The sequence below is a fragment of the Mastigoproctus giganteus genome, chromosome 13 (genome assembly GCF_048544385.1).
Source record: "Mastigoproctus giganteus isolate SK-2022 chromosome 13, ASM4854438v1, whole genome shotgun sequence".
In the NCBI taxonomy this organism is placed as follows: Eukaryota; Metazoa; Arthropoda; class Arachnida; order Uropygi; family Thelyphonidae; genus Mastigoproctus; species Mastigoproctus giganteus.
This window is the reverse complement of record NC_143587.1, coordinates 31078946-31322738: the sequence shown is the minus strand read 5'-3', so window position 1 is coordinate 31322738 and position 243793 is coordinate 31078946. Positions and strand designations below refer to the sequence as shown.

The following is a 243793-nucleotide window of genomic DNA, read 5'->3' as shown; positions in this document are numbered from 1 at the left end:
TGTTTGGGGTTCTCATAAAAAAAAAAAAAAAAAACGCGAGGGTGCATAAGTACACGTGCCTTGAGTGACAGGAATTCAAGTCAATGACTGCTAAATAAGGTGCTATTTATTGTATTCTCTCTGTCTTGTGAACTCCTCTGACCGTGTGGCTGTCTGGAAATGGACATCATTGAGATTAGAATTGAGACCACGCATATTTGTGAAATGAACTAGGAAGTGTTTGGGAAGTTTAGATCTTTTCGCAGATAAACTTACTGTATTATTTGACAATTGGTACTGTATTAGTTTGACAATTTGACAATTCATGGTGTATTCAATAATAAGAATAGGCGGGTGGGACATGCTGTATGAAGTAATGAAATTTTTGTATATGGTGTACACATGGTAAGAATATACCCAGATCCTTGACATAAAGTGGCCTCGACAATGCCCCCAGCATACACACTACCCGGACTCCCTTCAGTCACTATCTGGCAGAGAAGAGGTAGCAAGATTATACACTAGCTGATCCAGAAGCCTCCTAGAGAGTTAACAATAGGTTCGGTGTACTAACTAGCGAGCACCGTTTTAGAACTGTACCCTCGAAATGTAAGGAAGATTGGATCTCGCGATGATGTTCATCATAACTTCAAAAGTCATCAGTCATACTGCATGATGGAAGAGATGGAGAGATGAGAAAATCATAATCTCACTGTATGATGCAATTGTATGACCGCACTTTGAATTCTCTATCCAGGTATGGAGACCGCACCTTAAAAAGACACTGTGCTTTTTTTAAAGGGTCCAAAGATGGGCAGCCCGTTTGATGAGACCTTTAAAAGGGCACCCATATGAGGAAAGACTGTGGGACACAGAGCTTGGCAACCAGGAACCTTAGTAGGGACCTAATTGATGCGGATTGAGAGGGAGATTGCAAAATGAATGAAGGCGAAAATTTCGCTGTTATAGTTGATTACATAACTAGGGATCATAAATTCAAATTACGGGAGAGAAGGTTTTAGAATGAACTGTAGGAAGTTTTCTTTTAGCCAGCGAGTCGTTAATTACTGGAATAAGTTTGAAACCTTCATAGATCGTTGAGTCTTACAGTTAGGAAAAATTGTGTTGAGCCTGACCTATTGTTGTTTTCAATATTTATGAATGATATTGATGAAAGTATATTAGACTTAATGTCTAAGTTTGGAGATAATACAAAGATTGCCACGGTGGTTAACGACAGTCATAAGGGTGAGTTACTGCAACAAGATCGATGAGATCTTGTTGCAAATGAGAAAAATGAGATCGATAGACTGAGAAATGGCAGTTGAAGTTTAACATTAATAAATGAAAGGTACTGCGTATGGACAGCAGTAACCCCCAGAATTACTTATAAAATGTGTGGTACTACACTCAGAGTAGTGGAGAATGAAAAAGACCCGGGGGTAATTGTGCAGTCAGACATGAAATTCTCTGAGCAATGCAGACCTGCTGCGAGTACAGCTTATAGGGTTTTCTCAATGTTGACCAGAAACTTTGCTGGCAGGGATAAGGAGGCGATTATCCCTTTGTATAAGGCCACATCTTGAGTACTGATCTGGAAGCCCCTTTTCAGGAAGGATGTAGATCTGCTGGAATGGATGCAAAGAAGGGCCACCAGACTGATGAAAGGAACAAAAGGGTGCACTTACCTAGAAAGGCTTCAGTTCTAAAAATTGCAGCGTCTGGTGACTATGGGCCTGCTGGGAGATCTGATTGAGGTATTTAATGAATTGAGTAAGCTAAATGTGAATGGCAGCCTTGAATGGATTGAGTAAGCTAAATGTGAATAGCATTCTTGCACTTGCTGAGACTACACATATGAGGGGGCTTAAATTGAAGTTGAGGAAGGATAGTTGCAGCATAGATGTGCGGAAGTTTGCTTCAGCCAGCGAGTGGTTGGTTGTTGGAACGGGCTTCTGTTTGTTGTGGAAATGGATGGGTTGAATAATTTCAAGGAAGAACTAGACAATTCTTGGAGGGTACGGATGGGTGAACTGTGTAGGTTTTTTTTTTTTTTTTTTTGGTTGATGTTATATAAGCTTGCTTTCTTGCATCATTTACCATTACTGCTACTAAAATTTAAAGGTAAGCTGAGCTGAATAGTTACCTACTTGAGGAGGTAACACAGATTGTTTATATTCTCTTTATACATACAGTATTTATTTTTTATTTCTATTATTTATTTTTATATACTTTTTACTTATGTGCAGTTATTTATTTTATTTTATTTTACTAATTTATTTTTGTCCGATGTTGCAAAATCCTGTGCCTTCTTGCATTATAATATGAATGAACTAACTGAACTTGAGAAAAAAGTGACATCACATCCATAATTTAAGTGTTGACATCGAAAGACAAATTTTAAAATGAAGTTGGATGAGATTGGTAACCAAATAATTGTTACGTCAGAGAAAACTTGTTAAACCACATAGTTATTTTGTAATTTGTTGTATGGATATTAACTACAATCGCGACATTTCTATGACATTTTTGTAGCCTTGTTATCAGGCCTAACTTTATACACATCTTAACAAAATCTAATTCCAGGAAATAGTGTGTAGATTTTTTTATTGGCGCATCACCAACAGAGGCTGAAATGCAAATTGTGTTTGCCTACGAAATATGCAAATATTTTGTCCTATAAAAGAGATTAGCGGTTTAGCTTGAAATTCATTTCTATCGTATATACCGAACGATGATCATACGGAAAGGGGTAACAGAATTTCAGAGGAGAATAACAGTTGGACGCTAGGTTGGGAAAAATGACTGTGCGTTCTGTTGATCAGGAATTAATCATTACGAAGTCAGAAACTGGCAGAGTACTGAAGAAATGAAATTATGGAAGTGACATTGACCCAAAAAAAGCGACCAAGAAGGCTTATACTGAATAACAGGAGAATACCTGTTATTCAGGGTTTCTAGGGTCTGATGGCAAGCCATCAGACCCTAGAAAATCTGAAATTTCGATTTTCGAGCGGCGACTCAGGCAAATCTGTAATTGTTTCCATGACACATATCCACATTCTTGATATCAAAAGAAAAGGTACACTCGATTTGCAAGGTGCAGGGCGCACCGAACCTGAATTATATATATCAATGGAAATTAGTCCTGGAAAGCGACGAAGCTGCGCCCTCTTCCAGTCTGAGGAATGAAGAATGCTTGGAGAACATTTAGTGTCTGAGTGTGTTGCACCGTGAAGTTGTGAGAAGGCGCACTGGCCGCAGAGCATCACAAGTTTTAAATTCGACACTGATGTTCTAGACAATTTTATGTCCTGCATTGTTCAAATTTTTTTGGGAGTGTTCCTTTCACCTTCCGACACAACGATGCTCTGTGCCATAAATCAAGATTGATTACGCATAGTTTGAAGAGCGGAACGTTACGGTGTCCGACAGTGCTGTGGATGTGAACCCAGTTGAACTTCTTTGGGATGAACTAGAATGCAAATTTAGGGCAAGGCCATGACGGCCTCCTTCGTTAGTGGAGCTCACAAATGAGGCCGTCATAGCCTTGCCCTAAATTTGCATTCAAAGGAATTAAAATAATATTACTTACCCCACCAACTTTCTACTAAAAATTAGTAGAAATTCTTCCACAGTGAACTCTTGTGCCAAGGTGGGGTAATATTCTCTTAATTTCTTTCATAATTACCGTTTTTTTCGTACCTGCAAATTTCTCATGATCGTAACTTTCAATATACGTGTAGTGTACACTTCACACCCTTTCACTATAGGAAATGAAGGCAGCTCTGATACTGCCTTCAATTATTACAATGAATTTAATTATTACAATGAATAAAGATTTTATCAGGTTTATGATAGTGCTAAAATTCCAGTGGGCAACTTAGATGGCTGAATTCTGGGAAACTAGGATTAGAGTATCCCGTCTCCACCATCCATCCGCCCATCCACCTTTGCCATATGAAACAACACAATATACAAGAGTAGTTCCAATGAAAATAGCAAAAGTTAAATAAACAGTTCTGTCTTTACGCTTGTGTTAAAGAACCCTATTATTAATCTAAATATATTTCTTGATGAAATGTCAGTACGAAAAAGGCTGTTTAAGCATGCGTAATGCATCTCCATCATTGTTACTACCCAGGTAGTATGCATGCATCGTTTTATTATATCTCATGTTGTGAATACTTTCACAACGAGTTGTCTAGGTATTGCACTACTTCGAATAAGTAACGCTTCTCTGGTAGAGAAAACTGCTGTTACTTATTCTCAGATGGGCACCACCACTCAGACAGCACCGTTTGAAATATGGTATGGGATAAAGATCTCTGTTATCCTCATACTATCCCTATTAGACTTAGGAAAGCAAAAAAGATGTAGGAAGGTGATAGTAGGAGAGGAAGAGGAAGAAATGCCGTCGAAGGAAGAAAGGGACAGTTACTCCAACTCACACTACTCAAAAGCTCATAAATTCCTCGAATAGACAACTCTTCTGCAGTAGAGAAGATTGTTGTTCCCTATTCTCAGAAACTCCGTGGCCATCAGCTCCCCCCCCCAGACAGCACCGTTTCGAAGCTGGTTGGCTCCATCATCGGTGGGTGGGCAAGTACCCTGTTGCAATAGTGACAACCCAGTTATGAAGTAGAACTCCGCAACACAATATGAGAGATGCTTGATGGTGTGCATGGTTTAATCTAAATATATTTCTTGACGAAATGTCCGAGTATGCATTACCCATGCTTAAACAGCCTTTTTCATACTCTTTGATATTTCGTCAAGAAATATATTTAGATTAAACCATGAACACCATCAATTTCTCATATTGTGGAGTTATACTTCATAACTGGATTGTCACTATTGCAACTGGGTATAACTGGATTGTCACTATTGCAACAGGGTACCTGCCCACCCACCGATGATGGAGCCAACCAGCTTCGAACCGGTGCCGTCAGGGGGTGCTTTATGCTTCCCGGAGTTTCCGAGAATAGGTAACACCAGTCTTCCCCACTGGGGCAGCGTTGCCTATTCGAGGAGTCTGAGTTTTTGAGTGGTGTGAGTTGAAGGAGTTAGTCTTTTCTTTTCTTCTTCACCGTTTCTTTTCTTCTTCCTCTCCTACTATAACTTTCCCTCTACTTTTATAAGTCTAATAGGGACAAGTGGATAGTAGAGTTACTATCCCACACATACAACTAGCCTCGAAACGGTGCCGTCTGGGTGGTGGTGGTGGTACCCATCTGAGAATAAGTAATCTTCAGTAGTCTTCTCTACCAGAGAAGCGTTACTTATTCGAAGTAATGCAATACCTAGGCAACTCGTTGTGAAGGTATTCACAATATGAGATATAATAAAACGATGCATGCATACTGCCTGGGTAGCAGCAATGATGGAGATGCATTACCCATGCTTAAACAGCCTTTTTCAAACCCTATTATTTTTCGACATAGAGTGTTCTCTTGGAACAGCGGGTATTCCGCCGCGAAATGCCCGGATACGTCAGACAATTCCTTTGGTTGTTTGCCGAGTCACTCACTCAGTGCTTTTTGGACATTCAGTGAGAGCCATTTTTGAAAGCTGCTAAAAGTAGACTTTTTTATTACTTAAAAATTATTGGTTTTTTGTTATTTGCCGTTTTGTTTATATTAGATTCGATTATATTAGATTATATTAGTTATAGGTTTTCCTGTAACTGTTTGATTTTAATAATATTATAGATATAATTTTTTAAAGTTACTTTCATTGATATTTATTTAATTTTATAATGGTTGTTACGAGATCTGCCTTAAACACGTCACAGGGTATCGTGAGTCACACGGAAATAGCAGATGGCGATTTACGGGTGAGTCATGATTTAATCCGTTGTGGAACCTGTGGAATGTTTTCCAAGGTCGACCTGGTGACTAATCCTACCTCACCTGGGGATTCTTTTCTTTGTGATCGATGTAAGGAGTGCACCGATCTTAAATTACAATTTGGTGCACTGAGGGAACAATTTGAGTCCCTGAAAAAACGAGTGCCTGCCCTCGAAAATAATGCATCTGGGAGCTCGTCAGGGACTCAAAACTCCAGCAATCTACCAAGTGATGCACACCCGATTCGAGCCTCAAAACAGAAAAACCAAGTGCAAACTACCCTGGTTAGAAAGGACATTGTTTTATTAGGAGACTCCATTGTCAGAGAAACGGGGAATATTTTTTGTAATAAAGATAGGTGGAGCAGAACCAGGGTATGTCTGCCGGGAGCAACTATTGATGATGTCACCAACAGACTGTCAGATTTTAAAGGGGGTAAAGAAAATATTATTATTCATGTGGGGACAAACGATATTAAACGTACACGATCTGACGATTTGTTGGAAAAATACAGGACCATGCTGAGGAAATGTCGCGAGCTAGGCCATAATGTCTATGTGTCTGCAATTCTGCCCAGACACGATAGGAGGGATTATATGTTAAGAGCCTTGTGGATTAACTCAAGACTTGAAGGAATCTGCAAGGCTTTAGGGGGTAAATTTCTATCAGCATGGCCCACACTTGTAGGTAGAAGGAATTTGTTTTGTAGAGACGGGATACACTTAAACAAAGGTGGTGCAAAAGTTTTTGCCAGTATTATTGAGGATACCTTAAAGGCTCAGGGAAACTGCTAGTTAGGGGGGATGTGGGTAATACTGACACGCGTTTATCTGATAATATTGGTCAATGTAACTCTTGCACATACCTTAAGAGTTCTTATCTGTTACCCCAACTGGACGTATTATCTAGATATTCTGGGGGCAAAGACGTTTCACGTGAGCAGGTAGCTAATATCAGGGAAGAGAGCCTAAAAAACTTCAAGGGTTGTGTTAGGGTTGTTAAATATACAAGAACAGTAAATCTTAATTGTTTATACAGTAACGTTAGAAGTGTCGTCAATAAAATGAGCGAATTCGAACTGCTGGTTAAAACAAGTAACGCGGACATAATAGGGCTTACGGAGACGTGGTGCCACCCGGAAATTGGGGATGATGAGTTTCAGTACGGCTTGTATAATATATTTAGGAAGGATAGAGTAGATAGAAGGGGTGGTGGGGTAATGCTTCTTATCAGAAGCAGCCTGAGTGCGACGATAGCTTTCCCAGATTCAGACATTTCACATGCTAGTATAGAGTCTGTATGGTGTGAGATAGTTGGAAACAAAGGTACAATGCGAGTAGGCGTAATCTACAGACCAGGTGATTGTGAAGACTATGACAAAAGCCTCTACATGCAAATGGAATGGGCAAGTAAGCGTCAATGCCTTATTATGGGTGATTTCAATTTGCCTCTAATTGATTGGAGTAAATGGGAAGGAAACTCGACATGGGGAACAAAATTTTTAAATCAACTAGATGACTGTTATTTGTATCAACATGTCAGGGAAAGTACTAGAGAAAAGAATATCCTAGACCTCATCATCACACATGAATCAGATGACATAACAGGGCTGACAGTAGAGGAACCAGTAGCAGGAAGTGATCACGGAGTTCTACGGTGGATGATGACGAGAGAGGTAGCAGAAGTAAAAGGCAAAGGAATGGGTTTTAATTTCAGAAAAGGAAATTACGATGCCTTAAGGTACTACATGGCCTCTATTAACTGGGTAGATATCGCGCAGAGAATGAATACAATTGAACTGTGGTACGCTTTTAAAACATTAATCACAGATGCCTTGAATGCGTATATACCATTAAAAAAATACTCCACGAGAAGGGTTCCAAGTTGGATGAATAGTGAAGTTGCCACATTACTTGAGCAGAAAAAGGTGGCATGGAAACGTTACAGAGCAATAAAAAGTACTGAAGCCTATAACAGCTACAAGGTGGTGTGTAATAGAGCCACAGAAAAGGTTCGACAGGCAAAGGCAGTTTATGAGAAATCACTAGCAAACAGAGCAAAGAGGGGGGATAAAGAATTCTTCACATATATAAATGCCAAGAAGAGCAGGACAAACCAGATCGGACCTTTACGTAAGGGAAAGGGGACAGTAATAAATACACCAGCTGCCGTTGCAGATGAACTGAACAGTTATTTTGCATTGATATTTACAAATGAAAAACCTTTTGTGGCAATGGGAAATTGTGGGAGCGAAGTTGAAAAATATGTAATTAATGATATTGAAATTTCGCGAGATTATTTAATGAAAAAACTTTCGAGCCTACAAGCTAGTAAGGCTCCTGGAGTTGATGGAATATACCCTATAATCTTAAGGGAGGCGGCAAGTGAGTGCATTGAACCATTGAGGCTAATTATGCGTGCATCACTAGACTCTAGAGAGATTCCCTTGGATTGGAAAAGTGCAATGTATCTCCTATACATAAGGGCGGCTCTAAGAGTGAAGTGGGAAATTATCGACCTGTCAGTCTGACTTCAGTAGTAGGGAAAATCATGGAGGCATTGATCAAGGGTGGAATTCAGGATCATTTGGATAGAATTGAAATTCTCAAGGATACTCAGCATGGTTTTGTAAAGGGAAAATCATGTTTAACAAATCTGGTTCGCTATTTCGAAAGGGTCACTCACGAGCTGGATTTAGGGAACAATTTCGACATTGTTTATTTAGATTTCAGCAAAGCTTTTGACTCAGTCCCACATGAGCGGTTGCTTTATAAGCTGGAACAGGTTGGAATCACTGGGAAAATCCTTAGATGGATAGAAGGATGGCTTCAGGGCAGGAGGCAGAGGGTTGTGATAAATGGTTATTCCTCAGATTGGGTTGATGTAAGAAGTGGGGTTCCCCAAGGATCAGTATTAGGACCACTGTTGTTTTTAATTTTCATAAACGACATTGATGAAGGGATAGAGGGCGTGATGTCTAAATTTGCAGATGATGTTAAACTTGGTAGAGTAGTTAATGATCACTGTCAAGCTGAGCTTCTTCAGAGAGACCTAGATAGACTTCAAGAATGGTCAGAAAAATGGCAGCTGTGCTTTAATCCAACAAAGTGTAAGGTATTACACCTGGGAAACAGTAATCCCAAAATAACTTATTCACTTGGTGGAGTTCAACTAAACCCAGTACTGGAGGAAAGGGACTTGGGTGTTACGATACGGTCAGACATGAAATTCTCTGAGCATTGTAAACAGGTTGCAAGGAAGGCCCATGGTGTCCTATCGATGATCTATCGAACTTTTGCAAGTAGAGATAGGGACGTGATAATCCCATTATATAAGGCCTATGTTAGACCACACTTGGAATACTGTGTTCAAGTATGGAGACCGCACCTAAAGAAAGACATCGAGCTTCTTGAAAGGGTGCAAAGACGGGTAACTCGCCTGGTGAGATCGGCAAAAGGGCGTCCTTATGAAGAAAGACTTCGAATATGTGGGTTGCAGAGTTTGGAAACTAGACACCTTAGAGGAGATTTGATTGAGGTGTTTAAGGCTCTGAGAGGCATCAGTAAAATGAATGAGGACAAAATTTTCAAGATTATAAATGATGCTAGAACTAGGGGACATAAATTCAAGTTACGCGGGGAAATGTTTAGATTGGACTGCAGGAAGTTTTATTTTAGCCAGCGAGTTATAAATTACTGGAATAAGTTGCCTTCATGGGTGGTAGAGGCCGACAGTTTGGGGAAATTCAAAGGTCATCTGGATAGTACTTTCGGGTAAGGGAAGCGCATAGGATGATAGGATTAATTTCCTTTTTATTTAATTTTTAATTTCATTTTATTATTTTTATTTATTTATTAATTATTATTATTTATTTATTTAATTTTTGTTTTTATCATTGTTTTGTTCGGATTTTTTTTTTTTTTTTTTTGGCTGGTGCAGCATAAGCCATAGGCTTTCTTGCACCATACGGCCGTTACTAATACTAATACTAATACTAATGATTCTGTATAAAATTAGTAGTGCAATTAATGCTTGTGTTTATCTGATAAAGTAGATGAAATTGTTTTTTATTTGGTTTTGGAAATTGCTCAAAAATAAGAGTCCAAGTAGAGGAGAATTCTACCGTCATTGTTCATTGCCTCAATATTAGAGCAACATACATACACACTGGCCAAAAAATAAACAAAAAAAAAATCTATTCAGTATCGAATCGGGCCGCCTTTGTTTCGAATAACAGCAAGTGTGCGGCGCGGCATAGATTCTATAAATAAATAATTAATTTTCTGTTTATGCTCCCAGACAGCCACACGGTCAGAGGAGTTCACAAGACAGAGAGAATACAATAAATAGCACCTTATTTAGCAGTCACTGACTTGAATTCCTGTCACTCAAGGCACGTGTACTTATGCACCCTCGCGTTTTTTGTTTTTTTTTTTATGAGAACCCCAAACACGAGAGGTATTATAACCTATAGTACCGTGCTTGGGTTGGAGGTTGAGAAGACGAAAGAAGATATTTGTTGATATTGGACTTGAACTTCTGTAGATTGTAATTTTCAGGAAATACGTATGAAGGAAGGTTGTTCCAGAAAAGGGCTGTTGAATGAATAAATGAGGAAGATGAAAAGTTGGTTCTGTGGGTTTGAAGTTGGACAGTAAATGGATGTTGGCTGGTGGCTGCACGTGTTCGGACTGTTTTGAAAGAGAGAGCGGGAATTATAGAAGCCAATTCAGAAGAACAGTGCCCATGGAAGTATCTGTAGAAGAGGCATGCAGCAGAAACAGTGCATCTATGAGACAGCAAGTGGAGAGACTCTGTTAGAGATGAATCATTAATTAACCTAACTGCCCTCTTCTGAATGGGAGGGATTTGTCACCCTTTTTAGGAACTGGCTGGATATGAGCAAATTTCCAAGCAGAAGGAAAAACACCTTTGGAATAAGAAAGTGAAAAAAGGCGGCAAAGAATAGGAGTAAGTTCAGGAGCACAGGTTTTGAGAACAAGTGGAGAAATACCATCAGGACCTGGAGCTTTCTTAGCATCAAGATTCATTAAATTCCTTCTGATATCCTTTTGACGGAAGACCACAGGAGGCATTGAATGGAGCGTGTTAGGAATGGTGGGAGGTGTTTTACCAAGATCATTAATACATGAGCTCAACGAAAAATGGGATGCTAGCAGGTCAGCTTTATCCTTGGCTGAAGTGACAACAGAACCATCTGGTTTGGACAGAGGTGGGAGCAGAGATGGGCAAAAGTTGCGGCCAATAGCTTTGGCAAGAGACCAGAATGCTCGGCTACCATTAGGGCAAGAAGCAAGTTTTCTACTCTTAGCCTGTTCAAACTCTAGTTTGGACTGATTAATAACTGCTTTACAATTGTTGCGAGCTTTGGTGTACGCAGAAAATGAAACTGAAGAATTAGAAATAAACCAATTACGATATGCAACATTCTTCTCTTGGACAGCCTTAGCACATTTATTGGAAAACCAAGGTTTAGATAAAGGACGAGATTTTAAAGTGGAGTGTGGGATAAAGGATTCCATTCCTGCAAGAATAATTTCACTGACACGATCTGAGCAAACGGTGACATCAAAAGATTTGAAACAGTAATCAGACCAAGGAAAAGAAGAAAAGAAGTCTCGCAGGTCATCCCATTTTGCATTCTTGTAATGCCAAACAATACGAGGTTGGGAATAGCCATGAGATAAAGGTTCCATTGGAGAAGAGGCAATCACCAAGTTGTGATCTGAAGTGCCTAAAGGACCTCTCACTTCAACCGTGTACTTAGAAGGGTTGTTTGTGAGAAAAAGATCAAGCGTATTGGCTGTATGATTAGGATTGTCCGGTATTCTTGTAGGTAAATGAACAATCTGTGCTAGGTCATTAGTAATTGCAAAAGCCTCAGCATCTCGACCTGCTGGGTCGGTGTGCATAGAAAACGGAAACCAGCTGGAGTTATGAACGTTAAAATCACCAAGAAAAATTACCTCACTGTTAGGAAAGTTGGACTGGAGAAAGACAAGTTGCGAAGAGAGGAAGTCAAAGAGCTCCAAGTGATTAGTGGAGTTGGGAGAACGGAAGAGACAACAGATGAATTTTACACAATGAGGTAGAGAGATTTTAAGCCAGAGAAGATCAAAGAGAGGAGATTCCAAATTGCCAAGTTTCTGACAGGGAATATCAGAACGGACATATGCACAAGTACCACCTTTGAGGCGAAAGGAATCATACAGCAAATAATTTGGACATCTGAGATGAGCAGTAGTTGAATCAACTGATAACTGAGATTCAGTCAGAAAAAGTACATGGGGTTTGGAAGACTGCAAGTGGAAATGGACATCGTTGAGATTAGAATTGAGACCACATATATTTGTGAAATGAATTAGGAAGTCCTTGGGAGGTTTAGATCTTTTCGCAGATAAGCTTGCTCTATTATTTTGACAATTCATGGTGTATTCAATAGTAAGAAAAAGTGGGTGGGACATGCTGTATGAAGTAATGAAATTTTTGGATATGGCGTACATGTGGTAAGAATATACCCAGATCCTTGACATAACGTGGCCTCGACAATGCTCCCCGCATACACACTACTCGGACTCCCTCCAGTCACTATCTGGCAGAGTAGAGGTAGCAAGATTATACACTAGCTGATCCGGAAGCTTCCTAGAGAGTTACCAATAGGTTCAGTCCGGTGTACTAACTAGCGGCCGGCCTGCGAACACCGTTTTAGAGCTGTACCCTCGAAATGTAAGGAATATTGGATCTCGCCACGACATTCATCATAACCTCAAAAATCATCAATCATACTGCATGATGGAAGAGATAGGGAAGGGTTGGCCGGAACTTAGCTCTAGAGACTAAAAATGGGTTCCACCACTTCAAGCCTCCAATAATCAAAGTGGTGGTATTTCACCGGTTGATGAGAGTCATCTACCACCTAGTATTGCCTGGTAACATAGAGGGGCGGCGTTCCTCCATGTGGTGTGGGCGCCACACCTCGACCCCTGCTTACGTTGGTTCACACCTGGGTGGTCACCCACCATGTACTTGTGCATGAAGGTTATACCCAGGATTACTAACAGTCCCACCATCGTGAAGGTGACCCTCGCGTTTGACCACTCGGCTGCGGTATAAGGAGTTTAGTGCGTTTCGATCTAATTGTACCCATTCTTCCAGCAAAATATCGCGCAGCTGCAACAAAGATGAAGGAAGAGGACATCGTTGCTGAATAGCTCTCTCTCCAGCATATCCCACACATTTTGACCATTCTGGCACGATTCGTTGGTGCATTGTCAACCATAAAGTGGCCATCACCTTCGGGATAAAAGTGTAACATTCTGGGGTGTAGCAGATCTGATACAAAATTCGAATACTCCCTGGATGGCAAAATTCGAATACTCCCTTTGACTTCCACCGGTATCTATGTATCCAGTCCGCGCCAATAAAATATTTCCCATATCATGATACCACCTCCAGACGCTTGGATTATCTTATCAAGGCAAACCCAGTGAGGGTCCATCGCTTCGTGAGGTTCTCGCCACACTCTCTGCCTACCATTGGAACCAAACAAAGTGTATTGTGATTCGTCTAACCGCATGACTTTCTTCCATTGTTCCACTATCCAATCACGACGTTCTCGGCACCACTGAAGCAGATTTTTCTGATTTTCTCTGAAACAAATGAGTACCTATTCGGAAACCACTTGTTTCAGAGAAAATTCTCCTGAATATTCAATTCCCTGCGCATGGTACTAGTCGAAGTGGTGAAGTTCTGGCTTGGTTGAATTCACATGTTATTTGCTGTACACTGGGTATCCTATTTTTCATAGAGCCCCCCTTTACGACGGCTTCACTTTTGGAGTATTGTTTTTCTACCACATTTACGCCTTTGAGTTATGGAAGAACCGCTTGGTTTCCAGTCATTAAAAACCATTGAGATGGATGCTTTGGAAAAACCAGTTATGTCTTTCGTTTCTTGAATTGTGGCTTCTGCTAAAACTGCACCAACAATAAGACCTTTTTCAAAGCCTGATAGTTCACGCGTTTTCCCCATTCTGGCTACGGATTATTGACCACGTCACAGTTTGCTTTGCATCTACTGTATCTGAATTTATTCGCGTTTATTTGCAATTCTTTGTGACTGTCTTAATTCGTATTTTTATAGCCAGTGTGTGTGTACATGCTATTTAGTATTTTATGTAATTCCTAGGCGTCTAATTAATATTAGAATTGTTTTATTAAGCTTAAGTTTGCGTAACAATAAAAATGTGATTTAATAACATATCTTTATAGCGCAGTATGTACAGCCGTCATATAAACTCAGACTAGTTTAATGTTATTGTTTTTTTTACATATCTCTTAGTTTAGTATGATATTTTTAATTTAAATTTAAATAAAAATCATGGCTCAGATTAGAGCAGTAAAGCAAAGAGCTCAAAGTAGAGGGAATGCTTTGACTCAGAGAGAACTGCCGATGTGTGCTGTATTTCAGGATCATTTGCAAACATTTTTAACAGAGCTTATCGTTTCAGTGAATATAACTATTTTGTATTTTCTAGGAAAATTCTCCATAGTTCTTCTTCTTCTGCTAACGCAGCTTTAAATAAAACATCTTCATTGGGATCACGATTTCGGACACCGTTAACAAAGCGTACACCAGGTACAACATCGACTGGAAAATTGTCTCATCGGCTGTCTCACACATCTTCCAACACGACGCCATATGTACCTCCAAGATCAGTAATTGTTGGTAAGGGATTTCTTTTAAAAAAACAAAAATTTATTTATACTCCAGATGATCACAAGAGGATCAGAGGAATTTCTCTGAAAATTATGCAATGTAGGGTAAATAAATAGACTTATAATAATAAAAAGTAGGTCAAACGTTTGTGTAGTTCATAAAAAAAATCTCTTTGAACAGTTGGAATTTCGTAACCTTATTATATACGAAGCGGTAAATTTATTATTGGGGATGACGAGTTTCAGTACGGCTTGTATAATGTATTTAGGAAGGATAGGGTAGACCGAAGGGGTGGTGGGGTAATGCTTCTTATCAGAAGCAGCCTGAGTGCGATGATAGCTTTCCCTGATTCAGACGTTTCACATGCTAGTATAGAATCTGTATGGTGTGAGAAAGTTGGAAACAAAGGTGACATTATGACGAAAGCCTCTACATGCAAATGGAATGGGCAAGTAAGCGTCAATGTCTTATTATGGGTGATTTCAATTTGCTTCTAATTGATTGGAGTAAATCGGAAGGAAACTCGACATGGGGAACAACATTTTTAAATCAACTAGATGACTGTTATTTGTATCAACATGTCAGGGAAAGTAATAGAGAAGAATATCCTAGACCTCATCATCACCCATGAATCAGATGACATAACAGGGCTGACAGTAGAGGAACCAGTAGCAGGAAGTGATCACGGAGTTCTACGGTGGATGATGATGAGAAAGGTGGCAGCAGTAAAAGGCAAAGGAATGGGTTTTAATTTCAGAAAAGGAAATTACGATGCCTTAATGTACTACTGGCCTCTATTAACTGGGTAGATATCGCGCAGAGAACTTGAACTGTGGTACGCTTTTAAAACATTAATCACAGATGTCTTGAATGCGTATATACCATTAAAAAAAATATTCCACAAGGAGGGTTCCAAGTTGGATGAATAGTGAAGTTGCCACATTACTTGAGCAGAAAAAGGTGGCATGGAAAGGTTACAGAGCAATAAAAAGTACTGAAGCTATAACAGCTACAAGATGATCTGTAATAGAGCTACAGAAAAGGTTCGACAGGCAAAGGCAGTTTATGAGAAATCACTAGCAAACAGAACAAAGAGGGAGGATAAGGAATTCTTCACATATATAAATGCCAAGAAGAGCAGAACAAACCAGATCGGACCTTTACGTAAGGGAAAGGGGATAGTATTAAATACACCAGCTGCCGTTGCAGATGAACTCAACAGTTATTTTGCATTGATATTTACAAATGAAAAACCTTTTGTGGCAATGGGAAATTGTGGGAGCGAAGTTGAAAAATATGTAATTAATGATATTGAAATTTCGCGAGATTATTTAATGAAAAAACTTTCGAGCCTACAAGCTAGTAAGGCTCCTGGAGTTGATGGAATATACCCTATAATCTTAAGGGAGGCGGCAAGTGAGTGCATTGAACCATTGAGGCTAATTATGCGAGCATCACTAGACTCTAGAGAGATTCCCTTGGATTGGAAAAGTGCAATGTATCTCCTATACATAAGGGCGGCTCTAAGAGTGAAGTGGGAAATTATCGACCTGTCAGTCTGACTTCAGTAGTAGGGAAAATCATGGAGGCAATGATCAAGGGTGGAATTCAGGATCATTTGGATCGAATTGAAATTCTCAAGGATACTCAGCATGGTTTTGTAAAGGGAAAATCATGTTTAACAAATCTGGTTCGCTATTTTGAAAGGGTCACTCACGAGCTGGATTTAGGGAATAATTTCGACATTGTTTATTTAGATTTCAGCAAAGCTTTTGACTCAGTCCCATATGAGCGGTTGCTTTATAAGCTGAAACAGGTTGGAATCACTGGGATCACATCCTGCTATCCATCTAAGGAAAATCCTTAGATGGATAGCAGGATGGCTTCAGGGCAGGAGTCAGATGGTTGTGATAAATGGCTATTCCTCAGATTGGGTTCATGTAAGAAGTGGGGTTCCCCAAGGATCAGTATTAGGACCACTGTTGTTTTCAATTTTCATAAACGACATCGACTGTCAAGCTGAGCTTCTTCAGAGAGACCTAGATAGACTTCAGGAATGGTCAGAAAAATGGCAGCTATGCTTTAATCCAACAAAGTGTAAGGTATTCCACCTGGGAAACAGTAGTCCCAAAATAATTTATTCACTTGGTGGAGTTCAACTAAACCCAGTACTGGAGGAAAGGGACTTGGGTGTTACGATATGGTCAGACATGAAATTCTTTGAGCATTGTAAACAGGTTGCAAGGCAGGCCCATGGGTGTTACGATATGGTCAGACATGAAATTCTTTGAGCATTGTAAACAGGTTGCAAGGCAGGCCCATGGGTGTTACGATATGGTCAGACATGAAATTCTTTGAGCATTGTAAACAGGTTGCAAGGCAGGCCCATGGTGTCCTATCGACGATCTATCGAACTTTTGCAAGTAGAGATAGGGACGTGATAATCCCATTATATAAGGCTTTTGTTAGACCACACTTGGAATACTGTGTTCAAGTATGGAGACCACACCTAAAGAAAGACATCGAGCTTCTTGAAAGGGTGAAAAGACGGGTAACTCGCCTAGTGAGATCGGCAAAATGGCATCCTTATGAAGAAAGACTTCGAATATGTGGGTTGCAGAGTTTGGAAACTAGACACCTTAGAGGAGATTTGATTGAGGTGTTTAAGGCTCTGAGAGGCATCAGTAAAATGAATGAGGACAAAATTTTCAAGATTATAAATGATGCTAGAACTAGGGGACATAAATTCAAGTTACGGGGGGAAATGTTTATATTGGACTGCAGGAAGTTTTATTTTAGCCAGCGAGTTATAAATTACTGGAATAAGTTGCCTTCATGGGTGGTAGAGGCTGACAGTAGTTTGGGGAAATTCAAAGGTCATCTGGATAGTACCATCGAGTGAGGGAAGCGCATAAGATAGGTTTAATTTCCTTTTCTTTTATTAATTATTATTATTTATTTATTATATTTTTTTTATCATTGTTTTATTCGGTTTTTTTTTTTTTTTTTTTGACTGGTGCAGCATAAGCCATAGGCTTTCTTGCACCATGCGGCCATTACTAATACTATTAGGAACATAATTGCCTACGAAAAATTAAATAAAAACGAGTTATTATAGAATTATTTTATATTTCAAAAACTAATTAGTGAATAAAGTACTTTTATACATTCAGATTTCTTCTTCTTTATTTTATATATATATTTATTTATTATTATTATTTCTGATTTAGCTATCGTTGAAGGAAGAGGACTAGCAAGGGGAGAAGTAGGAATGGCTAGCATAGATTTAAAAAACCCAGAAGTTATTTTGTCACAGTTCTTGGATAGTCAGAGTTATTTTAAAGTAATAACCAAACTCGAGGTTTTAGATCCTGTTGAGGTAATGTTATTATGAAAATTATACACTTGCGGTAGCATACTCAGTCGTATAATGGATAAAATGTTTCATACATATTATTTTTATTTATTTTGTTTAGATCCTGTTGAAGACGAGAGGAAAAAAAAAATCCGTCGAGCCGGACTTGAACCAGCGACCTATGGATATCTACAATTTAATACTACAGTCCACCGCTCTGCCAACTGAGCTACCGACGGTTGTTAAAGAAGGTTGCTCAACACTTATGTGTATGATATAAATAACCCAGGGGCGAGCCTTCCCGAGGGTTCAAGGGTTGAACGTTCAAGGGGCGCCTTAAAACTTACATACACATATGAAGAAAATTTTAAAGAGATCACTAAATTTCAATTAGCACCCTGGCGCCATATTGCGATTTGGGACTTAATATAGTATAGAGAGATGGCAAGGGAGGCTCATAGTGTCCCATTGCTGATTTATTAAACATTTGTCTGTAGAGATGGGAAAGTCATTATTTTACTGTGTAAAACAATTGTAAAATTGCACTTGAATACTGTAACCAGTTACGGTGACTGCAGCTGAAAAAAAAAAAAAAAAAAACATCGAGCTTATTGAAAGGTTCCAAAAAGGGGCATCCCGCTTATTGAGACCATCAAAAGGCACCCTTATGAGGAAAGACTTCGAATGTGTAAGCTACAGAATTTAGCAACCAACTGCCTTAAACTGGGGGGGGGGGGGATCTATTTGAGGTCTCTAAGGCTATTGAAGTCTCTAATTATTGGATAATTTTTTTTTTTCGAAGTCAATGGAATAAGTTATGTACATACGTAATTGAGGCTGACAGTTTGAAGAAAATCAAAGGTCAGTTCGATAGTTACCTACAGTGCCGGACAAAAAACTGCATCACTTGTGATTTTTTGAAAATAATGTGTTTTTCGCTGCACTGTGGGTTGCAGGAATATTCGAAATGCATTTGTTAGATGGGATATATACCTCTGTCAGGCGCGCGGGTGCATAAGTACACGTGCCTTGAGTGACCGGGGTTCAAGCCCGTGACTGCTGAATACGGTGCTGTTTCTTGTATTCTGTCTATTTGTGAACTCCTCTGACCGTTTGGTCGTCCCGGAGTATAAACAGAAAATTTATTATTATTATTAAAAAGATTCCACCGGATATACCTAATTGCCATAAATATCTCCCAAAGGGTAAAATGCGTAATTAATGGAAATATGAGAAATCATGCAAATGGCAACCATTATAACCAAACACATTTTATTACATCTACGTGTACAAACTGAAATGACAAGTATTATATACTGTAAATCAGCGAAATAAGTCCTCAATATTTTGTTGTTCCTACTCGAGCTGCAATTACAGCCTTACAACGATCTGGCATAGAGTTAATCAACTTCTGGATATGCGGTTGCCCAATTTCGTAGTACCACACCCTTACAATGCTTTCCTGAATCTTGCTTGTTGGCTTCTGAGCAATTTTAGACGACATTATGTACCCGCAATTTTCAATAGGGTTCAAATCTGCACTGTTGCCAGGCTAGTCCAACACTAATGCCAGCATTTCTGCACCTTAAGGGAAAACATTGGTGTAAGTATATTTTAAGCCTTGTGAGACAAGAAGACAAACTCATCATTAAATTTAAATAGCATAAAACTTACCAATTTTTCTGTGTGGCAAGGTGCTGAGTCCTGTTGAAAAATGCAGTTTTGGGCGTCTGTGTAGTGATCCCTAATAACGAGTTTCGGGCACTCCTCCAAGGTAGCAGTGTAGGTTTCTGCATTCACCTTTCCGTTTATAAATTTAATTCGCTCCACCCCTTTGCTTGTTATGCATCCCCAGACCATCTAACCGGCGGGGAACTTTATAGTCGGTGTTTTGCAGTGAGGGTGGTATGCTTCCAATTTTCGTCTTCTGACGTATCGCTTCCCATCCAAGCCATGCAGGAAAAATTTCATCTTCTGCAAGATTTTGCACATAAAGCTTTTGCCAGACGTGGACAAATCATCAGTAGTGCCCCAATTTCAGGAACTACTCCTATTCCAGCATCTCTATCATCGCCATCTCGTGATACTACCACCATCGTCACTACCACCTGTTTTTTTTTTTTAGCTCAAGTACCATCTTAACCACCATCTTCGACTTGGACAGTTGGTTAACAAACGTGTATGATGCCGAGTGACATCACTGTCTTCTTGACTTCTATTTCCTGCTAATCTCAGGCGGGGGTCTGCATCCTTACACTGGTGCAGGATGATTTTTTATTTATTTTTTATTATTTTTATTTATTTATTTTTCCATTTTATTAACTTATTTTTATCTTTATTTTTACTGAATTTTATTTTTATTTTATTTATTTATTTTTCTCATTTAATTAACTTATTTTTATCTTTATTTTTACTGAATTTTATTTTTATTTTATTTATTTTTTTTTCCTAATTTTTTCTTTAATTTTCTGATTATTTTATTATTATTATTTTTTTAAAATTTATTGTTAAAATTAACTTTATTTGCTCATACTTTGAATGGTTTCGACATTCAGTACGTGACACTCGAGGTTTGCTGCGTTTCGCGCTCAGTTGTGGCCCGCCTCCTCGCGGCGTAGACGGGTATCAGGACGCACCACCCTGGTACTTCCTGATAGCAAAGCGGCCAGAAACAACTAAACAACATAACAAACACATACACGGCACAAACATAGCATTACACACATTTCTGGCCTTTCTGCAGAGTTCAACTCCGCAGTGTACCACGGCGGAGTTGAACCAGCGTTTGGGAGCCGCCTTGCATAAGACACTATACATGTCTACATACATACATGTCTACACGCAGGTTTAATTTCAATTCGTCAGAAAAGATGACGGTGTCCCATTGCTCTTTTGTCCATGAAACATGCGTTTTAGCCCAAGCAAGTCGCTTCTTCCTCATTTGTTGGGTCAACAAAGGCTTATTCTTGTGCCGATAGGCATGCAGACCACAATCCGAATGCCGTCTTAGGATAGTTCTTGCACTTGTTTCGACATCAGCCATCTCAAAGTCCAGTTTTAGATCAGGAGCACTAGCATGGCGATTATGAAGGCATAGCCGTTTCAAATATCCATCTTGGGAAGGCGTAGTCACTCTCTTACGGGCTGATCCAGGTCTTCTCTTCACATCACGCTTTAATTTCAGCACTCAGGATACTGTTGACTGGTGGCAGCCTATTTTATCAGCGACGCGTAGAAAGCCCTTCCTGGGACAGAGCAACAGCTACACTTTTTTTCTTGGTGTCAACTGAACATATGGAGCCATTCTTACACCTCCGCAAAACAGGATATTAATGAGCGTGTATACCCTTCCAACGCTGTATTTATAGAAACGGCTGATGCAATACCTTGCAATTACTGTCTGATGCAATGGAATGTTATCTGACGCAATACTTTTGCTTTGAGACAAACGAAATGATTGTAATCAAACAATATAAATAAATTTTCTGTTTATACTCCGGGACGACCAAACGGTCAGAGGAGTTCACAAGATAGATAGAATACAAGAAACAGCACCGTATTCAGTAGTCACGGGCTTGAACCCCGGTCACTCAAGGCACGTGTACTTACGCACCCGCGCGCCTGACCACTAGGCTACGGCAGCCTTTCAAACAATATCTTATACGTTTCACTACAAATGTTACTTTTTTAACGTGATGCAGTTTTTTTGTCCGCCACTGTACATGAGGGAAACATACAGGCTATTTATTTTCTATTTTTTTATTTTTTAGTTTTATTTTTTTAGTGTCATTATTTATTTTATTTTATTTTTTTTGTTTGTTTTCATTACTGTTTAACTGGATCCTGTTCAGGTGACTGGTGAGATTCTAAGATAGACTGCAAGGTGATAACGAAAATAATAATAATAATAGTTATTATTATGCAAATAAGTCTGTTGTGAAATGTTTATACATGTACAAAGGGTACTAGGAAAGTTTTGCAATACAGCTTTGTTTATTTAATTTTTTCAAAGTAATTTCCTCTACATTCAATACACCTCTCCATCCTCCGAAACCAATCTTTAAACCAGTTCTGCCAAGTTTCACTAGGGAGTAAAGCACACTCGTTGTCCCAAGCCCGTAGAAGGTCCTCATCACTGGAAAACCGCCTCCCTTTTAGCTTCATTTTCACATGCGGGAACAGTGCAAAGTCGCAGGGAGCAAGGTCTGGACTGTAGGGAGGGTGCTCAAGAAGTTTCAGTCCTGTCTTGGTCAAATATTCGGTGCAGGCTTTGGCGCGGTGAGCTGGAGCATTATCGTGATGGAGGTACCAGGTGTCCATTCTTGACTTTGGCCGCAGGTTCTTCATAGATCCAATGACTTTAGGCAGGCATTGTTCAGTATACCACTTAGCTGTGACTGTCTTCTGCGTGTCCAAAACGACACGTTCCACAATTCCACTCGATTTGAAAAATACAGCTATCATTTTCTTCTTTACAGATCGGGATTTTCTGACAATTACGGGTGTGTCGTCATCATCAAAGACCCAAACTTTGTTTTGAGCCTTGGTCGCCAGATCGTAATAGTATAGCCAAGTCTCGTCACCTGTCACGATGTTGTTCACATACCGAGATTGTCCTTTATCAAACTTTTTTAACATCTCCCGGCACCAAGTCACACGTCATGTCATCTGCTCTTCAGTCAGTTGATGCGGCACCAAGAGAGAACAAAGTTTCTTCACGTGCAAATGATCTTGCAGAATCGAACGAATTGCTGGTGCATTTAGGGCCAAAGTATCCTCTATCTGTTGGTAGGTCACTCGCCTGTTTTCGTCAAGCATTTTCCTCACAGCAGTAACGTTTTCCTCCGTAACTGACGTTCGTGGCCTTCCCGGCCTCTCAGAATCCTCCAGAGTGAAATTTCCCCTTTGGAATTCTCTATATCACCTGAATATTGTTGTACGATGTGGACAATCATCATCTAGTGCAAGAGTCATTTCTTCTAAGCACTGGTCTATGGTTAAACCACGCACGACATTATACCGCAAAACTGTCCTTATCTCATTTCGTGACCACGATGCCATCGCAAGCACTTTACACTCTCGCTACTAATGAATAACTGAGCCCATCGACTTGGCACGGCGGCTACTATGCATGTATGAACATGTCTCAACATGCAGCAACAAGCAGCTTCCTGTGATTCATTGTTGCGTCATATTGCAAAACTTTCCTAGTACCCTTTGTATGTAGAATCCTGTTGTAATTAACTGTTGTTTACGTATGCACTTTTTGATCAGTTATAGAGATCTTAAATACAGTAGACTTTTGGAATAACGGCACCTTCGGGGATTCAAGATGCCGTTATTTAGATTTTTCCGTTATCAAAAAAGTTTCATTTAAAATATATTTAATGCAAAAATAATGAGGCTAAATAAGAAATAGAGAGATTAAGAATGCAATTTTATTAACTGCACATAAAAAACATAAACATGTTGACGATCCAATGTTATATTCTGCCACATTCCTACTTACTCCCGTTCTATTTTCTATTAAGTTTGTCACTAAGCTTTAAGGTTATTCTTCTTTTCTTCTCTGTATGAGGTTATTACAATTAAGAGCCATAGTGGGGGGGGATTTGTTTAAAATAAATGTAAAATAGCGTGTAACCCCAGGAGCTCACCTCTGGTGAGTATGGGCTTGGCACACCCACGGTCCTCAGCTGGATATCATCATTCTTCTCTTTCTTGATGATTCCCTTCTACTTTTGACACACACACACACACTCTCTCTCTCTCAGGGTAACTGAAATTTTTATTTGGCTGGTGCAGCATAAGCCTCAGGCTTCTTTGCATCATATGGCTAATAATAATAATATCGGTACAGAATTCACTTTCAAAATGGCACCGATCTCAATGTGCCGTTAGCTTGAATGTTCCTTTATTTCGGGAGCCTGTTTTTCGACAGTCTACTGTACACGTTTTCATAATACCAGCTCAGGACCCTGGGTGTGCCCAGGGTCCTGAGCTGGATATCATCATTCTTCTCTTTCTTGGTGATTCTCTCTCTCTCTCTCTCTCTCTCTCTCTCTCTCTCTCTCTCTCTCTCTCTCTCTCTCTCTCTCTCTCTCTGTCAGGGTAACTCGGGAATTTTTCCCTTTATTAGCTACATTGCACAATGTAGCTAATAATAATAATACTTAACGGTAATCTTAAAAATCTGTTCATTTCGTAGGTCGTATTGCCGAATACAGCGTATGAGAACAACTGTATGACGAAGTTGTTCCAGCATATAACTGAGCAGTTTCCTCATGTTAGCCTCTCAACCGTGCAGAGGAAACATTTTAACGAAACCAAAGGGCGCCAGCAGATTCGCAACTTGTGTGTTCCAGAATATAATACAGTAGAAATGGAAGTTTCATCAAAGTAAGTGTTCCTTAATTAAAACCCTCGAAGAAAAAAAGTTTATTTATATCGCTAATGGCAGTTAGTACCTTACCGTTGCTCAATAAAGTAAAATGAGCAATGGCGAGGAACTAAAATCGTAGTTCTCTTCTCGGGGCCCATTTAAAGGGGAGGGGTTGCAGCCATATTCCCAGCTGTAATAGGAAGTTCAAATTTTACTTATATATTCGGGCAATTAGACCTCCAAAATTATGCTTAGCTCACACCTCGATTGTGCTTAAATGGGCCCTCGTGGTATTTCGACTCCTGCTCCTATCTAATGTTTGCGTTTTGCTATGCATCTTTGGTTTATTGTTACAAAGTTCTCCTCTTCTTTGGCTACAATTTGTTAATTTGTGTAATCAGACATTATGATTGGAAATTTATTTGAGCTGTTTTGTGTTTAATATCAGTGATAAAAAATTGTGCATTAATCGATTATCTTAATTGCAGATACTACTGTTTGTCAGCAATGGCAGCGCTTATGAAATACGTTGAATTCATCCAGAATGTTGTCTATGCACCTCATTCCTTAAAGATTGTATTTAGAGGCAGTGAAAATACCACCATGATAGGTAAGTAGGTAGCTCTGCCATTAAACTTTGCCCAATAGAAAATGTTTATTTATTGTTAGTTGACTTCTTCATTTAACATTAAAAGTCAATTGATTCTTAGTGTAAAGCAGAACCGCAGTTTTGGGTGGACCCACCAAACTTATTCTCTCTCTCAGTTATTTCATATGTGTGATCTTTCATTAGCATTATCAGTGGAATATGTTGAAAGGAAGCAAGCGTATACAAATAGAATCAGCCAAAAAATTGTCAATCCTTTCCAACAATTTGCCCAATCCTCCCGTAAATTTATTCAGAACTACCACAAGAGAGTAACTGATTGTTCCAACAATCGATTCCTCTCTGGCTGAGAACATATTTCCTGAAACCAACTTTGTCAGTTTAAATTTATATCTCCTTATGTGCATTGTCCGAGCAAGAGTATGAATGCCATAAGAATTTAGTTTGCTCAATACATATAAAACCTTAAACAATTCACTCAGGTCTCCTCGTAGGTGTCTAGTTTCCAAGGGCCGAAATTTGCAAAGCAGAAGTCTTTCTTGATAAGTGTACCTTTCTTGTCTCCCCGAACCCGTTCCCTTGCTAATCTGGTTTCCCTTTTCAGCACTTCTTCCAAGAGCGCCACTTCTTGCCCTCATGGTTAGCACAGTTGGTAGAATCGCCGTCCTCCCCACACCTCGTGGAAAAGACCTGGATTCGAGTCCCGTCGATAGCGAGAGGAATTTTTATGGGCCTTTTTCGCAACGTGGCTGAGTTAATTGCCCTCAAGTGAGGGTTGCATGGTTTTTTCTCCCGGAAACTCGGCTTTTTTGTCTAGCAAACAGAAAATCGACCACCGACCACACGCAATTTACAGACAGTATATACGAAGTAGAACAGGATAATCACTTCTTTATCCCTGCTGGAAAAAATCCTGTAAATCGTTAAATTTATTCAAAATATCCTCTTCCACATCAACAAATGTAATTTTGTTCCAACAATCAATTACTCTCTGGCTGAAAAATAATTTTCGCCTTAAATAAAAAAGGAAAACAAATTTCCTTATTTTAATTTCAATGAATGTTTTTTTTTATGTGTATCGTCCGAACAAGAGTAAGGATGCCATCAGCATTTAGTTTACTCAATCCATGCAAAGCCTTAACCACTTTATTGAGGTCCCCTCTCAAGTGCCTAGTTTCCAAACGCTGCAATTTGCAGAACTGAAATCTTTTTTTGGTACCCTTTTGTTCCTCTCACTGATCTCGTTGCTCTTCTCTGAACCTGTTCCAAGACACCTACATCCTTCCTAAAATGAGTCTTCCAGACTTGTATGCAGTATTGACCGATGTGGCCTGATCATTGTCTTATACAACGGAATAATGATCTCCTTGTCCCTGCTCCAAAAATTCCTGTACATCATTGACAAAATCCCATGAGACGTCCTAGCAACCAGTCTACACTGCTCATAGAATTTTATATACGGACTCAGCAATTACTCCTGGGTCTCGTTCTACACCAGCTTAAGTGTGGTACCACTAAAATGGTACATTATTCTGTGATTACTGCTGCCCTTGTGCAGTGCCTTTCATTTGCCAATGTTAAACTTCAGTTACTACTGCTCAGCACCTCTGTTTAGTTTTTTTTAGATCTTGTTGCAGTAGTGTAACTTGATTACTTCCATTAACCATCTTACCAACCTTTATATCATCTGCAAACTTAAATATTAAACCAGATATACCTTCATTGATATCGTTAATAAATAAAGAAAACAACAATGGGCCGTATTGAACCCTGGGGGATTCCAATAGCAGTGTCCATTGATGACCACTCAACCCACCCTTTATCAGTAGCAGCAACTTCCCTTAATGCTATGCGCCATTTTGTATAGCAATCTTTTATGTGCCAAAGTATATGATGTCAAAATAATTTTTTGCCTCCCGTTCCTTGGTTACTGTGTCATAGTATCCAATAATATTGGTAAGACATTACCGCCTCTTAACAAATCTATCCCCTGATTGGAGTATGACTGCAATCCAGTCTACATGGTCTACATTACTTTAACCATTGACTCCATTTCCCTAAAACAGATCAAGATAACGGGTTTGTAATTTTTCATGTCGCTCTTTGATCCTGCTTTGTGAATTGGGGATATACATTTTCCGATCTTCAGTTCATTAACCTGAATCCCAAGATGCTCTCATAATTATAGCCTTACCTATTTTAAGAGAAGTTTTATACTATATTTATGTTGTTGTAGTAGTAGGATTTTAGGAGCATCAGGGACTAGAACCATATTGCTCCGTGTATATTGTCTGTAAATTGCGTGTGTTTTGAGGTCGATTTTCTGTTTTCTGGACGAAATACCTGAGTTTCCAGGAGAAAAAACCATGCTACCCCCGCCTGAGACCGATTAACTCAGCCACGTTGTGAAAAAGGCCCATAAAATTTCTCACGTCATCGACGCCACTCGAATTCTTTTCCACTTGGTGTGGGGAGGACGGCGATCCTATCAACTGTGCTATCCATGAAGGCCTACAACGACAACAACAACCTTAAGAAAGGAAACAAGATTAAAAAATAATTCGTCGAATCGGACTTGAACCAGCGATCTATGGATATCTACAGTTTCTTACTGCAGTCCACCGCTCTACCAAGTGAGCTATCGACGGTTTATGAAAACGCCTTCAATGGCCAGGGTTGGATTTGGTGCTGTATGTCGACAAACCACACATACGCACTGAACTGATTTATCTAACGTAATACACTGAACATTATTGTATTTTGTGGCATCACTTGGATGCAAATACATGAATGCGATACCGATAAAAACTGTTTTTATTTATTGCTGTTACTTACAGGGATGACAAAATAATGGAAACCCCGTGATACAAATATGCAGTGATATGGTGTTGGGCCACCTTTGCTTTTAAAATATTGTATTTTACGTGGAATAGATTTAAATAAATCTTGAAGTGTCTTAAAAGGAATATTGGACCATTCTTCATGGAGGAACGTTTCAAGTGATAACCGTTTCAAGTGAGGTGGAGGAAATCTGCTTCTCACTCTACTCCCCAAATATGCTCACAGTGGATCCGTAACATTTAAGTCGGATGATTGTGTAGACCATGGAAGATGCTTATCCTCAGTTTCATGCTCTTCAAACCAAGATTGGACACATCTGGTTATGCATACTGGAGCATTATCATCTTGACACATGGCATCGTTTGCAGGAAATAATTTCGGAGTGACCACATTCACCATGGGATGAACGTGGTCACTCGGAATCAAGGGAATCAATGGTAGTATTTCGGCCGCTCAGGATGATGATAAGACCTAAAGGATACCAAGATACTGCTACCCAAACCATTGTTGATTCTCTTCCATGTTTGACGGTTGACACAAGACAGTCAGGATGATGGGCTTTCTTTATCATTTGCCAAACGTAAACTCTTCCTCATGTTGAAAAAAGTGTGTATGATGATTCCTGTGAAAATAGGACGTTTCAAATCATCGAGTGTCTAGTTTCTGTGCTACTTTGCATTTTATTTCTAGCATTATCATCAATAATGAGTGACTTGGCAATAGAGGCTCTGCCATAAATTTCAGCTTTATGAAGTTCTCGCCGAAACTGTGTTGCTAGAAATTGGGTTGTTGAGATTCACATTAAGTTCCGTAGTTATTTTCGAGGCAGTAGTTCTATGATTTCAGACTGCAGTCCTTTTCAGTATCCGGCGATCTCTTTCAGTCAGCTTCGATTTTCTATAGAAATCGTGCTATCAGATTTTGTTTTTCCATACTTGGTGAATGCAGACATCGCTTTCGATACAATTCCTCTGAATGCATTAAACAAATCAGCAGTTTTAGTGACCGATGATCCTGTTAAACATGCACCAACAATTTGACCTCTTTGGAATTCACAGAATCGGTCAAAAAAAAAAAAAAAATCATCACTGCATGTTCATAAATGCATCATGCAGCCATTACAAAAACTACTACATTCATATCAATCGTTTCCATTATTTTGACCACCCTTGTACAGTTGTGGTTTCAACGTTGCTTTATTTTTATTAATATACTTATGTATTGTATATTTGTACTACAATTACCACTCTGCCAACTGAGCTAGGACGATTGTTAGAAAAGCTTGCTCGGTGCTCATGGTTGAATTTGGTGCTGCGTATGAAGAAACCGCACATAAACACTGAACTAATTTATCTACGTAATGAACTAAATGCTGAATATTACTGTATTTTGTGGCATCACGTGGATGCGAATACGTGTGTACAATACCGTAGTCGATTGGTCAGCATGCTGGTCCAAACCAATCCGTTTGGACCGGTTTGCTGACCATTCACCTTTAGTCGCGTCTTGAAATAAAATAAAGAAAAATCCGTCGAGCCGGACTTGAACCAGCGACCTATGGATATCTACAATGTTCAACTACAGTCCACCGCTCTGCCAACTGAGCTACCAACGGTTGTTAGCAAAACGTGCTCAACGCTCATGGTTCAATTTGATTTCGTTTTTCGACAATCCTCACTTGACACTGAACTCTTTTATCTACGTGCGATCTGAAATATGCGATTTGAAATCTCCTGTAATAATATGAGTGAAATGATCTTGTCATCTCGTATTATTAGGATATTTCAAGCCCTCCCGTTCCTTTATGCACGTTACAAGAGGAGTTATTAAACTTTAGGTTGTTTAGAATTTGCGTCGAGGCAAAAGAAACTAAAGCTAAAGTAACAACATATAATGTTCGATATGCTTATCTGGGAGTATTATACAAGTTCTCAACCTGTGTAAAAATTTTGAAGAAGTAGTTCTTGTTCAAGTGCCCAAAGAGACGCGTCCTATTGTGATTTTTGAGTGTATTAACGGTAAAATATCGGTGATTGAACGGCATACAAATGTTAAATTTTGTATTCTGTTAAAAGTGTCCATCTGAAATGGTTACCCTACTTCACAAAAGATTGTGATGATTCGGTGAAACGCAGCCATGAGTGGGCGTGTGCTTAGTGCATAGTGTTAGGCGAAAGGCCCCTCTGGTGGTTTCCCACTTCTGCGCCATATAAACTCTGTGGAGACAAACAGTATCACTGTGAACGCCAGAAAGTGCTGTGTGTTGGGTTCTGTTGTGTGTTCTGGCTTTTGGCCGCAGGGCTCCTGGTGGGACCCCAGTTGCCCACACACACACCACAAGGAGGTAGCCAGGCTGCCCATAATTCTCTGGCTAGTCTCCGCCAGGGTCGCCTGAACTTCCTGGACAGAGACCAAGTAAAAAAAAATAAATAAATAGAGTACAGGATGTACTGAAAGGAAAGGATGTATAGACAGAACGACGGAGGATGTAAACCTCCTTGATCCTTGTAAACCTCAATGAGGTCACCACTGAGGGGGCTGGTTTCCAAGTTATGTAGCCCACAAAGCTTGGAAACCAGCTATGTGGGTTGCTGTTCCTCTTATAAGAAGACATCCTCCGCAGGTTGGGTAGGATTTCTCCCGCCTAGGGGGAAAGTGGAAGAAGTGTGCCCTCGAGACAGTGGAAAAGACAGTCACATATCAAGAGAGAAACATTTCAAGCGACTTGAGTATCAAGTCCAGCAGGTGGAAGTGGTCACAATCTAGGTGATGTTCACAGTCGGGTTAATATAGCCAAATCTGGTGGAGATATTCAATATCGAGGGTGTTGATCAGTGTGTATTGGTTCCAGGACGCTATACCAGTGATCTTCTAGTGAACAGATCATGGGCGAAGGCAGAGAAAGAGTGGTAATGGTCTTCCTCATTGATCAGGAGATGTTCATTTCCTCGAGGCAAGGCATGTATTTTTGTGATGAGCAATGCTCGCAGGTCTTCGTAGAGCGGGCAAACAGAATAAGTGATCCCAGTCTTCGTTTTCACCGCAAAAACAGCGAGCGTCATCCACGATATTCATAGAGGCAAGTTTGTGATTCATGGCCTGTAATCAGTAAAGTGGTGTGTAAACCTGGGCTGTACCATGCTAGAGCTTTAGGGCAGATCTGGGCTATTTGAGGCAAGAATATTTTACTGATGGAGCCTTTGGGGGTGGTATTCCGTCTGTTTTGCTAGGCTTTAAGTGTGTGTATACGCTCTCTCCTTTGCATCGGATTATAAACACTTAAGTTTCAAATGTCTGGTGCTTATAGTAATAGTAATAGTATTCTCCATATAGTGGAAGGAAGCCGCAGGATTTTGCTGAACTTGAAAAGGAAAGTAGATAAGAAAACGCAAATTATATGCCTCCCACCTCACACAGGTAATTATCCAGCTGACCTTTGAATTTATTCAAACTGTCAGCCTCAACTACCTGCGAGGGCAACTTGTTCCAGCAGTCATGGGTCTCGCTGTTTTCTTCCTACAAGAAAACTTCCTACAATATAATTTAAACCTAAAGCCCTGTAATTTGAATTTATGACTCCTAGTTCTGGAATTCTTTATAACAGTGAGAATTCCACCTTCACTCATTTTACTAATTCTCTCAGATCCTTGTAAACCTCAATGAGGTCACCTCTGAGGGGGCTGGTTTCCAAGTTATGTAGCCCACAAAGCTTGGAAACCAGCTATGTGGGTTGCTGTTCCTCTTATAATTTGATTGTTGCCCGCCATTGTTAGTATGTTTTTAAATATATTAACTACGTTGTGGGGGGGGGAATTGTCTTTACTTTATTTCTATTTAACGATTAATTTTCAATATTCTTTATTTTGTTCCCTATTATTTATATAGACCTCTTTTTTTCTTACCCCCCACTTACACATCTGACTTAGACTTCACAGGAGAATTCCAGATTCAAGGGAACTTTTCAATTACATATAATTCCCTTCCGAAAGGCTGAATGTTCAAGAATGACAAATCAAATGTAAATCAAATTCTTACCTTATAAATTAATTTAGGAATTTCTCTCTTAATTTCTGATTTAATTAATGCCCCTTTTTGTCTTGGGGAATATGATATCACAAATTTTCTCTAATCAAGATAAATCGTACATTTAACATCAATTTCTGGACTAATGCTGGTCCCAAGGGTTAGCTACATTCATAAGGCTATTCCTTTCTCTGTATTTCTCTACCCTTCCCTTCCAAAATATATTCCACATATATGTTAGACAATAACTAATAACAAATATCCTATTTCCTTCCCTTACCTTTCTACACATGTCTAATTATACATTACTCAAAACCCAAAACTATCATCTGACTTATCTCTATATTTATGTATATTCATTTATACCTTTGTACAACCTTCCCTTAACATCTTTCTAAATTTCTACTAATCTGATATTAGAGTTCCTACAGTCCTTTTAGGTAAGTGAGAATACCTTATAACTAGTCACTTACTTAATTTTACGAATCGGATTTCTCCGTTTGGGGCCTTCAGCTCTTTGTCTGGGAATGGCATCATCGTTTGCCAAGGGCATTCATCTCAGGACTTCTAGTTTCTCAATGGGCTGTAGTCTACGTCTGGATAGGGCATCGCTGTGTCTTTTAGGAATTTATGGGCTCGTCTTCGATACTGCTACTTAACCTTCGGTTCAGCTATTCTGGCGGACTAGGGATTACCACTTTACCACTTGGGCCTTGCCTTTATCACTGCCATCAGATGGTGGACTAGAGTTATTTCTTTTCCTTGGCCTTCATCACTGCCTTCAGATAATGGACTAGGGTTATTTTTCTCCTTACACTACTTATTTTCACGCTGACCACTTTCTCAACCTTCCTATTACGGACTAGGTTTATTTCTCCATACACTTCATTCATCTGCATACGGGCATACCCTTGCCTTCCAATTACGGACTAGGCTTATTCCTTTTCCCACTAACACCGACAAAAACTCGACTCTGTCTTCCCTAACTCATCTTCACAAAACACCAACAAAACTCAACTCAGTGACCTCTAATTCATTTCCATAAACACCTACATAAACTCAACTCTGTGTTCTTTTTAACCCATTTTCACAAAATACTAACAAAAACTCAACTCAGTGTCCTCTAACTCATTTCCATAAACATCCACATAAACTCAACTCTGTGTCCTCTAACTCATTTCCATAAACACACACATAAAACTCAACTCTGTGGTTCTCTTGGCTGCGCGCGCTCTCTTTTTGTTTTCCGAATTTGTGTACCGCCCTTTTGTGTTGGCCCACCTTCGCTCATAAATTTAACTACTCGTACATCAATATTTAAATTTACATCCCGACTATTCGCTAGTGTGGGTTTCCCATGCTATCTCCATCCCTGCTAGTTTCAACCTTCCATTTTAATATCACTATTCCTTTCCCAGGCCGTCTGTTGCTTTGAAGTTCGCCGCCATCTTTCTGTTTCACTTAACACCTTTTCTTCCTAAGATCCCAAAACTTGCTATCACCGACAGCCAGACGCCAGTCTTAAATCTCATCGGAGCATTTGTCAAGTATTTACTACCCGTCTCGCCTCCAGGTGTTACCGATCAAAGGAATGTCCCGACAAACTCAGTCCTTTGCTGTATTGTTCTTTCAGAGCCATAATTATTCACACGTGCTCACTAACAGCCGCTACTGTTGCTTATTCCGGTGTGCTCTGAGTTGAAGCGCACCCCTTCTGCTACTAGTCATTTCTTTGTTTACTCCTCTCTCTTGTGACCTTGTCTAAATTTAATCCCTAGCGAGTGACCCATATTTTAAATAATATTTGTGACTGGTAAGGTATCGCCCCCCTATATTGCTATATCAAAAGCTTTACTTTTAATTAATCTTTCTTTTGTATAAAATATTTTACTTGTAAGATTTTATATCTTACAACGTGATACAAACTGTTTGTGATTATTAGATATGAACGTTGTTGCAATAAACGTGTTTGGATCATTAACGAATGTTATTTTGAAGCCAGAATTATCGTAAGCTGTTGGCAATTGAATTTCTCATAGCATGGAAAATATGACTAGTCTTGTTTTTTTTTTTTTTTTTAAATATATCTTAGATGCCTCAACAGCGAAACATTTAGAACTGCTTATCAATCTCCACAATCCTCGCTGTAGACATACGTTATACGGAATTCTGCATCACACCAAGACTGTGGGTGGAAGTCGATTGCTGAGAGCGAACGTCTTGCAACCTCCGTGCGACGTGTATACCATCAATACAAGACTGGACTGTGTCGCAGAGCTGACAGATGATGAGGAGCTGTTTTATGGTTTGCAAGTAAGTATGACTTTATATCGCTCTCAATGTCTAATGAATGTGACAGTTTATACTGAGAAAAATTATTTATAATGAAATAAAAATTAACCCCCGTAAAACTGAGAAGTAGAAGAAGAAGAAGAAATGCAGGATTGCTTTTCTATGATTAACGAAATAACTCATGGTACCAAACTATGCCCTCGCCCTGAAATTGGCAAACTAAATCCCGATCAAAGAGGTCTTGAAGAATCCATACAGCCTCCAATGGAAATCCAACGGACTTCTACAGTCGAGTGAAAAGTGGTGCATCCGCTATACCATTATCGATGGCTTTACATGACAACCTGTTCGGCACGATTCAGCTCCATCTGCCACTTTCGGTTTGGTCTGGGTTCGATCCCATCGATGACTGAAGGAATTTTTAAACTCTTCGTTCAAGGCTGTAATTAGTCGATCTCAAGCGGAGAGTATACGATTTTTCTCCATCAGCTAAACCGAGTTTTTCAACTCGCACGCGACATGCAAATTGGCTGCCAAGATACTTCATCAAATTTGACTATGAGCTTTGGGGCATAACCTTTCCAGTGGCCGTCGGTTGCTCATTTGGCAGAGCCTTGGACTGTCGTAGTGTGATGTGCAGTAGATGACCATAATCGCTTGCTCGACAGGTTGCTTCTTTGTTCGTTCTGTTTTATTTTTAAGGCCCGACTTGATGCGGACCAGCATCCAGACAGACGCAGACCGTACCAGTTAGCGTCTGTCTTTATTCTTTTATTTAATCTCTTAGATTTTTAATTTTTTTTATATCTTCACATATATTGGTAAAGAGGCCTGTGCGCTCTGGATTCATAAGGGCGTGTAGTGCATGACTGACACTACACGCCCTTATGTTCTACGTTCTTAATATGGAATCGTGCGAATACGATTCCATATACGAGACCCACTTCAACCATGAGTGTTGAGAATATTTTTCCTAAAACAGTATAATATAATCACGCAATGTGTATTATAGCATAATTTTAAGAAGCAATAAAATCAAAGAACCGAAATAAAACAAGTTTGTAAAACGGAATCATTAGTATAACATCTCATACTGTGAAATTCATTATGGATTGTGAATTTATGTATTATAATTATGCTTAAACATTGATAAATTTGAAATTTTATAAATCTTAGTAAATAAAAAGTAAATTATTTTCAGCATCCTTTTTTTTTATATATATTTAAATTTACGTGATTCTGTTTCAGACAGTGCTGGGTAGATTTTTGGATGTCGAACATATCTTGTCGCTGTGTGTTCAGATACCAAAACAGGAGAGCGTACGGGTTGCCGAACAAAAGATTACAAATATCATTTTTCTGAAGCATATTTTGGAATTAGTTGGTCCGCTTCATGAAGCTCTGAAACACGCTCAAAATCCCCTCTTTCAGACATATTACACGGTAAGTAGACATACTCGTATTACACGGTATGATTACCGCATTTTTCGGACAATAAGACGCACCGGCCATAACACGCACCTGTTTTAGAAGGCAATTTTGGGAAAAAATATTTTAATGCATAATTCACAAATGTTACTAAATAATACTCAGTGTAGAACAAAAATTTCACTCGTTGTAGGACAGCGAATTTTTTTTGCTGCAGTCCCATACGTCATTGTTAATGTTATGGCCTGAAATTTCACTTTCTTCAACGAGTGTATCATCTTCAGTCATCAAGGGCATTGCTAATTCAATATTTATAAGTCAAATGACTAGGTTTTCAAAATACGCCATTTTTTAAAAAAAAATGTTGATCGTGCATTACATAAGCGAATTTTTAAACTAAGTAGGAATTGGTGGGGATGGAAAAATTAAAAGGGAAGAGTGTAGAGTGTGTTTAGTGTCAAATCCAGGGGTTCCCCCCCCACCAGGGGTTTCCCCTGGACCAGGGGAAAGGCACCAGGGCTTTCCCCCCATCTTTGCGTTGCTTTCATTGTAGATGAACCAGTTCACTGGGAAGGCTAGAGATTTAAAAAGTGTGTGGATATTGTAAATGTGTAATGCCATGCACCATTGTTCCTCTGGCCATTTGGCCGCTGCACCCCTACTGAGGCTCAACGTTGCCCGCACTTCGTCCCGTGGAGGAGTACCAGGTACACCAGTATTTTAAGTAAGTACTCCTGCAGGTCCTGCCGCCTACTTTCCAAAGATTTCAGCGACTAGGACCTAAAAAAAAAAAAAAAATTATCGATTAATTTGGGGTGTCGCTTGAAATGAATAGGCCGAGATTGGGCAAAATTGTAAATTTGGACGAGATTAGATTTGATGCGTTCAGGCGTTTGCTTGTGTGCAGATAGAGTGGGGGAGGGAAGGCGGAAGACTGGGGGTATAGGCAGAAGAATGGAGACGATAGAGAAGATGTCTCCAGATGATTAGTGGGGATGCCCATGCCCCACCAGTAGAAGAGAGGATCGGCGGGGGGGAGCCAGGAGGATGTCTGCCCCCGGGGTATGTGGTTTAAAGTGAAACGAGCTAGAGTGCTCGATTCAGGTCGCCAATAAGGCTATTGGCAGCAATCTGCGTAGTGCGGATTCGGTGTGCTGCAGTCTGATCCTAGGATTATGGTCATTCATGTGGCATGGTTCGACGTCCATGTTTTCTTCAGTTAGATATAGAGTTGTGCGTCATTTTAGAGTGTCCAATTAGTTGTGACTGGGATTCTGTTCTCCGGAAGGGTGTGGTCTTAGTCCACCTGCCATTTTGTAGTTAGGTCAGTTGAGCCTTTTGCATGTGGTTGTTCCTTGCCTCAGGTTTGTAGTTGTCCAGATCCCCGTGTCGGATTTCTCCTATTCCTCTCGATTAGGTTGTTTGGTTCGCTTGTTGGGGTAGCAGGGTTCGGCGTCTCGCGAATAGTTCCTGTGAATATTCAGAAAAGGCGATGTATGTCTCCTTGCCTTCTAAGAGACGTTGTTTTTGGTCTTTCGGACCGTATTGTATTCTTGTGACCATTTGGCAGTGGAGGTCATCTATTGGTGGCGGTCATGCATAAGGTGCTGCCAGGTTTCTTGCTCGCCTCAGGTACAGTTGAGAACTTGGCCTTGATGGCGCCATGTCCTGTTAATATGTAGGTAGTGAATAAGCCTGGTGAATACCAGATCGGCGTCTTCGGTTGAAATCTGTTGAGGTTGAATTCCTCCTCAAAGTATTCAACTTTGAGGAGGAATTTTTTGGTGATTTGGCCCTTTTTGGAGGCATCCAGCGCGCCTGCCACACCTGCAGCAAGTGAACCTGGAGTCTTCTTTTTTCTGTAGCGTGGTTGTTTGCGGGGTTTGCAGTGAAATCCTGATGCAAGCTGTACCCCTGGTGAGCTCATAGAGCATGCCTCTTTTGACCACCTCAAGATCAAGGGGAAGGGCTCCTGCGATAATCTGTAGTGCGTGTGTATGCTCACCGTGCTGCAGGTGCGTGTAGCGGACAATAGCATAGTTCTGTGGGTGAAATCGAGGATCCTTAGGTTGACAGCAGTGCCAGCTTTTTTATACCATGTGCACCCGCTGCATATGTTACTATTGTCAGAAGTGCTGCCTTGTAGTACAGCTTCATTGTGCGTTGGTTTAATCCCCAGTCTCGCCGGGCGATTCTTTTAACCAGGGCAGTAGAAGCGTATCTTCCTTCTCAAGTGGTTGAGGTGTGGTTTTAACGACAGTTGCGTGTCGAGTATGAGTCCCAGATATTTGAGTTCTTTGCTGAATCGTATGGTTGTATTGCTTATTTTTATCTCTGGAGGTCTGCGTTTACTGTATCCAGCGTTCCCTTGAGGAGTATGGGGTTAGTTTTAGTCGGTGAGATTTGTAGCAAGTGAAGCTCGACCCAGTTTTGGAGGGTTTGTATGGCGTAGTTTGCCTGGGTCTCCAGCTGTAGTCTGGAGTTGGCTGCAATTGTCAAGACAAGGTCGTCCACGAAACCCAGGTCCTTGTTCAGGAAATCGTCCATCAGCAAGTTCCACATAGTTGGTCCCAGCATTGAGCCTCGTGGGCATCCTCTGTGGATTTGTCTTTGTATTGCCTTGTAGGAGGTGTTGACTTTGATCGTTCTGCCGGTGAGGTAGCTCCGAATAATGTTGTACAGGTTGCCGGGGACTCTGGCCTCTCGGAGCCGGCCCAGGACTCTCGACCACTATAGGGTGTCCAACGCCCCGGCAAAATCAATGGAAATAGACAGTAGGGCTTTTTTTTATCCGTCTCCAGTGCGTATGATTAGGCTTTGAAAGGCGTCAACGGTGGAGCGACCTTTTCGGAATCCATATTGGTTGGGTGAAGGTAGATTCGCTAGTTGGTAATAGTGTTGGATTCTTGCTAGTAGTAATCTTTCAAAAAGTTTACTGCAGATGGAGAGAAGGGCGATTGGTCTGTATGAAGATGGTTGTTCAGGTGGTTTGTTCGGATTTTTGATTATAAGTTATACATTGGCTATCTTCCAGTCGAGTGGGAACGATCCGTCTAGCATGCATCGGCTGAACAGTTGGAGCAATAGATCAGGGTCAATTTCAGTGACCTTCTTAATGATCTCCGGCTCCAGGAGATCCGGGCCCGGGAATTTTCTAGCAGTTATATGTGACGCAACCTGGACAAACCAAACTAAAAAAAAAAAAAAAAAAAAAAATGCTTTTTTGTTGTTGTTATAGGGTTTTAGGCACATCAGTAACTTACGTCATATTGCGCCTTATATAATATGTCTGTAAATTACGTGTGTTCTGTCATGCAATTTACAGACAGGTAGTCGCTGATGCGACTAAAATCTCACAACAACAACGACGTGTGTTTTGTGATTGATTTCTTGTTTACAGAACGCAGCAAAAATCTGGAGAAGTAGCTCTTTGAGCTTGTCCAAAAAATGTCTTATGGTCTGAAAATTATGGTAATTTCTTAGTTATACGGTATTTACTTTTTACAATGCCTTGCGGATTGGGCGATAAAATCTAATAAATTAAATAAAATTTTGTGGAACCGCGACTAACATACTAAAATTTAATATTTATTAAATTTTCTGTAAAAGTACTGCATCCTTGCATTTTTTCCGTGATCTCAATCTTTTATTTCTCAAATTCCTCATAATAAAAAAAATTTCTTTAATGTAAGTTATCTGGAAATCAGATCCTTTTAAAGCAATTAACTAAACTTTGCGCGCTTCATTTGGAAAACTAACAAATCATTTGTTCATTCGCGTAGTATAGCTTCTGGAACCTTAGAATTCTGACCTGCTTCGAAGAACTCATCTTAAACTCTTAATTAACACGCTTCATCCATAAAGATTTTTATTTGTTTATTTTCATCTCAAAAAAAAAACTTGCATTCCCTATCAAATGTTGCAAAATAATCTGCCTTAAAGTAATGAAACAAAATAAAATGAGACAGGGTTCATTGTTCGATTTTCTCAACCCGTACCTTGAAATTTGTTGCCCCTTGAACCTTAAAATAAAAATGAATGTTTTCTTATTAATGAGAAACCAATTTGTAATTTTAATTATGAAACTACTTCATTCTCGGTTAGATAAATGATCAGTGTGCTTTTCATTTTTAATGAAATTTAAGGTTTTTAATACGATTTAAATATTGTATTATCTTTTATATTTAGTATTCTTTTATATTTTTAGGCACTGGCAGACCCGCGATTTGAGGAGTTGTTGGAAAAAATTCACGAAGTCATTCACGATGACACACGTTACCAGAAAGGGATACTAAATATGCGCACACAGAAATGTTTCGCCATTAAGGTACGCACTAATACTTTACATTCGTATGGATGAAGAGAATTTCACTCTTTTGTTAGTTTCTCCAATTTGTGCAGTTTCTCCAATTATATTACTCAGTAAAGAGTATAATAGATATCCTGCAAGTTTCTTAATATAACCGAAAATTGTACAACTTCTTTTTGAATCTCATAATTCTTAGTTTAACTGTTGTTTTTCAAATTACGTGTATTTATGTCGGTTTTATGGGCTGTGGGATGAAAACTCTCCTACCAACTGTGCTAACCACGAGGGGAGGGCCGGAGCCCCAGTGATTGCTACCAAGGAAATTCAATGATTTCATGATCTTTTATGATGCAGCCTTTAAAAGGAGAAGCACCATTCAAAGCAGGCTAGGAAATTTGACCTAGAGCAGAATACCATTCCATCCTTGCTGACCCCCGACTTCATTCAGGAATGAGATTAATCCCACGCTGACAGAGCGAACAGACTTCTTCGCTCGCTCTGTCAGCATGGGATCTTTTCTGACCTTTGGAACAGCAGCTATGAGATAGGCCTCTACCAACAGAACACTAACTAACCATTGGCGTTGCTCTGGGGCCAGGATTTTTTACTGGCTGTGGCATACACGCAGTGTTGCCATTTTAGCGGTTTTCCCGCTAGATTTAGCGGAATTGCTTCAGGTTTAGCGGATAAAAATATGAAATAGCGGATAGCGGATTTTTTAGCGGGAAGAGTATAAATGTTTAGCATTTTATGTATTTTGGCAATGTAACATTTATATTAAGAAATATTAAATTAATTGTTTAATTAATTATTTAATTAACAATAAAAATAATTCATAATTGAAATAGTAGGGATATCATATTTCATAGTTTTTTTTTTATAAAGCGAAGAATCGGTTTTATATTATTCTGGATTTCCCTGAGGAGAACCCCAACAATTTTACGTAGTTACGCTCGCGGTCAAACGACCTGATCATTGGGTCATGGCTTTAAATTGTTGAATCAAATCTAAAATTGTGGAAAAAATTCTAATGACGCCTTTTTTTGAAACAGCGAAGGAATGGCATTCGATAATTTTTCTTCGTCGTATTTGTTTGCCTTCCAAGAAATGCGATCCGAATTACCGACATCTCTTTCAACGTTTCTAATAACCACAGAGCAATAAGTAATAAGAGTAATAAGTAATAATTATTTCTAATAACCACAGTGTAATAATATCTTAGTATAGTCAGTCCTCGTATAGCACGATAGTTGTATTCCTAGAAACCCTCGTGCAATGCAAAATCGTGCGTTTAGTAAATCCACCAGCCGACAAAATCAATTCAAATATTTATACAGGGCCATAAACGATGGTGCAGATCTGAAAAAGATAGTGCATTCATGTCAAACAAGGTGGTTATCCATTGAAGTTGCTATAACAAGAATTTTAGAACAGTATATTGAATTAAAAGCCCATTTTGAAATAACTCGTTTGACAAATGTTATACTGCAGAACTTCTTTATTCAATGTTCAAAGATGAAAGTAATTTAGCATATCTTTTATTTTAAAACCTATCTTATCTGAAGTACAAAGAATAAACAAATCTTTTGAATCAAATACTGCCGATCCTACATTATTACTACATGATTTAAACATGCTATTGTCGATGATTGCCAATAAAATGGTTTTACCAAATACATATATTGAAAGGATAGAAGAGGACATTAATAATTATTTAGACCCTAAGCCATATTTAGGTTACCAATTTGAAAGAAAAATAAATGAATTAATAATGAATAAACTTATCACAACAACAACAGATGAAATGGCAATAAGAGAGAGAGAGAGAGAGAGAGAGAGAGATGCCGTAATTTCTTGATTGATTTGTGTCAACAATTAAAACAACGCCTTCCGAACAACATAAAAGAATTAGAAAAAATGTCATTAATCTCAATTAACAATATATAAAAGCAACAAAAAGAACCACTGATAAATTTATTACAAAATTTAAAATTGTCTGAAGTAGAAATTGAAAAAATTGAGCAACAGTATACTCAGCATGAATTGTTGAGGAGGCTGCCATCCTGCAGTGGGTTGATAATGGCTGCACTTTACTTTTACTTTTTTTATATAAACATTACTCTCGTTAAATGGGAAAACATCAACAATACAATGAAGTTTTACTCAGAAGTTTCGAAATATCGAGATGCAAGCGGTAAAAATCCATTTAAAAAAATTAGCGAATTTGCATTGGGTATTTTAATTTTGCCATTATCCAATGCAGATGTGGAAAGAATATTCAGCAACTTAAATCTAGTAAAAAACAAAACACGCAACAGAATGAGTGTTGGCACGGTTAATGCAATCTTATCAGTACGATACGGGCTCAAAAGAGTTGAAAAGTGTTGTAAAAATTATGTTTTACCTGAAGAAGTGCTTCGCAAAATAGGTACACAAGAAGCATATGATGAGGCGGTATTGAATTTCGAAATTTAGATTTTTAGATATTGATTTTATATTAAAAACAGAAAAATAAATAACTATTTATATGTACTGTTTGTTTGTTTTTATTCACTACAAAGTACAAACAAATGAAAATTTAAAAAATTTGGCGGGTCAAGTGCTAAAAATAGCGGATTTTGAGTATGCGGCTAGCGGGAAATATTATTAAGAGTTGGCAACACTGCATACACGCTCCACCCGGTGTGAGGAGGAATTCCACTGTGCTAACAACGAGGGCTAAAATTGTACACTGGTGTGCAAAATTTAAGGACTAGTCAGGTTTTCACCTGTCGCTTCTCATAGGAGTGGCCTGAATATGGGAAAAGCATACCACAGGAACTTCGTGAGGTACAGAAATGATAAAGGAAACAACACCGACATAACAACGAAAAAAAAACGGTACAGAGGGACTTTATTCAAAAATGGCAACATAGCATTGGCTGCCATGATACAGTTGCATCACTGCCAAAGGTAGAACAAAGGGAAGAGGTGGTCCTCAATAGGAGATATGGCTACCCCTAATGTCGATGCAGGCTTTGCACCGCCTGTACATATTTAGAACAATGTTGTTGATAAGTTCTTGCGGTAACATCGTCCGTTCCTCTGTCAGCGCCATCTTCAGCTGGCGAAAATTTTCTGGTGGGTGTGGACGTACCGCTAGGCGTCTCCCCAGAGCGTCCCATATGTGTTCGATGGGATTTAGATCGGTGGAACGGGCAGGCTAATCCATACGAACCGAACAATGTACTCACTTTCCAAACACATATCACAGCTGCAGTTCGATGGGGGTGTTGCGTTATCATCCATAAACACAAACTCGGGGCCAATGGCACCTCGGAACAGATGCACATGGGGAAGGATTACCTCAGTACAGAAGCGTGCACCAGTTACAGTACCGCCTTCCAGTATCTGGAGTTGTGTATGTCCATCCCAGATAACGCCTCCCCAGACGAGAACACCTCGACCTCCATATCGATACCTTTCAGTGATGTTTCCGGAGTGATACCGTGTGCCAGCCTCTTGCCAGATTAGCTGACGTTCAGTTCCTGCTGAGACTGAATTTACTCTCGTCAGTAAAGAGTACCCTAAGTAAAGATTTTGTGGTTGTAACCTTTAGAAATAGTGTTGGTCCTTAAGTTTTGCACACCGTCCGAGGTGCTCTGATTGAGGTGTATAAGGCCTTGCGAGGTGATCTGATTGAGATGTATAAGGCCTTGCGAGGTTATCTGATTGAGGTTTATAAGGCCTTGAATGGTTTGAGCAGGCTGATGGGATTCTTGCTGTTGCTCAGATTCCGCAACTGAGGCGTCATAAATTCAAATTGAGGAAAGACAGTTGTAGAATAGATGTGCGGAAATTTGCCTTTAGCCAGTGGGTGGTTGATTGCCGGAACAAACTTCCATCGGTCATTGGGGAAGTTAATAGGTTAAATAGATCCAAGGAAGAAAATATCAAGAAGTACTCAGACCTAAGACAGGAAGTCAAAGATATGTGGCATATGGAACAAGTAATGACCATCCCAATCAATATGTCAACCACCGGCAACCACCAAAGAGCCTCCATAAGAAACTAGCAACAATAGGCCTCTCAGAGAACACTTACATGGAACTCCAGAAAGCCGCGATCCTGAACAGTTGTTGAACTGTAAGAGAGTTCCTCGACCAACAATAATAATGATAATACCCCGACACAAAAAAAACACCCCATGCACTTGGTACCAGTATCCATCAAGCGGCGGAAAAATCCCATAAAAAAGGAAAAAACGTGTTTATGTAAATATATTTGTAAAAACAAATTTACACTTCGGTCCTTTTATTTATTAATTTCCTCTGAACAGAAGCCATTCTTGGTGTTCTAGAGATTAATGATTGTCTATATAAAACAACTGCGTTAGTAATCACTTCATTTCTTTTAGCCAAATATCAATGGATTGCTGGATGTAGCCAGAAGAATTTACGCGGAAACAGTAGACGATGTTGCCGGTAAGTTCAGTTGTTCGAAATATTTATAAAATGATATATTTATAGTAAATATTTATGTTCTGATGTGATAAATGTTAAGGTACAAAAAAAAAAAAAAAAAAAGAAAGAAAAAGATAGTAAATGTAAATTTTTCCAACAGGTATAGTAATTTTATTAGACTAATCCAGCGGTTCCCAAACTTTTTTGACTCGCGAACCCCTTTGAATGTAATATTTTTTTATCGCGAACCCCCTTGAATGTAATATTTTTTTTATCGCGAATCACTAAGCCTGTACTCTGAAATCGTATAATATTTCCGAATTTTTATTATAAAATATTTCCAATACTACGTTTTTATAAGCGACATTGCATAATAATAAAAATTATTATTAAGTATTATTTATGTTTTGTAAAGCTGTTATTAATAAGTCCAAACTAGATTTGGAACAGGCTAAGAGTAGAAAACTTGCTTTTAGTCCAAATAGTAGCTGGGCATTCTGGTCTCTTGCCAAAGCTATTGGCCGCAATTTTTGCCCATCTCTGTTTCCACCTCTGAAAAAAAAAACAGATGGTTCTGTTTCCACATCAGCCAAAGATAAAGCTGACCTGCTAGCATCCTATTTTCCTTCCAACTCATGTATTGATGATCTTGGTAAATCACCTCAATCCATTCCCAGTACAATGCCTCCTTTGGACTTCTGTCAAAAGGAGGTCAGAAGGATTTTGATGAATATGATGCTAAGAAAACTCCAGGTCCTGATGATATTTCTCCACTTGTTCTCTAAACCTGCGCTCTTGAACTTACTCCTGTTTTGTGGCATCTTTTTTCACTTTCTTATTCCAAAGGTGTTTTTTCTTCTGCTTGGAAATTTGCTCATATCCAACCAGTTCCTAAAAAGGGTGATAAATCCCTTCCATCCAATTATCGTCCCATTGCGATTACTTCTGCTCTTTCTAAAGTAATGGAGAAATCAATTAACCGCCAACTCTTAAAACTATCTGGAAATCTTTCATCTGATCAACGATCGCCAGTATGGATTCCATCAGTGTCGTTCCACAGGTGATATTCTGACTTATATTGCCAATCTATAGACAAATAAATTCAATGGAAAAGTTTGGTGAAACTGAAGCCATTTCTCTTGACATTTCAAAGACTTGGTCGTGTTTGGCATAAAGATCTTCTAAATAACTTCCATCCTATGATTTGCCAGCTGTTCCTTGTAACGGGGTATCCAGTTTTCTGTCTAACCGCTCACTGCAGGTGATGATAGACGGCTCTCTGTTTTCTAACTTCTCCATTAATGCTGGTGTTCCCCAAGGTTAATCTCTTTCTCCCACCCTTTTCCTCTTGTATATTAATGACCTTAATGACCTTCTTCCATTGACCGGAAATCCTATCCATAGTTTTGCTATGGATAGGATTTCCTATCCATAGCATTCCACCATTGCATTCCACCTTGCAGTTTAAGAAACCTTGCCCTGCTCAAACAGCTTCAACTTCTCGAGTATTCACTGCCAATTCCTTAAATGCTGATCTCCAGTGGGGCAAAGATAACTTAATGTCAATCCTTCTAAAACTGAGTCCTGTCTTATATCTCGCAAAAAGGATTCGTCTGCTCCTATGCTTATCTTTGATGACTCTCCGATTTTTAGGCAAGATCTTGGGGATTACCCTGACTTCTAATCTCTCTTGGCATAAAGCACATTACAAATATTGCTTCCTCTGCATCTAAAAAATTTGGTTTTCTCTTTTTCTCTCAGCGTTACTTTTCTTCCAAACAGTTGTTGACTCTGTAGAAATCGCAAATCCGCCCTACCATGGAATATTGTTCCTACATCTGGGGCGGTGCCCCCAAAACCTCTCTCAGGCTTCTTGATTCCATTCAAAAGAGGGCATTTAGGCTAATTGATGTCTCATCTCTAACAGAGTCTCTCCACTCTCTGTCTCATAGACTTTCTGTTTCTGTTGCATGTCTTTTCTATAGACTCTTGCATGGCATCTGAATTGGCTTCTATAATTCCTGCTCTCTCCTTCAAAGCAGTCCGAACACGTTCCGCACCAGTCAACATCATTTTGCTGTCCAAGTTCAAACTCACAGAATCAACTTTTCATCTTCCGCATTTATTCATTTAACTTCTGTTTTCTGGAACCACCTTCCTTCATACGTATTTCCTGAAAATTACATTACAATCTAGAGAAGTTCAAGTTTAATGTCAACAAGTATTTTCTTTCAACTTTTCAACCCATTCACGATACTAGGTACTATAGCTTCTACTAAAAAAAAAAAAAAAAAGTACCTTACATAACAATGATCCTTGAGAATGAAAAAAAATTTAGTATGGAAAACATATTTATTTAACATGATATACTGTAAGATAGTAAACTAATTATAAGGAATTATGGGAGATGTGGTTTCTTTCTTTGGCAATTTTTACTTTTTATTTATTTTTTTTTTTACTTTATTGTTTATTATTAGTTATATTTTGTAGTTTACAATAATATACATATGTAAATCTAAGCAGACGCCATTACAGAATTTTTATTGCGAACATCCAGGGATCCAAGAACCACCAGTTGGTAACTGCTGGACTAATCGAAACTTCCAGGACCTATAAGTCGTTGCTTCCGATTATAATTTTTAAATCCTTAATATTTCGCTATAGTAATTGCATCATAATCAAATTAAAATCTGCGAATTGGACAAGACAAAAATCTAGAGAAGCACGGTACCGAGAACAGATCCTCATGTGCGCCTTTTTAGGGTTGCGGTTGGCCCAGATTTTCTTTTCATGCACGACAACGGCACTGCACGTAGAGCTCAAGGAATGGAGGAATATATTGAAACCGAAGATATCCAACGACTGGCGTGGCCAGCACAATCACAGACTTAAATCCGATCGAACATTTGTGGGATACCTTTGGACATCGCATTGCACGTCGACAGCCAACTTCATTCACTTGCTAAGCTAAGGTCTGCGCTTATGGAAGAATGGGATTTGTTTCCACAGAATCTTATAGGCACCCTTATATTGAGTTCACCGCTGTCAGGCCAGTTTAGCTGTTGAAGGGGATCAAACGCCATATCGATGCCATGTGACCATATTTTCGAGCATTTTGTATCGACTTCTGTAATGTAACCGTTTTGGTAATTCTTATACAACCCCTATAAATGTCCCATATACCTGCCCTAAGTTTCTCGCTGTCTCCTCATTTCATCGTTATTCAATGGTACACCACCATAAAAATTTTGTCCTGCTTTATTGCAATCTTTACGAGCTATACCGCGTTTTTTATGTGTTTTGTTAATTTTGTCGAGCAGTGTAGAAATGCATATCGAGGCACATCATATTTTTGATTACTTATTATCAAAATAGGGTAGAATCTCATAAAGCGGCATTTTTGGGGACATAGCACGTAACACTTAACACAAGAAGAGAGATTTCCTCCACAAATGATTCCACGCTTTGTGTCCAAATCTGCAGTATATGCGACGATGTTATAACCGGAGGCCACTATATTATTTAAATGTCATAAGAAATTTAAATATACAGGGTGTTTCAGTTAAACGTTTCAGAACTTCTAAGAGGGGTAGGGTACATCCTGACAACTCGAAATCATATAGCAATGTGGGGTCGGAAATGCTTTCCTGAAGCGGTGTTGTACACAGAAGCACCATAAAGAAAAGAGACCGTAAGTGAGAAATCGTTTTAATAATACATGAAAAGAAGCAAAAGGTACATGGATTAAAGTAAGTGTTCGAAGTTTCTTCCACGGGCTACAATGCACGCCTCACATCTCCGACGCATGGACATCCGAACATTCTGGAATACTACAGGCGAATTTCGAATTTCTTCGGCAGCAACTGCGATTCTTGCAACCAGCTCCTCAGCATTGTCAACAGGGGTGTCATAAACTAGCGATTTCATATGACCCCAGAAATAAAAATCAAGACATGATAGGTCGGGTGACCGAGCAGGCCAACGCACGGGACCACCACGTCCGATCCACTGTTGACCAAATGTGACATCCAGGTAGTTACGAACATCTCCGCTATAATGGGCAGGGGCTCCATCGTGTTGGAACCACATTGTCTGTTGCGTCGATGCAGAAATCTGTTCATCTCTCAAAAGTTGTGGCAATACTTGCTGCAGAAAGATCAAGTAGATAGGTCCGGTTAGACGACACGGTAACAGGTAAGGTCCGATGAGGTGATCTCCCATAATACCGGCCCATACATTGACCGAAAATCGAATCTGTGCTGCACGACATCGTATTGCATGCGGGTTCTCGACCGCCCAGATATGGTCGTTATGCGTGTTGAAAATTCCTTCCCTTGTGAAGGATGCCTCATCGGAAAACAACACTTCAGCAGGAAAAAGGGGATTTGTAGCACATTTTCCAAGGTACCACTGTGCGAAAGCAATACGAGGTGCATAATCCTCCGGTTGCTGTGTCTGGACACGCCGCACGTGAAACGGATGCATGTCTTGTTCTCGGAGAATCCTCCAGACGCTGCAATGGGAAACCCCGACTGCGTTTGCTAGACTTCGTGTACTCGTTCTTGGATTCCCCTGTACATGCTGCAGCACATTCTGTTCGACGGCTGGAGTCCGTGCTGTTCTTACCCTGTCCCTGTCAGCTCTTTCAAATGAACCTCTCTCAGCTAACCTCTGGTGCAGTCTTGCAAAGAAATTATGACTGGGAATACGCCTCGTCGGATATCGTTCCGCGTACAAACGCTGTGCGGCTGGCCCACTACAATTTGCAGCCCCGTACGCCAAATGCATATCGGCTAACTCTGCGTTCGTGTAATCATCCATCCTACTAACTTGGCGTTCTTGTTCAAGAAATTCGAAATTCGCCTGGAGTATTCCAGAATGTTCGGATGTCCATGCGTCGGAGATGTGAGGCGTGCATTGTAGCCCGTGGAAGAAACTTGGAACACTTACTTTAATCCATGTACCTTTTGCTTCTTTTCATGTATTATTAAAACGATTTCTCACTTACGGTCTCTTTTCTTTTTATGGTGCTTCTGTGTGCAACACCGCTTCAGGAAAGCATTTCCGACCCCACATTGCTATATGATTTCGAGTTGTCAGGATGTACCCTACCCCTCTTAGAAGTTCTGAAACGTTTAACTGAAACACCCTGTATATCGAAGTTTGTTTCGCGTATACGGAGGACTTCACAAATTAATCAGTAAATTTCAATATGTTGGCTAGTCTGGAATTTGAATTCTGTCGATAACTAGAGAAGATCAAGCAATTGGTCAAACTCTACCGATCCCTTTGTCTGAAAAGATATATTCGCACAAACCGTAAATACAGTAACACTACTGTATTTACTATTATAGTTTACCGAATTCGAACCTGGGCCTTTACCACCTTGTATGGGGAGGACGGTGGTTATAACTATCTGCGCGGATTCAATAGGTGGGATGAAAAACTTTCTTCAATATTGCAAGGTAACGCTTGCCATTGACTGTTGCTTTAAGAAAGAATCAATTATGCTGACTTCTTAGGAGCGAAGAGTGTATTTCTTTTAATTGAAGTATCTTTTATGTCGCCAGATGTCTTGAGACTAGTTTTTATATTAATTTGGAAAGTTGCCTCATTTGTAAAAGAAGCCCAGGAGAATTTTGGATTTTTGTTTTGGGCTGACAGAATTCTAAACTCCCATTGTCTTCTCGATGTAACATTTGATACAATTAAACATTATAAACACATTCATGCAATTTCATTTTGAGAATTTTACACATTGTTTAATGTGAGATTCGGTAAAATGGTTGTTTGGTTGGAATAATATTAAATATGATGGAGAACTTAGACGTACAACCGACTTGAAAACTATAATCGCAAAGTTCTCGTGAAATTTATGTTACCCCATCTTCGACATGTGTGTTTGGGGGAGGGGGGAGTGTTGTTCTTCTGTGTTCCAATAATATTTACCCAATTACTCAACAATTTGCTCAATTGCTATCAAGGTAAAATTTAGTGTAAATTATTTGTAATAGCAAAACTTCATTAAAATAATTTGCTAATAGTTGAAATTCATGAAAATATTGATGAAAAACGAATGTTTATATTTATTTATTTTTAGAAACGGTAAACCAACTTGGAGAAATTCATCATTTACCTTTACGTACTGGTTATAGCAATCTTCGAGGTTTTTATATTCAGCTTGCACTCACCGGTAAATTTCAGAGACCTGATTTTCAACTTCCTCCTGAATTTATGAAGGTGGTTAAGTCAAAGTCATCATTATCTTTTACAACAGACAGTTTGGTACGTTTAAAGATTTAGTTTTATTATGCGTGAACATTGTAATATTTAAGGTGGAACTGTTTGTCTAAAAAGAGAGGAATTTCAAAGAGCAATGATATTGAGTAACAGTGAATTTGGAGATGTTTTCTGATTTTATGGAAATCACAATCTCAGTTTCAAAAACCATCATAATTATAAAGTTTCATATGTACGAGGGGTGATCATTTAATTCGTGGACTGATGCAAGATTTTATGTTTACTGCGCAAACTTTCCATAACTGCTTCTAGAGGCGATCTTCCTGATCGTTTCTGAGCAGACTCTGTGTGCGCATGTCGGTACTTGTTGAGCTAGTGTTGCGTGAAGAGAGTTTTTTTAGCCGTGTGCCACTGAAAACATGGTTTTTTTCATCCAGGCAAATCGGAATATATCAAACCAGAAACCTGTTTTCAGTAATGATTAGAAGACACCATTAGAAGGTGCACTGAGTGGACAGAAATCATGGGATACCTACCTAGTAACGGGCAAGCCCACCTTTCTCCCTGATAAGGGCAGTCACACGGCGAGGCATTGAGTCCACTAGTTCACGAAAGCGTTCCACAGGTATTTCCATCCATGCTTGCTGCACCGCTGTCCATAATTCCGTCGCATTCCTGGGTGATGGTGGATCCAAATCTCGAACGGACCTTTCCACAGCATCCTAAGGATGCTCCACAGGGTTCATGTCCGATGAACGGGGAGGCCATTCCATGGTGATAAAATATGCAGAAGGCTCTTCGAACCATGTTCTAGTCACAATGGCTCTGTGGGGAGGCGCACTGTCCTGCTGGAAGAGTCCATTGCGCTATGGTGCACGATGACCATGAAGGGATATAGATGGTCTGCAAGGATGGACACGTAATCTGAACCGTTCACAGATGCGTCTAGACGTACCAGAGGTCCCAATGTGTGCCAGTTGAACACTTCCTAGACCATTACCGACCTGCCTGAAGAGTTCGTTGTTGACATGACGGGTGCATAGCTTCGTGCGGTTTCCGCCAGATACGCACCCTCCCATCCGCTCGAAATAACTGAAAATGGAACTTATTGGACAAGGAGATCCGTCTCCAATCATCCAAGGTCCAGTGCTGATGTTCTTTCGCCCAGTTGAGGTGGGTCGGCGGCTCCCACAACCTATTGCGACTAATGATTGCCTTCTGGCACCTCCCTCGTTGAAGTCAGCGGTGATTCGTGCCACTGTCGCTCTCCGGTTGGCTGAAACAATGCGAGACAGACGTCGACAGCCACGTTCATCCACCACCTTTCTCCGCCCACAACGCTGTCCACGATCCACGATGAGATGTTATTCCGGAAATGGCGTATTCCCGATACACTCTTGATACTATCGAATGGGGACAGTGCATTTCTGTACCACCTACACGATAGAGTCACCAATGCGTCGGGCACCCACTATCATCACTCTTTCGGTTAACTCACAACGTTTATCCATACTGACATCGAATTACCATCTACATAAATGCAGCTGCCAAAGCAGTGGGTTCGTCCACTAGCGATTGGGGTAACAGCATCACGTTGCTCAGGAACCAGGTATCTCATAAATTCTGTCCTTTCGGTGTATATTGGAATCCATGTTTTAAAAAAAAAGAGAACATATTAAAGTTTGGAGTTATTAAGATATAGGCAGCTAGCAGCAGCAATAAAATCCAACGGTTAGTACAGTGGTCACGATCTGGCCTGGGTTCAAATCCCTTATAGATGCCAGGTTTTTTTTTTTTTTTTTTTTTTTCACAACGTGGGGAGGGGATCGGTCTCGAGGAAGGTGGTATATGGTTTTTTCAGCCGGAAAGTCGGATTTTTTACCCAGCAAACAGACAAATCAACCTAAGAATACATATTATTGTAGAAAAATATACTGACGCCTTATGGTCTTAGTTGCCTTGACGCTTGACACTCACACACGCAGCAATTGATCATTGATTCATTGATCTTATGACCTTATTGAAGACATGGCCAAGTGTCTTAATTTTCTTGGCTCAAGATTAGATATGAAAAAAATTGTCACTTCAAGAACGAATATTCTTTTATAAATGATTTACATTTTATAAAATGGACGATTTTATAAATGATTTCCAGATATTTTGATAAAGATGTATTCGTTGAAAGGTTAGAAATATAAAAGTACGAAGAATATTGTTGAGGTTGTAAAACCAATGTTGAATGGAAGTCTAACGTTGCTAGAATGTTCATAAGTCGACATCATTTATGTACAGGTGCGAGATTAAAAAGAGGTTGCAGAATTGCCGAAAAGAAGGAAGGTGAATAATGCTTTCTTGAAAAATTCGAGTTGTTTTTGTTATTAGGTTTTAGGAACATCAGCAACTAGGGCCATGTTTCTCCGTGTACACTGTCTGTAAATTGCATGTGTTCGTTCTGTGGTCGATTTTCTGTTTGCTGGACGAAAAACCCGAGTTTCCGGGAGAAAAAAAGCCATGTTACCCTCACCTGAGACCGACTAACTCAGCCACGTTATGAAAAAAGCCCATAAAAATTCCTCACGTCATCGACGGGACTCGAACTCGGGCCTGTTCCACCCGGTGTGAGAAGACGGTGATTCTAACAACTGTGCTACCCATAAGGATAAGAAATTAAACAAGGTCACATTTTTTGTTGGGTTTATCAGCGAATTTATGGGGACTACATAAAAAAGCGCCCTCGTTGGTAGCACAGTTAAATAAATAAATTTTCTGTTTATACTCCGGGAAGACCAAACGGTCAGAGGAGTTCACAAGATAGAATACAAGAAACAGCACCGTATTCAGTAGTCAGGGGCTTGAACCCCGGTCACTCAAGGCACGTGTACTTATGCACCCGCGCGCCTGACGTTTGGTACGATCGCCGTCCTCCCCACACCGGGTGAAAAACACCTGAGGTCGGTTCCGGTCGATGAAGGAAGGAATTTTTATGGTCCTTTTTCACAACGTGGCTGAGTCTGTCTGTCTCAGGTGAGGGTAGCATGGTTTTTCTTCCAGCACACAGAAAAACGACCCCAGAACACACGCAATTTACACACACTATACACGGAGCAGTATGGCCTTAGTCGCTGATGTTCCTAAAACCATAATACAACGACTACAACATAAAAACAACTGTATTTATTCGAAATAAATAATATCAGTTTATCTTTTTTTAGAAAAAAATGTTAAATAATCAGTTGTTGATACCCGGACTCATCTAAAGTACTGATTGAATTTGACTATTTCTGGCTAGAAAGAACTGAATGCACTTTTCTAAAAGTTTTATAACTTTTAGTGTTAATATAAGTACAGTATTCGAAAATTTTAGCATAAAGTAGGTAATCTTCTCTGGTCCAGCACACAGTATTAAAAACATATTTTTAAAGTATGTTATTAAACGTATTTAGAAATTTTAACAGAAAGCAGATTATGTTATATTGCTGTTGCCGTACAATACTGATCGGTTCATCGATTCGTACCAATGTACCAGAAAGTATGCGCAACAATTTAATAGATTACATTCGATTACATTGTAGCTTAAAATCGATTATATTGCAGCTTATATTAGGGAATTCTTAATATGTATCATAAAATGAAGTGTTTTATGAAAAATGTGGTATTTTGAGATAAAAAAAAAAATTTACCCCTATAACTGTTTCCATCGGCGATTTAAGAAAAGAATTAATGTTGTTTTGAGAAATACATAAAGGAATTAATTATATTTTTAATTATCTTAAATTATTAAATTATCTTTTAATTAGATAATATTTTATTCCTCTAACTCTAATCAGTTCTGACGGATTCCTGTGAAATCGATTTTTTTTTCTGTTCTAGATCAAACTAAATGGTAAGTTGAATGCTTTGTTTTCAAGGCGAATGAGAGCTCTGTGGTAAGTAGTTTCGTTCTCTCTCTCTCTCTCTCGTTTTCTCTTTCTCACTCTAGAGTGATGATACTTAGGACCGCTTCAATGCAAATATATTTCTGTATGAAAAAATTGTTTAAATTTAGTTTTATTATTGTACACAAGCTGATAATTTAACGTGTAGCAGTTAGAAAACGGTCTTAAGTTACGTGCTGTAAGTGTAATCGTTTTGAAAGTTGCATAATGGAAGATCTTCAGGTCCTTTATACAAAGATCTTGAAGGTAATCAGTAAAATGAATAACAGAGGCATATTCTCACTGGTAGAAGAGGGAGGAACCAGGGGAAACAAGTACAAAATTTCGAGATAAACGGAAGGCTGGATTTCCTGAAGTTTACTTTTGAACAGCGTGCGAGCGTGTTGTACATCACTGGAATAAATTGCCTGCCACGGTGGTTGAGGGGGTGAGTTTGGTAAAGTTGAAAATGGAACTGGATAATCGCTTTTTGGCAACTGAGAAGGTATGAGTGACAGAATTTATTTATTCTTTTTTTTTTTTTTTTTGGCAGATGTAGACAACTACTACTTTCGTCCATCCTTTTAACTATTATTATATTAATGCTAATCTATCAAGATGAGCAGCGTCACGGATCATGGATCACAGATAATGCATACGGTACGAATGCGTGATTTTTGCTTGTGTCATATCGGATAACAAAAGTAGATGGATCTGTATGAGGATCACAAGTTTCATTGATAAACCACTGGATTCGTTTCATTAGACAAGTTACAAAACAGATATGTAAAACAACAGAAATTCAATATTAATTATTTATTCATTTAATAGATATTGAAATATTTTAAATACTGCATTGCACTTTTTTTGGAGTGTTTAGTTTTAGTGTTGCTTGATTGTGTATGCTCTGAATATGTTTTGTATTTTGTAGATCGTATTCAAGAATCGCTTAACGAGATCTATTTGATGAGTAATATGTAAGTATAACCTACGTTACTTAAATTGACAGATTAAACGAATTTAATGTTATAATTAAAAAGCGATAATTAAGAGATATAGTAGCTTTCAGTTCTTAAAAGTTTACTCGTTCGCGAAATATAAATGAGTTGTGCGATCCACTCTAACCTGTACCACAGTTGGTACTGACCGTTCTTTCCATACTGGCTTTTTCCATCCTTTTAACTTAAAAGGGTGGCAAAAGATCTGAGTTCGAATTTCGTCATTGACGCGAGGAATTTTTATGGGCCTATTTCAACATGGCCGAGTTAGTCGGTCTCAGCGAGGGTAGGATGGTTTTTTCTCCGGAAACTCAGGTTTTTCGTCCAGCAAATAGAAATCGACCACAAAACAAATACGCGCAATTTACATACATATTATATACCATCTATTTGTTATTAATTAGCATTAGCAACTAAGGCCATATTGCTCCGGGATATGCGGTGGTCATTCTCTAACCTTTCCGTATTTGGTGGTGACGGGCTCGAACCCCGCTCTAATCAAGAAGCGTGTGCTACGCACTGCTGCTCCTTCCCACCTGGCTACGGAGGCGCCTGTTCCTTTTTTGTATATATATATACAAAAAAGGAACAGGCTGTATGGACGGTATATATATATATATATATATATATATATATACCGTCTAATTCGCTGGCTGATTCATTTCTTGACTAGCGATGTAAAACTGAACCAGGCTTATATCTGGTATCTAGCTCTCGTTCTGATTGAGGTATGAGATATATTGAGGGTCTAGCGGCTCCTGGGATTTCTCCCATCTCCGAATGTTCTATGTATCGGTGACAGTACCCTGTCAAAGCCAGAGATTTAGAGGTGTGTGGGTTATGAGTTATATGTTGTGCCCATTGTTTATCCGGCTTATTGGCCGCCAGGCCCCTAATGGGACCCGACGTTGCCCAACCTCGCCACGTGGAGGCTAGCCGGGTGTTACCAGTGAGTGAATTGTTCTCTGGCAGGTCCTGCCACTTACTTTCCCGGAATTTTAGTGGCTAGGACCTAAAATAAAATTGGAACGACCGCGGTTGATTTTATTTCACTTACATTAAAGCTCTAATATGGGGTTTGACGCTGAAGGCCTGTTTCTGAAGTGCCTAAAAGGTTGGGCGAAATTTTTTTGGTGTATTTTAAATTGGACGTGTATGGTTATACACTGTGCAAGAGAAAGTGCTGGGAAGGGAGAGTGAAGGCTGGGAAGTGAAATAGGAAGAAGAGGGTCGATAGGGTAGGTGACCCCCAATTATTCAGTGAGGCATGGGAAGAGAGGAGACAGCGAGCCGAGCCGTCACCTCCCCCCCTGCCGGGTGTGGGAGAAAAAGGATTGCATTGCACTAGAGAGTGCAGAGCCTTGAGCCAATATGGCTCCGCCAAGGCGGTAACTTGGAGTTTCTATATCTTCGTCGGTCTTCTCTGTCATCGGTAGCCTTTAATATCCAGGTTTGTCCTCCTCAGCTATGAACTTCAGCTATGTCAGTCCGTTATCGATGGCTGTGGTTCTCTTCATCATGGGAAGATCCGCATCTCCATGGGGTTATTCTTGCGTTCGCTAGGTATTAGATTATTAGTAGTGAGCAGGTTCCTGAGGGAGGTTCTCCATGAGTCCTCTCCACGCGTGTTCTGTGTTTCTTTTTTTTTTTTTTTCTGTTTCTTCTGTTGATGGCTATCAGTGTTTTACGCCTAGCAAATAATTTTTGGACATATTCCTCTAGTGAGTCCAATAGATGTGATTCCAGGTTCTTGGGGAGGTAGTGTATTGCGGTGATCAGTCTGCACCTGAGGTCCTCATAATGTGTGCAATCGTACATAATGTGTCTCGTTCTGATTTCTGAATATTAACGTAGACTGAAGTCAGTGTGACCAGCTCATTCATTACATTTAGCCCTCGTGGGTAGCACAGTTGGTATGATCGCCGTCCTCCCTACACCGGGTGGAAAAGACTTGAGTTGGAGTCCCGTCGATGACGTAAGGAATTTTTATGGGCCTTTTCACAATATGGCTGAATTAGACGGTCTCAGGCGAGAGTAGGATGTTTTTTTTCCAGTAGATAGAAAATCGATCTTGGATCACACGCAGTTTACTGACAATATACACGAAGCATTAAATATGACCTTAGACGCTGATGCTCCTAAAAAAAAAAATCCCTTTTCTTGGATTCTATCTGTATAGCAATTTATGCAATTAAAATGCGTTTCAATTTTTTGAACTGATGTTTAAGTATTCACTTCATCCTTAAAAATATAATTTGCATATTTTTGATTTTAAGCCTGTGCGAATCCATGAAGTTATTACATAGCTATAACTTTCTTTTTTTTGGTAGGGTTTTTATTGATCATAGTTTCGATAATTGGAAAAATTCGATAAATCGAGACTCGAATTAATGAGTCTCGGTTTACAACTTCTGCGGTTTTGATTATACTAAATCAGCTCGACAAATTAATCCTATGAGAAACAAACAAAATTGTTGGGTAAAATAAACAGGCGTAGCTGGTAACTCTCGTTTGGATAGTTACTTACTGTGCACCGACTTGTACACTATATCATTAGTGTACAAGTTGGCATGATTAATGATATCTATTTTTAAAAATTATTTTAGACGAACCTCCTTTTCTACTTGCAGAATCATCACTGAATTACTGAATAAAATAAGAGGAGAGATTGGTTCATTGTACAAACTTGCTGAAGCTGTGTCCACCCTTGACCTTCTGGTTTCTTTTGCCCATGTGTGTGCTCTTTCTAACTACGGTACATTAAAATCCATTTTCTTTTCATTTTATAATTTTTTTACTGTTTAACAAAATACTGTTTAGTCACTAATTATTTTCCAGAATTTTATTATTCATTTCCTAATTTACCGTTTTGATGATGATCGTGCTTAGCGATACTTTTCATGAGTATACATTACCCTTAAAAAAAAAAAAACGTATTCCGGACACACTCATCGGTTTCACACGGATCTCATTGCTATTCACTTCAATAGCGTGTCCGCCTCCTTGCGTTTGGCCTCTATGGCACACTCGACCTTCCTGGGTAGGCTTCCCCCATCGAATGATAGACTGCAGTGGGTGTAGTCTTTCATTCCTCATGCTGAATAGCGGCCACTTGAGCTACCCATGAGGGAGGTGTTGGCATGATACTCATTCGACGTACTAATTCATCCCATGGGTGTTGCATAGTGTTTAAATCGAGACTGCGCGCCGACCATTCCAACCTCATAAAACTTTCTCGAACAGTACCGGCAATATGAAATGAGGCATTATTCTGGAAAATAAAATTGGTATGTGTTCAAGAACTTTCACATCGCACGGAGCATGAAATTGTCAAAAATGTTAAGGTAAACGTCGGCGTTCATGGTTTCCCAAACGGGCACCAAAGGTCCTAGGCGATACTATAATCCCTCCTCTGAACCTTACTGTTGGCACATTGCACTCCGTTCTCCAGGAACCCTCCAGACCCATATTGGGCCATCTGATTTGACCAGGATGCATCAAAAGTCGCTAAGTCCATATAACCGACCGCTCTGCGGATTAATTACACGATGAGACCGTCCGTCGATTGCGGCTGGTGATGTTTGGCTTCTGTACGGTCGCTCTCCTGTGAAAACCGAGACCATGGAGCTCTGTGCGTAGTGGTCTTTTACAGACCTAACCCCCTATTTATGCCTTAAACTCCTGGTTGATATTGATGTTTTGTAAGAACATCTCACGAGATTATCGTACTGCCCTTCCGAGTACCATCTGGTCACGTGGAGTGAGCTTCTGTGGTCTTCCCGTGTATTGCTAGACGATGACGGCATCACGTTTCCAATTCATGATAACATCATAGACAGCCGATTCTGGTTGATGCATTGTTGGATCTCACATGCAATCTGAGAACCCTCGTGGGTAACAGTTGGTGGTAGGGTCGCCATCCTCCCCACACCGGGTGGAAAAGACCTGAGTTCGAATTCGGTCGATGACGAAAGGAATTTTTATGGGTCTTTTTCACAACGTGGCTGAGTTAGTCGGCAGCATGGTTTTTTATTACGGAAACTCGGATTTTTCGTCCAGAAAAAAAACAGAAAATCGACCTCAGAACGCACGCAATTTACAGACATGTTACATACGGAGCAACATGGCCTTAGTTGCCGATACTCCTAAAAACCCAACAACGACAGCATTCTGAAATCCAACAATAATCTGGGAAGGTCCAATGGAGTATGAAAAAAAGGGTTGTCCGAATCCTTTTAGTGGGTAGAGTGTACTGGTATTCATTTTCTATACCTATATATTTTTTATTTATATTTTTGTGTTTTCTTTCCTTTACTGCATATAAAATGTATATACTGTGTAAATAGAAATACGATGACCTATAAACGTATATCACTGGAACCATAAAAAGTATAGTTTGGTGAATTACGCAAAATTTTAATTAATTGCTTATATTTCTTTATTGCTATCGCATTTCATTAATCAATGAAATGCGATAGCAAAAGCATAATATTTATTCCAAGTTCTGTGTTTTCATACTTTTATGTTTTACATATTTTTTATCTAATCACCTAGTACGGCCAGAATTCACGGACACCTTGGCCATTAAAAATGGACGTCATCCTATTTTGGAAAAAATTAGCACCGAAATCATTGTTCCGAATAATACGGTACGTGGTTATGTTTATTTTATAGTAAACTTTCCCAGTATTTTGTTTACAGTAATTCAATTCCTTTTTTTATTGAGTAATGTGCATACACTGGCCAAAAAAATACGAACCATTATTTGGTATCAAATTGGGCCGCCTTTGTTTCTAATAACAGCAAGTGTGCGGCGTGGCGTGGAATCTATAAGGAATCTAGTGCGTTTTGGTCCAATTGTAACCATTCTTCCAGCAAAATATCGCGTACCTGCGACCAAGTTGAAGGAAGAGGACGTCGTTGCCGAATAGATCTCTCCAGCATTCTCACTAGGATTGAAATCAGAATAATGTTGTGGCCAGGGAAGTTGGTAGAAACCCGTGTCATGTGCTCCGAACCATTCTTGCACGATTCTGGCCATCATAAAGTGGCCATCATCTTCTGGATAAAAGTGTAACATTGCAGCTTGCAGTAGATATAATACAAAATTCAGATACTCCCTGGATGACATTCGACCTAGTCTAAAAAAAAAAAATTTCCCATACCATAATACCACCTCCAGGTGCTTGGAATTTCTTAACAAGGCAAGCAGGGTCGAGAACCTTACCACCGCTTTGGTGAGGTTCTCGCCACACTCTCTGCCTACCATCAGTGCAAAACAAAGGGTATTGTCATTAGTCTGACCACATGACTTTCTTTCATTGTTCCACTGGCCAATCACGACGTTCTTGGCACCACTGCAAGCGCATTTTGTGTTTTTCTCTGAAATAAGTGGCTTCAGAATAGGCAGGCGACTCCCAATACCCAATTTCTTCAATTCTCCGCGCATGGTAAGGGTTGAAATAGAGCAGTTCTGGGTTTGGTTGAATTCAGATGTTATATGCTGTACTCTGGATGTCCCATTTTTTGTGTAAGTTCTTGGAATACTACGGCTTCCCTCTTGAAGTATTATTTTTCTGCCACATTTATGCCTTTGAGATGTGAAAGAACCACTTGCTTTCCAGTCATTAAAAACCTTTGAGATGGACGTTTTTTGAGAAACCAGTTATGTCTTTCGTTTCTTGAATAGTTCCTGCTAAACGTGCACCCTAGACCCTTTTCAAAGTCTGATATAGAGCACGCGTTAACCCAATCTGGCTTCAGATTGCTGCCGTCGAACAGCTTGCATAGTCTTTATGCTCAACGGGGCACACATCATCACACCACGTCACAATTCTCTTTGCAACCATTTGCATTCCTTCTATCTATGTCTGTCTTAATACAAAGGTTCTTGTTTGTTTTTTTGCCAGTGTGCGTATAAACTTATTAAATGTTTTTTTTTGTTTGTTTTATGATTTACAGAGAAGATTATTTTGATTATGCGTTATGTCTCCATGTGCATATTTTTCAGTTCATCTCAGACGAAAGCAACTTTCTCATTATTACTGGACCCAATATGGTGAGTATTGCACCAGCCTCCTTAAAATATGAGAGAGTGAGCCAAATGAAAACGAGTATTAATTTTTTTTACCTGCAATTTTTTGGTACCTGATAACTTAATAACTGGTACTTCATTTTCAAAAAAAAAAAATAATAATAATAATCATCACAGTTCAGACCGTAAATCAGGTTTTTTATTAGCTTTACTTTTTATTTCGTTTTCGCTGTTGGCACCATTATTTGACGGTTTTTTTTATTTCACTGTCCATGTGGAATAGACGACCTGCCAGATCATTTTCCAGTCTTTAAAAAGTCCCAAGGGGACGTCTGTACAAAGAATCTTTGGTCACTTCTCAATACATTTTCCGGATGGTTTCATAGTGTGTTGAACCATGTGGAGTCACGCAATGTGGTCTAACAAAATGACGTTGCCAAACAAACGTCCGAGTCTCTTGTTTTCGACGTTTTTTCCTTCATATTAAAGGGTATTATACCCTTTCCATACGCCAATGAATTTCTGCTGTTAGCTATGTGTATGTTCGTGTGTTGCGCACACACGTAGGAAATAAGGCTGTGAGATAACAGTATATTGTTTGTAATTGCACGTATTCTTCAGTTGGTGTGCTGTTTGCTGGACGAATAACCAGAGCTTCCAGGAGATAAAAACCATGCAACTCTCTCTCTCTCGCTCTCTCGCCCTCCTACGAGACAGACTAACTCGGCCACATTTGTGAAAAAAATCGATAAAATTTCGCCTCATCTAGACGAGATTCGAACCTTTTCCACCCAATGCGGAAGGACGGTGGGCGTAACCACCGAAGTAACCATGACAGTATAAATGCGTAATTTAATTTAGACAATCGAAATCCCGTTTTCGTCTGGCCCACTTTTACATACTCAGTGAATTCGAAATCTCTTTAAGTCTGTTTAATTAATGTCTTTCCACATTTGATCATGAAGTTTTCCTCTAGAGTGGCAAGTCAACATATATGAAGCAGGTGGCACTTCTTCAAATCATGGCTCAGATAGGTTCATTTGTACCAGCTGAGTACGCCTCCTTCAGGATTACTGACCAAATCTTCTCTCGTATGGGTAGCAATGATGACATCGAGAGCAATTGCTCAACCTTTACGCTGGAAGTAAGTTTCAAGAATAGTTCATACCGTACAAATCCAGAAACATATCAGCATTTTATCTTTGAAAACAGTGGACTTTACTGTCTGGAAAATAGCTAAATAAAAATAATAAATTAATAATACATTTATATATGAACTGTTCTACCTAAAAGTATGTGGACGCTATAATGTATATGGAAAAACACGAGTTTTTAATGAACAAATTAATAAGCTGTGTGGTCACCTTTACTCCAGTGACAGCATCACTAAAAGGAACTGGTTGTAAGTACTCTACGAAGGAACGTTCGTAGAACACATACAACCATTCGTGTTTCATTACTCCTTCAGTCCAATGGTCAGTTTAGCTGGAAGGGGAAAATTGGCCGAGTCGTGATTTGGCGTTCTACTTCACTCTAAAGGTGTTCTAGTAAATTCAAAAGTTGGTGGACTTTTTTGATCAAACCACGATTTTAAGTTGCTCGCTGAAGAAGCTTATTTCCTGAAAACTGTTAGATAAAACACAGAATTATCCAAAATATCACTGTTCCAGTCGGCATTAATGATTTTTAGCAGTTTACCCAACAGCCTTGGACCAAGCCATGATAAGTATCCCCTACACCTTAACCTCACCTCTTCCAAACTTCATCGTGGACAAAATACGCTGTGATAGATAACGTTCCTGAGGTATTCTCCATACCCACAGCGGACCATCTTATATTCTGAAGACTGCGAAACCGTTACTCCTTAGTACCTGTTTCCGTTATTCCGTGGTGCGAGAACGATTGACCAAGCACCACTGCAAACAGCTGCTTTATCATTGTCTGATAACCAGAATCCGTTTCGTGCTTTGCAGCTCCTTACAGTCAGGGGACGCCCGGAAATGTCTGTGGACATCTGCAGCTTTAAACATAACGTTTACTTATGAAGTCTTTCGTTTCATTTTGCTACATTTATCATCTTCCATCTTTTCACTACATCGTGGCCGATGTAGTGAAAAAATAAAAGAATGAGGATGGAGGCTTGCTTATATGACATCCGACGATAAAGCGCCGCCCTCTTCAAAATATCGTAAACACCCTATCGCGACTCATTCTGCTTGCTTGTGATATCTCATTCGCACCGTTAATTACATTGAGATAGGTGTCCAAATACTTTTGGTAGGTCATTGCATATACTCATATACAGGGTGTTTCAGTTAAACGTTTCAGAACTTCTACGAGGGGTAGGGTACATCCTGACAACTCGAAATCATATAGCAATGTGGGGTCGGAAATGCTTTCCTGAAGCGGTGTTGTACACAGAAGCACCATAAAGAAAAGAGACCGTAAGTGAGAAATCGTTTTAATAATACATGAAAAGAAGCAAAAGGTACATGGATTAAAGTAAGTGTTCGAAGTTTCTTCCACGGGCTACAATGCACGCCTCACATCTCCGACGCATGGACATCCGAACATTCTGGAATACTCCAGGCGAATTTCGAATTTCTTCGGCAGCTACTGCGATTCTTGCAACCAGCTCCTCAGCATTGTCAACAGGGGTGTCATAAACTAGCGATTTCATATGACCCCAGAAATAAAAATCAAGACATGATAGGTCGGGTGACCGAGCAGGCCAACGCACGGGACCACCACGTCCGATCCACTGTTGACCAAATGTGACATCCAGGTAGTTACGAACATCTCCGCTATAATGGGCAGGGGCTCCATCGTGTTGGAACCACATTGTGTGTTGCGTCGATGCAGAAATCTGTTCATCTCTCAAAAGTTGTGGCAATACTTGCTGCAGAAAGATCAAGTAGATAGGTCCGGTTAGACGACACGGTAACAGGTAAGGTCCGATGAGGTGATCTCCCATAATACCGGCCCATACATTGACCGAAAATCGAATCTGTGCTGCACGACGTCGTATTGCATGCGGGTTCTCGACCGCCCAGATATGGTCATTATGCGTGTTGAAAATTCCTTCCCTTGTGAAGGATGCCTCATCGGAAAACAACACTTCAGCAGGAAAAAGGGGATCTGTAGCACATTTTCCAAGGTACCACTGTGCGAAAGTAATACGAGGTGCATAATCCTCCGGTTGCTGTGTCTGGACACGCTGCCTGGAGTATTCCAGAATGTTCGGATGTCCATGCGTCGGAGATGTGAGGCGTGCATTGTAGCCCGTGGAAGAAACTTCGAACACTTACTTTAATCCATGTACCTTTTGCTTCTTTTCATGTATTATTAAAACGATTTCTCACTTACTGTCTCTTTTCTTTATGGTGCTTCTGTGTACAACACCGCTTCAGGAAAGCATTTCCGACCCCACATTGCTATATGATTTCGAGTTGTCAGGATGTACCCTACCCCTCTTAGAAGTTCTGAAACGTTTAACTGAAACACCCTGTATATTAAGGATTTCGTTGACATCAAATTTATTTAATTTATTCTCGTAATTGCTCATGAAAATTCTCTTTACAAAACAGTTACAATATTGCATGAATTTAATCAAGTAGTGCTTATTGAAGTTCCTTTTATTTCTTCTAGATGAGAGAAATCAACTACATCCTTCAAAACGGGACAGATAAGTCTCTGATCATCATTGATGAGCTAGGAAGGGGTGAGTACCGTAAAAGGATTACTCTGGACTGTGTTTGCCTTTTCCTCTGTTATCACAAAGTTATTACTGTATTTGGAGTCTGTAATCAAATGTTCTTACTTTTTCACTTGCTGACAAATATGAGATTCATTACAGGAGCTCGCTGCAACACAACCCCTGTGTTGTAGCGTAACATGTCACGAATCTGTTGGTGCAGTTGCCCATAAACTCAACTGACCTAACCTTTTAATATGTAAAGGAAAGCTAGGTCAATTTATTTTTACCTTCAAATTGCACGTTTTTAGTTGATATGGGAAGGTTTAATTAGGTTAGACAACATAAAAATGTTAGCCATGATGCATGATGCCTCGCAACTAAACGGTCTGTTCCTCGAATAATGAGATTCATGCATATGATCCAATATCATGAAAGTGAGTTAGTGAAAGTATCTGTATGCTTTATTTTTATTTTCTTTAATTCTGGAAGGATAACTTCATTCTCCATGGGCCCTTGTCGGTAGCACACTCGGTAGAATCGCCGGTCTCCCCACACTGGGTGGAAAAGACCCGAGTTCGAGTCCAGTAGATTGACGAGAGAAACTTTTATGGACTTTTTTTCACAACGTAGCTGAGTTAGTCGGTCTCACGCTAGGGTAGCGTGGTTTTTTCTCCCGGCAACTCGGGTTTTTCGTTCAGCAAACAGAAAATCGACCTCAGAATATATGCAATTTGCAGACAGCATACACGGAGCAATATGGCCTTAGTTGCTGATGCTCCTAAAATCCAACTACAACAACTTCATCGGGTTAAACTCTCATTTTGCACAGATATCTGATGCGATTGTCGTACTGTGCTTCCGGGTAGCCTCTACTCACGTGGAGTGAGCTTCCATGGCCTTCCTATGCGTTGTTAGACGGTGGTGGTACCGTTGCGCTTTTATTTCTTGATAATATCATCGACGGTCGACTATGAATGGTGTGGGCTGTCTGCAATTGCACGAATCGACATGCCAGCAACGTTTCGGCAGATAATAACACTACTTTCGAAATCAGTCAGCTCGGCTGTACGTGCGATGTCTCTGGTGGCCCTAATATGACAGGTTTTTTTTTTTTCTTTTTGTACGTGTCATAACGAGAACAATTAACTTGTATGGCGGTCTGGGTCACTTTTGTTTATCCAGGAAGATCCAGTGGACTACGAAAACAGGGATTTCCTGATACTTTTTGGAGCGTATCACCTGATATACTTGTTATACGTCACCCATTAAATTTAATGCTTTATTCTTTAACTAATAGTGTATATGTTCTTTATAATAAATTCTTCATGCATTTAATAACATATTAGTTTATGTCAACCTTATCTGTATGATTTTACTTGTGTGCTACTTAATTATTTTATTTGTATATATGAATATGTGTATGTGTGTACAATTGTGTCCTGTCTGAATAGATGTGCGGAAATTTCCCTTTAGCCAGCTGGGGTAGTTGATTGCTGGAATAAACTTCCATCTCTTCTTGTGGAAGTTGATAGCTTAAATAAATTTAGGGCTGAGCTAGACAGGCATTTGGAATGAATGGATGGGTGAAATGGAAGGGATTTTTTTTCTTGCATCGTATGCCTCAACTAATGCTAATGCTAATAAATAGGTATGTATGTGAATGTATGCGTAAGTACATGGGTTCAGGCAGGTGCGTATGGGTGAGTTGTGTAAGTATATATATAAAAAGTGCTATCTTGGTAGATGTTTTCATTTCATTGGCACAGGTGTTTTAATGGCACCTGTGTCCTGTCTGAATGCGTGATAGTGGATGAAACAAGGTAGATGAATGAGTGAGCGCTGTATACTGTTAGAAACCAGACTACCCCTAAATAAGTTTATACAGTATAAAAAAGTGTGTACTTTGTAATTGTTAGTATGATAGCTGTATACTTGAGAGGAATAAATAGTTAGCGTGTGTTGTTCTAGCAGGTCCCTTCAAATTAGACTGCGGTCGGGGCAATCTATGTGGAAATCCTTGCATTGCTGAAGTCATGCCCTCTAATTTGTGTCATGGCGTGGGATATGCTGACACCGTCTACAACTGGTCTGGCCGGTGTGTGATTATTCATAGAGAACAACTGCCCTCAGTGCCACTCTGCCCAACATAGGGCACCCTGGCCTTATGCTTTATTCCCAACTTACTCATACTCTCTTCCCACACCTCCCATCCTTATTTTTCGCCTGGTGGATCCTACCACCATAAATCTTTAACATTTCTTGTCTGCCTCCTTCCCGTGTGGATGATGGACTTCTTCCACATGGATGTCCCTCTATTCCTTTAACTTCCTATTTCTTGTTAGACAGCCTTCCTATCATCAACCTTATCCTTCTTGCTCTACTCTCTCCCCTGTCACCCCCTTTCACGTCTTCCCCTTCTATAGTTTATATTGCGTCACAAAGCATACTTCGCGGTTTGTAGGAGAAAGCTCAGTGCCACTAGAAACATTATACACAATATATACTTGGTATGTGATAGTTCCTTTCATACTTTGCTTATTGGAGGCTTGAAGTGGTGGAACCCATATTTAGTCTCTAGATCTAAGTTCCAGTCAACCCTTCCCCATCTCTTCCATCATGCAGTATGATTGATGATTTTGAGGTTATGATGAACATCGTGGCGACATCCAATATTGCTTACATTTCAAGGGTACCGCTCTAAAACGGTGTTCGCAGGCCGGCCGATAGTTAGTACACCGGACCGAAACTATTGGTAACACTCTAGGAGGCTTCCGGATCAGCTAGTGTATAATCTTGCTACCTCTACTCTGCCAGATAGTAACTGGAGGGAGTCCGAGTAGTGTGCATGCGGGGAACATTGTCGAGGCCACGTTATGTCAAGGATCTGGGTATATTCTTACCACATGTACGCCATATCCAAAAATTTCATTACTTCATACAGCATGTCCCACCCACTTTTTCTTACTATTGAATACACCATGAATTGTCAAACTAACAGAGCACGCTTATCTGCGAAAAGATCTAAACCTCCAAGCACTTCCTAATTCATTTCACAAATATACGTGGTCTCAATTCTGATCTCTCTGTCCATTTCCACTTGCAGTCTGCCAAACCCCATGTACTTTTTCTCACAGAATCTTAGTTATCGGTTGATTCAACTACTGCTCATCTCAGATGACCAAATTATTCGCTATATGATTCCATTCGCCTCAAAGGTGGTACTTGTGCATATGTCCGTTCTGATATTCCCTGTTAGAGACTTGGCAATTTGTAATCTCCTCTCTTTGATCTTCTCTGGCTTAAAATCTCTCTACTTCATTGTGTCAAATTCATCTGTTGTCTCTACCTTTCTCCAAAATCAATTGGAGCTCTTTGAATTCTCCTCTCTTTGCAACTTGACTTTCTCCAGTCCAACTTTCCTAACAGAAAGGTAATTTTCCTTGGTGATTTTAATGTTCACAATTCCAGCTGGCTTCCGTTTTCTAGCAACACCGACCCAGCTAGTCGAGATGCTCAGGCTTTTGCAATTACTAATGACCTTGCACGGGTTGTTCATTTACCTACAAGAATACCAGACAATCCTAATCATACAGCCAACACGCTTGATCTTTTTCTCACAAACAACCCTTCTAAGTACACGATCGAAGTGAGTGGTTCTTTAGGCACTTCAGATCACAACTTGGTGATTGTCTCTTCTCCAATGGAGCCTTTATCTCATGACTATTCCCAACCTCGTGTTGTTTCGCATTACAAGAATGCAAAATGGGATGTCCTGCAAGATTTCTTTTCTTCTTTTCCTTGGTCGGATTACTGTTTCAAAACTTTTGATGTCAACGTTTGCTCAGATCGTGTCAGTGAAATTATGCTTGCAGGAATGGAATCCTTTATCCCACACTCCACTTTAAAATCTCGTCCTTTATCTAAACCTTGGTTTTCCAATAAATGTACTACGGCCGTTCAGGAGAAGAATGTTGCATATCGTTATTGGCTTGTTTCTAATTCTTCAGTTTCATTTTCTGCCTACACCAAAGCTCGCAACAATTGTAAAGCAGTTATTAATCAGTCCAAACTAGATTTTGAACAGGCTAAGAGTAGAAAACTTGCTTCTTGCCCTAATGGTAATCGACCATTGTGGTCTCTTGCCAAAGCTATTGGCTGCAACTTTTTCCCATCTCTGCTCCCACCTCTGTCCAAACCAGATGGCTCGGTTGTCACTTCAACCAAAGATAAAGCTGACCTGCTAGCATCCCATTTTTCTTCCAACTCGTGTATTAATGATCTTGGTAAAACACCTCCCACCATTCCCAACACGCTCCATTCAATGCCTCCTGTGGTCTTCCGTCAAAAGGATGTCAGAAGAATTTTGACGAATCTTGATGCTAATAAAGCTCCAGGTCCTGATGGTATTTCTCCACTTGTTCTCGAAACCTGTGCTCCTGAACTTACTCCTGTTCTTTTTTCCGCCTTTTTTCACTTTTTTATTCCAAAGGTGTTTTCCCTTCTGTTTGGGAATTTGCTCACATCCAGCCAGTTCCTAAAAAGGGTGACAAATCCCTCCTATCCAATTATCGTCCCATTGCAATTTCTTCTACTCTTTCTAAAGTAATGGAGAAGTCAATTAACTGCCAACTCTTAAATTACCGCGGAACCTTCCGTCTGATCAACAGTCGCCAGTATGGATTCCGTCAGTGTCGATCCCACTGGTGATATTCTGGCTTATGGACTAATTTATGGACTAATTCAATGGAATGGTTCCGTGAAACACAAGTAGTTGTTCTTGACATCTCAAAGGCCTTCGATCGTATTTGGCATAAAGGTCTTCTAAACAAGCTTCCATCTTATGGATTGCCAACTGTTTTTTGTAATTGGTTATCCAGTTTTCTCTCTGATCGCTCATTGCGGGTGATGGTAGTTGGCTCTCTGTCTTCTAACTTCTCCACTAATGCCGATGTCCCCCAAGGTTCAGTTCTTTCCCCCCACTCTTTTCCTCTCGTATATTAATGACCTTCTTCCATTGACTGGAAATCCTATCCATAGTTTTGTCCGATGATAGCACATTGCATTTCACTTTCCATTTTGAGAAACCGTGCTCTGCTCAATTAGCTTCAACTTCTCGAAAATATGCTATCAATTCCTTAAATGCAGATCTTCAGGTGATTCTTCAGTGGGGCAAAGACAACTCAGTTGATTTCAACCCTTCTAATACTCAGTCTTGTCTTATATCTGGCAAAAAGAATTCTTCTGCTCCTATGCTTATTTTTGGTGACACTCCGATTTCTAGGCAAAATGATATATCTCTTTTGGGGATTACCCGATTACCCTCACTTCTAATCTCTCTTGGCACAAGCACAATACAAATATTGCTTCCTCGCCATCTAAAAAACTTGGTTTTCTCTTTCGCTCTCGGCATTACTTTTCTTCCAAACAGCTGCTCACTCTGTATAAATCGCAAATCCGCCCTGCCATGGAATATTGTTCCCACATCTGGGGTGGTGTCCCCAAAACCTCTCTCAGGCTTCTTGATTCTATTCAGAAGAGGGCAGTTAGGTTAATTAATAATTCATCTCTAACAGTCTCTCCACTCGCTGTCTCATAGACGTACTGTTTCTGTTGCATGCCTCTGCTATAGATATTGCCATGGGCACTGTTCTTCTGAATTGGCTTCTATAATTCCCTCTCTCTCTTTCAAAACAGTCCGAACACGTGCCGCCACCAGCCAACATCCATTTACTGTCCAACTTCAAACTCACAGAACCAACTTTTCATCTTCCTCGTTTATTCATTCAACTGCCGTTTTCTGGAACAACCTTCCGTCATACGCATTTCCTGAAAATTAGTCTACAGAAGTTCAAGCCCAATGTCAACAAATATCTTCTTTCGTCTTCTCAACCTCCAACCCAAGCACGGTACTAAGTACTATAGTTTCTAATACCTCTCGTGTTTGGGGTTTACATAAAAAAAAAAAAAATATATATATATATATATATAGCAAAACGTTGTGGCCCACTAAGGAAAAACATAACTAGTGTTTATAATTCATACTTATTGGGTCTTCCTTGAAACGCATCTCCCCTTTTTGTGCCGATGAGAATATACCTCCATGCCTCCAATAGAACAGTTTTTAATTGGGAAAGTAATGGTGACGTCTATGATTAGCCATTCAGCCTTTACAACTTGTCATACAGCGGTTTCATTGCTCTCAGATCGGTTTCTGAGTGAGCCGTCATGGTTGAACGAAATCCTATAACGTTTGGTCGATGTGGCACCTGTGGATAGCAGAAAACACCCACAGCCATCATTATCCACGTTCTTGTGCACTAAACCGAAACGTCAGGGGGTGAAAACCGAATAAAACGCCGGCAGGCTAGGACTGATAGATTGGCCTCTCTGAAATTAAAGATACTATAGTTCAGCTTTATAGCATCCAGTATCAAGTAAACCGCATTCGTATTGTGCATTGCGTCGATTCCATGCCCCAACCCCCACCAACCATCATGTACAGTGACTTCAGTGGTGCAGACGCATAGCCAGTTGTAACAAAGAATGGTGACAGAATGTTCTTTACTGATAAATCAAGGTTTTCAGGGAGCAAGAATATTAGTAAATTAATAAGAGGAGTTTACCTCAATATAGTACGTGGAACACTTCCGTATGATACCCTCCAGAAATTAAAACGGAAAAAACGAAAAAATCGACAACTTACCGGTCCATTAAAGTAAAATATAAATAATTAAAGTAAAATATAAATAATTAAATAATCAATTTAACACAATTCAAAACAATTAAAATTAAAATTAACGCAATTAAAAGAATAACGAAAATATTCAAAACGATCTTCCTTCCTTCAAGGGAGCAAGAATAGAAGAATCCCCTTGTGGCGACGCCCCATTTAAAGAAGTGCCCTTCTGTATTAAACAAACTTTGAAATAGGCTTCCAACCCTTATGATTGCTGTTCATCACTGATTTTTGTTGCTGTAATCTCAAAGGTCGACATTGCATTGAAACTGTACTAAGTCCTTTACTTTTGCCATATTGTCAACTTGCACATCTTTTATTTCAACATGACAATGATCAATCCATGATGCTAATTTGCCAAAGAAATAATCTCTGCCACGTCGAAATTCTTTTATGACCCCCCTTAGTTCTCTGATTAGCCTTCCATTTAAAATGTCTTATGGGATGGCGACTTGAGCCACGCCTTTAAACATCCCGAGTGATTTTGTTCTGATCATTTCTTGCCTTTACTCTTATTTATTTGTATGTGAAAGCTGAACTAAATCAGTCTTTTAAAATAGGAAAATTTTTCTGAAATTAAGTGCTAAATCACGCTGTGGTTTGTTGTATTACTAGGCGACCTTGTGCATAGTTTAAAATAACAAACATGAGCGATATTTATTTCATGTTAACCAATTCAAGTGTCTTTTCTTAGGAACCAGTGTAGAAGAGGGAGTTGGCATTTGCTTTGCTATCTGCGAACAGCTGCTTAGTACCAAGGTAAGCAAACAGCACAAAAGCAAATCGTAATTCAGTTCTTTAATAAACTGCATGTTTATTAATAAACTTTAATAAAATAGCTTCCATGAGATTAACCCTGGTTGATAAGAAAATGCCATAATTTTCATTTTCGACGGGGCCATATTGAGATTCTTAAGTTCGGAATGTAAATGACACCCTCCCAAACGTATCAAGTCCTCATCCATATCGCCGTAGTTCTCTTTGAAGGAGTGAAAAAACAGAGAGCTTTCAAGCAGAGCAAGTTTCCAAACAAAATTCCACCTAGAAAGCAGACTCCAGCTTCACTTTAGGATTAATCGAAACCTGTGGATAGCAGAAAACAAACTTTCTTATGTTCTTTTCATTAATTTTTTTGTTAAAACTGCACATATAAAACATATTTTAATGGGTTGAAGACTACACATTAAAAAACGTACCAAATTCGGTACTGTCCAACTTCAAACTCACAGAACCAACTTTTTTTCTTCCTCATTTATTCCTTCAACTTTTGTTTTCTGGAACAACCTTTCTTCGTATGTATTTCTTGAAAATTACAATCTATAGAAATTAAAGTCTAATGTCAACATTTCATCTTCTCAACTCAACCCATGCATGGTGCTAATACTTCTCGTGTTTGGGGTTTTGGGTTTTCATAAACAAAATCGGTTTAATATGGGACTTACTTTTTTTGTGGATGTAGAACGTTAGATCGCATGCAATGCTAAATTAAATTGCAGTAGCTTGAACGAAACTGGGCTATTGAGCCTTCAAATTGCTGAAATTACCTTAACAGTCTTCAACTTATGAATCGTAAATACATAAAAAATCGAATTTGAAGTCAGAAGAGTCAAAATTTCATAATTTTTAAAACTGTGCTGTGTAAATAATTCAGAAAATAAAAGTTGTCGAGACGGATGCAGGGGCATCTGCTGTATAAATGTTATGAATAATATGAACCATTTCACAGTTTAGCCATTACCACATTTCCACTTGTATCCTCATGGTATGGAAGGTACATGTCATGCCACATATACTTTCTTGTCCAGGAAGGTCACCTTTCAGTTTCCACGTAATGGAATTTTAATTTACAGATTTTCTAATCTTATTTTTAGATTAATTTTCTAATTAGGTTACTCATGGCTGTTGTATAAAAAAGGCGTATTTTCAGCTTTAAAATTCGTTTTTAGTCGTTGTAAACCCAGAAAGATCACCTAGAGAAAACTTTTAGATTTTATCTTATCAAAATCATAAATTTCAGATGATCATGTTATTTTTAATCCTATAATATAAAGTTAATATGTTTTATATGTTTTTTTTTTTCAGGCATTTACTTTATTCGCCACTCACTTTCTTGAGCTAACTCAACTGGACATCATTTACCCGAATGTTTCAAAGTAGGTGTTATTTAAGAGTTTCGTTTGTCCTCATACGAGGGGCACTCAAAAAGTTATTTACCTAGGTAATAAAGAAGCATCATAGTCTATTTAAGTACTGAAAAAGAGCGAAGAAACAAAGAAGAAATACTCGAAAAAAATCTTTCTTCTGGTTCCTGGAAAAGCCATTTAAAACTAGATCGTCGTTACTTGCATATCGATGCCCAAGCAGGTTTTTTTTTTTTTTTTTTTTCTTTCAGATTTCCGAAAAGAAAATAATCACGCTAGTGATTATTTTCTTTTCGGAAATATTTTTATTTTTCTAGTGATTATTTTCTCCTGGCGTCCTCGGTCTCGCAGAGTTGTAATTGCTGCTGGGAGAGATTGCAGAGCAATAATATTGCTTTATGGCACCTGTACAGGAGCATAAAGAAGCACTATCTTCTCTCTTCTCTTTTCCTTTATGGTTCCTGCTAAATCTTTGAGAAAAGTAACATACGCAGCTTCAGTGACTATTTTCTTAAGTAGAATGTGGTCTATCAAAAGAATTCCCTCCGTGTCCAAAATATGGATCTTCCTGAGGGAGAATAGAGTCCTAAACTTCTTAACTTTTTGAGTGGTGTTAACTCCTAGCATTTCTATGCATGGACTCTGGATCTCAGTGATGAATACACGTTTCATCTCCAGTTATAATGCTTGAAAGAAACACTTGTGGATCTATATCATGCATGTGCAAATTTTTCTGAAAGTTGAGCACTACACTGCACTGTTTCTGAAGAGGTGTGAGCATTCTTGGCGCTCAGCGAGAACTGACCTTTGACATGGCCAAGTGTTCATGGAAGACGGTCAGTACCAACCCCTCGGAAATATTACATTCTCTGGCAATCATAGACATTTTAATAACGTCAATCCTGCATAACCAGGTCTTCAATATTTTGGCACATTTCTCTAGTTGACCTTTCTATGGATGCCCCGAGCAGGGATCACCTATGGATTCACTGTCCCATTTGAACTGCCGCGACCAAACTTTATTCAGAAGGAGCAGCATCACCATGCACAGCTTTCATGGGTTCATGGAAGGTGTTCATTGATGATGGCCCTATGTGGCCATCATCAAAATGCTATTTTAAATCTCTTCTCGTCTTCCGTATTTAACTGTATTGAGATGGACCTGCCCAAATAAGATAAGAAAATTTATGAGAGAATGATAAAGCTACAGTTTTTTATAGATTTCATATTTATAGTAAAAAGATATAACTTATTGAACGCCTCTCGTATGTTATCTTAAATAATCATTTGTTTAGTTTTGCTGGAATTTTTCTTCTAAATTGTACAAAACATCTGAGTAGATTAAACATCGAATCGGAGGCCTCTTACGAATCATCTTGGGAATACACATAACTGAATTATTAAGCTCAGAATCCGATTCAGAATTATGTCTGTAGAGATGTATTTTTATCATAGAAAACAAAACACTGTGGTCCACATATGATGAATAGGAGGTATCTGTGGAAGTATCTACCAATGGGTAGATACTTCCACAATGTCAAGTCTTTTTCATTAAAACAGAAGGAAGGAAGGGGTACCATTACCGTCCTGATCCGGCTTAAACTGGCTTTTAATCTTGAATTTTTTTTTAGCTTAGGATGGCCTCTTAAACTATAGAGCCATTTTTATACAAAAAAACATCATTTTCAAGCACTTAACTTTGGCGTTGGGAACAATGGCTTCGTTACTTTCCGAATGGCCCTCCATTGGAGATCAAGCGCCTACAGTAAATAGCTGATCTGCACGCCCTCTTGTTTACGGGATTACCCATTTTTCTCTTCCAATCAGATCTTCAGGAAGCAGACTTAGGTCAGAATGTCATTGCATCTCATGCATGATTTTTAGGGGGTTTATTCAGGAAAACTTACTTCTTTCAGCATGTTGAAGTAGTGTTTTTTTTTTTAAATAATGTCGCTGCATTAAGGCTTAAGACAGAAAGGAAGGAGGTTACCATACATAGTAGGTCTCTTGTAATAGACTGTGCATGACATTTGCATGGTCAAATCGTTTTGTTTCATAAATAATGAATATTTAGTTCTATTTTAATTTGTATTTTAAAATGCATTCGAATTATTTTAATTATTAATTATTATTTTCTTAATTATTATTTTTCTTTGCAGCTACTTCTTCCAGATCCAACACGATGTTGACAAAACTGGTGAAGTGGCTAAAGTACGGTACACTCACGTACTGGCCAGGGGTTCAACTCAAGAAGAGCATTACGGTGAGAATCTTTAATATACTGCTGCATGTGTAGTGCAGTAGATTGCTGTACTGGTCATTAATGCTACATGACATATGCTTGCGCTTGATTCCCATTGCTGACCGAAAGTTGGAAATACTTTATGTTGTTTGGAAGAATTTCAATGGGATATACTGTAATATATATATTTTTTAACTTCGTGATTGAGTTAGTCGTTCTTGGGAGAGTGTTGCATTCCCGACTATGTTAATATGAAAGCTTGGAAGCAGCTGCATCCCGATGTCATCTCCCAGGGACAAAAACATGAACACAGACTTTACGATTGAGAGAGTAAATGAAAATGATAAATAAGTGAAAGTTGTAATAGGGTTTTAGGAGCATCAGTGACTAAGGCCATATTGCTCCGTGTATAATGTAAATTGCATATGTTCTGTGGTCAATTTTCTGTTTCGCTAGACGAAAAACCCGAGTTCCCGGGAGAAAAAACCATGATACCTCGCGTGAGACGGACTAACTCAGCCACGTTGTGAAAAAAGGTCCATCAAATTTTCTCGCGTCATCGACGAGATTCGAACTCAGGTCTTTTCCACCAGGTGTGGTGGGGAGAACGGCGATTCTACCAACTGTGCTACCCACGAGGGCATGAATGAAAGTGAATGGAAACAGAGCCATTTCTGTCTGGTCTCGCGAAACAGAATACTGACAGCAGAACACACACATACAAAACACGCGACCTTCTGTGGTAGCTTAGTTGGCACAATATATTGCCATCTGCCACTCGTTTAGAGAGATCTGGGTTCGATTTCATCATTGATGGAAGAATTTATATAAGCCTCTTCAATCGAAGCTGTAGTTAGCCGATCTTGGCAGATGGAGTAGGGCCCCGCCTCGTGAGTTATTCCAGATTTGCAATTTTCTGACTTAGCTCCCTTGGCGCCTATTCTAAAAAAAAAAAAAAAAAAAAAAAAAACAATTTTGGCTAAAATATAGAAAAATAATCGCGCATGTTACAGAGAGAGCTTTTCTGAGCTGTGAAACTTGTTTGGAGAATAGGTTTTGGTGTCAAATTAGGGTAAATGACTGATATTAGCGTGTTCCTGCGTGGAATTTGTTCAACATGAATTGCATATTGTTTTACCCAAATGGTGGACGGATGATTCAGTTTGCTACCTGGCAGCCTTCTGGAATCTTACCGCTCGATATCTGAAGGAAGATCTGTGGTATTGTGCCAACGTGTAAGCTCAATGGAAACCTAAATGTAAAGAATTTTTGTTTTCAGCTTTGTGCAAGTTGGACGTTATACTCCTTACAGACCACGTGCTAAGTGACAAGTATAACTCCATTTTTTGTAATGTAGTGAGACCAGTCAGCAGTCGCTTCTATATCGTTACCCTCTTCCTAGGTTTGCACTATAAATGAGATAGCAATGCCATTGTGAGAAGGCTTTTTTAATATGCATTACAAACTTTGGTTTACAAAACTGTAAACTTCGGTTTACAGTTTTGTAAACCAAAGTTTTGTAAACTATGAAAATGGGTAAAAATTCCGTATTTTTAAAGTCATTATTTAAAAAGATTTCGCTATTTAATTAAACAAAGTTAAGAAATTCCAATACTGCCTAATATCTCCCATCTTTGGAGTTAAATCACCAGTAGATTTTTAAGTGCTTCATTGATGGCATACTCTGTCACCCTCCATGATCGTCAGGATGGTAACCGCCCCACCATTACAAATAAATACAATTATACAGTCATTAATAATGTCTTATTTTACTGTTAGATTAAAAAATAATTATTTAGACCCTTAAATGAAATATCCCAAGTGACGAAGTACTGAATTTCGGATCAATATAGTTTTTTGATAGGTTTTGTATTTCTTTATATCACATAATCATATCTATACTTCTCTTTATGATATTTGAACAGGTCTGAAGTTGGCCGAAGTGTCGACCCTTCCGGCCGCTGTAACAGAGGGTGCCAAAAAGCTGGCAGAACAATTAACAAGTAAAAAACACGTAAGTATAAATGTTGAAATTGCTTGTCATTATTTTAAAAGATGTCTGAATGCATAATCTAAATCAGGGGCGTCAAACTTTATTTGTCTTGGAGTCAAAACATTAGAATGCTGAAGATTTCAGGCCGCAAGAACGGTTTAATATCACAAATTATGTACCAGGGATTATCATTTAATTGGCGGACTGGTGCAAGATCTTATCTTAATATTCATCATCTGACTCTTCTGTGGATTTCTCCTTCTCGAAATACTTTCCCGTGAACTTTACACACTTTCGCCACCATCGTACCCACGCATTAAATCTCGTAAGTCATTTTTTCGAAAGACTGCGAAGTGCTCTCGTTGTGGCTCTGCGAGCATCTTGTGTCGCAAGCAAAACGCTTACCTTTCAGACCTTCTTCAGATGTGGAAACAGGAAAAATCACACGGGCTAAGTCCGCTGCATAAGGGGGATGTGGAAGAATCTCGGCACTTATGGCAGTGACCATTTCCTGCTCAAAGAGCGTGTGAAGTAGCACACGCTCTTTGAGTGGACCGGGGTTCAAGCCCGTGACTGCTAAGTACGATTGACATTTGTATTGATTGATTTATTGTAGACTCCACTGATATTAATATTCACCTGGTGGTCGTGCCGGAGCATAAACAAGAACATTTTTTAAAGAAGTCTTTGCTGGGTTTTTTTTCAAAATTAAATGATCATCCCTCGTATTTTTCAAAATAGAATTTAATTTTGTTGGTCAACGTTTATATTTTCAGTTTAAACATATTTGCAATTTTTGAGAAATTTATCGCTTAAATCAGGGGAGTCCAAACCATTGCCGGAAGAGGCCCATTCCCTCATATTATGCTGCTCACGGGTTAGACAACCCCCGATCTAAATGATAAATTTCTCACGCCACATTGATCATAAATATGAAACGCTTTAAAGTGTATGATTTGAGTGAATATAATGCGATTTTTATTGTCTCGCAGACTCCTGACTATGACACCGCAGAAAATCGTCAACAGAGAGCAACTTACAAATTAGCCGCACACTTGATGCAATTGGCAAGGAACTCTTGTTTGGGTGAGGATGCGTTGAGGGACTATCTTAAAGTTCTTCGAGAGCAGTATGAACAGGAACTTATGAGAGTCGTAGAGGAATAACCTCGTATAGTAAAGTGTTGTATCTCTCATGGTTAACAACGTTCAGTCGCTCTAAATATTCTATTTGTTGCTATCCTTTTTCTATAAAAACTGATATTAAATACATAACTTCTTGTCAGTTTTGCTAAATCTGCATGGTGTACATGCAGATAGTTATCTGTACTATCCTACGTCATGACTACGTTTAAAGAACATATCAGAATATATGTAAAGTTAATTTATTTAGTTAATGTAATTTAAGACTATCGTCGGCCTGCCACCTGAAGAGTTAGTGGTTGTTAATGGAGCCACCTCGTATAGTTTTTTCGACCACAACTCGTTGATGCACGAAGGGCGAAAGGTCTTCCGAATATTGTGCGCATATCTCGAGATTGTGCAGATATAGTTTGAAACATACCATAGCCATTGGGAAACAATAGGAACATTGCATTGACCGGAGCACTGAAACTAGTTTCTTCATAGTCCGATATTCCACCTTTCTGCACTTCGGCCATTTTAAAGACTCCAAACAAATGTTCACTGCACCGTGACAGTGTTGCACCAGCTTGAATTGTCTGAATCTACATCAATTCTGTTAGACCATGCTTTTTCTTGCCAAACGCAATGGTAACATGGTCAAATGGCATTGTGATTCGTCAGACCAGCAGATCGTTTTTCAAAGCAACTGACTGTGAAGTACACGTATTTGTATTCTTTGATCGTTTGTCTATTTTTCTGGATGAAAAACCTCATTTCACCAATTTTCCCGAGAAAAAAAAGCGCCAAATAGGATTTTCATTCTATAATTTTATAATGATGGAAAGGCTGTGCGTGTGTTCTGTGTTCTTTCGATATTAAGACAAGTAAAGAGAAATATTTTTATTATTTAAGTGAGAAGACTGTACAGTTGGTTTCGAGAAGTTATCAAACAAGGTTTTAAAAGTCTGAATTGTTTTTCATTTTTTGACATGATTAGAAGCTATTATTGAATGAAGAGAAAATATTAGGAACTGCAGTATTAAAACATATAATGTAAACTATTTTCATTTTAGCAAGGCAGTTCTAGCTATTTTCACAATTTCTCGTAAAATATTTCTGCGTGATACTAAGCTTTTGATGTCTCAGTTCACTATGTTTCGTGTTGTGGATTTTTGAAACAGAAGTAGCGAAAATTGCGAGCACAGCTCAGTATCGCTAAGATAAATCAGCAGGAAAGAATAAATTATAGAAACGATAACAGAAAGGCAGGGCATATAATGTGTATCTTCCGAGATTCTTTCTATTTCGATATGTAACGGCGGAATATCGACAATAAACACAGAGGAATAAACTATTTTGAAATTAAACCCCTTTCACTATAGGAAACGGGCAATAGTAATCCTATGAAATTTTATTTTACATTCTAATTGCTATAAAGTCGTGCTCAATATACCGATATGTCTCACTGGGGCATACATTTTTAGATCATGGCGCGCATTTGGCACTATTGTTTTGTTTTTTTTTACCATTTCTCTTGCGGAGCATGGAAAAAATCGTAAAAATTGTTTTAGAATCATAATTTTCCATATATTTTATGAGATATATAGGAGTCTACAGAAGCTTGCCTATGGATTCATTACAAAAATCTATGATGTATATCGTATTATCCAAAAATTACGGATTTATACGGATGGTACGTGACTATAATATGCTAGGAATCTTAAAGAAGAGCTATTTCTTAGTTGAGATGAATAGCGAATTCATATGCGTTTACTGTAAGAAAGCTTACACAGTGGCTTGGAAAGTTTTCTCGAGTATTTTCCACTAAGAAGATATAAAAATATCGAAATTTAAAACTAGCGGGTGAACGCTTGTGGCCTCCTTTAGAGTTTTAACATCAAGATCCATTTCGGTATAGTTTGCAATGCGTGTCAGTAAAATATTGAAATAATGTGGTTTTTTTCTTTTTGTTTGTGTTTTTCACAGATATATTACAAGACTTCTTCTTCGTCATTTCAAGCACACCTGGTTGAAAATCAGCGGGCATAAGCTGGTGATTGAACCTAGAAAATAAAAATCATTACGTTAATATTAAATACACATATAGAAAAAGTTAACAGCAATTTACATCAATAAACAGTAATCAGTAGGAAAGTATTTTGTTCATTACGATAAGGAGATTCAGAAGAACAAAATAGTTTGATATGGGGATTCAGGATATTCTTTAAGGTAAGTTATCGTCAAGATATAGTGGAGGGTCTTCCGATGGTAGGTTAAAATCAAGTTGAATTGCTGACTTTCCTTCGTTCCTCCAGTTCAAGACTTAAACTATAAAATCATGAACGAAAACCACAAACAACAGTATATGATATAAAGATAGTTTTTCCATTGTGTAGTCTAAACGTTTACACAGTTATGGCTTGGAAAGTTTTCCAAGTCACAGCTGTGCAAAAGCCTAAAAACCCCTCTGAGAATAACCTTACTTTAATGGTTTGAGGTTAATTCGATTGTTTTCTACATCAGCATGATAGGGAAGCAACTAGAGGGAATAATACTCTAGATTTGATTATCAGTAGTGATTCTTCATGCATTAAGAATCTGCAGATAAAAGAACCACTAGGTGGCAGTGATCACAGTGTGCTGAAGTAGGATTTACTCAAAGAGGTAACTACCATCAGGGGTAAAGGGAAGGGTTTTTGCTTTCGTAAAGGCGACTACGATGGTCTGAGACTATTTAAATTCCATACGGTGGGACCAACTGATGATGTTACCAACAGCAAATTCAAAATGGGAAGCATTCAAGGAACTAATCTTGGAAGCTACTAGGCTTTACATACCAACTAAGAAATATTGTTCAAGGTTTAGGCCTAAATGGATGTCAATGAAGTAATGAGGCATATGGCAGAGAAGAAAAATGCATGGGATACATATAAATTAATGGGTGACATGGAAGCCTATGATAGATATAAGCTGGTCTGTAACCAAGTCACAAAGGAGATTAGGCAGGCAAAGGCAGATTATGAGAAATCCTTGGCAAAGGATGCAAAGAAAAACAGCAAAGAGTTCTTTACTTATGTAAACTCTAGAAGGAAAGGGATGAATCAGATTGGTCCACTGGATATTGATGGGTCAACTGTTCATGATCCTGCTCAGGTGGCTAACAAACTAAACGAGTATTTTGCATCTGCATTCACACACGAGTTATTCAGGAAGGGGAATGCCAGAGGTGAAGTAAACTCTGGCTGTGAGCTAGATGATTTTGTAATAACTGAGAGGAAAGTTAAGGAGAAATCGTTGAAGATAAATATAAAAAAGACACCCGGAGTGGATGGGATCTATCCAGTTATATTAAAGGAGGCAGCAAAGGAAGTAAGCAAACCCTTAGCTATAATTATGAGAGCTTCTTTGGACTCAGGGGAGGTACCCATGGACTGGAGATGTGCAAATGTGACCCCAATTCACAAAGGAGGATCAAAGGCTGACACAAGTAATTATAGACCTGTGAGTTTAACTTCTTTTCCCGGAAAATTAATGGAGGCACTGGTTAAAGAAGCACTGCAGGATCATCTAGACAAGACTTCAGTTATAGCTCGGACACAGCATGGTTTTGTTAAGGGAAGGTCTTGCCTGACCAATTTGATTGGATACTATGATGCAGTCACAAAAGAACTGGATGCAGGGAATAACTTTGATATTATATACTTGGATCTTAGAAAGGCTTTTGATACTGTTGCACATGGAAGACTGCTGCACAAATTGGAGCACTGTGGCATTGGAGGCAAATTGCTGCTATGGATAAAGGGGTGGTTGAGGGGGAGAAGACAGAGAGTGGTAATCAATGGACACTGCTCATCGTGGACTAATGTTGTTAGCGGAGTCTCTCAGGGTGCAGTGTTGGGTCCATTATTGTTTTCTCTACTTATAAATGATATTGATGATGGTATATCAAGCTTAATGTCCAAGTTTTCAGACGATACAAAGGTTGGCAAGATTGTTAAGGACACTACTGACGCTATGCTGCTGCAACAGGATCTGGAAAGGTGGCAAATGAAGTTTAACATTGACAAATGTAAAGTACTACATATGAGAAACAGTAACCCCAGAGCTACGTATCAACTCTGTGGTACTACACTGACAGTGGTAGAGAATGAAAAGGACCTGGGGGTAATTGTGCAGGCAGATATGAAGTTTTCTGAGTAGTGCAGACAGGCTGCAAGAGTAGCTCATGGTGCCTTGTCAATGATATACAGGAATTTTTCTAGCAGGGATAAGGAGGTAATTATTCCCTTGTATAAGGCAATGGTCAGGACCTGTATACACCTTGAGTATTGTATACAGGTCTGGAGGCCTCATTTCAAGAAGGATGTAGAGCTGCTGGAACGAGTACAGAGAAGGGCAACAAGATTAGTGAATGGAACAAAGGGGTGCTCTTACGAAGAAAGGCTTAAGTTTTGCAAATTACAGTGTCTGGAGACTAGGCACCTGCGAGGTGATCTGATAGAGGTGTATAAAGCCTTGAATGGTTTGAGCATGCTCAATGCTGATGGGATTCTTCCTCTTGCTCAGAATAATCACCTGAGAGGGCATAAATTCAAATTGAGGAAAGACAGATGTAGGATAAATGTGCAGAAATTTGCCTTTAGCCAGCGGGTAGTTGGTTGGTGGAACAGACTTCCATCCCTTGTTGTGGAAGTTGATAGCCTAAATAAATTTTTAAGGCTCAGCTGAACAGGTATTTCGAACGAACGGAGGGGTGAAATGGAAGTGTTTTTTTTTTTTTTTTGGCTGATGCTGCATAAGCTTGCTTTCTTGCATCATTTGCCTCTACCAATGTTAATGCTAAATGCTAATGCCATTATTAACAGCGTATCAGTTATTAAACTGTAAAAATTATGCACTTTTAAAAGGTTAGGAAATAGTAGGTATCTTCAGAGTAAAGAGAGGGAGCGCTCAGTAACTATGTAGCTCTAAACGAGTTGAAACTATAGATGCACACGCAGACATGCATATACATGCTCATAAATCAAATATTCACCCTCAACTACGAAGCACGTTTTTTTTCTCAGGAATTATTACGTCACCGTCAGGTTAGGTACCTCTGTCCATCTGGAGGTGTTTCTTAAAAGGGCTATAAGAAGAAAAAACAATTCGTTATCCCATCACCAACCGCCACCACAATACACCAGATATTAAAGATTATTAGAGGAATAAGAATTTTAATTGAAACTGAAAATTAAATATTTTACCACCAACCACCATCAGAATCTCTGTTTGGTAGATACAGTACAAACCAAAAGTCAGGATAACTTAAAATAATTAAACACAACTTATTTTCATATATTTAATGTACAAATATATGGAAAAAAAAACAGCTCAATATGACGTATTGATTGATTGACTTGTCTGAGATTTGATTCGTACTGTTTTGGAGAAAATGAAAACTTAGAAGTATAAATTTATTTCATTAGAAGAAACCCATTACTAATACTCATATTAATTTTAAGGTAAAAGATTAAACGCATTGGAACTACGTAAAGCATGCAGAACTTTAGTATTATCCTTTGCAAAAGAATCTATTCTTATCTAGGAAACATACTCATACATTGGCATGGTACTTTAGCTGTTTATATACCGAAAACGAAAATTTACCTTCTGGATGTTCGCACCACGTGCCCATAAAGTTGGGAGGGCAGATGCATACGATGGAGTTAGTGTTAGGCATCATTCCACAGGTGCCACCGTTCAAACAATACCATTTACGAAATCTTTCAGCGCAAACGTGAAACTCGCAGCGATCACCTAGAAAAATTGATCATTGCTCCATTTAGAATAAATAACAATATGGAAATCGTTCAAAATTCATCAATAAAATTCTTTACTATCTCGAACCAAATTGTACAATGGGGAACTAAAGCATACATGTAAAAATAATATATATATTTGTATGTACAAACAGTAATTACCATCATTGTCCGTCCACTGTTACAACATCACGTCGGGTCAGTTGAGTCAATTTTCTCCACTCCGTCTTTACAAGTTTTTTGGTCTTCGAGAGTATCAATTCATACCACATCATTTGACATATTCAGTGCCTCTTCCACTTCCATAGTTGTTATTTCCTCCGCCTCTATGCGGATTTTTTCTTCAGACTACTACTTCCTTTTTTTTTTTATTTGGGTTAACTTGAATCGTAAAGTAGTGTTTTCAGATTTTTATCACAATCCCTTAGTTATTAATTTTCCCGCTTCATCAAAAATCCTAGTTCCCGTATACTCTTCTCTTATTTTTCATTATCACCATCTAAACCACCATAGAACACATGCAATTTTTGGATATAATTCTCGATTGTTCTCAGGAATGGGCACTGCTCCTCGTGGATTAATGTTAATAAACTAACATTAGTCCACGAAGTGGGGGTCCCCAGGGTTCATGCTGGGCCTATTGTTGTTTTCAATATTTATTAATGATATTGATGAAGGTATATCAGGCTTACTGTCCACGTTTGCAGATAATACAAAGGTTAGCAGGGTGGTTAACGACAGTAATGATATGCTACTGCAGCAAGATTTAGAAATATTAGGTCAATGTGCTGAGAAATGGCATTTGAAGTTTAATATTGGCAAATGCAATGTACTACATATGGGTAGCAGTAATCTCAGAGTAGCATATCAACTGTGTGGAAATACACTCAGAAAATGAAAAAGACCTGGGGGTAATTGTGCAGTCAAATATGAAATTCTCTGAGCAGTGCAGATGTGCTGCAAGGACACATCATGGGGTTATACAGAAACTTTGCTGGTAGGGATAAGGAGGTGGTTATCCCTTCGTACAAAGCCGTGGTTAGACCGCATGTAGAGTATTGTATACAGGTCTGGAGACCTCAGTTTAAGAAGGAAGTAGAGCTGCTGGAACGAGTGCAGAGAAGGGCAACCAGATTGGTGAATGGAACAAGAGGGTGCTCTTACCTAGAAAGGCTTCAGTTCTGCAAATTGCAGCGTTTGGAGACTCGGCACCTGCGGGGTGCTCTGGTTGAGGTGTTTAAGGCATTGAAAGGATTGAGTAAGCTGAAAATGAATGGCATTCTGCCTCTTTCTGAAACTACACACACGAAGCGTCATAAATTTAAGTTGAAGAAGGATGATTGCAGGATAGATTTGTGTAAGTTTGCCTCCAGCCAGCGGGTTGTCGATTGTTGGAACAAGCTTCCATCTGTTGTTGTGGAAGTGTATAGTTTGAATAAATTCAAGGAAGAACTAGACAAATTCTTGGAAGGTAATTATGGATGAAGTGTGTATGTTTTTTTTTTTTTTTTCCGCGTCATTTTCCACTGCTATTACAGTACTACTTACTATGCAACTCAGCCACATTGTTAATAAAAGGCCCATAAAAATTCCTGGCGTAATTGACGGGATTCGAACTCGTCTTTTTCACCCCCTGTGGGGAGGACGATGATTACACCAACTGTGCTAACCACAAGAACGCCCAATCTCGTTCTGTCCCTACAACCAAGCAATTCAATTTGACACTTCATTACTACAAATAAGGTTTACATACATAATGTTCCCTCATTTAATTATTAATTGTATAAACTTGAATGGTCCTTGTTCTTACCTGTGTACTGCTTTGTACAGTTGCACGTAAATTTATTTTCATTTCGAATACATTGCCCTTCATGTCGACATGGATTTGAAGCACAAGGATCTCTCTGTATAACTACAGAAAAATTAAAGCAATATAATTAATAACTTATATGTAGATATAATGCTGAACAATCAAATAACATTTTAATAACTGGAAAAGAAAAGAGTTAAATTAAGAAAGGCAGTTTTATTTATTTTTAAAATCATGTTAATTTATATTAGTTAAATCAAAAATAGGTATGAATTTCAACATTGATAATTTATCGTGTGTTTATTTGTTGATAACTTATTTAACTACAGCAATCGCAGAAGACACAGTCGTATATAAACCATTGAGCTAAATTCAATACATTCAACAATCCATCAAAATAAGTAGGCTTTCAAAATCATTATTGGTGGTATAGAGTTGATACTTTTAAAAGTAACAACCATATACAGTACCTCCAATATAATCATAACAGAAATTTTATAGACCTATATAGTATGTTCAGCAAGTGTTCAAGCGGACTTCTCAAGTAGCATATGGTTATAATCACCGTCCTCACACATCATACGAAAAAAAAAGCCCGGGTATGAAGGCCGAGTGGTCAGGAGCGGGGGGTGCAGTAGCACACGTTCTTTGAGTAGACCGGGGTTCAAGCCCCTGATTGCTGAATACGGTCGATCTGCCAACCCGCACTGGACCAGCGTGGCAGATTATGGTCCATTTCCCTCAGCATGAATTGTTGAGGAGGCTTCCATCCTGCAGTGGGTTGATAATGGCTGCACTTTACTTTTACCTTTTACGCATCTCGTCAAGAGAAAGTTTATGGGCTCTTTTCCCACTGTGGCAGAGTTAGACGGGCTTGGGTGAATGTTGCATAGTTTTCATTCCACACAGCCAACCACAGGATATATACATCATTCACAGACATAACAAATTGTTGTCTCGGCGCCAAATCTAAAACGAACAAGTAGTCAAGTATAATTGTTCAGTTTTTTGGAATATATATGTGATAGGAGGAAAGTGAAAAGCGTTATTTTTACGTCACCTTCCTCTCAAGATGACAGGAAGGTGATATAAAAATAATTAATTACTTTTTGGGTTGATCAAAAAAATCACGCTATTTAAGATACACCGAACCTTACATTAGAAAAAAGAATCAGCTACGAATATGAACTGAAATCTTTATTATTAACATTTCAGATTCAAATGAGCTTCCCGATTTTTGAACATGACCATGAAAATGTTTTTTTTAAACTGTCTACTGCGTATACATAGTTAGATGAATACAGGGATTAACAGAATCAAATACATATGTTGAGAAACAGAGAAACAGGGAATGTAACTAGTATTAGTATTAGTATTGGCTATACGGTACAAAGAAGCTAACACTTGCTGTATCAGCCAAACAAAGAAACACATGTTTTCCTCCTTCCGTAAGTACCGACCCAAATCGACTTTGAATTTCTTCAAACCATCCGGGAAATTCAAAGGTGAACTGGATTTAGCTGCTCATGGTGGCAGCCTGTTCCAATGATTAAGAAGAAAATTTTGTTTTAATTTCTTGATGTGTGGAGATCGGATTATAATGTATGCGCCGGTCTTCGAATGTATCCTGTCGGATATAGTGTTGGTCATCTTTGGTCTAGCTATCCGTGGTGACTGTCGCCCGCTGTCCCTTTTTTGGGACAATCTTCTGTTCTATACTGTTTCCATATGCTTGTATAATGGTGTAATTTTATTTGTAAACCTGCAAATAATTTTAAAAAAATTTTTTTTGGCAATAAAGTGAGTTTATATACTGTATAAATATATTTTGTTTTATTTGTTTTTTTGTGGGTGGTCTCAGCCAACCTATGGCAATTCCGCCGTGTTTGTGCTGGTATCGCATGGCTACCAGCACAAACATGGAGAAGTTGAGTGACTGGTGATTTAACCTCCGGCGCTCGTTTCAGAGTTTACTGCGATCCGGCGCTCGTTTTCAGAGTTTACTGCTGAACTATTCTAGCCTTCAGTCGATTACATTCTGATATATTATCCTACCCTGATATGCGTTTTAGAGTCAGCAAGATCCCAGCAGTAACGGTCAGAAAGTCAATGATGGAGATCAGATGCATGTTTGCATCAACTCACTCCGTAAAAGAAAACTCCCTTAGTTTGAATTAATCCCCTGATTCTAGCATCATTTAATACCGTGAAATTTTTACTTTCATATTACCAATCCCTCTCAGAAATCTTTAAAATTCAATCAGATGCCAACAATCTTACATGTTCTAAATATGGTAAACTCTGTAAAATCCAGCACTTTACAAGCTGGAATTCTTTAAAATCCGGCACATTTTATAAAAAAAAAAGTCAACATTTTAAAATCCCGAAATCCCGAAAAGCTCGTATCAACGATTGCATTTGTATTTGAGTCAATACAATAATGAGTGACATTTCTCTCTTTATACACTGGTGTGCAAAACTTAAGGACCAACACTATTTCTAAAGGCTTACAACCACAAAATCTTTACTTAAGGTACTCTTTACTGATGAGAGTAGATTCAGTCTCAGCAGCGATTCTGAACGTCAGCTAATCTGGCGAGAAGTTGACACACGGTATCACCACGCAAACATCACTGAAAGGGATTGATATGGCGGTCGAGGTGTTCTCGTCTGGGAAGGCGTTATCTTGGATGGACGTACAAGATACTGGAAGGCGGGTCTGTAACCGGTGCATGCTACTGTACTGAGGTAATCCTTCCCCATGTGGGTCTGTTCCGAGGTGCCACTGGCACGGAGTTCGTGCTTATATCCATAAGAGTTCGTGTTTATGGATGATAAAGCCACACTCCCATCGCACTGCAGCTGTTGATATGCTTTTGGAAAGTGAGGACATTGCTCGTATGGATTTGCCTGCCCGTTCCGCCGATCAAAATCCCATATAAACACATATGGGACGCTCTGGGGAGACGCCTAGCGGCACGTCCACACACCCCACCAGGAAATGTTCACCAGCTGAAGATGGCGCTGACAGAGGAATGGACGATGTCACCGCAATAACTTATCAAAAACATTGTTCTAAGTATGGATAGGCGGTGCAAAGCCTGCATTAGGGGTGGCCATATCTCCTACTGAGAACCACCTCTTCACTTTGTTCCATCTTTGGCAGTGATGCATCTGTATCATGGCAGCCAGTGCTATGTTGCCATTTTTGAATAAAATCCCTCTGTACCGTTTTGTTTCTGTTGTTGTGTCAGTGTTGTTTCCTTCATCATTTCTGTACTTCACGAGGTTCCTTAGGTGTGCTTTTCCCATATCCAGGCCACTCCTATGAGAAGCTACAGGCGAAAACCTGACTGGTCCTTGAATTTTGCACACCAGTGTAATATGCTGGCAGGATTATCTAGTCCCTTAATCCCTTTTTTACGATCAGAAGGATTTAAATTGCGTAGATAATAAAATTATTTAAATTCTCATAGTAGAACAAACTAGCCTTTGCCACGATTTATCTGATATTTCATTACTTTCAAAGGATGGCATCCCAAAAAGGTTAATTATCCATTTGTTCTTAGATAGGCTGCTATGATAACCTGTTCCAGTAATAACAGGTTCCTCATTAGACAGCGGGCGACCTCTAGTGATAACACTCTAGCAAAATAATTTTAAATAAATTGTTCGATGTGAGCTGCCATACGGATTACAAATTCGGTGTTTTCAAAGTCGTAATATAACTGAAGCTGTCTGTTGAAATAGCGCAATATATATCAGACCAACTCGTTACAAAGGCAAGTTTGATCTTCTATCAGAATTAAGACCTTTTCATTATCCATCCCTGCTGCTTGTCAAAACAGATGAAAGGACAAGACAGTCATTAAGCAATGTTTACAGATGTAAGTAAATTCAGTTGTTTGTGCTTAATATTTATTGAAATGCTCTTCTAAAACTGCTCAACCATTACGCATACCTCTCTAAAATCCGGAAAATTTTAAAATCCAGACTTTTCAATCCCCAAGGATGCCCGATTTTAAAGAGTTTACCGTATCTCCTTTTATGGTCGCCTTTTTGCGAATCTCACTAAGGTTTGTTCTCCGTCTTTGGAATATTTCAATAAGCTAGATGTCTCTTTTTTTTTTAAATGCAGTATGGATACCGCACCTAAAAATAAGACACAGCATTTCAAATGCAGTCTCATGCCTTATGCGATAAATTGCCTTACAGTGCATGGTGGAATTACGACCTTACTGCCCTCCCTGCCAATTTAGTTTTATCAAGAATAGTATGCTTGAAGTGGGGAAACACAGCAAGATTGGAGCAAATATATTTTTCAGGAAGAACACGGTATTGGTGAGCCTTCGTGGGTAGCACAGCTGGTATAATCACTGTCCTCCCCACACTGGGTGGAAAAGACCTGAGTTAAAATCCTGTCACTGACGCGAGGAATTTTTATGGGTCTTCAACGTGACTTAGTTAGTCGGTCTCAGGTGAGGGTAGCATGGTTTTTCTTCCAGCAAACAGCAAATCGACCACAGAACACACGCAAGTTACCTAAGTTGCCAAGTTGCTGGTGTTCCTTAAACCTACAACAATATTGGTGAATATCCATAAAAGATCTTTAAGGCGTTGAGATACTTGAAAATTAACTTGAAAGATTTTATGTCTCAGTTTCTCAAAATCTTTCTGTGTTGAATATGGCGATGAGACAGTAATGGGATATATTTATTTCCCAACCAATTTTTTGCAAACTGGAATTATATTAGTCTGCTTGAAAGTTGAAAGATAACAGCCACTTATGACGATAGCAGAACAAGAAAAAGACAGATGCTACTATTCTTAAAGAAATAAGAAGGTAGGAAGGGCATATGGAAATTTTCTTATCCGTTTACATTTATCAGTGGAAGAAATTGTAAGGGTGTGTTATTTTAAACGTAACACAAATTACAGTTGTTATGGTTAATGTTGCAGTTCTTTTAAATATATACATCAAAAAGGAACAATAATCGTTATTGTAAGTAAATTTCGTCATTTCACTATAAAGCTTCACTGTAGCAGCAAAACAATAAAAAAGTCACAACTGACCTCATCTCCCTCTAACTATTAAACTACAAGTAGTCTTTCAGTGCCTACTATAGCTAATGGTTATCTTTCCACCCAATGATGCTTCGCATCCCTGTTAATAAGCCGATAAAAATCTCGTTCATGTTTGATCCAATCTCGTATATTGGAAGGATGAAAGAACTTAAATGAATACTTTACCTCTTTTTCTATCACACCTGATTCCAGTATAGTTGGCTGGACACAAACAGCTTATAGCTCCAGTTGTATGGACCTTACAACTTCCTCCATTCAGGCATAAATTCGGTGGACAGTATGGAGTCTCACAGCGGTATCCTAAAAAAGGTAATACCAAACTCATAATTCAGTAACAAGCAAATTCAAATTCCATTGAAGCATCTCAAAAAATATTTTAAATGATTATTTTGCTTTAATGGCTTTATTCTGTCATTTAAAGAAAAATAGCCATTCTTTCTATCACACAATGGTATATAAATCTTCCAAAACAGTTATACTATTAGAATGGGAGCTAAAGCCAAAAAATTGTTCATTTTAATGTTACTTATCCGAAATTTAATACGGACGCTACATATCCATCTTCACTCACCTCTGAAGCCCTCCTTGCAAAGGCATCGGAAGGAATGTCGAATTAATAGACACGTGCCTCCATGGCTACAAGGATTGGGATCGCAAGCTGTGCTGATGGTTGATTCAGTCATAGGCTGTTCTCGAACAGGTTCAGGAAGACGGAGTTCTGCCCTTAATCCGACCTCTATCAGAGAAGTGTTTGATTTAGTGATGGATAATATTATATTCAGTTTATTGAGCTTACAAGATAAAGAGTTAAAAACTGCCCCTTAGCTTTGAAAATATGGTTGTCAAGTGTCTGGATTTCATTCGGATAGTCTGTAATTTGAGCTTACTATCCGGTAAACTAATTGGAAGGAAAACTGAATGGACCACTGGACATATAAATGTCCAGTAGTCCATTCAGTTTTCATTATAGTTGCTCATTTGAGTTCAATGAAGACCACTAAAAGTATATTGTGTCCGTATAATCATTAAAGAATTCTTGAAATCTTATGGAAGGAATAAAGGAAATATAAAATAAAGGAATAATAAAGGAAAAACACATTTCCAAAGTATTTTAATGTTTAATTTATTACTATTTTTAGGGAAAATTGTATTTCAACTACTAGAACAGTTCAATATTAAACAATAGATTGGCCACATTTCTGGCTTCTGTTTTAGAATCCTATCATCAGACTGAAAAAGAGTGCTTAAACAAAAGAGAATAAGAACTGAATTGCATAATACAAATAGGTATATTGAATTAAAATGTATAATTAAAATATTCGCATCATAATTTTCCCTACCCAAAGTTATGGGATATTTGTAATTATGAACGAAACAAAACATACACTGAGAGATCACTGAATTATGACGACCTACCTAATGTCGTGTTGGTCCACCGTTCGCACGGATACAGCCACTATTCGCCTGGACATTGACTCCACTAGATGACTGAAAACGTCCATAGGAATTTGCTGCCTACAATGTTTTCCACAGTGTCGATATATATGATGGTTGTGCGTCCATACGCCTCACTCCCCGTTTCAAAACATCCCACAGGTGTTCGATTAGATTGACGTCAGGCGAATTTGGAAGCCAATCAAGATGAATGATAACTTCACTGTATTCCTCGAACCATTCGTACACAGTGAGGGCTCGATTACACGGCGCATTATCTTGGAAGATCCCGTTGCCAGCAAAACATGATCCATATTAAGCAACCACCGCCACCTGCCTGGATAGTGGGCGCCATGCGGAATGATCCATGGAATCGTGTCATTTGCACCACATATGAAGGCGTCCGTCGGTGTGTTGCACCAGGTATTTGGACTCATCGGACCAGCACACTCGTTTCCAGCCCTCCAGTGTCCAACTAGCGTGTTCTTGACACCACAGCATTCACCCTCAACGATGATTAGCAGTGAGGCTCCTTAGAAATTTGCTGACCAATAGGTGCCTTACCTTCCAGCAAAGGAATAACTGCATCACAAAACAGGTAGAAGTCGGTATACCCCAAGGTGGATCGTTGTGGGCATTGCTTTTTTCAGCGATATTTATTCTACTAATGAATGAAATATCTGCGTTTATGGCCTTCACGCCGACGACATTGTATGTTACCTCTCAAGCCCGGCTAACACCTCACCAGACCAGGCAGAGGAATTATCGAATTTTGTCATCCTGAACAAATATCTCTCCTCTTTCTATGAGTACGTTACCTATTTTGGGTTTCAAATAAACCCTGAAAAATCAAATCCAAATATGTCATCTTCTCACCTAGAGCACAAGCAGACCTCGATCCAGCAGCCTCTCTGCAGCCCTCCATTGCGAGGCACGTTCTCGTCGCCACTCATTCAGTAAAATTCCTAGGAGTGGTAATGGGCGATTACGGGCTTTCTGGAGTATGAAACTTGATCTCTGTAGAGCGCACAACAAGGAAACAGTCAGAAAATTTCTCCTCTTCTACTTTAGTTCTATCATCAGTTATGTTATTGAAGTTTGGTCGGCTGCTCCTATGTCCAGTCTGAAGACGCTCTGGGTCTGGAATTCTGGGTCCTGAAGTGGGCCAACAATTGGGCTCACCTACCCCATACAACATCAAAATCACAGCTCTGCATAAATCTGAGATACACCCCGGCCCAGCACCTGGCATATGCGAGGAAGCTCACAATGGCGCTTAATTTGTGCTCCGCTGCTCTCTACTTCGTTAATATCTGGGAAATCGTAGGCTGGAATCCCTGGTAGAGCCCTCAGAAACCAGTGCTCTGTTCTAACCTGCAGAAGCTCTCGACCTTCAAGCGGCACTTCCCGAACAGCATCATCGGCGCGCTGAACTCCGAAAACATTGATTTGGATGGGTGGTCCAGAGATTCTGTCTACAGAGAAGAAAAGTGCAAATCCATAGTCAAGTGCATTCAGCATTCCTGCAGTTGTCAGCGGAACTAGTCATAACTCCCAATGAAAGTGTCCAGACTGTCTCAATGTGTTACAAGTTGTATATAATAACTATAAAATCTATGTACCATAATGGAATATAAGCTCTGTATAATCAATCAATTATAATACCTATAAAATACATTTATTACAATATTAGCTGTGTATATTGCACTGTCTATGTATTCTATGTATTTGCTGTGTGCCCACGTAGTTTTGTATGTACTGAATGTAATGTGTCCACTTAATTGTAAGATTCCTCTGGATGCCTGTAGCGGGACTCGTGTCCTACATTTCTATGAATAAAGAATTTTATTATTATTATAGGAGAGGGTGTATATTGGGTCATCTGCTGTGAAACCCCATGCATCGCAGTGTGTGGCATATAGTTATTGGGATATTGTTTTCGCATTCCCATATTGTATTGCGATGTCAACTGTCGCACAGTGACCTGCTGTTGAGCCCGTACAACGCGCTGCACCCTTCGCTTACCACGAAAATCCACTTTGCGTAATCCTTTACAGTTGTGTCTGCGGGAGGTGGTTTGATCCTTCGACACCATTCTTTATACACCTTAACCACACTGGACCTTGAGCAACGGACAAGACCTGCCGTTTTCGATATGGAAGCACCCGACGCACGAGCACCCACAATCATGTTTTGAAACTCCGTGATATCTTCACTACGTTCCATAACTGCTACTTGATCACTTTGACTTGCACGACTAGATGCAATTACCACTGCTGCAGCGTAGGAAGATGTTCAGCTTTTTATACTGCTAGCTATGTAGCATAGTCCATTACGGATAGGGTGGTCATAATTTCAGGATCACTAAGTATATATTTATTCAAATAAATTAATACTGCTGGGCCATACATCTTGAGACATAATGACAACTTCAGTTTGTCGTGGCAAACCTTCTACTACTTTCTGGCATAGAGCTGTTGGTACTGTGGTCTACTCCTTCTCCTTTAAAGCATTCATGAGTTGCTCTAATGAAGAACAGTACTGGGCTTATCCTAATTTTCCGTTCCAGTTCTTTCCTGAATAGTTCAGTTGATTTGTATGTGCTAGCTACTGCAATGTTCCAATGTTATTTTCTTCAAACCAAATCACGCATTCACAATCTTTGTTTTGTGATATAGTGCGTTGTCGTGTCGGAAAAGGTAAGGGTCCATGCACTGTTGCCAATGGGCTTAGTCTATACACCTCGAGACCATGACTCTATCCCTAACTTCACATTTGGTGACAACATGTGCGAGTCGCTAGCATCTCCAGACATCCCCCATACTCTAACACGTCCATAAGACTGGAAGATTTCTTCAGTACATTGCCGATTGTCGGTTTGGGAGTGTTTAGTTGCTGAGCAATAGGACGTGCGGACATTTTCCCCACATGACATTCAACTCTCATTTCCCTCTGAGACACTATTAGCTCTTTTTTTTCCCATCGTTCTGTGAACGATGGAAAAAATGAAGTTAGAAATGAATACCAGGCTAAGCAGTCATCACTATTATAGGCCAAAATATTTTAATTATAAAGTCAGTTATAATTATAAATTTTAGGCCCAAATTTCTCATTCGCACAGAATTTACTGCAATCAGAGGAGCATCCCATGACTTTTGGTAAGACAGTGCATTTTTTGGCCCACTTGGTTTCATAGGTCTTAAATGAATACAAAATAATATGCTTCAAAAGCTCTAGGCATTAGATTATGAGGTAAATTCAAATTTATGTTCTCTGGGCAATTTTTAAATGTTTGCTGAAGAACCAAGCTGAACAATTATGAACGTTAAATATCATTCGCGAAGCTAAATTATATGGAAATAGTTTACCACAAATATCTTGTGGTATTTATCCGTTTTTAGTTAAATATAATCTCACCTTTGCAGTCAGACTTGACGCGAGACCCCATGTTGGAAATAGTCATTCTGGGACAGGGTTTGCATCTAGTTTGGCCAGTCTGGTCCTGGTAATGATTGCCTGGACATGTTTGACAGTTTCCATCCTCTTCGTACGTACCAGTGGGACATTCAACTGTAAGGTGTCAAAAGTTATGCCTGACGAAGAAACAATTTAAACACAGTAAAGTAGAAATAAGGTACTCAAGTGAATCTGTAACTATCTACTAACTTACAGCATCGGTTGGTGTCTGGATCCAAAATGTAACCAGGCTTGTGGCATACCATTGCAAATACTCCTTGACTGAAGGAATCATCCCATAAAGATGCACCGACGGATGCAAGCTCGTCTTTGAAATCGTTGTTATTTGATATAGTGTCTTTGGTTCTTGCTTGTACTTCTTCGATTAGGGTCTCTATGTCTGGTATTTCTTCGCCATATTCGTATCCTTGAGGTTTATAGGAAGCCTATATATGAAAGCAATAAATTAGCATCATTGGTTCGTCATGCCAAAGGTAGAAATTTCCATCCATGTGAATATGATGGTAAATAATTAGAAAATTGAACCAGCTGAGATACGCTCCTATATTTGGATGTTTTGTGAGTACTTACCACCATTTTCCTAATATCCTATTTACAATGACATGGCGAATGATTCTTTTTTTTGAAAGAATCATTCGAAAAGTAGTGATAACACCTATTCCAAAAAAAAAAAAGCTTTATTTATAAGTATTTTGCGATTAAATTCTATCCAGTTGTACAAAGGTTTCTCTACAACTCGATCCAAAGTTCGGAGTGGATGGGAAGAATGCTCAAGGTCTTCTATTTGTCATTATTGTAGTAATGCCCTCACAGCACCAGCCACAAGCTACTTTGCATTGTCTCGCAAGATGGCTGATTGGTCTCCATAAATAGCAGCTCTTTCGTGTTGTTGGAAACAAGTGCTTCTCTAGGAACAAGTGGTAGTACGCGAAATTCACAATATTGGCATGGGGACAGGGTGACAGAGCGATGCCGTTCCACTGCATGCAATAATCTGCATCCCTTTAAAACTTTCTGGTTCTTGTCTACATTTTTTTCCATTGGAATGAGTTTTGCAGCGCCACTCGTTGGACTGATATTTAAGTTCTGGCTCATAAGATCATCCCGTTCTTCAAACAAACCAGGCTATTGATAGTATCCTGCATGTTTGAATTCGAGCTTTATAGAGGCCAAAGACTTAAGGATCCACTGTGTAATTAAGAGGTAAACTAGTCACATGGTTAAACAGTTAGTACTTCATATATACTGCTTTTTTTTTTATAAAAGGACCGTCTAGGTTTCTAAACAGTTGTTGTTGTTGGCTTTTAGGAGCATTATTGACCAAATCCATGTTGCTCCGTGTATATTATATTGCCTGAAAATTGCGATTTTCTGTTTGCTGGACAAAAAAAAAATGCTACTCTCGCCTGAGACCAACTAACTCAGCCACGTTGTGGAAAAGTCCCATAAAAATTTCTCCCGTCATCAACAGGATTCAAATTGAGGTCTTTTCCACCCGATGTGGAGAGCACGGCGATCCTACCAACTGTGCTACCCACGAGGGCCTTAATATTGGCATAATATATACTTTGGCTTTTAGTATAACTATTTGAGATGGTGAAAGATTTGTAAATCCTGTTTAGCCCAATATTCTGAGTCTAAGAACTTTTCCAGCGACTATTAAAAGCCGGCGACCAAATGACTGAAGCGTAAAGGGGATTGGCTGTAGGCATTCCAGGCTATATCATATTGTGATGTCTGGGTATGCATACTACCAAGTTCCTGCTTTAAAGCTCATATAGTGTCATGTTTTGATTTGAGAACTTTAAAGTATTACTGAGAGTTGAGCTTTCATCCTTGATTCCTAGGCCATTGTGGTGGGTTACTTGCGTTATTCTTTTGTTTCTTACTTTTAATGGTAATCTGCGTAGATTTCCTAGAATTGAGGTCTAATATAATGGAAATTAAATTATACTTGAGATGTTTTATTTAAGTGTTGCTAACATTTGATGACAGTTAGCAACTGTACTGACTCGTCAGATATCATAAAAAATTAATGTCTGAAGTTGAATAGATCAGATTTTTGTCATTGTTCACAAGGAAAATGCTCCAAATGCTCCAAAAAACTGATCATGTAAACAGTTGGAGTTACTTTTGCTAAATTCCAGTCGTCTTGGTTATATTGCACTGTTGTATGTGATTGCTGAATCCCTCATTTGTAAAGAAGATATGCAACGGCTCTCACTTCATATCCAATGATTGAAATAAAATAATTACCTTCGAATATTGTTTTGCAGGGATGGGCGAAAGTAATGGCCACCAATTATACCACCAAGCAGAGTGATAAAAACTTTAAAGTTCGTAAATTCCAGTACAACCAATAACTTGTGTCTACAGAAAGGTGTTTTCATAGACTGGTTTGCATGTTTTCAGGATGATACAAACAAATATCATACAGAATTTCAGCCCCGATCTTTAAAAAAGTGTGATTAAGTTTGGTTTAAATGAATCGAACGAAATCCATGAAATACGATGATAAGATGCTTGATTCAGAGAGTCAGGTTCTATCTCTTTTAAACCAATGGGTAAGAGATAAATTGTATATAGATAAGAATATGTAGGGCAGATATATTAGACGTTGTCACAATTGGAGGTACAATGGTAATACTTATTTAAAAATAATATAAATAGAAAGAAATGGAGACCAAATTAAAAAATATATTAAAGTTGTAAGAAAAAACAGAATGGAATTTACTTACTTGCACGGTCCATGTGGTCTCTAGTGCAAGACGTTTGACCTTTTTGTCTTCTGCACACATGAAAGTGAAGTCATTGCACTGAACACGTTCACATAATTCAGCGGTCCGGCTTACTAGACCAGTTTTGGTGGCTGTCATCACTCGGTCAAGGGTGGCGTAATCAGAACAATTTTGGACTCCTGCCTTGAATTTCAGAGGTGTCTGAAGCGAGATCGTTGGAAGCTCCCCTAAGGAAAAATTAAAAATATACAACATAAGGATAACAATATGCACTTACGTACTAAATACTCTACAGCAGTGTTTCCCCACCTTTTTTTTTTTTCAGATATGAACCATTTGAGGTAGAAGCCATGGACCGCAAAAAAATATTAAACTATACATGAAAATATGTTAACTAATTTATGAATACAATTATATGTATTCATACTTAATGTGTATAGTATACGTTATAAAATATAGGCATACCTGTATTTCCAATCATTGTTAATGTGGCCGTTGCCTAATGCAAAAAAACTCTTATTGTGAAGTCACGCGGACTACTTGCATTAGCTGACCACAGGTTGGGAAACATTACTCTAGTGCATTGCACTGGTTCACCATTGAAGGGAGGAAAATGTAATTAGGCAAATTTTGAAATATTTATTTTATCAGTGGGCCATGATAATGTTACGTCCATTCAAAATTCATTGTTATATTTAGAAAATCAGGTCAATTTTATATGCTTCCGATGACCTTTACCTTTCTTTTCTCTACGTTTCCCCTCGTGGGTAGCACTGTTGGTAGAATCGTCGTCCTCCCCACACTGGGTGGAAAAGACCTGAGCTCGAGTCCCATCGATGACGTGAGGAATTTTTATTGGCCTTTCCACAACGTGGCTGAGTTAGTCCTCTCAGAAGAGAGTGGCATGGTTTTCTCTCCCAGAAAATCGGGTTTTTTGTCCAGAAAACAGAAAATAGATTGCAGAACACAATTTACAGACACTATACACATAAAATATGGCCTTAGTCGTTAATGCTCTTAAAAGCCTACAACAACAACTTTCTACGTCTCTTCCGTCTTTAAGGGACTCTACCTAAACACGAGTCCTTTATGTTATTTATCCTATGTCCTTTGTCTTCCTTCAGCTTGACTTTTGACCTGTGAGGAACTCGTCTAACCATCGTTGTTCCTTGTCTAATTTTTGGCTCTAACTTTGGTCGTCGTCTAGATATCAAACTCTATTTTTCTTTATCTATCGAATCTAATGACATTGTGTGAAAATTTTTATATAGATAGATGATGGGTAATTAAAATTTCATCCTTACTTACTCACGCAGTCCGGAAGATTGTCAATCCCATATTCTTTTTGGAAATCCCACTCTCCTACTCTTGGATCGCACTCGACATAACCCCGCTTCAAGATCGTCGAATAATTTGCGAAATTCATTCCCTCATTGCATTTGACCTGGCATCGAAACTTCCCACTTCGAGAGGAACATTGTGTTCGGCCGTTTGCAGGAGCAGCCAACGGATCACAAGTATGTCCTAAGACAAAATAAAAAGAAAAGTAAGTATAGGATTAAGGACACAGAAAAGTTCGTACATCTATGATACAAAAACTTACTTTTGACTGCGTCCGTGTAGCCCACATCCTTCACTGTTATTCGATATTTGCAAATTGCGAGTGTGTTTAACTCTGGATCTTTGCCTTCGCATATATTTTCGTGCATTCCATGATCGGACACGTTCGTTATCAAACACGACACTTGGGCCGGCTCTCCAGAAGCTGTATAGAAAACTGGAAGTTCCAACTTAATAGCACGTGGATCGGTCGTGACAAACTCACGATCTTTGCAAGTTTCAGAATCTGTTTCAGGAACAACCCGTTCTGTAAAAAAAAAAAAAAAAAACCTTATATATAATATAACATTAGTAAAAGGTAAATCCAATGAAATAACAAATTAAACCAAAATTTTGTTTGTTTATTAAATTAATAAACAAAAAAGCAGTATTTTCATTAACTGTTTGATATACACTGCTCGACAAAATCAACAGAACACGTAGAAAATGTGCTGTAACTCGTGCAGCTTGCGATGGAGCGGTACAAAATTTGGTATGATGGTGTACCATAGAATAATAATGATATGAAACTCCTTCCATAGTGCCTGACACTGCTTCCATAGTGTCAAGACGACACTGCGTGACATATTAAGTCAACGTGCCATCTCCACTTGTTACTGCCCGGCTTCAAGTCGTCCAACGGCCTGCCATCTCAAAGAATCATCTAAACGACGATGACTTACCATTCTGAGTACTGGAGATGTGGCTATCCCACTGAGCAAGCCAAAAAATGGGAGTGAAGTGATATGGTCGCAACCCGTCTTTTGCAGCTTATGCAGCATCAGCCAAAAAAAGCGGTCCCATTTCACCCTCCGTTCGTTCCAAATACCTGTCCAGCTCAGCCTTAAATTTATTTAGGCTATCAACTTCCACAACAAAAGATGGAAGTCTGTTCCACCAATCAACTACCCGCTGGCTAAAGACAAATTACGCACATGTATTCTACAACTATCTTTCCTCAATTTGAATCTGTGCCCCCTCAGGTTCTTAATCTGAGGAAGAATCCCATCAGCATTCAGCTTGCTCAACCCATTCAAGGTCTTATACACCTCAATCAGATCACCTGGTGGACAAAGGTTGAATTTAAATTCCATCAGTGAAGCAAGGAATTTTTCTAAATTTTTTCACAACATAGCTTAAGCGCCAAAGCAGCTAAACATGGCCTTAGATGCTTTGGCGCTTAAAACACACCTAACCTAACCTTGTATAGAAGAACACTCACTGCGACAAGTCGGCAAATCCGTAACGTTCCATGTCCCTTCTTCAGTGCATATCCTCGCACGACGATTCAGTTGACTGGTAGGGATGACGTAGCCATCCTGACATTGATATTCACACATAGTTGATACTGGAAAGGTATCCTCTAATGCAGCCATACAAGAGATATCTCCATTGTCTATAGGTGGTGGTGGGTCACATTGGGGCACTACATATAAAATAAAGAATATGTTAATGAAAGAAACTCACTAATTATTATGAAATAAATTCACTATTAGGTGAAAGAAAACTTAATAGTGAGTCTCGAAAACTACACTCACTGACTAAAAAATTAGAACCCTTGTGTAATTGGCGCTAACAGATATTAAACGTACGTTAGGCGAATATAAGTTTTCGCGCGTTACAATCAAAAGTCACTTGGTATCAGATAAATAACGCATGCTCTCCTGAGGCTTCTTAGTTGATCTGGTCATGAAGAAGATAGGCGATCTTTCTGATTTTCAGAAAGATGCCATTGTTGCACCTCTGAATGGAAGACGAAAGGAAAATGCACCTCAGAAAAGGAAGAAATGCGATAGAAAGTCGCTACTCCAAGAACGAGACCGCAAGAATTTAAAGTGAATTATGCGTCAAAATAGAAGGTCCACTTCAGCAAATAACTGAAAAATTCAGTTTAGGCACCAACAGAACTATGGGGCAGAACTTGAAGAATCTGGGATTTGTTAGTCGTGTACCATTACGAAAGCTATTTCTTTCCTTAATAAAATCAAAAGATTCGACTGGAGTGGTGCTGCCAACGCCAAGACTGGACTGTGGAACAATGAAAAAAGATAAAGTGGTGTGACGAGTCTCGATTTACATATTTTTTCCACCGATGGTAGGGTGAAGGTGTGGCATGAACTTTATGACGCCAAGCATCCAGACAATCTCGTTTTTGTTGTTGGGTTTTAGACGCATTAGCGACTCGGGCCATGTTGCACCTTATATATTACGTCTGTATATTGCGTGTTCTGTATATACAGTGTGATGCGATGTCAAATGTATGGTCGATTTGCTATTTGTTGCACGAAAAACCCCCAAGTTTCCAGGATAAAAAAAAAAAAAGCTACCTACGCCTGAGACCGATTGACTCAGCCACGTTGCGAAAAGGCCCATAAAAATTTCTCACATCATCGACGGGATTCGAACTCAGGTCTTTTCCACTTGGTGTGGGGAGGACCGCGATTCTATCGACAGTCTCGTGTCAACCACTCAAATAGCTGGAGGTGATATCATAGTATGGAGTATATTCTGTTAGTACGGACTGATCCGATCATACAGTTAAAAAGCCGAGTGTTACCGGCAATAAATGTCTTTCTAGACCAAGTATTGGTCCAGAAAGACATTTACTGTAGGTAACGTGGTAACGATTGGTATTGGACCAAGATTCTGCAATTTATTTGTGCAATGGATTCTCCAAGTATTCGTATTGGACTAAGATTCTGCAATGCTTAATTTTTACCCGGATTGTGATGGATTCTTTCAGGGCAACAAAGCAACTATCCACTGTGCAGAAATTTTATATGAATAGTTCGAGGAACATCTCCAAGATTTCCAGCAGCCACCCTGGTGGCCAAATTCTCCATACCTGAATCGATTGTGTCTGGAATATGTTGGAAAGGGAAATTCGGTTTCGCAGTTCTCTACTGACCACAGTATACAAGCCGACAAATATCCTGATGAAAGAGTGATCAAATGTGAAGCTGGCTCTCTCTTATATTGGAATCATGCCAGTGTACGAGCTGTAATTCGGCAAAAAGCGATTTTGTTAGATACTGAATGAAGGTTTCTAATTCTTTTGTTCAGTGAGTGTAAACTGTGATAAAGGAAAAAAATATACATTAAACAAATCAAAGGGCAATATCTGATCTGTGGAGAGGTAATGTTTTATGTTACAGTTTATTGTTAGCGATGCTAAAACTGTCCGCCATTAGCGTCTAGCCATTGTGTTTTTTTTTTTTTAATGAAAACCCCAAACACGAGAGGTATTAGAACCTATAGTACTTATTACCCTGCTTGGGTTGGAGGGTGAGAAGACGAAAGGAGATATTTGTTGACATTGGACTTGAACTTCTGTAGATTGTAATTTTCAGGAAATACGTATGAAGGAAGGTTGTTCCAGAAAACGGCAGTTGAATGAATAAACGGAGAAGATGAAGAGTTGGTTCTGTGGGTCTGAAGTTGGACAGAAAATGGATGTTGGCTGGTGGCGGCACGTGTTCGGACTGTTTTGAAAGAGAGAGCGGGAATTATAGAAGCCAATTCAGAAGAACAGTGCCCATGGAAGTATCTGTAGAAAAGGCATTCAGTAGAAACAGGACTTCTATGAGACAGAGAGTGGAGAGACTCTGTTAGAGATGAATCATTAATTAACCTAACTGTCCTCTTCTGAATGGAATCTAGAAGCCTGAGACACAGAATCTGCTATGGTATGAGAGAGGTAACAGATCTACAAGTGCATAAAAGTGATTATTATACTCACGAAGTAACGTTACTGATGTTTTCTAAAAGACTCCTGTCTTTAGCAACCTAATATTTTCCTCTAAAAATATCATGATAAAAAGGTACATGATAACTTACATCCTGTTTAATAAATAGTTTGTATTAATAATTAAACTCATTTTTGAAACCTTAAACTCAACTAAGTAATATATACAGTATTTCAATGCTATTGTATGTATTCCACAATGCTATTGTATGTATTCCACTATGCTATGCTGTATACATTTTATTCTTGTGTTATTAAGTGTTTCTATCTACCCCACTAGCACACATTGCAGTATATCTGGGTGAAGTTGTACACTTGAAATTGAGTAAATAAATAATTGTTATAAAAAAAAAATAAATAAATAAAATAAAGAAAAAAAAAAAAAGCCTTCATGGGTGGTAGAGGCCGACAGTTTGGGGAAATTCAAAGGTCATCTGGATAGTACTTTCGGGTAAGGGAAGCGCATAGGATGATAGGTTTAATTTCCTTTTTATTTATATTTTATTTTATTTATATATTTTTTTATTTATTAATTATTATTATTTAGTTATTTATTTTATTTATTTATTTTTTTTTTGTTTTTATCATTGTTTTGTTCGGATTTTTTTTTTTTTTTTGGCTGGTGCAGCATAAGCCATAGGCTTTCTTGCACCATGTGGCCGTTACTAATTTGTACTAATAAGAAAGTGAAAAAAGGCGACAGGTTTCGAGAACAAGTGGAGAAATACCATCAGGACCTAACTTTCGTAGCCTCAAGATTCGTCAAAATCCTTCTGACATCCTTTTGACAGAAGAGCACAGGAAGCATTGAATGGAGCGTGTTGGGAATGGTGGGAGGTGTTTTACAAAGATCATTAATACATGAGTTGGAAGAAAAATGGGATGCTAGCAGGTCAGCTTTATCCTTGGCTGAAGTGATAACAGAACCATCTGATTTGGACAGAGGTGGGAGCAGAGATGGGCAAAAGTTGAGGCCAATAGCTTTGGCAAGAGACCAGAATGCTCGGCTACCAGAATGCTCGGCTACCAAGAGACCAGAATGCTCGGGCAAGAAGCAAGTTTTCTACTCTTAGCCTGTTCAAACTCTAGTTTGGACTGATTAATAAATGCTTTACAATTGTTGGGAGCTTTGGTGTGGGCAGAAAATGAAACTGAAGAATGAGAAACGAGCCAATTACGATATGCAACGTTCTTCTCTTGAGCAATCTTAGCACATTTATTGGCAAACCAAGGTTTAGATAAAGGACGAGATTTTAAAGTGGAGTGTGGGATAAAGGATTCCATTGCTACAAAAATAATTTCATTGACACGATCTCAGCAAACGTTGACATCAGAAGTTTTGAAACAGTAATCCGACCAAGGAAAAAAAGAAAAGAAATCCCGCATGTCATCCCATTTTGCATTGTTGTAATGCCAAACAATACGAGGATGGGAACAGCCATGAGATAAAGGCTCCATTGGAGAAGAGACAATCACCAGGTTGTGATCTGAGGTGCCTAAAGGACCATTCACTTCGACCGTGTACTTAGAAGGGTCGTTTGTGAGAAAACGGTCAAGCGTGTTGGCTGTATGGTTAGGATTGTCCGATATTCTTGTAGGTAAATGAACAATCTGTGCAAGGTTATTAGTAATTGCAAAAGCTTCAGCATCTCGACCGGCTGGGTCGGTGTGACTAGTAAACGGAAGCCAGCTGGAGTTGTGAACATTAAAATCACCAAAGAAAATTACTTCACTGTTTGGAAAGTTGGACTGGAGAAAGTCAAGTTGCAAAGAGAGGAAGTCAAAGAGCTCCAAGTGATTAGGGAGTTGGGAGAACGGAAGAGACAACAGATGAATTTGACACAATGAGGTAGAGAGATTTTAAGCCAGAGAAGATCGAAAAGAGGAGATTCCAAATTACCAAGTCTCTGACAGGGAATATCGGAACGGACATATGCACAAATACCACCTTCGAGGCGAAAGGAATCATACAGCGAATAGTTTGGGCAACTGAGATGAGCAGTACTTGAATCAACCGATAACTGAGGTTCTGTCAGAAAAAGTACATGGGGTTTGGCAGACTGCAAGTGGAAATGGTCATCGTTGAGATTTGAATTGAGACCACGTATATTTGTGAAATGAATTAGGAAGTGTTTGGGAGGTTTAGATATTTTCGCAGATAAGCTTACTCTAGTAGCTGACAATTCACGGTGTATTCAATAGTGGGAGGCCATGCTGTATGAAGTAATGAAATTTTTGGATATAGCGTACACATGGTAAGAATATACCCAGATCATTGACATAACCTGGCCTCGACAATGCCCCCCGCATACACACTACTCGGACTCCCTCCAGTCACTATCTGGCAGAGTAAAGGTAGCAAGATTATATCACTAGCTGATCCGGAAGCCTCCTAGAGAGTTACTAATAGGTTCCGTTCGTTGTACTAACTAGCAGCCGGCCTGCGAACACCGTTTTAAGTCTGTACCCTCGAAATGTAGGAAGATTGATTCTCGCCATGATGTTCATCATAACCTCAAAAAAGTCATGTCATGCTGCAGATGGAAGAGATGGGGAAGGGTTGACCGGAACTTGGCTCTGGAGACTAAACATGGGTTCACCACTTCCAATAAGCTAAGTGGTGGTATTTCACCGGTTGATGAGAGTCATCTACCACCTAGTACTGTCTGGTAACACAGATGGGCGGCATTCCTCCATGTGGTGTGGGCGCCACACCTCGACCAGCAGATTCGTCATCTTGTCCACATGGGCAATTGAATTCTCAGGGTACCAGTACGCACAGTTATGTCGGTTCAGAGTGCTACTGAGCCTGAAGCAGGATTCGTGAGCCATACAGTCATATTTATGGACTGTCCATTAATTCCACTAGCAGAACGTAACCTGGAAATCGGAGGCATCGCTTGTGAAGTATAATAGTCATGCCGCACATACACTTTCCATTTATCAGTTTTCAGAATCCGAGTATGTGCCCTCTCTACTGTCTCCGGTCTAATGAACACCACCTTATATATTTTCATGGTGATCACTTGAATGCTTGCAACACAACAGCAGCATTGCCATCACTTGTGCGAATCTTCACTGAAGTTTGTAAATGTCTTGCACTGTATCAGCAGCCTCAAACTTATCAAGAATCTTAATTTCCAGTCATGTTGGAACTCATTGCAAGTTCACGTCCTCACCTTTTTTACCTTATAGATGTTTTAACATTTCCCGTGCCATATTTAAAAGACTAGTTCGTACATTAATCCACCTCCAGGTAGTGTTTAGATGAATGGGTATAATGGCAATGTTCTTAAAGAGCGATTCTAATTGAGAACTTTTCTACTGTTTTGTTACCCCTTCCGATATGTAATATTTTCAGCGAAACTGAGGTAAAAGACCAGGATATAAGAGGGATAAACAATTACAAAACCATTAGTCCAGCAGAAAAAATCTGTTAAGCACATTACTAATATTATTTGCGTTTTTGTGTTTTGGATTTACTTACCTACAATTTTCAGTGTGTATTCACAACTGGTGCTCACTCGCAACTCAGGGTCTGTGGCTTCACACTTATTCTCATAAGTACCCAGTTGAAGTGTACCGATGTAAGTACAGGTGGTTTTCAGTACAACGCCATCTTCTGATGTAAAGCGAGGAATAACGACGTCCGCCCATCCACTGGGTGAAACAATTGTTTGGTCCAGGCAGTCTTCTGGAATATATGTAGGAGGATCGCTCTCTGCAAATACAGAAAAAAAGATTAGCATTTTTTGTAAAATATTCTTAGGAAATAAATAGTTAATCTATGCACCATTCACGGCTAATTTTCGATAAATACAAGCCGGTCATGAATTAACGCGTACCACTTGGTAAAGTAATGTATGAAATAACTCAACTTCTTGCAGTTGGCATTGTACTTCTTCTATCTTCAAAAATATCAAGTATCTTGGATGCAATCGTAAGATTTAATGCAAAAGTTAATGCTTAATATTAAGTCTCAAGATACAGACAAGATCTGTAAACCAGAATACATACAATTGTAAACTACTCGAAGTTTTTAATCCATTAATCCATAACCGCAAGTAAATTGAAAAATTTTTCAAAAATTCTAGCACCTACTTACTCCTACATTCTGGTTCTGCAGTGTTGTTCCAGTAGGGAGCTCGACATTCGATTGCCTCTCTATCCAAATGGCTTGTCGGGATGACGTATCCTACCTCACAATGATAACGGCATGTGGTACCTTTCAGGTAGTTTGGATGGCTGATTCCTGGGGTATCTCCTCTGTCATCTTTGGCTGATGGATCTGTACACATCAAATATCCATTCTTTGGTTTCACAGGCTTCATACAGCGGATGGCTGCAAAATACATTTAGGTTTTTAATCTTTCAAATAGAGAGGGAACACATTAGATCAAGTTCTGTGTGGATTCGTGGACAAGTGTATGCAACATTTGCCAGTAACAACAGGTTGTCGATAAATGTTGCATACACTTGTAACAAGCTGTGCCATCTGCAAGATTTTTTTATTTTTATTTTAAAAATACAGTAAACACTTTAAATTCCGGTATCTGATAAAATCCCAGAGAAAAACTGTATTTTGAGATTGCTTACGATTGGTGGTCAATTGTAATTCTTCAATCGTTTATGTCTACAAGAAGACGCCACAAAAGATATATATTCATGTGTATGTGTTAAATATTAAAGCAAACAAGCCCATGAGGCGTCAGTATATTGTGTTTCTAAATTACGTGTATTCAATAGTTGCTTTGCTCAGGTTTTTTCTTGACGAAAAACCAAAGCTTCCGGGAGATAAAAACCATAAACCCTCACGTGAAACCGATTAACTCAGCCACTATGTGAAAAAAGCCGATAAAAATTCCTCGCATTATTGACGGGATTAGAACCCGGGCAGTTTCAACCCAATGTGGAGAAGAAGGTCATTATATCCATTGTGCTAACGCGAGTGCATGACATATATCTAAGAAAATACAATTAAAACTTCATTTATTTTATTTAAATTGCAATAATAATAAAAACTAAAGCAATAAACACATACACTGCAAACAGAGGGGAAACAAAATACTTGTTTTGAAGGTTAAATAGAAGGTTTGGAAGGTTAAGTGATTGAAAGAGATGTCTTCACTACAAGTTCACTACACATGGTAGGCAGATGATAGCGATATGAGTGAGAAAAAACGAATGAGGCAGGAAATATCTATAATGAGAATCAGGAATTACACGGTGTAAAATTCTTTGACAAGGGAGTTTTGATCTAGGATCGGTGTATATAATACTACTGCCAGCAGGCGACAATGCAATCCACAAGAGGTTGTTTAGCTTTCCTTACAGCATTTGTCGTACACCACTTCCAAAAGTTTAAGAAAAATCAGAGAAAAGTTTGTGTGTGTTGTCTTGTCTGTTTACAAACAATGTTGAGGTCTTGTGGGTGGCGCAGTTGGTAGGCTCACTGTCCTCCTCACACTAGGTGGAAAAGACCTGTGTTCAAGTCCCGTCGGTGAAGTGAGGAATTTTTATGGGCCTTTATTACAACTTGGCTGAGTTAGCCGGTCTCAGCCGACGGTATCATGGTTTTTCCTTCCTTGAAACTCGAGATTTTCATCCAACAAACAGAAAATCGACTCCAGAACACACGCACAAACAGTATACACAGAGCTATGGCCTTAGTTTCTGATGCTCCTAAAACCTTACTACCACAAACGATATTGATGATGTTTTAGAGAATATCTGATCGGAAATTATTGATATAACAGAGCAATACTTAACTGAAATGAAAGTTCCTTTGTTTTAGGAGCATCAGCACGACACGCGCCTATAAACTAGGGAAAGGGGGGAAAAGAAGACAGCTTCCAAAATCAATTTACTATACGTTTACATTCGATCACTACAGTTTATTTTAAGTCTTATTACCTGTATGAATTCTGTGAGATCTCATGATGAAGCGAAAACTCAAAAGTGCGCATTGTTTCAAGACACTCATTGTGGTAAGTGGAGAACGTGGCACTTAAAAATGTTGGTATCGTTCATAGGCGCGTGTCGCACTATTTTCAATTGATTCGATAAGGAGGCAAACAAATATACTTACGCATACAATGGACTTCGTGTGTAATGTTCCACGTTGATTTCTGACACTTAATCACTCCACTTTTCAGTACATCAGAAGGAATTTCATAGCCTACTTGGCAGAAATATCGACATGTAGTACCTTCGGGATACATATCGTTATGGGGCTCAGGTTCGCAGTGTAACAGACCATTAACTGGTTCGTCGGGCCTAGTGCACTCCGAACTGTGGAAAGGCTCTTCTGTTAGACCTAAAAAAAGTTTTATTAAGAGAAAGCATACATTTTTATATGTTAGAACTAAAGAAATACCATCTTTAACAGGCATAAGTATTAGTACACTGCTCGACAAAATTAACAGAGCATGTAGAAAACGTGGTGTAACTCGTGGTGTAGGTCTGTTCTCTGATGAGCCTCGATGTAGCCTACAAACAGATCCTAGACGTTATTCCATTTGGAGACAACAAGGAATGCGGTACCATTCCTCCAACATCAGAGAAAGGGACACTTGCAGTGGAGGCGGTGTTCTCGTGTGAGGCAGAATGATCAATGGCCGCACCCCTCTTCATGTTTTTGATAGGAGTACAGTAACTGTGCAATGGTAACCAAGAATCGAACTTCGAACCCTATGTGCGACTTTTTAGGGATGGGCCAGCGACAACGCCACTGTACATAGAGCTCAAGTGGTGGAGAAACTGAAGATATCCAACAACTGCCGTGACCAGCACGATCACCAGACTTAAATCCGATCGAACATGTGTGCACGCCATCAGTCTACTCGTTGGTCACTTGGTGAGCTAAGATCTGCGCTGATTGAAGAATGGGATTTCTTGCTTTATAGACACCCTTATATCGAGCATGGTTCACCGCTGTCAGACCTGATTAGCCGTTGGACGGGATCATACACCATATTGATGTCACGTGACCACATTTTCGAGCCTTGTATCGACTTCTGTGATGTGACCGTTTTGATAATTATTATACAACCCCTATAAATGTCCCTGATACCTATCCTAAATTTTTTTCTGTCTCCTCATTTCATCATTAATCTATGGTACATCACCATACCAAATTTAGTCCCGCTTCATCGCAAGCTGCACGAGTTACGCCACGTTTTCGATGTGTTCTGTTAATTTTGTCGAGTAGTGTATTAATAGTGGCAAAATGATATATGGAAATAAGTTTAGATAGCATTACAGTTTATAGTTTATCAGCCAAAAAAAGACTATCCATTTCATTTGCTTATCCCTTCTAATCCTTCTTTAAATTAATCAAACTATTCCCTTCAACAACACCAGATCTAACATGAATCTAATTTATTACTTGTTGAAAGTATTTGAATTTTGATTTCCACAATTCCAGTGCTTTCCATAAAGAACTAAAATAGAGAAACAGATATCCAATGAATACTCCATATTCTTACAAAGAATTACATCGGGAAAATTTTAATAATTTATAAAACTGAATCACTGAAATTCAAAGAAATGATGTAAGTAATAAATTAGATTCGTGTTAGATCTGGTGTTGTTGAAGGGAATAGTTTGAGTTGTAAACTATTGAGTTGTGGAGTTGTAAACGTGGAGTTGGCTCTATATCTTCACAAGATAGAAGTTTAGAATTAGAAAGGAAGATATAAGATTAAAAGACAAAAAAAAAAAGAAAAAAGTGGACGATCCAAGCAACAAATACAAATTCCACAATAGTTATGGTATTTATTTTCAAAAATAAAACGATGAAATTTTCTTATAATATGGGCCATTCTCAATATTTGGGGTTGGAAAAAACTAGTCCATGATTTTAGTTATAAAATACAAGAATATAGTTATGAGAGTAGGAGTAAAATACCTTTGCAGAAGGGAGGTTCTGATGTCCAGCTAACAGCAGCTTTATTTCCTTCACACAATATGGAGCTACTTCCAATTAAATTGTAACCAGGAAGACACATAAAGTAGCACGTGCTTCCCCAAGTGCTGCCATTGGTACAATGCATCACACCATTCTCTGGCGCTTCAACTGTTGGGCATTTTTGTACTGTGGAAAAAAATAATATAACACGTAACTCACAATCACTCCGCAAATATTTCATTGCCATAAAATTAGGTGACATTTTATTTATTAACTATACTTAATTTTCATAGTTATACCATGTGCCACATAATTTTGAGGACTATTCAGATGTATATTGTGCTAAGTGCTCCGTTCCATGACAAGCAATTCATGTCATGGAACGGAGAAGTTAAGTCTCACACCTGCATCGAGTGACTGCTGTGTGAATAATATCATTTTTCCCACATTAAATAACCCTAATGCGGTAGGTCCTGAGGCCAGATTTCTCAACACAAACCAACCAACTGAGTTTCAAAGAGACCACTTAACTCATATGGGAAAATGCATCGACAGATCCACAACAAATAATCCAGTGGCAAATTGCCTTAATGAAGACGTTACTGAGTGGCCGTATCAAGAAGCTAATATTTCATATGCCAGTCTGCCGGATTGCTCGCCAATTCAGAATGCTATACACTGTCTCAGTAGCCTTATGCCGAATAGACTGAATAACAAATCATATGGGAACAGAAATGAAATTTTCTTCAAAAGAAAAGTTTTTCAAAGACCTCCCGTCCCCTCCTACTCATCTAGTCGTAGCGGGTACAGCCGAAACAACTCCATCTTGGTAACTGGTACACAATACCTTACCAATAACAACTGCGGTAGATTGTGGGGTGCATCATTCTCCTCTCGAATAAAACCCATGATCACAAGACCCATCCAACAATTTAAAGCCATCTTTGTTTCCCGAGTCGACCCTCAGACTACTCCAGACCAAATTGTGTCTGAATGCCTACGACTCATGAATATAACTGTAAGAATCACCCTACTGAAGAGGGCAGCCACTTCAGTAGGGTGAAGTTGCTGCCCTCTTCACTATGCGTCCTTCAAAATTGAGTGTGATGAAAAAGATATTAATAATGTTGCCGCCACTTCCTTCTGGCCAGTGGGAGCTCTCATCAGGCCTTTTTATCACAACGGCCAGCCGAGATTAAAACTACTTCGCTATGTATATCCCAGTAAGGCAACCACAAACTCACAAGTATGATGCTAAAGGAAGGAAACCAGGCCATCGCAGAATATACGCACCCCGTCAGTTACATAGGATAATGAACCTCTACCGGATCGCCAGTCAGATGTCAATCGAATTTCTACAATAGTCACTACCCGACACATGATAAAAAGTAAGACTATACCCCGTAGAAAACCTACTAGGATACAGATAAAACCATTATCCATAGGGAAGATTTTTTATCAGAATGTTAGAAGCATACGAAACAAGTTGGACACATTGGAACAAATGCTCTTGCTGGTGCTATCTGTCTCACCGAGACCTGGCTCCAGCCACATCAAGAGTCTCTAGTCGCTGTTGACGCTGCTGGATACAAACCCTACTTCAAATCCAGATCTATAGCGAGGGGTGGAGGAACAGCCCTGTTTGTACGTGACATAGCACTTCAAATAATCTGGGTCGCCTACTCGGATTCAGAGCTTTATGAGGCATTACTTGTCACTTTAAAAGTCCACACAGCACTCTTAGCTATAGCAGTCGTTTACATTCCACCTGTCCCTAGTCTAGAAATGATAAATAATGTAGTAGATTTGCTTCTCAACAAATTACATGTGCCAGCCACCCATATAGTATGTGAAGATTTCAACCTTCCACCACAGCTCAATAACCTGCTGGACACCATGTTAAATAAACTACAGCCATGCTCCATCTCTTTTATCAATGACCAACCTACAAGAGGTGAAAATAGACTTGACCTAATTCTGTCTTCTGGTAAATGTATAATTGGTTACCCCCCGAAATGTTCTTTCCATCTGATCATAGCCCAGTTGCAATGCTCATAATGCTACCGTATGTGGACTTCAATGTAAAGGAAAAAATTAAGAGCCAGCTTGTCACTTCGCCTTTCTGGACCCAAATAAATGCTTATTTGCTGCCAGCTGTATCCCGTGGGAATGTCTACTCAAATGTGATGCCTCATTTGCAACAACTCTCTTAACCATTTGGATCGACTCTATTACAGAATTTGCGGCTTCCAAAGTAGTAAGGATATCATCAAAATCGAACACCTGGTGGAACTCTAGCCTAACTGCATTGTTTAAACTAAAGCAAACTTTGCACAGAAAATGGAAACTGTCTAATGACACACAAAACAGAATTAACTACTCGAGGGCCAGAGCAATATTTAATAGGGAAAAATCTAGAGCAATCAACCGCTACATGAAAGACACTTGACAGGGGAAGCTACCTCGTTGCACACATAAAAGTGACACAAATCAGGGGCTTGACAAAGAAGCGTGGATGGACCACATCAGCAGATTCTCCAGCATATATCATGAGTCTCAAGTCAGGGAGTTTGAGTGGAGTCAATTAGTTGACAATGAGATGGAGTCTGTTCTTATCACTAAAGAAGCACTAATACAGAGTATTAACTCCCTCAGGGCAACTAAGACAGCTGGAGTGGATGGAGTCCCCCACTTCATGGTAAAGTGTCTCAGCCCTTACCTAATTGAACCACTCCAAGCAATTTATAGCTCTATCCCTTGCTTGCCGAGTTTTCCCTGAGAACTGGAATAAGTACGCTGTAATTCTAATGCCGAAAATTACAAAGCCTGACCTTGTGGAACACTATAGGCCAATATCTACCGAATCTACCCTGTTAAAAGTACTGTAGAAAGCTCTATTGCCAAAGTTGTCGAATCAGATACTGGCTGGGCAGCCTCGACAAATTCATTATTCAATAACTGCAAGATAAACAATTACTAACCTCCTCACAGTTCAAGCCGCGATACTAAATGCTTTCCAAGCCAGAAAGGAAATTGCTTCTCTGCTGATCATGTCTGTGTAACACCTATAATTTATGCCGATATAAAAGCAACCTTCGATAGTCTGGATGTACATGCTTTACTTCATCTGCTCCAACACGCCTTCCAAATAAAAGGAAATTTGCTGAAGTTCCTACAGGCCCTACTTACTTGTCGGTACATTTATTACCGCACAAATAGTCAGATCCTCCAACGCCAACTCCATGCAGGAGTTCCACAGGGTGGAGTCTTATCTGGACTCCTCTTTACCGCCATGATGATCCCGTCCTGCAAGGGTAGGGATGATGTATGCACTTATGCAGATGATATTAAGATCCTAACACCCATCCATGACCAATAGTGCATTATGTGAACAGATTAATTATAAGCTTCTGAACTTATTTGTGTACTTAGACAAATTTGCCGAAACTTAATGGCAAACCTATCCCAGTTGTTGAGACGCATAGAGATCTGGGAGTAACATTTGATACTAAACTTACGTTCAAGTCTCATATTGACCTGATTGTAAAGAAAATGAACTACTTACGTTGGGCAACAAAACAGCACCTCTTGCACGTGAAACAGACTACAACAACCGCACGATATTTAAGAACCACAGTGTATTCAGCCATTTTGTATAGCGCGCAATTGTGGGCGTCAGCCACCCCTACCCACATTAGGAGAATATATGGGAGTGAATTCTGGCTGCTAAAGTGGGCAAACCATAAGCACCATCTCCCTCAACAGTTAAGAACCACACAGCTCTCTGAGCAGCTTAAACTGCAGCGTTTACCAGACATCATTGCCTGGAAACGATTAATTACCACAATCAAAATGATGACTGGCACGATATCATCACCATGCTTCTGGTAGCTTTGTGAGTGGCACATCTGCATTAAGAGGCACGAAATCCTTGAGAATGAAGACCAACAGACTGAAGATGGCTGACAGGTTTATACCCGCCAGTGCGTTAGAATCAATTCAGTTCCTAACACATATCGGAATTGACCTACTAAGGCTCATAGAAGATTCGAAATATAGGAAACAATCCGCAGTGTGGTTCGCTGAAGCTACTGTTGCGTAGTAGTTGTGTGAATTTCTGTCAATAACTGTGTGTACGCAATTGAACAAGTGTATATCTCGCACAAGTTGATTCAGTGGATGTGATGTTAAGATTAACTTTTGTATTACAATTGCCAGGACTCTAGACAGAAATGTAGTGATGAGTAATGCAGTTTATATTTCATCTTTTCGTGTATATTTAACCTTTCTTGTATATTTTAGACATTCTTTTATTCACATTTTATGGTAATCCCCTGGCATTTTCTGCCGTGAAGGGTATTTGTCACTTACCAATGTACACCTATATTTTAAATTTGGTAGGACAAATAAAGATTTATCAATAGAAAAGGGATAGAGCTAGTGTGGATATAATCGAGAGGTCGTAATTGATTATTTCGATTATATACATACCATTCCAATGATTCATTCGATTATACTCATATCATCGAATGATTCATTCGAATATAACAAATCATTCAATTTTGGAAAATAAAAAATATGAGAGTAGTATTTATTTTTTATTTTATTTAAATAAAATAGTTGGTTGTAACTTCACTAAGTTCAAAATCCATCACAAGTGATAATTTGTTTTCGGCAGGAATGATTGAAAGAATTTCTTTCTGCTAATAATTATTAACTAGAAATAGTTTGACGCCATTTTAGATATCGCTGTCCTCTCCAACTTATGTGGTACATTGTATAATGATATTTATATCACACTTTAACATACATTTCCTTAATTCTTATAGCAAAGAATTATTGCACATTTTTACTACTGTGATTTTATTCTTTTTGATATCTATCTTTAAGTTAATAAATTTAAAAGTAACTTAAAATCTGTACAATACAACTTCATCCTAATTTTAATCTCACCTTGCACTTTAAGTCCAACTTGGCATGTATGAATCCGTACACCTCCTTTAAGAATATGAAGATGCATTGTATATTCTCCTTCAGTTACAACGCTACCTGGTGAAGGTCCTAATTTCATCGTCACTTCTAGAGGCCCAGGAGAACGTGCAAGCCTATGAACAGCAAAATATAAATAATTTCTGCAACAATAAATTTTAAATCATTTTTAAAATAAATATTTTCGATAATTCTGTAGTATTTCAAAAATATGTTGAAATAGTTTACAAAAGGAGAAGTCTTAATCTCAAAATTAAAAAAAAAGTATTATTTTGAAGTAGTTAAATTAAATTATCTAGGAGATAAAAAGTCAGTTTTTTAAACATTTTTTTTAAAATTTATTTTTGAATATAAAGTGTTATGATTTGTGAAAACCAGATGGCGCTTAAATGTGCTTAAAAATGGCGCTTACACTTAGATCTGTAAGCAAAGTCCCTGTAAATTGATCTTCTCTGCTGACCATGTCTGTGTAACAGAAACGCATTATTGATTACGTTTTAATTATGGCATTCAGTTCTACACATTTTTAGATTTTAATTAGTATTTGTTAAATGTTATATCTGCCGCGAATTCATTTAACCAACAAATAATAAAATTAACTGAAAATTTTAGCTCATACTTACGCAGAACATGTTTTAATAGGTGGAAGTTTAACTTCGGTACATCCTTTGCCTTTCTCTAGAACTATGGTCTGGTTTGGAGGACATCGGATGCATCTTGTAGGAATGGAAGATCTTCCTCCTGTTGCTGTCACAGTGAATACAAATAAATTAAGAGTTGCTAAACTTATATTTCGGTGAATTATAAGTACTGTAATTAACTGGTGCTAATTAAAGTTAATAGTATTTACAATTATCCACTTTTTTAATTAAAATTTATTCCGTTAAATAAATAAGTTTTATTAATAAAATTAAATAATTATTTATTTGGAAAAGATTAACCAATTTAAATTATTAAATATTTTAATAATTTAAATTGGTTAATTTCAAAAATAAAATTAGCAAATTAACCATTTTAAAATATTTAAAAGTTTATTAATATTTAATAAAATTCGTTATATCAGTTTTAGTATTGTATATGTCGAAATATGGGATATTTCTTCACTTTTTTTTCTAAAAAAAGCTTAATCCCAACCTAATAGTCCAAACACTGACTCCATTATCCAAAGAAGGGCTATCCGATTTTTCAGTTTGAAAGATCTGGGAGGGGTGAATACAATTATATTTTTTTAAAAAATTCAGTATATGGAAAAGTAAGCTTTTTTTTCCTCAATGGCTGAGTTAGCCAATGTCTGAAATTATGGATTCCTATGGATTGTGTCCTTCAAATTTGAAAGAACTGTTGTTGCTTTTGTTTCAACTGATCACTTCTTGCGATGCTGATGGACCACTTTCAAGGCTTAGGAGTTGCTTTCTTCGAAACGCCTTACAATATTTAGTATGGTTCTTCTGGAACAAGGAGGTATTTTGCTGTCTTTGATACTCCCTGATGACTACAATAATACCATCACCATTCTTTTAATAAACTTTAAAAGTACTTTATCTTTAGGCAACATTTTAAAACTAACTTGACTGGACTTGGTTGCTTAAGTTAAGACTACGACTTCATGCAAACACTGATTTCTCCGATCCTAGAGCCAGTCCTTTTTATAACAAACGCAAAATCTAATTTATTTATTGGAGTGAATAAATCTCTTAGTTCCTTGTAGAGTTTTAGAGCTATTACTTTTTAAAAACGCGAAAGGACTTTTATAATTATCTTCAAACAAGTATTTATTAATATATAATTGTAATATTTTCTATGTCGGCCACAGGCCAGTGGAAATAGTCTCGCTGGCTGCTAAATGAAGAGTGCTGATTGGTAGTAGCCTATTACGAAGTCCTTCCCAAAAAAAGGGTTAAGTTTGAAAGCCGCGATGGAGACTATTTGGACTTTTCTGACAATTCACAAGTCTGGATTTCTTAGCGATCAATAAGTTTAAACTGGAGCTGACAGCACTCTACCTGGATTGACAATAGATGAAATCATGAGTCCATTACGTTAAACATTATAACATGAGTCATCACAAATATAGAGAAATCTATATTTGTTTATGCATTAGAAATGATTTAGTGATAAATGTTAGTCAACATAAACAAATCATTTAATTTCGTTGAAGGCATTTAATTTGAATTGTTCATATCAAATAACTCTCTTATTAAAGCAAATGTTTCTGGCTTACTTACCTGTGTGGTAACTATGAACAGGTACTCTAGCCGATGAAGGCTGTTGCAGGTTCATTCTGAACACTGCTTTTTGTCCAGGAAGTACTGAGACATGATTCACAGGATTCGAAGAAGAAATAGAAGGGGAAGAAGAAGAAGAAGAAGAAGAAGATGCGGTTATTGAGTTATCTTCCACGAAACCACCGCCAGATGGTGTGGTGGGAAATGCGTAATTCTTGCGCTCTAGCGGTAATTTAAACTTGTAAGTTTTAGAATAGGTCTGAGGTTGATGATATTGCACGTGGGTCGGATAGGAGACTACTTGCTGTCGGTAATTTGGATGGACATAGCTTTGATGATTATTTACTGCAACTGGTGGAGCCCTGTTTTGTATAACAGTCGGTATTCGATAAACCTGATAATGTTTCCTTTGTCTTAGAGGGATAGTAATGCGAGTATGAGAATTTGGCTGAAGAGGAATTGTGATATGATGATTATTTCCATCTCTTCGGTAGGTCGGTTGATTGAAATCTATAAAATTGTAATAGATAAAAGAAGTGCTTTATTATTGAAGAAATGTTAATATATCGGTTTAAATGCAAATTAACTATATAAAAAATTTAAAAAACAATAAATTTATTAATTCAATTATATATAAATTAATAGTTTTCTTCACGTTTTATGATTTAATTACAAAAAAAATATATTTAACAGCATAAGTTAAATAACTTAAAATACATTGATTTGACACTATTAGGACCATGAACTAATAGCGTGTTGGCGAATATCCACTCCGACACGATGTGGCATAGATTGTTCTTGTTGTTGTAATAGGATTTTAGATTCATCAGAAACTAAGGCCATATTGCTCCGTGTATACTGTCTATAAATTTCATGTTCTGTAGTCTATTTTCTGTTTTCTGGAAGGAAAACCCGAGTTTTCGGGAGAAAAAACTATGCTACCCTCGCCTGAGACAGACTAAGTCAGCCACGTTGTGAAAAAGATCCATAAAAATTCCTCACGTTATCGACAGGACTCGAAGTGTAAGGTGTGGGGAGAACGGCGATTCTACCAACTGTGCTACCCGCAAGGGCATTATTCATGTAACAAAACTGTTCTCAATTCCTAGATTATGAGGAATATTCTGACTAACCTGCCTATTCAGTTCATCACACAGACGCTTAGTAGGATGGAGATTCGAGGTTTGGGTTGGCCACAACAAATGATTTAAGTGTCCCTCAATCATCTGTTCTGGCAAACTCAATCCTCTGATCTCAATCCTACTCTCAGGAAACCAATGGTATGCCGCTGATAGCATATCATTGGTTTCCTGATCCCACTGGAGGCCATTTTGTAAGCGACTCTTTGTTCGTAGGGATAAACATGCACCAAAACCGAGTTTTCTGAGAAAGTGGAGGAGGAGGAGAAGGTTTAATGATATAAGATGTATCTGATATCATTAAACCTTCTCTTCCTCCTCTTTCTCCGGAAACTCGGTTTCTGCCCAGTAAACAAGCAAATCGACCACATAACACATGCAATTTACAGACATAATGTACTGACACATCATAGCCTTAATTTCTCTGGCGCTTAACATACATCCAACGCCTCCTACGGCAGCTAGGAATACACGGTTGTAGTGACTCGTGCGGTATTCTTTCATCAGTGCTGAAAAGCGGTCTGCACGGGTAGCACAGTGGTATCGTCACTGTCCTCCCCACACCGGGTGGAAAAGGAGGTTTGAATCCCGTCGATGACGCGAGGAACTTTAGTGGGCTTTTTTCACTCCGTGGCTGAGTTAGTCGGTCTCAGGCGTATATAGCAAGGTTCGACCATAGAACACACGCAATTAACAGACATAAGATACACAGCATGGCAGATGAATTTCATTATTCGGGTGGCCTAAAAATAATAGTTTTTAGTGCTGAAAAGCGTAAATCGGACCATATGATTTATCTCCAATCCTCCCGATCCATTCTTTGTTGTCCTTGTACCAATGCAGTCTGTTGGTCCGATTGGATCCAACAGACTATTGCATGAAAGTCGCTTACTCCTGTAGTGCATCCTTGATAGGGTTCTTCGCATAGTGCTGGAATTGGCTTTTAATGTTCCGGTATTGAAGCGGAGGTTAACTGTTCCGTCGTTTGACAACAATGACACTTGATAATCTGCTCCAGACGTAGGTACCTTTCTTTGCTCTGTCACCATACATTTTCGGCCGCAGTTGCTTCTGTTCATGGATGGCATACAGATTTTTCCATTCGTTAAATACTCAAATAGCATTATTCTTTGAATACACTCTTCAAGTACAGCCTTTCTCCCTGATGTAGCACTTGCACACTAGCAATCATATCTGTTTGGAAGTCCAGGTCGAATCCCGCCAATGACTGAGAAATTTTTATGCGTATTTTATACAACGTGATTGAGTCGATCGGTCTCAGATGAGGGTTGCATGGATTTTTCTCTCGGAAACTCAGATTTTTCGTCTAGCAAAGCAGGCAAATCGACCACATAATACATGTAATTTACAGACAATACACTGTCGCCTCATAGCCTTAGTTGCTTTGGAGTTTAACACACACACATACATCTACCTTGAGATCCTGTCTTTTTTCCTATTACTGTTGAACTGATTTGGGCACTAGTTTTTGAACATATTGCAATATATAGCCCCAAAACCGCATGGTCCTAATAAACTATATCCATAAGTATAATATGGATATAGTTTATTAAGAAATAAACTATATCCACATAATTATAGATCCAGGCAATCTATAATTATAATAATTTATAATAATTATAATGGTAGATGACTCTCATCAACCAGTGGAGGCTTGAAGTGGTGGAACCCATGTTTAGTCTCCAGAGCAAAACTCCGGCAGCCCCCCCCCCCCCTCATCTCTTCCATCATGCAGTATAATTGCTTTTGATGTTTTTTTATATTATGATGGACATCTTGGCGAGATTCAATCTTCCTTTCATTTAAAAGGTACAGCTCTAAAACGGTGTTCGCAGGCCGGCCGTTAGATAGTCCACCGGACCAAACTTATTAGTAACTCTGTCTGCACTGATAGCCCAATGGTATCGTCACCGTCCTCCCCACACCGGGTGAAAAATTCCCAGGTTCGAATCCCATCGATAACGCAAGGAACTTAATGGGCTTCTTTCACTCCGGGGCTGAGTTAGTCGGTCTCATGCGTAGATAGCAAAGTTTTTCCGCCAGAAACTGGAGGAAAAACCTTGTTTCTCGTCCAGCAAAACAGACAAATCGACAATAGAACACTCGCAATTAATAGACATAAGACACACTTGCGGATCAGCTAGTGTATAATCTCGCTGCCTCTACTCTGCCACATAGCGTATGGAGAGAGCCCCAGTAGTGTGTATGCGGGAACATTGTCGAGGCCACGTTATGTCAAAGAGCTGGGTACATATTCTTGCCATGTGTACGCCATATCCAAGAATTTCATTACTTCACACAGTATTTCCCTCCCCTCCCCTCCCCTTTTTCTTGCAGCTGAATACATCACAAATTGTGAAACTAATAGAATGAACTTATCTGCGAAAAGATCTAAACCTCCCAAACACTTCTTCCCTCATTTCACAAATATACGTGATCTCAGTTCCAATCGCAATGATGTCCATTTACACTTACAGTTTCCCAAACCCATGTACTCTTTATGACAGAATTCCAATTATCAGTTGATTCAATCACTGCCCATCTCAGTTGTCCAAATTATTCTCTGTATGATTCCTTTCGCTTCAAAGGTGCTACTTGTGCATATGTCCGCTTTGATATTCCCTGTCAGAGATTTAGCAATTTGGAATCTCCTCCTTTCGATTTTCTTTGGCTTAAAATCTCTCTCTCTACCACATTCTATAAAATTCGTCTGTTGCCTCTATCATCCTCCCAACCCACTAATCACTTGGAATTCTTTGACTTATTCTCTTTGAAACTTGATTTTCTCCCGTTCAACTTTCCTAACAGTGAGGTAATTTTCCTTGGTGATTTTAATGTTCACAACTCCAGCTGGCTTCCGTTTTGTCGTCACACCGACCCAGCTGGTCGAGATGCTGAGGCTTTTGCAATTACTAATGACCTTACACAGATTGTTCATTTACCTACCAGAATACCAAACAATCCTAATCAAGCAGCCAACAGGCTTGATCTTTTTCTCACAAATAACTCTTCTAAGTACGGTCGCGGTGAGCGGTCCTCTAGTTACCTCAGATCACAACTTGGTGATTGTCTCTTCCCCAATGGAGCTTTTATCTCATGGCTATTCCCAACCTCGTGTTGTTTGGCATTACAAGAATGCAAAATGGGATGATCTGCGCGATTTCTTTTCTTCCTTTCCTTGGTCAGATTACTGTTTCAAATCTTCTGATGTTAACATTTGCTCAGATCGTGTCAGTGAAAATATTCTTGTTGGGATGAAATCTTTATTCCACACTATGCCCAAAAATTTCTTCCTTTATCTGAACCTTGGTTTTCCAATAAATGTGCTAATGCTGTTCAAGATAAGAATGATGCTGTCGAAATTACCTTGTGTTCAAATCTCCAGCTTTATTTTCTGCCGACACCGAAGCTCACAACAATTGTAAAGTAATTATTAATCAGTCAAAATTAGATTTCGAACAGTCTAAGGATACAAAACTTGCTTCTTGTTCAAATGGTAGTCGAGCATTCTGGTCTCTTACCAAAGATACTGACCGCAACTTTTGCCCATCTCTATTTCCACCTCTGTCAAAACCAAATGGCTCTATTGCCACTTCAGCTAAAGATAAAGCTTACCCACTAGCATGCTATTTTTCTTCTAACCGTGTATTGATGATCTTGGTAAACCACCTCCAACCATTCCCAGTGCACTCCATTCAATACCTCTTGTCGTATTCCATCATAAGGATGTAAAGGATTTTGATGAATCTTGATGCTAAGAAAGCTCCAGGTCCTGATGGTATTACTCCACTTGTTCTCAAAACCTATGCTCCTGAGCTTACTCCTGTTCTCTGTCGCTTTTTTAACATTTTTATTCCAAAGGTGTTTGCCCTTCTGCTTGGAAATTTGCTCATATCCAGCCAGTTCCTAAAAGGGTGGCATATTCTTCCCATCCAATTATCATCTCATTGCACTTACTTCTACTCATTCAAAAATAATGGGGAAATCAATTAACCGTCAACTTTTAAACTATCCTGAAACCTTCCATCTGATCAACGATTGCCAGTATGGATTCCGTCAGAGTAGATCCACTGGTAATATTCTGGCTTATGTTACCCGTCTATGGACAAATTCAATGGAAAAGTTTGGTGAAACTCAAGCAGTTGCTCTTGATATTTCAAAGGCTTTTGATCGTCTTTGGCATAGAGGTCTTCTAAATAAGCTCCCGTTTTAAGGTTTGCCAACTGTTTTGTAATTTAATATCCGGTTTTCTCTCTCTGAACGCTCACTGCGGGTGATGCAGATGGCTCTCTGTCTTCTAACTTCTCCACTAATGCTCGTGTTGCTCAAGGTTGGGTTCTTGCTTCCACTCTTTTCCTCTTGTATATTAATTCCAAATCATAGACAGGATTTCTTCCATTGACCAGAAATCCTATCCGTAGTTTTCCCGATGATTGCACATTGCATTCCACCTTCCAGTTTGAAAAACTTTGACCTGCACAAACAGCCTCAACTTCTCGAATATCCACTACAGCTCTTTAAATGCTGATATCCAGGTAATTCTGGGGCAAAGCTAACTTAGTTTTCAATCCTTCTAAAACTTAGTGCTGTCTTATATCTCATCTCGCAAAATGGATTCTTCTGCTCATATGCTTAACTTCGATGACACTCTCATTTCTAGGGCAAGACCATCTATTTCTATTTGGCATTACTCTGTCTTATAATCTGTCTTTGCATAAACACATCACAAATATTGCTTCCTCTGAATCTAAAAAAGTGAGTTTTCTCCTTCGGATTTACTTTTTTTCCAAACAGCTGTTCATTCTGTATAAATCGCAAATCCGCACTGCCATGGAATATTGTTTCCACATCTGGTGCTGTTCCCCAAAACCTTTCTCAGGCTTCTAGATTCCATTCAAAAGAGTGCAATTAAATTAATTAAAGACTCATTTCTAACACTGTCTCTCCACTCTATTTCTCATAATACGTTTTGTTTCTGCTGCAACTTCCATGGGTACTGTTCTTCTGAATTGGCTTCTATAATTCCCGCTCTCTCTCAAAGCAGTACGAACAGTGTCGCAACCAGTCAACATCCTTTTACTGTCCAACTTTTCTCTTCTTCCCGATTCGACTTCCATTCTCTGGAACATCCTTCTTTCATACGGTTTTCCTGAAAATTACAAATTACAGAAATTCAGTCTAATGTTAACAAGTATCTTCTTTCATCTCAACCTTCAACTAATGCGTGGTGCTAAGCACTACAGGTTCTAATACTTATCGTACTTGCTTGGGGTTCTGAAAAAAAATATATATAATATAAAATTAATGCAGAAATAAGTAATTATTCAATTTAATTAATTTAGTTATTGTAAAGCTAGTACCAAATTCAAACACTTTTAAAAATTTAAACACTGAATAACACATTTGCATAAATTTATATTGTAACATGTAAATATTAAATATAAATAATTTTTAAAGCAGTTTTTTAAAAAAAAGGACTGGTGTTCTACCTGATGGATTAGCAACACGAATGATATGAGCATCGTTTCTACTCAGTTCTTGTGGTTGGTCGCCGAGAGGTCGATGATAGACATTGCTATTATATGCTACTTGTTCGTTCCTTTGGACCGATGGTCTGACCACAGATCTCCTCGCTGGTGGATTCCTCCTTGGTGTAACACGTGTTGGTCCATGTACAAAACCCGTACTTAGGTGGTTAGGAGTTCGTTGATAAAGGGAGCTATCTACAGGGGTTTTACTGTAATGGTTCTGCTGTGAATAATCATTCATATTCACCCTATATGATCTCTGAATATACGTTGATGGATACCTACCAATAATAAGAGAATATAATTATCATACTTAGGGAGAAGATTCAATAATAATTGATTATTATTGATAATAATATATTGAGTAATGATTATTAATAATTATTTGATGCAATAATAATAATCGTGCATGTGTGTTTTTCCCTTCTACCATCCAGGGTATTTACACATGACAATTGAAAATGACGGTTATATGAGCCATGTTGCAATACAGAGATGGGTCGTTCAAAGCTTCGGAAAAGGTGCTGTGATACTATTGAACTGTAAATGATTTTGTCATGATGTATAGGTAATTTGTATCAATCTTTATAAATAACTTCTGTTACCTATTCCTCGGTTGGACTATTGTTTTATATCACTTAATCCTAATGATTGCGCCGATGGTATCATTTGTGAATTTCTCGTAAGGATTAAATCCTCCATTCCTCATGTTCGAGGATGGTGTAGCAGTTACATTAGCTGTCACTATATAACTTTTAAGAATATTTTAGATTCGGATCCCTTCGAAACGACAGGAATTTGGGGGGGGGGGTTTCCATATCGTAGCCGAGTTAGTCGATCATGGGCGAGATCAGGATGGTTTTTTATCCAACAAAACAAGCAAACAGATTATAGAATATACACAGTTTACCAAAGAGTACACTGATATCCTTCATTGTTCTGACAAAATCAAACTACCTTATTTCTTATTTCTCCCACCCAAATTCTCATCCTTTATCTAAACCTTGATTACAACTTGAATTTCTTCTAAACCTTGATTACAACAAGTTTTCGATAAACGACGAGAGTTTGGGCATCCATAATATGAGAGGATTATGCATTCACTGGCTAAAAAGTTATAAACATTTTGTAGTTGGTGTCAATAGATAATTAAATGTATTGATGCAAACGTAAGTTGTCATATGGCATGATTACAAGTTCCTTGGTATCAGATAAATAGAAGAAGAAGAACGAGAAGAGTGCTCTTTATTATATACAGAAAGCACATTGCTGTACATAGCACCCTTCATTGGCTACACGCCAAGGGTTTACATGAAAGGAATAACACAGCATTATAAACAAAGATGAGAAAAAAAAACCAGCATTATGACCAATTGTACAACATGATTAGAGCCTGGAGCACACACAAATGACAAATTTACAGATGAAAATATAGTTACAGCATGTTAGCTCTAGCAAGTAACGTTATTTCCAGGGAGAAGTCCTTTTATAGTGCAGAACAGTCATCTGAGCAGGCGCAGGTTTGAACACTGGAGTGAGAGATCCATGGCAGTGATAGGTCCTCGGGAGCAGGTTCTAATGTCCTGTGACGTAGTCCTGAGAAGGAAGTCGATGGAGTAAGTTCTCTCTATATTTCTTATCGACTGCGAACTTGTAGAGCTCCCCGTCCAATGAGTGTATGTACTGCAGCATTTGCACAGGTAGGAACCGATCGGATAACTTTAATCGGTTTGGGGTGGCCTGAAGGACTGAGTTGGCCCTAAGGTTTGGGACTGGGATCCTCCATCCGCAGTTAGCCCAGAAGTCTGGTTCAGAAATAATGCCAACCCATCATTTTGACAGCAAAGACGCATCTTCTTCCGTGAATGATGGCGGGAAGACGTCAGATGTTGAAAGCTGCCGTCATCTGGGTGGTCCTTGGTGCAGGGGGAAGCAGAAATTTCCATATGGCCCACTTCAATAGCCAAGAATCCGCGAAAATCCGTCTAAGATGCGTCGTAGCAGTTGAAATCCAGACTTCGGCGCTATAGAGTATGACCGGATTTACACATGTCTTTAAGTATCTGCACCCAATAGCCTGGTCATGGACGTGTATAAGTTGTTGCTCAATCATCCACCGGAGTCGAGAACTTTATTTGCAGGTGGTCTATGTATGATAGAATAATGTAATGTATGCTTTCCTGGGGCCTGTTAGTCTAACCGAACATACGGAAGGTAAGTCGCCTCTCAAATTTATTTTAAAAAAAGGTGTTATTATTGAAGCATGTTTAGCAGAAGCCACAATTGAGGAAACAAAGGAACTCACTGGCGTGTCGAAAGTAACCATCTCAAAAGTATAAAATGAGTGGAACACGAAAGGAGAACAGAGCTCTTAAAGAACGAAATACGGCACAAACTCGGTACGCCGAGAACGAGACCGTATGAGTTTAAAACGAATTGTGGTCAAAATAGAAGACCCAGTGTGCAACTGAAAAATTCAATTTAGGGAAAAAAAAAAAAACGCGGGAATTGAAGAATCTGAGATTTTGTAGTCATGTACTTATACGAAAGCCACTTTTTTCTTTAAAAAAATCAAAAGATTCAACTGGAGTGGTGCCGCCAAAGCCCAGACTGGATCCTTGAACATTTGAAAAATGATCATATGGTCTAATGAGTCTCGATTTATACTTTTTTGCACCAATGTTAGGATGAAAATGTGGTATGAAGCTTATAAAGCCACGCATCCAGACTATCTCATGTCTACAACTCAAGCGACTGGATGTGTTATCATACGCTACTCGATAAAATTAACAGAACAAAATGTTTTTATGAATATTTTTACTGTGTCGTTGAAGGCAAATATTTGATATACTAGGCATCTTTCCATGAAAATTTCGATTATTCAATATAAATCGATCTTACAGAGCTGCACATTGTGTAAATTATTCATACTTATAAAAAGACGGATTGCAACCACATCACTTCGTCCCAAAGGTCGCGGGTTCGATTCCCGCTTCGGGCTTGGATCAAAGTACTGCAAAAACCTTGGGAGGTGCAATATGGCCACAGAAGCCGATGCGCCAACAACTACCAAATCAAAAAAAAAAAAAAAAAACGTCACTTCGTTCCAGTTTTTTTTTTTTTTTTTTTTTTTTTTAGCTTGCTCAGTGGGATAGTCACATCTCCAGTCCAGTATTCAGGATGGCAAGTCACCATCGTTTAGAGGATTCTTTGAGATGGCGGGCCATTGGACGACTTGAAGCCGGGCAGTAGCAGGCAGAGGTGACACGTTGTCTTAATGTGTCATGCAGTGTCGCCTCGGCGCTATGGAAGAAGTTTCAGGAGACAGGAACCATTCCAAGGAGGGCTGGTCAACGTCGCCTGACGGCAAAGTCAACCAGAACAGACCGCTATCTGGCTCTAACAGCAAGACGAAACCCTGCGATGTTCTGTCATCAACTGTCTCTTGAGGTTGCTGCTGGTACAGGTGAAAACATTTCCAACAGGACTGTAATAAGAAGGCTCAATTCAAGTGGACTCTACGTAAGGAAGCCAGTGGTTTGTATCCAGTTAACCCCAAACCGCTGCAGAGCTCGTCGAAACTGGTGCCATGAACATGTGACTTGGAGCCCCGACAAATGAGGTGTAGTTCTGTTCTCTGATGAGTCCCGTTTTAGCCTACAAACAGATTCTAGAGGTTATTTCATCTGGAGACAACGAGGAATGAGGTACCATCGCTCGAACATCAGAGAAAGGGTGACTTACGGAAGCGGTGTTCTCGTGTGGGGCGGAATAATGATCAACAGCCGTACACTTCTTCATGTTTTTGATTGGAGAGCGGTAACTGTGCAGAGGTACCAAGAACAGATCCTCGAAACCTATGTGCGACTTTTTAGGGTTGCGGTTGGCCCAGATTTTCTTTTCAAGCATGACAATGCCATTTGCGCGTTGTCGTGCATGAAAAGAAACTGAAGTGGTGAAGAAATGTCTTGAAACTGAAGATATCCAAAGACTGCCGTGGCCTGTGCTGGCCACGGCAGTCGTGAAATGCGGATCAACAGATCCGCATTTCACGCCGACAGCCAACTCCTCGGTCACTTCACGAGGTAAGGTCTACGCTGGTGGAAGAATGAGATTTGTTGCCACAGAATCTTATATACACCCTTATATCGTGCAGCGTTCATCGCTGTCAGGTCTGTTTATCCGTTAGATGGGATCATATGCCGTACTGATGCGATGTGATCATATTTTCGAGCATCTTGTATCGACTTCTGTAATGTGACCTTTTTTTTTTGATAATTCTTGTACTACCCCTATAAACGTACCTTATACCTGTCCGAAGTTTTTCTCTGTCTCCTCATTTCATCGTTATTCTATGGTACACCACCATATAAAATTTTGTCCAGCTTCGTAGCAAGCTGCACGAGTTACACCACGTTTTCTACGTGTTCTCTTAATTTTGTCGAACAGTGTAGTATGAGGTTTGTTCTGTTGGTACTATCTAGGGTCCACTCATACCGTTAGAAGCTCTTGTTACCTCCAGTCAATGTATTTCTGCTGTACTGGACGGGCTTCGTTCTGGAATACTTCATTTTAACCCGGATTGTGATGGATTCTTTCAAGACGACAATGCAACTACCCACCTTGCAGAAATTGTATCTAAATGGTTTGAGGAACATACCCAAGATTTCCAAGATCTACCCTGACCGCCTAAACTCCAGATCTGAATCGTATTGAGAATGTCTGGGGTATTTTGGAAAGGTTAGTTCAGCTTGGAAGTTGAGTAAATAAAAGATGCCAAACACTAGGGGGCGTAAGGACAGTTTAACCATTCTGGCAAAGAGTCCGAAATAAGGTTTAATAACCAGGAAGTGTTATCCAAATGAGGGATATTTACGATATGGCACACGCGTGGAGGGTTGTGTTACTGTTCAACGCGGTAACGGGAATGACAGTTGAGATGACAAACACCGGGTGTTGCTGTTGGAGATGATCATTTCCGTGTGCTCGAATTACACTATGCAGTGTAGGGTTTCATTCTGAGACGAGAGCAAAAGTTGGGACTTCTTTTTTTATCTCTACAACAGTGGGCTCCGAAGTGTTTCCTAATAATATCCACGTGATCTTGTTAAACACGTGCTAAGGGAAAGGGGAGACAAAGTCCGCTTGAAGGTCAACAGCAGTACCGAGTTGCTGCGGAGGTGTGGAAGGGAAGCACTGGACGTCAGATGTACGCATTTCTCTCTTACACCATGTTTATGTTAACGGACTTCTTTGAAATGTTTCTGGAGCACGTAGAGTGTAGCAGTTTAAATCAAATTCCATGTGGTTTAAGGCGTTGCTGTGATTGAATACTGCAAATATCGTGGCCGTCATTTCGATTCAGCGTATACATTGCAAAACCTAAACCACGAAAGATCGTTAATATCGGTTGTGTGTGCATTGTACTAGGTGGCAGCACTGGTGAGTTCGTGGGATGGACATGTCTGAAAAATGGTCATACAACATACGTGGAAAGACTTAAAATATTGTTCGATTTCTGAGGGCCTAAAATGTTGCCCGAATACGTTATCCGTTGTTGTTGTTCGTATAGGGTTTTAGGAGCATCTGCGCCTACGGTCATATTGCTTCGTGTTTATTGTCTGTAAATTGCGTGAGTTCTGAGGTCGATTTTCTGTTTTCGGGACAAAAAACCCGAGTTTCCGGGAGAAAAAAACCATGCTACCCTCGCTTGAGATCGACAAACTCAGCCACGTTGTGAAACAGGCCCATAAAAATTCCTCCCTTCATACGGAACTTGAACTCGGGTCTTTTCCACCCAGTGTGGGGAGGACGGCGATCCTACTGACTGTGCTACTCGCGAGGACTGCGTCATCCGTCTACAGTAACACAATTCCATGTTGCTGAACTCACGATAAACCTTCAAATGGTATAGAAGGTTTATATATCAATTTCAACATAAATAGTGTTAAAAATGATGGAACCAAGTGGGATCACGCAGTTCCGACTTGGCTTTTTTCAGTGGTACCAACCTGGTTGAAACCCATGCCATAAGCACCTGGACAATCTATATTGCTAAAGTTGAACATTAGCATAACCATGACCTGGAGTTGCTTCTGTTGCTCCTGATCTGGAGTGGCTTCTGTTTTTCTGGATTAGATGACATCATCAGAATTGAAGGAATTTTAAGAAAAGAAGGCTATAAAATAGGGTTACCATCTTCTGCGCTCATAAAAAGAGGACATTTTACATGTTTTGGGGCGAATAAAAGAGGACAAAAAGTTCATCTTGGATTAAAAAAAGCGAATAAAAGAGGACAGAAAAGAGGACAAATATATTATGCAAATAATAAAATAAAGACAATGTAGACCACATTTACTGATGTTTAGGATTAGTACATTCATATTTGTCTTGAGAAATTTTCTTTCAATAGCTCTGGATTGCCTCTCAAATATGTGTAAAAATCAACGCATGACATATGTTTGAAATTGTACTGCAAAAACAAAATATCTTTTACAGAATTGTCATTTAACCTATTGCTTTCTTTCGTCCACTGATTTTGCATTAGAGAGAATACTCTCTCTCTCTCTCTCTCTCTCTCTCTCTCTCTCTCTCTCTCTCTCTCTACATTTGCATTGTGAGGAGGAATTGCAAAGAAAAACTGGGCAATTTTCAACAATTCTGAATGGAATTCAATATTTTTTGAATTACTAAAATATTTGGCCCACTTTTCATGTATAAGCATGTTTTTAAAGTCTTTATTATTCATTTGATCCTCAAAAAATTTCTTCAAATTGTTAAATTGGTCAAAACACCTTAACATCATCAATTGTTACCCCTTTGTCAATCAAGTAGGAAATAGAATATTCTACATCGTTCCAGCTTGGTACTGCATCCATTTTCATTCACATAAAATAGGAAATGGATTCCATATGGTGAAGCCACTTATCTAAATATTCCACGCAATTTCTATACAGATTTTTTGTATCACTAGAAAATTTTTCACATTCAAGTACAAGTCCTTCATCATGTTTTTTGTATAGCATTTCCTTTACTCTTGGCATGAAGTTGTGATCCATCCGTTTCGAGATAATTTCTTTCACTGAGACTAAGACATCTAGCACTTCTGCAGCTGAGTTACTTTCCCTTTCAATTCGTTGTGTGTATGGAATACACTCATAAGTGATTGCATGAACCAAAGATGAATCTCACTAAATCCATTTTCAAAAAACCTTTTAATTACAGTGGGAGGTTTTTCTTGGGACAGAAAATAAGCCTGTAAAGCTGGAAACATATCTATGAGCCTTGTGATGCTTGGAAATAATGAAAGCCATCTCGTCTTGCTGTGAGAAAGGAGCTGTCTATATTCAATCTCAACAAACTCACAGTATTCCTTAAGCTCTTCAGTCCGGACTGTATAATTATGAAAACACTGGTAAATTTTAAAAACAATGTTCTCCACATCAACTTCCCAAAGTTGTGCGGCATTCTGAAGACAATTGTTCAAAATATGTTCAGGGCAGCCCACTCCAATCAAAGTCTTGTTACGCAACAATTTCTTTAATTTTTCAAAGACATTATTCCCTTCTTCATTTCGTCTCAGTCCTCCAAACATTGTATTGCAATTGTCCCCAGTGAATGCAATACATTTTTCACACAAACCATTTTTTTCAAGAGTTTCTTTAACATACGTAGAAATGGTATCTGCAGTCTCGTTAGGCATCTTCTGTAATTCAATTAATTTTGTTTGTAACCCTCCTTCATTTACATCAAAATACTGAATAATTAATGGGAAGATTTTTTCATAACCATGATTACTTCCATCAGTTGAGACCCCACAGTATGCAATTTTATTTTCTTTTAAAGTTTTTACAGTAACATTAAGAGAATGATTTGCAAGTACAAAGTTTACAATTTCTTCTGTCTTGGTTCTAGCGCAGGAAAATCTTTTTGCTATCTCAGAAATAAAAAATACATTTTTTAACATGACAATTGTGCAATCCATTCATTTGTAACTACTATGATGTTTAACAGTTTGAAAAGCAAAGGTACCCTCTGCAGAAGCCAGATCATATTCTATTTTACCGACAGCTTTGACAAAAAAATCTGTAACCTTTCCCGAAGAGACCTCACCTTGAACTGCTTTCTTGCGCTTCTCAGTTTCAATGTGACGCTTCAAATCACCAACCCCTTTATTGGCTACTGAAACATATGTCCCCATTCTGCAAACTTTACATTCAGCTTCCCATTTCTCTCGGCCAGATAGAAAACATGGAAATTTGTTTTTCATCTCTTCTGTAAACATGCACTTCCTTTTAGGCATTTTAGAGGAAGTATAGTCTTTATAATATTAATTTTTATAATTGAAATAATAATAAATATTTTTATTGTAAATAGTGAAGCGTAAATTGTATTAAGGTTAGGTTATGTTTTACATTCACAACTAAACTAACCTAATTGCAGAAAAGTACCTACAGGTATAAAGATGGATAATTGGATCGTTGATAAGTATACCAAATTTAGTCGACAGTACACAACTTTCCATCAATTTGGTGTGCACACAGCTCAAATCCACGTTTTCATATGCTGCAATCAATTTCTAGAGAAAACAGTCCCTCTGTCAATATTTATTTGACACTCTGGAATTCCTGTAATTTATATATCTTTTTCTAGCACACCATCTGATCTTCACGCGTTATCTACTCTCTAAACCAAAATATTGTATTGCTAGACTATAAAATTTATATGTGCATAAATTCTGAAGCAGGCGTGGGTTGGTAACAATCTCAGTGCACTAAACTGAGCGTCATCGGGGTCTTCCGCCTAATTGTCAACACGGAAATTCGACTTGAAGAATCGTCTCCTATTCCGAAAAAGATTCTGTATAACGTAACTCGGTAGTTTTCGTCGAGCTTGCATAAAAAAATGGCGTATAATATAAAAATCCGGACATTTAGACAAATTTATAAAAATCCACCCGGACAAAAATTTAAGACAAAAAATCCGGACAAATCCAGTTAAAAGAGGACGGATAATGTAATATCCTCTGTACTCTACTTGAACTTTGTGGAAGAAATTTTATATTACAAAAAGACAATGACTCAAAGCACAGCTTTAAGCATGTGAAGGGACAGAAAGCCAGCTAGAAAAGCAACTAAACAACAGGAAGGAGTATTGCAAATTATCGTGTGGCCACTCCAGCCTGACGTAAACGCATTAGAGCTTTTATGGTATCATCTAGCCCGTCAAGTCCATGAACTCTGCCATCTTCACAAAATTTATAGGAAACCTTGCAGATCACTTTTAATAATGTTATAATGTTAGTAAAGATACTATTATAAAATTAATCGGCAGAATGCCACGTCTGTGTAAGACTGATAAAATCTCGTGGAGGATATTTTGATGAAAAATCAGTATAATTGTTAATATTAATCATTTCAATATTTTTGCTGTAAATTTTTCAATGTTTAATAAAAATCTTAAATCATTTGTAGTCTGTTGCTTTTTTTATATTAAACCTCACATTGTCATAGTTAATATTAAAAAAAAGAAAAAAGAAAACTGTTGTTATATGCTGGGATTCCAAACTTTCAGGCGAGAGTGTAGCTCTCTACGTGTTATGAAAACACTTACAGGATTGTCTTTGGCCGTTCGCAGTTCCAAAATCTCATTTTGGAGTCGTCTAAAGACTGGTTATTTTATTGTGTTACTTTGCGATGTTACCACATTGAAAAGTTCTGTGCTCTTGTAATAAGTTCCTTACAGCCAGTATTTCTCAGTTACTTGATTGTTTCTCGGAGTCAACGATGTCATCTGTAGACTTCCATTTTTTTAGCATGCTGCCATCTCGCCTGAAATGACTAGAGAATCTTTAATTACTGAGCAATTTTTTGTTATGTAAAAATAATTCCACAGTATTAGTACTGCATTATTATTAGGCTAGGACCTTCCGATGTCTCGGTAACCCTCTGAGAACATAGAAGAGAGTTTTGAGCTCTTCTAAACGATATGACATGTTGTAGGGTTTTAGGCGCATCAGAAACTTTGAGAATATTGCTCTAAATATTGTCTCTAAATTCCATGCGTTATGTAGTCCATTTTTCTGTTTGCTGGATGAAAGACAATTTTCCGGGAGGGGAAACCATGTAGCCCTCGCCTGAGACTGACTAACTCAGCCATGTCGTTTATCATCGATAAAATAATGAAGCAATGGAGATAGGCCGCCGTAGCCTAGTGGTCAGGCGCGCGGGTGCATAAGTACACGTGCCTTGAGTGACCGGGGTTCAAGCCCGTGACTGTTGAATACGGTGCTGTTTCTTGTATTCTGTCTATCTTGTGAACTCCTCTGATCATTTGATCGTCCCGGAGTATAAACAGAAAATTATTATTATTATTATAACTGAAGTCGGAAGGTGCCATGTTGAAAAGTTTTGTATTATCAAAAATCGATAAAATTGTGTTTTTCCCTTGGTTCGACACAAATTTGTGCTTAATAACAAATTTCTTTTTTGGTGGAGGGGAGATAATTTTATATGAATTCTATTTTAGGTTACTGATAAGAGAATCGATATTATGTTTCATTATGTACCACATACTACAGTAGTTTTAAGAGTTTTGTATACCTTTCTATGTTGGCTGTCATTTTCCCTTTCTATTATATCCTCGTGGATAGCAGTCCCCACACGGGAGGAAAGGAACCGAGTTCGAGTCCCATCGATAACGTGAGGAATTTTTATGGGCCTTTTTCACAATGTGGCTTAGTTAGTCAGTCTCAGGGAAGACAGCATGTTTTTTTCTCCTGGAAACGTGGGTTTTTCGTACAGCAAAAAGAAAATCGACCATAGACCACACGTAATTTGCAGACAGTATACAGGGAACAATATGGGCCTGGTTGCTGATGCTACTATAGCAACAACAACAGCAACTGTGATGAGACAAATCTTAGTATGATTAATGTACGTTTTTTATTACACAAAGTCAAAGTTAAATATGTATTATATAGATGTCGGGTACAAGAAAAAATTAAAGTTAAATGTTATTAAAAATAATAATGGCGTGTTTCCTGATGGGCACTAGTAACACTGAAGTGGTTTAAAGACATGTACTGGAATTTTTATGAAGCTATTGACTTAAAGAAGATAAATTGTCAATTTGTTTGATATTTTGGCGGACTGAATGTCGATTTGATGTTATAAAGTGAGGGAAAGGAAGGGAACAAAAAAAGGAAAGTGTCGGCCATAACGAAAAGGTGTGGATGACAGCAACTTGAAAGCCGTTGTTGAGTCGTCTTGAGTAACCTTGATGTCTATGATCATATATCAGAGTCTGGAACTTTTTCACATTTTTCGTTCCAACCCACCTTTCCGCCTCTGACACTTGCCATTGAATAAATAGACTTTAGTCCCTACCCACCAGCCCATTAAACTGAATGAAGATAATTCACTACGGGTTTAATAATTCCTTACTCTCTAATAAACCTTGTCGCCGAATGTTCAAATTAGTAAAGTGGTTATTAGTGAGCAACTAACTCATGAAGACCATTTTTTAAATAACATCATTTTTTAAATTCCATTTGTTGCGTAATTAAAAAATTGCGCCATCTATAGAAAGTATAAAGAAATAGGATTAAAGTGAATTAAAATAATATTTTTCTGTGGTCACTTTAATCGCGAGTTTTTCTCTAATATAATGCAATTTATTTATTTAGGGCAATTTAAATATCCCATAATAAAAATATGAGTGTTTAAATTATGAGTGTTTAAGTGATTCATTTAAATCTGAATTCTGAACTAAAAAAGTTTAACAGTAAAAGCTGATTAGCGATAAGTTAAAAAATGTATAATGAAATAAAAGTATAATGAAAAAGGATAATACCTTTAAATTAAAGGCAGCTAATAAGAATTAAATTCGATTGTACTAAATACTACTAATCAGAGTAGATGAAAAAAAGATTAAATAGTTACAACTTACAATAATTAGAGATAAACTTTCACTACATACGAATATACCGATATAACATTAAACAACACAGCGCCATCTACAAGTTGTGTTAACTTTAAAAAAAAAAAATTAAATAAATATTAATGATAAATAGTTGATTTCACTAATTGTGGGACTCAGTGCCATCTACTGGAAGTATTTAAATTTATCTTTTTAATCGACGTCAAATAGAATGAGTTATAATATATGCTGGTGTTAGAAATGACAGCAAATAAGAAATATATTCATTTAAATCTGAATTCTGAACTAAAAAAGTTTAATTTTTGCCATAAAGTATGTTTTCGTGTTTTCGTCAGACTGTGTATATTTATCGAAGGCTTAAGTCAAGAATGTTTATCTCTGATGTTTAGCAAAGCACTTTAATTTTCATCCCCCCTTCCTCCATCCACTCCATAATTGATAGCCTCTGACGTCATTCACTATCATAATTTGTCCAGCCGTAAAGAGGACACACTATCTTTACTTCTAGATGTTGTTTTAGTCTTCTTTTTCCTATGAAGCTTCCGGGATGGGATTAGTCCCAATGGAAAAAAGCAGGAAATAATATTTAAATTTATATCTGTGGTAGAAATAGAATCTATCTCCAGGCACTGCGTGCCTGGCCAATTCCATCTACATATAGCCAATTTGAGAAATGTATCATATATATCAACTCAGTAATTTTATTAATATTACGTCTGGGTATTGCTTGAGTTACGATCATTGTTAGTAGTTCCTGGAAGAGATCCAAGAACTACTAATGGTATGAACCAGCCATTGACGTTATAAATGCTAGTTTCGTTAGTCTTGCACTGCTTTTGGTGTAGTTACTAGGATTGTATGATACAGTTTTTTTTTTATGTAGTACGCTCTCATTAGTAAGTTTCGTTTCATTAAACATAGGATATGAAAGTTTATTATTTAGGGAAAAAACATATTAAATTTTTAGCTTGTATTCTATGGTTGCTACCTGTTGCGCGGAAAGGAAAATCCAAGTTTCAAGGAGAAAAAAAATTATATATAGTAGTGGTGGCAAATGATGCAAGAAATCAAGCTTATATAGCATAAAACAATAAAAAAAATGCACAATTAATCCAACCATATCTTCCAAGAATTAGTCTAGTTCTTCCTTGAATTCATTCAAACCATCCACTTACACAACAATGGATAGAAGCCTGTTACAACAATCAACCACACACTGGCTGAATGCAAATTTCACAAATATATCCTGTAACCTTCCTTCCTTCTACAACTTGAATTTACGCCCCCTCATGTGTGCGTAGTCTCAGCAGGAGGAAGAATGATAATTAACATTTAGCTTACTTAATCGATTCAAGGCCTTAAAAAACATCTGAATCATATCTCCCCGCAAGGGGCTCCAGACGCTGCAATTTACAGCTTTTCTAGGTAAGACACCCTTTTCTTCCTTTTACCAATCTCATTGCTTTTCTCTGCACCCGTTCAAGCAGATTTACATCCTTCCTAAAGTGAGGCCTCCAGACCTTCATACAATACTCAAGATGTGGCCTAACCACCGCATTGCATTGTACAAAGGGATAATCACATCCTTATCCTTGCTAGCAAAGCTCCTATATACCATTGAAAACACTTCATGAGCTGTCGTGGCAGCATCTCGGCACTGCTCAGAGATTTTCATATCTGACTGTTCAATTGTCCCCCAGGTGTTTTTAATTTTCCCTTACTCTGAGTGCAGTACCACACAGTTGATAAGTTACCCTGGGATTACTGTTATCCATATGCAGTACCTTGCGTTTGTTAATGTTAAACTTTAACTGCCATTTCTCCGCCCATCGACCTAATTTTTCTGTATTGTATTGCAGTAGCTCACTCTGATTACTGTCATAAATCACCCTGCCAACCTTCGTATCATCTGCAAATTTAGACATTCAGTCCAATAAGCCTACCTCAACATCATTAATAAATATTGAAAACAACAAGATTGAAAACAATAATTTTTAACGTCTAGCTCGAGACAGACTTACTTAACCACAGCGTGATCAAGAATGTCGGTCTCGAGAACCGGCAGTTGAAGTTTAACATTAACAAACCAAGATACTGCATATGGGTGGCAGTAATCCCAGAAAAAAAGCCAATAAAAGTTCCTTTGTTGGAGGGACATTCGGACTCGAGCCTTTTTTTTTTATGTGTTAAAATTTATCTAGTAACAGACAATTCAATGAAAATTTTATAATTTGCATTAGCATTAGTAGTGGTACATGATGCCAGAATGCAAGCTTATACAGCCTCAGCCAAAAAAAAACCCACTTTCCATTTCACCTATCCATTCCTTCCATAAGTTTGTCTACTTCTTCTTTGAATTTATTTAAGCTATCAACTTCCACAATGACATATGAAAGTTTTTTTCCAGCAATCAACCACTCGTTGACTAAAGGCAAATTTCCGCACATCTATTCTGCAACCGACTTTCCTCAATTTGAATTTATGCCTCTCAAGTGCGTAATTTGAGCAAGAGGAAGAATCCCCTCAGCATCAAGCTTGCTCAAACCATTCAAAGCCTTAAACACATCACCTCGCAGGTGCCTAGTAGTCAGACGCTGGAATTTTCAGAACTGAAGCCTTTCTTCGTAAGAGCATCAATTTTCTCCCCTTCCCATTGAGGCCTCCAGACCAGTATGCAGTACTCAAGGTGTGGCCTGACATGAAAGTTAAGAAAGTTTCTGTGTATTATCGACAAAACTCATGAGCTTTCCTGGAATCACGTCAGCAGTGCTCAGAGATCTTCATATCTGATTGCACAATTATCCCAGGTCTTTTTCATTTCCACAACCCCTGAGTGTGGTACCACAGAGTTGATACGTCACTCTGGGATTACTGCTACCCATATGCGATACTTTGCTTTTGTCAATGTTAAACTTCACTTGCCACTTCTCAGCCCGCAATCTTCCTAACTTTTCTAGATCCTTTTGCAGTAACATACATACATTTACAACCCTGCCAAACTTTGTATCATCTGCAAACTTGGACATTAAGCCTGATTGATATACCTTCATCAATATCACTTATAAAAATAGAGAACAACAATGTTGGTCCCAACACTGAACCCTGGGGGCTCCACTGATAACATTAGTGCACGAAGAGCAGTGTTCATTGTTACCACTCTCTGTCTTCTTCCACTCAACCATCCCTTTATCCATAGCAGCAACTTGCCCTAAATGCCACAGTGGTGCAAGTTGTACAGTAGTCTTCCATGTGCAACAGTATCAAAAGCTTTTCTAAGATCCAAGTATATGATATCAAAATTATTTTTTTGAATCCAGTTCCTTTGTGAGCACATCACAGTATCCAATCAAATTGGTCAGACACGACTTCCTCTTAACGAACCCATCCTGTGTCTGAACTATAACTACAATCTTGTTCAGATAATCTTGCAGTGTTTCTTTAACCAGTGACTCAATTATTTTCCCCGCAACAGAAGTTAAACTAACAGGTCTGTAATCATCGCATGCCACCCTTTGATTCCCCCCTTGTGAATTGGGGATACATTTGCGCATCTCCAGTTCATGAATACCTTCCCGGAATCCAAGGATGGTCTCATAATTATGGCTAATGGTTTGCTTACTTCCTTTGCTGCCTCTTTAAGTATAACTGGATAGATAGCATCCACCCCAGGTGCCTTTCTTATTTTTAACTTCAACAATTTCTACTCCAGTTTGATTGCAGTTATTACAAAATAATTTAGCTCCCTGTTCCAGTTTGATAAACGTCTGTCATTCCCCTGCCTAAATAATTCCTCATGTGTGAATGTAGATGCAAAATACTCATTCGTTTTGTCAGCTACCTGTGCAGGCTCATCAACAGTCGAACCATTGATATCAAGCGGACCAATCTGATTCATCCCCTTCCTTTTAGAATTGTCATACGAGTAAGTAAAGAAGTCTTTGCTGTTTCTCTTTACATCCTTTGCCAAAGATTTATTGTAATCTGCCTTTGCTTGCCTAACCTCCTCTTTGACTTGATTACAGTTATATCTATCATTCTGTGTCGCCTGATAATTTATGTGAATCCCATGCATTTTTCTTCTCTGCTACGAGTCGCATTAGTTCATCTGACATCCATTTAGGTCTAAACCTTGAACAATATTTCTTAGTTGGTATGAAAAGCCTAGTAGCTTCCAAGATTAATTCTTTGAATGCTTCTCATTTAGAATTTGCTGTTGGTAACATCATCAGTTTGTCACGCTTTTCGCTTATGCACCTTGCATTCAGCCATTGTCGTTCTTTTGATATTGATGACAGTAATCATCATAGCATGTTACCATGATGTTCTATATAGCCTGCGATGATGTTCTATATACCCTGTGGTATTTGCATTTTTTAAATTTTTTTATTTATTTGTTTACTGCTTTCAGATGTTTCAGAATTATATTGATTGTCAAATACAGATTTCGGTAGTCGTTGATAAACTTCAAGATAATGGAGTTCTTAGAATTTTAGTACCCGCTGATTGCACATTTTTAGGATTTATTGGAATTAATTAGAAGTTTTTGATTATCGGTGTGTTCCATAAAAAGTTTAAAAATATGGTGGCATACACCCGACCTGAAATATTTTATAGCTGTTGTTGCATTGGTGGAAAGGATCATAGAAACGATGTTGCACCAGTCAGCAAATAAATAAAAAAAGACACCAGTCTATCCCACGAATCAAGTAGACAGTGAGGGGAGAAAGATTTATAATATAAAAAGGATGAAGAAAGAGCCATCAGTGGCGCCATCCATTCCCAAAGTCACGTGTTTCTCTGACGTCAGAGATTAAGTCTCTGTATCAATACGCAAGGTCAGCGAAATACAATATGTGACATAATTTATTGTGTTCTTTTTTTAGGCAGTGATGTCAACTTGGAGGAAAGAGACACACGAGGGTAGGAGGCTAATTTTTGTCCTTACTTGCGTGCATTAGATCCACCATTCAGCGGTTCGTGACAGAATTTAGCCTTCTTAAGAAGCTCACCTGTGAGGGAAGTGTCAAATATCAGTTGTTTTAAACACATTTGAAACGGAAGACCTCCAATATTTAACAGAAACAGTGTGTTCTATCAACATATGCGAGGAATTTATCCCTTAGATAACGATATAATTAAAACATAAATAAGTAAATATAGTCAATTCACGATGACCCTATACAATATCCTTAAGTATTTCGCCTATTATACGAGATGTGGCAATAAAGTTCCGGACTGGTGCAATAAAAAGAACACAAAGTGAGGGAGCTCAAAAATGATTTTATATTTATTCAAAGGAATCACCACCTGATTGAACACACTTATTACACGGTTATAAAAGTTTCTGAAAAGAGTCAGCGAAGTCAAAGAGATTATGTTCATTTCGGCGGTTACGTTTCTCTTTATGTCCTCAACATCCTGAAATCTCATTTCCTTTGAGGGCACTTTTCACATTGGGAAAGAAGAAGTCTGCTGATGGTCCGATGGTCCGCAGCGGGAATTTGGTCCCATAGAGTGGCTTTTGTTAGATTTCATGCTAAATTAAACTCACTGCAAACAACTATGCTTCTCAGTATATTAAGGGTATGTGAACTGTAGCTACGACTGCACTTCAAGTGATGGCTGGGGCAGTCCCCTTGGATTTGTTCGTGGCTTATTGAGGGCTGTGCTATGGCATTAAGAAGAACATATCTACTAGACTTGTTGGCATAGAAGTTGATATAAATTCTGACATTAAGAGGGAGGAGAGAAGAGAAGATGTTTAAATGAGATTGTTAACTTGTGGCAAAGAAGATGGGACACTGTATCTTCTGGTCAAGTGACAAAGAAATTTATTCCGGATGTTACCTTTTTAAGTGACGGAACAGTTCGAAGCTGGTTTATACCAAGTTTACAGATATCGTTTTTAGTAACAGGTCACGGCTCAATGAAAGCGAAGTTATTTCAGTTGGGACTTTCGGATACAGATATCTGTTTTTGTGGCGAGGTTGAAAGTTGGTCCCATATATTTTATGAGTGTACAATTTATGATAGTGTCAGGGAAATAATCAGAGAAATCATTGCTGAGAATGAATTAGGTCAGGAAGAGATATTCTTATCTAATAGGAGTGTATTTCAATTATTCCAAGATTTTGCAAAGGGAGCCTTTGAATTGAGGAAATGCCTGTTAAACAGTTGAACCAGAATAGTGTGTTGGAAAGATTACTAAACTGTGTCCAGAATGCTCAAGAGACTAATGGTGATGAGGAGGACTTTTTATTATTATTTTTATATATTATTTTATTTTATTTATATTTTATTTTTATTTATATATATATAAATATATATATTTTTTTTATTGTATGTATGTGTATATATACTGTATATAATTTTTTAAACTCTGAATTGGGCCCCCCCCCCCCAGAGGGTTTTTTTTTTTGTCTCATAACCTGAGACCTTATGTGCCCCATCTACTGGAACTGGCCCACCTCCCAGTGGTGTGGACGAGTATCTAGAAGCAGCCTTATTTGGTGATAGCTGCTTCTAGGTAGCCAAGAGGTACCTAGGTAGCATAACACAACATGCATTAACTACACGAACATTACACTATTACACGCTGGCCTGTTTTGCAGAGTCTGTTCGACTTACAAGGAAAAGAGGTGGATTTGAACGGACGTTCTAGGAGCCACCCTACTTATACACACACACATGTCCACATGATAGTCCACTGGTCACCCACTGATATTGGACTACTTCCATGGGTGCGGGATTTAGTGCTTATTTGCACATCACAGGTGATAATAGACCCAAGCCTGGATCTTTTGCCAGGGTTGGGCACCAGGCAGCAGCTGCCCAGCTGTTGGCTGCTCCCTGGTGGAAAAGTGGTTGGAAAACTAACATCTTATACCCAAACATTTACACTTTTCAACAACGCAAATACACACACACACACACACACACACACACACACACACACACACACACACACACACACACACACACACACACACACACACACACACACACACACACACACACGAGAAGATATATTTAAAACAGTATATAAATGTTGTATATAAATTAATATATAAATCTTGAAAATATATATAAAATTGTGTGTGTAAATAAATGAATGAAAAATGAAAATGATGGACCGCTGGTAGATCTGTAGAATAGGCGGGATAGCTGATCCGTACAATGCCATATTTCGAAAGAAATGTCTTAAATATAAGTGCGAAATGGGCGGGGGCATTGTCGTGCAACAAGGACCAGCTGCCTTTCTTTCAAAATTAATGTGCTTCAAGGGTATTTGAAGCAATGGTATGTACAACGCAGTTGGCTTTCTATCCTTAAAGTACAAATTCTTTGCGAATAACATCCTGTTTGTCGCAAAAACATGAACAGCAACGTCTTCAACTTGAACTTCCGTACACGAAACGTTTTGGAGCTTTATGATGTTTCTGAAGTCCACTACATACTCTAACTCCTCGTATCTGTGTCGTACTGGAACACCCAACAACCATCTGTAATGAAAACCCAGTCGAGGAAAATAGTATTGTTTTTGACAAGTCTGGATGAAGTCGTCTCATGCTGACACTCTTCAATTCTTCTGCTCAACCGTGAGGCTGTACGACACAAATATTTCACGGACCTTCTTTTTCCCTAAATCTTCATCAAGAATTTGACGAATCTTGATGGGAACGTGTTCCAAGTAGGAGCATGTGAGACAGTGAAAATGGTGTCATTTTTCTTGCAAGAGTATCATCATATTATCATCAAATGTTTTCATATTAGCGAGAAAAGTCCTTTCGATATTCACAAAATGCCAATGTGTGTCCTGGAGTACTGACAGATGTGAAAAATATTGAAAGTTGGGTGCATAAGTTCCATGAAAGACGAGAATGAAACACAAACACCGAGATCACAAACCAATCTTTCCAAGACCACTACTACCCGTGTTTTGACAAAAGTTACGAAAGACAGACGACACAAAACAGTGGACAAATTTGCAGCATCATTGGGCATACCTGTGGCACCTATACAATGTTGAATGACGACCTCAAAATGAGCAAAGTTTCAGTCAGGTGAATACTCAGGATACTTTTTCAGGGACAGAAAGACAACTCTGAATATGTTCCAAGCGATGCTTACTACAATGAATGGTGCTTTCTTTCCACAGTTCTCACCATACACGAGATATGGATCCTGCTTTTCATTCTGAACATTAGGTATTGTACTACCAAACTGAAATCTATTGGTTCGTGCCGCCGCCGAAGAAATTTTGTTGGTTGCAAGTGCAAGGACAACAACGGTGGCGATTTTATGTCGATGGCCTCATCTTCTCATACACTGCAGTCCAAGTATTGCAGTTACAGAAAACAGTTATGCCCTAACTGTTCCAAAGAAAATTTCCTCCCAGTTTTAAGATTTAAGCTCATCCCACACTATTCTACTCACCACACTTTACACCAAGAGACGTCTAGGTTTCCCAACGATAAAAACATTCTCCCCTCCCTCCCATGGCAAGATATTTCGAAGCCAATGAGCGGCATGTAATGACATTTATCAGTGGGCTAAACACATCTCTAACGAACGTTTCTATTGAATAAATTAGGTAAAATATTGAATTTATCTACATTTTAGTGTAAAATAATGAACGGCGTTAACCTAATGCTTATAGGCCGAATGTTGAGGTGAATGTTTTTTGCTGATGAGATTGCATGAAGGGTATTTTCATAGCCTCAGGTGCCACCTGTTTTGGCTTGGCGATTTAAAAGTAATATTACATTACCACCATAAGTAGCGATATTATAATTTATCCACTATCACAAACTCACTTTTAACATTAACATATTGTTTAACATTGTTTCATTTATAATAATTATGTTTATAGCCTTTATTCCTAATACTTTTGAAGGGTTCTTTATTTATAACATTCCGCTCAGTGCTTCTATTAATAGCACTTGTGTCAACTGCTTTAATTTATATCGCGTGCTTGTGTTTAAATTCAAAAAAGAAAGAAGCAGTGACAGTTACTGCGATAAGTCCTAACGAGTGCCAACAAATCGAAATGTTGAAGAGGCGTAATTAATCAAAATACCTGTGGAGGAGAGTATTTTGATTGCTGCATGGAAACCACGCGCCTCTGTGAAAGCATCTTTCTTCCTGATGTTTCCATTTCCTAGTAGAATCGTTGTCATCGCTACGAAGAAGAGTGTCCAGTTACGTCAGCTACGGCAAGTGGGAACCTTTGGTACATTTATCTCCGAAAGGGCTAAATTTGGTAACGTGCGAACAGGGAGCTCACCTCCCACGCGGAACGTTCTTAAAACACTTGACAACATGCTGACAATGAAAGGCAGTGGCGAACGGTGGGACTTTGCTCACTGACGAATGACGGACGTCCGCTGCTGGCGCGCGAGCATTCAGTCGGCACTTGATGATGTTTATTTACCCAAAGGGGTACGTTTAGTTTGCTGCGTGTCCAGAAAGTCAGCAGTAATTGGGGGATAAGTACTCACCAGATCGCGTAATCGTATAGCTGTGAGGGACTGTGTTTTCCCTCCTGATGCCAATGTAGTGTTTCTGGGAACGGCGACTAAGTGCTTTTCCTCAGTGGAATGTTCATTCCGGAATAGATGTAGCGAATAAACGCACTTAAAAGACCAGTAGTTGATAAGAGTGGACGATGACACTTGTACGACAACCCCCTATGCTAAACAAACGTTTATAAAAAACAGTGGTGGGGAAAAATGAACAAAACGAAAAAAGCAAAAGAAAACATTCCATGCAGCAGTGGCCACAGAGATAAAAATCTTCCTAAAAATTCTCCACGAATGCTAACCACACGCTGTATTTCATGAAAGGGAAATGAAATTCATTTCTAATATATTTTATTTCTGAACATTTATTTTTTATTCAGAGCGAGAATAATTTATTAACACAGTTTTTTTTTTTTTTTTGCAGTAGAGCCTGGATAAATCCAGGACTATATTTAATATAATAAATAAACGTGATACATTAATGGCCCATTTTTATATATATTAATACATAAATGGTTTTATTAATATACATAATAAATAAATAAATTGGTTGGAAGGCATTAGTTTCTATTTTCTTTACAATTTTCTACCAAAATGTAATTCAAATAATATGTTGTACATCTTTTGCGAAACGAAATTTCAGCCATAGGTAGCGCTTGGTTGGGTTGTCATAGTAACTCGTTTTATAATTCATTCCACTAAGCAAAAAAAAAAAAACAAACGACAGTTTTATGAAATAATATTAATAAACACAAAAAAATTAAAATAACAAAAATAGCTCAGATTATTAACGAATTGGCGTTAATATTTGATATTAAATATTAAAAATAAATTTAATTTAAATATTATTAAATAATTTAATAATTATCATTTAAATATTATTAAATATTAAAAGCTGCTTGTTTCTGTACGACATTAAATTAAAAAAGTATGAAAAATATTTTGATGCATTCCAAAATAACTTTTGAACTCTGTCACACGTTTCATCTCGGTTCACTTTGGAGAGAGAGAGAGAGAGAGAGAGAGAGAGAGAGAGAGAGAGAGCTATTCGTGGAAGTCCTTAATGCTTAAACAACGAACTATTAATTATGCGATCGATTCAGATTACCAAAATGAACTGTACAGTCTCTGTCTGCCTTCTTTCGCTTTACTTGCAAGCGTTCCCACTTCTGATACGGCGAAGATGAAAGAAAACGCCCCCGCATCTCCAGCAAGGTTAGGGTGGTGAACAGACAAACAATATACATACTATGAATGCCACAGTGGGTGGGTGGGAGTCAAAGCACTCCGATAACCAAATGAAAACATCAGCAACTTAAAAAAACAGAAATGTTTTTTTCAGCCATCTGCAATTGTAGAAACTATTTGAAAATAAGTCTTTTGACCTCGTACAAGTAGTAAAAGATTTCAAGAAAAGGTCTTTACGACTCTTTTAAGATCTCCATAAGAATGGTACTTTACTCGTAATATTATTACCCACTTATTTGAGCTATGGAATTTATCGCGCTTAAAACATGATCAAATTTTATTACTATGTTGCTAATAATAACAGTTTTAGTACTAAGATAAAAACAACTCACCTTTGAGTGTACATATTAAGCGGTTGCCTAGAGACAGTAATTGTTGTACATGTTACTATGGTGAGAACAGCAACTCCAACTGCAATAAAAATGAAACTTATATCAATGTTTGGTTATTTTTAGGTCTCAGTATCGTTGGATTGAATTCTATGAAAGATCATTTTAGTTTTAAGTGTATAAATACTAATACTAAATTACAACCTAAACAGCATTTTGATAGCATCTTTTGATAGAATCAAAATATGCTATCAAAAAGTTCGGGGACTGAATTTGAATCTTGAAATTACGAGGTTACTGTGACTTGTCTCAACGTGTTCAGTCACTCATTAAGACACAGTAACTCTGGAATCACCCGTTTACTAGCACGCTTTGGATAGACGGTGTTTTATGTGTTTAGTCGCATTTTAAAATTAATTATTTTACTGAGCATGGAATTTCATATTTTTTTTTTCAAATCAGGAGAAAGTGCATCAGAAATCCACAAAATGTTAAAAACAGCTTTCATGTATGTGTCGTTAGAAGACTTTTTCAATGATTCGCAAAGTTTAAAAAGGGCCATTTGTCCATTGAATGTGATCTTCGCTCTGACTGTCCAACTCCAAAAACCAGTGATTCAGCCACTCGTGTTCGTGATCTGATCAGGAGTTGGGACGTTGAACTCTCTGCGAAACTGTTAATGAAAATTGGTATTTCTTACGGGATAATCAATTTTAACATAATACAGTATTTGGGAATGTGACGCGTTACAGCCAAGTTTTTTTCTAACATCCTCACTGATGATCACAGACGGCAGTTATTTCTGGCTCTCTGTGATCATCGCTGAGGATCGTCAAGTGCAGTTACTGGTGCACACTTTGTTTCTTTCATCATTACTGGTGACGAATCGCGAGTGTATGGTTATAACTCATAAACAAAAAAGTTCAGCCCTTTCATGAAAGACTCCATCTTTTCCAAAACCCCCAAAAAAGCAACACAACTCGATCAACCGAGAAGATCATACTTATCGTATTGTTTGACTCAAAGGACATTATTCATTAAGAATTTCTCCCGCATAGTCAAATACTGAACCAGGAATACTACAAAACAGTTCTACGGAGATGGCATGGTGCTATTTGGATAAAATTTCCCAAAAGTGGGCTTCAGAGAATTGGCGCTTGCGTCATGATTGTTTGTTGTAGAGTTTTAGGTGATTTAGAGACTTGGGTAATACTGCGTCGCATATATTATGCCTGTAAATTGCGTGTGTTCCGCGGTCGATTTGCTGTTTTCTAGACGTAAATCTCGAGTTTCCAGGAGAAAACACCATGTCTGCCACCAACTAACTGAGCCACGTTGGGAAAAAAAAGGTCAATAAAACTCCTCACTTCATCGACGGGATTCGAACTTGGGTCTTTTCCAACCGGTGTGGGGAGGATGGCAATTCTACCAGCTGTGCTACTCGCGTGAGATTTGAATCATGGCAATTCTCCTGCACACTCAGAGCTGTAGAACCAAAATTTTTTGAGAAACACTGCATTGCGGTGGTCCTTCATCCGCCATTTCACTCATTGATTTAGTTTCTTGCTTCCCCCCAACCCCCTTGAAAGGTCACAAGATTTGCAATTACTGGGGAAATTATTCAAAACACGACACAGTAAATATTAGCAATTCCAAAAGAAGCTTATCAGGAATTATTCCAGAAGTTGTGGAAGCGGTGGAATCGGTGTATATAGTGTTAAGGAGCTTTCTTCGGATGAGATCCATCAGAATAGCCATTTAGCTTCATCATTCCAAAATATTAGTTCAGTCCCCAAACTCTTTGATCACATCTTGTGTTAACAGAAGTAGATTAAATAATGGGGAGAGGATTATTAAAATATATAACATAAAGATCTAAGATTTATATAGGGAAAATGTAACGATTGCTGAATATAAACTATGGCATCAAAAGTAAAAATAAGAGGGAAGACATCAGTTTGGAGATGAGACTTTAATGCGTACTAGGCCTCCTTTGACCCCTATTTAATCTTTTCACCAATTTATGATGGGAATCAGTGGAAATATTTCCCCATTCCTCCAATACTTATTTTATAAAAATTCTTCAAACAATTTAAATGGTTTCCAGCCATCTAATTAAGTATGGTTTAGTTTATGTTAGGTGCTTTTTTTCCCCACATTGTGGCCAAGTTATTCGGTCTCCAGCATGGATTCACCCACAGGGAAATTTAAAATTTTCCTGAAATAAAATTAACTATAGATACAGAGAAACAGGCAAATAAACAGCAAAGGTGTTTTTTAGCGCCCGACTCCCAATAGGTACAATGCGTTTTTGGGTTTCAAAAACAAACACTGCACCAGCTAAAACTATTAACCGCCTTAGGAAAAAAAACAGAACAAAATACAAAAAACTCTGTTTTGTATGCAATTCAAGAAAACTGCAGTAAAAGCTTATAGGGTAGCAACAGGAAGTGTATATAATGCATGCAGAGTGTATGTTCGGTTTCCTTCTTTGGAAATATAAAACCCGAATTCCCTGGAGGCATGCGGATTTTATATGCTGATATTTAACTTTATAACGATCCTAGCTTCCTGTTTGGTAATAGCGACATGTAGGAAATTATTAGTGTACTTCTCGCAATTAGCCAAGGATCATGTTATATAACAACTTAATGCTGCAGAAGGAAAATAAAAATTTAAAAAAAAAACACATGCAGTGCATTTCATTATTTAAAATTGCAGCTATTCTCTATACTTTAGCATCATAAAACTCAAATTTAGCCTCACAGTGAGTTTATATGGACATTGACAAAAAATATTAAGTCGAAGATTTATTTCTAGAGCAGTAACTTCGTGTAGTCTACTTCCCACACACAGAAACACCATCTCTGTTTGCATATCGCTGTTTGTTTTCAGAAACAACGAGCCTTGGGTGTGCACAGTATTAAAACCACATTTTTGTTTTCATTTGTGGACATGAAAGTTTTAGAGTAAACGCCTGCATTACGAATCCAATTCATGTTTTCAAAGGTTAAGCCCACCCATTCTACTATGCAGGCAGAAGAGGCTTATATGAAGACAAAATATTCAGATGGTTCTCGGGATGTTCAGAGGGCTGTAATAATATTAGTTAGTAGATTTTTCAAGTGGATCTTGCCCGGGTGCTGTGGACTAACCTTCACTGAACTAAGCTCTTCTATAAAGTCTTCTATGTTTGCGTAGTTTTCAACCGCATAATAAACAAGAAATCTGTAAAAGTCATTATTAAAATATGATTTTTAAATTTTTAAATTAATTTAAATTGAAAAATAAAGGAATAAAGCTGTTTAAAAGTTGGACATTTTCCTCAATTTTAAGAGTTATGGGTGATTAAATTACGCTGACCGGAATGAGCTATAGGAACGGAAGCATATTGGCTACTATTGTGAAGGATTATATTAGGGTCACTGGAAAGTAACTTTCAACTACTCATGCGTATTGTGTCTGTAAATTGCGTGTTCTCTGGTCGATTTGCTGTTTGATAGACGAAAACCCCCAGTTTTTCCGGTGGAAAAAACGCTATCTACGCCTGAGACTAACTCAGCCACAGAGTGAAAAGAGCCCATAAATGTTCCTCGCGTGATCGACAGGATTCGAACCCGCGCCGCATTTTCCACCCGTTGTGGAGAGAACGGTGACGATACTGTGCTATCTGCGCTGATATTGGATAGGAGAAGTCAACAAACAGTCCACACTTGCTTTCTCGATAGGAGTTTCTAAGTTTCGTATTATTCTACCCAGGATTCGATATTAACCTACCCGCGCTCCAAGGATTTTTCTTTGGAAAGGGCTGCGAATCAGAGCACTGCACCTTTCTAGGAACAAATTTTATCAGATACTCAGGCATTCAACTTACAATACCATTATACACAAAGTAAAACCATTTTATTTATTTATTTGAACTAGCTAAACAACCAAAGATCACTACTATGCTCAGTGGAATTCAGTCTGTAGTAGTTCAATCGAAGTATACTAAGAAATACCTGAGGTATAATTTTACGCTTTTCTAAGTGTTTGTATTAAGAATAGCAGCCTGGTTAGTTTCACAATCTTCATCATACACACTTCTTCCCCGAAATGTTTTTTGACACACGGCTTATATATGATTAATTGCCCTTTTTAGCAAGTAGGACATATATTAGCTCGCTAATCCATCATACTGATAACATCACAAAAAATATACACAAACCTTTTTTCGCCATAATTTTACTGCGTAGTGTTTACTAAAATATTTGCATTCCATTTTAAAAAAAAGTAGGTTGCCAAGCCAAAGACACAATAGAAAATCCAAATGAATTTTCCATTTCTTCAGGGGATTACAACAGGAGATAAATTTACTAGCTATAATTAGCGTATTTATTTCTACATATAATTTAGTGGACAATTTCATCTTTATGAATCCATGCATACAACTTTCAGTATATTTGAATCACTTCATCATATTTGAATCCAAGTTACCATAAACTTGAAATTTCTCACTAATTAGGACTGGTATTTTTTAAATTTTGTTTTCGTGTTTTTTTTTCTGTGGTCAAGAAATGTTTTTATATACGAAGAGCTGAACTCAATTACCCAAATTAACCATACGGAAACGCCAATTAAAGCGCCCTCTATTTCTCAGGCGGATAATATAAGAAGGATATCATATTTGTTAGCCTCTTTCCTCTCCTCATTAGCTTAACAGATTACGAAACTGAAACTAGTTTGGTGTTATAGTGTCGAAAGGACAGTGGCACCTGTTTCATGGATCGTTTATCTAACTGCAATATTTCAGTCGATCCTTAAATGGCCATACCGAAGTGTATATGAAATAAGACGGGGACTTGGAAAAGATTCAATTAGTTTACATATATTCAAGTACAATCACTAGATGGATTATATTCGACCAGAAATAGGTTATCTACGAGGTCAGAATATGCCCAATATTTTGGAGAAGAATTTTGGACACGTAGATGGATATCTTGCAATTTAATGTAAATTAAAACCAATATCTACGAGATAGCAGTGCCGTGTAATGTAGGCAGATCTGTAAACTTTTATGTGTAATTGTATACCCTGGCTTTCAGAACATCCCCCCAAGATATTCGATCAACTTACTAACATATCTCTTGCTCAATAGTTGCTGTTTAATAAGATTACCCTTCAAGGTCATTTTAATATATGTCTGACTCAGAAATTTGATGTACACGCATGTATAAATGACGATCCACAGGTGTCTCAAGGGAGCACGCAAAGTTCAGGAAAATAAGATCGAATGATATCTATGTTGTACCAGTTAGAAACGTCAAACAACGGAGATAAGGAATGACCTCCACGTTTACAAGTAGAACGAAAGTCAATCCAATGAAACTGAGAAACAGTCTCCTAGATCCTTGATTAGTACATGTTAAATAACTGATAAACATCTACAGAACTTAACCATTCCTGTCCTGGGTGTTCGTCAACTATATCCGTACACAGGTATGGAATTAGAATGAAATGATCTTATTTTTACATAAAAATAAGTTTAAATTCAATGAAGCAGCCATTAAGTGCATAGCTACAACAAAAGGAAGATGAATGGAATTCAGGAACGTCATCATCATCTGTATGATGTCTTAAAAATCCATATATGTATATTTCTTTACAATGTATCTGATGTGAAATAAAATAAATATTGGTATCAAGTCCACAAGGATGCGCCCATAACCACAGGTTTGTTACGTCTGTAGAAGTGTGTGTTCACAGGCTGGTTTGCGTGTCGTACGGTCTGATAAAACCTTCGAATATCAATTAATTACAGCATTCCATCATGATACCAGTGCTTATTTTAATGCTGAATTCTTACACCACTGGATAGGTCGAAGAGAAAAGTGTAAAATGTTCTTCATGTTTGCTGGACCTTTGAAAACTAGACACCTTGGTGTGGCCTGATCGAAGTGCTTAAGGACCCTAAAGGAATAAGCAAATTCACTCTGGCAGGCGAAACTAAAACAAGGGGGAGGATATCATATTTGATATCCCCTTGGATATCATAAGGGAGGGATATCATTACATAAAATTTTGGAAAATAATTGAAGATCTCGTGAAGTTCGCCTTAGGACAGTATTAAACAACAAGAAGAGAGTTAATCAGATAGACCTCTTTCTAAATTATATAACTATTTTGATCAATTGAACCTGTTTTAATGTTCTTCTTGACATTATAGTAGTTAAACCACTTGTCAGTCGTTTGGAGCGGTCTGAATTCGATTCCCGTCAACGATTGGTAAATTTTTAAAAGCTTCTTCGAGTGGTGGAGGAAATAGGGTTTTCCAGTGACTTATTCCGAGTTTTTCAGCCCCCACAGCATGCAAATCGCCGGAAACATACTCTTAGAGATATAATACACAATGGCGCAATATGGTTTAAGGACTGATGCACACAAAACCCAACAACGTGAACCTGCTTTAATACCTTGCTATCTTTCTTATAACGTATATATAATCTTTGCATTTATCTGTTTCTCTGTATAATTTATTTTTATTTATATTATTACAATATATTTTATTCATTCTTAATTATTTTTCTTCGGTTATTTTAAAGGATTTAAGTAACTGCAAACTCACCATGGTAGTCAGCGCCAGACTCACCAGTATGAGTATCTCGGAAACTGCAACCTAGCTAGGATTTTCATGCACGAATGGGTCTCAGATGTATTGAAATTGGTCCAATAAGCAAATAACATCCAGCCAACGGCAATCCAGTGGTTGGAAACAGCTGGTTGATGCGAGAGGCCAAGGGAGGCTGACAAGACTTGTGGAAGATAACAAAAGGTTACAGTCAGTTAAATAGCAATTCAATACAACGGTGGTAACCAAAGATATTTCAGAACGCACAACTCGTTATATCATGTGAGGATGGAGTATGGCAGCAGACCATCGAACCGGGTTCCACTCCTGTTTATCAATCTACTGGACAGTGAAGGATTAGTAATTCGCTGCCACCTCTGACGAATCCCGGTTCCCACTGTTTCACGCTGATAGGAACATTAGAATATGGTGAAAACAACATGAGCCCAGACCTATCCTTCCAGGTTTCAATTTTTCAATTTTGATACCAATACAGCAAATTATTTCTCATCATATGCGTCCCTTCGTTGTTACAATGTATCCATCTGCGAATGGGTATTTCCAACAGGATACTGCACCATGTCACAAGGACAGAATGAATTGTACAGAACAGGAAGCACGCAAGCGAATTCAGATTACTGTGATGACCGCTCCAGTCATCAGATCTCGATCTAGTTAAGATTTAGTGAGTGCATCAGTATGTTGGAAGTATTAAAGAAGAGCAAGGGTTGTTGTTAACGAACCGGAACTAAGCCATGTTACTTCAAAATAACTCGGGGAACAGAAATCCAGGAGTTACTTATAGAGGGAGAAGTTAAAAGTAGTTTGGAACAAAAACAATTTATGGTTTATGGTACTTAACACACCCCTAAACTAATTAACTTAACCAGAACTCCCCGATTTCCTCGCTCCTACCAGTTGGACAAATCCCGAGGAGAAAATTTAACACAGAGAGCATTTCATAAATACAAATTTGATAGAACAGGAGAATTCAATAGCGTATCTCGTCCGTTATCAAAAAGATTATCCGGCTTTAAAACTCAATTTCAGAAGATCATTAATGGACTACAAGGTAGGCTGGGAATATAAAAGGAAAATAAGATTCCTTTACAAACTGTGGAGATTAGTAAGGAAACCTGTTTTAAGAATAAAAGATATCTCTATGGAGAAAAACAGGTTGCCAAGATAACTGAAGGTATACAGTAAATGCAGAGAACGCTAACAAATATTTAGACCACTTTTAATGATGTGGTATAAATAGATGTCCAAAGCTACTATTCACAATAATCTTTTGAACTGAGAAAATTCTCCGCAGTATCACGAGTTGGTCCTTCCAGCCTCTTACGATAAAAAAGAAAAGCTAAATCTCAAAAAGTAATTAGAAAAGCGAGTCTGCTCATTAATCGCAAACAACCTTCATCGGAACTCTTTTGAGTTTGCCTGCAGCATGCTAAAGATAACATCACGGAGGTGCTTTTTAACAGAAGTATAGTTTAATGACTGAGGTGGGGAGAAGTACAACCTCTTAAAAAATGAGATCGTAAAAATGTGTTTTTCTTTTTCTTTTTTCATTCGCGTTACACCTTCTGTAATAAAATGTCTCCAAACGAGTCGCACACATGAACTACAACCCGATAACACCTATTAACAAAGAATAAAACCGGTTTTTACTTTTTGGCCCTACCCTTTTTTGTCACGTGAAGCAGCAATTAGAATACGAAGTGATTGCCCTCTAAGCGTAGGGGCGATACCCAGTTGATGCTTTGCTAGCAACGGAATTTCTTTTAAAAGACTGCTGTACGTTAATGTTTAAATGTATCCATACCCATTCAAACATCGCACCATTAAAAACGTAACAAATAGATTGAACAGTGTTTACGATCCAAAAAACGTTACACCTTACTTTGTTGTGTTTGTCCAGTATTTACTCAGTTGTCACTTTATAATGGGTGAGAAATAATGGGTAGTTTAGAAGCCAAAGCCAGCAAAGGCTCATCTGGATTCCTTTTTTGGAACTACATATAGTTTCGTAGTTTCATGTTAATTAGAAACTAAAATAAAGGAAAAAATACGCTGAATTTCAAAAATATGAGGACTCTTTGGGATTTCCGAAAAATGACCCCTAACCCAAGTGTCGTGAATAGGTATAAAAGCAAAAATTCATGCTGGAAGTAAGCAGATCAACGAAATGCAGCAGATGAGGTCATCAGAGCAAAACTGCAACACCCAATCACAAAGGGAAGCGATATAGCTATCAAATGAAAAATTAATGGTGCTACCACAGCCAGAAAATGTTCGGGTAGACTGCAAAAACTAACGGGAAAAGACTGGACTGCAAAGCAGAGTTTATGGAGGGCATCACCGTCTTGGAATGCTTCTAATGGTTTGGGCTATGACAGTTATTGGTATTGGGTACATTGTTATTGTGGACAATTCCGCTCTTCCTATCCTGTGGCAACAGTACGGGGAGCTCCCTTTTCTGTTTCAGCATAACGCATCATTGGCCTGCCCTACTTTAACACCATTAAGCACCTTTGAGATGTACCGGAATGTCGGCTTCCAGCTAGGGTAACTGATTGTTGTTGTTGTAAGGTTTTAGGCGACTTAGGCCATTTTGTTATCTTTGCACATTGCACAGTGCCTTTTCTTGCCCATATTACTTACCAAAATTCGAAAAGTAACTCTAACTTATACCACCCTAATGTATCCACTTATGATGCAAATCTTTTTTCCATTGTATATAGATTCAATATATGTTATTATCTATTCTAGACATGGGATTCGTCACTGACACCACTCCTGGTACACTTTAAGAACGGCGGCTCTCGAACGCCCCACCAGTTCAGCAGTTTGGGAAATCGAGGTACCAGTTCGTCGAGCTCGCACAATCTGTCCTTTATCAAAGTCCGATACATCTTTCCTTTTACCCATCACACTCGGAATTTTACTACTTACTGAACCACTGACACCTTATCTATGCTACGTAGGTCGACTAACTCCGCACTCTCGTACCTCACGTGGTCAACGGGTCGCATTCAGTTTTCATAGGGGGTGGTCATAATTCAGTGATCACTCAGTGTACGTTCCTAATGTATATTCCTTATTGGTACTGCAAACGAAATAAGAAATTACTACTTCACTTATCCGAGATAATTAAGCTTTAACGCTAATATAGATCAACCTCTTAATTTAAAAAGAACAGCGATCTCTTACTCAGATCAAATAGAAAAGCAACAGAACATCAAGTTACAGTTCCTAAAAATAATCAATACTCTATCAGAAAAAGATGAATTGTCCCATCTTTGGATTTCCTTGAGAAAGAAAAACTTGTATTGCTCTAAAAATAATACCCATGAATGAATTATATGTGTTCTGTGGTCGATTTTGTTGTTTGCTGGACGAGAAACTTGAGTTTCCGGGAGAAAAACCAGGCTACTCTCTCCTGAGACCGACTAACTCTGCCACACACTGTGAAAAAGGCCCATAAAAATTCCTAGCGTGATTAACGGGATTCGAACTCAGGTCTTTTCCACCCGGTGTGGGTAGGACGGTGATTCTACCACCTGTGCTACCCACGAGGGTTATCAGACGAAAAGCTGAGGTCCTTCGTTTGGGAACCTTCGCAGAGAAAATTGCATCTCCATTTCACACAACACAGCAGACTCCCGGTTAATGATAGGATTAAGTATTTGAAAATAGCATCGCCAAGAATTGATATTTTTGCAAATCATGGTATAATAAATAAAACGGCGACAGCACCTAAAAAAATTATATGTTAACCAGCGCAATGACAAATTACTTAAATTAAAATCACTGAATTGATATTCTCACTTCTCTGGAAGCGCTAATCAACAAAATGCAGTAGATGTGGCCACTTTACTAGTGGCCTCATCTATTGCAAGGAAAGCATAGAAGAACAACACCATATGGCGAAAATATAAATTGACAGGCATACAATTTTGATTACCCAACTCTACAAACGTAAATCTTCATGGTGTAAATTACTTCCTTTGAATAACTGCATAACTAAAAGATCATAACTGTCTAATTAACACCGGCCGCTAATTATGTTTGCTGTTTTACTTCCTTCCTTAAAGCCCCCTCGTGTGTAGTACAGCTGGTAGAATCACCGTCCTCCCCACACCAGGTTTAAGACCTGCACTCGAGTCCCACCAATGACGTGAGGAATTTTTATCGGCCTTTTTCACAACGTGGCCCAGTTAGTCAGTCTCGGGCGAGGGTAGTATGGTTTTTTTCTCCCTAAAACTTTGCTCAATAAACAGAAAATCGACCTCAGAACACACGCAATTTACATACAATATACAGGTGGCCTTAGTCGCTGATGCTCCTAAAACCCTACTACTTACTTGCCACTTCTGACTTGACGGTACACATCAAAGCAATTAAGATCATTTTGTATCTAATAGACATGTCAGAACTTGCAACTGTTCAGCGTGTTCTTGGGCGTATGCTTTCTTGCATCTACAGCAGTTGCTGAAAGTTGAGTGTTTGTCCGGCGGCGCTGCCATTCGGCGAATTAAATGGTCAGCCTGTGTCAAAGTGCATTTCTCGATACGTTAAATCATTTATCTTTTTATGGCTGACTTTTCCCAGTTTCCAAAGGCTCATTCAGTTTATGGAAGTAAAACGACATCGGAACCTTAATTAGTAACCCGATCTTGTGGGCAGATTTCTTTTATACAGCTGTAAAGAGCCATTATTTTACAAATTTATATACAATTAAGTAAAATTGAGGTTAATTTCGGGTAAATATTGCTGAAATAGGTCACAGTCATTGAAAATGGAGATATTAATCGAGGTATTTAACCTAAATTCCACTTTCTTCAATTGTTTTGAATACTGTAGTTATATATACACAGTATATACAGTACGTAAAAAGGAAAACGGCAAAAATATATATAATATACGTCACAGTGGCTGTCCTTCGTCAATGTCAGCCCAGTCTAGAATTTAGTGTTGTTTGCTTTTTCTTTCATGGATTTCCGCCCATTTAATGTCGCCTCCCGTCAGTTACAAGCTGGTCGTCAACTTTATACGAATCTTCACGGTGTTGACAAGTGAGCAATTACGGGTGGTTTGGCAACTGGTGCTCATTACAGACGTTATCGGTCTGCTGGCAGATTTATAGGGAAGACAGCATGAAGACAGTGTCTTAATTTAAAAGATTATAATGAGTATGACTGAATGGAGACTTGCTTCTAGACAGCGCCATTTTTATCTTCGGTCTATTAAAGGAAACAATTTGGCCTTTGGTTTAAGAGTGAACATTTCCTTACAAACACGCTAAAGTTAGTATCCAAGATATTTGTTTTGTCAGTGCTAATTAGAACTTCTGAATTCATTCTTAAGTCCATTAAAAGTTGTGAAATTCTTGGTAATTCTTTTTGTTAAATAGTTTATTGCCAAAAGTATCCAGACACCATGCACTATACCTACCACACACGTGTCAGGAAGGAGTATAAAAAAAGCTGCATGCATCACGTTAAAAGCAAACAGATCAACGAACATGGTCGAGGCATTGAGCACAGCGACTTCCAAAAGGGGAGCATTCATTGAATGTGGAAATGCCATTGTACTACTACAGACGAGAAACATGATAGTACGAGGGGGAGTATCAAAAAGGCTTTTCCCCTGACCATGTTCTATGTTTTCCAGGAGGTTGAGATTTGGAACTTATATTACTCCTCTATGTAGTCAACACCCAAAGCGACATATTTCTCCAATCTTTTGCGCCACTTCCTTATGCCTTTTTTTTGTAGAAAGCCTCATATTGCTCTTTTATCCATGCTTCTGTCGCAGAAATTACCTCTGCATTGCCAGAAAAATGCTTTCCACGCAAAAATGATTTCAGCTGCTGAAAGAGGAAGAAGTCAGAAGGTGCCAAGTTAGCCGATATGGCACGACATGAGTCCTAATTTCCGAACAAGATCAGTAGTTGTGACAGCAGTGTCGGTAATTGCTTCAGTAAGTTGCTGTAGTAATGTGCGTTGATGGTGGTTCCCTTCTTCCCCATATTATGTTAGAAACCTGACAGCAACACCGTCCTGTAGATGGCTACACTCTAGCCTTTTCGGGGTTCGTGATGATGGAAGTTTCCATTGTGTAGAAACCTGGTTTGTTTCTGGGTAAAAGATGTATCCAAGATTCATCTATAGTCCCCATCAGGATATAAACAGGATTGCTATCATACATGGCGATCAATTCAACAGAGCAGGCCTGCCTTTTTTCTTTCTGTAGACATGTGAGCAAGCGAGGAATCCATCGTGCTGAGAACTTATTCATCATAAATCATTGTGAAGTTTGCTCTCCACTGGTCCATAGCTTATCCCAGTCTCGGCAATTATCTGTTTCATTGTTATCCGGCGGTCATTGAAGATCAGCTGTTCAATTCCCTCCACGAATTCAGTAGCATGAGATATGTATGGCCGCTCACTTCTTTTTCTCATTATGGAAGCTCTCCTGGCCACACTTGTACTATCTCCACCAATGTTTAACATCGTATGATGGACATATATCTCCATACACCGCGGACATCTCTTCATAGATAGTCCTTGGCTGTTTGAATTGCAAAAACAGGAATTTGATAATGGATTTATATTCAACTTTATCCATGATGACACTCTATCACACATTCAGCCCTATAACAAATGAAACATAAAAGTTAAGAGCAATGAAACTTGTGGCCTATATTACTAGACGAACAAGTAATACAGTCAATAAAACAACGTTCATAGAATACACAGATGAAGGTCAAGGGGAAAAAATTTGATACTTCCTCGTAGAATGGACAAATTGACGGAAAGAGATCTGAAGGCATTCAAGAAGGTGGCACGTAAATTTCTTCATTTCTTACGAGTTCATGGAGGCTACAGAAACTGATATTAGTACAAGGATGATTTAGTACATCGAATTTTTCCTGAAGAGCTTCAGCAAACAAATCAAACATTGCATGATTCAATGCATAGCGTCGACTTGCTTGGTGATGCATAGTCCATCGTAAATGGCTCCAAGAATGTACGAAAACTGTCTTATGCAGTGATGGATCATGTTAGACTGTTTTCCTGATCTCTGCGCGTGTAGCACAGTGGTACTGTCACCATCCTCCCCACACAAGGTAGAAAAGACCCGGCTTCGAGTCCGTCGATGACGCGAGGACCTTTTATGGGCTCTTTTCATTCCGTGGCTGAGTTAATCGGTCTCACCAGAATGTGTAGTCCAAACTATGAAGTTTGGTGGAGGTGCTCTCATCATCTGGTCTGATCTGATCATGGATCATGGTCGTATTTCTTGGAACAATGAATATCACGCTATACATTGGTATTCTGGACAATCTGCTCTTCCTACACTGCAGCAGTAGTATGGTGCGAACCCTTTTCTGTTTCAGCATGACAATGCATCATTTTGTACTGCACAGTGTGTAGTACCTTGGTTCGAAGACATGGGCCCCCCTCCCCACAAGTTCCTGGCCCGTACAGAGTTACCTTAACCTCACTGAGCACCTTTGGGATGAACTTGAACATCGGCTTTGTGTGAGGCCAACACGCAACAATTAGTAGTTGAATTGACCTTCGTGCGACTTCCACAAAGAATGGAATCAAAACTTGGTTCGAAATCTATCGACGAGATGCAGTGTGCATTTTAGGCTAAAGGGACTAACACGTTATTAAAGCTTATTTTAATGAAAGGCTCTTTGGAAAATGCAGGTATCCAGTCACTTTTACACAGATACGGGCAATGTATCCTGTAGATTATTAGTTTTGTTAACGAAGTCTAGTAATGCAAAAATATAACCGATATTAGATTTTCAATTTTTATGTTGTGATTATCCAAATAAAACAATGGAATCCATTGTTCCATTTGAATCCAAATGGAATCCATCTGTTCCTTAGTGCTCTGCGAAAAGTATAAAATATTCTGAATGCTAGTTTTTGAATATTCACATTATAGTGATAACCAGGTCATATTTGATAGGTGAGTGCTTCTGGTCATTAGTTCAGATTAAGGACTAAACGAGAATTAAGAATGGCATGGCTGTTATAAAATCCAAGGAGGGTCGTCCAAGACCATGGTAATCGAGCCTGTTTTTTTTTTTTTTTTTTTTTGTTCACGTAACTCTTAATGCGTTTTTGAGGACCTAAGAGTCTACTTTTAAAATATCCTGGTATCATATCCATTAAAAATTATCCGTACATATGGTGCCTATATTTAAAAGTTAAATTAAAATTCAGACACCAGTACATTTTTATTCTATATAAAAATATAATAATCATATGAATATAATGGGGGAAAAATCTGATTTAATATTTCCGTATATACCTGCGCAAGTGTTATTAGTATTTTTATTAGTATACACTATATTCCAAAATATCCGGCCCTTCCTGAAATTTGGAATAAACACCTCACTCTCCTCACACTCCCCATCAACTCCAAACTATTTCAATTTGCCTTGTCTGACACCAATCTCTACTTGTGTGGTGTTGAGGAAACCTGGACGCACATTCTGTATCGCTGCAACCTGTACCACGATGACAGAAATACATTACAAGCTGCTGTCAGCAACTTCTCTGAAGGAAATGAAGTGGCGCTGACTGAAAATTCTCAATCGTTCTCAGCTCTACAACAGTTCTGCTCTGCTGTTTTCACTAAAAGAAAGCAACTCTTCTCAAGTTTATCAACATATCAACAACAAGGAACCAACCCAACACCTGCAATGTCTATAGCCTCTTGAAACTGATATCGCCTGCCATCTATTCTCTTTTTTTTTTTTTTTTTTTTTATTAGCTGGTACCCCAGTTTGGGCAGCTGTGGATACAGGATTAGCTAACACCCATTGGTATATAGCACTACCTTCAGTGGGTGCGGTTTTCGTTCTTCCTAGGATAGGAAAAGACTGCTGTCTTGTGGTTCCTGGGACCAAGTAATACTTCTGATTAATTACGTGATGTGATTTGCTCTGTGAACATGATACATGTTCATCACACCTATATCTTTCTTGCTGTTACGCTTCAGTCTCCTGGAGCGTAAATTATCGAATAATTTGGAATAGATAAACCTTTGTGTGCACGTTGAGGAATCACTTAATTCATTAAAAGTTGCAGTATGGTATGAATTTACGCCAAACGCTATTGTTGGTCCAAAAGGACTGCCAGAGATTCTATTCAGTGATCTTAGACTACAATATTGCAGATCAAACATTATATGTCTGCAAGTGTTAGATGGGCCATATTGTAGATGCATAGAAAGCAAGTTATGCATCAGTTAATATGTTGAGTTAGCAGTTTAAAGTTTCTAATTCCAACAAGTTCTGTTTGCTGTCCACATGACAACAGAGGCCTGAGTTCTGGCGGTCTTTAAATAGCTGTGGGAAGAAACTCTGTTTACCGATCACAAAAATGTCGATCTTCAGTTTGGTCTTTTCAAGGTAAACACCATTTGGGTAAATGTTTCAGGGTTAAGGATGAACTCTGGATGGTGAATTATTCCTCAAAACTGCTTGATTATTTTGAATTATCTGTTTTTATCTGTATTTGCATTTATCTGTTTTGGATCACACTCCTATCAGGAAGTTCATTTTTCTGTATTTGTTTTTGTTTCCTAATTTTCACTCTTATAAATAAAGTTAACACTTTATTTCTAAGAAAGAAAATTACTATAGTTAACAATATTATAAAAAGTGTTACTATGTAACTTGTACAGTTTTTTCTCTACTCTAATTAAGCTAATTATTTATTTTATTTTATTGGAGGCCCCTAAAGTGTCAGAGATATCTGTACTGCCTAAAATTATTGATGATTTGGATCATAATATTAAGAAACTACCATTATCCGTAACAAATTGAGTGAACAAAGTTAGTTTTATTTTATTAAAAATAATCTAAGAACAAAATATGATATAAAGAAGACGTCTTTTTAACATTTAAAAAATTACTTGATTCTTTGTAGTGCCAAAGATATTATTGGAAACGCCATGTGAATTAAGTATTGAATAGTATCCCCCTTTTTATAAATCAGATTCGTGACTTAGAATCACCAAAATGATAAATTTTCTTGCTAGCAACTCGTCTTCAGTTAAAGTGTTTCCAAATTCATCAAGGAAGAGAACCCAAACACAGTTTAGTCTTCTTAGGGCTATTTCACCCTATAAGCAGATGCTGTGTTTATTTACATTCATTTATAATTACGTTTTAAAGAAAATCCGCGATTTCTATTGCCACATGTGAATTTATAAATAAATGTATCTTTTACACATTCCACAGTTTTTATTGAAATATGTAATTTAGTATACATAATCAAGTATAATTTTGATTATAGCGAATTTGTTTTATTATCAGAGTGTATACAAAAGTACAATTTTTATTGACCTTTGAAGAAAAATTTCTTTTTATTTATTTATCTACTTTATTTGACCTTTTCGCTCATTGGCGTTTTTATTCTATTCTTTTATTATTTATTATCATTCATTTTAATTAGTGATATTACTTTCATTGAGGTTTCGGTATTCTATGTTCAACCTGTCATTAGGCCTAAAGCGGGAGTATGTCTAGGGAGTAGCTTATTCCTCGAAAAGCGATTTTCTCCCTCATGTATGTGGTTCCGGCTTTAAAAATAGAAAGTTAAAAATAAATGAGCCTTAGAAAACCTTCCACCCTATCTCTAAGCAATTTGAATCAAGGGTTTGCAACCATATTTGATATACAGTATAATAAAAATAAATTACAAAACACTTAGACCATGACTTTGATCCCTGAATTGTGATGTAATGTCCCGCGAGTTGTCTTGGTTCTGCACTACAAGAAAACAATACCCTGCATATGAAAAGTATAACCAAGACAACTCGCGGGACATTACATCAAAATCAGAAAGGTTAAATTAACCTTTCTCCTCCTTAAGGAAGGAGGAGAAAGGTTAATTTAACTTTCGTTATCAATCTTTCAATAACCAAATTTAACTTTAATTATTAGTTTCACCTAATAATTAAAAATAACTTCATTAGTTTAATAAATTCTTATATTTATTAACCTTTTTTTTTTATTTTATCGCCTATCAATTTTTCTTTACTTACGTTTAATTTGAATGTTAATTTTCTTTAGTAGTAAATCAGCTTTACAAATTTGTAGATACGCCGCTGGCATCTTGTACCAAGATACCTTGCAAGATGGGACCTAATCCTATTTTTACCTGCTTAGCCTTTAAACTTTGCAATTCTCCTGCGCTGCAGAAACGTAATCCCTTATCAGTGAGATTGGGTTGTTTAGAATTTGTCCGTTAGCATATCGGGTCTGTAGATTGCGTGTAATCTCTTTGACTATTACTGGATGAAAAATTCGAGTTTCCTGAAGAGAAAACTTTGCAGCCTCACTTATCCAGGTGCGAAGAGAGTTCTAACATTCCAACAAGAAAAGCTTCTGACCTACACCGGTAATGGATTGAGAGAGAGAGAGAGCAGCGATGCGATTTGGTTTAGCTTTTTTTTTTTTTTAGCTTTATAGTGATTTACTGCTAGTACAGTTGTTCGACATCGCGTGATTTTCATTGCACCTTTAGATTACTTATGGAATCTCCACATGTTATGTTAGCCTATTAGGACTGGTAGATGATGAGATTAAAAAAGAAAATAAACACTTGAAAAACTACATTTCTTGGATATCGCATATAAAATTATATTAAAAGTAAGAATAACAGTAAATATTTCGTGCTTCAATCCATACTCTAACGCCCTCTATATAAAAATGTCCATTTATTATATTAAAAGTTACAGACGACAGTAAATATTTCTTGCTTCAATCCTTTCTCTAACGCCCTCTATAAAAAAATAATAATGTTCATTTATTTAAGTTCGTTGTTTTCAAAGATTTAAAATTTACTGCAACCAATATGTATTTATTTTGTAGAATATTGGCTTCACTATCAACTACTAAATATCAAAGAATGCATTTAATATTAGTAGCGCATAAAAACGCGAAAAACATCGAGTCTAATTCGAATGAATATAACATAAATGTTTTGTGGAATAAAATAATATCAACAAACAATTCAGCTGAAAATTTATAGAATTATTTTAAAACCTAATATACTAAGCCCCTAATATCTTTCTCTATCTCCTTGGAATATTTATTTTTGCTAAAATGTTATTAATTGCAAGTTTTCCTTTAAGAAAGCTTTCAAAAATTTTAAACTTATTCGGTGTACAGTATTGTTGGCTTCTAAAGATAGAGGGCGTCTTAGGTTAAAAACAATTATAAAATCGACAAAAAATTGTAATATTATAATATAATAATTCAAGGAACTTCACTTACCTAAAATTACGCTGCGAAATAAAGATGCGTTTAGTCTATATGCATGCCTACAGATATCCAAAATAGTTCTCATTTTGCTAGTTGCTAATTATTTATTTACACAAAATATCGAAAATATATAACAGGATAATTGGAGTAACAATAATTGGGTACGGTCCTAAAGCCACTGGACCGTTCCAAGTCTGGACGGCTACAATAACAGCGGTTAGCGAAGAGAATGCACATCAGCAACGAAGTTGGCTAAATTAAAAAACCGCCCCGGTATGGGAATAAGGTACTACTATCACACACACACACACACACATACACACACACTCTCTCTCTCTCTCTCTCGAGTTGTACCACTCAGCGTAGACCTTCCAACTGTTAGCGTCTCTCGGAACGCACGGCCTCTTCGTGTAGCAGACGATTGCGGTTCTAGCAGGAAGCAAAAGTGTTGGCAACTCTTAACCTCTCTCGAAAAGCACTTATAGTATGAATTAATGATTACATTCTTGCGCTATTAGTTTGCTTGGTACCCTCCCTCATGTTTGTACACTTAGCGAACACTATAAATAGGTGGTTACAATGAAATAAACTTCGACCCAATGGCATTAGGTTTAACTGTAAACCTACTGACAGAGTTAGCTATTCACTGCAACAGCAGGTGAATGAGGACATCCACCATCAAGGTTATTATTATTTTTTTAAGTTTTCTTTTCTCTGTGTGTGATGATTTATTCGCTGTGGCACGAGCAGAGATTTACACTGCAGAAAGATCGTATGGTGCAAATCGTGATATTAAAATATTGTAAAATTAAAGGACTGTTTCAAGCCAAATTAGAATTTTACGTATTTTTCATCCAAAATGTCCTATTTTAGTTTAATTACATTTATTCTTGTTATTAAATAAGAAAATTATTTTGCATAGTTTTTACATTTTTCAATTTTCTGGAAAGAAGCGAATTGTATTTATTTCACGTTCGCTTTTGAGAGTCTCAGTAACATTTTCTTTCTTGTACCATTTAATAATTTGAGGACCATACGGTGTATGTTATTCCTTAGTACATACCGGTATTTTATTTCGTGCTGTTTATCTATATAAATAGTTCGGGATATCAAAAGTGATTGGACTCCAGCAATAGCGTATATCCAGTCGAACTTTTTGTCCAAGGCTATGTACTAAAATAATAATAATGATATAAATACTCTTAAGTATCCCCTTACCCTTAATTAAGGATAGCGTGATATTCCTGTGAATAACTTTTAAACAATTTATTTATTTGGCTAAAGCTCAGAGAATAAATAGTCGGTGAACGTCATGCAGGATTCTGTTTTATCACGTCTAATTTTCAACTTTATTCTCTTCGATGTTAAAGTTACAAGCGCATTAGCGCATCTTTCTGCTGGAAATATTAATAGGCTGGTACCTGCAAAGTCCTTTTCCGTAAAATTCTCCAGTAGTTTTTTTTTTTTTTTTTTTTTTTATATCAGTGCCAAAACAAGTGCAAAACAATTTACAGATACCAGTAGTATACCGATGAGCCAAAACATTATGACCAGCGAGTCGTTGTAAATCGAAGCAACTGCGGGTGAACTACAGCGCGTGTACGGGTCGGGACACGTTGTAAAAAACACCTGGTACTGAGCTCCGTTAATCAGTGTTACTCTTGTTCTTCAGATGGGAAAGGCAGCGGACTTAAGCGAGTTTGACAAAGGCCAAATTGTAATGGCCAGACGACTGGGTCAGAGCATATCCGAAATGGCACGGCTGGTGGAATGCTCACGGTCAGCCGTGGTTAGTACCTACCGAAAGTGGTCCGAGGAGGGGAAACCCACGAACCGCTGGCAAGGTGTTGAACGAGCACGGCTCATCGATGCTCGAGGTGAGCGAAGGCTCACCCGGATGGTATGTGGTAATAGAAGGGCGACTGTGGCACAACTCGCCGGTAATTGGAATGCTAGTGACGGGAGTAATGTGCCACAACACACAGTACATCGAACCCTGTTTAAAATGGGGCTGCGTAGCCACAGGCCGCTCCGAGTGCCCATGCTGACCAAGGTTCACCGGCGACAGCGCCTACAATGGACATGCGAGCATCGAAACTGGACCTTGAGTGATTGGAAGAAGGTCGTCTGGTCCGATGAATCACGTTTCTTGTTGCACCATGTGGACGGCCGGGTACGTGTGCGTCGTTTACCTGGGGAAGTGATGGCGCCTGGATTGACTGTGGGACAAATACAAGCCGGTGGCAGTGGTGTCTTGCTTTGGGCGATGTTCTTCTGGGATATCCTGGGTGCAGTAATCCATGTGCCAGGCACTCTGGGTCTACCACCTACCTAAAGATCATTGCTGACCAGATACACCTTTTCAAGGCAACGGTCTTCCCCTCTGGCGGTGTCATCTTTCAGCAGGATAATGCGCCATTCCACATCGCCCGGATTGTTCTAGACTGGTTCGCGGAACATGAGGAAGACTTCCAGGTATTGCCTTGCCCTCCAAATTCTCCAGACATCAATCCCATCGAGCATCTGCGATTTGGGTTGGAACAGCAACTGCGATCTGCGGCGTTTCAACCGCGGACCTTACAGAAATTAAAGGATCTGCTGGTTACGTGTTGGTACCAGATACCACAAGACACATTTAGAAATCTAGTAGAGTCAATGCCTCGCCGGGTACGAGCTGTTTTGGCTGCACGTGGAGGACGAACACCATATTAGGTAGGTGGTCATAATGTTTTGGTTCATCGGTGTATATGGCGTCTGTAAATTGTGAATTACATGTATTGTGTGGTCGATTAGCCTGTTTGCTGGAAGAAAAATCTGGTTTTCCACCTGAATAACCCGTCCTCCCCACAACGGGTGGGGAGGACGGCAATCCTACCAACTGCACTGTCCATGAGGGAGAACATTGTGTAACTCCCTATGAGAGGAGTCTTGGGCTCTATCACAGTAGTTACCATGCTATCCTTGAATTCGGCCAACTAATTTGTGAAAAAGGGCCATAAAAATTCCTCTCGTCATTGACGGGACTCGAACTCAGGTCTTTTCCACTCGGTTTGAGGAGGACGGTGATTATACCAACTGTGCTACCGCGAGGATCCCACAATACTTGGTCATCGTGTAGAAAGGGCCTTGTAACTGGGAATCATAAATTACAACAACAACAACAAAAAAAAAACTTCGACAGAAGAACGTTGAAGGATGGAAAGTGTAATATCCTGAGATTCACATGACAGTCCACGTACACCTTCTGAAAATTTTATTGTTGAGTGAGATGATGCACTGCCGTAAGAAACATCGGACCTCTTTTAATTATCACTTATTTTATTCCAGAGTCTAAAAGTTAAAATCCAGCGACGTTTCTTAGTCTTATTGTAATCTGTGGAATTGAAAGAAACACTGTGTTATTGTAATTGGGCTTTAGTAGCATCGGCAACTAAGGCCATGTTGCTCCGTGTATGTGAATTGCGTGTGTTCTGAAGTCGATGTTCTGTTTTGCTGGACGAAAAATCTGAGTTTGGGAGAAAAAACCATGCTACCCTCCCCCGAGACAGACTAACTCAGTCATGTTGTGAAAAACACTCATAAAATTTCCTCCTGTCATTGACGGGTCTTTCCCTCCCGTTGTGGGAAGGACGGCGATCCTACCAACTGTGCTTTCCATGAGGGAGAACATTGTGTAACTCCCCATGAGAGGAGTCTTGGGCTCTATCACAGTGGTTACCATAGTTGTCCTTCTATACCGAATGATGGAAAATGCCTGAATTCGGTTCCTGTTTTATTTTTATTTTTTTTCTTCCCACGGGAAACACTTTAATGGGCTTTTTTTTGCTCCTTGGCCAAATTAATCGGTGTCGATGGAGGTTAAATAAGTAAAAGAAGTTAAAATAACGGAACATATGAAAAGATGAAATAAATCAAAATCATGGAACATAAGAGAACATAAAATAAGCCAAAATCACAAACATAAGTAAGAAGCTTTCAAGGCATGGCGATTCTTTGTTAACTAACAAATGCAGGGTACAACATGATAACAACAACAGTAGGTCCGCCATGTGATAAAGAGCAAACAAAAGCAGTTAATCAGCATCTAGCAGCGATGAACGACGTCGTCCATTGGCAACAATATTCTCAAATCGCCAGTGCGTAAAATTGTAGGAGAGGGGACATAATGGGATGGATGAGAGTACCCTTATTGCAATTAAAATTAGGACCGCCATTAAAATGTGAGGTGCCTTCAGCCACAAGCGGAAACGAAAATTGTGCGAGCGGTCCATAATATCAACGTTATTGCGAGGGTCAGCTTATCATGTTTTTCAGTTCACCATGCTCAGCACTGGGGGTTGGACAAAATTGGCAGTGTGGATACCTTCTTCGCGCTCATAAATACGGTCATCCAACTTTCTGCCAGATTTGCCAATGTAACGTGCCTCATAATCCGGGCGCCTAATACGGTAAACCAATTTGGTTTTCATTAACAAAGGAAAGCGAATTGGAATTTTAAGTTCGTAATGAGAAGTTGAATCGGATTCAACTATTTTGAACTCAACTATTTTCAACTATTACAAGGGTTTTGTAAGGCGACGTTACGAACTTGTATCTCAAGCCTATCCAGAATATAAGAATAGTATTCATAACTCATTAAATCCACCCTTACTTTAGTAATTTCAATATCCATGTGTACCACAGGACTGGAATGGGACCACGGCCGACTAAACAAAGCACGAACAGAGCTCTGTAGTTGTCCTGCCTCGAAAGCTTCGCATTACGCGTACATAGTCTTCGTTTCGTACTTTTTTGTTGCCCTCTGGACTTAGAGGAGGTACCCATGGACTGCAGATGTGCAAATGTGGCCCCAATTCACAAAGGAGGATCAAAGGGCGACACAAGTAATTACAGACCTGTTAGTTTAACTTCAGGGAAATTAAGGGAGGCACTGGTTAAAGAAGCACTGCTGGATCATCTAGACAAGACTTCAGTTATAGCCCGGACACAGCATGGGTGTGTTAAGGGGAAGTCTTGTCTGACCAATTTGACTGGATACTATGATGCAGTCACAAAAGAACTGGATGCAGGGAATAACTTTGATATTATATATTTGGATCTTAGAAAGGCTTTTGATACTGTTGCACATGGAAGACTGCTGCACAAATTGGAGCAGTGTGACATTGGAGGCAAATTGCTGCTATGGATATAAGGATGATTGAGTGGGAGAAGACAGAGAGTGATAATCAATGGACACTGCTCTTCGAGGACTAATGTTATTAGTGGAGTCCCCCCAAGGTTCAGTGTTGGGTCCATTGTTGTTTTGTGTATTTATTAATGATATTGATGTTGGTATATCAGGCTTAATGTCTAAGTTTGCAGACAATACAAAGGTCGGCAGGGTTGTTAAGGACACTAATGACAATACGCTGCTGCAACAGGATCTGGAAAAGTTGAGCAGATGGGCTGAGAGGTGGCAAATGAAATTTAACATTGATAAATGTAGCTGTGCTGCATATGGGAAGCAGTAACCCAGAGTAATATATCAACTCTGTGGTACTACACTGACAGTGGTAGAGAATGAAAAGGACCTGGGGGTAATTGTGCAGGCAGATATGAAGTTCTCTGAGAAGTTCAGACGGGCTGTAAGAGTAGCTCATGGTGTCTTGTCAATGATATACAGGAATTTTTCTAGCAGGGATAATGAGGTAATTATCCCCTTGTATAAGGCAATGGTCAGGCCACACCTTGAGTACTGTATACTGGTCTGGAGGCCTCATTTCAAGAAGGATGTAGAGCTGCTGGAACAAGTACAGAGAAGGGCAACAAGATTAGTGAATGGAACAAAGGGTTGCTCTTATGAAGAAAGGCTTGAGTTTTGCGAATTACAGTGTCTGGTGACTAGGCACCTGCGAGGTGATCTGATTGAGGTGTATAAGGCTTTGAATGGTTTGAGCATGCTCAGTGCTGGTGGGATTCTTTCTCTTGCTCAGAATAATCGCCTGAGAAGGCATAAATTCAAATTGAGGAAGGACAGTTGTAGGATCGATGTGTGGAAGTTTGCCTTTAGCCAGCGGGTGGTTGATTGCTGGAACAAACTTCCATTGTAGAAGTTGATAGTTTAAACAGATTCAAGGTAGAAATAGACAAACATTTGGAGTGGATGGGTAAATGAGAAGGGTTTTTTTTTTTTTTTTTCCTTTTGGTTGATGCTGTATAAGCTTGCTTTCTTGCATCATATGCCTTTACTAATGCTCTTATTGCCCTCGTGGGTAACGTAGTTGATATAATCACCGTCCTCGCCATAAATCGGGTGGAAAAGACCTGAGTTCGAATCCCATCAATAACGCCAGGAATTTTTATTGGCCTTTTTCACAATGTGGCTGAGTTAGTCGGTCTCAGAAGAGGGTAGCATGGGTTTTTCTCTTGAAAACTGGTTTTTCGTCCGGCAACAGCAAGTCGACCACAGAACACACGCAATTTACAGACATATTATATACGGTGCAAAAAACCTAAGTTGCTGATGCGTTAAAACCCTATAACAACCTTATAACAGCCCTCTTCCTAATTATCACATTCGAGGATTGCAATGGATCACAAAGGATATCCAGTCATTACTATCCAAAATCCCTCTGGTAGCTAAAAATACTGGTATTAACGCCTAATGTGCTTACGTGAAAAATATATTCCAGACATCAAAATTTTTTAAACAGTCTTTTTCATTGCAACAATTTATAAATGATTTTAACAGGTCTCAAAGACAGAATAAGAATCTCTAAGCGTTTATGCTTTTGAGGGAATTGCCTGGCCATTGAATCTGCAATTAGGTCTGTGAATTGAATTCTACATATTTAACTCTCCTTTTATTGCCCAGTTGCATGCAGATGCTACTGTACAGTATTCCCCAAAGTAGTTCGACAGTCTTTATCAAGGGATTTTCTCAAGTACTGAAGGATGATAAGATAATATTTAAATTATTCTCTGTGTTGTGCTGCCTCTTCTGAATTGCGCCAATGTTATCTGGACTTCACCACTTATACAGCCTGGCTGGAGTTTGTCCAAAAGAATGTCTCCAAACTTCACTATAGTCGTAAATCTGTTTGCCTTCATAATATATAGTATGGTAATCACTGCACTATATGCAATTTATCTTTGCATTAAGATAGACACGCCACACATGAGCTCGGCTTTTTCTTTAAAGTCTTTAATGGTTTATTGTACGGTCCTCATTCACTAACCAAAGTGGATTAAACGGTACTCCCAAGCGTAGTAGAAAGTTAGGTTTTTAGATTTTATTTCTTACCTCTAGACCTTTATACTAGTACCAAAGAGGTGCCACCCTGCCAACCCAGTTTTGCTGTTTGCTTGGCAAACAGCAAATCGACCACAGAACACACATAATTTACAGACATAATGCACAAGGCGCTATATGGCCTAAGTTGCTGATGTGCCTCAAACCTCAACCCGGTTGTAAAGAGGGACAAATCCTGCTTTTAGAAACCAGCTGTTTTCGTCCAAAGCGATGTGGCTATCCTTGTGTTAAGTTCATCAGCCCAGTGAGGATAAATCTTTTCAAAGCCATTGAAAAGATTACTCTCAAGCCCTTGAAAAGATTTCTTTGTAAGGCTACCACGCAAGTTGCATAAAATCTACACTACAAATAAGTAGTGCTTCTATAAAAGAGAAGTTTCATAGTACTTATGAGTAATATGCTGTCATTTCCTAAACAGTAGTTTCTGTGCTTATTAGACGTCATCGGTGGGAAGCTAGCGGTCTTAGAGGAAACTGGCCATCCAATTGCAAAATCTGAAAACTAGACCATAAGATGGAATTGCTTAGAGAGTCTTTATGCCAAATATCATCAAAAGTCTTAGAAATGTGGAATGCTGCTTAAGTTTTCCAAAGTTTCCATTAAATTGGTCCGCAGATGAGCAAAAGCCAAAAGCCCTTGAATCATTCCTGACAGAATTCATATTGGATAATGAGATGGAAGGGTTCACGAGAGTTAGTGGTTGATGGATTTCCTTTGTTACGTTGAAGAAGGTTGATGTAAATACCATAGGACGACAACTGAGCAAATTTCCACACGGAAATAAATTTCATTCACTTCGTTTTAACCCCAGAGGATTCCATGCTGATCCATGGAGAGACAGCCTACACTGATATTTATGAGTTTATATTACAGAACGCAAAGCAGGTTATGAAAACAGTTATAAACGGTATGAATTTCATCATCGTTAGTGTTTGTTTACTATTATTTGTTCCATCTGTCCTTTAATAGTGAAATCTGTTTACTTTAAAGCCTGAACTACAGCTGTTCTTGGAAAAGTCGCAAATCGCAAGTTTTTATATTGTCTGTATAAATATAAACCTCACGTTTTTCATCCAGCTGCGTTTATTTTCTTTACTCCGAACATGTTTGCCTAGTTTGACAAATGATAACAAATTAGATTTGCCTACTTCTATACGTAGTGTGCAGCATTCGTTACTGCATCATTAGTTTATCTACAAATGTGTCTTTCTTACCAGCAGTATTCGAATTCGAAACCCTTGCAGAAAGCTTTAAAATTTATTGGTAGAAATTATTTATTTCGATTTGTATGCCGGGAGTAATTTTTGTTTTATGTCTCATAATACTGGATCACGAAAAATCTATTATATAGAGATATCTGGTCTAAGATTTGAAGCCTCTCTTTGATTTCAACAGGTGTTGATCATTGTTAAGACTATGGTTTTACGTCAAGAAAAGAGAAAATGAACCTCAGAACATGCAATTTATAGACAATATAAACGGAGCAATATGGCCTTAGTTGCTGATGCTCCTAAAACTTACTACAACAACAACATCAGCAATTACTCGGCAACTCATCTTATGTCCAAGTAATAAAGTCCTTTGAGACTGCAAACTGTTAGTAAAAACGTGAACTCTTACGTTGCTAACGTTTTTGAAATGCGAGCCCAAGATTCTGAGAAACTGTCATTACAAGCTGGCACAGCAGAAGGGAAATTTAATTTTAATACCCCAGCAATACCTTTCCAAATTCCGAGAACGAGAAGAATCTTTGACCCAAAATGCTCTATGCCAAACAATGGAAGCATTTTGTACATTTTGTAGTTAACCTTTTACTAAGGACCTTATAAACATTTCATTCACATCCTGCAAATAAACATTGTCGGGTGGCAGTTAAAGACATCTCAGATGTCGTCACAGGTCACTTACTTACTCAGGTTACCTAATGGGACACCGGGTCATCTCAGTGATCTAAAGTCTCCAGTAAGAATAAGAAACCTAAAAAGTAGTACTGGAAACGTGATAATTGACGAGTCCTAACGTCTAAACTTCTACGCTGTAAAATATGAGTAAGAGTAACTGGCACTAATAGAGAAGAGTTCAAAAAAGAAAGGAAAAGGATAGATAAAGTGGAGGAAATAAATAACGGAAAAGAAGAGGAAAAAAAATGACCGCAGAAATAGATGTAATAGGTGAAAGAACCACTAGAAAGAGAAAGGCAGTTAGAATTAACTTAGTATAAACTAATAAATATGAGTTTGGACAGTATATAAGGAGCATTATTCTTCACGTTGAGATCCTTCATTTCCTTAATTATTAATTTAATTATTTAATTAAACATATATTCCATTAATTTAACCAATTTTGTTTAATTAATTAGTTACTTCAATTGGTGTTTATTAAATTGAATTTGATCGATTTTATTAATTAGTTAATTTTAAGTTAGTTTGATATTACGAGGGCTGTTAAATAAATAATGATCGTAATTTTTCGTTAAAAACCGTACTGCTTGCTATTTCTAGCTGAGCTGCGTGATTTAAGACCAAATCAAGGTGCGGAGTTGACTCGCGCGCACGGTGTGACCTTGGAGCGTCGGTCAAGTTTATGCATGTTGAGTTTCCACATTGACTTTTGAAAATATCAGTTTTTAATAAAAATTTGAATTTTCGATATTGTTTTCTCGTGTTTTATGTATCTTCCTCACAATTTAGCGATATTAGTATAACCTATAATAGATGTTCATGTTATTAATATTTATAATATTTGGTGGTTTTTCGTATTTAATTATTAAATGTAAAAAAACTGAATAAATACAAACGTAGATAATCAAAATTAACTTCTGTTTTGAAAAATTCATAATTAGTGGTAAGAAACTGGTCTTGCGTCCCGCTACTATCAGCAGATTATCTGTTTTAGCCCTCTAGCCCCAAAAAGGTTGGGTGCCCCTGGATTATACCATTCGAATGAATAATTCTAATATATCATTTCATTAAAATAATCGAATGATTTTTCATGCTCAAATGAATTTTCATACTCGAATGATTTGTCATAATCGAATGACTTTCCATACTTGAATGATTGTCACACTAAAATCGAATGAATGATTTAAATAATATGAGTATAATCGAAATGATCGAATGATTTTCCCTAATCGAATGAATGTCATAACTGAATGATTTTCCATGATCGGTGAATTGTCACGATCGCATGATTTTCCCTAATTGCATGATTTGTTGTAATCGAATGATTTTCCGTAATTGAGTGAATCATTCACTCACTTGGCGAGGCCACATTATATAAAGAAGCTAGGTATATTCTTGCGATGGGCACGCCATGTCCAAAAATTTCATTACTTCCCACAGCGAGTCCTCCTCATCTTTTCTTACTACAGAATACATTATTAATTGTCAAAATAATAGAGAAAACTTATCTGCGAAAAGATTTAAAGTTGCCAAACCCTTCCTCGTTCAATCCCCAGGGACTCACATCTAATGAGTATGGACTTTCATATCCAGGGTCCTGAGCTGTATATCACCATAATTCTCTTTCTTGGTGATTCTCTCTCTCTCTCTCTCTCTCTCTCTCTCTCTCTCTCTCTCTCTCTCTCTCTCTCAGGGTAACTCATTTCTTTTTTTTTTTTTTTTTTTTTTTTTGGCTGGTGCAGCATATGCCTCAGACTTCCTTGCACCATACGGCTAATAATAATAATAATAATAATTTCACAAATATACGTGGTCTCAGTTCCAATCTCCATGATGTCTATTTCCACTTACACTCCACCAAACCCCATGCACTTTTTCTGGCAGAATCCCAATTATCAGTTGGTATCTTCACTGCTCATCTCAGTTTTCTAAATTATTCGCTGTATGTTTCCTTTCACTTCGAAGGGTACTTGTGAATAAGTCCATTCTGATCTGTCAGAGACTTCGTCATTTGAAATCTCTCTTTTCGATCTTCTCTGGCTTAACACCTCTCTGCCACATTCTATCAAATTCGTGTTTTGCCTCTATCGTTCTCCCAACTCCACTAATCACTTGGAACTCTTTGCCTTCCTCTATTTAAAACTTGAATATCTCCAGTCCAAATTTCTTAACCGTAAAGTAATTTTCATTGGTGATTTTAATGTCCAGAACTCCAGCTGGCTTCCGTTTTCTTGTGACCCAGCTGGTCGATATGCCGAGGCATTTGCAAATACTAATGACCTCGCACAGATTGTTCATTTACACACCAGACAATTCTAACCAAGCAGCCAACACCCTTGATCTTTTTGTCACAAATAACCCTTCCTAAGTACATGGTGAGGTAAGTGAACCTCTAGGCACCTCGGATCACAAATTGGTGGTGCTCGCTTCTCCAATGCAGCTTTTCCCTCGTGGCCGCTCTCAACCTCGTATTTTTTTTTTTTTTTTTTTTTTTTTTTTTGGCATTGCAAGAATGCAAAATGGAATGATCTGCGAGATTCTTTTCTTCTTTTCTTTGGTCGGATTACTGTTTCAAATCTTCTGATGTCAACTTTTCCTCAGTTTGTGCCAGTGAAATTATTCTTGCAGGGATGAAATCCTTTATTCCACACTACCTTAAATCTCATCCTTTGTCTAAACCTTGATTTTCCAATACATGTCGCTAAGGTGTTCAAGATAATGATGTTGCTTATCACAATTGGCTTGTATCCAAATCTCCATCTTTATTTTCTGCATACACTAAAGCTGGCGATAACTGTAAAGCAATCATTCAAATGGTAATCGAGAATTCTGTTCTCTTTACAAAATCTATTGGCCTCACTTTTGCCCATCTCTATTCCCAAACCCCTGAAATGGACAGTGGTCCGTTGATATGTACAGACGTTGAAAATAGTGCTCCTGGAAAGTGATATAAAAAATTGTGTTAACTAGTTAAAACAAAAAAATGGATAACTGGATCGTATACAGCCAACCCTGGTGAGTAAAAAGAGCCTTTCTTGACCACTGCCAGTTAATATTAGCGCTTCTGCAGCCTTTTTAAAATCGCGGGCAAAATGCATTCTTCAGCCAATTTTTAACATGGAATCTCATATTCACTCAATATAGGAATATCTAACTGGCAGTTTTACAAATTTTGATGTGGTCTTATTCCCAAACTATCTTGGCGAATAAGTGCCTTTAAATTCTGGAACACTGGGAGGCTGTTTGTGATGCTGGGGACACAACTCACACATAAATAGCATCAATTGCCAGCCTATTCTGCGGTAATCTCTCGGCCACCATGCCAACGACAAAATAGTGGACAAACAACGGCTGACATATTGCCTTCTTTACCACTGGGAGACAAAGGAATTGGCGGGAACCCAGCTTGACCGCCAACATCCGGGCATTGGGGCCACGTTAGTGAATGCAGGAGATCCTTGCGTTGCCATAGCAACCACCAGGTAAGAAGGTAACTTAGAAGTTGTATAGTGCCACACAAAATATTAGGAACACAACATCAAGTAATTTGAATACCCATAGCTCTGCCCCCATTGCACCTAGAGTTATGAAAATTAAAATATGCATAACTAAAACAATTACTTCATCCCCCTACAAAACTCAGCGCCCCCTGGTGGCTCAATCAGGAGATTGCGAATAACTGGGGAACGGAAGGCCTGACCCCCACGAAAATTACAGCACGGACCCCTTGTCCTATCCCCTACCTACTCGCCAAGTTTCAACCATATATCACTAAAACGCCGCAAATGGCGGGATAAAAAGCAACCAGACTTTCATCCCGGGATCTTTGAAGTGGCATAACTTCGTCCCTAATTGTCGGAGACGGCTCAAACTCAAAACCTGTCACCCAATTGTGGTTCCAAATAAACTGGCACTGCGGCGCCCCTAGCGGAGAAAACTTTGGGCCGAACTTGCAAACTGATAAGCTTGGCAGATCCAAACCAAGCCAACATGACGGAGAGCACTGACTCTAGCAGTGACTCCTCAACAAATGGAAATGAAAAGCAGAGGATGAAAATAGGGCGTCCAATTACTCCCGGCATGTTCCTAAAAAACCAACAAATGGATCCAAAGCCTACTAGCAAACCAAAAAATCTTAAGGGTAAAATTGCTACAAAAAAGGCAACTCCCATGAAAGGAAAGGGAACAAGACACAAAAAATGTCAGGGAAAAACCACTTTGAGGGAAAATCTAAACCCAGACATCACGATAGTCAATGAAACAGATGAAGAAGGGACAAACATTAGGGGAAAGGAAGTTGATACACAGACAACGGAGGATTTGGCATTACAGGTCCAAAACCTACCAAAACACCAAAAAACAGAAGGAACAGTAGAAAACATAGAAAAAATGTCAGCCCTGAAAAACAGATTTCTGGAAGTTCTTCAAGCAGGCCATGAGATTACCCCCTTTATGGTAACTGAGCTCTGCAAAATCTGGGGGAAAATGGAAAAGATAATAATCGACACAACAATTGCAAATGAAATTCTGAAAACAAAAGGAAATGCACAAAACCTACCTAGTCCAAACCCAGGACCGACCTATGCCAGGGCTGTAGGGGAAGGAATTGGCAAGAAGAGTGTCCCAGATCAAGTTCCACAGGGAAATCAGGACAAACATGTCAACATTATCAAGCCCTCCAAGGAATCAACAATAAAATCAAGCGAGGAGGTAAATAAGGCAGTTACAACACAATTAAGAGCAGACCTCAAGACCATAAAGATAAAAGCTATCAGGAACCTAAGAGAAAACGGAGTGGCCATTGAAACAGCCACAATACATGACTTAGACAAAATCAAACAATGTTCCAAACTAACCGAATTAAACTTAACTGCAGACACACCAAAAAAACTAAACCCCACAATGGCGGTCTATAATGTGTCAAAGGACTTTGAGGAGGTTGACTTCCTGGAAGATCTGTACAACAAAAATATTAGCGACAAAGATATCACACCGGATGCATACAAAAAAGAAATTAAAATTAGGTTCAAGATGAACGCAAAAAGTAATGAAAACAAACACTGGGTCCTGGAAATGTCCCCCAGACTGAGGAAGCAATTTCTAAAAACAGGAGGGCGAGTGTATGCTGGGTGGACTGCCCACACAATTAAAGATTTCATTGTGGCCTCACGTTGCTTCAAGTGCCTCTCATATGGCCATGCAACCACCACTTGTAGACAAAAAGAGCAAAAATGTGGGCACTGCGGCCTTTCGGGCCATCAAGCCGGCTCCTGTCCGACCTCTGAGGGTCCTGTATGCTGCCCAAACTGTAAGGCGCGAAATAAGGATTCGCAACACTCGTATCGTGACCCACTGTGCCCAGAATACCTGAGGGCACAAGAAGTAACTAAGCAACGAACCAACTATGACTAACAACCATAACACATTAGCTGTTAAGAATTTCAACCTACTTCAACTAAACTGCCAAAGATGCGCATCGGTCATGTCAGATCTGTCCAAAACAATCCAAGAAAACAAAATAGATATACTTGGGCTGCAGGAGCTGTATTCATATAAAGGAAAAGTAAAGGGCCTCCCCTTCTCTGCGCGGGTAATACAATCGAACCCCTCGGTGGACGGCACAGGAGGAAATGCTACATCAAGGGTTTGGGCCGCGATTGTTATCACAAACCCAACCCTCACAGTCACGAGGATAAATAACCTGTGTACTGAATATGCTGCTGCAGCTTGTATAGAAGGTCCCATAGCCAGATTATATGTTTTCTCCATATACATGAGAAACGCACGACGAGGCCAGGACATTGAGCCCTTTGTGAATTACCTAGACCACGCACTGGATAGGCTGCCTGACAGAAATGTGATCATTATGGCAGACACAAATGCAAAGTCGACCTCTTGGAACAGCCCACAAACTGATGACAGGGGTGAAATGCTTGAAGAACTGATAACTTCCAAAAACCTAATTATTAAAAACACCCAGGGCCACCCACCGACTTACTCATCTGCCACAGGGGAATCCTACATTGATGTAACAATAGTGGGCCCCCCACTAAGACATAAAGTCAGAGAGTGGAAGGTGCGTCCATCTTGGTCAGCTAGTGACCATATGGTCATAACATTCCACCTGACTTCTGAACCAAACAATCACCCAGGACGGAAAATGTATAATTTCGCAAGATATCAAACGAAGAAGGGACACTGGGACAGATTTGACAGACTTCTGAAGGAAACATTCTCCCCAGAATATCTAACATCCATTTCCAACCTTCCCACTGACCAACTCCTCCAAATCATCACGGAAAAAATAACGGAAATCAGTGACGGTAGCTTAAAAAAATGCATAAGGAAACCAAACTACGTCCCCTGGTGGACAACAACCCTGACTAAACAGAGGGCAACACTGAAAAAAGCCAGGAAAGTCCTCCAAAAAGCCAAAAGACAGGGTAGATCCCCGGATGCCATCCATGCACTCTATGAAGAATATAAACAACTTCGTCGACAGTATTTCAACACCATTTATCATGAGAAACAAAACGCGTGGGGCCGTTTGGTCAAAAAATCAACTACCAATGATCCGTGGGGACTAGTCTATAAGCTGATTACGGAGAAGGTCCATCCTGGGGAGGTGTTTCAGTCCATCATGACCACAGGCGAGACTGAGAGCCTTACCTGGAATGAATCCATAGATACCATCTTGGATGAACTGATCCGCCAAGACATAATGTGGCCCGAAAGTTCAACACAAACTAAAATGCGCATGGCTCACCTAACATATCTTGCGCCCTCAGAGGAGGAGATCTTCACTGCGGATGAAATTGAAAACGCAATTTCAACAATGAAAAATGGCAAATGCCCAGGCTTGGATCTCATGGAAGTGGCCACAGTCAAGAGAATTTGGTCACAGTGTCCAACTTTACTCATAAATCTCTTTAACTCCTGCCTGACCCACGGCATCTTTCCGAAACCCTGGAAGAAGGCCAACTTAAAACTTCTAGTTAAAAACCCGGAGAAATCATCAAACCTACCCACCTCCTACCGGCCAATAGCTCTTCTCCCAGTGCTGGGGAAAACCCTGGAAAAACTCCTGGCCCAGAGACTGAGAGCCTATTACAACAGGAAACATCTTTCTTCTGAATCCCAATTTGGGTTTACCCAGGGCAGATCAGCCGTGGATGCCATTGTAGCACTGCAAAACGCCATTGCAAACACAGAATCAAAGTATGTCCTTGGTCTCTCGGTTGACTTCAAAGGGGCCTTTGACACCATCTGGTGGCAGAGTGTCCTTGAGAGGTTCCGAGAGGCCGAAGTGTCAATCCCCATCTATCGACTCCTAGCGGACTATTTCAATGATCGCAGCCTAGTGGTCTTCTCTGGAGAATGCCATGTCACCAGGCCAGTTACGCGGGGCTGCCCACAGGGATCTGTTCTTGGCCCACTCTGCTGGAACGTGGTCCTTGATGGGTGGCTTACGCGCCAACACAACACGGCAGCAAAGATTGCATTTGCAGATGACCTCATTATTCTACTACAAGGGAATTCAAGGTTATCCTTGGAAAGCGCCGCTCAAGAAATCCTCGAAGACCTGACTGCCTGGACTACCACACATAAACTAGAAATCTCCTCAGACAAAACCAAACAGATCCTGTTGAAAGGAAAACTGGATATAAAACGACCACCAAACATAAAGATTGGAAGCCAAACCCTAAAAATGGTCCCTACACTTAAATACCTTGGAGTGATGATTGACAGTAAAAAGCAATACATACCCCATGCAAAATATATACTCCAGAAAGTTAAGACAGTAACAGGAAAATTAATTCGAATTACCAGAACCTCGTGGGATATCAAACCACGCACCTTGTTGCTTTACTACAACTGCATTCTGCTTCCAATCATAACTTACGCTGCAGGTGCATGGGCAGGCAGTATACAAAAACATACTGTTAACAAAATAATCACTCAAGCCCAAAGATTCTTCCTTCTGGCATCCACCAAAGCGTGCCGCACTATATCAACATCAGCACTACAGATAATTAGCGGAAAGCTCCCAATTAAATTTGAGGTCATAAATACCTATCTCCAATATTGCCGAAGTAGGAACATCATATCTATTTTTGAAAGATACCAAATAGATAGAAACCTCACAATTAAAAAAGACAACGAGAGACTACGGGAACTATACGTCATAGACTGGCAAGAGAGCTGGACCAATGACAGCAAGGGGCGGACAACACATCTATTCCTACCTCAAGCGGCGGAAATAACCAAACAAATAAGATCGTGGTTTAATCCGGGACTCTACCTAACATTCCTCCTTAGTGGTCATGGCAGCCTGAACTCGAGGCTAAACGCACTGGGATTATCAGCTACCCCGTGCTGTAAGTGTGGGGGCCTGGAAACGGTCCAACATATCATCCTGGAGTGTCCCTACTACACGGATTACAGGCTTCCCCTTCAACTCGAAACCAACGTCTTTGATACAAGTGACTTTCCACGGTTGGTTGCTACTGAGGAACACTATAAACAGGTATCGACTTTCGCGGAGCGCGTTTTCAAAAGAAGACAGGCGATACAAGGGAACAATCAGAACTGACTGGTTGGACTGGACGAACTGGGACTCAATCCACACTGTGATGTGCGTCATTAAACTGGAACCACGTGGTGGTCCACCACAAATGGACATGCCACTCTGGGCAATACTCACGCTTAAGTGTCATCAATATGTGTCTTCAATATGTGCCCTAAACTACCATCAACTCACCAGACCAGCATGGGCTCGAAAATGCCAGGGCCTTTGCCAAAATGGATATTAAACCATGTAAATACAGACTTTCACTCACCATGAGGCACCGCACTAGGTCAGGATTGAGCCCTGCGAGAGTGGATCCATCACAATTGAACAGTCCAAATCATGTGTCAACACTAGTATCTTCCTCACTAGGTCAGGATTGGGCCCTGCAAGTGTGGGATCTACTACATTTGGACGGTCCATAAACACGTAATGACTAAGTGACATACCTAGATATCCCTCACACTAGGTCAGGATTGGGCCCTGCAAGTGTGGGATGGCTTACCACGTAATACTAAGCTTATAACCATGTTAAAGGAAGGGAGAAAGGAGGAAAAAAAAAAAAAAAAAAAAAAGAGAATCTGGCTGCCTCCTCGTGGCGCGGTACGGGAGCGGGGGGTCGGGACTAGTTCTCCGCGGCCCCCTGCTGCTAAATGCCAGATGCCAGCCACAAACAACATACACAACACATTACACACACTAATGACAAATATAAATAGTAACCGCGATAGATAACTTAAATTCCGTAAAGGCTCGCGTACTTATCACTCACTAAATACTTACTATAATTATAAATCACACTCAAATCTTAAATCTTACATTCAACCTAAACTTAAACTAAAATTAAATTAAACCTAACTCTACCTCAAACCCGACTTAACTTCAGCTTAACTTAAAACTAAATTAAATTAGGAAACATCAACCATAAATTAAACTTATAACTTTAATTAAACAGTAACTCAAATCTAAGCTTAAACTTAAACCTAAACTACAACCTAAACTTAAACTCATCTATAACTTAAATTTAAACCTAAACCGAACCTACACTAATGTCAAAACCAGCTTCATAATTACTTAACTCAAACCCAAACTTGCCCACTAAATTAACTAACACTCAACTTAAACACACAACAGAACTTAAACTTTACTCAAACTTAACTTAACCCTAACCTAAAACTAAACACTAAACATTAACTTAAATTAACTAAAACACATTCAAACGATTTGATCTAAACTTCAACTTTAAACTTAACTTTAAACTTAAATTTTAATTAGATGAACTAAAAAAACGATTCTGCTGGCACACAATTAAGCTTAACGAACGGCGGACATAGGGGACACCCTGGAAACCGCCAGTAAACTACAAAAAAAAAATACTTTGATATTCCCAAACCAAATGGCTCTATTGCCACTCCAGCCAAAGATAAAGCTGACTTGCTAGTAACCTACTGTTCTAACTGACGTATTGATTATCTTGACAAACCACCTCCTACCATTCTTATTACACTTCATTCATCGCCTCCTGTGGTCTTCCCTCAAAAGGATGTCAGAAGAATTTTGAACAATCTTGATGCTCAGAAAGCTCCAAGTCCAGATGGTATTTCTCCACTTGTTCTCAAAACCTATGCTCCTGAGCTTACTCCTGTTCTGTGTTGCCTTTTTTCACTTTCTTATTCCAAAGGTGTTTTCCTTTCTGCTTGGAAATTTGCTCATATCCAGCCAGTTCCTAAAAAGGGTGGCCGATCCCTCCCATCCAATTATCGTCCCATTGCACTACTTCTCCTCTTTCTAAAGTAATGGAAAAATCAATTAACCGCCAACTCTTAAACCACCTAGAAAAACCTTCCATTTGAATAATGATCGCCAGTGTGGATTCCGTCAGTGTCGATATAATGGTGGTTATTCTGACTAACGTAACCCATCTAGAGAAAAATTCAGTGGAAACGTTTGGTGGAACTCAAGAAGTTGCTCTTGACATTTCAAAGGCTTTTGATCATGTTTGGCATAAAGGTCTTCTGAATAAGAGTCCATCTTATGGTTTGCCAACTGTTTTTGTAATTGGGTATCCAGATTTCTCTCTGACTGCTCAGTGCGGTTGATGGTAGATGGCTCTCTGTCTTCTAACTTCTCTGCTAATGTTGGTGTTCTTTCTGAAAGGAGTGGAAGAAAGAACTGAACTGAACCCAAGGTTCGGTTCTTTCTTCCACTCTTTTCCTCTTGTATATTAAGGACATTCCTCCATTGACCAGAAATCCTATCCGTAGTTTTGCTGATGATAGCACATTGAATTCTGCCAATCAGTTTGAGAAACCTTGCCCTGCACAAAAAGTTTCAATTTTTGGAATATCCATTATCAATTCCTTAAATGCTGATCTCCAGATAATTCTCCAGTGGGGCAAAGATAACTTAGTTTATTTCAATCCTTCTAAAACTCAGTCTTGTCTTATATCTCGCAAAAAGTGATTCTTCTGCTCCCATCCTTATCTTCGATGGCATTGTGATTTCTAGACAAGATCATATATCTCTATTTGGGATTACCCTGAATTCTAACCTTTCTTGGCATAATCACATTACAAATATTGTTTCCTCTACATCTAAGCTACTGGTGTTTCTCTTCCGCTCTCGGTGTTACTTTCTTTCCAAACACCTATTCACTCTGTACAAATCTCAAATCCGTCCTAACATGGAATATTGTTCCCACATCAGGGGCAGTGCCCCCAAAACCTCTCTGAGGCTTATAGATTCCGTTCAAAAGAAGGCAGTTCAGCTAATTAATGACTTATCTCTAACAACAGTCTCTCCATCATTCTCTGTCTCATAGACGTTCTGTTTCTGCTGCATGCCTTTTCTATAGATACCTCCATGGGCCCTCTTCTTCTGAATTGGCTTCTATAATTTCCGCTCGGTCTGCCAAAGCAGTCCGAACACGTGCCGCAACCAGTCAACAAGCATCCTTTTTCTGTCCAATTTCAAACTCACAGATCCAACTTTTCTTCTTCCTCGTTTATTCATTCAGCTTCTGTTTTCTGGAACAACCTCCATTCATACATATTCCCTGAAAAAAAAAGAAAGAAAAGCGCCCCTTTCTCGTATTACTCCCATAGTCAGAAAGTGCCTGTCATAATGTTCCTCCTTTTCATAAAATTTAAAGAAAAATTGTTGCCATCACTGCAAGTCACTTATTCCAATGTTCGACGCTGCCAAAGGTAAACTTCATAAGATCAAATCTATTGTTGCTCTCTAAAATTTCATATTTGTGCCTTCTGGTTCTTGTTTCGCTCACCGGTGCTGACCATCTTCTAAGCCACTCTTCATAGGGATAATGGGGCTGGCCCTCCTTTGCACCTTCTTTAAATGTCACTTCCAGACCTGGATACAATATTTCAAGTGTGCCGCACATTGTCTTATCGATAAATCATATATAAAATACCCTTCTTGCTGCCTGCTTACATTGCATGTGGAACCATGTCTTTCTCTTTCGTAACTCTCAAGTCCTAATGCAATATATCCTTTAATTCTTCTTTGTCCCCCGATCTATAAATTGCCCATGGGTTTCTGTTCCCCAACTGCAATATTTTACGTTTTGTCATTAAATTTTAGCTTCTATTTTAGTCCACGCAGTCGTCCCACTTCCTTTTGAAGCAGATAGTCTGGTTTCGAATCATTAACCATCGTTCCGATCTTTAAGTCCCAGCCCATATTATTTATAAATTAATTTTAAAAAGTTAACATTAAAAATAAAAATTAAAATTAAATTCAAATTACATAACATACGCTAAAATAAATTTGCATAAATTATAGTATGCCAGTAACAAAAATGAAAATATAAACTATTGGACATTCTTTTGTCTTTTTTTATTTTAGGACATGCGTCAGATAAAACTTTAACCTTGAAGAATGCTATGATTCTATCTGTATCCCGTATTTCATTACTTCAACTCGCTTTCCTTTTACCATTCAAGACGAGACCTTAATCTGTGTGACGTAATTCAGATGTTTACTTTGTTACACAAAGTTAACGACTTGAGTCTAATTAAAATAAAATTTGAAAAATGTGCAAAAACAACATGCTACTGAAATGAAATACTTATTAATTATCAGAAGGAAAAACAAACAAAACAGATGCGCGCATTTAAAACACCCAAAGAAAGACATCCTAACGTTTAATTAAATCTTCTAACTAGCCATGGTTCCTGTATCACACTTCAATGTCCATCTACCTTCTAAAGTTTCTGACGTCACCATACAATTTTATTTTTCTCTCTCCAATGGCGCAATACCATCACGTGTCTTCCAAACCTTTCAAAATTCCTCTTCAAAGACACCAGCGTAATATGATCGATCGTATTTCTTGAATAAATCTTGTTGTCAGGAGAAAGTTGCGTGAAAATTACATCTCTCATTAAGGCCCACTTAACCGGACACCCACGTAGAACGAAATGCGTAAAAGCAATCCATAGTCTACTAAGTAACTTGTACTGAATTTCCTTCAACAAACATGAAGAGGTGATTTTTTCTCTTATCAACAGCCGCGATGAATTCTAAATCGAAAAGCATTATAATGGCCCTACTTTCGCATTACCAGAAAAAAGAAATTTTCCAGCAATGCGAACTTCATTTCCAAAGATGTACTGTGATAGCGATTGCCAACTTTACTTTTTTTTCAATACCAAAATTCCTTCATTCTTAGTTCCTAAACTAAAACCTATTTTCCAATCGGTCTGGAAGAATTTTAGGGTTTTTCCTGGGATTTTCATCCTGAAAGCGTGACGTGGATAGTGTGATGAAATACATCCATATTAGATACGACCACCTGATTAGAAAGCCAACGACTTTCCAGTCTTTCTAGAGACATTTGTAGGGTTCAACAAATATCGCACTGACCGGATCAAACTGGCACAAAAACTGTTTCATATTTGGGTTACCTTAGAGAACAGCTCACAAGCTCTTGTGTTCCCTGGTCAGTCTGAGGATATCAAAGTTTTTCTCCAGAAATTCCGTAAAAAAATACTTGATCTCCTCCTGAGGCTGATTTTCCACCAGCTGTGTAAAACGGCCCATAAAAACGTCATTAGCGGCTTTCCCACACGCTGTGCGGTCGCGAGGTCAAATCTGGCTATTCCGGTATTTGAGCTTTCTGACCGGGAAACAAATGAAGAAAACATCCAAAATGTAAATGTCCAATAATTTCTTTAGTATATTCGCTGATACAAGTTGAGCACATTTTGACGTGACCTTATTAACACTGGTTTTTTTTTTCCGATTTTTAAATAAGACATATGGGGACTATATCCTCCTTTCCCCTTCCCCCATAAAGGTGGTTGGTTGGAGAATAATGCGAAAACGGAAGTATTTATTTATTATTTTTTTTTTTATGTGATCCCCAAACACGAGAGGTATTAGAACCTGTAGTACTTAGTACCGTTCTTGGGGGTTGGAGGTTGAGAAGACGAAAGAAGATATTTGTTGACATTGGACTTGAACTTCTGTAGATTGTAATTTTCAGGAAATACGTAGGAAGGAAGGTTGTTCCAGAAAACGGCAGTTGAATGAATAAACGAGGAAGATGAAAAGTTGGTTCTGTGAGTTTGAGGTTGGACAGTAAATGGATGTTGGCTGGTGGTGGCACGTGTTCGGACTGTTTTGAAAGAGAGAGCGGGAATTATAGAAGACAATTCAGAAGAACAGTGCCCATGGAAATATCTGTAGAAGAGGCATGCAGCAAAAAACAGTACGTCTATGAAAAAGCGAGTGGAGAGACTCTGTTAGAGATGAATCGTTAATTAACCTAACTGCCCTCTTCTGAATGGAATCAAGAAGCCTGAGAGAGAGGTTTTGGGGGCACCACCCCAGATGTGGGAACAATGTTCCATGGTAGGGCGGATTTGCGATTTATGCAGAGTGAGCAGATGTTTGGAAGAAAAGTAACATCGAGAGCTAAAGAGAAAACCAAGTTTTTTAGATGCAGAGGAAGCAATATTTGTAATATGCTTGTGCCAAGAGAGAGATTAGAAGTCAGGGTAATTCCCAAAAGAGATATATCATTTTGCCTAGAAATCGGAGTGTCACTAAAGATTAGCATAGGAGCAGAAGAATCCTTTTTGCGAGATATAAGACAAGACTGAGTTTTAGAAGGGTTGAAATCAACTAAGTTGTCTTTGCCCCACTGGAGAATTACCTGAAGATCGGCATTTAAGGAATTGGTAGCAGATTTTCTAGAAGTTGAAGCTGATTGAGCAGGACAAGGTTTCTCAAAATGGAAAGTTGAATGCAATGTGCTATCATCGGCAAAACTATGGATAGGATTTCCAGTCAATGGAAGAAGGTCATTAATATACAAGAGGAAAAAAATGGGGGAAAGAACTGAACCTTTGGGGACACCGGCATTAGTGGAAAAGTTAGAAGACAGAGAGCCATCTACCATCACCCTCAGTGAACGATCAGAGAGAAAACTGGATAACCAATTACTAAAAACAGTTGGCAACCATAAGATGGAAGCTTGGTTAGAAGACCTTTATGCCAAACACGATCGAAAGCCTTTGAGATGTCAAGAGCAAATACTTGTATTTTACCGAACCTTTCCATTGAATTAGTCCATAAATGGGTAACATAAGCCAGAATACCTCCAGTGGATCGACACTGACGGAATCCATACTGGCGATCGTTGATCAGACGGAAGGTTTCTAGGTAGTTTAAGAGTTGGCGGTTAATTGATTTCTCCATTACTTTAGAAAGAGTAGAAGTAATTGCAATGGGACGATAATTGGATAGGAGGGATTTGTCACCCTTTTTAGGAACTGGCTGGATATGAGCAAATTTCCAAGCAGAAGGAAAAACACCTTTGGAATAAGAAAGTAAAAAAGGCGGCAAAGAATAGGAGTAAGTTCAGGAGCACAGGTTTTGAGAACAAGTGGAGAAATACCATCGGGACCTGGAGCTTTCCTAGCATCAAGATTCGTCAAAATCCTTCTGACATCCTTTTGACGAATGACCACAGGGGGCATTGAATGGAGCGTGTTGGGAATAGTGGGAATTGTTTTACCAAGATCATTAATACATTAGTTGGAAGAAAAATGAGATGCTAATAGGGCAGCTTTATCCTTGGCTGAAGTGACAACAGAACCGTCTGGTTTGGACAGAGGTGGGCAAAAGTTGCTGCCAATAGCTTTGGCAAGAGACCAGAATGCTCGGCTACCATTAGGGCAAGAAGCAAGTTTTCTACTCTTAGCCTGTTCAAACTCTAGTTTGGACTGATTAATAACTGCTTTACAATTGTTGCGAGTTTGATGTAGGCAGAAAATGAAACTGAAGAATTAGAAACAAGCCAATTACGATATGCATCATTCTTCTCTTGAACAGCCTTAGCACATTTATTGGAAAACCAAGGTTTAGATAAAGGATGAGATTTTAAAGTGGAGTGTGGGATAAAGGATTCCATTCCTTCCTGAAAGAATAATTTCACTGACACGATCTGAGCAAATGTTGACATCAGAAGTTTTGAAACAGTAATCAGACCAAGGAAAAGAAGAAAAGAATACTCGCAGGTCATCCTAGTTTGCATTCTTATAATGCCAAACAACACGAGGTTGGGAATAGCCATGGGATAAAGGTTCCATTGGAGAAGAGACAATCACCAAGTTGTGATCTGAAGTGCCTAAAGGACCTCTCACTTCGACCGTGTACTTAGAAGGGTTGTTTGAGAGAAAAAGATCAAGCGTATTGGCTGTATGATTAGGATTGTCCGGTATTCTTGTAAGTAAATGAACAATCTGTGCAAGGTCATTAGTAATTGCAAAAGCCTCAGCATTTCGACCAGTTGGGTCGGTGTGGCTAGAAAACGGAAGCCAGCTGGAGTTGTGAACATTAAAATCACCAAGAAAAATTACCTCACTGTTAGGAAAGTTGGACCGGAGAAAGTCAAGTTGCAAAGAGAGGAAGTCAAAAAGCTCCAAGTGATTAGTGGAGTTGGGAGAACGGTAGAGAGAGCAGATGAATTTGATACAATGAGGTAGAGAGATTTTAAGCCAGAGAAGATCAAAGAGAGGAGATTCCAAATTGCTAAGTCTCTGACAGGGAATATCAGAACGGACATATGCACAAGTACCACCTTTGAGGGGAAAGGAATCATACAGCGAATAATTTGGGCATCTGAGATGAGCAGTAGTTGAATCAACCGATAACTGAGATTCTGTCAGAAAAAGTACATGAGGTTTGGCAGACTGCAAGTGGAAATGGAAATCGTCGAGATTAGAATTGAGACCACGTATATTTGTGAAATGAATTAGGAAGTCCTTGGGAGGTTTAGATCTTTTCGCAGATAAGCTTGCTCTATTATTTTGACAATTCATGGTGTATTCAATAGTAAGAAAAAGTGGGTGGGACATGCTGTATGAAGTAATGAAATTTTTGGATATAGCGTACACGTGGTAAGAATATACCCAGATCCTTGACATAATGTGTCCTCGAAAATGCTCCCCGCATACACACTACTCGAACTCTCCCCAGTCACTATCTGGCAGAGTAGAGGTAGCAAGATTATACACTAGCTGATCCGGAAGCCTCCTAGAGAGTTACCAATAGGTTCGGTCCGGTGTACTGACTAGCGGCTAGCCTGCAAACACCGTTTTAGAGCTGTACCCTCGAAATGTAAGAAACGTTGGATCTCGCCGCGATGTTCATCATAACCTCAAAAGGCATCAATCATACTGCATGATGGAAGAGATAGGGAAGGGTTGACCGGAACTTAGCTCTAGAGACTAAACATGGGTTCACCACTTCAAGCCTCCAATAAGCAAATGGCCGTATGAAGTAAAATAATTAATTTCATGACGTGTTATCCATTTCATTTTACTAAAATAAATGTAATTTTTTTTAAATCATATAAGATTGCTCATAATACTTCATTACTTCCGGTACTGTATTAACATAAGTTGTGGTCCATAGTTTCATATTTTATTAAATAAAAATCGTATTTAAAAAATTAAAGCTGTTGACTTTTTTTGTTATTACTTTGAAACTGATACCAAATTAATGACTGTTTAATAAATTTTCTATTCCAAACCAGGATGCTGTTCAGCAACAGGATACTAAACGCAGATCACTAGTTTCGAAGGCTCCAACGTGTGTTTATAATAAAACATAAAAATGAAAAGTTCAGGTAGTCTGTAAGACGAGTAGTCTGTATAATCAGTTAATAATAATGTTGTCAAAATTATTAGTTGTAAACTCCTTTACCAACGTGGTCCTGCAAGGATATAACACAATGGTATGTCGTGCCCTGAGATAGGCTTGCTTCGTGTCTTGCTTTATGCTCGATGTCTAATTGAAAACATCCCCAACTCTGAGATGATATTTTGTTCTCTGAAACTATCTTTTCGGAAAAAGTTTAAGATATTTATCTCGTTACTGTTGTTGTTGCTGTAGTTATTGGATTTTAAGGAGCATTGGTGACTAAAGCCATATTGCTACTGTTTATAAATTGCGTGTTCTGAGGTCGATCTTCTGTTTGTTGGACGAAACACCCGAGTTTCCGGGAGAAAAAACCGTGCTACCCTCTCCTAGACCGATCGAACACAGGTCTTTTCCACCCGGTGTGGGGAGAATGGCCATTCTAGATTATCATCTCATTACTATTACCAATGTTTTGTTTACTAACTAAAGTGGAATTCACTTAAAAATTTTATCCAAAAAACATGCAGTGTTTTTACTGTGTGCATTCCAGTCATTTGTTTAAATTAGTAGTCATACCCATCTGTCAACCTGCTGTACATATGCTAAGGCTAAATATTTACTAAAATATACAATTGTATCATCTCTCTCTCTCTCTCTCTTCAACCGTTAAAACCTTCGCCTTCTTTTAGAATCCATTTACACGCTTGACTTTCATATTGACATAAATGGCTGACTCAGAGAGCTCTTGACATTCGTGTTAATTTATCACAGAAAACATTTTGGGCTAATTTCGGTTTTTCCAATTGTCTCATTCACATACACCAACCATAAGAATGTAGAAAGAGAGTCATTTCTGTAGAAACATTAATCATATTTGATTAATAAATACATCGAACAAAGAAGTGTTTTTTTTTTATTCAATATACACACAAAAACATTCTCTTTAGGTTCATCCATCTATCTTTCCTCTCGCTCACACCTTATCACCTGGTACTATCCGAGAGCTAATTTTCCTATTAAAGCATGAACGACCATGCAACTCGTGTACCCTCCTCAACTTTTACGACCTCGTTTTCTAAACCATAAGGAACGTCAGGTTCAAAGGTTGTACGTGTTTAGCAAGATTGCTTAAAGGATTATTCAAATTTTAATCAACTCTCTAATGTGGTAGTAGTTGGCGTGACTGACGAAAACTGAAGTACGCCAGGTGCAAACAACGCTACGAAATGAGAGGGAATAAAAACACAAAAGGGGGGGAAGACAAGAAGAAAAGACTAGGGGAAAAAAATTTACACAAGCAATAAAATTAGTGAATTAAGTATTCGTTATGCCAAGGTTTACGGGATGTTTTGCAAGTAATTCTTAAGTTCTGCATAAACAAACAACGACCAGAAGAAAAAGAAAATGGAAATAATAAAATAAAAGAAGGAAAAACAAAAGGAAAAGCGGGGAAGACTGTTTTTATCTGATTCGAGATTAAGTACTCCTTGACCAAGGCACAATGTCTATGTTCACAGTTCGTTTAAAACAAAATGGTTTCCTCAAATATTGGTTTCAAGTTTTCCATCTACAAAGATTGAATCATGTGACATTTGTTGCTGTTGTTATTGTAGGATTTTAGGAGCATCAGCTTAGGCTATATTTCTCCGTATATAATGTCTGTAAATCGCGTGTGTTCTGTGGTCGATTTGCTATTTGCAGGACGAAAAGCCCTTGTGGGTAGCACAGTTTGTAGAATCATTGTCCTCCCCATACCGGGTGGAAAGGACCCGTCGTTTAAGTGAGGAATTTTTAATGGCCTTTTTCACAACGTCACTGAGTTTGTCTGTCTCAGGCGTGGGTAGCATGGTTTTTATCCCGGAAATTATGTTTTTTCTTCCAGCAAACAGAAAATCGATCACAGAACATACGCAATTTGCATACAATATACATGGAGCAACATGGCCTTAGCCGCTGGTGCTCCTAAAATCCTACTACGACAACAACATCAGTAGGACGAATCACTGCTACCCACAAGGGTATGTGACATTTGAAAGTCTTAACCAGGAACTGAGTTTTCGTGCTCGCTTTTATTACTTCGGTATACTAACTATTCCTTGATTGTTTTGACTAAAAAATTGAGCAAAATTATAAAAGAAAAAATGCATGGGACCAGAAAAGAAATTTACTGATTAAATAAACTAACCACTGAACGTCAAACTGGAATCTTTGACCTTTATAATAAACCTCCATAGCATTTTGCAATCCAATTGGATCCCAAATATCATAGAATCCAAAATGCTCCGGCTAAAGTAAAATCACTGCTTTGCACGTATGCTGTAGAAGTAATTAATATCCGAGCACTGATAGTCGGTCACGCCCTACCGAGCACCACCACTTGTCAGACATTACTATAAAAACAAGCCACTGATCACCCAGACTATACATTTCATTACCATCAATTACAGTTGAGTAGATGAGGCAGAAAAAAAGCTTTTTAAAGGACAATGATAGAGAAATTTGTTTTTGAAATAATGATTTGGATTTTAATGAAGCCTACCGCTCTAACGGCTACTTTCGTTGAGCGCATAACGCCTGAAGGAACCTGAGGAGTGGAAAGTTACTTCCAGCTCGCAGATGTACTCGAATCCATGACTGAGTGTGGTGTCTCATAGATTGTATTAATAAAAGGAAGAGTCGTTTTTTTGTAGTCCATGATGAGAAGGAGTTGACAGACATTTTGCCATATTCATCTACAACTTCCATCTATCTCTTCATTCTATATTACCACTAATCTCTGAAAGTTACGAGCATCCTCTCGATTTACTTTGACAGTGGCACAAGTTTTCACTTTATCTATACAGGTGTAGAAAAAGGTACCCAATAATAATTCTTAGGGACACCTGTATTCAAGATGAGGCGGGATCATCTTGAACGAGGCGGGTTTGGAAGCGGGGTCCATCATCACAGCTGTTGTTGTTGTTATAGGGTTTTAGGAGCATCAGCTACTAAGGCCATATTGCTCCGTATATACTGTCTGTAAATTGTTGAGGAGAACAAACTATGCTGCCCTCGCCTGAGACCGACAAACTCAGCCACGTTGTGAAAAAGGCCCATAAAAATTCTTCGCGTCATCGACGGGACTCGAACTCAGGCCTTTTCCACCCGGTGTGGGGAGGACAGCGATCCAACCAACTGTGCTACCCAAGAGGGCATCACAAGTCTATTCTGCCTTCAAGATAACTCTTGGTCCGTCTGTCGAGGGTATAGCCAATGCCTATTCAGAGCCACTGGATATACACAGCAGTACGCAATCAATTACTGATTTGGTATGCATGCTCAGTTGGTTTCTGGAGTCAATAAAGTACGCTCGTTTTGTGGAAGTGATTTGAACGTTGTAATTTGAATAAGAAACCAATATTAAACAACAAACGTCGTCCGACAGGACCTTCCTTCACTGAAATAATCCTCCATTATGAAATTTGTCAAGGATTTGTTTATCCGTACAGCAACAAATGTGGTTGATATTTCAGTTCAAGCAATATCAAGTTGGCAATTATTGCGAATTAGCTCCCGAATACGATTGCTTCCTGAACTGTAGTTAAAATCACAATGAAATCAAATCCGAAATCACTTAGTCGGTAATCGTGGAAAGAATTCGGTTTTGTAGGAATTTAAGAAGAAAACAAGCACACGCGGGTCAAGATGAGAACTTTTTTGCTAAAGGAAAATTTCCATTAATGAAAGCAATAGTTTTTTAAAAGAATATAATGAACTGGGACTTAAATGGTAGAAGAGCCGATATATTTTAAGACAAGAAAAGGATTACCATTCAATCCTGTAGTGTCTCGTAGGCACAGAATTCATGGTCCATTTACCCATGTTCTCATTAATCAAAATATAATGAACTGGGGGTGTAGTGTAAGCCTATGCGGGTCTGATGAATATACTGCTTGAAACTTAGAGGTTTTTTGTTATCATAGTCTGAAATGTGCTTCATCTCTAAAGAAATAGAAAGAAGCAAACGGGGAAAAAAAAGTACAACCATAAATCTCCATCACAAAAATGTCACGATAAAAAAATTCAAAATTAATTATGGTATTTTATGACAGATATTTTATTAAAAAATATTTTAATAAACAAATTGGCGATCACAAAATTTTTAGTTATTTCATTCCAATTAAAGTAACTGAATATAGGAAATTATGCGACTTTTTTTGGCCTAGCTTATGGTCATCCTACAGCCCATTATTGTCGAATCTGTGTTTAAAGCTTCACCAGGGAGTTTCTTATAAATTAAACAACGTCTCGTGATGACTAATCTGCATTATATTAAAACTTGAATAGAAGCAATTAACTTTTAAATATATTTCAGCAAAAGATAAACAAAAAATCTATCAATCAAGACCAATCTTTCAGCGCACTTAAAAAAATGAATGAGTAGTATGAAAGCTTTCAAAAGCCGTGTTCTTTATTAAGCTATAAGGTATCAAATACCTCAAGCAACATTTATTATCAGCCTAGACTATCTAGCATTGTCAATACTTCCAATAGGTTTAAAAGATTAGCTCCTTAGAAAATAGATGGAGAAATCACCCTGCCCACTTCGTGATGAGACTTCAAATAGAACAGAAACACCTAGTAGGGGTAAAATGACCTCAGGTTATGAGTTTGCTTAACCTGAGATCAACCCATCTTTTTTGGGGGGAAGGAAAGAGGGCATAGAAAAAGAGATGGAAGTAAATAATTCAAGTATTCAAAGTATTTTATTATTTTTTTTTGGCAGGCTCAAGGGTTTCCCCTATTCGCCGGAAGTAAATAATAAAAATTTTAACAAAACATACCAAATATGTAACAAATTAGACATACAAAGTATGTAGTTCTCGTGGTAGCAACCTTGGTAGATTCGCCATCTTTCCCATCGGGTGGAAAAGACCTGAGTTCGAATCCCGCCAATAACGCGAGGAATTTTTTACAACGTGGCCGGATTAGTCGGTCTCGGTGAGGGTGGCATGGTTTTCCCTACCAGAAACTCTGGCTTTTTATCCAATAAACAGGCAAATTGAACATAGCACATACACACACATAATTTACAGATATATATGAAGCAATACGATTTTAGATGTTGATGCGCCTAAAACCCTATAACAACAGCCAAATAAGTAACCCATTAAACATGATATTTATTTATTCATTCAGTTGATTGAAAATTAAAATCGCCCCTTGTACGGCATGCAAGCCAAAGAGGTACATTTGCAATGCAGAGAATAAATTCAAAAAACTATTTAGAGTTTAGAAATAAAGGAAAAAGATATATTATATAAAAAATAATTGTTCTTCATTGCTGGGTATCTTCATAGAGGTGCATTCGCAACACTAAAACGTCACACCCGAACGCCGTGATGACAACATAATTCAGAGTAACTAAAAGACGATGGGTTCCAGCCAGAAGTATTGTGACTCAGTTTTTTGTTGTTTTTCACAGTTAACCTATAACCAGTTCAGGGTTTCTATGGTATTTAGTGGGAACATCCTGTTTAAACTTTTCAAGGAGATTTGATTGGAGCGAAGTGGACTAATTTGCAGAATGCATGATTGTCTCTGACTTCGTGGGTACGAGATGATGCCTGTTAATACTGGCGCATCATATCTACCTGTTAATAGTTTGGCAGGATATGAATATTTTTCCAAATGACAATAAACATCTAAGGTGTTCACTCCATATTTGGGTACAGAATGCCTCTGGAGACAGTGAAAGGGAATTGAAAGATCTTGTTTAGCCACCTAAGTACAGTATTCAATATTCTATGTTTAGGAAGGTTTTAACAAATTAGACAAGAGGGAAAAACATCACTTTTATTTTTCCAAATAATTCGAACAAAAATATGCTAAGAGACATGATCCTAGAATCCAACCAACTATCCAGCATTCAGTACATATGAAATATGTAACGAATTACACATAGCATACCAAAAACGTCACAAATTATATAACGTACCAAATACAAGAAACAAAATAGACATAGCATGTCAAATATATTACAAATCATGAAATGCCAAAAACAAAAAGAAAGCCCGCGTGGGTAATATATTGATAAGATCGCCGTCCTCCCCCACAACGAGTGGAATAGACCTAAGTTCGAATCCCGTCGATGATGGGACAATTTTTTATGGGCCTTTCTCACAACTTGGTTGAGTTAGTCGATCTCAAGAGAGGGTATGGTTTTTCCTCCCTGAAACTTGGATTTTTCATCCAACAAACAGAAAATCAACCTCAGAACACAAGCAATTTACAGACAATATACATGGAGTAATATGGCCTTAGTTGCTGTCGATCCTAAAACCCTACTACAACAAAAAGGAATATATTTCATTAGGGACCGCCTAAAAACTTTATTTTAGTGTTATTTGGCAAAAACTCATGTACTGTATTTTATGAGATTGCTAATTTTATTCCTAATTTTATTTATTCTATTTCTTTCTTTCTTTTTTGTTAACGAAACGAATGCTACAAGAAGGTAGCCTAGTCATAATAATAGGCAGGAAATCACTCTAACAAAATAATTGTACCACACAGAGATAACCCAAACGTTGTTTGACCAGTTTACAAGTGTCAGTCAAAAAAGTATGGGGCGTGTGTGTTTTGAAATTTCTGTCGGCTAACTTCTATTGATTGCATTCCAGTATTTTACCTCATTACACTGCTCACTACCAGATTGATGACTTGATAAGAACAGCTGGCCGACAGATGTTTATGAATGGATGATAGATGAGGACATTGAAACAGACGGTGAGTGTAGGAGACAGGAATATAAATGATGATAGTCGGCCTAGGGTTGTTATTAGTCGCATACCTCGTTTCATGTACAAGTCTGTATGATTGAAGCAATGTGGATTCAAATTACTCTATATTGCTAAAGGTTTCGTCTTTTGCGTATTCCCTAATTATGTCTGCGAGGGTTCTTAACGATCTGCTTTCTTTTTTTTGTTGTTTCTGTTTCGGTTGGTTCTCTCCCCCCTTCTTTGAAACGCTTGTCGGAGTAAATCCGTGCTTCCCGAAGCCCAGTTCACGACCTTTAATGAAATACTTCGCAGTATTTCACGGAGGTTGCGAACAGCGTGGGAAAGAAAGCTCATTTTTAAAGTAAAGCATCTTTATTTTAAAGACAACTTTATTTTAAAAATTTTATATGAAAAAGGTTTTAGATTAGGCCAAGAAAACTTTGAAAAGGAAATAGAGCTGGGGCTCATAAATTCAAAGTAAGGAGCAAGGTTTAGGGTCGTTTCAGACGAAAGAATTGGATTGGTGCGATTTATTAACGCCGGAGTTGCCTCATTAGAGAGGGGCAACTCCAAACATCGATAACTCTGAATCCTGGATGCATAATATGAAGCAATAACTTCCTCAAGAAATTTTGTTTTAGCCTTGTGAAAACACGCCAAGGCATGCAATCTTAATTTTAGAATTGACATTGTTCCTGAAAAATATGTGCCAAAAACCCCACTTTCCTTACAGAATTTAAAAAAAAAGAAAAGAAAAGACGTAATTCTCTTAATATCATTTCATTAAGACCTGATAAGACCTGAGTTCGAGTCCCGTCGATGACGTGAGGAATTTTTATGGTCCTTTTTCACAAAATGGCTAAGTTAATCGGTCTGAGTCAAGGGCAGCATGGTTTTTTCTCCCGGAAACTCTGGTTTTTCATCCAGAAAATAGCAAATCGACCGCAGAAAAAAGCAATTTACAGACAATATACACAAAGCAATATGGTCTTAGTCGCTGATGCTCCTAAAACCCAACTACAACATAAAATATACAATAATAATATTTTCCAATAATATATAGGACATTTCACTTCTTTTATAAATGCCTGGACTAGACACGAAGTATCTTTATGATCACACGCATGTGACGTAATGGCAACCACATTATAAAAGGAAATATAGTTAAACGCACAAGAGCGAGGGGTAGGTATTTGAATACCCTCAAGGTTCTATCGATCATTTCCCTAACTTTAGGGAAATGATGCCAAGTTTGTTTTTAAAAGTTTTGATTTCCGTCATCACACGGAATAAATTACTACAAAAAGTACTCGCAAATAATATTCTGTCAGTATACATGCGAACTTCCTGACATGCTCGCGCACGATTGGCCGATGATGACCTGTAACCACAGACTAAACACGCTGACCGTAGGTGATGACGGAAGGTTTAATGGAGATTGCGCTGAGGTTCTAGAGTGACACCAATTATCAGGTCTCATCTGTCACGACCCCACTCTGTCGAAACAGGAAAGAAATGTATAAATCACAGCAATTAATCCGCTGCGCAGTGTCTTACGCTATCTTAGGGAGCCTGGAACACATGTAATTCCAGGCACCCTCAGGTTTCATAAGGGTCACCAGTCGGAAGTATATATGGATGCTGGATTGGTATAGCGACACCAGTATCTTATCTGAGCTCTTTGAAACTTTAGCCGGGCCAACTACGCCGAAGATTGAATGGGCGACCTCTTAGACAAACATCGGGAAACCATAGCAGAGTAAAACCATCTGTGATCATGACGTCAAACAGCCATTTTTGCATGTTAGAGAGTGGGAAGAAAGTGAGAAATATATACCTTGTATGTATATATACATATATATACTGTGGGAGTAACTGTACCACTCTCAAATAGTTGAGTTTTCTCAAAAGTAAAAGGACGAAAAAAGTAGCTGCAGATCCTGAAAATAAATCTATGAAATAAATATAGTACAATACAAAATTGTTTGGTTAGATTGTTACTGAAAAGCTCCATCGATTGAAAATTTCAAAATCAAAAGGCATTTTTTAAATTTGATTTTAAAATTAACGAAAATTTTAACTCCAAATTTTGAAATTAAACATTTAAAATTCACATTTGCAAGAGTTCTGTGTTTTTTATGATATTTATTATTTTATATTTCTTTATTTTATATATTATTTTTCCACAATGTACTTTTGTGTATGAAATATCCATTTATTTGTAAACCTCTGGCAACCTGTCGTGATGCCAATAAAGATTATTCTTCTCTTTTTAGTGCTGAAACCTTCAAAACCTTCAAACATTTTGTACAAATACGTGATGGTACAATCTGCTAATTCCATAGAACTGGACGATTTGTTCTGCATCTCTTAAAGCTAGGCCTGTTCGTTTCCCCATAACTAATTGTATTATGGGGAAACAAACTGGTCTTGCTGAATCACTCCCTTTCAAGACAAATGGTTACAAATTCCACTTAAATAGAGTTCAAATCAGGACTCCGATATGGCCAGGCCATCTCAGAGTCCTCATTTGAATTCTATATAACAGGAATAGGTGAAACCATGGCTTGCAAGCGTCTCTTTGACATTTGAAATGCTACTATTCGGAGATGGGCTGGAAAAATTCATCTCTTAAAATAATGTTTCGTACTAAGAGAAACCGGGAGAAAAAAAGTCTAATGATTTTACCACCAAAATGGCATTTTTCAAGATATTTGTTTCCTTACTGTTTTTATATATATATTACTTTAAACTGGTGCTGTCATCCCTCTACGCTCTGCTCTCTGGGTTTTACCACTACTTCTTTGAGGTGAGATGTCTCACTACACGTTGGAGGCAGTGTTTATTCTTGTTCAGGTCTGAGAGAAGCCACGTAAAGTTTTGAGGCAAGAAACAATTTTGGTCTTGACAAGTCTGTCTGAGTTCCTCCATAATGATTTCAATAGCCTTCATGGATGGTTGAAGAAACGTTATTTCTGAGATATTCCTTGAGATTATGAATCACTCATATCACGTAAATATGAATGATTTATAATCTTCAAACGCTATTTCGTTTTTAATTTTTCGAAATTTTAGTTTAACATTCGAGAAATGGAAACCCGAGAATAACTTAAAAACTAGTGAGGGAACAAAGTCGAAGGAGCACAGTGTTTTATCATTGCTTATTTATATCTTTGAATGTGAGGAGAAGGAAGTTATAAGTCCGTTATACAAGTCAGTGGTGAGACCGCATTTGGAATATTGTGTTCATATTTTAAGACATATCTTAAAAGGAAAAAAAAAAATTGAGCTTCTTGGAAGGCTCTGGGCGAAAAAGTCGAATTTCCTGGATGAAAAACATGCAACTTACATTCAACAAAACATGCTCCATTCCATGGATTATTGTTGAAATATGATTCCAGTAAGTTAGTGTATATTAAGTTTTCACCATGACGTATCTCTGATGTAATTCCAGTGACAGCTGATGGCTGTCCTTAAACCTATCTTGAACTGTTTTAGTTGGTATTAAAAACAATTTCAGAATGTTCGGATGTCTGGGGATCGGTGTTACGCAAGCAAAAGAGATTTCTTTCTTTATAAATCAATCTACCCATGTAGAAATGGTATTTCTTAACAAGGATCAACGAACTGTTTATATTTACAATGAACTGATTCGTTTTCGTTTACAGTTAAAATAAATACGAATGTGATATTTTAATAAATGGTCTCTCTCCTAAATGGCGGTTTTCAGCAACACCAAACCACCTACCTCACACCACGAACACAAATAATAAAATGGTACTAAGCGTTGTCAAAGTTTAACTCAGCTAGACTGACTGAAGAAATATAAGTATTTCAAAATGAAGTGATCTTGCAAATATATTTAAAAAAGTCTTCGTCATACCCACAATAAAAGAATTTTTGTACAGTAAAATTAGAATTATCGCACGATCCATAGTGACGCATGACATATCTGTGGTTGTTGTTGTTGTTATGTGGCTTTAGGAGCATCGGCAACTAAGGCCATATTGCTCCGTGTATACTGTCTGTAAATTGAATGTGTTCTGTGGTCGATTTTCTGTTTGCTGGACGAAAAACCCGAGTTTCCGAGAGAAAAATCCATACTACCCTCTCCTGATACCCACTAACTCAGCCACGTTGTGAAAAAGGCCCATAAAAATTCCTCACGTCATCGACGGGACACAAACTCAGGTCTTTTCCACCCGGTGTGAGAAGGACGGCGATTTTATCAATATGCTTCATGATACATGCTTTCAACTTCAATGCCGTGCGCATATCATTAGCATAAACATATTTCTTTAGATACACTCTGCAGTCAAAACATTATGACCACCCAGAAAAACTGCTAACAGAAATCATTTCAATGTCCTGGTTCAACAGAAACAGTTAGGCATATGGCGGCAGTGTTTTTGGTATGGGAGGTATTTCCCTGCGAATCTCTGAACCCTCATACCACTAGACCGCATTCTGAATGTTAAAAATTATCTATCCTGCTAACGAGGACTTCCTGGATGACCTATTCCATAAGAACTTCATGGGACATGGATTTTCTTTTGAAGAAGTTAAAAAGCAAATTACCATTAGATTTACCACTAAAGCAACTCCATCTCTACTTCGCATCAGGTAATCACACGCACCCCAAATCTCTTCAAGTCGGTCATGTCTTTGGAACGGATCTATGTGAGGGTGCAGTGCACACCGGTTCAGACCATTCACAATGTTGACGAAGCGCTTCCTCTGCCTAGGGTTTGGACACACTGCCCAGTATTGCTCCCACAAATCTCCCACCTGCAGATGCTGCACTCGCACTGGACATGACATGCTGAATGCCCCAATAAGGATGAGGCACCTAGTTGTGCTAACTGCAAAAGGTGGAAAATGGAACACAGCCATTTCGTGAGGGACAGTGCATGTCCGGAATATCAACGAGCTTTAGACCAGGCAAGACTAAGGACCGCTGATGAATAAACACCAAAAAGCCTCCTTCCAGTTTCTCTATGCCACAAATAGAACCTCCAGCCCTCAGTCTTCAACTTCCCTCGTGTCCTGCAGGCATTGCTATATCTCTGCTAGTCAGTTAACGATCATGCAGATCAATAGACACCGGTCTAGGACAGTAGCAGATGAAATTAGACTTGAAGCAGAGGAAAACTCCATAGACGTCATCTCTATACAGGAACCGTATGTTTCAAGACCTCAGACGGAAAACGCATCAAAGATTATGGGCTTCTCTATTCACCATCGAGTCGTCCAACCCACCGTCGATGACCCAAAAACCTGCATTGTAGTAATGAATAAAGAGCTGAACATCCTAGTGACCCATGGCCTGTGCACGAAGTATGCAACCTGTCTTCAGGTAACGTATGCCTCACTTTCATTTTATCTCATTTCTTTATACTGACCGCCATCCCATGACATTGAAGCATCACTCAACTACCTAGATCTTGCAGTGGACTCCTTAGGGTCCAATGCGGTTATCATCACAGATGCAAATGCCAAATCCAGCTTCTGGTAGTCGCCAGTTTCGAACTCCAGAGGTCTTCTGCTTGAGGACCTAATCTCCATTCGGAATTTAACCATCCACAACAAACAAATTCAATACACCACCTACTGCAGCGCTACAGAGAAATCCAACATCAATATCACAGCCACCACCAATGACCTAAGAAACCTGTTTTGCGGCTGGACCATCATTCCGGATTGGACCCTAAGCAATCATAGAGTGATAAGTTTCCACAATAGAATGCACACACCTAACCGAGCGCCTCATATTTCTCCCACTGTTTTTGTCAGGTTCTCGACTAAGGCCGTTGACTGGGCTGCCTTTGACTCTTCCATACAGAGAGATCTTCCATACCTACCCTCGCTATCCGATAAGGGTGCAGCTGACCTGACGGACCTGTACCATTTTTTGCAGAACTCACTGAAAAGGAAGTCATCTTCCTTTTCAGTGAGTTCTGCAATTAGCTGCATATCACTCGGCGAAGACAAAGCCATAAAGCCTAAAACTTCTGCATGGTGGAACGCCGAGCTAACTCTACTAAGATAAGAGGCACACAGAGCACATAAGGAGTACCAGAGTCAAAGAAATTGGCCGCCCCCAAGACATTGAACAAATGCATACCATTTACCTCATTAAAAAGAACACCTTTACCAGAGCGATTGCCAACAGGAAAAGACAAACCTGAATGGACTTCGTCAAGGACTCAGGAAATTCTAACCCATGGGGACTAACCGACAAAAACCAATATGATGATCTTTGGAGCCAAACTCGACCTTCAAAGCCCCCCCCCCCCAGGTTAAAATCCAAGGCACGCAGTTACCTCTTGTGACCCAAATCCGAGTCCTAGGGATCATCATCGACCATAGACTTACTTTCCTCCCTCATCTTCAGAATCTCAACATAAAAGTAAGAAACTTCTCAACCTCAATAGCCAGGATCTCCAGGAGTGACCGGGGACTCTCCAAGCCCACAATATTCCTTTACTACAAGGCTGTGTTCCTCCCCATAGTCACGTTCGCTGCAGGGGCGTGGTTTCACGGGGCAATTAAGTGTAAAATTAAAGAGAAGCTGAACTCTGTCCAACGGGGACTTCTCCTGGCCACCCAACAAAGGTTTAGGCCTAAATGGTTATCAAATGAATTAATGAGACTCGTGACAGAGAAGAAAAATGCGTGGGATGCATATACATTATCAGGCGACACAGAAGCCTATGGCAGATATAAGCTAGTCTGTAATCAAGTCACAAAGGAGGTTCGGCAGGCGAAGGCAAATTACGAGAAATGTTTGGCAAAGGACGCTAAGAAAAAAAAAAACAGCAAGGATTTCTTTACTTATATAAACGCTAAAAAGAAGGGGATGAATCTGATTGGTCCACTTGACATCGATGGTTCGACTGTTGATGATCCTGCTCAGATAGCAAACAAACTGAATGAGTATTTTGCATCTACATTCACACGTGAGGAATTATTAAGGTTTGAAAATGGCAGAAGGTTATCAAATTGTAGCAGGGTGCTTAATGATTTTGTAATAACTGAGGGCAAAGTGGAGGAGAAATTGTTGAAGTTAAACATAAGAAAAGTCCCTGGGGTGGATGGGATCTATCCAATTATATTAAAGGAGGCGGCAAAGCAACTAAGCAAACCCTTAGCCATAATTATGAGAGCATCCTTAGACTCAGGGGAGGTTCCCACGGACTGGAGATGTGCAAATGTATCCCCAATTCACAAAGGGGGATCGTAGGGTGACACGAGTAATTACAGACCAGTTAGTTTAACTTCTGTTCCGGGTAAAATAATGGAGTCACTGGTTAAAGATGCATTGCAGGATCATCTAGACAAGACTGCAGCAATAATTCAGACACAGCATGGGTTTGTTAAATAAAATTCTTGTCTGACAAATTTGATTGGATATTATGATGCGGTTACAAAGGAACTGGGTGCAAAAAACAATTTTGATATCATATATTTGGATTTCAGGAAAGCTTTTGACACTGTTGCGCATGGAAGACTATTGTACAAATTGAAGCAGAATGGTATTAAGGGTAAGTTGCTACAATGGATAAAAGGATGGTTAAGTGCGAGAAGACAGAGGGTGGTAATCAATGGGCGCTGCTCTTCGTGCACTAATATTATTAGTGGAGTCCCACAGGGTTCGGTGTTGGGCCCACTGTTGTTTTGTATATTTATCAATGATATTGATGAAGGTATATCAGGCTTAAAGATGCATTGCAGGATCATCTAGACAAGACTGCAGCAATAATTCAGACACAGCATGGGTTTGTTAAAGGAAAGTCTTGTCTGATGTGGTTACAAAGGAACTGGATGCATAAAATAATTTTGATATCATATATTTGGATTTCAGGAAAGCTTTTGACACTGTTGCGCATGGAAGACTATTGTACAAATTGGACGTTGCCACGTTGTGAAAAGGCCCATAAAAATTCCTAGCGTCATTGAGGGGATTCAAGCACAGGTCTTTTCCACCCGGTGTGGGAGGACGGTGATCTTACCAACTGTGCAGTCCACGACAGTATAGAAATCAGTATTGGGCATCAAAACTTCCGAGAACCAATGGAACTTACTCTGAAAATAATGCCTGAACATCGGCATTATTTTTAGAGTATGGTCATTTACACTGTAATAATTTCACTCACACTGTCCCTCTAACGTGTATTACAAATACCTGAGATTAAAAATAATACATTTGTAATCTCAGGTACGGTCCCAAAAGACATTATTGACATCAATAACCTTATAGGGCACCTTTTCTACAAGTTTTTGGTACATGAACATTGCACTCTTCTTCCTAAGTCTTGAACTATTGCATCTGATTCTGGTTTTCATTTGTTGTCACGAAACATCGCAAAAGGTGTTCAGTTGGATTGAGATCTAGGCTCTGACCTGAAAATGGCAGGTTCATAACTTTATTCTCTTCAAACTGCTTTGTTTTGACCATACCTGTGTTGAAGCATTATGCTACAACGCTTAAAAACAGAATGGCCACTTTATTAGGTATACCTAATAAAATAGTGAGTGGATCCCTCTTTAGCCGGCAAAACAACTTGGATTCGTTGTAGCATGGATTCAATGAGCTTTCAAAAGCCTGCTACAGGGATGCTGGTCCATGTTGATTCAGTTATTTTTTTCACATTTGTTACAAATTCAATGGGTTCAGATCTGTACTAAGTTCGTTTCACTTTGCTCCACAGATGGAACGAGTTCTTCAGAATAGAGATCCGATTTCAACTGGATCGAAATCTGGTGACTAGGGAGGCCGCGTCAGTAGGCTGATTCACTCTCGTGTTGCTAAAATTAATTTCTAGGACCCCCTTAATACCGGTGAACAAGAGCGCCGGCAGGATATTTTTCAAGTTGGTGCATGTGGGAATAAATTTTTTGTCCACCAAATTTTAATTATTTAAATTGTTCATCAATTTTTAATTATTTCATTAAAATAAGTTATTTTAATTCTGTTCTTGTTTTGATAAATTATTTTAATTAATATTTTAGTTGTTTTTTTGTAGAATTTGAATTGATTTATTGTTTTAATAAATTAATGAAGATATTAAAAATTGTGTATCACTTCGAAATTCAAAGGTGGTGCACTCCATGCAGCATGCTGCCGGTGAAGCAAATATTAGATGTGGCAGCCAGATGTTGCTCCAATTGGTATTAAGGGGGCCCAGTTTTGCTTACAAGTGTGGGACCTTCCTTGTTTGATTGTCAGCTGTGATACCATGCTGCACCACAAAAACACTCTCAACACCATTACACCAGCCTGCATTGTTGATAAGTGGCAGATGGTTCCATGGACTATATATTCTGACCATATTCTAGCACCCCATCATAAACTAGAAGGGACCGGGATTTATGAGACCAAAAAACGTTTTTCCAGTACTTCACTGTTCAGTTCGGCGTTAGTGAGCCCATTTAATAGCACCTTCTTGTTTTTGCTGACAGGAGTGGAACCCAGTTCGATCATCGGCTGCAATACCCCATCGTGACAAAGTATGATGAGACGTCCTGAAACGTCTGGTTATCACTATTGTACATCACTGTTGACTTGTTTGAACTGTCGCCTTTCTGTTACTCAGCATGTCATGTCAACCTCTGTTAGCCTCTCGCACCAATGAGTTGTTTCTGACCAGAGGATTGCCATTGGCTAGATGTAATTTAGTTATGAAACCCATACACTCGAGACATTGGCGTTTAGAGTTGCTTAAATCTTTTGTATTGGCAACTGTTGCACTGAATTGCACACATCAGCATCTCTACACATCTGCACCTGCTTTAGATCACGTGGTACGAACACATCAAGCTATACTGAAGAAGCTCTTCATTTCATGGAAAGGGCTAGCCTACCTAATCAATTGGTCAATCAGTATGTCAGCTAATACAAGGCATTTTCCCCTTCCAGAGAATTGCTGCAATGCAAGTAAGGCAGAATTGTTCAGAATGCCAGAACAGACATTCTGATTGATGCAACAATGAATGATGATTCAACAAGATGATTAATCAACTTTACAAGAAACTGGTCATTTAAAAAATTGCAATTTCAATATTATTTCGAGTAGCGTACTTTGAGATTCATCCAGCGAGTGTGGTTCATATTTATCTGGATATTATGATGCTGAACGCTCTCGGGACATCGGGTACAAACTTTTATACTCGTTCATGGGCTTTTTTTTTTCAGTATGGTCAAATTAATCAATCTCAATTATGTGGGTTTTTTTTTTCCTTCTTCTTCTTTTCTTTTTCTATAAAAGAGAGAAACCGACCTTGGATTCCTCACAATGAATTGACGCCTTGTGACTTTAGCCAATCAGTCATTTACTTTACAAAACACACAGAGATCGAAAATAAAACTATGATTCCTAAATATAATTCGATAAATGAATAACCATTCTTTAATGAATTCGGAACTAAATTTTGCATCGCAAGCAGATGTGCAAACTTGTGGCGTCAATACGACACGGAAATCACTTACCACTGACGCCGTTGATGTCCCAACATGGGAATGCACGCTGATGACCTTGCCTTGTCTTGAACAAGGGTGAATTGTGTAAAACGTACTATTTACGATCACTGAGCTTCTCGTGTGAACATCAAACTACAAATAGGCGTTTTTCCCAAGGAAATACGATTTATGGATGCTGAGCTAACAAAAAACCTCTGAACACGAGAAAAATGTAATAATTTAATTTTTGTGAACTAAAACGCAAATATATAAAAATAAGAAAAACTCCTTGTAAACTTTTATTAAACTAATTTATTAAAAAGATAAAATGGCAAACTGTTAACATTAAGAGAACTTTTTAAAAATTCTGTGGTAGATTTGCCTGTTTTCTGGATGAAAAACCCATTACTTCTCCAAAAAAAAAACCATAAAAATTACTCCTCATTGAAAGGAATCGAACACGGACCTTGTTCAGCCGGTGGGGAGGACGGAACTTACATGGATGTACAAATGTACTAACCTAGAGGCCATGGGTGGCTAGCCCTTTTTTTTTTATGCTAATGTGCCACATCACACACTGACTAAAAAATATGCACCTTTATTCAGTATCGAATTAGGCTGCCTTTGTTCGAATAACAGCAAGTGTGCGGCCCTGCAAGAATTCTATAAGATATTTTAGTGCGTTTTGGTCTAATTGTAACCATTCTTCCAACAAAATATCGTGTAGATGTTGAAGGAGAACTTTGTTGTCGAATAGCTCTCTCCAGCATACCTCACACATTCTCAATAGGATTAAGATTAGGTGAATAGGGTGGGGCTACGGAAGACAGTAGAAATTCGTGTCATGTTCACCGAATCATTCTTGAACGATTTTGGCAGGATGCGCTGTTGCATTTCATCTATAAAGTGGCCATCACCTCTGGGATAAAAGTTTAACATTACAGAGCGTAGTAGATCTGGTACAAAATTTAGGTATTCCCTGGATGAAATTCGACCTTCCACGGGTATTAACGGACCCAGTCCGTGTCAACAAACATTCCCCATCCCATGATACCATTTTCAGATGCTTGGGTTGTCTTAACAAGGCAAGTAAGGTCATCGCTTCGTGAGGTTCTCGGTACGATTTCTACTTACCATCAGTGCAAAGCAAAGTGTATCGTGATTCAACTGACCGCATGTCTTTCTTCCATCGTTCCACTGTCCAATCACGACCTTCACGTCACAACTGCAAGCGGATTTTTCTGTTTTTCTCTGAAACAAATGGTTTCAGAATAAGCAGGCCATTGCCAATACCCAAGTTCTTCAATTTCCTGCCGAACTCTTGGGTAGCACAGTTGATATGATCGTAGTCTCCCCATCGGTGGAAAAGACTTGAGTTCGAGTCCCATCGGAGGAATTTTTAGGAGTCTTTTTTTCACAAAATGGCTGAGTTAATCGATCTCAGACGAGTGTAGCATGGTTTTCTCCCGGACACTGAGCAATACAGTCTTACTCGCTGATATGCCTAAAACCCTATTACAAGAACGATTTTGTAAATGAATTTCATGCTCTCTAAGCAGATAAACTTAAATAAATATGTTCTTGAAATAATAAAAATGAAAACAATGATTATAAAAGAAATAAATTTAATATGAAAATAGCGTGCTGACTTGCACAGCTACTTCAATTGTCCGTTCCTATATATTCTACTTTTATACAGTAATTATCCTTAATCAGGCAATTGAATCTGTTTCACACTTATAATTTGTTTAATGTTTAACTGGACTTGAGTGTCCAATACGAAATTATTGTTAAAAACAAAATTACAATTAAAATAAAACCATTTCGAAATTCATGATTTAAAATCATGGAAAAGAAACAAAACCATTGTTTCTTTTATATTACAGTAATATTCTTCACATCCATTTACGCATCTTTTGATTCAAGTTCATCAACTTGTTGATCAAAAATCCAGAGAATTTATTCAGTTTCGTCTTTTGTAAGTCGAAATCGGACAACTCCCATCTGTCAAACTGAAGTTGACAGATGGGAGTTCTTTTCAAAAGATTTTCGAAGGTACTTTCTTACCACCATTATAAACTGTCTAGTCAGTTGATCTCGGGAACGATTAGCCCGGTTTTTTCTCCCGAAAACTCGTGTTTTTCCTCCAGAAAATAGCAAATCGACAAAAGAACACATGCAATTTACGGACATCTTATTATAAATCTCGCAATATGGCGTAAAAAGTTGTTGATACTCCTAAACACAACAAACAAAATGACCGACCTCTCTGAATTTCAAAGAGGTCAAATTGTTGGTGCACATTTAGCAAGGGCATTGGTAACTAAAAGTGCTGATTTGCTTAATGTATCCACAGCAACTGTATCGAAAATGATGTCTGTATTCACCAAATATGGAAAAACAAAATGTGATAGGACCAATTGTGGCAGAAAGTGGGAGCTGACTGAATTCCGGCTCGGAAAAGGATTCCAAAAACAAAGCCCGAAACATAAAACTATTGTCTTAATAATAGCTGCATAACTAAAAGTGAAAATCAGCAATCCAGTTTTCAGCAAAACAGTCGGCGCGAACTTCATAAAGCTGAGATTTATATCAGAGCTACTATCACCAAGCGCTCGTGACTGCTGGTAATGCTAGAAAGTGAATGTAACGGTATACCGAGACACAAAAACTGAACCTTTGTTGATTGGAAACGGGTCATATTTTCAGACGAATCGTCGTTCACACTTTTTCCAACGTCAGGGAGAGTTTACATTTTGCGAATTTCAAAGGATTTCTTGGGTGCCAACCGTCAAACATGAAGCACGATCAACAATTGTTAGTGCAGCAATATCTTAGTATTCTTTAGGTCCTGTCAACAACACCCTGAATGGGTGAATTACTGCTATTGATTATCCCGATATTCATTATGGCCAGGTTCATCCCATGGTGCATGCCACGTTTCAAGATAATAATGCTCCAATACATATACACATAGCCAAATGTGCTCAGTCTTGGTTTAAAGAGCATGAAACTGAGGCTGAGCATCGTCTGCACAATCTCCACACTTAAGCGTTATTGAGCAACTGTGGGCATATTTCAAGAGGACAGTGAGAAACAGATTTCTTCCACCTTCATTACTCAAGAAGCATGAAACGCTCCTCTATGAAGAATGGTCCAATATTCCTCTCAAGATAGTACAAAATAAAATTTATTTGAATTTATTCCACATAGAATACAAGCTGTTTTAAAAGCAAAGGGCAGCCTAACGCCACATTAGTACATGCCTGTAACTCTACATTTTAGTAAAGCTTTTGATACAGTCTCATGAGCGGTTATTGTACATTGGTGTGCAAAATTTAAGGACCAGTCAGGTTTTCACCTGTAGCTCCTCATAGGAGAGGCCTGGATATGGGAAAAGCATACCAAAGGAACCTCGTGAGGTACAAAAATGATGAAGGAAACAACACCGGCTCAACAACGGAAACAAAACGGTGCAAAGGGACTTTATTCAAAAATGGCAACATAGCACTGGCTGCCATGATGCAGATGCATCACTGCCAAAGATGGAACAAAGGGAAGAGGTGGTCCTCAGTAGGAGATATGGCCACCCCTAATGTCGATGCAGGCTTTGCACCGCCTGTCCATACTTAGAACAATGTTGTTGATAAGTTACTGCGGTAATATCGTCCATTCCTCTGTCAGCGCCAACTTCAGCTGGTGAACATTTTCTGGTGGGTGTGGACGTCCCGCTAGGCGTCTATCCCGAGTGTCCCATATGTGTTCAGTGGGATTTAGATTAGCAGAACGGGCAGGCCAATCCACACGAACAGTGTCCTCACTTTCCAAAAGCATATCAACAGCTGCAGTGCAATGGGGTGTGGCGTTATCATCCATAAACACGAACTCGGGGCCAATGGCACCTCGGAATAGACGCAAATGGGGAAGGATTACTTCAGTACAGTAGCGTGCACCGGTCACAGTACCGCCTTCCAGTATCTGGAGTTGTGTACGTCCATCCAAGATAACGCCAACCCAGACGAGAACACCTCGACCGCCATATCGATCCCTTTCAGTGATGTTTGGCTTGGGGGGGAGACAAAGACCAATAGATTGACAGTAGCCACTGGCAGAGGTGAAAGAGATTCTTGCACTGCTTCTATTAGAATGAGCAGAAGCCTGAAAAACAAGATGCATGGTATTTCAGAGACTGCTGGGAGCCATTGCGGTACGAGTAAACACATGGGTTGTGTTAGGGTAGCTAAGAATAGAAACAGGTGCAGGTATACTTGCGTGTACACCAATGCTAGGAGTTTAGTAAATAAATTTGATGAATTTGAGGTATTGCTCAAAACATCAAAGGCAGATATTGTTGGGATATCAGAGACGTGGTGTCACACAAATACAAGGGATGCAGAACTGCAATTTGGGGAGTACAACGTCTACAGAAAGGATAGACAGGATAGGAAGGGGGGAGGGGTTATGCTATTAGTTAAGAAACACATAAAAACCAAGGAAGTGAAGCCAGTCGACATCGCTGGACAGTGCAGTGTTGAGTCAGTTTGGTGTGACATAAGCATTGGGAGATCAAAATTGAGAGTAGGAGTGTGCTATAGGCCTAATGACTCTGATGAGTATAATAAGGAACTGTACAGGGAAATAGAGTGGGCCAGTAAATCAGAGAGTCTTATAATGGGAGATTTTAATTTCCCAGATATTGACTGGAATTTGGGGGCTGGTCACTCACACACTAGCAGGGCTTTTGTGGATTTATTGGATGATTGTTTTCTACATCAGCATGTTCGGGAGGCAACTAGAGGGAGTAATACTCTTGATTTGATTATCAGCAGTGATTCTTCATGCATTAAGAATCTGCAGATAAATGAACCACTAGGTGGCAGTGATCACAGTGTGCTGAAGTGGGATTTACTCAAAGAGGTAACTACCATTAGGGGCAAAGGGAAGGGTTATTGCTTCCGTAAAGGCAACTACGATGGACTGAGACATTATTTAAATTCTATACAGTGGGACCAATTGATGATGTTACCAACAGCAAATTCAAAATGGGAAGCATTCAAAGAACTTATCTTGGAAGCTACTAGGCTTTACATACCAACTAAGAAATATTGTTCAAGGTTTAGGCCTAAATGGAGGTCAGATGAACTAATGAGACATATGGCAGAGAAGAAAAATGCATGGGATACTTACAAATTAACACATGACACAGAAGCCTATGATAGATACAAGTTGATATGCAACCAAGTTACAATGGAGGTTAGGAAGGCGAAGGCAGATTACGAGAAATCCTTGGCAAGGGATGCAAAGAAAAACAGCAAAGAGTTCTTTACTTATGTAAACTCTAGAAGGAAGGGGATGAATCAGATTGGTCCACTTGATATTGATGGGTCAAGTGTTGATGATCCTGCTCAGGTAGCTAACAAACTAAATGAATATTTTGCATCGACATTCACACATGAGGAGTTATTCAGCAAGGGGAATGCCAGAGGTGTATTCAACTCTAGCAGTAAGCTACAGAATCTTGAAATAACTGAGAGTAAAGTGGAGGAGAAACTGTTGAAGATAAACACAAGAAAGGCACCCGGGGTGGATGGGATCTATTCAGTTATATTAAAGGAGGCAGCAAAGGAAGTAAGCAAACCCTTAGCCATAATTATGAGAGCTTCCTTGGACTCAGGGGAGGTACCCATAGACTGGAAATGTGCAAATGTGACCCCAATTCACAAAGGAGGATCAAAGGCTGACACAAGTAATTATAGACCTGTGAGCTTAACTTCTGTTCCAGGAAAATTAATGGAGGCACTGGTTAAAGAAGCACTGCAGGATCATTTAGACAAGACTTCAGTTATAGCTCGGACACAGCATGGTTTTGTTAAGGGGAAGTCTTGCCTGACCAACTTGATTGGATACTATGATGCAGTCACAAAAGAACTGGATGCAGGGAATAACTTTGATATTATATACTTGGATCTTAGAAAGGCTTTTGATACTGTTGCACATGGAAGACTGCTACACAAATTGGAGCAGAGTGACATTGGAGGCAAATTGCTGCTATGGATAAAGGGGTGGTTGAGGGGGAGAAGACAGAGAGTGGTAATAAATGGACACTGCTCATAGTGGACTAATGTTATTAGTGGAGTCCCTCAGGGCTCAGTGTTGGGTCCATTATTGTTTTCTGTATTTATAAATGATATTGATGATGGTATATCAAGCTTAATGTCCAAGTTTGCAGATGATACAAAGGTTGGCAGGGTTGTCAAGGACACTACTGACACTATGCTGCTGCAACAGGATCTGGAAAGGTTGAGCAGATGGGCTGAGAGGTGGCAAATGAAGTTTAACATTGACAAATGTAAAGTACTACACATGGGAAACAGCAACCCCAGAGCAACGTATCAACTCTGTGGTACTACACTGACAGTGGTAGAGAATGAAAGGGACTTGGGGGTGATTGTGCAGGCAGATATGAAGTTCTCTGAGCAGTGCAGACGGGCTGCAAGAGTAGCTCATGGAGTATTGTCAATGCTATACAGGAATTTTTCCAGCAGGGATAAGGAGATGATTATTCCATTGTATAAGGCAATGGTCAGGCCACACCTAGAGTACTGTATACAGGTCTGGAGGTCTCATTTCAAGAAGGATGTAGAGCTGCTGGAACGAGTACAGAGAAGGGCAACAAGATTAGTGAATGGAACAAAGGGGTGCTCTTACGAAGAAAGGCTTAAGTTTTGCAAATTACAGTGTCTGGAGACTAGGCACCAGCGAGGTGATCTGATAGAGGTGTATAAAGCCTTGAATGGTTTGAGCATGCTCAATGCTGATGGGATTCTTCCTCTTGCTCAGAATAATCACTTGAGAGGGCATAAATTCAAAGTGAGGAAAGAGAGATGTAGGATAGACGTGCGGAAATTTGCCTTTAGCCAGCGGGTGGTTAGTTGGTGGAACAGACTGCCATCCCTTGTGGTGGAGGTTGATAGCCTAAATAAGTCTAAGGCTCAGCTGGACAGGTATTTTGAACGAACAGAGGGGTGAAGTGGAAGTGGGTTTTTTTTTTTTTTTTTTGGCTGATGCTGCGTAAGCTTGCTTTCTTGCATCAAATGCCTCTACTAATGCTAAATGCTAATGCTAATGTTTGCGGGGTGATACCGTGTGCCAACCTCTCGCCAGATTAACTGACGTCCAGAATTACTGCTGAGACTGAATCTACTCTCATCAGTAAAGAGTACCTTAAATAAAGATTTTGTGGTTGTAACCTTTAGAAATAGTGTTGATCCTTACGTTTTGCCCCCTTGGTGGAGACGGACAAAGTATGATAATAGGGTCCCCTGTAAATGATTACATTTACCCATATTTATGCTTATTTTGTCTGTAAATTGCGTGTGTTCTATGATCGATTTATTTGTTTGCTGGGCGAAAAATCCCAGTTTCTGGGGAAAAAAACCTTGCTATCTACGCCCGAGACCAAGTAACTCAGCCATGGAGTGAAAAAAGCCCATTAAAGTTCCTCGCGTCATCGATAGGATTCGAACCCAGGCCTTTTCCACCCGGTGTGAGGAGGACAGTGACGATACCACTGTGCTACACTCGTAGACCTTAAGTTTTGCACACCAGTGTTTAAATTAGAGCAGGTTAGTATAACATGGAACATCTATCATCGATTAGTGTTGGTTGAAGGAGAAAAATTTTTCGTGTTAGGGTTACTCAAGACCAGCCTCGTCCACCCATGTATATTACGTTCATAAGTTTTTTGTGTTCTCTGATAGGTTTTCTTCATGTTTTCCTAGACGAGAAACCCGAGTTTCTGGGAGAAAATTCCATTGCCTCAAACCGACTAACAGCCTCATTGTGGAAAATGCCCATAAAAATTACTACTTTAACCTACGGGATTCGAACTCAAGTCTTTTCTATTCGGTATGGAGAGGACGGCGATTATATCAACTCTGCTACACGCGGGAATAAATACAAAGAAGCAACATTTACCATAATTTGAGATTGCCAATCGAACATTAATTGAAGTAGAACTGATTGGCTGCTAAAAAGCAGAAGGAAGCTACAAGAGCGTCATAGGAAAACCACAAACATCAGCTGTAGCTAGTATGAAGAATGTGCAACTTTCTTCCCAAATATCTTTGAAACTCTATAAGTTTCGAAGGTATAGAAACTCAGAGACACTCTATGAGTTTCAAAGATATTTGGGAAGAAAATTGGATGAAAAAAATGAACGAAAATTGCATGAAAAAGTTGGATGAAAATATTCAAAGAAAAAAAATGGATAAACAAGTTGGATGAAAGGAAAAAAATTCGGATGTGGCATGAGCCATTTATTGTCATGCGGCTCATCAATTCTTTTGACCCTTTTTAAGTCAATTGTAGCAAAAATAATGAAAGAGTGAAAAAAATGTAATTGGTCAGTCAACAAAAGTTAGAGGTGAAAGCATTAATAACGGACTCCTTAAGCAGTTGCCGTCGTGGATCGACCTCAGAACACACACAATTCACACGGAGCAATATGGCCTTATTTGCTGATGCTTCTAAAACTTTACAACAACAACAAGAACAACAACAACAACAACCATAAGCAGTTCCGCTATCCGCTGAGTTCCATTATTCCACTATCCGTTGCTGTCTAACTTTTGAACAGTGGAAGAGGTTCTGTTCACGAACAAGTTGCGCTTTCTAATTACAGTCAAATCGAGAATGAATTTGGAGAGTATCTCTCATCTCAATAAAGAAGTTTGGAAAAGGAAAGAATACCAAGTTCTGCTGCTGTTTCTCGTGATTTGGCCTCGGGTTTTGGTCTTACTGCCATAATTGGTGTGGTCGGCACAGAGTCCTTACCTGAATCCCACGAAGCATCTTTGAGATAAATTGGAACACCGAATTGAACTACATCAACGCGCCTTCTTTGAAGTTGTGGTTTACCGTTGCTTCGAAGGCTGTGGAGCAAAATTAACAGCTGTCCACTATCTTAAATTGTAGACAGTACTCCCAAAAGTATCAGCAATGTGGTTCCTAAGTTAAATCAGTGATATGAACACCTTTTTTTTATGAATGGCTGAGGCAGCCATTATAGGCACGGGGAGGGGGGGGGTTTCCCTGAGTTTTTTTGTTTTGTTTTTTTTTTAACTCCGCATCGAAATTTTACAAATACATATAAGGTCACGCCCCAAAGGATCTGAGGCGTGAGCTTCTACTGCTAATTTAAAACAACCTAATCCTTCATCTGTGTCACATGCCTATTAGTTGAACACAAAGGTTCTGTGTCGTCTTTAGGGATGGGACGATAAACACATATTTCGGAATATGCGTAGGTCACATCGTGTAAACATCGTAGTGTTCTTCTACCACCGAATCTAACCTAAGCACTACAAGATCGTATTTCGTGCGGGTCACAGATAAAACTATTCTAACTTCCTCCATATGCTGTGGGTCCCGTGGTCTTTTGGTATCCATCCGTGAAGTGACGGAGATGGTCGTCAAGGGACATATTAAGAGAGTTTCTCACAGACTAAAAAAACCAGATCAATAGACATTTTTTGTAACTTCTTTTATCTTCCGAAAGTTTCCATAATGACGTCATTTTCAACTCCTCCTTTTTCGGTTTGGCATATGAAAAAAATGAAATCTAAGTATGGCGAGAAAGCAAGGTCTTCTCTTTATTTTTTTTTTTTAATTAAAATTGGGGCGTAGTATCATTTGTCTTTCCTACAATAGCCATCAAATTTTCATACAACTATAAATTTTTTATTTTATTTTTAATTTTAACGAAAGGAATTGCAGATGATCAACATGCTTAAAGTGCACAGCTTTTGTTTTTCAATGTCCGAGAGAACTAGAAATCTTCAACCATTATGATAAGATTTTTATCGAAAGATATATACGATGTAAGATATATAAATTTCCTTTTAATTTCTTAAAATTGAGAATATAAAAAAGTTATATTCTCAAGTTATAAAAGTTGAATCCATTCTCAGATTAATCAAAATGTTTCCTTAAAATGTGTAATTTGAATGTCTTTGTCTTGTATGGTTAGTTGAACGTCCCTAATCAAGAACCAGATACAGTTATCCATCACAGTGTCATTCCTCTTTCATTAGTACCACGTCTCCATTGACCATAAGTCGGGAAAAATTTAATAGATCTGAAGTACAAGTCTCAATCTCTCGTGGGTAACACAGTTCGTAGGATTGCCATTCCCCACCCATCGCGTGGAAAAGACCTGAGTTCTAGTCCCGTCTTTATAATTGGCAAAACTAAATTTACTAAAGCCAAACATAAAATTACAACATCGAATATACACGCTGGATCTTAGGTTAGGTTGCAACGGTTTTAAGTTTATTGCAAACTGTAAAATAGACCTTTTTGGTGTCTTACTATAGACACCAAAAAATCCATTTCATTTTGGAGGGGAAAAAAACTTGCAAATACTTGATAAATTTCAGTATATCCACTTCTGATAATTGGCTATTGAGTTCTGTGCACAGCTTCCACCACAATGAAATTGTTAAGATATCTCTTTCTACCTGGCTCCATGGGTATAAACAAAGAATTTTTTTCCTTTAAGTAACTATAAGCAGTGTTCTAGATTCGTTATAGATTTAATCATAAGGCATTTTCAGTTCTTACGTTGTTCAGTAAAAAAAGGGTAAAGTGCAGCCATTATCAACCCACTGCAGGATGGAAGCCTCCTCAACAATTCATGCTGAGGGAAGTGACCATCAAAATTGCTTCCGTCATCTGTTTCAAAATTTTAAAAAATCTTTTTATACTTTTCAACCTCAGAGAACATATATTCCAAGGGCCAATTAAATATATACTTTAGTAATTATTTTTTTAATTTAAATTCAATCTGGAATGCTGCCATGTAGAGTTTCAACAAGTTGTACATTCGTTGAAGATACCTTATGTCCCCACTATCTAGCCTCAGCCTACCTTCTCTTAAAGACATCAGCAACAAATTTGTTCAAGTAAGCGAATAGCCTCCTATCTGTGAATATGATCCAAAGACTACTACACTCCAGTTGATCCAAAGGTATTTCTAATTCCATTCGAATATCCACATAATTATGGCAATTCAACATTATGTGTTCAGCAATTTCATCATTCCCACATGAGCATAATCCACTTTCAATCAATCCTAGTTGACATAATCTACTAGACAAGCCGAATCATGTCAATAAAAATGCAGAGTTCACACCGAACTGCTACCGCGATTTCATTCTTACATCTAAAATTCCGACATTGGTAGGAACATAAATGTTGCTCTACCTTTCTCAGAGAACTCCCACCTCTCTTGCCAGATATCTTTCAAATGGTTTAATATTCTTTCTTTTTTAAATTTCTGATATGCTCTAGTATAAATTCTATCCATCTCGAGACGCGAAGTTATATTCAAGATTGATCTCCTTATGTTTTTTCTAGTGCAGTACATTAATGCATTCAGTATTACTTTAAGATCCATTGGAAGACTGCAATCACTTGCAGTGCTTCAGTTGAAACCGTTCGACAAGCCCTGTTTGTGCAAAGGAGAGCGAACCTTTGTGCTTGAAATGAGTACTTTTTAACAGTTGTGTTAGTTATACTATGCAGCCAAACCACAGAAACATAAGTGATGATGGATGTAAAGAGGAAATCATATAAGGTGTTAAGTGCTCTACCCTTAATTCCCCACTCAACCCTTATAACTCTTCTGAGCTTGGCGTACAAATTGTACAAAAAAACAAAGAAATTATGATATTAGGGTCCCGCGTAAATGATTATTTCACCTTACCATCTACCCATATATTTGTCAGTAAATTTCTTGTGTTCTCTGGTCGATTTGTCTGTTTGCTGGACGAAAAAACCTCAATTTCTGGGATAAAAAAAAATTGCTATCTACGCCTGAGACCGACTAACTCAACCACAAAGTGTAAAAAGCCCATTAAAGTTCTTCGCATCATCGACGGAATTCGAAACTGGGCCTTTTCCGCCCGGTGTGGGGAGGACGGTGACGATACCACTGTGCTACCTGCGCACGTGTAAGTTGTACACTTGTTATAAGATAGCAATTAGAAATCGCTTTCGTGTTCGGCAAACAACACCCGAACAATACTGGCAACGTGGCAGAGTAATCAGCCAGGAAATTACCAAGAAAACATTCACCTTACCAAAAAACTTCCCCCACATGCCTGTTTCTGTTGGACCAGGACTGCTGGTCCGCAGTCCTGGTCCAACTGATTGCTGCTCGCAGTTTAATACCATACCCTCCATCTACTGTCCACAAAGTTTAACAGCAAATGTGATTCTTCCCGAAAAGGCAAATTTTTTCCAGTTCGTCGTTGGTCCAAAGACGTCACTCAGATGCAAACTTTAGCCATTGTTGGAAATGGGTGGCCGTAAGTATGAGTACCTTGACTGTGTGCCTAATCCGGATGGCCATGGGAAGAGGGTTCGTTAGGTAGAGGAAACACCGCTAGTTTCCCCCTGGTTAAAGTCCAGGAGGTATCTTACGTAGTTGTTCTTGTTGTTTTCAGGTTTTAAGCGCATGAGCAACTTAAGCCATACTGCGCAGTTATAAAATATAATATATAAATTGCGTGTGTTCTGCGGTAGAGTTATTGTTTGCTGCACTAAAAACTTGCGTTTCCGAAAGAAAAACCATGCTGCCCTTACCTGAGACCGACTAACTCAGCCAAAAAGACCAATAAAGTTCCTCGCGTCATTGACCGGATTCGAACTCAGGTCTTTTCCACCCGGTGTTCGAAGGACAGCGATTCTAATAACTGATCTCTTCTTATATTACTCACGAGGGCCAGCAAAAACGGGCAAGTCGAACAATTTATGAACATAAAACACATCAGTAGAAGAGATCTTACTCGGGTAGCCCTAATATGAAAGTGTTTTTGCCCCCTTAAACCAGAAGAGCTAAGATAAATAATCTGTCAGATTAAGAAAATGAGATGATAATAATAGACGACGACTGGACGAATTCTCAAGTCCTCTTCAGTCCAGGCTGTGGTTAGTCGTTCTGAGGAGGGGGAAGAGGGGTTCCCCCAATGACTTATTCCTGGTTTTTCATCCCGCTCTGCATCTAAATCTTCTCGTGAATACACACTGAATATAAAAATAAGTCACTGCCCTTAAGTGAGATCTCACTTTCTTTATTCTAGTTTGAAAATTTATAAATGAAGATCCAGCATCAGAAAAGTCAGTTTTCCCTGTTGTTTAAGGCAACGGTAATCTCAGATTTTCTAAAGTGGGAGTTTAAAGCAGGGATCATTCAGCTTTAACCATCATGTATGCAGTAAAAAAAATCACGTTATTTTGATCATAAGGGAAGGAGAGACTACAGCCTTATTAGCCCCCCCAGCGAACTGTCCATAAAAACATCTAAAAAATGAAGAGGCAAAATAAAACGTCAGTCTTTCAAAATTTTAAGTTTTTTAGCATTTTATTAACACATCAGTATGGTAAAAAATAATATTATTAAATAAAAATAAAAAAAACTAAACCAATGCATTGGCTAAACCCAATATCAGTAATTAAATATTATTATTTAATTATTAAATAAATTAAATATTATTATTAATAATATTATTAAATATTATTTGAGAAAAAATAATTAATTATGTTATCTGCCAAAAGATGGCGCCATGATATAATATATGTTTTCTGTTGACTAAGAATGCAATTTGTATTATTAAATTCGCAACATTGAATCTAACTGATATCAGCATTAGCAGAGGCATTTAATTCAAGCCAGCAAGCTTTACAGCATCAGCCAAAAAAAAAAAAAAACCTTCCCATTTCACCCATCCATTCGTTCCAAAACTTTGTCTAGTTTTTCCTTGAATTTATTTAAGGTATCAACTTCCACAACAGATGGAAGTTTGTTCCAGCAAACAACCATTCTGGATGAAACTTCCATGCATCTATTCTGCAACTGTCATTCCTCAATTTAAATTTATGTCCCCTCATGTGCGTAGTCTGAGCAAAAGGAATTGGGTCTAAATTTCTAAAAAAAACTGACAAAGAAAAAAAACTTTCCCTTTTGTTGAAAGAAAAAGTTTCTTTTTTTATTATGAAAAATAAAAGTGCAATGCGCTTTATTTTTCATAATGACTTATGAAGTAAATTGCTTTTGCTTTCATAAAATGGAAAAAAATTACGCATTTTTACAAATAAAATAAATAAAAGATTGTGCTGCATGTTCATTTTAAGGGAGAGTTGCGTTGATCACATGTTTTTCAAGGAACCTCAAAGAATTTTTAACAAATACCTTTTTTTTAGTTAGTTTTACATTAGTGTGCTACTTTATTTATTTTCCCATTAATCAGCAGTTGACAATTCCTACGAAGAAAATCAGGAAAAGTCATAACTATAAGTGCCCAATCATTCATTAATTCGTGAATTATAATTTACTAGTCCAAGGGCAGCGTATTTAAGAGGAATCCCCTCCCCAGCCTGAAATCAAGTCCCAGCATTCAATTCTGTTTTCATGTTTTCAACTCTGCTGTTTTCAAGATTAAAGATGGCCGTCTACAGATCACCTTTCTTAAAAGGAGGCCAATGAAACTTCCAATGACTACTCATTGCACCAAAACTGCAGGTCAACGATGGCTGACGTAGTCACTAAATGGAAACATTATGGTGTTGCTACAGCTGGGAAGCTTTCCAAGTAGATTGCAGAAACTGATGGAAAGAGACAGGGCGGCACTCAGAAGAGCAATTCGTAAATCCCGTCAGTTCTCATCAAATACTGCGAACCAGGAGTTAAAAGGACACAGGAACGGATATTAGTACAAAGACGATACAAGGGCCTGCACAGCACGGATTTTAGGAAAAAGCTGCAGCACATAGAAAAATATCATAGCACACAATGCACATCGTCAACCTATCGTGTTTGTGTTATAGAGTGAGAAATGTAGCTGTATTATTCAGTGATGAATCATATCATGGTCCAAAGTTTTTCGATCTGATGAGCATGTTTAGGACTAGCGTATGCCCTGAGAACGTTATTTACCAGAATATGTCGTTGCAACTGCGAAGTTTGGTTGACGTTCTTTCACTGTCTGTGGTTGTCTGTCTGTCTGTCGTGGTTTGGGCTTGGAAGACTGGTCGGCGTTTCTAGAACAGTGAAATCCATGTGATACATTGGCATTCTGGATAGTTCCATCCTTCCTACACTGTGGCAGTAAGATAGGGAAGGTCTTTTTCTGTTTCAACATGAAAATGCACCATATCATACTGCACAACCTATAATGACTTGGTTTGGACATGGGCATGCAGAAGCTGTATTGGCCTGCCCAGCGCTTCCTCCAATGACCATCTCTGGAAGAACTGGAACGTTGGTTTTGTGCTAGGCGAGTATGCGAATACTCAACAGATTGACCGCTGTTTTCAAGAAGGCTTTCCTATCATAAAAAAGTGATTTGATGTCTACCGATGAGAGTGCAGTGTGTAGTTAAGGCCAAAGGTGGACCAACATATTATTAAATATTATCAATAAGAGGTTCTTTTAAACATGAAGGTGTTCTGTTAAATAGCATCATATGTACAATACAGTGTATATCTAAAGTTGTGTGGCTTGCGTAATCTAGGAATAATGGCATAGTATTTAGGGTCAAGAGCCACCGGTGGTTTCCCACATCTGCGCCGTATATACTGAAATAATCTAGGAACATTCTGCAATGTTGCTATGTAAAGGATCCTAACCATGGCCAGAAACTGGTGCTCTTCAGCTTCAAGCAATAAACGGAAATCCTTCATATCCACGTCATTCTCATGCCAGTGACGTGAACAGACAGTTTTTCAGTACGCGGGAGTACATCAGTTATCAGTTGAGAGATGCCGCCGAGGTCACGGTCGTCTTTGACGTCGCATTACGCACGATGCTATGGATAATGACCTGAATAGGATTGGAGCGACCACCAAGTTATTGTGACCAGGTCATTTTTTTTTTTTTTTTTTGATTGGGAACCACTGACCTAAGTTATAGCATTCAAAATCTATTTTACTCTACCAAAAGTTTGGAAAACACCAACTAAAGGACGAAATGTTGTATTTTAAAATTGCGTGTTTCCTGGTAATTGTACGCCTACCTGTTTATTGGATGAAAAACATGAGTTTCCGAGAGAGAAAACAATACATCTCCTGCTTGAGGTTGCTAAAAAAAAACATAAAAATTCCATACGTCTTTGACAGGATCCGAACTCGGGCATTTTTAACTCCATGTAGGTAGAATGGATATTATATTCACTTGTTACCAGCGAGGGTAGATTAGTCCCGAAGTTATTTCAAACGTATGCGCTGAGCAATGAGTACACGGAAAGAGCTAACAGTTTCAGAGGGAAATAACAGAGGTCAAGTGAGGAATTTTTTTATGAAACCCCAACCACGAAAGGGATTAGAACTTATTGTCCTGAGTATCGTGCATGGGTTGAAAATTCAGAAGATGAAAGAAGATACTTGTTTACATTTGACTTGAATTACTGTACATTGTAATTTTCAGGAAATACGTGTGAAGGAAAGTTATTCCAGAAAACGGAAGTTGAAGAGATAAATGAGGAAGAAGAAAACTTCCTTCTGTTTAGAAGTTGATAGCAAGCGGATGTTGACTGGTTGCAGAGCATGTTCAAACTGGTTTAGAAGAAAGCTGGGGAACTATACAAGCCAATTAACAAGAACAGTCCGCATGAAAGTACAGTATCTATCGAAGAGGCATGCATCAGAAACAGAACGTCTATGAGACAGAGAGTGGAGAGACTTTTTTAGAGATAGGTCATACATTAATTAACCTCACTGCCTTCTTTTAAATGGAATCTAGAAGCCTGGGAGAGGTTTGGGGGGCATGGAATATTGTTCTCAAGTGTGGGAACAATATTCCATGGTAGGGTGGATTGAGATTTGTGAAAAGTGTACAACATATGTGATCTTGTCTAGAAATCTGCGTGTCATCGAAGATAAGCATAGGAGCAGAAGACTCTTTTCAAGAAGAAATGCCGGATATTCCGCCATCTGGCTGTTTGTGGAAGGCAAGGTTTCTCAAACTGGAAGGTGGAATGCAATGTGCCATCATTAGAAAAACTACGGATAGTATTTCCATTCAGTGAAAGATGATCATTAATATAAAAGAGGAAAAGAATATGAGAAAGTACTGAACCTCAGGGAGCACTATCAGCAATGGAAGAGTTAGAAGAAAGAGCCATCTACTATTACCAGCAGCGAGCGATCACAGAGAAAACTTGATACCCAAATGCAAAAAAAAAATGTCGGCAACCTCTAAGACGGAAGCTTGTTAAGCTTGTTAAGCTCTGTGCCAAACACGATCTAAAGCCTTAGAAATGTCAAGAGCAACTCTTTAATTTCACCAAACTTTTCCATTGGATTTATCCATACATGGGTGACATAAGCAAAGATCAACGCTCATGAAATCCAGAGTGGTGATTATTCATTCCAAAGAAGATTTCAGTTTTCGGTTAATGGATTTCTCCATTACTTTGGAAAGAGTATTAGTAAGCGTAATGGTGAGATAATTGGATGGGAGGGATTGGTCACCGGCTTCAGGAACTGTTTGGATATGAGCAAATTTCCAAGCAGAAAGAAAAACGCCAGTGGAATAAAAAAGTGTAAAGAGGTAGCGATACAGAACAGAAATAAACTCAAGATCACAGGCTTTGAGAACAATGGAGAAATATTAACAGGACCTGAAGCTTTCTTGGCATCAAGAGTATTCAAAATTCTTCTGACATCCTTTTGATGGGAGACCACATTAAGAATTGAATGGAGTGTACTAGGAATGGTAGGAGATGATTTACCAAGATCGTGAATACAACAGAGAAGAAAAGTAGGATGCTAGTAAGACGTCTTTCTGAGGAGACAATAGAACCATCAGTTTTTAAAAGAGGTGAGAGTATTGATGAGCAAGAGTTGCGGCCAATAGCTTTGGCATGAGACCAAAATACTTGACTACCGTTTGGATAAGAAGCAAGTTTTTTTTATGTCTGTGGGTTATTGCGTAGAAAGCAAACATTCCCAATTCGACGGTTTTCAGCCTGCTAAAGTAATACAGTAGAAGTCCAGAGATGCGCTTAAGTAACTTCAGGTAGGCGTAAAATACTGACTGACAGGAACCGACACACCTTGAGGGGCTGCTTACCTCATCTAGCAATAAACCCTAGAAAATCTTAGCTTGAAGCTGCAAGCAGTCTCAGACAAACCTGTCATTGTTTCCATGATTTGTAAAGGGCTCCATACCATCAATTCTATGAAACAGCTATAGCCTACAAATCATCCAGTTTGTATACTTCGTAAGAAGTATGCAAACTGGATTGAAGTGGCCCTTAAAAAAATTTTAAGGGCCACTTCAATCGTACCAGAGTTTTCCGATCTTAGGGAGAAAAGTACTAATGAAACTTATCTACTTTTTCGATTATCATGCGGCAATTCCACCAAACCTCAACTGTGGACTAATAGAAATTAGTTCTATACAGCAAGGAGCCACACCATACACTCTTGTTTAGTAGATGTGTTTGGGTATGGAGAATACTTGAGGAACTCTTGCGACCTGAGTGTGTTGTCCCAGTTGTAAGGAGGAGCAGATGTCATGGTCTGGAGGTTCTTTCTTGTGATGTGGACTGCATCCATTGGTCTTAGTACATGGAACCACGAATGCTACTTCTACATTGACTTTTTTTTGAAATTCTATACACAGCTATATTGTGGTAATTTTATGGAATTTAATCCTTGAAATTTCCAATATGAAAACGCTACATGTCACAAAGCAAAAACTGTGAACGTGAGGTTTGAAGATAACATCAGAGTTAGTTAGTTATTTATAGAATCACGAATTTCCTGGAGATAAAACCATTCTACCCTCGCCAGAGACCAACTAACTCAGCCATGGTGTGAAAAAGTACCCTAAAAATTCTTCACGTCATCGACCAGATGCAAACTCAGATCTTTTCCACTCGGTGTGAGAGGAGTTTCTCACCTTTTTTTAGGAACGCGCTACTACGAACAAATTTCTATGCAGAAAAAAAAAGGTTGATTATTGCAAGGCTTTAGGCACATCAGCAACTTAGGCCATATTATGTCATATATAATATGACTGCGTGTGATCTGTGGTCGGTTTGCTGAACGAAAAGTCCGAGTTTCCGGAGTAAAACCATGTTACACTTTCCTCAGCCACTTTATGCAGAAGTCCAAAAAAATTCCTCGTGTGATTGACGGGATTCGAATTCGGGTCTTTTCCATCTGGTATGGGGAGGACGGTGATTATACCAACTGTGCTGCCCACGAGGGCGTATAAAGAAAACACTAGTGGAAAATGAAAGCGTTGTGTTAAAAGGTGTTTTCTACGTTTACCTTGTTCAATATCAAGTTTTGATTGATTAATGACTGCTTTACAATTGTTACAAGCTTTAGTGTGGAAAATGAAGCCAGAGATTTGGACAGAGACCAATTACAACATGCTATTCTATAATCTTATCTTGAACAGCCTAAGCACGTTGATTGGAAAACCAAAGATTACATAAATAACAAGATTGCAGAATGGAATACTGAAATTTCATTCCAACAATAACAATTTCATTGACAGTCTGAGCAAATATTGAGATTAGAAGATTTATAATATAGCAATCCAACCAGAGAAAAGACGAGTAGAAATCACGAAAATCATCACATTTCCCATTCTTGTCATGCTAAAACAACAGAAGGCTGAATGACCGCTGAATGGCAATGAGATAGACAGAAGGATCCATTGCAGAAGAGATCATCAAGTTGTGAACTGGGGTGCTTAGGGGACCACTGATATTAACCATGCACTTTGAAGGGTTGCTGTTGTTGAAGAAAAGATCAAGGGTAGCTTGGTAGATTCCGAGTAGCTTGGTAGATTTAGTAGAACAGGACGAAGGATAGAGGCAACAGATGAATTTAACATATGGGTTAAAGAAAGAGGGAGATTCAAAATTAAGAAGTCTCTGACAAGGAATATCGGAGCGGATAAATGAACAAGTACCTTCTTTGAAGCGAAAGAAATCATAAAAAGAATAATAATTAGGGTAACTGAGATGAGTTGTGGTGGGGCAAAGATAATTGAGACTCGAAAAAAATATTTAAATGGAGCTTCGGAGACTATAAGTGGATATGGTCATCACTCAGGTTAGAATTGAGATCATGTATATTTGTGAAATGAAATAGTATTCGATAAACCAAGAAATAACTCTGTTGCATTAAGTCATCATCATACCCTTCCTTTTTCCAAGGTAACCTCGCGATCAATTTAGTATGGACCATCTGTGAACTTTCTGAGACCTCAGTTTTTCGCATAGAGTGAAATAAGGAAAAAGTCACATAAAAAAAATCAATAATATTGATATAGTTGGGGAAGGACGTTACATGATGATTTTCCATTGAATTATGGGACAACTCTTATACCACTTGAATATTAGGATAGTTTATTGTGTTATTAAGATGCCATTTAGAATGCACAGTGATCGATACCTCGCCAAGCAGGGGGCTGACAACAGCCAATACACGGTTTGATGAGGGGTTTAATTATTAACTGAATAAACTGTCTTAATTTTTAAGGTATAGGAGTGGTCATTACTAAAAGCATAATTCTATGAAATAATATTGAACTATGGGCCAAGTTCGTGATGATATCTAATGTTCAGGATGAAGTTTTTAGATTCAGTTTTAGTTTTAATATTCGATTTTTAAGGACAGGCATCTGTGATAAAAGTATATCTCTAATGCATTCTACAGTTCTTAATCGGTTTATCTAGACAAGGGGAGGGCAACCTCCTGCTTGCGAAAATACTCTGCGCATTGCTACGACAAATATCGATCTAGATATCGATTCACTGATATAAATAAACACTATCAAAGCTCTCATTAAATATTATAAAAATAAAATATTGCAATTTTTGTTACTGGAATTGTATTTGTATTTTGTTACTATAATTGTATTTTTGCAATTTTATCTTGAATTTCTATTTCGTTTTTCTTATTAATAAAATTAATTATATGTACGTGTATGTATAAACATTACAATAAATAACGTAAAACTATTTATGACAATTTTTTCATTATACACCATTTTGATAATTCTAAAAATGGTGAAAATCTAAAAAAAAAAAATTTGGCCCGTCTGTAATCTCACAAACATTTGGCCCTCTAATTATAAAGGTTGCCAACCCCTGATCTTGATTAAAATGCAATATTCCACGCTGCCTTAGTGCTTTAAAGTGTGGCGCCATCTTCTGGACATGTTGCGATTTAATAACCAGAAAATTTTGCGCCCCTGCAAGTATGAAAACTCAAATTGTTTATGGTTTTCCATTTGAAATTAGGTCCATTAAAAGCAAATTATTTACACTTTTCCATAAATGAACAGATTTAAATACTGCTAGTTATCAGTATCCCGGATCTACCTCACTACCTGTATTTGTTTATTTTTACTGGAAATTTTGACAGAAACCAAAAAAAAAAAAAAAGCCACGAAAATAGTAGAAACATTTCAAAGTGTGAAATTATATGATTATATGTATAATATTTCTTCCTGCTATTGGTTTATCATATGAAAAGAATCTATCTAATAAGAATGTATGAGGCAAAGTAAAAATTAATGTCTAATGTCCAGAAAGGGGATCATCTCTTTATGAGGAATGTATTTATAAATAAATTCTAAACAAAATATTAGTATATGATCAGTCCATACAGATGTGGACAGGAAAATTTTTTTTTTAAACATAATGAGGGTGGGAATGCTAATTCGAAGCTATTTTTTTTATTAAAAATACAGCATAATGGATTGTATGTAATATGATCTGTGAAGCAACCACTCACACCCGTCTAATTTCAAAAGATAATCTAATGCAAGAGAACATGAGCCAAGACTTGATCCTTCCCGGCTCATGACAGGTCCTAGATCCCTAGGCAACTGTCTAATTTGACCCCACCTTTCCCCCCGAGACCGACTAACTGAGCCATGACTTGAAAGTTGTTGTATTAGGGTTTTAGGAGCATCAGCGACTAACTCCATATTGCTCTGTATATACTGTGTGTAAATCACGTACGTTCTGAGATCGATTTTCTGCTTGCTCCACAAAACACCCGAATTTCCTGGAGAAAAAAACCATGAATTCTACCCTCTCCTGAGATCAACTAATCAGCCACGTTGTGAAAAAGAGCCTTAAAAATTCCTCAGGGAATCAACGGGACTCGAACTCAGGTCTTTTCCACCCGGTGTGAGAAACACGGCCATTCTACCAAATTTACTACCCACGAGGGCATGACTTGAAAGAGAAAACTATAAAAATTCTAATCGAGATCTTTTCTACATACCGTATAGATAAGACCTGGATCGTGACAATTATAACTACTGTGCTAGCCAGAGGCCTGAGAGGATATAATATCCTTCTCAAATTCAGAGAAATAACACAGTGGCAATTCAGAGACCATGGACCTAAAAAGGGTCCATGGGCTGGAGATTTCCACCCGTGAACTAAGGGGTGTTTTCATGTCTGTTCGAGGACTAAACCACTGGACATTACTGCAGCTGTGCATTTCTAACAATAAGTAATTAATAGTGCTTTCATAGAACTCTCTTAATTCTAGATTATTAATTAAGTTATTATTATTAATTAAGTGGTGCTTATTTGTTTTTATTACTGATGATATCTTATTGTCTTTGGAAGAAGTGTACACTTCGACTTGATAAATAAAAAATAAAAAAATAAATCAGTAACGTCGTAGTGACTGAGAGCATGCCTAGAGGCATGCTCTCAGCCACTACCATATTACAATAATGCAATAAACTCTCGATTTAACGGACTTCAGATTTAATGGACGAAAAAGCGACTGGCACTAGAGTGTATTCTGAGTGATCTAATGAAATAGAGGAAACCGGGAATGAAGAGTCATAACTAATCTGTTTTAATGGATAAGCTCGCTGTCATATGAGTAAGTGCTTGTCTGTGCCCTGTTTCTTTTTATAACTTCATAGTGTATCATCATGGCCCTCAGAAAAGTGGCGAAAAGAGAAACGTGCATGTCTGAATGTTGCAAAACTGTTAGAGAGGTTACTCCCCGGAATGTCTCTTTCTCGTATCTGTTACTTGTGAAAGAAAAAAACTGTATAAGGTATTGTAAATAGCGAGGTTGAACTTGAATAAGTACAAGAGTCTATTCTTTATGCTCGTAGCATAACAAACTTTGCCTTCACAACGAGTTGCACTGGAATTGCATTACTTTCAAATAAATAACATCTCCCGTTCGTAAAATAACTACAGACAGCCTTTTTAGAATTTTTTAATCTTAGTTGAAGTACCAACGAATAAAATTCTAAGTAGTGTTAATGCAATGGTCTTTATGCTCAGAGCAGAAAAAAAAAACTTTGCCTTCACAACAAGTCACATTCGTATTACACTACTTGAAATAACAGAACACAGACCCATTCTCCAAAAGTTAAAGCGCCGACATATCAGAATTAATGAATTTTCTCTGATGTATACTGAAAATTCCTTAATTTATATATTTCACCGACTGATGTCTAGAAATGTTTAAACAGCTGTCAACCAGAGTTAACCGTGAAGGTGCAGTTTACAAGTGGTTTGTACAACGCCTAACTGACGTAGATGTCAGTGGTGCTGAAGTGAGTTCAGTTAAATGTATTGGAAATACCGTTACAGACTCTGAAGGTTCACCAGTATCTAAACTTTGCCTTCTTAGCCCTAATGTAGGTAGCACAATTGATAGGATCGCTCTCCTCCCCACACCGGGTGGAAAAGCCCTGAGTTCGAGTCTTGTCCATTACAGGAGGAATTTTATGGGCTTTTTTATAATGTAGTTGAGTTAGTCGGTCTCAGAAGAGAGTAGCATGGTTTTTTTTCCCGAAACTCGGGTTTTTCATCTAGCAAACAAAAAATGGACCTCAGAACACACGTGATTTACAGACAACATACACGGAGCTATGGCTTTAGTTGCTGATGCTCCTAAAACCCTACTACTACAATAGTAAAGCCCTGACTCTCAATATAGTATTTCCCAGCACCACTATACGGTCACGATAAATTATCTTCTACTGTGTCAACCAAAAAAATTAAGGTGCATAAAAGTTTTTTGTTTTTTATTGTTTAAGTTCATTTCGGTGTTTCTAACATATGCATATACGGAGTAGTTGTTTAAGTTGTCAATTATGCGGGATAAAAATAAGACTAGAAAATCAAACGAAAAATATATATAGCTTTTGATGAAAGGTCGATTAAAAGGGGTCACATATAACACTTTCCTCACACTGTGGTTTTACTATTGAAACCAGACCTAAAACTGTCAGTTCTAGACGCGCTCTTTGACCATATGTAGATGTGCACTTCAGTGTAGACCACATTGCCTAGGAGATTAGGTTACTTGTACTATGTTCCCCGAGGCTAGAGGGTTGAAGGGCGTTCAACCTAGGTGGTAGTGAAGTTATCAACTTGCAACTGAAAGGAGAACTTTACAAGAACCTTCGATCTGTTGTGATCGAAGGTTCTTTTGGAATGCTGGTCGTAAAAATGATTGGAACTGACCGGACACAGATGTTGATCAAGTTTTGGTTGCCAATAAGTCGTCCTTCTGCAGATAGACACTTCGTTGTAGGAGAAGTAACGCAATAGTTCCCTGAAATATAGCTTTTTACGGAATCGCCGAAAACAGTATAGTTTTTGTGATGTTTTCGATGGAAATTAACCCAAATTTGACGGAAGACGAATTGCCGGATCAGAAACTTTGAAGGTACTTATAGAATGAAAGAGAAAAGTTTGGAATCACGATTCATTTCTTTTAATTTTCAAAGTTTTTATTAAAACAGGACCAACTTATTTACCAATTTTTATTAAAAGATTTTCTATTATGATAAAAAAAAATTTAAATATTTAAAAAATACTTAAGAAATCTCCAATATTCGAGAATATTCCAGGAAGGTGTAAAAGATTCTTGAATGTGATAGAACATTGTAGGAGATTCCTGAACGTTGTAGATTATCCTAGAACATTCTAGAAAGTGGGAGTATTGTTCCAATATTATAGAAGAATGTGGATGATTCCAGAGTGTTTTGGAATAATACAGTATAAATTGAGGAAGAAGAGATGTAACTTATAAAATCGAACACCAGTCATACAGAAAAAGTGTTTGGTATAAGTTTTGTGTGTTTCATGATGAACATGGCAAGAAATAAGGAACTGGGTTTGAAAAAAGAAGTGCTATTATAACTCTGTATAAAGTTATTCCATGAGAAGTATTGGCAAAAAAACTTAGGTGTATAATTTAAAGGAGTAAAAACTACCATTCCACGATTCAAGGAGACTGGCAGTTTAAAGGACAAACCGCGATCAGGACGACCGCGCGAAACAAAAGAAACAAAAGATAAGACCATGACACTGATTTCTAAACGCAATCGACAACTTACTGCACCTGAAATTCGAGCTAGATTCACTAGGAACAGAGAATCTCCCATGTCTACATCCGCTGTAAAAATTCACATTAAAAACAAGCAGGACTTCATGGTCGTGTAGCAATTCAAAAACCCTTATTAAAACTGAAAAATTGAAAGAAACGATTGGCTTGGGTTAAGAGCCATCAACATTGGACAATTGAAGAGAGTAAACACGTACTGTGGATGGATGAATCCAAATTTTAAAGTTTTGGATCCGGCGTTGAGTTTATGTGTGACGATCAACTGAAATAAAAATGGTGCACATTGTTCAGTGCCTACAGTCAAGCAAGGTGGTGGTTCCATCATGATCTGAAATTGCTTAGTTTTTCTGGAAAGGGTGACATCGTCAGAATTGAAGGAATTTTAAGAAAAGAGGGCTATAGAGACATTCTTGAACATAATGGAAATCCTCTGGAATTTGACTTTGTGGAAGAAATTTTGTATTTCAAGAACGCAATTATTCAAAGTACAGCAGTGCAGAGACTTTCTAGCAACTAAAGAACAGGAGAGGGTATTTTAAATTATGGCGGTGGCCACCCAATCGCCTATTTAAATCCAATAGAGCTTTTATAGGATTAACTAGATCGTCAAGTCCGTGATGTCCGTCCATCTTCACAAAATTTATGTGAAACCTTATAGATCGCTTGAAACAATGCTAGTCAAGACACTATTATAAAATTAATCGCCAGAATGCCACTTCTATGTTAGGCAATGATAAAATCTCATTGAGCATATTTAAAAAAAAAAATTAGTATAGTTGTTAATATTAATCATTTCAATATTTTTTGCTGTATATTGCTCAATGATGAATAAAAAATCTTAAAATACTTTCTAGTTTTTATTACATTACATTATCATCGCTACTTTCGAAAAAAAAATTACGAAAACTTGTCATACACTGTGATTCCAAACTTTCAGGCGTAGTGTACCTTCGATATTATTACTATTTACTGCAGATGCAGTATAGTATTTAGATGAAATATAGGAATTTTGCCAATAGAAGTAGACAGTTAATTATTCCGCTGGACAAATCAATGCTCGACCTTTTTTAGAAATGATATGATCTTGCTTAAAAGTGTACAAAGGAGGGCAACAAGACTTGAAAAGTGATATTCATACAGAAAGGGACCACAGGTCTGCAAAGTGCTAAGTTTGGAAACTGGGATCTGAGTGGGGATTCAGTAGGTATTTAAGACTATAAAAAGGTTGAGCAAACTGAGCAATGGAGACATATTTTCTCTTTTAAGACTACAGAAAAAAAAGGGGGAAATACTCCATCAATAGGAGACATATTCGCCTCCCTAGGTCACTTCCCAATTCAAGAAAAAATAATTGTATACTAGATGTAAGAATGTTGCCTTTTAGTGAAAGATAATTCAACTATTGGAGTAAATTGCCTCTTAGAATTTTCATTTTGATTTATAAAAATATGAATCTTAAGTTAGTTAGATACAATTATTTACGGAGATTATAATCTTCCCTCTACATAATTCGATTGGTTAAGTGAAGAAATTTTAGAGTAATTTAAAGCTCCTACCATTTCCAAGATTGTTAACTTTCCGATTAGGAAAAATAACGCTTTTAGTTTTTGGCAATTAAAAGAGAATAATAAATAAAATTTATTATTATTATTTATTTTTGAGCTCCTATTCAGTGTTGCCAACTCTTAATAATATTTCCCGCTAGCCGCATACTCAAAATCCGCTATTTTTAGCACTTGACCCGCCAAATTTTTTAAATTTTCATTTGTTTGTACTTTGTAGTGAATAAAAACAAACAAACAAATAGTACATATAAATAGTTATTTATTTTTCTGTTTTTAATATAAAATCAATATCTAAAAATCTAAATTAATTTCGAAATTCAATACCGCCTCATCATATGCTTCTTGTGTACCTATTTTGCGAAGCACTTCTTCAGGTAAAACAATTTTTACAACACTTTTCAACTCTTTTGAGCCCGTATCGTACTGATAAGATTGCATTAACCATGCCAACACTCATTCTGTTGCGTGTTTTGTTTTTTACTAGATTTAAGTTGCTGAATATTCTTTCCACATCTGCATTGGATAATGGCAAAATTAAAATACCCAATGCAAATTCGCTAATTTCTTTAAATGGATTTTCACCGCTTGCATATCGATATTTCAAAACTTCATTGTATTGTTGAAGTTTTCCCATTTAACGAGAGTAATGTTTATATACTGTTGCTCAATTTTTTCAATTTCTACTTCAGACAATTTTAAGTTTTTGTAATAAATTTAACAGAAACTTTTGCTTTAATATATTGTTAACTGAGATTAATGATATTTTTTCTAATTCTTTTATGTTGTCTAGAAGGCGTTGTTTTAATTGTTGATATAAACCAATCAAGAAATTACGGCATCTCTCTCTTATTGCCATTTCATCTGTTGTTGTGATAAGTTTCATTATTAATTCATTTATTTTTCTTTCAAATTGGTATGGCTTAGGGTCTAAATAATTATTAATGTCCTCTTCTATCCTTTCAATATGTGTATTTGGTAAAAATGGCAATCATCGACAATAGCGTGTTTAAATCATGTAGTAATAATGTAGGATCGGCAGTATTTGATTCAAAAGATTTGTTTACTCTTTGTACTTCAGATAAGATAGGTTTTAAAATAAAAGATACGCTAAATTACTTTCATCTTTGAACATTGAATAAAGAAGTTCTGCAGTATAACATTTGTCAGTCAAACGAGTTATTTCAAAATGGGCTTTTAATTCAATATACTGTTCTAAAATTCTTGTTATAGCAAGTTCAATGGATAACCACCTTGTTTGACACGAATGAACTATCTTTTTCGGATCTGCACCATCGTTTATGGCACTGTATAAATATTTGAATTGATTTTGTCGGCTGGTGGATTTACTAAACCAATTATAAGTTTCAGCTATCATGAATTCTAGACTTCTAGGGAATGTTTCGCGGGTTGCATGAGATACTGCTAATTGCAAAGAATGACATACGCATTTAATTAATATCAAGTTCGGTACATCGGACTTCAAATGTGTATAAACACTGTTATTAACTCCAATCATAACGCTAGCATTATCTGTCCCAATGCCCACAAGATTATTTAAAGTAAGTTTAAAATTTCCCAGCGTTACACTTATCTAATTCTACAAGAGCTAAGAATGTAGAAACTCTTTTATCGAATTGCTCATCATAATACACAATTGCAATACCTAATAGTTTTGTTACACTAATATCGTTTGATTCATCTAGTAACAAACTATAGTTTGAAAAGCCATTGAGCACTGACTTCAATAAATCTTTCTGAAAGTGGGGGTGTAGGATATATTTTATAATGCCGCTGCACTTTGTTCGATGAATTTTTAAAGTTTTGGCTGTTTGATCTTGGAATGCATTCTTACATAATTCACCAAGGTGGTCTATTGCCAGTATTGACGAGTGAGCACAAACAAACAAACTTAACTTTGCTTCAGCTTCCGCTGTTTGTAAATTCTTGGTGGAAAATTTAATTTAGATTGGTTGCCTGATCTATTAGGTGAAAATGGTTCTGCTGACTTAATAGGTTTGAAAATTTTTAAATGACTTTTAATGTCTGAAATTTTAGTAGTAAAATCAGACTTGCAATATTTACATCTTGCTCTAGTTGGATGTCCTGGAATCTCTATTAACCAGTCTTTGAATTGTGGAAAAGCTAACCATTCCTTCCGAAAATTTTGGGTATATTTCGTTTTGTTTTTGTCCGCCATCCCGTAAGGTAAGGTTTATGGCCAGTCCGCCTCTATCGATAGAGAAAAAAATATGAAATCGTGAAACGCTTTGAGCGAAATGAAAGACCATGTGATATTGCACGTGCTACAGACCTAAATGAGGCAACGCCGAGAATTACAAAGAATGCGGAGAAAATAAAAACAACTTTGATAGCAGGAACAACTAAAAGTGTAATTAAAATCTATTAGATTAAGACACAAAGAATTGGAAGAGATGGAACGGCTGTCATCTGTTTGGATAGAAAATCAAACAAAAAACAAGTTTGCTTACGATAGAAGCAAAAGCATTAGCAGTATTTTATTACGACCTTTACGTAATAAAAAAATACGTAATAATCGTAATAAAATACGTAAGTATTTTATTACGATTATTTATTGTGTTTGGTAATGTTTTGGTTACAAATGTGTGTTCAATCTTGGGTGGTCGGCACCTAACCCAATTTTTCCCATAGGGGCTGTTGTTTATATTGCACGAGGGTTTCTAGGAATACAACTATCGTGCTATACGAGGACTGACTATACTAAGATATTATTACACTGTGGTTATTAGAAATAATTATTACTTATTACTCTTATTACTTATTGCTCTGTGGTTATTAGAAACGTTGAAAGAGATGTCGGTAATTCGGATCGCATTTCTTGGAAGCCAAACAAATACGACGAAGAAAAATTATCCAATGCCATTCCTTCGCGGTTTCAAAAAAAGGCGTCATTAGAATTTTTTCCACATTTTTAGATTTGATCCAACAATTTAAAGCTATGACCCAATGATCAGGTCGTTTGACCGCGAGCGTAACTACGTAAAATTGTTGGGGTTCTCCTCAGGGAAATCCAGAATAATATAAAACCGATTCTTCGCTTTATAAAAAAAAAAACTATGAAATATGATATCCCTACTATTTCAATTATGAATTATTTTTATTATTAATTAAATAATCAATTGAACAATTAATTTAATATTTCTTAAATGAATATTTCTTAATTTAAATGTTACATTGCCAAATTACATAAAATTGTAATTTGGATTGCCAAATTATATAAAATGCTAAACATTTATACTCTTCCCGCTAAAAAATCCGCTATCCGCTATTTCATATTTTTTTCCGCTAAACCTGAAGCAATTCCGCTAAATCTAGCGGGAAAACCGCTAAAATGGCAACACTGCTCCTATTCAGTGAATTTTAAAATGGAATATTTCAGTTTTTAAATTTTAGCATTTAAACATTGAGATGGCGTTGAAATCGTTACACAATATTTTATTAATAGGCACAAATCGAAGACAGTTCTTTCAGTCTCGCAACGATCAATATTTCTTGTTATCGAAGTATAATATCTGTGCTAAATGAATGTTGGACACGTAACAGGCTCTTTAGATGATTCTGTCACGCACGTGACGCATTATTTGATATGTTTTCATTGCCTTAATGACATTTAATGGATAGTTCGCTAAAGAACTACTTCTTGGTATTGCTAATCAATAACAGTATTATGACACACAAAGTTTGGGAATCAAAATCGATAAAAAGTTTTTGATGATATCATCCCCTCAATTTTCTTGTTGCTGCACGAAAGTTGCATTAGATATATTTATGTGAAAGTTATTTTTACCT

At 38.5% G+C, this 243793-nt stretch overlaps 2 protein-coding genes and 2 non-coding genes across 4 annotated transcripts; 1 reads left to right on the top strand and 3 right to left on the bottom strand.

Moving 5' to 3' along the window:
* Positions 1-17805: 17805 nt before the first annotated feature.
* On the top strand, positions 17806-79407 carry LOC150075916 (mutS protein homolog 4-like). The gene is made up of 20 exons (XM_090387210.1): positions 17806-17946; positions 24131-24321; positions 24793-24914; positions 33868-34088; positions 35316-35510; positions 39703-39822; positions 44201-44267; positions 50347-50531; positions 54357-54369; positions 55332-55377; positions 58029-58153; positions 59953-60047; positions 61409-61456; positions 62409-62576; positions 65081-65153; positions 72560-72624; positions 73948-74018; positions 76166-76269; positions 78174-78262; positions 79234-79407. The coding sequence occupies exons 1-20, from the start codon at positions 17839-17841 to the stop codon at positions 79405-79407; spliced, it is 2280 nt and encodes a 759-aa protein (XP_090243336.1). The 5' UTR covers positions 17806-17838.
* On the bottom strand, positions 18074-18161 carry TRNAY-GUA (transfer RNA tyrosine (anticodon GUA)). The gene is given in 2 exon segments: positions 18074-18109; positions 18125-18161. It is a non-coding gene; the product is annotated as a tRNA-Tyr (tRNA).
* TRNAY-GUA (transfer RNA tyrosine (anticodon GUA)) lies at positions 29280-29367 on the bottom strand. Its single transcript is given in 2 exon segments — positions 29280-29315; positions 29331-29367. It is a non-coding gene; the product is annotated as a tRNA-Tyr (tRNA).
* A 947-nt stretch (positions 79408-80354) lies between the features above and the next one.
* LOC150075915 (sushi, von Willebrand factor type A, EGF and pentraxin domain-containing protein 1-like) lies at positions 80355-169142 on the bottom strand. Its single transcript, XM_090387687.1, has 22 exons — positions 168827-169142; positions 149907-149985; positions 126827-127146; positions 120178-120687; positions 118576-118699; positions 117917-118068; positions 112964-113149; positions 111143-111370; positions 109160-109396; positions 108542-108775; positions 102532-102735; positions 101314-101577; positions 101019-101234; positions 99711-99937; positions 97166-97397; positions 96913-97065; positions 92633-92797; positions 92227-92361; positions 86977-87078; positions 85015-85164; positions 84401-84493; positions 80355-81428 (listed from the first exon to the last, which is right to left on the bottom strand). Exons 1-21 carry the CDS (start codon positions 168897-168899, stop codon positions 84438-84440), a joined length of 4047 nt encoding a protein of 1348 aa, XP_090243813.1. The 5' UTR covers positions 168900-169142; the 3' UTR covers positions 80355-81428; positions 84401-84437.
* Between the last annotated feature and the right edge of the window lie 74651 nt (positions 169143-243793).

Excerpts from the sequence above, each read along its gene's own strand:
- LOC150075915 (XM_090387687.1), bottom strand. The coding sequence starts at position 168,899 with ATGAGAACTATTTTGGATATCTGTAGGCATGCATATAGACTAAACGCA. Across the intron at positions 118,700-120,177 it reads TGTTCATAGTTACCACACAG|CAACAGGAGGAAGATCTTCC; the intron begins GTAAGTAAGCCA and ends TCACTGTGACAG. Across the intron at positions 109,397-111,142 it reads ACACGAAGTCCATTGTATGC|CCATCCGCTGTATGAAGCCT; the intron begins GTAAGTATATTT and ends TGTATTTTGCAG.
- LOC150075916 (XM_090387210.1), top strand. The coding sequence starts at position 17,839 with ATGGCTAGCATAGATTTAAAAAACCCAGAAGTTATTTTGTCACAGTTC. Across the intron at positions 74,019-76,165 it reads ATTTACCCGAATGTTTCAAA|CTACTTCTTCCAGATCCAAC; the intron begins GTAGGTGTTATT and ends TTTTCTTTGCAG. Across the intron at positions 76,270-78,173 it reads AACTCAAGAAGAGCATTACG|GTCTGAAGTTGGCCGAAGTG; the intron begins GTGAGAATCTTT and ends ATATTTGAACAG.